The sequence below is a fragment of the Sturnira hondurensis genome, unplaced genomic scaffold (assembly GCF_014824575.4).
Source record: "Sturnira hondurensis isolate 20B ecotype Veracruz unplaced genomic scaffold, ASM1482457v3 Scaffold0022908, whole genome shotgun sequence".
NCBI lineage: Eukaryota > Metazoa > Chordata > Mammalia > Chiroptera > Phyllostomidae > Sturnira > Sturnira hondurensis.
The window spans coordinates 9,798,652-10,000,795 of record NW_028095539.1 but is presented as its reverse complement, the minus strand read 5'-3'; the positions used below and the strand labels follow the sequence as shown (position 1 = coordinate 10,000,795).

The 202,144-nt window shown below is 59.6% G+C and overlaps 7 protein-coding genes across 16 annotated transcripts; 4 read left to right on the top strand and 3 right to left on the bottom strand.

Moving 5' to 3' along the window:
- Window positions 1–7,532: 7,532 nt before the first annotated feature.
- On the bottom strand, window positions 7,533–103,476 carry EHMT1 (euchromatic histone lysine methyltransferase 1). Of its 6 annotated transcripts, none has more exons than XM_037036958.1 (28): window positions 103,416–103,476; window positions 61,299–61,368; window positions 55,826–56,388; window positions 51,295–51,466; window positions 48,162–48,319; window positions 47,715–47,903; window positions 42,193–42,273; window positions 41,375–41,476; window positions 40,809–40,929; window positions 38,323–38,454; window positions 37,306–37,451; window positions 33,526–33,669; window positions 32,566–32,792; window positions 31,352–31,507; window positions 29,774–29,856; window positions 28,725–28,831; window positions 27,208–27,330; window positions 21,168–21,269; window positions 20,035–20,139; window positions 16,653–16,807; window positions 15,821–15,988; window positions 15,491–15,635; window positions 14,871–14,948; window positions 13,916–14,031; window positions 12,771–12,857; window positions 12,327–12,405; window positions 8,582–8,757; window positions 7,533–8,431 (listed from the first exon to the last, which is right to left on the bottom strand). In XM_037036958.1, exons 1-28 carry the CDS (start codon window positions 103,434–103,436, stop codon window positions 8,254–8,256), a joined length of 3,984 nt encoding a protein of 1,327 aa, XP_036892853.1. In that variant the 5' UTR covers window positions 103,437–103,476; the 3' UTR covers window positions 7,533–8,253. The 6 variants fall into 6 exon arrangements, with proteins under 6 accessions (XP_036892853.1, XP_036892855.1, XP_036892854.1 ...); XM_037036960.1 differs by having other exon boundaries at window positions 48,162–48,298; XM_037036959.1 differs by having other exon boundaries at window positions 61,299–61,365; window positions 103,416–103,470.
- A 3,265-nt stretch (window positions 103,477–106,741) lies between these two features.
- On the bottom strand, window positions 106,742–114,111 carry ARRDC1 (arrestin domain containing 1). The gene is made up of 8 exons (XM_037036679.1): window positions 113,947–114,111; window positions 108,945–109,055; window positions 108,492–108,542; window positions 108,238–108,392; window positions 107,839–108,021; window positions 107,589–107,765; window positions 107,106–107,517; window positions 106,742–107,024 (listed from the first exon to the last, which is right to left on the bottom strand). The coding sequence occupies exons 1-8, from the start codon at window positions 114,062–114,064 to the stop codon at window positions 106,960–106,962; spliced, it is 1,272 nt and encodes a 423-aa protein (XP_036892574.1). The 5' UTR covers window positions 114,065–114,111; the 3' UTR covers window positions 106,742–106,959.
- Window positions 114,112–122,615: 8,504 nt separating this feature from the next.
- On the top strand, window positions 122,616–131,687 carry ZMYND19 (zinc finger MYND-type containing 19). Its single transcript, XM_037036754.1, has 6 exons — window positions 122,616–122,869; window positions 124,100–124,159; window positions 124,861–124,967; window positions 125,519–125,659; window positions 130,889–131,069; window positions 131,217–131,687. The coding sequence occupies exons 1-6, from the start codon at window positions 122,819–122,821 to the stop codon at window positions 131,358–131,360; spliced, it is 684 nt and encodes a 227-aa protein (XP_036892649.1). The 5' UTR covers window positions 122,616–122,818; the 3' UTR covers window positions 131,361–131,687.
- Window positions 131,688–135,071: 3,384 nt separating this feature from the next.
- DPH7 (diphthamide biosynthesis 7) lies at window positions 135,072–144,193 on the top strand (the record flags this gene model as incomplete). Its single annotated transcript, XM_037036905.1, has 9 exons — window positions 135,072–135,329; window positions 135,877–136,010; window positions 136,359–136,446; window positions 137,591–137,685; window positions 138,040–138,212; window positions 139,450–139,519; window positions 139,615–139,680; window positions 139,864–140,036; window positions 143,505–144,193. Coding segments are annotated over 9 exons (1,482 nt in total), but the record flags the coding sequence as incomplete, so codon positions are not given.
- Window positions 144,194–145,414: 1,221 nt separating this feature from the next.
- Window positions 145,415–146,117, bottom strand: MRPL41 (mitochondrial ribosomal protein L41). Its single transcript, XM_037036791.1, has one exon. It carries the CDS (start codon window positions 146,028–146,030, stop codon window positions 145,623–145,625), a length of 408 nt encoding a protein of 135 aa, XP_036892686.1. The 5' UTR covers window positions 146,031–146,117; the 3' UTR covers window positions 145,415–145,622.
- A 180-nt stretch (window positions 146,118–146,297) lies between these two features.
- PNPLA7 (patatin like domain 7, lysophospholipase) lies at window positions 146,298–190,598 on the top strand. Of its 2 annotated transcripts, XM_037036785.1 has the most exons (36): window positions 146,298–146,316; window positions 147,520–147,682; window positions 148,947–149,021; window positions 149,146–149,233; window positions 149,498–149,577; window positions 150,661–150,752; window positions 150,835–150,975; window positions 151,527–151,686; window positions 152,475–152,555; window positions 156,965–157,093; window positions 157,447–157,527; window positions 158,290–158,386; window positions 158,959–159,102; window positions 162,532–162,620; window positions 162,704–162,850; window positions 164,296–164,373; window positions 165,162–165,367; window positions 166,073–166,204; window positions 166,474–166,597; window positions 166,906–167,019; window positions 168,867–168,936; window positions 174,739–174,888; window positions 181,935–181,998; window positions 182,238–182,406; window positions 183,421–183,603; window positions 184,014–184,132; window positions 185,232–185,388; window positions 187,307–187,423; window positions 187,545–187,614; window positions 188,278–188,394; window positions 188,740–188,888; window positions 189,064–189,216; window positions 189,340–189,450; window positions 189,813–189,897; window positions 190,075–190,178; window positions 190,300–190,598. In XM_037036785.1, the coding sequence occupies exons 2-36, from the start codon at window positions 147,653–147,655 to the stop codon at window positions 190,375–190,377; spliced, it is 3,984 nt and encodes a 1,327-aa protein (XP_036892680.1). In that variant the 5' UTR covers window positions 146,298–146,316; window positions 147,520–147,652; the 3' UTR covers window positions 190,378–190,598. The 2 variants fall into 2 exon arrangements, with proteins under 2 accessions (XP_036892680.1, XP_036892681.1); XM_037036786.1 differs by lacking the exon at window positions 146,298–146,316 and having other exon boundaries at window positions 147,403–147,682; window positions 158,962–159,102.
- A 279-nt stretch (window positions 190,599–190,877) lies between these two features.
- On the top strand, window positions 190,878–200,087 carry NSMF (NMDA receptor synaptonuclear signaling and neuronal migration factor). Of its 4 annotated transcripts, XM_037036787.1 has the most exons (16): window positions 190,878–191,527; window positions 191,870–191,931; window positions 192,547–193,047; window positions 194,188–194,269; window positions 195,004–195,009; window positions 195,322–195,390; window positions 196,240–196,292; window positions 196,836–196,925; window positions 197,452–197,576; window positions 197,842–197,925; window positions 198,015–198,048; window positions 198,143–198,213; window positions 198,315–198,394; window positions 198,564–198,666; window positions 198,931–199,006; window positions 199,301–200,087. In XM_037036787.1, exons 1-16 carry the CDS (start codon window positions 191,457–191,459, stop codon window positions 199,396–199,398), a joined length of 1,605 nt encoding a protein of 534 aa, XP_036892682.1. In that variant the 5' UTR covers window positions 190,878–191,456; the 3' UTR covers window positions 199,399–200,087. The 4 variants fall into 4 exon arrangements, with proteins under 4 accessions (XP_036892682.1, XP_036892684.1, XP_036892685.1 ...); XM_037036789.1 differs by lacking the exon at window positions 195,322–195,390 and having other exon boundaries at window positions 190,880–191,527; XM_037036788.1 differs by lacking the exon at window positions 195,004–195,009 and having other exon boundaries at window positions 190,881–191,527.
- The last annotated feature ends 2,057 nt before the right edge of the window (window positions 200,088–202,144 follow it).

The window sequence follows — 202,144 nt, the reverse complement described above, 5'->3', positions numbered from 1 at the left end:
ACACTGAGCCACTGGAGCTCAGGGGCGGCCCCGAGTGCCGTGGAGAAGAGGAAGCGGGACACGGGGCTCTGCCTTCAGCCCTGAGGGTGACGAAGTGGCGGCGAGCAGAGAGGTCAGCTGACCGCCAGTCTAACAGGCTCCCCCTGGCTGCTGCGCTGGGGACAGGCCACCCGGCCGGCGCCTAGGGGGCCTCGGAGGCAGGCGCGCCGTCAGGCCCCGCTGGAGCGGCCACTCTTGCGGTGCTAGCCGCCCGCAGCAGAAAGCGAGGAAGGAGCCTCCAGGGAGTGCAGACCCGTCCCTCCTCCCTGCCCCGGCCTCCACGTGCGGTGTCGCCTGCCTCCTGGCCCGCGGTGGCTGCCACAGCGCGAGGCACCCTCTCTACACTGCCCTCCCAAACCGGAAGGAAGCGGCGGGCGCAGAAAGGACACCCATTTTTAAAAATAAATTCATGGTATCCTTTCATAACGAAGGAAATTTCGCAGGAGCTCCCCCGCGTTCTGCTCCCTTAACTGCTTTGGGGCTTCGAGAGGGTGGGAGCGGGTGTGCGGCGGAGGACTGCGGCCGCCCCCACCGGAGGCAGGCGCCCGTGGCCCCAAACGAAACCAGGGCTCCTTTGGGGGGAAGTGCCGGTGAAGACTGTGGGGAGGCCGCCGACAGGCGCGTCACAGACAGAAACCGAGTGCCTCGAGGGTGTGGCCACTGTGGGCTAGAGCTGGTCACTGGGGTGCGGAAGCGGGGAATGAGACAGTTGTATTTGACCCCCAAGTGGAGGTGTCGGGTAGGCGGTGGTTAGGGTAAGGAGTGCGCATCGCTGACTCCCGGCTGGAGAGACGGGTCAGAGGGCCCGTGCTGAATGCTCTTGACAGCCCTGCCCACTGACCCCCGCCCCGCCCATTGTCCCTGTCCCCGCCCACAGCCCCGCCCCTCAATCGCCCCGCCTTCACCTGGCTGAGTCCACACCCGGAGCTCAGCAGGCGCTGGACCTGGTGATGTGGGTGCCTTCGTCCCGCGCCTGCCCCCTACTGGAACGGCTTAGGCCTCACGGGGAGGTAGAAGGTCCCAGCACCTGTCAGGCACCTGCTCTACCCTCCCTCCCTCTCTCTCTAGCTCCGGTGACTGCTCCCTTCCCCGTTTCTGCAGGCCCAGGAGTTGAGGGGGAGGTGGGGTGGGGGTCAGTTCTCTCCCTCAAGGCTTTGCTGCACCTCTTAGCTGCCAGACACCTGCCTGGATCGGAGGGAGAGGAAAGGACCCGGGGTGCTCCGCTCCACCTGAGCCAAGCACAGGACAGACTGAGAAGGAGCAGCTGGTGTCCTGGGCAAGGCTGGGGGCCGGGGAAGCAGTGTCCAGGGCCCTGGGAGAAGCAGGTGTCCACAGAGCATGGCCTCCTTCCAAACACTGCTGAGACCACGGGCAACGCTCAGCCTCCAGGCCCAGGGACCGAGGTGCCCGTTGCTTTGACAAGCAGCTTCCATCCTGCAGAAGGGCCTCTGTGGAGTTGGGTTAAGGAGAATGAACAGCCCATCCGGAGTGCCTCCAGCAGGGTGCACACGGCCTGCTGGGAGAGCGAGTGGTGCTCCGCTTCCTTGCCCCCCCCCTTTTCCGACGGGGCCCCCCGCACCTTGTCCTCACCCAGCGGGCCCACCTCCAGCCTTCAGGGCTGCCCCAGGAGGCTCCAGTGGCTGAGGGAGGTCACATGGAGCAGCGTGGTGCCCCCCCCCCCAGTCCTGCAGGCGCTGCTGGGGGTCCTGGGGTTGGTCCTGCCCAGGCTTGGAGGTGGCGTGGTAACTGTCCACTGTCCTGGGCTCACAGCCGGGGCCAATGTCCCTCCTCCGTTCCCTGCAGTTGTACTGACATGAGAGGGACACATACCACCGCGTGTGACTCATGTGCATGTTGCAAAATGACCCCGTTCATCCGTCACATGGTCACCTTAGGTTCTGTAGTGAGAAGGCGTCAGGGCCTAGTGATGTTCCCAACACTTAGAGATGTTCAAGTTCACAGCACAGCATTAACTGTGGCCAGCTAACTCAGAATCAATGGCCCTGTAACTGCAAGCTTGTCCCCTTGACCAGCACCTCCCCATGTCCCCACTCCCGACCACCTCAGTGAGTCCGGCCTTTAGATCCACGTGTGAGAGGAAGCACCAGCACCTGTCTTCCTCTGAGCCACCTCCCGAGCACAACGCTCCATGGCCCGTCCACGTGGACGCTGTGGTAGGACTCCCTTCTTGTTTGGGGCTGTGCTCACATCTTCCACTGTGTATGTGGACCCGTCCTCTGCTCCCACTCACCCACTGGTGGACATGTAGGTTGTTTCCTTGTATTGATGACTGTGAATGACACTGCAGTGAGCATGGGGTGCAGAAAACCCTTTCAGCTCAGGCTGGTGCGGCTCAGTGGACTGAGTGTCAGCCTGTGAAACAAAGGGTCGCCAGTTCGATTCCCAGTCAGGGCACACGCCTGTGTTGTGGGCCAGGTCCCCAGTGGGGGGCTCGTGAGAGGCAACCATGCACTGATGTTTCTCTCCCTTCCCCTCTGTTTAAAATTTAAAAAGAAAGAAAAAAAACTTTTCAAGATGCTAATTTGATTTTGTTTGGATAAATAACCAAGACTGCAAGCGCTGGGTCATAAGGCAGTTGTTTTTAATTTGCTGAGGACCCTCCACGTTCTCCACCGTGGCTGCCGCAGTCTGCATTCCCACCAGCAGGGGGCGAGGGCTCCCTCTTCCCCACGTCCTGGCCAGCACTTGGATCTGTCTCCTGTTCACGGTCATTCTCCCCGGTGGGAGGCGGTGCCTCCCTGTGGTTTCCCCCGGCCTCTCTCCGAGGGACCTGAGTGTTCTAGAATCAGATGGCAGCAATGGCCGCCCAACACGATGTGTGTCACAAGCCACTGCTTCCTGCATTTTAAAATAGTTAAAATGGTAAATTTTATATTGTGTGAATTTTACCTCAATAAAAAGGAAAATCTTGCCCTGGCTGCTGTAGCTCAGTGGATTGAATGCCAGCCTGCAAAACACTGGGTTGCAGGTTCAATTCCCAGTCAGGGCACAGGCCTGGGGCCAGGTCCCCAGTAGGTGGCGCACAAGAGGCAACCACACACTGATGTTTCTCTGCCTCTCTTTTGCCTTCCCTCTCCTTCTCTCTAAAAATAAAACAAATAAAATCTTAAAAAAAAAAAAAAGAAAAGAAAATCTTGCCTGGACCAGGTGGCTCAGCTGGTTGGAGCATCGTCCCGCACACAGAAAGATTGCAGGTTTGATCCACAGCCCAGGCGCAAATGGGAGGCAACCGGCCGATGTTTCCCTCTCACATCAATGTTTCTCTCTCTCTCTTCCTCTCTCTAAAATCAGCAATAAAATATCCTCAGGTGAGGATTAAAAATAAATAAAACTCTTTCAACTCGATAATCAGAAAAGAAGCACAGCCAGCTTTGAACAACGCAGTTTGCACCGTGTGAGGCCACCTACACGTGGGGATTTTTCAATACTGCAAATGTGTTTTCTCTTCCTTATGATTTTCCTAATAACACTTCCTTTGATCTGTTTCACTGCACTGTAAGAATGCAGTGTGCAACACACATGCGCACAACTGTGTTCATCGCATTCGGCATCAGTGAGGCTTCTGGTCACCAGCAGCTACTAGCAGTTGCATTCGGGGCTTGGAAGTCGAGCTGGGACTTGCAGTTCCACGGGCGTGTGGCTCAGGGCGCATGTGGTTCATGGGGCAGCTGTAACTCGGCTTAAAAATAGGCAAAGGACGTGAATGCATTTCTCCAAATGCGACACACAAATGGCAAACAGACACATTTTGAAAGATGCTCGAAATGAAGAGTCACAAGAAAAGTGGAGATCAAATCACAGCCCCAGCGAAGTGCACTCACACCCACTAGGATGCGGCCTGGGCGAGAAGCACGGGGTCGGTATCGACGAGGAGCCCCCATGACTGCTGGTGGGGACAAAGAATCACGCAGCTGCTTCGGAAGACAGTCCGGCAGTTCTTGAAAAGGTTGAACACAGACTTTCCATGTGACCGCTTCAATTCTAGGCACAGATCCTCGAGGAACGAAATGTATGTCCACACAAAACCTTTCCATCCGTGCATATAGGGTGCCCCACGCCCATTGATGGGGGACAAACGGCGGTCCGTCCTCACCAGGGGATGCTGCGCTGCCGGGAAAAGGAGGGATGATGAGGTGAGAGCCACCTTGCTCGGTGGGAGGAGTCCCAGACCCAGAGGGCACAGCACCACTGAGGACGGGCCGGTCTCCGCAGACAGAGAGCAGAGTGGCGGAGGCCCAGGGCTGTAGGAGGCAGGCTCTGGGGGAGAAACGAGTGCACCCTGGGTCCCTCTAGGGGTGCTGGCTGTGCTCCAGAGCAGACTGTGGCCACCTCTGCCCTGCAAAGGTGTGGAGTCTGCAGTCATGAAATCTCAGGGACACTCTTGTAAGAAAGAAGCCAGTGAGAAAATGACAAGCTACAAGTTAAAAGCAATGCTATTTGACTGACTAAAGCAAAAAAGAGCAATAATGAGCCTCGAGAGGGTAAGACCAGGAAGTGGAGCACTGACCATGGGGTACAGGCAGCCACTCTCATGGGGGTGGCTGAGCAGCCACCGCAAACAAGACGGCCCCCGCAAGGACACCAGCTGTCACCACGACAGTGTGAAGGACACGGGCACACGGCTGGCAGAGGTCTGGGGAGGCCTGCACCCAGGAAGGCGGAGTAGAGAGGCCAGGTGCCCGGCTGCGGCTGGGTCCAGTCCTGTGGGGAACAGGGCAGAGTCAGCAGTTCTCCGAACAAAAGGTCTCTGTACTGTGCCTGTAGTTTTCCTGTTCGTTTCAAAATTTAAAATTATATGTTAAGCCAATGAAACCAACTCCAATGAAGCACATCACATGCTGTGTGGTTCCAGTTACAGAAACTTCTAGAACAGGCGACGTTTGCCTATAAGACAAAGGCAGGTCAGCGTCTCCTGAGGTCAAGGGGCTTTCTGGGGAAACAGAGATGTTCTTCACAGCAAACCCCATGTGATGCTTGAAGTGGACACATTACATGGTTAGTTAGGCATATGCCGGTAAAGTCCATTTTTAGGCTTTGAAAAATTCCATCGGCCTTCTTCTGTAGGAGTGGAGACACCAGCTCTGAAATTCATGTGAAGGGCCGGCGAGAGCCGGGCCGAGGGTTCCACTGTCACAAAGCTGGAGGTTGGGCCGCCGGTGACTGTTGCCACGTGTGCACAGAAGCGAAGTCGCCAGCGTGAGGACAGGCCACTGCGGACCAGCAGGCCAGGAGGGACGCTGGAAAACGGGGTGAGCAGGGTGGGCACAGCCGGGCTTCGTCTCCCCGTCAGTCTGGTCACAGACACTGGTTAAGATTATAAACCCCCAAACTATGATGCTTTTGAAGAAAACCGGAGAATATCGACCGTGGGATAGGCAAGGATACGCCAGGATGGAGAAAATACAGACCAAGGAGAGCAAAGAAAGACTGAACTTGGTCGAAATGTAATTCGTCTGCTCCTACAGAAACGAACAAGAATGTGTGTCTGAGACACAAGACGGAAGCTCTTCGTCTGTCAAGGGACTCGTCCCAAGAACATACAAACAGCAGCACTCCATGACAGGAAGAGAGCCCGGCGTGGAGACCCACAGGACACCCCCGGGCAGGCACCGAGCAAAGGACGCCGCCCATGCCGACAGGGTCCCGTGACCTGGAAGTCGGACAAGAAGCACCAGGAGGGGCCACCGCCCACCCAGAGAAACGGGAATCAGAGCGGAGGTGCCTGCTGGGGTGATGGAACGGTCCCCATCCTGGGAAGGGACACGTCACATGGGCAAAGGCCTCACAACTCGCCAGGCTGTGCGTGTACCTCACACCTCATTTAAAAAATCTCAGACTGATACTATTTCGCATCACACACCAAATGAATTCCACCTGGATTCAAGACCTAAACTTTAAAATGAAACCCGGCAAACGCGCTAACTCGGAGTGGGAGGGTTTTCTGAACACGCCGCCCTGTCAGAGCCACGTGGCTCTTCCCGCGTTACTCCTCCTGTGGCCTGGGCTCCCACACCCGACAACCACAGCACACACAATCTCACACCACAGCGATGCACACAAAAGGAAAAGTGGATCTGCAGCACAAACAGACTCGGTTTTTCAGTAACCAGCGGCCCACGCAAAACAACACAGTAAGGAATCCTCTCCGCCGGATGGTTAGAAAAAGCAGTACCGTGCCCTCAGCGTGGGCCATGGCAATGGCAGCCTGCCGGTGGAGGCAGAAACGGGCACCTGGTGGATGTCCCGGATGCACGCAGGCCTGGCGCCGACCCTCCACGCATGCACGGCGCGGCTCCTGAGCATGGCACTACCCACAGGCCGGCAGGGACTGAGCCACTTGGCCACCACCAGGGGGCAGCAGAACCCTCTTGGCCAGGACCTGACATGTGTGCCCCGGGCAGGTGGGGTCAAGGGGCGCAAACGGAGGATTCCCGGTCTCCTTCCAGTCCTCGTGCCGTTTAAATTCAGGTGGAGGTGGGGCATGTGCAGAAACAGCAGCAACTCGGGGCTTGGCCCACATCCCAGGGGCGTGTTGGTGGCCGCCTCCAGGACCTGTCGCTGCGTGTCTCACCAGCCTGCCACGTGCCCCCAGAACTGGCATGGGCTGCTGTGCACACACGGGGGGCGGTGCCCTGTGGGAGCGGGGAGCCTGCCCTCATTTCAGTGAGCCTGGGGGGTGTACTGCTAAGTCCCTTGAGGCCCGGGTAGTCAGGCTCCTTGAAGCTGAGTCCTGTTTGAAAAGGCTGGGACCTGCCACGACAGGCCACCCCAGTGCCCCGGAGGTTTGCAGCTGGGTCCTGATTCCTGTTGCCTGTCCCCTGTGCACCGGACGGGTTACCGGCCCACAAAGCCCCAAGGAAAGGGACATCAGCACCGTCCACTTGGGATGGATGGTCCCGCACAGGTGGCTGTGAGTACAGCGTGGGACAATGGCCCACTGGTGACTTTGTGTGGAGCACGAGGCTGTGTCCTCACAGGCCCGCACAGGCGTGGTGGCCGTGTCCCCGTCCCCATCCAGCACAGATCTGACTCGGACTCTGGGGACTCACCTGGTGCTGCCACGGGTGTCCCGACCACACGCAGGCACGCAGACCCCCAAACGCCCCGATGAGTGCCCGGGCGAGGGCGGCTGTGAGCGCCACGCACCCAGGAAGGGCAGGGGTTCGTGAGAAGCCTCCTGGAACAGGACACCACAGTGAAACCCTCGTTGGGAGTGTTTCTTTTTTTTATTGATTTCATTGAAAACAGAACAAGAAATGGTCTTGAGCCAAAAGACTGCTCTTAAAACTGTCAAAAACATTTTAACAGAAAAAAATAAACATGACTGCATTATGAATGTTTTAGAAGTTGCACAAAAAACCCCACTGTTACTGCACTAGTTACAGTCTTTAAAAAAGTATATGCCAAAAAAAAGGGATGACCCGCAGGCCACCACACAAAAGGTGATGGCGAGTTTATCCACACTACGAGACTAATGCTTTAAAAAAGTTTTCCTGCGTTTTATTCTAAAATCACTTTGTTCTCTTTGTACAGTTGATATTTATTTCACATGGTGAGTAGAGGCCACACCAGAATCAGCACCGTTGTCTGTGGTTTGTGTTTTATTCTTCGTTGTCCTAATGTTCGGTAGCGGTAGGAAATTAATCAGTTCACTCCTCATCACAGCATGGGACTCGGAATCGACAGGGGCCGGCCCGGCCCGCGCGGGCGGGCAGCAGGGTGTCCGCCCCGGGAGGGGCAGAGTGCGCGGGCCTGACAGAGGACCAGACGTGGGGTTTCTTCAAAGGCACACCCACACTTTCTCCACCCGTGGCAGCTCGGCCCAAACTCTCTCAGACGGTGAGGGGGACGGTGTATGTGTAGCGACTGGAACCGCGGGTGGGTGGGTCCAACGGAGCAGCTTGCGGGTGAGGGTGGCTTCGGTGGATGCCAAAGGGAGGCTCCTGGGCCGACTGGACGCTGCCCACCAGCCCAGCGGTGGGATGGGAACCACAGGGAGCAGAGAGGCAATGGGGTACACGGGAACGACAGAGCCGCCATCAGAGACACAGGAGGCCATGCCGGTGTGCACGGCAGCATCCGGGGGCGGCTCCCCGTGCAGGCCCGGCTCAGCACCTCTGCCTGGCACGGCCCTCCGGTGCCACGAGCACCTCCTGCCCCTGAACCGCAGCGAGGACGGCGTCGGGCGGCACCTCATCGGGAGCCGGTGCTGGAAGAACTGGTGTCCGGCAGGCCATCCTCCTGGGCCTCCTGGGCGGCGCTGGCCTGCCGCTGGGCCAGGGCGGAGCTGGAGTACCGGCACTTGGGGGACCCGCAGCGGCAGCTGAACAGCTTGCCCTTGATGTCCCAGAAGCGCTGGCCATAGTCGAACCTGGGAAGACAGCAAAGCTGAGGCCACGGGGACAAGGAGAGGATCCCTCAGCCCCATCTGGGCGGCCCTTCCCGGGTCCGTGTTTCGAGGCCTGTGTCCGGCTGCACGCATGTGTGGCTGGCCCCTGGCTGGGGAGGAGGTGCCACCTACCCCAGCTGCTCCCCGGCCTCGATCAGGCGGGTGCTGAAGAAGGCAATCCTGGGGAAGCGCAGGTCCTGGTGGGACATGAACACACGCACGGGCACCAGGTTGGGTTCGCAGTGGTGGTTGAGGAAGCGGCTGACGTTCCCGTAGAAGCGAGCATCGATGCAGTACAGCTCCCCATCCTGCAGGGCGAGAGCGGCCGGCGCGGGCACGGTGTGACCCAGGGCTGCAGTGCCACCAGGACACAGGGGCAGAGGGAGCACAGGGGATGCAGCCGTCCCCAGGGGTGGTCAGGGGGGGATGCCGCCAACCAACAGTGTCCTCTCCTGCTCCAGCACCTTCAGCACCACAGGAGGGGACACAGGGCCACACGGCTCCTTAGATGGTGATGAGAGGAGGGAAGGGTGCTCTGGGCAGATGGGGCCGAGGGGTGGAGCTGTGCATGCCAGAGAGGGATCACGACGGAGCAACAGGACTCCGGACACCGCCCCCCCCGCTGCCCCATGAGTGCAGCCTGGGACCAGGACCTTGCCACCCCCTTCCTGGCATCCCCCAGCTAGAAGGAACACCGAGCTAAGCAGGAGAAAGGCAGAGGAAAGGGGCCTGGTGTGGCCACGGGCCCTTTACCAGCCTGCTGTTCCTCTGGGAAGTCCCAAGAACGAGAAGCCAAGCCCTGCAAAGCCACCCGTGGAGCTGCAGGCAGGGGCCCCAGAGACCCAAGCAGAAAGCCTGGCCACAGGGAGGAAGTGAGAACCAGCCGGCACAGAGGGCGCGGCCTGGGCAGAAGCACCTCCTAGAGGGTCTCAAAGCCCCTCCCATGTCCAGAGCAGGCCTGTGACGCAGGTGCAGCCTCTGCAGGGAGGGAAGGGCAGCTCTGAGCCAGACCCCACCCAGGAAGCTGGGGCAGAGGCCGGGACAGGAAGGTGGCCAGGTGAGGGGGCGGCACTGTGTCCAGACCAAGCACAGGCCGAGGCCCCAAGGAGATCCTGGCGTGCAGAATCCAGACAGAACAGCTGGGAAGGTCCTGACTCGGCCTGACCCCGAGCCTGGCTGGGGGCAGCCAGGAGGGAACAGGGACTGAAGTCACCCTGAGAGGATGGGATACACTACAGAAACGCCTGTGCCGCCTACGAGGACCCAGAGGACGATGCGTCTGAATAGCAGACGACCCGCAGTCCCTGCCCTGAGCTTGTGACCGCCACTACAGGTCCTCAGCAAAGTGACCCGAGCACAACACCCTCAGGGACTAGTGTCTCGGCAGAGACAGGGAAGCAAGAAGCAGGTGGGTCTTCTGCGCACAAGCGTCCTGGTGGCTGACAGGCCCCAGCACCTGTGGGGTGGGGGGAGACACAGCAAGCACCCACCACACGCCCGTGTGCAATGGCTCACCAGCAGAGCTGGACAAGGTGGCGCCTGGGCAGCAGGAGGGGCGCCGCGCACCCCCGCCCCGGGAGGGCGAGGACAGGACCCAAGGGGGATCGCCTGTGTTTCCACCACACGAGGGGACTCGTGCAGTCCAGTGGGGCAGGGGCCAAACAGCAGGAGAGAGCACAGCTGAGCGCGGAGCTCCCGGTGACTTTTCTGTTGAAGTGTGTGAGTGTTGCACACAAACTGAAGAGACACCAGATCCCAGAAACTAACCAGTCACGACACATGGACACAGTGGAGCAGCAAGGCCGAGATGGGCAGACACCGCGGGCCGGGCCTGGCGGGCGCTGCCCCCAAAGCCGCAGGGGCAGGACGAGACTCGTGCTGTGTGTGCGTGAACTCCCAGGGGCTGGAGAGCCCTGTGCTGTCCGCTCCACTGGGGAACGTCAGTGTGAACACACTAGCAGTGTGCACACCCAAGCCCTGTCCCCCAAAAAGCAGGTCCTGGGCTGGTGATGCCACCAGCATTGAACAAGGCACGGCAGGTTTGGACCCTGCAGGTCCCTGCACGGGGCGGGGGAAAAGGTCTGGTGTCACAGGGCACAGCCGAGCGCTGGTGGAAGGTCTCCAGGCAGCGCACACGGAGAGCAGAGCTTGTCCCAGCAGGGCCCACTGGCCACTGGGACAGACGAGCATCAGAAGAAGACGACAGTCACTGACCAGACCCTCTCAGTGCAGAAAACCCACAAGCCCCAACACCACGCAGAACAGCATGTGGGGAACAGGCCCAAATCCCCTAATGGCCAGGGACACCCGCCGGTCTTCCCGCTCAGCACCAGCCTGGGTAGGAAGGCCTCCTCAAAGCTGTGGAGCTTCTGGTGCAGGCCTCTGTGCAGACCCTGCGGTGGCGAGGCCACCGTCCTGGAGCGAACAGCACTGCCAGGCCTCACTCGCCCATCTGCGTGCACACTGTCCTCTGCCCACCCCCCAGGTCCCTCGCTGTGTGTGTTCAGATGTCTGTGCTGCTCCGTCCAAGTTTCTCTGAGAAACAACCCCCACTCGGTTCTGGGGCAGAAACAGTGGGGGCCATGCCCACCCTCAATTCAAGGGGAGCGGCCGGCAGAGCAGGTGAGAGTGCAGCTGCAGGACACCTGAGCGGGGGAGGCAGAGGCTGCGGCTGGCGGGCACCAGGGATTCGGGGCCACAGGGCGTGCAGCAGTGACTACCCAGGTGGTGCACACGGCTGTCAAAACGAAAACCAGACGCTTGATACTTACTCATGATAAAGTTGGCCCCCCCAAAAAAGAAAACTCAAAAAAACTCAAAAACTCACTGAAAGAAAACCCATCTGACTAAAAACACACGACATCACCCCACAGAAAACCCTCACAGGCCTCAGGGGTGCGGGAGACTGAGACAAGCTCACGAAACACCAGGGAAGGCGCAGCCTTGCCGGCGCACCAGCCTGTGAGCTCACCGCTGCCCCACCCCAGCGTTGGGGTTTGCAATCTGCCAAGAGGCACGTGGCCTCACAGAAGCGTGGGGTACGAGGACAAGACCAGGATGGCCTGTGGAGGGCAGGGCCCAAGAGCAGAGGGGCCACCTCCCCAGCCAGCGGTGCCGAGTCCCACAGCCGATGGTGCAGGTGTGTGGAGCGGGGAGGGCAGCTTGTGTCATGAAAGAGTGTGACTGCCGCGCCCAGAGCTCAGCCACAGACCCACTGGCATGGGCACTCACAGAGGTCAGAGGTCAGTAGCCACACTCAGAGAGAAAGCCCGTCTGCTAGAAGACCTCATGAGGAAGCAAACAAGCGCCGAGGGACCTCTGCTCAACACCAGTGTCACGGGGGCAGTGTTCATCTCCTGTGGCCAACACGCACTGACGCGCGTACACACTGGGGTCACGGGGCGGAGGACCGCGTCCACATGGGTGCACACCAGCCAACGGGGTGAGTCCTGAGTAGAAGGCCCTACTACTCCCACTGCCCTGAGCTGTGCGCCCATCGCCAGTGACCGGAAGGCCCTTGGAGCAGGAGCCAGGCTGAATGCCGGTGGGGCGGCTGATGTCCTTGCTCCCGGCAGGGCAGCCAGGGACACGCACACACATACACACACACCAGGCACGCCCCTGTCCCTCACACAAGGCTCCTGCTGCTCTGCAGGTCCCTGCACACAAGTCCCCCTCCTGGTGGCTGCAGGCTATACCCCAGGATGACAGGCATGGGTTCAGGGTTGACACGGTCCGGGGTCAGGGGTCCCCACGAGGATGACCTCCAGGCCCTGAGCACAGGGAGGCCTGTGCTAAACAGGACCACCAGGACAGGCATGTCCCCGAGGCCCAGTGGCAGTCTGCTCTATGTGCCCAAACCCTCAGAACGCACTACCTTGTTGTCCAGATCAAAGAGGTAAGAATCTTCTTCCCGGACGTCGGCCTCAGAATCGGAGATGAGCTCACCCACATACCTGTGAGGACAGGAGACGCATATCGCTGCATGACTGCACAGTGAATGTGTGGGAGCCGTGATACGGCCCCACTGGCTGTGGCCGTGCCTATGAGAACTGCCTGTGGCTGAGCCAATACTCAGCCGAGGCCACAGACGGTGGGGATGCAGAAGCCCTGTGTCTGACCAGAGTCCCAGACATCACTGGTGGGGATGGCAGCACCTCCAGTGACGGCAGGGGGAGGGAGCAGAAGGAGAGCCAGGTGGGCCCAGTGCTCAGGCGCAGAGCCTCCTGGCAAAGCATCGGACCCTGTGCTGGCAGGGTGCATGTCTGCGCCCACCCCACCCAGCCCTACAACAGCCTGGGTGCCCCGGGCCCCCACTTACTCGCAGACGAAGGTGCCCACGGGGATGTCCTGCAGGGACCGCACGCCCCAGCCCATGCTCTGTGTCCGGTAGAGCTGTAGCCTCGTCCTGGAAAACAGGGCCTGTGCTCATGCCATGGCCACGGCCCTCAGCTCCCAACACCCCAGACGGGCCACCTCCGCAATCACGCTCCATCACGCCACACGGCCCAGGAGCACACCCCAGGGTGGCCCATGCGCCTGTGGTCCTCACTCCTCAGGAGTCACCTGTCAACACTTGGAACACAGACCCTGGCCTGCTCTGCGCCTCAGTTTCCCCACCTGTGACACGCAGACCACCCTGGGTTGAGCCCCTGGGTCACAGTGGGTCCCAAAGGGGCTAGCCTTCCACCAACCACAGGCTATGATGTGCGTCAGCTCGGCAACAGGACAGGCAACAGGGACCCTCCCCAGCACCGAGAGCCACAGGCACCCCACCTGCCCATTGGCATGTCTGGGGGTCCCTGCAGGAGACGGGCACGCCTGCCCTCGCCCCAAAGGCCTTTCTGCCACACACAACAGCAGAGGAAGGAGGGCCGGTCACAGTGGGCTGCAGGGACGGAGGTGTAAACCGTCCCCTCTGGGCGAGCAGGGACGGTTTACACCTCCGTCTCTGCTCGCCCAGAGGGGCCCATGCAGTGGGGGTGGGGGGGGTGGGGGTGCGGACCAGGACATGGGGTCTGGGCCTGGCTCTGGGGGACAGGGGACACTGCAGGAGGCCATTGCCATGACTCTAGGACCAGAGGTCCATGCTGCTCGGGAGATCTGTGCCAGAATGCTGTCTTGGTGTGGCCACCAGAGAATCTCAGGACACCCAGTGTCTGGGAGTGACGCCAGCCCCACTGGGCCAAGCCCACTCCTCCGCTTTCAGCTCCTCTCACTGAGGCCCTTGAATCCTCCAGGCCTCAGAGCTGTGTCTGAGCTGGGAGGAAGCAAGACTGGCCACTACACCCACCTGTGACCTTGACCTTGGCAGAGAACAAGGGCTCCAAGTCAATCCCCAAGTGTGCACACCTCTACACATGTGCGGGTGACGGACACAAGGCTCGGCGACACCTCAACACCCTGGCCGTCCTCGAGCCGGCACTGCCGCCCTCTGCGGCCCCACCCGGGGCTCAGGCCACTCACCGCAGGCCATTCTGCACGACGCGGTTACGGCAGGTCCTCCAGCAGGCGCAGGCGTGGTTGCACTCGAACAGCAAAGGCGGCTCTGCCATGTTGAACTCGGGGAGCAGCCGGCCGTCCTGGGGCAGAGGTGCCATCAGGGCCCTGCACACACGTGCCCACCAGACAGCGACACGCTGCTCCGACCTGCCTCCCACCAGGAGCCCTGCAGGGGGTGGGGGCCTGCAGAGCCGCACGGCCTTGAGCCCTGTGAACCCCCAGAGGTCTGCCCTCTTGTGAGACCCCTGGGGCGACACACAAGGGTCAAAGGTGCCGGGTCTGCGGCCCCAGTGGCTTCAGTAGAAACTGCCTTGAACAGCTGGAGCTTTCCCAGAACCTCGGTCTCCCCCTCTCCCAGGGACCAGGGTCCACATCACACACACGTTACAGGGCGTGAGCCCCCTAGCTGTGCCCACGATGCCACAACCTCTCACTGTGACAAGCACTCGGACACCACAGGACAGGTCCCCACACTCACACCCCCCTCTCCTCTGAAGCTGACTCTAGAGAGACATGTTTGCCTGTGGCCTCCCCTCGCAGCCTGCGTCCCCACTGCTCCCAGGACACCCTGGCTCCTGCCCCCACCAGTGAGCTCAGAGCTCCCAAAGCGAAGGGCGCTTGGGGCTCCGACTGCAGGCATGGGCTGGGGCAGCCCTGCTCCCGTGTGCTCCACTGCTTCCAGGCCAGCTCATCAGCAGCCCCCCTGCCCCTCAGGTCAGGACCCTCTGTCCACTCCCGGACAGCCGGCTTTGTCCCCACAGCCCTGCGCCTGCTGCCCCTCCCTGGCGCCTTTCCACACCTGCTTCACCAGCAGCAGCTCCTTCCCACGGCTGCCCGCACGGCCCTGCAACAGGAGGGGACAGCGCTGGGCCGCCCACCCCAGCAGATTTGCCAGCCGGCCCGGTGGGGTGGCGCTCACCTTGTCGTACCAGCAGCGCATGCTGAGCTGGCCGCACATGCAGTTGCTGGAGGAGCAGTCATCGATGCACACACAGTACTGCAAGGGACAGCGGGGCGCGGTCACACGCGGGGCACGCCCTCTCCCTGCACACCACTCCGCTTGGCTCTCATCGGCCATGTGCTTTCTGAAAGCGACAGTTGTGGGGAGGAGGGGCGGGGTCTCTCTGCACACTGCTCTAGGGCTCCAGGGGTAGCACGGGACCCCAGGAAGAAGAGGATGTGGGCACGGGTGCTGGGTGAGGACCCCAGGAGGGGCAGGCGGTGAAGGGCGGGCAGGGCTGCACTGACCACACTCCCAGCAAAGGCCGGGCTGGGGCCCCAGGGCATGGGCATGGATGCGGAGGCGGGACCCTTGGCGTGTGGCATAGGTGCCTCTCCTTTCACGGTCCCTCGAACCACCACTCACTGGGGACGCTCAGTTCTTCCTCTGGGGACCGGGGACCTGGGCTGCACTTTCTGGAGGGACCTGTGCCTACTTCTGGCTATCAGTGGGAGATGGCCACCAGAGCTCTGGGCCTCCAGGGGCCCTTGGCCCCGCTGCTGCCCCAAGAGGACAGGACCAGCCCCCACCGCGCAGACCTGCAGGTGGGTGATGTTCCGGTCGATGTTCATGGGGGACGTCACGCAGTTCTGTGAGACGTACTTATAGTTGCTGGGGCTCGGCTCGCTGTCCACGGCATTGACGCAGGGAATGGGGATCCGCTCGTAGCCCCGAGCGATGTCCCTGCCACAGGAAAAGGGGCGTCACCTTTGCTCCGATGACCCAACTGGGGCAGGGGACCCACAGGGCCACCACTGAGCGTAGGGGTGGGGGGTGTCGCCGCTTAGCAAGAAACTCTCGTCACAGACCCACATGCCCCCCTGGTTGACCACGGGCACCAAGGCCACCGGGTCCTGGGTGCCGCGCACCTGCTGACGGTCCTCTCCACGGGGACAGGCCGGTCCGGGGCCGAGTCCTGCAGCGCCTTGCTCATCTGCAGCGCGCTCCACACCTGAGAGTTGAGGCTCGCGCACTGCAGCGGCGTCTCCCCCTCCTTGTTTTTCAGGTTGACATCTGAGTCCCGAGAAAGAAAGAGGCTACGAGGAAAACCGAGAGCCGACAGACGTTCGGACCGTGACTCAGAAGGCAGGGAGACGAGGTTCGTGAAGTGACTGCGACCGGTGCAAACACCGAACACTGGAGCACTCATCCTGAGATGGGAGCGCTCGCTGGCCAGCGCTCCCACACAGGCTGGCCCTCACGCACCACCGAGAACCCAGCTCCTGTCCTCGCCTACCACAGTCCACGGCCATTGCTGCTTTCTGGCCAGGAAGAGGGTGTGAGGCACTTGGCATTTCCGCACAGCGGCAACGGGTAAACGGGTGGCGGCGGTGACAGCAGGAGTGCACGCTCCACGGCCGTGCACCCAGTGGCCGAGCCACAGGCCCCACGTGAGGGCTGTGCCCACCCCAGGGACCTCCCCTCACTCCCAGGTGATGCAGGTTGCTGAGGTCCTGCTGATGAGCACAGGGGCCACACTCAGGGGTGTGTGACATGGGACAAGGCCTCAGGAAGTGGAAGGCTCCTCGCAGCCAGCACCAGCCCTGCTGCCCTCCCTGCGGAACACCACTCCCACAGGGCTCCCACCGAGGGCTGTCCCCTGGGCCACCGCTGACCAAAACTCCCGGGGCTCCTTCATGGAGACCCGCCCTGAACTGCAAGTGCCCGCTGGCTACAGACCCGGGAGCCCACGGCACTCACACCACACAGGCGTAGCGGTCCTCCCTGGCAGCGATGTGCAGCGGCGAGTCCCCGTGGACGTTCACGGCGTGCAGGTCGCACCTGGCAGCCAGCAGGATCTCGGCGATGTCCACGCAGCCTGAGAAGGCCGCCCAGTGGAGACAGATATTCTCCTCCTGTGGGGGCGGGGTGTGAGGCTGGGGGCAGGGCCCAGAGGTGTCCCTGCTTTGCCGTTTGCTTTCCCCTCTATCTACTGGCACCCGACCACCAGAGACACGCATGCGATGTGTGCGGGGGCTTCTATCCACTGTTAACAATCCCGTTCGCTGGGGAACGTCCCTGACAACCTCAGGACAAGGTAACACCAGTGTAACTCTCGAAAAAACCAGACAACTCTGACTCAGCTGAGTTTTGCTTCATAGAAGCCTCTGTAGAATAAAAACTTCAAGTACGGGAAAAGCCAAAGGGCTGGCTGTGCAGAGAGACACGCTCTGTGTTGTCACAACGTGTTGCCAGGAAGGGCCCAGGAGCAGGAGACGTGAGGCGGGAGAGAAGACACACACGGGAAGGTGCCCAACCTCACCGTGGACCCGAGGGGACGCAACCCCTCTCCCGATGCCTGGAAAGGACAAGGCCAGGAGTGCGGCGCCCGGCACCCGGCTGTCCTGGCGGTCGTCCCCGCCATCCCCATCACGCAGCAGGGCCCCCACACTGGCCGAGCTCACCCGCATCTCCCTTGGAACACCAGGCCAGTGGACGCCACAGAGCCCGTGAACAATCAGCTCCCCCGCAGACGGGACGCCCACCCAAGGCCCAGACGACAGTCCACCAAGCGCTGTCTGCTCCGTCTGCCCCTCAGGAACTGCAGCAGGAGTCTCAGCATCCCAGACCCGTGGGTCCCGGTTCCTGCTGTGCCAACTGGGGGCACGCCCTCTGCACACCCAGGCCCAGGCAGGTGCCCAGCGCCTCTCCACACGGGGCTCTCCGCCCCTCCCCCACTCCATGTTAAGTGCGCTCCCCACCCTCAGCCCAGGGAGCTTCAGGCAGACACAGCGGGGCAGGGACGAGCAGGGTGGTGTCCTCGTCCTTACCAGCAGGGCCACCCGGGCCTCTGAGGCCCCACTGTGCTGCACCCAGAGCTCCAGGGCCGCCCTGGGCTTCCTTTCCTGGACACTGCCCTCGGACCTGTTCTCCCCAATCTTGCCTCTGGCTTCTGTCGTCCTCACATCTGCGAGCTCCTGAGCAAAGTGCAGTTTCCTTCAGGGCCCCTTTCTCTTCTTCCCACCAGAACAGTGTATGACTTCATAAGCAGGCCCCCATCTCCTGGGAGCCACTGTGGCAGCCGGCCTGGCTACACACCAGAGAGCAGCACGCTGGCACCTCCGCTGCTAGCCAAGGTGGACAGGCGGCACAAGCAGGGTCACCTCCCAGCTGAGAGGACCAGCCAAGTGACACGCAGTGGCCAGAGGAAGACAAGAGCCTGGGGCTGACCTGCACTTGAGGTCGGCTGGCCACNTCATAAGCAGGCCCCCATCTCCTGGGAGCCACTGTGGCAGCCGGCCTGGCTACACACCAGAGAGCAGCACGCTGGCACCTCCGCTGCTAGCCAAGGTGGACAGGCGGCACAAGCCGGGTCACCTCCCAGCTGAGAGGACCAGCCAAGTGACACGCAGTGGCCAGAGGAAGACAAGAGCCTGGGGCTGACCTGCACTTGAGGTCGGCTGGCCACTGACAAAGGAGCCAGGTCATCTCTGGAGAAAGGGTGGCTTCCTGAGTGAAGGCGCTGGGACAGCCGCACGCCCACACGACACCTGAGAGCACAGAGATGACGCGGGCAGGTCTGTGGGGCGCGGGGTCAGAAGAGTGACCTCTGAGCCGCGCGTCGCCACAGTGGAGCATCTGCTCCTCATGAGACGGCCGTGGGGGCTTGTGAGGTGCACGCCTGTGCCAGAGAGGACGTGCTGGAACCCACATGCACTCCCGGTGCTCAAGGGAGCCGAGAGGCGACGCAGTAAACCTGAACCAGAGGCCAGGGCGGACCCGCGGTGCCAGGAGGGTGTGGAGACTGAGCTGGCAACGCGGGGAGCAGCCGGCCTGGACAGCAGTTTCCCAAGAAAGCTGACACATGCCTGTCCTGACATTGGACTCCACGCCGCGCCCCGAGAGAGACCGCCTCGTCACGCAGAGTCCCGGCTGAGGCGGTCCCGCAGGCTCACAGGGCCACCAACGGAAACAAGGGGCTCAGACGCCCTGAGTCTGGGCCCACATCTGCGAACACATCCACCTGGTGGCAGGAGGAGCCTTCTGGGAGGAAGTGAGGGTCACTGCCAGGGGACGGGGGGCTTCTAGGCTGGCACTTTCCCAGCCGTGCACTTCAAATCGTGCTCTTGGCCAACGAGACGCAGAGAAAACTGAGACGGAGCTGTCTTCTCGTATTAAAGTGGACGCTCGATCTGATCGATGCTTCTGAGGCGTCGGAGCCTCCGCCCCCGACCCCGCTGGCCCTGTGGCTGACAGCAAGGAACCTGGAGGCCTGCGCTGCACCCCACCCCCACCCGGTGAGCAGCCGTCTGTCTGGCCCTTGTTCTCGGCTATGACTCTCCGTGCTGCTTCAGGGAAGCCGATGACAGGGAGGCAGAGGCTGGTGCCTCTCTGCGGTGGCCTCCATGTCCCTTCCCGCTGACCCTCAACCAAACTCCCCTGCAGCATCTCTGCCGCAGCCCCTCTCAGGACCCTGCTGCAGCCCCCAGACCCTCAGGGCCTGGCTGGGAGCTCACAGCAGGCTCGTGTCGGCCAGGCCTGCACTCGTCTCACCGTCGTTAGAGGGGCTGTGGTCAGGCATCCCACGGAGGCAGCTCCGTGAGCGTGGACACGGCTACAGCACACCTGCCTGTCCCGGAAGCCCCCGCTCTCCACGGGGACAGTCCCAGACTCCCCTGCCCCTCCGCCCAACTCGGTGGACCCTGAAGTCCTCCTAGGAAACAAGTCTGACCAGCGCTGACCACATGGCCTCAGCCACCCGGCCCCGAACTGCCCCGGCGACAGTGCCGCAGGGCGGCTTCCACCTCGGCCCCAGCCCCGTTCCCAGGCAGATGCACGTGGCCCGCAGGCCGACCTCGGGTCCAGATCAAGTCACGAGCCTCGGACAGGCCAGAAATCCCAGCCTGGCCTCTGCCTGCTCCTCCCCCAGGGGGCAGTTGAGAGGAACCAGCACCACACCACCACCGGCCCAGGCACGGGCAGTGCCCCAATCCCCAGGTCCTGGTCACTGACAGGGGAGTTGGTGACAGGGCTGCACTTCAGATGTGCCCCCGAGGCTGCAGCCAGCAACTGGCTAACACAAAACCACACCATGGAACCGAGGGCCATGCAGGGCTGGCCGGAGCCCCACACTGACACTCACGTTGTCCCGGATGTTGATGTCCGAGCCCTTGGACAGCAGCAGCTTCACCAGGTCCACGTGCTTGTACTCGGTGGCCCAGATCATGGGCGTCCAGCCGCCATCATCCTGGTTTCGAAAGCGAGAACTAGAAACCTGTCCCGCTCCCGAAGGCAATGGTGAGCACAGGCGCTGTTGGGCCTGCACAGTCGCCGGTGGCAGCCAGGCCCGACCCTCAGACCCTGTGATCTGGCTGGGGGAGGTGCCGCAGGCACAGGGGCTGCTGACCCCTCAGTGCCCATGACAGGAGCTCTGAGCATGGAGCAAAAGAGCCAGCCACACGCTACATGTGGACAGACGTCCAGGGACAGGCATAGACGGGGACCAAGGACACAGAATCTGGCCAGCTCCCTCTTGGTGCGACAGTGGCACCAACCAGGTGGCTTCCTGTGGCTCCTTTCCTCAGGGTCCGGGACACACTGCTCACACCAAGAAGGGCAGGTGTGCAGCAGGTGAAGGCCGGCCCCCCCCCAGAGCAACTCTGCACCCCCAGCGCCCCAGTTCCCTGCGACTTGCAGCCTCCCAGCTGAAGTGACTCCCTGCAGGCCGACTGCGGGCACAGTCAGGTGCTGAGGACGTGGCAGAGGGGACACAAGCCGGCCTCCTAGAGCCACCCAGCCCCAGAGGAGAAACAAGCCCCGTCGGGTGGCAAATGGAAAAGTAAACTGGACGGGGCGCCAGGACAGAGCAGAGGAGGTGGGTCCCGCCCTGTAAAGGTGGAGGCAAGGCACACGTCACACCAAGGGCACGAGGCGGTAGCAAGAAAGGATAGTGGAGTGGCCTGTGGAGGGGCAGGGAGCCCTCCGTGGTGTCAGGCACTCCCCGGCACAACACGCTGCACTGAGGGACACTGACTGCGAGGCACAGAAAGGTGGGCAACAGCTGGCAAGCATGGGAGGAGGTGGGGGTAGACCATGGCCAGTGCTGGGGGGAAGACACACCAGGATCCGAGGGCCCACTAGCGGGGGTCAGGCATCTCAATGCAGACACCGCCGAGCTCCTAGGCTGCAGTGCAGAGGTGGCCGAGGGGACGAGCATGCAGAGCAGCTTCGAGTGGGAGGGGGAGCCCTGGGAGCACAGGGAGGGGCGGGGCCCACCTGGCAGTTGACGTCCATCTGTCCATTTGAGAGCAGGTACTGCACCACGTCGTAGTGGCCCTTCTTGGCCGCCAGGTGCAAACAGGTGGAGCCCTCCGCATCCTGCAACAGAAAGACCATCAGGTCCCCAGATTCATGGAACTCGGGGTGTCAGGCCTGCATCACAGCCACAAGGGCAGGGCCTTTGAAATGTGCGACCTGCGCGGAGAGGGTGCAGGCCTTTCCCAAGGTCCCGTGGCAGGAGTCCAAGCCCTGTCCGCCAGGCCCTGACCCCGACTCCTGACACTGATGGGTCAGGGCCTCAGGAGACCAGAGGTCCCCTGCTCAGGGCACACCTGCAGATGTACCTGAGGGCCATCACTGCTCTCTGCCCCACAGTCCAATGGGCTGCAGGACGTGGCCAGCATGCCTGGCCTGTCCCTCCACGGGCCAACCCAGCAGGACCTCAAGACGATCCCAGGCCTTCCATACTGCATGCATGCCAGAACCACAGCTGCCTTCGGGGGGGGGGGGTGTCCCCGGGCTCGTGTGCTGCCATGCCGATGACCCAGTCACCGACGCCCATGCAGCCAGGCCTGGCCTCGTCCCGCCTCCTGCGGCTGCAGACACAGCTCCCGTCAGCCTTCACCTCCACTTCCTCAAGGAGGTCGGGAACGCCCCGTTAACTGAACTATCTCAAAGTGGAATGAAAGCCACCCACCCAGGGTCTCTGTCAGACCCGGGCACTCTGAGAGGGACTAGGGGAGCCTAGCGGTCACCACCTTCTCCGCAGGATGCCACTGCTGTGCCTGCGCAGTCCTGTCTGCGCCGCCCGTGTCTCGTGCGGCCCTGTCTGCGCCGCCCGTGTCTCGTGCGGCCCTGTCTCTCCCGAGCATGCCTCCAGGCGAGGTCCTGGGTGTGAGCACCCATCACTGAGCATGTGTTCCTGTGGGGGGACGCGCCCCGGGGAGCAAGACCGCAGACGTCCCAAGCTGGGAAGAGGTGGGAGCACGGGCCGAGCCCCGGGCAGCAGCGTCCAGCCGGCACACGGCGAGGGCTCACTGGGAGCAGAACGAAGCTGGGGCACTCCAACCGAGCGACCACCAGAGAGAGAGGCGTGAGGCACCGGAGCCCACCTTCACCCACAGGCAGTACGGGACCCCCACCTACCACCTCTGGGAACAGCCCAGGGCCCAGCCCCACTGCGTCGCCCCTTCACCACTCGGGTGCCACACGTGCCCACGAATGGTGGTCCATCCTCTGCCTCTCCTGCCCTGCAGCCCGCCTTCTGAGACTCTTCTTTGCAGAAAACAGGCAGCACAGGGTCACTTGTTCCCACTGAGGCAGACATTCCCAGCCAGAACAGTGTTTTCCCAACTCCACCACCTGAGGCCACACTGACCACTGCACACTCCCCTACTCCCGGGGGCAGGGGTGGCCGTGGATCCGCACACCCAGGGGTGCAGTTTTGGAGAGAGAGTTTCAGCACAGTCTCGGCCATGCCGGTGTGTGCCGTGTTGCTCACCCCCAGGAGCAGCCCCAGGGCGCTCCAGGACTCGGTGCTACCAAACCTGTGTGCGTGGCACTCACACAGGAGGCAATTTTCCCGTGTCTGCTGGCCACTGTTCTCTCTCTCCCAGGAAGCGTGGGCATGCCCTCTTCCCCAGTTTTTCTTTTGGATGCTTTTGCAGTATCTGCAGGAGGTCCTTACAGACTTCTGGGTGTTAATCCTTTGCCAGGGTGGCAGACTGTCCTCTCAGTTTGTAGCCTTTCCTGTACTTTACAATGTCTTTTCTTGAACAGAAGTTCTGTGAATGCACTCGACCCAACTGGTCATTCTCGTCCTTCTTTGGGTCTTGTTGAAGCTTTCTCTATGCTGGGGTCACAGATAGCCCATCTTCCTCTCCACCTGTAACAGTTCTGCAGCCCGGCCTCTCTCATCCACCACGCGCACTTCTGCTCTCCACCCTTTCTCCCCCCTGCCCGGTCCTGGTACCGAATGGGAGCCCAACTATACCAGCGGCTTCCTGCTTTTGACCCGCGCGGACTCCTGCCCGCAGCTGGACTACTGACCCTTTCCACATGTGACGGAGCGACTGACACCCTTCACTTTAGACCTATCACCTTGCAAGGTCCTGTCTGTTTTTATTCATCTTTTCCTGCCTTTAGTCAGATGAATACTTCCCAGCATTCCATTTTACTTCCTTTACTAGTTTAAAACATTTCCTCAAAGCTAACCTCTTCTACATTATTTTCTTAGTACTTTCTCTGGGGATTACAACACCCGATCTTTATCAGTCTTTGGCCTTTCATGACAGATCAGACTGCCTGACAGTGGGCGGTCGGGTTCTGTTCACGGCTGCCCCTCCATACACTGTCACATAAGCTTGACCTTGAACAACACAGGTTTGAAAAGCATGGGTCCACTTATACACGGACTGTAAAACACAAATATACAGCCTTGGCTGGTGTGGCTCAGTGGATTGAGTGCTGGCCTGAGAACTGAAGGGTCACCAGTTTGATTCCCAGTCCTGGGTTGTGGGCCAGGTCCCCAGTAGGAGGCATGCGAGAAGCAACCACATAGCGCAGTTTCTCTTGCTCCCTTCCCCTCTCTAAAAAGAAATGAATAAAATCTTAATAAAACAGGTGCACAGCTGGCCCTCCCATTCCCCAGATTTTGCGTCTGTGAGTTCAATGCCAGGTCAATAAGTGTGTTTGGTGGCGACTGGGCACCTGTGAGTGTGGAGGGCCACTGCCTGCTCTGTTCCCAGCCACCTGATGTAAGGGAGCTGACCAACCATGGACTTCGCTATCAGCAGGGTGTCCTGGAGTCAGTCCCGCCCCCGCCGGACAGTGAGGGGCCCTTAACTCTGGGGAAGCAGGAAGCACACGTGGGTTTTCAACTGGGCAGACGTCGGCACCTCTAAGCCCCGTGTTGTTTAAAAGGTCACCTGTATTTCACCTCCAATTTTCTGTAAACTCCACACTATATATAACCTCATTTGCACTTTAAATAGCCCTTTGTCTTTTAAGAAATTGAAAGAGCACAGCCATCTTTCTCATTCACCATCTCTGGGGCTTTTCATGCATTCCCCAGGGCTGGGCTTTCCTCCGCGCAAACCTGCTGAGGAATCACCTGAAAACGTGTCCTCCCACCAGCATCCCAGCATCCCTGAAGGGTCTTTCCCGGGACACAGCCCACCCACATGACAGAGAGAGAACACGGCCCGCCCCACCTCCTGCCCCTCGTCTCGGGGGGCCCCCCCAGGCTCATGTGGGGACTCTTCCTAATGTTGGCCTGGAGGCAGCCTGCTGGTTTCGTCTGACTGCTTTAAAATTTCTCTTCATCTCTGGCTTTGACGGTCCAGACCAGATGCAGTGAGGCAATACCTGTCTTACCCAGCCTGAGATCGACCGAGTGCCTCAGTCCTGAGGGTTTTCATCAAATCTGGGCAATGGACAACCATTTTCCTTCAACATGGTTACTTTTTCTGGCTTTCTCTCCTCTTTCCAGGACTTGAACGATAGCTAGCTGGTCTGACATCACTTACACTGTTTTCAGACAGGTCGTTCCTGTGACCCTCCCCACAGGGCCCCCTCCACCATCACGCTCACTCAGGAGCCATCCATGCCAGAGACCTGCGCCCGTCCTCTGTGCAGATGGTTCTGGCTGCCACTGTGAGGCTGATTCAGGGGGACGCGGCTGGGGTGGTGGCCCCTGTGCTGGAGCCAGGAAACCGTCCCCTGGCGGAGCTCACCAGCATCACAATGGATGGGGCTGGTAACAGCTACCGAACAGTCACACAGGCATTTGCAGAAAAATGCAAGGTTTCCAGATCTCGGCGCCACCAAACCCGAACCACAGGACTGCACACGAGGTGGAGAAATGTCCCAACAAATGTGAGCAACTGCACGTGAAACCTGACCACTGGACCAGAAGCAAATCCCAACAGTAAGGAAACGGCCCTGGCCGGTGCGGCTCAGTGGACCAAGCGCCGGTCTGCAAACCAGGAGTTGCCAGTTCAACTCCCAGTCCGGGCACAGGCCTGGGTTGCAGGCCAGGTCCCTGGTGGCAGGGTGCGCAAGAGGCAACCACACGTGGACATTCCTCCCCCTCTTCCTTCCTCCCTCCCCTTCTCCCTAAAAACAAATAAATAAGTAAAACCCTTAAACAAAATAGTAAGTAAAACCGCCAAATGCGTATGTTGAACCGTGAACATTTCCGTACAGACACACAGCTGCTGCCATTGTCTGAGCATGGGACCAGAGCTTGGACGGCCTCGGCGCAGACGCGGGGGGACCCGGGGGGACCGGGGCCCGAAGCGACGGCATGCTTTCACCCAGCTGTGCTGCAGCCGGACCAATCCTGAGGAGGCAACCACGTGCAGGACCCAGCTGGGGAAGCATCTGCGGTAGAACGCACAGGACGAAGCTGACACAGTCACATCAGGAAACCCCAAGCGGCCACATAAAACAACGTCACAGAATTCTTGATGACAGGAAAGTGGATTCAATTTGATGGGAAAGAGGAAATGAAGGATCAGTACGGACACGAGAACTGCTTTCACTGGCAAATGCGTGTGTCAAATGCAAGGCTGTGACGTCTTCCTGCCTACATTCTCGTGCTCACACGGACAAGCAACACAGAACCTGCCACTCTACCCACACGAGGTGCAGACTTGGTGGCATTCATCACACTGCAGGGCTGGACAGCCACCAAAGCCCCTTCGTCACCCCAATGGACACTCAGTGCCCATTAGCAACGACACCGCCCAACCCCAAACCTCTAACCTACTTCAGTCTCTCCATCTGCGGGTCCCATGTCCGTCCCAGATGGAGGCACACAGCCCTTGCCCTTCTGTGCCTGGCACAACGTCCTCCAGGTCCCCAGGGCTGCAGCGGGTGTCAGAATGCCCTGCTTTGTAAGGTGGAATGACATGCCGCTGTGTGGACGGCCCGCCTCTGGCTCACCCATCACCCACAGATGGCCCCCCCGAGGCTTCTGCTGCTGTCTGGGCTGCCGTGAATGCTGCTGCTGTGAGCAGGGTGTGCGAATGTCTGCTCTGGCCCCCTCTTTGCTTCCTCGGTGTGCACTGGGGGTGAGGGTCACGGAGACTCTATGTGTAACTTCACCCTTGCAGGTGGGTGTCCAGCCGAAGGCCGGCCCTTTCCCCGAGGAGTGGCCACTGATGTGCTCGAGGTCTGTTCTGCTCACCGTCCCACTCCGGGGCCCACAGGTCCGACCTCAGCCAGCACCTCCACCCTGCAGCTTCGCAGCGAGTCTGCAAACCAGGCAGTCTGCATCCTCGGCTTTGTTCTGGCTCAGGGTCGTCTGGGCCGTGCAGGGCCCCCAAGACCCACCTGGATCTCAGGAGGTGCACGGCCGTGTCTGGGAGAAACACGGTAGGGCGCTGACCGGACGGCGCTGACCCTGCAGGTCGCTCTGGGCGGTCCCTACGCCTCAGCAGCACCGTGTCTCCTGACCTTCTGTGCCTTTCATTCCCTCCAGTGCGTTTGTTTTGTAGCCTTCCACCTCCTTGGTTGCGTTTACTCCTAAGCAAATGGTCCCTTTCGATGTTCTCGTGAACCGGAACTGTTTCCCTAACCTCCTGACCACCACCAAGTGTGAAGAAACACAGCTGATGATTCCATACCAGTGTCCTGCCTCCCACCTCTCCTGAATGCATTCCTCAGTTCCACAGTCCCAACCACCTTTCTGTGGGCTCTTCAGGGTTTTCCACGCACAAGATCAAGAGATCTGTGAAGAGATCATTCTGCTTCTTCCTTTCTGAATGGGATGCCCTTTATTTTATTCCCTTTTCGCCCGAACTGCACCGGGTAACCACAGGGCAGGAGAGTGTGTCAGATGGAGGAACCCCCACACACGGCAGGCCCAGGGCACACTGCGCTGTCTGCAGGCCCCGGAGCTCGCTGAGCCAACGGTTCCTGGAAACTGGAAGATGGCCAGCGGCTACCACTCCTGTGGATGCCCCGCAGGGCACTGGCCCTGCCACTGAGTCTGAGGACAGGTGGACGGAGCAGGAGGGTGAGAGACACTCACCTTAGGGTCCACAAGGGCCCCAGCCTTGATGAGGTATTTCACGGCATCCAAGTGGTTGTTCTCTGCCGCCTCCATCAGCGGGGTCCTCTGGTCCTCTGAGCAGGTGTCGATATTCGCTCCTGCCTGGTGAGACAGGGAGAGTTGGTGTGTGGGCAGCTGCCGCTGCAGCCACAGCCCCGGTGAGGACCTAGTGACTCACACGGTCCAGACACATAAAAGTGGAAAGGCCTCACAGGCCCCCTGGTGACGTCAGAGCTTTAGTTCAAGAACAGCAGTTTCATTTCTAAATTAATTTGGTAGAAAATATTCACAGAACATTAACAGCAACACCATTAGAAATGAGAGCCAGCCAGGAAAGGGTGCAGAGGGTTGCCCAGCGGGGCAGGCGGGAGGCCCCACGATGCTGCGGCCAGACAAGCAGAACACCAGGCTGCGCCCCGGCATGCCGGCCCCCTTCCAGTGGGGCGAGCACTGGCAAAGAGGTGCGCGGGCCAGTACATGCTGCTGGGTCTGTCCGTGGCCCGGGGAAGCCCCTACCCTGCCCTGAGTCCCAGGCTCCAAGCCAATCAGTAGTTTGGCAGCTAAAAGCTTCTTCCCACAGGGGAATAGAATGTCAAACTTCCTAAACTGATGGACAAAGAACAATACTTAGTTTTAAAATAAACATTTACTACGAAACAGGCTGAAGTAAGTATTGTTTCTACTTTTAGCAATTAAAAACCAAAACAGACTAGGTGGTCCAAGGACTCTGAAGGTGACTTGGCTGTGTGCAGAGTTGCAGCCCCCACCTCACTGGTTCCAGAGCCAGGGTCAGACGTCAGAGGTCAGAGGCTGGAGCCACGGAAGCAGCGGGTACAAGGTTGATTTCTAAGACACGGGAGTTCAAAGCCAAGGACGGATGGCCCGATCTGAGGGCAAAGTCAAGCCAAAATTCCACAGCATCTAATTGGCACAAATAAACTCTAAAACCCGCCCAAGGCGAGGTGCAGAGTGAGAAGCCCACTCAGCAGGAGCGAGCCTGGCTGTACAGAGCAGAGCCAGGGCCAGGTGCAGCCACCAACGGGGGGCTTGCACTTGGCAGTACTTCTCCATGATACTGAAAATCACAGTGAAAGCACAAGGCTGGCCAGGGGCAGGACCTGAGGCCGCCACCTAGGCTCAAACAGCCCCATGTGACAGGGCCCACTGCACTTCAGCGAGAGCGGGACGGAGACGAAACAGAGCACGCACTACTCCTCAGGGCTCAGGGCTCAGGGACAGAATGCTCGCTGTGTCCAGCAGACAGGAGCCTGAGAGTGTGAGGGTGCCACCCACTGGGGACCAGGGTGGGCATTCTCAGAGCTGCCTCAGGGCTGAGCAAGTGTATAGAGCCAGAGCTGGCCCAGGGGAGGACAGCTCCCCAAAAGCTGAACCTCCCAAACCCGCACTCTTGGGTTCCAGGACCAAACCCGTCAATCTCTTTCCCTGGGAACCTAAGCAAAGCTGCTCAGCTGTTCACGCTGATCCACGCGGCCCACCTGGATCAGCATGTGGCAGATGTCCACGTGGCCGGCCTCTGCCGCAGCGTGCAGTGGGGACCGCTTGCTCTGGTGCTCCATCTTGAAGTTGGGGTCAATGCCATCGACTGTGAACAGATGGGTGTTGCTGATTACCTCCAGGCCGGCGCTGCCTCCCAGCACAAAGATGGTCGGGAGGCACCTGGACAACCCGCCACGCCCCACGGGCCGAGCAGCCACAGAGGCTGGGTCTGGAAGGCCAGGCCAGGTTCAAAGGGAGCCTCACGCAAGTCTCCATCATGCCAACAAATGGCTATGTTGTCAGAAGCTACCCGTCGACACAAACCCGCTCCCTTGAACCTCCCATCTAACTTGGGCCCCAGTAACTTCTCCGGGGCTCTGTGTCGTCACTTGGTCCTGGTGACAGCCTCCCCACCCAAGCTGAGACTCGGGAGAGCACGTCCAGGTGCGCCCCAACAGAGACATGCTGGGTGCGCACAACTCCCAGTGGCCAGAAGGGGACACTGAGCCGACGGACCAGCCGCAGAGCAGAGAGGCAATGGCCAGAAGTGGGAGGAAAATGACTAAAGTGCCACTACAGTCAACACTCAATACACGTTTTTTAAAAGTAAATTGTTAAGCCTCTCTCCTTATTCACTGGGAAACAAAGAGATTTTTTAAGTCACCCTTTTCAACCCAGAGAAATCGAGCCCAGAGCCGAGAGGACAGAATCAGATCACTGTCTTTCTGTGGCCAGTGTGAAGGCCAAAGGCCACACAGCAGGCACCCCTGCTACGGGGACGGAAGAAAAGCAAAGGCGGAGTGGCTCTGGCCCCAGTGGCCCGCCCTGCACGCTCTTCTCGGTGAGCACACCCGACCTGTCAGAGTGAGGGTCAGAGGCCAGCCCCCCGTCCCGTGCACACTGAGCGGGAACAGTGGGCACTGGCGCCACCCCGCTGGGCGCCCTGGCTGCACCCGCCAGGGCAGCAGAGGCAGCAGCGGCACCGACCCCGTGAGACTGGAAGGCTGCGGCACCCGCCCTCGCGGGCCCTGGGAGAACAGGCACTCACCCAGCATGAGAAGCACCTTCTGCAGCTCCCCTTGCCTGGCAGAGAAGTACAGCTGCTTCGGGTGGAAGCGGAGCTTCTTGGGTCTGTGGGGAGAACGCAGGACAGTGTCACCAACGAGTCCCCCACAGCCAAGTGCCACGCCCACCTGATGGCTCCTCCGGGTCTAGGCTCCCGCCCACCCGCTGCAGGCGTCTCCCACTAACAGTGAGCAAGGAGAGCAGCTTCTTCACACGGAGCAGCACAGCGGCTCCTGAGGGCCCCACTGCCGAGAGGCCGAGGTCGGCCCAGGGACGGAGTGAACTGCGCTCTGCCACTGGGACCGGGGCTCCTGACTTGAAGCGAGGTCGAATGGACACATTCAGCTCAGGCTCCCCCAGCATGAACTCCCCAATGCAGCAAGGCTGACCAGGGGCCAGGTGCTGCCTGAGGGTCACAGGGGTCAACTTGCTGAGCTAAGGGCAGCGCCACCACCTAAACTGTGTGTTGTCTCCTGAGCCCTAGAGAGAGTGATCCTTGGCTAAGTCCCCAGCAGACAGGGACTCAGAGCTGACCTCAGACATGAGGTCAGGGCATGCTGCCCGAGGTTCAGTCCTGGCCCCTCAGCCTCAATGACGCAGGGTTCTTGCCACACAAGCCCTGTGTCTGCACACGCGGTAGGGCGCACACAGCACACCAGGTGCTTTCTCCAGGCCAGTGTTGGCGTGCCCAGCGGCCTGCAGCCGGGAGCACTCTGCTTGTCGGGGGCGGGGCGCATGTAGTTAGAGGCAGCCCCAGCAGCGGGCAGAAACAGGCAGTCACAGCCGGCGAGATGCAGCCCTGCAGCAAGGCGGGCAGGCCTGGTGAGCAGGCACAGCAGGGACAGAACACGCAGCCCAAGAACAGGGCCCAAAACTCAGGAGCCGTCCTCAAAGCAGGAGTGGGGTGGTACTCGCCCTTCCCAGCTGGCGGACCTGCTTCCTAGGGGAAGGGGACGCGTGCTGGCCTAAGGCCTGATGAGCCGGGTACTCGGCTTCCCCGCACCAGGGCCGTGGTGTCCCTGGACGAGGATGCTGCACACAGGTCAGGGACACTGGGCCTCCTGTGGAGCAGACAGAGGGCTGCCAGGTAGGCCTGAGGGACTGGCAGGTCCGACCTCTGTCGCAGAGACAAGGGCCTGGCTGAGCAGCACCAGCTCTGTGGCTGTGTGGTCACCGAAGTAGGCTGGCAGCGTGCGGCGGGTATCTGCACAACCCTCACCAAGACGGTCCCTGTTCTGCCTTCAAAGCTGTTACCTTCTGCTCCCAGTGCAGCAGGCAGTCTCTCGAAATGACTCACCGAAATAGCACAAATCCATATGTGCTGTCTCGACAAACAAGCTGACGAGAAAGCCGAACGGTGCCGCAGTGACCTCCCGGGAAGGCCCTCGACCCAGTGTGGGTGCTGACACCGGGGAGGTGGGGCCTTGGCCAGCAGTGAGGCTGCGAAGGCCTGAGGATGGCGTGGACAGACAGCCCAGTGCACGCTCCACAGGGCAGTACACGTGGGGTGTGGCCAAGCTGAGCCGAGGCCCTAAGCATTCCTGACACAGGTGGTCCTTACTTTTCGGAGTCCAGAGCGATGAGTGCGCTTTCCAAGGTCTCCTTCCCAGGTCCTGACTTGGCCAGCCCAGCTGGCCCTGCAGGGTCGAAGCTCTCGGGTATCGGGGTAGCCATGCTTTGTGGCTTGTCATCCTCAGCGAGTGAAGGGCCAGCAACACTTTGGGGAGGAGGGAACACGTGAATGCTGAGTTGTACAGAGACCAGTGGAATCACAGGACGGTGTTGGCTGGGACACCCCTCCTCCCACCCCGAGCACACTGCTCCCCTGGGAGCAAGGACGAACTCCCAGACTGAGTCCCAACTCAGAATCAAGTCCTAGAGAAAAGTCACAGTGACAGCAGCGACGCTGTTCCCAGGGTTTCTAGGCCATGGGTCCCCATTGCTTTTGGGCATGAGCCTCAAGCTGGACCCTTCAAGTCCACAGCCCCCAAGAGACAAGGCCCCAGTGGACTCGGAGTGCACTGAACTGACGCCTCACCCACACTCAGCTCTGCTACGCCTCCCACTCCAGCCTCCGCCCAGCGGCCCTCAATGAGGCCTCACAGCGCTCTCTGCACCCGTGTGACGTCCACAAGGTGCCCCCTGACTGGCTGCGGACAGGCTTTGCTGCTGGTGGAAAGGCTCCCTCCCACTTTGTTTGCTGGCTGGACCCTGCTGGCAGAGGGCACCGCCACCAGCTCCCGGTGTTTCTGTCTCGTCTCCGTTTCTCGCTGACCCCTCCCAACACTGCAAGTTTCCCAGCTGTTTCTACTTAATTCTTCCAGAAAGAAAATTATATGCTTCCAACGGGAACCCTTGTTGCTTAGATTATTTTTGTGTTCAGCTCAGGCCTTTAAAACATAAAGCCATAACACAGACTGCAGCCGCTGACACTAAAACTCCATAGTGTGTGTACACATGAACAGGCATGGACAACATGTAGAGGTTTACTAACACAAGTGTGGGTGTACAGGCACGTACAGGCACACATACTGATATGTATAAGCATGTACACGTGCTTTAGATGCACATGGCTATCCATGGGAGAACTGCTACCCACAGAGAACACTGGGCCTCATGTCAATGTGGACAGTGTGATATTGCTGCAAAGACGTGTGAGCCAGAGAGGGAGGCCTGCGCCCGTGCCAATAGGACCTGAACCCCACTGTGTCTTCCTGCCAGAGACACAGGTGTGTGCTCAGTGGGGGGAGTCCAGGGGACAGGGCGGACGCCTACCTGCCTGTGGTGGTGTCGGCCCGGCCCTCCCCCGTGGCATTCTTCTCCTGCCCTGGGGCCAGGGTCATGGTGGAGGTCGTGTCTGCCTTGGCGATCGTCACTTCCTTGGCTTTGGAGGCCTCTTCCCCGCAGTGGGGACAGTAGCTGGCCCCACTGACTCGTGAGGCACAGGCCTTATGGAAGCGGTGTGAGACACTGCTCTCGGGCTGGCACTCCATGAAGCTGCCCTGCAGGTGACACGAGAGGGTTTGTTTCAGAGTCGGGCTGACAGGCAGAGAAGTGAGTGAGTGTGACCGAGCCTGCGGGGGAGAGGGCGCAGCACGGCCCTCCCCAAGAATGCCCACACGGCCTGGCCCCCCAAGGTCGAGGCCAGGCCCCGGCTGTCCAAACCTGGGGGGGGAGGTTGCCCACCAAGCCAGGTCCCAGGAAGGACCCAAGAGAGCAGGTCAGAATATGAATGGCAGGACAGAGCGCCAGGAGGAGGCCCTACTGGCAGCAGCTCCCACGGCACTTTAGGTAACCCAGCGGTCTCAGGAAAGTCCGCTCCTTGGCCCAAAGGGGGTGACATTGAGGAGGAGGAGCCCAAACTCAACAGACCCACAAAAGCAGCTTCCTGCTTTCTTAGCACAGCAGCAGCAGCCGCGGAGGGCGGGGCCCCGGGGTGAGGAACCTGCACTGCGGGCACAGGGCTGTGCGAAGGGGGCAGCGGACAAAGGCCCAGAAGAAACCGCAGGTGAAGGTGACGCGGAAGGCACAGTGTGCCCTCTGGGACATGGGCTGCACAGGCAAAGCTCAGAGGAGGAGGGGCCCAGGCCCCTGCCCTGGCCAGGTCCCCGTTGCTCCTGGAGCCCACTGTGTGTGTGTCTGTGAGTGTGAGTGTATGTGTGTGTGTGTGTGCAGACCTCCAGGGTGCCTGGCCCGGCCGAGGCCCTGTGTGGGCAGCGAGGGCAGGGTGCTTACCGCTGTGCAGAAATAGCCGCAGCCAGGGCAGCACTGGTGCTTCACCATCCGGCCCCGGTGGTCCTCACACAGCACTAGGAGCGGCGCCTTGCTGGATGGGCGCATCAGCTCATGCTTGACCACGCTGTTTGTGCACCGGCCCAGCTGCAATCAGACAACAGCAGAGTCAGCAGTGGGGCTGCCAGGGCGAGTCCGGGGGGATCTCACCCCCGTGTGTGGTCGAGGACACATGTCCCCCAGAAGAGGGTGATCTGCACACACTGTTAACTTGGCAAAAATGAGAACACCCCAAGCAAGTTGGGGTCTCAGCTGGGTGCAAGTAAACAAATAAAACAAGTAAACAGATGTACACTGGGCAGGACCAAGCTGGGCAGGACCGCTGTCACAGGCCAGCAGCAGGGAACGCACAGGAGTGTCTGAAACTTCCTGGAGCCCCCAAGTGGTCAGGACAGCCAGAGCGAGTGCCAGACCAAGGGCTGCTGGCCATAGTAGCTGCAGACCACAGGCTTGGATGCATTGGGGACACGCTGGGAGGCAGCCCAGGCACCTGCCAACATCAGCCTCCTCAGGCCCCAGACAGGACCGACCCTCCCTGCCCAGCGACTGACCAGCTGACAGAGGCTCTGCCCCTACCCAGTGCATCTGGATACCAGGGAGTGGGCGTGATGGACGGAGTCCTGGGCCACACAGCCCGAGCCCCGCCTTCCTGGTCAACAGCTTGCCTTCCCAGCAAAAGGCTGCACGAGGACGCTGAGACAGAAGACAGAGAGCAAAGCTGACACGCCAAAACCAGGAACACTGGTGAGGGGCACACGTGAGACACCTCAAATGTGCCCCAGAGGAACAAACCTCGTGGCAGCTCTGAAGTGGGGACCAGAGGCTACAAAGAGAGACACACCCTGAGGACAAAAACAAGCTCCTGGCCTTGGCTGGTGTGGCTCAGTGGATTGAGTGCAGGCCTGCAAACCAGAGGACCATGGTTTGATTCCCAGTCAGGGCACAGGCCTGGGTTGCGGGCCAGTTCCCAGCAGGGGACTCACGAGAGGCAACCATACATTGATATTTCTCTCTCTCTCTCCTTCCCTTCCCCTCTAAAGATAAATAAATAAATAAATCTTTTTAAAAATCCTTAAAAAAAACAAACAAGCTCCTAGACTTGGAAACCAGGTAGAAGGAATGAAGGTTTCTGCAGAAGTGCTCTTACAAAGACTGTTATTTAATCAGTCTGAAAGATAACAGGATGTTTAAAGCAGAAACAGCAGTGACCTACTGCGGGAATTCCAGTGGTTACCAAACTGAACTCCAAGTAGGACAGGAGGGGTGGGAGGCTCAGAACCACATTGTCGTAACCTGGCACGTTAAATGAAATCAAAGCTATACATTGTAAGCCCAGGGCAACCACTAAACCCATCAGCAAAAGGTATAAATAGTAAAGCCAATACTAAAGTGAATAACAGTGATAAAAAACTTCGACGTGGAAGGCTGAGGATGAAGAGAAAGGACTGGCAGTCCACGTCGGCCCCAATGCTGTTCTGCTGCCCAGCCCCCCGCGGGCGGCCCAAGCAGCTGCTGCAGAGCAGGTCGACAGCTCACGGAGCGCTGTGCACACCCACAGGCATGAAACGCCGCCTGCCCTTTGTGACAGAGTGGCAGGCTCCGAACTTCTGACTGTAAACCCACCAAATCCCAGAAAGGTTCCATGCGAAGAGGGCCTGGGGCCCATGGGTGGGGCAGTCTGAGCAGCAAGAACAAACTACAAAACACTTAACCCAATCGAGCAGGCTGTGAGTCCACAGTGAGCTGGAAGAAGACCTGGGAAGCAAGGCTCGTCCTGGAGCCGGGACGCTGGGTGGGAGACACTGGGTGAGGGGACGAGGCTCCGTGCAGACCCACACCAGCCAGTGAAAGCAGCGAACGGGCGAGTGGCTACCCCACAACCCCCAGTGAACGGACACGCGTGTCAGCCGGGCTACACAGCCTACTCTGGGCCAGCGGCCCCGGCGGTCTTGCAAAGGGAGCACGCGGAGCCGAGTGCTGGGTCCTGGCTGCACAAGAGGGAGATGGAGAAGCAGACTCGCATGCTGAACGGTGCCGCGAGCACAGGACCCCCAGGCTCCAAGGGGCAAAAGGCCCACACTGTCCACAGGCAAGCTGGTAGGAAAGAAAAGGGGGGTTGTTGTAAACCAAGACCAATGGGCAAGAGCCCTGGCCGAGGAGCTCGGCTGGTCACAGCATCCGTCCAAGATGCCCGGGCTGCTGGCTCCGGCCCCATCAGGGCACAAACAAGAACCGACCAGTGACCAAAAGCACAAACGTAAGCGGAACCACAAATCAACGTTCCCCTCTCTTTCCCTCTCCCCCTCCCACCTCCTGTCCTTAAAAAAGAAGACAGATGGGCACCAGGGTCCAAGGCCACATGTACGGATCATGAAACTACTCAGAAGACCAGGGTGACCGTGACCAGAGTCAGGGTGCCGGCTCCGCCAGGTCCAAGCTCCATGTCTAAAGTGGTCGTGAGCAAGCACCCTTGTTTGTCTCGCATGGTTTTCTGTTTCACATTGTAACAAAAATATACATAACACGTTGAATACAGAAAAGACCATGAGATCCCAGGACGCTGAAGGGGGTGGGGGTGGGGAGAGAACCAGGAGGCTCAGAAACGGGGACAGCAAGGCAAGCGGCACCATGGCTGCCTCTCCGCACGACATGCCCCGTGGGGCCTGCAGCCCGGCAGACAAGGGCTGGCCCTCTGAGCCGGAACCTGCTGGCACTGCACTCCACGGCGTCTGGTATGAGGACAGGCTCGAGCAGCAGACTAAGGACACAGCTCCGTGGAGAGAAGGCTGGGGAGCTGCTGCAGGAGGGCGCAAAGGGCGCCACACTGGCCCTGATGCACCCCGGGGCTGCTCCTGATGGGCTCTGCAGGGGGAGCTCTGAAGCTCTGAAGTGTGTGGGCACAACCAAATGAAAATCGGGCTGAAACCGCAAGGGCCCGAACACCCTCAGGACTCCATACCAAGCGCCAGATCCCAGGAACCAGGAGCAGGACCCAACAGCAAAGAATGCCATTGACCCCAGGGTCTGGGAAGGTGTCCCGTCCACCCGGGGCCTCCACCGAGCCAGCAGCGTGGACCAGGACAGGACCAGGGAAGGACCAGGGAAGGACCAGGGAGTGTGGGGGTTGAAAAGGCAAAAGCTCAGTGCACACCCAACAAAGACCTCGAGGGGAGCTCCAAGGACAGACTGAGACGGCCGACCTCCACGCCCGTGTCTGACTGGGGACGAGGCAACGCCACGGAAAACCGCCACTGTCTCTGCCCTGTGAGGAATGTCCTCTCTGTTTAAAGACCTTCCTGGACAATCTGAGGCAAATGGGTATTTGGTAAAACGCCAGCTCGAGGCCAGGATGGGGACAGAGGGAGGGACGGGTGCCAGCAGTGGTGAGGGCAGAGGCGGGGGACGGGGTCAGAAGGGTGCATGCCCGTTGTCCCCAAGAAAGGCCCTCTGAGAACCGGACAGGCTGCGACTGCAGAACACGGGCAACCAGCCTCGGTGCCTCGGGCTCAGCCCTGCCGCTCACCTGTCCACATCTGCGTCAGCGGCGAGGTGGGACCCCCAGAAGCAACGTGACCCCAGACAGACACCACACACAGAGCCGCCTGCACCCACGCTCCGCTGCCGTCCGCCTGCCCCAGCCCTCTCGCCTGGGCGTCCCTGCAGTCTGCCGGGCCTGCACTCCCGCGCTGGGGCCCGGCCCTGCTCAACAACAGAGACGCTCACCTCGTGGTCCACACTCTCCGTGGCCATGCACTGGTTGTTGGCCAGCGTGGTGATTTCTCGGCTTTTTGGGGTTTCCATCCGGCAGCTGCACAGGGGCACTTCCTGAAGGCCGTCCATCTCCCCTGCATCGGGACCGCTGACCAGCCCTGGGTCACACAGACACGCAGGTGCATTGGCACCAGTGAGAGACGTGCCTGGCTCTCACTGCACCTGGCACCGCGCAGTCCCCACCTCCAGGGGCAGGAAACACAAGTGGCAAGGCGGCCATGCTGGCACATGGCACTGCGCAGCCCTCCCAGGCCATGCCACCGCCTGGCCCAAGAATGACCCGCGCGCCCCGTTCTCATAGCCGGAGCCAAGTGCAGAGAGAGGAGGCTTCTGCACCGGCTGCGCCTACCTGTGGACTCTCACCCTAGGGTCCCTCACCTGCTTTTAGAGTTGCAGCCACAGAAACAAACACCCAATTCCACTGGGAACCATGTGGTAACAGTCTCCTTCCTCCCAGGCCCCCCCGCCCCACAACAGTCAGGGCACAGCCACCGGCAGGAAGGGGATGTTGGGAAAACCGGGATCAGGATAGAAATGCTCAGGAGAAGCCGGCACTTCATCCTCCTCCCGGGCCCACTTCACTGGGAGGGGAGGCCGCATCCCAGACTGCAGCACAGCCTGCGAGGCTGTCGGGCCGGGCCGACCCGACTGCAGCGGCAGGGGTCGCTGCTCCCTGAGGAGGACACACGCTCCTCCCCCGCCAGACTGACGAGGGAGGGACGCCAGGGGGCCCGTGCTGCCAGCGGTGCACACTGGCCTGCCTGCCCAGCAACAAGGAGTGTGTCCTCACGGGTGCGGCAGCAACACGGATACCTGCCGTGTCTGCCTGTCTATCTGCCCAGCCGCCCATCAGGATGCCAGTAACCACACCTTCTGGTGCGGCCGCCAGGGGGCATCACGCCAACGCTGAGGCCGACACCCAAAAGCAGAGTGAGACAGTGCCCAGCCGATCTGCAGCCCAGCACTCACCTTCTCCTTGTGAAGGCAGCGTCCCCTTGACACGGAGGTCCAGGGAGTCCAGAGAAACTTCCATGTACCCCACGCTGTCTCCTGGCGCTGCAGGCTCTGCGCTTCCCAAAGACGACATGTACGCATCGGAACCTGCGTCAAAGGCACCCCTGTAAATGCCACACGGCCACCCAGGCCCCAGCCTCAGGGCTGAGTGACCCATCCAACATAGCCAGCAGGGCACCACCGTGTGCAGGACCCCACGGCTCCCACCGCATTGCTGCCTATGCTCGCTCCACCCACTCCCACGTCTGCACACAACACACGTGGCAGGAAAAACGAAGGCTCTTGCGTGTCATATCCCCTTCTCTGACATGACGCCAGCAAAGGGAAGGGGGTCCAATGAAGAAGGGTGAGGCGGACATGTGCGCACGCGTGTCCTGTGAGCGCCACTCTCCACAGGAGAGAGCTGCAGCTGAGGCACAAAGACCTGCTGGCTCTGATGTGAGCCAGGCTGCCGCGAGGGAGAGAACGGGCACCATGAGCAAAGGCACCGAGGCGCACAGGCGACTGCACGTCCAGGAGCCCGCCAACGCCGGCTCCAGTCTCAGACGGCCCGTCTACATGGGCCTCCTGCGCCTGGAGATGGCGCTGCCGCCCCAACGTCCATTTGGCAGACCACTGTCTTTGTCAGCGACATGGAAGAACTCTGAAACGATGACGGGAAAGAGCGAGTCCTGCAGCTCTGTGATGCCAAGATGGATGGATGGATGGATGGATGGATGGTGGACAGATGGATGAAGAATGGACGGACAAATGGACAGTGGGCAGGCAGACGGACGGATGGATGGCTGGGTGGAACAGACTAAATGTCCAAAAACGGCCCTCCCAGTGTCAGCAGGACTGGAGGGATGAAACGCGAACACCCACTCGGTGGGTGATGTGGGAACCACTGGGTGCTCATCTGCACACAGGATGTCAGCTGGGGCCCCTCAGACCACACACACTCACTCACAGTGGGTCCGAGACCCAAGGGCAAGGGCCGGAAGTGCAAAACTCGGGGAAGAAAATACAAGACAAACTCTCTGCACCCAGCAGTCCGTCAAGATCTCTGAGACCACAAACCACGAACGTGGAAAGGAAACAGGCCTAAGCCTAACCCCAGCACGATGACGAGATGCCGCATTTACAAACACACCCGACAGACAACTGAGAGGAAGCGGCACACGCCCGATTCCAAGTGAGCAAAAGATACACTTTCCCAAAGAAGGGGCAGAAGACCAAGTATGCACCCCGGTGTCAATAAGGACATGCCCTGCAACCACCAGCAATGCCGGAGGGAGCCTGGCCATGGTGGGCCAGCAAGGACAGGGCCCGGTTTCTGTGCTGGGGCAGGGAAAGAGGAAAAGGGCTTGGGTGAACCGTTTCCTAAAGAGTTAGGCACAGAGCATGACTCAGCCACTGCTGTCTGAATATGTGCCCACGAGAAGCAAGAACATCTGTTCAACAAAGAAGGACGTGCAATGTGTGTGGCTGCTGCACTGTGGAGCAGCCCCAGACCTCAGAGAGCCCAGTCACCTGCCCACTGGTGAGGGGCACTCGCCGTGGACAGCCCCCAGCATGGAGCCCCTCCCAGCCCCGTCCACATGCAGCACAGCTGACTCTGAAGCAGTCACTCAAAGCAGCCAGAGAGACGGGCACCTGCCCCACGACCCATTCACACGTTGGCAGTGCTGGCCCACCCACAGAGACGGGTGCCTGGGGACGGAGGGCTGGCGGGGCCGGGCCCAGCAGGGGCACGACCGTGACTGCGGGCAGGTCACACCAGCGAGGCTGCTGAGAGATAGGCACTGTGTCTGACGCTGAGCCCTCGGCAGCAGAGGTGCCCCAGGGTCGCCTCTGCCGCCGCCTGCCCGCCCCACCTCCACCATCTGGAGCAGGGGGTCTGCCCAGATGGTCAAAAGCCACCCACAGGGCTGAGGCACCCCCCACAGGGCCCTGGGCTCCCACACAGATCATGGCCTCCCAGCTACACAAGGAAGGTGATACACAAGCCCATCAGCTCAACATCCAACAAGAAAGCCAGTGCATATGACACATTTGCCACAAGAAACTCGCTTATGGGTCACCTGAGTGTCTCTACCAAAGGGATTTCAAACTTCCCTTTTTTAAATAAACAAATGACCCTGGCTGGTGTGGCTCAGCAGACTGAGTGCTGGCCTGTGACCAAAAGGTCATTGGTTCAATTCCCAGTTAGGGCACATGCCTGGGTTGCAGGCCAGGTCCCCAGCAAAGGGCATGCGAGAGGTGACCACACATGGATGTTTCTCTCCCTTTCTTTCTCCCTCCCTTCCCCTCTGTCTAAAAATAAATAAATAAATATTTTTTAAAAATAAAAATAAGTAAAAACAAAAATAAATCCAGATGAAATCCTGGAGACCCGAACTCCTGGACGCCCCAACTCCAAGCCAGCTTTGCCCCGGGGTCCAGAGTGGACTTGTGTTTACCTAGCACGCTGCTCGGCTTCCTTTTATTTCTCCGCCTCCTCTTCCTGGCGGGCTTGACCCAGGGGCTGTCGGGTTTGCCTCTCCTCTTGAGAAACTTCTTCCTGATGCTGGACTCCGAGCTCTGGGAACCAAAGGGCAGACAGGAAATGCTGAGCAGGGGCCCTACAGAGCCCGAGCGCTCCCGTCCTGTTCGCTAGGAAAACGGAACTCCTGCCCTACCCTGACTCTTCAACTAGAAGGTCACTCTCCCTTTGAGACATTGCTCTGGGTCCCCTCCGCAAAGACACCCAGGCTTGTCCCCAAATGTCACCCTAGGCTCAGGTGTTTTACAGGACAAATAAAGGGCCAGGAGCACTGCCATGGGACGCGTGAGTCTTCTAAATCTGGCACAAAGAGAGCGCACAAGAAAGCCCCACTCGGAGGCGCCGTGGCTGTGAGGCCACATTTCATCACAGGGGCGCAGGTTCTGCCCGAGAGGCGAGGGCCAGCAAGGCCTGTTGCCGAGTGAGGGCACGGCGGGTTCTCGGCAGTTATGTGTCTCTAAAACCCAGGTGGGGGGCGTCTACCTGCCAGGAGCGACAGACAGACGCACAGCACCAACAGCCGCCCTCTGTAACTGGTCTAACTGAAGGGCCGCAGGCTGCCCGCCTACTGCGGACATCGAGAAGCTGAAAAGAAAGTGTTCACGAGACAGACGGACACACCATGTGCAGCAGCTGGTCTTGTCCCCGACCGCCCCAGTGTGGGCACCCAAGTGTGACCACAGCCTGCCACCCTGTGCCCCCCCTACCTGCCCCACTCTGGACACTCCTTGCCGCCAAAGCTGCAACGAGCACTGCCCCCTAAGCTCACTGTCACTCTACCCCTACTGCCTAAGTCTCCACGCACTCCCTCACCTTCCCCTACCACGTGACCAGCTGACACCACTGGCCACGTTTTGTTTCCAAAGAGTGTTTGTTCTGCAGCCCGCGAGACCCCGAGCTCCCTGACTCCCCCGCCACAGCTCAGAGGCCTGCTCCGGGTCCTGGCCACGGCTCCCAGGCTCTGTTCCCCCCCACTCCCAGCTCCCCTCTCCCTGCCCTGGCCCTGCCTCCATGAAGCTGCCATTTGCCTGCCCACTAGTAGCACCTGACTGGTCCTGGCTCCCGCCTCTCACTGCCCCAACAGGCTCTGCCCCACACCGCAAACCTCCTTCTCACAGCCCTTGCAGCCAGCGCCCACCCCAGGCAACCACCTGCCGTCGGCAGGGTGTCTCTCGGCCCCTTTCCCGGGGCCAGCTCACATCGGCCTGCGTCCTCGAGGCCCTGCCTCCTCCCAGTGTGCTAGCACAGCGTCTCCCAACCCACTCGGCCACCAACACGAGTCAGAATGCACTGCTGGTTACCAGGTCAGACTCGTCTCCATCCTCCTCCTCCTCCTCCCCGGTGCCGGCCGACTCCTGTTCCTCTTCTGACTCTCCGTCCATCTGACCAGCCGCACGCCAGGCCAAAAAGAGAACAGACACTCATGAGACCCCTCAGCGGCAGCAATCTGATCGAAACACGCTTTCGGTATGCTGGCCACAAACACTGGAGATGGGGGAGTGGTCTGTGAGGTGACGGACACCCCCACTGCAGACCACTCGGTACGAGACAAGTGTACCTGACACATGCTGTGTGTGGCAGAAGTCATGGACTACAAAATAACAAAACACACATAAAAAGATCTTCAGAGGCCACAAAATAACAGAATAAACCCCCTCCCCCGCACAGCCCAGCCCAGCCCCAGTGGCCTCACAGCTAAGACCAAGCACGAGGCCTGCACACACAAGGGGTTCTGTCTGCTTGGATGACAGTCACCGGACAGTTCTGTGCCATGTTCATTAAAGACACGGTTACGGGTTCTTCCCACATCAGAACACCACGCATGCCGTATTTCCACTGCTGCACACCCTGCCACCCACACAGCTGACGCGGCACGCCAGCCTGGCTCTGTGGGGCTCACGGCAACTGCATTGACTCGGACGGCCCCAGCAGCTCCGCGCCAGGCTGTGCCCAAGACCAGCCGGGGACCCCTGGGACAAGCCACAGGTGGGCACCACCACCTGCACAGGGCGCTCGGGAAGCTCCAAGAACAGTGCTGGCCATGCCCAAAGGCACTGCCAGCCTCCAAAGGGTCACACATCCCAGGGCAGAAAGAGAACCTCCCTGGACGTCTCATCTGCCATGCGTGGCAGGACCTTACCTGCAATCCGCATTTCCACTGGGTTTGGGTTTCCTACAATCTGTAGAAGCCACACACATGGGACACCAACGTTTAGGCTGCTGACTGTGCTAACACCATCTGCATCGAGTCCTGCACGCTTTGCTTGTGTTTCTCACCACACAGGACTTTGCGGGTTTCCTCTGGACCAGTCACGCATGTCCATCTTTCCCTTCTTGGCTTCTGAGTCTATGCCATGCACAAGAGGGCCTTCCTCATTTGACATTAAAAATACAGTTTCCATGTTTCCTACCACCATGCAACATTGTGTTGACACTTCACAACTGGAATGTACTGCTTTAAACAGCAGCTCTGCTAGGAAGTAGCCTGTGCAGCCCAGACCCACCCTTTCCCAGTGCCCCGTGGGGCGGTCTTCGCCCTTGCCGACTGCAGCCCTCCCCCACCCAGCTCCGGGAGGGAGGCTCCGCGGTTCCATGCCCTCGAGCAGAGTCCACGTCTATTTCCCCCCAAAGACCAGTCGATCATCCCGGCAACAATCTCTGAAAAGTCATGGTCCCCAGACCCCCACACGAAACCCACATCACAGCGAACGCTGTCTATCTGTACCAATGGCTGGCTGTGGACCCCCCAAGCCCCTGCTGTTCTCCAGGCTCCCAAGCCCCCTGGCCTGGCCCCCCAACCCAGGCTGGCACTGCTGCCCCGGCCACTCCTCTCGCTGTGGACAGCCCCCGTGTCCACTGCCCACAGAGCCCAGAGACTCCAGGGGGACAGCCCTGCACCTGTGGGCAACCCGGGGAGGCAGCACTGGCCCTTCCCACTCAGACTCATGGCGGGTCTTCCCATGGACTTGCCTCTTTTAATCTTTCGGCAAAGTCTCAGTTTTTCTCTACACGCAACAAATGTTTCTTGTTAAATTCATCACTAAGTACACTGGCAATACCGAACAGTTATCAGTCTTTTAACAGTTATAACCATCCGTTGTGATTTCGGGATGAGGCTGTGGTTTGCTGCTCAGTCCTGACCTTCCAGAGCCCCACACCAAGGTCTCCGCACTGAGGCAACTGCAGAGCAGACGCCCCCCAATGGGTCCTGCTCAGCAAAGTCGTGTCCAGTGTCTTCTGAGACCACTGCCAACACCATCACTCTATTCCCAGTGGGCGTCCGTGCCCACACGGGGAAATCGGGGGTTCTGTCTTCACCACAGGATGGCTGGTTCACCAGCTGGGAGACTTTTCCAGCTGGTTTCTTCGGATTTTCTAGAGGGATGATTCCATTCTCAGCAAACGTCTCCCTTGTCCTGGAAACTACAGATGCTTCTTTCCAGTCTCACCCCCACCCCTGACCCCCGTGACCAGCTCAGCAGTGTCTGGGGTGGGGAGAAGGCGGCGACTCCCCCGCCTCTTCACTACTGACGTCAGAAATGCTCTGAAGTGCTCACCATCGAGCACACGGCCCCGTGGCAGGGCTCTGCTACCTTCAGGGGCTTCACCTGTCAGGCGACCTCTACACATCGCTGGGGAGCTGTTCACACTGCAGAGACTGAGCAAGGGGAGACTGAGCAAGGGGACGACAGCAGAAAACACACGCAGACTAGCAGCCTGGCCCCCCCCAGCTGCTGCTGAAATGCCTGAAGGCAGGGAGGAAGGGTCTGCAAGGGCCTCTGGGTGCCCGCACGCACGGCAGCTGCACGGAAGAAGGCTCGCACTGAAACCCCAAGGGAACTGGGAAGAGTAGGAATAGCTGACACAGCCGGGACCTGATGCTGAACAGAGAGCTGGAGGGCGAGTCAGCAAGGAGGGTGCCGCCCAGGGTGGGCAAACACCCAGCCACTGGGCACCCAGCAGGAGGCCCTGATCCCCAGGCCCAGCTACAGCTCAGGTGAGGGAGTGAGGGTGCAGCTCTCCCCAACCCAGCACCTGAAACGCCTGTGACCGCCCCCAGCTGCCTGCCATGTGACTGGGCCTTGTGACTTGCTTCCAATCTAAATGGCGAGTGCTGGTCACACCAGTGAGAAGGGGAAAGGAGGCGCCACGCTGACACCACAGCAGAGGCTCACTGCCTACCAAATGATTCTTCCCCACACCCAAGGGCGCGCCTTCACTACCTTGAGAGAAAGGGATGAAGAGAAACACTAATGTGAGAGAGAAACACCAATCAGGTCACATCTCATACATGCTCCGACCAGAAATCGAACCCACAACCCAAGCAAGTGCCCTGACTTGGAAGCTGAACCCACAACCTTTTGGTGCACAGGATGCTCCAGCTGAGCTGCTGGGCCAGGGCCCCACAGAATAATGGGTAGGAAGGACAGGTAACCAAGGGGCAGACACACAAACGGACAGAGTGCTGAGCCTTGTGTGGGCACTTCACAGAAACAGGCATCCAAACACTGACCAGCAGAAGGCAGCAGCGACTCTGGGACTCGGGAGAGGCAGGGCTCATGGTGACACTGACCCCGTGGATGGCCAGCGGAGACCTCGGTGGGACACCGTGTGCTGTGCCTCTGCAGCTCGCATGACACGCAGCTGTGTTCACGTGCGGGCACATGAGAACCACACGTGCCCACGGCAACACTATCCAACACAGTCCCGACACCACCAACTGTGGGACGCACCATCAGAACACAGCCACGTGTCCTGTGGTGGTTCTCAGACATTCCAGCCCCAGGACCCTTCATTTCCTTGAAAACCACGGAGGACAACAGAGCACTTCCATCCATGCATGTCCTGTCTGGTGATGGTTACTGTTGTTCCGGCCAGAGCACAGCTCCCATGAAGACGGCAAAGCAGCAACCGCCTCCAGGCAGGCTGCCGGCATTCTACAAGGGTGCTCTGATCCCAAGCCCCAGAGAGGGCCTCAGAGATCCGAGAGGGCTTCGAAAGCCACTGTGCCCTCACCATGAAGACAAACTGACAACGGACTGAATTCCCACAGACACAGTACTGTGTGAATAAGCCCCACTTGAAAAAATGCCCATGGCAGGATTCCATTAATGCAACAAACAAAAACAAGAGGAGACACCCCATGGAGACTGGGAGAGTGTGAGGGCGGCCGTCCTGGCTCAGATGCAGCCTGCGGGGGCACGTGGCTGTGGGGCTCTGACCCCCAGTGAACTGAACCCGGGCGACCGTGCCGTCATGAAGCACTCGCCAAACCCAAGAGCGTGTGCTGAGCGGGGCACATGCCTCTGACACACACTTGTGCTCTCCGGGGCCAAGTCCTGCCAGGGTCCCTCCCCGTGGCCACCGCACCGGCCGGGCAGGTCTCCCCAGCAGGGGCTGGCATACTGGCCCACCGGGGACGGCTCCCACACTGAGTCACGCTTGCTGGTGACTGCTGTGGCCGACCACTGTTCTGCTGTTTTCCACCAACCACTCTGTCGTCTTCATTCCGCTTTGTGTCTCAATTCCTTTATTAGCTCCACATTCATTCAACTTTTCCCTTTATCACCACATCTAGTCACCCAGTGTCTGCATTCTCTTGCAGATGAGAACCTCGATCAAAACAGAGAACCTAGGAACAGACACACATCCACATGCCAGACTGCGTGCGATAAAGGCAGCTGTTTTAAAATCAGCAGAGGGAAATCAGCCAACAAATGCCATCGACATATGTGAGTAACCACTTAGAGAAAAACTTCATGTTCTGTGTAAGCTTTGAGATGTCATTTACATTCCACGAAACCCGCCCATTTTACAGTTCGTCACTAAACAAATCCTCCACGAGTCACAGGTGCACAGAACAGAGGAGACACAGGAAGGGCCACAAGGTGCCCTGTGTCAGTTCACACAGGGCCACCAGCAATCAAGGACGCTCTGTCCTGAGGAGAAGGGGGGGCGTCAGTGCTTGTGCAGCAGCAGCTCAGAGCCAGTGGGGGGCAGGTGGGGGGCAAGACACCGCCTTGCAGTCAGGGCTGAAAGACCAGCCCCCCCCAACCGGACCCCCAGGGCCCCGGAGCCACCACCTGACCCCACGTGCACACACAGCACCCAACGGGATGCTGCTGGAGAAGCGCAGCCAGAAGAGCAGGATAACGCCCATCTCGAGGGGGCTCCCAGAACGGCCATTAGCTGTAACAGCCCAGCTCAAAAATGACCGAAGTTCCCTCAGGAGAGGGAAAACCACAGCCATCAAGGCCACCTCGATCCCCAGTGTGCCACGCCTGCTCCAGCTCTCTGGTCTGTTGGGACACCGGAGCCACCCTGGCCCACGGCTGAGCCCCAGCACCAGCCGCAGGCAGTGCCCAGCAGGCAGGGGCCACGATGCTACTGCTGGGACTGAGCCACCACACTGCCACCCCCCAAGAACAGGTCCTCGGGTGGACACACACAGGCACACGCCGGGTGTTAACAGGTCACATGCAACTCGAAGCCCTGATACTCAGTCATCCCACCAGGAAGACAAGGGCTCCCGCGTCTGCCCCGCCCGCAGGAGGGCGGCACCTGTGCAGGGGGAGCCACACTGTGGCCCACAACACACAGCCCTCGAGAGCCATCAACCAAATCCTGTTTGTCTATAGCCAAAGAGCTCAGACATTGCTTTCAATAACCGTTGTGTGAGGAGACAGCCCTTTTCTGCTAGACATAAACAATCTGAAGCTTCGAGAAAACAGACAGAGACCCAAGTCGGGCGCAAACAGGGGGCATGACAGCCCGGCAGGGCCCAGACTGTCCCCTCTCAGGACCAAGGCAGGAAGAAGCCCACCTTCTGGGTGTGGTCGCTCCCCGACACACTCTCTTTGGAAGTCCTGCTGTCCTCAAGGGGAAATGTGGCCGCCTGCTCGGACCCCTGGTCCTCGTCCTCGTCCAGCTCCTCGGAGTCGTCCTCCTCCGAGTCCAGCTCCACGCTCTCCCCATTCACGTGCAGGGCGCCGTCACCCAGGTCCTGCTCGCTCTGGAGGAGGGGCGGGGACACACCCATGAGGCGGAACCTGGGAGCAGGACTTGCTAACCTGCCAGGACGGGGGGCGTGGGGGCAGAAGGTGGGCCTCCAACTCGCCCCCGACAGGAGGTGCTGCCTGGGGCAGGGGCGCCTCAGAGCCCAGGGCCTCCAGAAGGGACCGAGGTCGTCCAACAGCAGCTGCCTTGCACATGCCCTCGGGCCACAGCGGGCCTCCCCACGCCCGGGGGTCAAGGTGAGCGGCCCCCTTACCTTGGTGCCCACAGTGGAATGAGTTATGCTCCGAAACATCTCAATCACCGTCCTCTGCTTTAACACTTTGGTCTTTCTCTTAGGAACCAGGCTATAGGTTCCCATTCTTCGTTTTTTCTTCCGAGACACTGCAGCTGCTAAAACAAAAGGCAAGGAAGCTAAAAAAAAAAAAGTCAAGAGGCGACAAGAAGGGAGAGAAGTGCCATTCGACTGTTTTTCCAAGGCAGGTGACAGCTCACCAGACCCAGCCACCAACATCACCCCGACACCACAGTGACAGCATGGGTGACAGTCCTGAGCCGCTCAGAGGGAGCAGAGGGCACACCACAGGCCACACGGTGAGTTCACAGGACAAGCTGAGCGTGCGGACGCATCGCCGACCCCAAAAGTCGTGCCGTGAGCAGCAGTGCAGTGGGGCAGCAAGGTCTACGAACGGCAGCCTCACCTGGTCACGGGGAGAGGGCTGAGGGCACCCCCACTTCTCGCCCAAAGGAGAAGTGACACACATCTAGTGTGTCAGGCACTGAAGCACAGCCACACAGCAGGGCCCCGCAACCTTCCCGCCGCCCGACTCTCACTCAGCAGCCCACAACCTCAGGGGAAGAGGCCCCTGAAGGGACTGGATGGCTGCGAGGATGCAGGGGCAAGCGTCGGGGGGCACCGCAGGAGGGAGGCTGATGGGGTCCTGGCCTTTCTGGATGGCGCAGCACCAGGATGGCTGGGTTTACACAGCGAGGTGCTCGACAATATTTCATTTTTTTTAAAAAGCTCCAGAGTTTAAGATATTTCTGAAAACCACTGAGAGAAATTCCAATGTGCCAGTTCCACCAGGTGCAGAACTGGGAGATGGGCATGTGTGGGGCTGCAGGGCTGGAGGACAGGGTGCCTCACACGGGGTGAGGGGTGGCACACAGGACACCAGGACAACCTCCGTGTGGCCCTGCAGCGTACCCCCCAGCAGGGGGCTCAGCACCTGCCTCATCACAGGGAAGCCTGCCCTGCCCATACACAAGCTGGGACAGGGGTGCCCAGCCTAAGACCTGAGCCCCATAGTCCCAGGGGCAGAGGGTGGGGGGTTGCGGCTTGCGCTCTGACCCCCATGTGAACTCGCTCATCCTGCCTGCCTGTGCAGCCCGGCTGGAAAAGAACAGAACCTCCCGGGACCATCCCCACAGAGACCTCATCTCAAGCTTCCTGAGAGAGGCAGCCCGCGAGGGGTATCGGCACCACTGCCGTCCCTGGCAGGCTCTCTGGCGTCCCACACATGGACAGGCACAGAGGGACGGCCCAAAGGCCAGGCGGCCAGGCGGCCAGGCGGGGCTCCCCTACCAGGGGACCGCTGCAGACCCAGGGCAGGTGGGCCCTGGGCCTCCCTGGCAGAGACAGCACTGGGGCAGCTGGGCTGGGGGAGCCTCCGACCCCAGAAAGCTCTGGGCCTTGCACTGGCCTGCTGACCAGCCACGTCCTGCTGACCCCGACCGGCCAGGAGCTGGCAGTGAGGATGCTGGGAAACTGCCAACCCACGGAGCATGTGCTCTCAGAGAACCCAGATGAGAAAGACCACGCAACCCAAGGCCGAACAGGGAGAAGCCCGAACACCCTGACGCCACCCGGTGGTTGGAGCAGAGGGCTGCAACTCCGAAGAGCTATGCCGGGTGCCTGGCCTAGCTGTCCGAGACAAGCAATGCTGAGCCCAAATGGTCCAGGAGCTGGGGACAGAGGGAGAGGTTGACCCCATCTCCTACTGCCCCATCCCAACAGGGGAGGGCAGAAGGGCAGGACCCTTGGCCACGGGGCAATCCTGGGATCATGTGATGGCCCGTCACACTTGAAAATAAGCAGATGGGCCGTGACCACTCATGCTTTGACCAAGTGTGAGGCTGCGGGTTCGATCCCCAGTCCAGGGGCGGGGTGGGGGGAGCAGGAGCAGTCCTTCCTCTCCATGAGCCCTCTGGTCAGTGGAGAGGGACAGAGTGAGACCTCCCTGGTCACAGCCAGGTGGACAGATGTCCTCAGGTGCTGATGCCCCCCAACCCTGGTGGAATGAGAACAGAAACTGCAAGTCCTTCTTCCCAAGACACATACTGGCCACCCTTCAGGAAATGAGCTCTGTGACGGGGGGACTGTGATAGGACAAACAGCTGCCACACCCCGAGAACCTACGCCCCTCGACCATGTTGCAGGACCTGCGCCTGACCCAGGGGAGAGTAGCACCCTGCATGAGAATGCTGTAGTGACTCGGACTGGGACCGCAGCTCTGCTGGAAAGCATGTTATCAGGCCAAAGCTGCACACGGCGCCACAGGAGGCGAACATCCTTATCTCCAGGGACGCCACCCTGTCATTTTTAAGGGATGATACTGCAGTATTTAGAGGCTACAGGGGCTCGAGTCCGAAGCTCCACTCCTGTTCCGGAGACAAAGTGAGGAGGAGGCACACAGCTGTGAGCAGGTGACAACACGGGGCTGCACAGAGAGACGTGCAGCCAGACCCCTGCCTCCGCTCCGGAAGTCTGTACCCCTCACGTGTAGGAAGCAGCTCAGCGTCCAGGAGCAGACGCGCACCTGCGACCACTGACCCTCCCCAGGCTGCCCTCCCTGCAGACAGCCCCCTGCAGCCCGAGCACCGAGCTGACCTGGCTCCTGCCTGCACCCAACGTGCACGAGGGCCTCACACGAAGGGCCTCTCTGCACTGAAGGGCATCGCCCGTCCCCAGTTCCATCCTAGAGGTTCAAGAGGACGCCCCTGGCCCACTCCAGGTGTGCCTACCAGCACCCTGCAGTGGGGCCACAGGTGCTGCTCAGGGGAAGCGGTGGGCTGCAGAGCTGGGACCAAACCCCCTCTCTCCCCAGCCTCCATGTGCAGGTCTCCCAGCCACGTCTCCTACCCGACAGTGAGACCAGGGAGTAAGACTCTGATGAAAACCACCTCCACACGAGACGGGCAACCAGCAAAGAAGGCAACCCAGGTTGGGGAGGACGCTTAGCTCAGAAGCCCAATCTGGCTCGGCAGGGGTCCAGGTGACTGAGGACCTGCCAGGTCTAGCACTGCTGACCCAGCGCGCGCCCGTGCCTGTGGTCAGACGCGGCCCTAGCTCAGCAGGGTGCACGCCCTCGGCGCTGAGGGGCTCTCACCTGTCTGTGGCTTCGTGGTTGCCACGTAGCACTGGTTCTGAGGTAGCGACTGATGAAGGGGGGGGAAGGGGGGCAAAAGCTGCTGCCGTCCAAAATCAGGTGCATGTCTGCCGAGCTCCTCTCTTGGCTCCTCGTGGTCTCGAGCGTCTCTGAGCTCCTTGCCGGCTGCATGCTTCAGAACAGAGAGCATCAGTGCCCGTGACTGGGGGCTGCTGAGACAGCGCACCAGGAGCACAGCACCTCCCCACGGCCCTCCACTGAGATGGGTCACTGCCAGAGGCGGGAGCAGGTGGCTCCGGGCTCCTAGAGAGACACTGGTCCGCACCTCAAGCTGAGCCAGTGTTTCCACTTTCAGAGGGAAGAGAAGCAGCAGCAGTGACCGTATGTGGCAAAACCCAAAGTGACTCTCCCAGGCCCCATGTGGAGAGCACCCGTCAGCCCCGATGCAGGTGACGAACTGCCCCAAAGGTGGACGGTCCTCCCACTGGGCTGCACCGAGCGTGCTCCAACCACGCTGCCCCCGGTGACCTGCGTGCATGGCAGAGCCACGCTGCCCTCCAGCCCGTCTCAGCTCGCAGTCTGCCGAGCTCCTGAACCCGTCTTTGTCCTCAGCTGTCCCAGCTCTGGCCGCCTGTGACATCCACTGTGTCCAGCCTGGGCCCTGCTGTCGTCCCACAGCCTCAATACCACTGGCTCCAGGTCACCTACCACCCCGAGACAGCGCACTCAGATGCCACACAGTGGAGCCAGGCTTACTGTGCATACAGCAGAGATGCTAAACCAGAAAGGCACAAACACCCTCCAACAAACGATGCTGAGAAAATTAAACATCCACATGCCAGAGAGTGGATGGGGCCCTTACATCACAGTGGATACAGAAAGTAACCTAGAAGGGATCCGACATACACACACAACTCTTCGAAGAAAACCTATGGGGGTATTCACGACGTCGGACACGACAGAGATTTCCTGAACATGATACCAAAAGCACAGGCAGCAAAAGAGTAAAGAAACAAAGCAGACTTTTCAGCATTGAAGATGTCTGGCTGTGCGTCCACAGACACGATCGGCAGAACAGAAGGGCAACCCAAGGGACAGGAGGCACTGTTTGTAAGTCATGCATCTGATTAGAAATTGATGCCCAGAATACACAAAAACCGCACGACTACACAACAAAACGAATGACCAGATTGACAAGCGGGTGCCCTGCCTGGTGTGGCTGAGGGGGTGGGGTGTCACCTGCACACTAGGAGGCTGAGGGCCAGGTTCCTGGTTGGCGGGGGCTAGCAATCCCTGTTTCTCTGCCTCTCTTTCTCCCTCCCTTCCCCTCTCTCTAAAAATAAATAAATTAAACCTTAAAAAAAAAAAAAAAAGGCAACAGTCCTGGCTGCGTTGCTCAGTTGGTTAGCGCATCGTCCTGATGCACCAAGGTTGCGGGTTCCATCCCCAGTCAGAGCACACACAGCAATCAACCAACGATGCGTGATTAAGTGAAACAATAAAGCAATGTCTATGTGTGTCTCTCTGTCTAAAAAAATGACCAATAAAAAGAATGGGCAAAACATCTGAATAAACGCTTCTCCAAAGACACGCAGCTGGCCAACGAGCACACAAAAAGGCACCGACCGCCACCAGTTGTGAGGAACATGGGAGTCAGAACCATGACGAGACAGCATCTCACACCCACCGAACCGCCTGCGATTGGGGAAAACCCAGGAAACTGCCCATCATACCTCGAGCTAACCCAGCACACAGAGAGAAAGGAGTGCTGGCCAGAGTGTGGGGGCAACGGCGTACGAGTGCACAGGGGCACACACAGCGGTGCAGCTGATGTACAGTGTGGAGGGGCCCCGAAAGCCAACCCTGAGTGGCCGCATTACCCAGCAGCCCCGCTCCCGGGTCAACACTATCAAGGATGGAAACGAGGGGTCCCAGAGACTCAGTGCACACAGCGAGGGGCGGCGTCCCTGGTGGGCATCAGAGGGGCAGGTGAGCCACACACGCCCATGAACATGATAGAGTACCACTCAGACTTAAACAGGAAAAACTTCTGACTCCTGCCCCTACCCAGACGACCTGTGAAGACACTGTCGAGGGAAAGCAGCCAGTCACAGGGGGCGGGTCCTGTGAGGTCCCGCCCACATGCAGTCCCTGGAGGAGGCAGACCCACAGAGACAGGGAGTCCACACTGGGTGCCTGACGGGCGCAGAGCATCCATCCGTGTGGGAAGACGGACGTCCGGGAGAGGACAGTGGTGGTCCCACAACCACGTGAATGCACCTGACGTCGCAGAACTGAACCCTGAAACTGGTGAAGACAGTGCGTGCTGTTACGTGCGTTTTACCAGTCTTTTTTCAAGGCCTCCACATCCTCCGGGGTCACCGTCCAGAGGTGACCACTCACCCTACCAGCTGTGGCAGTGACAAGCTGGGGGGATCCCTGGGGTTCCAACGTGGCCCCCAGAGCACCCTCTACCTGCGCCCCTCTGACAAGGGCGCTCCCTCCACCCCCTGTGCCCAGTGCAGCCACACCCTCAGCCCTCGCCCTCCCGCCCTTGGCCAGTGAGCGCTGTTGCAGTGTGACTGGTCTGCCCTGCACGACACTCTCCTCGCTGGCTTCTGGTGAAGTTGCACCCCCTACAAACTGCCAGAGCTCACAGACAAGTGCAAAGCACAGCCCCAACACAGGCGTGGGCGGGAGCCACAGCAAAACCTCAGAGGAAACAGCCACCTGAGAGCTACCCAGAGACAAAACCCACTCTTTAAGGTGTGATTTTTTAAAAATCTAAAATAAAAAATCAAGATTCTAGATTTGTTAGGGCTCTGTTACGTGACAAAGCAAAAAGACAGAGACAAAAACTGCCGCCCCCACAGGCTGCCTGCATGGGTCCTGGGCACCCGACCAAGCCTTGGCCTCTCCCCAGGACTGTACCTGCCGCCCAACCTGCCTCGTGCCTGCCTCCAGGCTGCAGAGAGCTGGCACACTCCGATGCCCCCGCTGCCCACTCCCTGGCTCACAGGCTGCAGGTCAGGATGACCAGGGGATGGGATGAGCCCTCCCGACACAGACGGCATCTCCATGCAGACGATCCAGCTGCAGGGAACATGGAGAACAGCCGAGAGCTCTGAGAACAGGGTCATGCTTGCCCAGAGCCCAGAGGATCCCAGCAGGCATGTGTGGGAGGATGGGGTGCAGCTCAGAAGGAGAGACCCCGAAACAAGACGCCACAGTGACAGGCACCAAGGCCTGGGGCGGGGCCTGAGGGGATGAAGAGTTCTGTGCACTGGGAGTCACACGCATCTGCCCCGAGTGCCAGCCATATGCCTTGTGACCTGGAAAAACAGGGAGGACAGCACAGAGGTCCCCTCCCAGGTTTTGCAGCTTCCTGGGATCCCTGAGGCCACACCCACTAAAAGGCCTGTCAGAGTGGGGCAGGCACAGGACGGCACTGAGAGAGGAGGAGGCAGGTGAGGTGCGCAGGCTGGCCGTGCAGTGCCATGGTGCCCCGCCCCCCCATAGCAGGAGGGCAACGAAAAGTGAAGGCAGAATTCGGGCAACACAAAACCCAGGAGACCAGTGTGCACACTGCTCAGGGGACGACCCTCCAAGTGGTGCCGAGTTCCAACAACACTCCCACCTGAGGAACAGGACTCATGACAGAGGTAACAGAAAACTATAGCTACGGCCGTTTAAAGGGTGAGACAAAACACAACAAGAACACCAGTTGTTGTTACTGAAAAGTACTACTTGAAAACACTGAGTGCAAAAAAAGCACCCGTCAAAGTAAGAACGTGACTATGTGGAATGACAAACAAAAACATCCCAGCTGGACCCTTGGGAGGGGCCATCGGTAGAGACAGAAGGGCCGCATGAGGGACAGAGCCACTCACAAACCTCGCTCCTGACGTAGAAGAGACGCACCACCAGACCCACAGGGCCCACGGGGAGGACTGCCGAGAGGCAGTGCGGGCGACCCACACACACCCGGCATCAGACTGGCACCCGAATGCGCACTGGCAATGCCGGGGACAGAAAATCCCCAGGGCACCTGAGCACAAGTCCAAACCCACAGCCCTGGGAGAGCAGACAGGACCCTGCAGGCACGCAGAGAAGAGGGGCATGGCGGGCGTGGCAGAGGGGACACAGGGACAGTGCTGCCTGTGCTCAGCCCCATCCCTGAGGTGGGGGCTTGGAGCAAGAACAGAGACTGAGACATGTCCTCGGTGTGGCCCCTCGTACCCTCCTTCTGTGACACAGTGAGTCTGATCTCCACTTCTGTGGTGGGTGGCCCCCAGCAGGAGTGGCATCCATGAGGTGCCCACTCGTGGGCAACAGGTACCCACAGGAGAGCAGCGCAGAATGCAGGCTGACAACCCTACTGCCCCTCAAGCTGCTGACAGCATCTCCCAGGCTTCCTGGCCTGCGGATGACTGCTGCCTTCTGCTGGCCCCACTCCCTTGGCCACAGGTGCCCGCCTGCCGTGGTGACAGCCAGAGAAGACAGAGCAAACCCAACCAACGGGGCGCATTACCAGGCCCAGGATGGATTTCGGCATGGTCTTCCGAGCCCTATGAACCTTGACATCAGCACTAGGGGCCACGGGCTTCTTGTCCTCCATGTCTCTGCCCCCTTCCCCAGGCCGGGCTGGCGCTGCGGCGGCTGGCATCTGGGACAGCACGCTGGGAGTCCGCCCTCTGCCAGCTGTAGACGGGAGGGTCTTCGCAGCGTGCCCAGGGAGGGAGGGCGCCAAGGTGCTGGGGCCCCGCGGGGCCGGCTCCTGCGGGGCCGGCTTACTCAGGAAGTAGCCGTTGCTCCCAATGACGGCCGTCTGTGTGGGGTCATCAGTTGGGACATGGTGGTTCTGCCTCCCGGCTTCAGCCTCTCTTTCCGAAACCCCATTCTCTGCGACCCGAGTCGGCTTGTTGGGACCTTCCTGCGGGCTGACTTTCGTGTGTTCCTGCGTGTGCTCGGCTGTGCTGGCGTGCCTGCTGACGTCACTCCTTTCTAAGGACCCGTTGGTGGCCCCATCTGCGGCCACATGCGTCCCTCCTCCTGGCTTCTCTGCTGAGCCTTCATCAGCAGCCATGGAGATCTCTGCAACAGAGGATAAGAGTCAGCAGCTGCTGCCCACCTATGCCACCCCACCAGTGCCAGGGCAGCAGGCAGCAGCCCCTCCAACAGTCAGCCTCTGTCTAGGGGATACTCAGTGCTCCCCGTACAGACAGACAGTTCTCACAGATTCAGTGCAGAACGACTCCAATGTGAGCTCCGAAAGTCTGCTGATGAAGTGTGGGGAGGACCAAGTCTTGAGAAGAAAAGCCTGCTGGCTGTCTGTCCGCCCAGCATGTGCAGTGTGGGTGAGGCCTGCAGTCCTGCCCGAAGGGACTCAGTGTCAGACCAGTGGCACCAAACAGTCACTGCCCAGAAGAGTCCACGACTCATGGCGCAGGCTCCCATACCCCAGGCACTGAGGCACCACGGGAAGGAATCCTGAGCAGGACTTAGGCAGAAAACACTTCAGAAGTAGCTTCACAACTACGAACTTAAAGAAAATGGGCCACGGACCCAGAAAACGCACCCTGCCAGGTGAAGCGCCTTTTCAGCCTGCTCCCCACCAGAGCTTTGTCCCCTGCACAGCGCCGATGGGCGCCAGGGACCAGCCACAGTAAGTGCACTTCCCAGCAGAAGACCCCCAGGCACCTGCCCTCGTAGGCAGGCCAACGCAGGCCACCTAGGACCACTGCATCGCCGGATGCAGAAAAAGCCTCGATCAAGATCAGAACCCACCACTCCACCACTCCCTACCCTCCCCCGCAGTTCTTACAGGACGATTGCCTACCACTGGGCCCCCGGAACCCTGGGCCATGAGGGCGGGGCTCTGTCCATGTGCGCACAATTGCACCCCGAGCAGACACAGGCCTTAGCAGATCATGAGTGTAAGACACACAAACCAAACAAGTAAACAGACATCCGTTTTCTTTAAAATGCTCAGCCAGGCAGAACTGGTGGGACCTCACCCTGGAGAAGGCAACACACCACAGTGTGCGGAGAACATGCCTGTTCAGAGGTTGTGAACGCACCCACAAGACCAGAAATACCCTGCGGGCACCATGGGCACCTCCAGCGTTCACACAAACAAAGTAAGGTGACAGAGGAGGAAGGCATGGGGCCGAGGACAAGAGACAGGGGGAAGACTGCCCTGCACCTCCCAAGCAGCCCCATCAACTAGCAATGGAAACATAGCCACACCGGCCACACCACTGAACACGAGGCCACTCTCTCTGGGACAGCATGAGTGGGAGTATGAATATGGGGAAAGGTAAGACACTATTCGAAAGAAAGAGAACATTTTAAAAGGATATACAATTTTTTTAAAGATCTTTTATTTATTTTTTAGAGAGGAGAAGGGAGAGAGAGAGAGACACATCAATGTGTGGTTGCCTCTCGCGCGCCCCCTACTGGGGACCTCGCAGAGAGAGAGAGACACATCAATGTGTGGTTGCCTCTCGCGCGCCCCCTACTGGGGACCTCGCCTGCAACCCAGGCACGTGCCCTTAGTGGGAATCAAATGGGTGACCCTTTGGTTTGAAGGCCGGTGCTCAGTCCACTGTGCCACATCAGCTGGGGCAGGGATACACAATTTTAACCAAGACCTCTAGTGGAGAAAACCTCTGGTTTCAAGACCTCTGGTGATTTTAGTCAAGCCCTCTGTGGAGAAAAAAAGTTTAAGTCATCTAATGACCTTCAACGGACAAAAAAATACCAAGATGTCAGCTCAAATTATAAACCTAGAAACTCAATGAGGCCCCATCCATAGTGCAACTGGTGACCTGAGGTTCAACACGACCTCATTCCAAGTCATGGAGCATCTTCACAAACCACACAGTAACTTGCAGAGCAGACCGTGAAGGACTGGGTGGGCGGGCTCCCTGCAGCACATGCAGCCCTGACAGCTGCCCCAGCTGCACCTGCTGACTCACTTGCACACTTCAGTTTGAGAAACGCAACTGCAATGGTCTGAGAACCTGGTCGCAACTAGGGAGAATGTAGGAAAACAGGAATGTGGCCTAGAAAAGCTCAGGGACAAGAGAGAGACAAGCTTGGTCACACAGGGTGGCTGGTGGAGCAGGAAGCAGCCATCTGGTCTCAATCCTGGTCCTGACACAGAGCTCCTTACACCCTTCACACTTTCTGGGTGATGGGAGCGTCCTTTGTTCTAATCAGGTGACTCTGGGGGAGCTCCTGGGAGGGAGCGGTCCCCAGAAACAACAAGTATGCCTGGGGCAGAGCTGGGCACTGCAGCCCGAACCTGTACCCGGGGAGCAAAGAGGAGCTGGGGGCTGAGCAAGGGACGCAGCGTGCTCGCAGGAGAAGCCTCTGTAAAACCCCTGTGGGCCTGCACCCGCCCCGGCACCCAGCCCACCCATCTCTGCCACTGCTGTTCCCGAGCAGTGTCCTGCATGACGCCCCAGCCCGCAGTCAGTCAAGTGCTGCCCGGAGTCCGGCGGGTGTTCTAGAAACCCCCCACCCTAAGAGGGGCTGAAGGCAGCCCCCGATCTGCAGCTGCTCAGCGTGCAGGCACCGGGCCTTCTGTATGGGACAGCGATCTGAGGCGGGTCAGTCCACGGGGCAGAGCCCATGGCTCTGGAGGTCCGCGCCCCCTGCAGGAAGACAGTGCTGGGGCACAGCTGCATGGAGGATGCCCGCTGGTGCCAGACAGCAGGCGCTGCCTGGGGCGGAAGGCGCTGAGCCAGGGAAAAGCTGCTCCCCACACACGAGCAGGCCAGCCGTCTGCCCTCAAGGCCACATTCTCGCTCCACACAGCTCTGCACTTCTGGTCAGGGCATCACCCAGGGGAGACACAGAACAAGGGCATTCTGCTCGGGAAGCAGAAGCCACACCTTCCCTGGCAACACAAGCACCTGGAAGTAGCCACGAGAACTGACGATCAATAATACAAACAGTAACTGTGAATGTGATTGCACCTTCATCCAACCTCTCCACACCTCACAGAAAAGTTAACTCAAAACAAAAAAAGCCCTGGCTGATGTGGCTCAGTGATCTGAGTGCTGGCCTACAAACCAAAAGGTCGCCTGTTCGATTCCCAGTCAGGGCACATACCTGGGCTGCAGGCCAGATTCCCAGTACGGGGCATGTGAGAGGCAACCACACATCAATGTTTTCCTCCCTGTCTTTTCCCCCCTTCCACTCTCTGAAAACAAATAAATAAAAGCTTTAAAAAAAAGAAAAAGAGAACGCGAAGACCCTTGGGACCTTGAGCCAGGCTGTGTGTCTTACACTTTACACTGAAAGCACAAAACTCCCTGAAGAAAAATTGAGGGCGTGGCCTTAAACAGAATCAAACACTTCTCAAAGCTCAAGAGCAGCAAATGTGTGATAAGAAAGCATAACCCCCTCACCCCCGCCCCAGACAGCTACGATGACAGAGACAGACAGATGGACCATGAGGTAGAGTGCGGAGAAGGGCAGCCCGGCCACGGTTGCAGGGCGTGCAAGTGGGCACGCATTCTAGAAACACTTCTTAAATGGCCACCAGGCACTCACCCTGGACAGCAACCACAGCACTCACGCCGGGAAGATGAAGAGCCCGTCCACCGAGAACCCCACGGCCCCTCAGCTGCACAGGGGCATGGACACAGCCAACGCCACTCCTCCTCAGGGTGCCCACAGTGGCAGCAAGTGAAACGCATAGGTCTGAAGAAGCCATGGCTGCGAGATGTTTTTTATCAAATACTTTCCAAGTTTGACGGAAATGATAAAATAAGTGAACAAAGAAGCTTAAAGAACTCCAAGCAAGGAAAGCGCCAACAAACCAGACCACAGCACAACAAGCGAATTGCCGAAAATCAGCAGTCAAGAATATTTAAAGCAGCCCTGGCTAGTGTGGCTCAGTGGATTGAACACCAGCCTGAGAACCAAAGGGTCACAAGTTCAAATCCGGGTCGGGGCACATGCCTGGGTTGTAGGCCAGGTCCCCAGTAGGGGGCACGCAAGAGGCAAGCACACATTGATGTTTCTCTCCCTCCCTTCCCCTCTCTCTAAAAATAAATGAAATCTTTTTTAAAAGAATATTTAAAGCAGTGAAAGGCAACAGAGCACAGAGGAAGGGGCCAGCCAGAACAACAGGCTTTTGGTTAAACCCTACACAAGCCCGGAAGCAACTCGTAGAGGAAACAGTTCGCCTGGAGCTCTACAGCCAACATGATGCCCTGCAAACACCTCCAAAGCAATGATCTCTTTCTTAGACGTCACACCACAGCACAAGAACCAGAGAAAAATTGATGGTGTGGACGTTGGAACCAGGAACGTGTGTGCAGAGCACCAGCAAGAGCTTGAAGGACAAGCCACAGAGCAGGAGGGAGCATCTGCCAATCAGACCTCTGATGAGGAACCTGCATCTACATCAAAACCCAATAACCAACTTTAAAAACAGGCAAATGACTTGAGTAGACGTCTCCGGGAAGACCTGCTTGCAGCCCACGAGCATGTGGGAAGATGCTCAGCAACCAGGGGAACTGCCAGACAGGGTGAGCAGGAGGCTGGTCAAGGACAGGAGCTGCAGGTGCCGGCAGGAGAGAACCACTTGCCTGCGAGGCTGGAGAAAGGGCAGTTGTGTGGCCCCTGCCAAGGAGCCCCACCTGGGCCCGGAGCCCGCGGGAGGCAGGAAGGTGGTGCCTGCGGCACACCGCTGCTCCTTTCAGAAAGGCCAAGAGCAGGGCACCCAGGGAGCACATGCTTCCTGAGCCCCAAGTTCATCTTGTCCAGCACAGCACAGCGTGGCGTAGATGGGAGCACCACGCTGCACCCAGCCTGAAGCCCACGCCCTGGTCTGCAGCCAAGTGGGCACCCTGCGGGGCTGTGGCAGTATGTGACGGGAATGAAGCTGGGGGACGGCGGTGCGGTCTTGCTCTCCTGCATGGACCTGAGGTCTCCGCTGTTCACTCTGCGCAGGGAGAGGGGCGTTGGCAGGAGCCACTGCTTACCTTCCTCTCTCAGCAGCTCGGTCTTCATGCCGCAGTCCTGCTTCGGCTCCCCCTTCGCCGGCACCGCCTGCTGAAGAGAAAGACGGTCAGCTGGGGAGGCTACACAATTCTCCAGCATGGCCTCTCCAAAGTGAGCTCCACCCCCCAACCCCCACCCCCGACAACTGAACAGAAGTGATACGGGGAGGCCTAGGGCTCAGGCCCCTTCGGGGGATGAGGCAGGACACTGGCCCAGGGAAGCACGCGCCTGCGTGCCGGGATCAGGCTCACACAGTTGGACCTCACTGCTTCAGCTGAGCTAGAAATGCTATAAATTCCCACAGAGTGCCTTCTGCTGCCAACAAGAGTCTGCCTGAGTATCCCAAATGTCCAACAACCTACCAGAAAGTCACAGAAATGGAGAAATGAAGTCACCCTGAATCACCAAGGGTCTGGTCCACAATGTGGATGAGACAGGCCTCCTGGAACTGTTCTGGGACCACAGCACCTGCCTCAGGGAAGCCCAGCCCGCAGTACAGCAGTGCATGACCCCTCAGAGGCTCCACACCGAGCCTCCCAGGGCCCCCACAGGGCCACATGGGGAGTGGGGGCTCACGACTGCCTGCTCCTCTAGGGGGCCACCTGATGCACATCCTCCAAGTTTCCCACTGAAAGTTCCAGAACCCAGTGGCGTGACGCCCCTGGTATGTGTGTAATTGCTGGAACATTTTCTCTAAAGACACAACAAAGCACTCTCAGAACGCTCTCACAGAGCCTCAAGCTAGCTCCCTCAGTGTCCACCGTGGCTCCAAGAGCAGCAGGGGTCCTGCCCTGGCCACCCTAGACCTAGGACTGCCCTCCAGGCCATGACTCCTTCCTTAGCTGCTCCCCAGCAGCCTACAGGCAGAACTGACTTCCTCCCCAGGCACCCAGGCCAGGAAAGGGCACCCGCTGGGCCCAGCCCCTCCTGCCCAGGGCTGCACATGCGGCCCCACTGGCAGCTTTCCCAGGGGGTGCAGAGGACAGGACTGCAGGGTCCCTGAGAGGATCTGGCTCTCTGAGAAACACACACATGTGCACGCGCCACACAGGGCTGGGGCCCGGTCAATAGCGGCCTCGCCCTCTTCTGAGAGGCAGGGAGGCCTCAGGGAACCAGGCCCAGCCAAGAACAGCAGGGCCTCAACCTCATCAGCCCAGAAACAACAGACAACATGTAGCAGAGGCCTGGTGGTCCTTTGCAGCTGCCTGTCCGAGGACCTGAGTTTGCCTGGGAGCAACAATGCACACGGTCACTTCGGGGAGTGGGGTGTGCTAAAGTGGCGGAGGAGGGGCAGCTGGCCAGGCCGTGGCTCTGTGCTCTCAGGGCCAGGACGAAGCACCACCCCTCCTGCCACCCTCATCTGCACCATCACCACTGTCACAGGAGGCTGGGGTGGGGTGCCAGGTACTGCCACACACTGGGGGTCTAGGCACCCCCCTCCCAGAAAGAAGGTGGGAGCGCTTCCTTCCAGGGCTCCGACCTGGATGCTTTGCCCATGAGGAAGAGCCAGTCTCCTCTGTGAAGAGCGAAGCCCGAGACCTGGCCTCCGGTTCCCCGGCCACACCCTGGGCCACGGCCCACATACCAGACAGCCTCTCCTGAGGCCTTTGTGCCTCAATACCCCTTGCTGGCACCTCCACCTCCCAGCCAGTCTGTCCCATAAGCACTCTGGGCTCCACAGGAGGGACCTTCCTGTTTGAACTTGTTTCCAACATGTCGGCAGCACCTAGCGTGCACAAGGCAGAGCTAAGTATGTGGCAGGAGAACAAACGAGGCCTTTTCAAGGAGACTGAGGAAGGAAAGGCCACTGAGTGAGTGAGGGCAGGACAGCGCCCCACAGCTCCCCGCCCAGACGGAGTCTCTGGAACACCCCGGATCCAGAGGAGAAGCTGCTGTGTGAACAAAGGGGAAGGCCGAGGTATTGCCACCAACCCTGTGTGCGAGGGGCCGAGCAGGGTGCAGACAGAGTCTGGTGCTGAGTGGGGCCCATGAGCAGGGCAGGAGGACCGGAAACCTCCCAAATTCAGATGTGCTCTGCGGGCTGAAGGTGCATGCACCTACAGAGGGGCATGCGGTTGCGTCACCTTTACAGAAGGGCCAGCCACTACCAAGTCAGTACAGGACCAGGCAAGGGCTAAAGATGGAACCTATGGCCCAGCCCGCAGCAGAACCCTGCTCTGGCCCCAGCCAAGCCACCAGGGCTGCTGTGGACGCCTCAGCCCCTCAGGCTCTCCACCTCAACCGAGGCTACACAAGTCCTCCCCATAGGGGAGGGCGGGGTGGGGGGCTGGTCTGAGCCTCTGATTTGCAAGAGGAGCCTTAATGGACACCAGGAGGGTGGAAGTGGTGGAAAACCCCATGGGAAACTGCCAGCCAAGGCAGCATGCATGGTGGAAGCTCTGCCCACAGCCAGGGCCCTGAAGCAAGGTCCTGGACGAGGGCTGGCTGGGGTGGGGAAGGTGCAGGGGGATAAGATGAGTTTAGGAGGTTGTGTTGTGCCCATGAGGTGGTGTTCAAAACTGGTGAGGCTTTCACGAGGACACAGAGAAGCCGAGAGGGGCACCCACTTGCCAGTCAAGGACTCTGGGCATCAGAATGACAAAGGACAGGAATGGACTGATAACCCACTGGCAAAACAGGGCCCGTGTCTGCAGTGGGGTGATTTGAGTGGATGTTCAGAGACGCAACGCCAACAATGTGTGAAGACAGAGTACACTGCGGTTCTGTCTCCACGGAAACTCCAGGGTGGGCAGCCCGTGGGAAGCCCAAACACACAGTCTTGAAGCATCTTTGCGACGGACACTTTGCCAGCAAACAACAGTAACATGGGGAAGCCTGGTGGCATCGTCTGAACCCCGTGACAGCCGTGGGCACAGCACTGTCGACACACTGATCCCGGGGCAGCTCTGCTAGCAGCACACAACCCGGACACCACTGTGAGGGGCCTTCCAGAAAAGGACTAGCCTGCCCTCCGAGGAGCCCCTTCGTGCAAGGAGAGGACGGGGCTGGGCTGAGGCCCTGAGGCCCCGAGGCCCCGAGGCCCCGAGGCCCCCGTCGGGCAGGAGAACAGCTGTAAAGGCGATGATCTGCTGGGTCAGACAGCTGCCTCTGTGGGAGGAGCCCTGCTCGCAGCCAGGACCCTGTGTTTACGCAGGAGATGTGCCCTCCCTGTCTGTAGCAGGAGCGAGGAGGCAGCAGAGTCTGAACCTGACCTCTGAGGAGTTCAGGGGAGAGGGGTCGTGTGCACGTATGTGTGTGGGCACGAATGTTTGTGTGCACACATGTGCACTGTGTGCATGCAAGCCACTCACGGGACGGCGTCACTCTGCATCCACAGTCAACCACGCCTCCTTTGCCCATCCACGTGAAACATGGAGCCCCCGCAACACCACCCGGTGAGGTCAGGGTCTCTTGTGCACCCTTCTCTGTTCTGTGACTGACAGCCCTGAGCCTCAGCAGCACCTGTACCAGCTCACCTGCGAGGTGGGGTGCCTCCCACACAGGCGAACAGCCCCAGGCCCAGAGGTTCAGCCCCCAGGCGCCATCCGGCCAGTCTGCACACCACTGTTTCCCTTTGTCCTCGGTGAGCAGTGGCTGGTGGCCATGGGGATCATCGGCATCACAGACAAAGAAGGGCTAGCGTGCCCTAGACAGCACGTATCGAAATTACTCAGACAAGCCCGGAGGAGTGTTTAAGAGTCTTACCAGTCTGCACTTTGAGGACCGGGAAGAAGAGTCAGGACCACAAGCGTGCTGGCTCTCCTGGCCCTGGGCCCTCGAAGGAGGAAAGACTCCCTAGCTCCTGGCTCCCGTGAGCCCAGGATGGGAGGCTCACAGCCCCACGCAGAGGGGGTCAGAGGCCTGAGCCCAGTTTGAGGCCGGCCCGCCACTCCCAGGACAGCTGCCCTCCCCGCCCACTCCAGCCCTCCCCTGGGTCACAAGCAGCAGTGACCTCGGGGGTCCCCACCCACCACAGGCGCTCACGGCTACTGAGGACAGAGCAGCCTGTGGCACCTCACAGTCCACCCAGTCAGTGGTGGGCACGAGGCTGGGGCTAAGGAAGCCGCTCACACCCTTTGCAGTGAGCACACGCAGCGCAGCCACCTTGAAGGGGTCGTTTCGTTGCTTTTCCTACTCAAACTCAAACTCAAAGGTGTCCACCAAGGTCTGGAGAAACCAGCCCCGCTCCACTGCCGCTGCATCCTGAACCAATCGGAACAGTGTGTGCCCACGCCGCACCCACAGGCGGTAGCAAGAGCAGCCATCTGGGCAAGCTCCTCCACCCCACTGGCCTTCAGGCCTCCACCCCACACCTCACCCCGCCTTGGAGGGGAGAGTGACACTGAAACCCCAGCAAGTGCCACACCCCTCTGGAGCAGGCTGTGCGACCCCCTCAATTCAGGCCATCTGCAAGGAACCCTTTCCCAGATGGTCTGCCCTCCCTGCAGCCCACCTCAGCTACTGACGCCCAGCTGCACTCGTCCACTTCCCAAGGGCGCGGTTGCACAACCAGCCATATACTTGGGACTCCGGCGGGTTCCTGTGTGTGCGCTCTGACTGCCATGTACAGCACACCAACCCAAGGAGAAGTCTCCCCGCCACAGGACGCTGCAACTAGAAAAGGCGTCCCTCCTGAAGAGAGTAAAGGAAAACCCTCTACTCATGAGAAACGCTCAACTGCTTCCAGCTGCCCTGATCTTCGAAACGGTGCACTGGCTGCACCAGGACCCACACACAACACGGGACAGGCCAGCCCGCAAGGAGGGGCAGAGAGGCACACCCTACAGGAGAGTCACCTGTAGAAACACGAAAGCCTGACATGGGACCAGCCTGGCACACAGACCTCACACCCCACCACGTGAGCACAGTGCCAGCTCCGGCTCCGAGCTCAGGCCTGAGAGCAGGAGGCCTCGGGTGCGGACGCCAGCCTCTTCGCCAAGGTCAAGAAGGTGACTCCTCAACTGCAGCACACACCTTCGGCTTGAAGGGGGTCACAGCTATTCAGAAAGGGTCTGAGACAGAGCAGACTAGAAGGGCAAGGCTGGCCTCAAGGCAGCTCACCAGACACCAGTATCTGGGTACCGGTCACCGTCCCATGTTGTCCACCAGGCTGCAAAGGTGCCCAGTAATGGCAAGAGTAAGAAAAAAGGAACAAACACTCTGAACACTTCTCTGCCTGCCCAGTGTACCTGGTAAACTAACCTACCTTCGTGGGTCCACAGTGACTCTGTTTTCACAGATCAGAGCTGGGAAACCCAAGAAGGAAGGCCCTGCGTGCTGGGCTCTGCACTGACCCCTCCCTGGGGCCACATCACAGCCGACACTTGAGGCGGAGGAGAAGGGCCTCCTCTTCCCACAGGGAGACAGCTGGCTCTGGCCGAAGCCAGGCACTGTGTGCTGAGCCGCCCCTTGCTGCTCTCTGCTCCAGACGCCCACCTGCCCAAGACCCGAGCCAGGGGTGGCGTCGCCCCCGGGGAAGTGACGAGCGTGCAGGGCTGCCACTCCATGTGGGCACTCAGACACGGAACACCACTTCAGGCCAGGAAACTAGTGAGACGCCACGCACTCTCTGTCCACCCCCTAATTCTAAACTATTCCCGACACACCAGATCCACTGGCTAATTATCAAAAGGGTCGGAACAGAAAGAACGGACACTGTCGCTATCTGGCAGTTTTCTTTTCTCTCTTGTCTTTTGTTTTTTCCCTTGGCAGAAGGAATCAGTCTCCTAAATTTGGAAAACACAATTAATATCCAATTTCACCCCAGAATTCACGTTCATAGGACTTTGTGACATCACGGCACAAACTCCCTTCCTATTTGCCATGTAACCCCTGCCTGGCCAGTCTGCAAAGAGGAAACCGAGGGGCTGCCTCCCCACCGTGGCTCTCAGTCCTGGGGTTTCCCAATGACGACCCAGCGGGCACCCTGCCCACCCTCACGACCCGCAGGCATGGCAGTGCTGACACTCCTCGGGACAGGTGGGCTCTGTATCCCCTTGCCTTGACCACACGGCCCCTGCAGCCACCCAGCCTGACACGGTGGCCACATCAGGCCCCCAAAGTCGAAGGCCAGGGCAGTGGCACCAGCACAGCCACACACTGTCAGGAGCCCAGACCACAGGACAGGCTGCCTGGGGATGTCGTCCAATCAGGAGCCACATCACCACCAGCCTGAAAGCCAGAGGTGCAAGTGAGCAAGCCTGCAGGTGACCCCACCCAGGGATCAGTAAAACTGTCCCCTCTGCCCTGTGACTTGTTGGCCTGCAGGAGGCAGGGCCAACCAGCACTGCTGCAGGCAGATGGGTGGGCAGGTGCCAAGTGTCAGGCAAGTGTGACCACAGACCACTGAGACAATGCACCTCTCCTCCCCGAGCCCCAGTCCCCCCCAGTGAGCCACATCCCCAGGCAAGCTCCCTGTTCCCTGACCACGCCGGCTGCACAGCTGAAGGTACTCCACCCCAGAACCTGACCTCCCGAGAGCTCAGCTGGGCTCAGTGGCACCCAGGAAAGCCCCCCACCTCCACTCCTGCCTGATGCTCTGAGTGAAGCCCTGCCAGGTGCTGCCCCCAGGACTGTGGAGAACAGAACAAACCAGCCAGGAACACAACGGGATCCAGCTGTGGGACCTCTGTGCCAGCAGAGCAGGCATCTGCCCAAGGGCAGCGCTGTCCTCCTGGTGCAGACAGGTACGCGTCTCTTGCCACCACAAACATGCTGCTTTCCTCGCTCGCTCATCAGTCCCCTCCGCTTCTGGGTAGTTTGACCGAATCAAACCGATCTATGACAGAGTGAAGTTTGGGTGACATCTGCCTTCCTGGGGACCTTCTGCCGACTCTCAAACTGACAGCTCCTACCTCCTACAGTGGTGCCTGGGGCCGGGTCCCCTTGGGACCACGCAGCGGAGCGGCAGTGGGCGTGGGGGCCGGGCACCGTTAGGCGCTCACAGGCACCCAGCTAAACAGGCCACCTGGAGACGCACCGCCTTTTCCCACAGGCAAGGCACGGGCAAGGGCGTGCTCCATCCTGAGTGCCCTGCCATAAGCTGAGGGGAGTGCCTCACGGGCAGCGTGCACAAAGCAGGGATGGTGGGGCAACAAGGACGCTGCGGTCAACTCGGGCCCGGCTCACGGGGGCCTGCCCACCGGCATAGCCCGGCGCACGCCACGGTGACTCAGCACGCCGAGTCACCTCGCAAAACCAGGGAACCCAGAGCCAAGCCAAAGAGCTCGCTCCTACATCTCCCATGGCAACAAAAGCTTCCATCACGGGAAAGCTGGAAAGACTTCCTGTCAAGATAGCAGCGCGGCAAACTCTTCCCTCACCTCCTTCCACAACCACATCAGAACCACCCTCGAGAGGACAAGCTGAGCAGAAGTCTGGTAACTGAGACCGTCCAGAAGGAGCCCCGCTGACACTGGGAAGAGACCCACGCTGCGTCCTGTGTCGTCCTCAGGAGCGTTGTGCCAGTGTCCTAAGTCCACTTTCCCGCGACACTTGCTCTGCCAAAGTCAATGCACAACTGACGCGCCTGACTTAGCTATGTGGCAAAAAGGGTTTTCACAAAAACTAAGTGTGCATTTCCTTACACACTCAGGGGGAGGTACTACGCATGACACCGCCTGTTACACTCAGGCTACTGTGGCCGAGAAAAACCAGTAACAGAAATGGTTTTTGACCGTTTCTGACACAAAGTGGGCACTCTGACACAAAGCGGTGGGGACAGACGGTTCCGATGACAAGCCACCACCCATGTGCACGGTGTGGACCCTGACATGAGCGAGCCAATCACAACACGACACCCTGACACACTGGCAGGAAACTGAAACACGGCAAGAGGAAGCCCCGACCTGCCTGCAAATTGTCAGTTGTGAAAATGACACTGGAACTGCGTTTTTGAAAAGTCTTTGTTTTTCAAAGATACAAGCTCAGAGTTCAGAGGTGAAGACTTCCTGACATCTACGGTCTATGGGCTTCAGGACACCTGAGCAACGGAAGAAAGGAGAAGGAGTAAACAAAGACGGGCCGTGCGACAAAACCCTGACAACCCTCACAGAACTGTAGATGCTCTACTTCTATGGACGACAGACATTTGCTTTCATATTTTTAAAGATTTATTTATTTATTTGAGAGAGGAGAAAGGCGAAAGAGAAACATCTATGTGTGGCTGCCTCTTGCACACCCCCTACTGGGGATTGGGCCCACAACTCTGTCATGTGTCCTGACCGGGAATCAAACTGGTGACCCTTTGGTTCGCTGGCATGTGTATAATACAGACATTTAAACTCAGCATTGCCCTGGCTGGTGTGGCTCAGTGGACGGAGCACCGGCCTGCAAACCAAAGGGTCGCCAGTTCAATTCTCAGTCAGGACACATGCCTGGGTTGTAGGACAGGTCCCCAGTAGGGGGTGTGTGAGAGGCAGCAACAGCACATGGATGTTTCTCTCCCTCTCTTTCTCCCTCCCTTCCCAGCTCCAAAAAAATAAATAAATAAAATCTTTTTTAAAAGTAAAAAATAAACAAATTCATCATATAATTCTAAAGAAAAAACAAATCCTACAGAAGACAATAGACTCAAAAGAACAGTACCCGCACCCCTGGGACCGGGAATGGGGGGGTGGGGCAGGGGCCCCACAGGCTCATTGCACGTGGCCTGGCACCACACACTGCGCATTAGAGCGTGGCGCCCGCACACGGGTCCAGCCCGAGCTCATCTCCCACAGCTGTGAGATCCTGGCTACCTAACCTCTGGCAGCTCCATGTTCTCCTCGACAGAAACGGGAGCAGCGACCCAAAACCCACCCCCCACCCCTGCACGGGAAGAAGGTATAAAGGGTGTAAAACGGTGTGACACAGAGTAAGTGCCCAACAGACATTGGCCACAGTTCCTGCCTGACACCCTCAGCAAACACGCCACAGGCCAGACATCCCTCCTCCTAGCCAGTCAGCCCCCAATTCAGCAGCTCAAACACAGGGCCTCTCTCCGGCTGAGGGGTCCCTGTGCCCCAGCCAGCCCTCCCCACCACCGGACACAGCCCACTACCGCACGGCAGCCGGCAGCCGTGTCCTTCTCTAACAGCCTGTGATGGCCACACTGAAGGGCTACGGCAAGCCTGCACCCAACAAGGCAGATGCCCCCTCTGGCCTGCCCGTCTGCCCTGACCTGCACGGGGGCTGTCTCAGGCCCTCCGTGACTGTGCACACACCATGCCTACGCCCTCACCAGCTCGTCCCTGGTGCCCACGGGGCTCACTCCAGGGGGTCCCAGGCACCCCACACCACAGGATAAAGCACACCGTCACTAGATTCCCCGTGGACATGAAAGACACGTCTGTAAGAACTCCTTCCCAACGGAAAAAAAGGTCGATTGGAAATACCACCTAATGACAGAAAGCCATCAGAAACACCCAGGGCACACACAAGGACTTCCTGAGTGCCAGCAGAGGGCCCTCCCCGCAGGACACTTGGGCACCAGGAGCAGTAACATCAGCCTGCAGTCTGTTGGGACCCCTGTGTCACACCACTCCCAAACTCTCCCAGAGCGCGCGCGGCCCATAGTCTTGCCAGCTCTGCCTGCTCTGCACTTCTACTGAGTCCGCAGCCTCCAGTGAGTCTTCGGGGGCCTGTGCCACACCTGTACTCCGTGGCAAGACAGCAAGCTCCTATGTGAGGCAGGAAGGCAACAGAACCCACCAGAGCCAAGGGGGCAGAGAGCAGGGTCCCACCACAGCTAGGATGGCTGGGCAGGGCAGACCAGCCCAGTGAGATGACCGCAATGACGCACCTCACACCCACCAGGTGGCTGTGATCCACACACAGACGCTGGCCTGGCTGGTGTGGCTCAGTGGACGGAGCGCTCGCCTGTGAACTGGGAAAGGCAGAGCCCAACCACGTTGGGGAGGCCGGCAGACACAGAACCCCTCGGGCACCACTGGGGAGGGAGTGCACATGGTGTGGCAGCTGTGCAGAACAGCATGGTGGCTTCTTGTGAAGTCGCCCAAAATCACCGAATGACCCAGCAATTCATTCCCAGGTACACGAGGCCTGGGAATGGAATAGACCTGTCTGTAAAAGGTCCAGCTGTTAATACGAAAATGGCTGGCATGACATCGATGCAACCGGCAGCCGAGGAGTGTGGGCTGGAATACACATGCGTGAGCCACGACGACTCCACTGCTCTCGTCAGTGGGGGTGTCAGGCACCAGTGAGGGAGCGTGTGTACTGTGTGGCTGCCACACTCAAAATGACTGAGTGAGGAGAGCAATGGATCTGCATCAGGTTTTGCATTGAGCTTGAACATTCCTCTGCAAAAACTATTCAGGTGACTCAGAAGGCCGCAGCCGTGGGCACGTGGTGATCGGCAGCTTGGTCACAACACACCCACTCACGCATCACGTCTCGTGCAGAGTTTTTTGCAAAACATCAAATCACCCAGGTGACTCAGCGCCCCTACAGCCCCGATCTGGCATTCTTCAACTTCTGCCTTTTCCCAAAACTAAGATCACGTTTGAGAGAGAGGAGACCTCAGACCGTCGATGAGATTCAGGAAAATACAGAGGGCGGCTGTTGGAGACTGGGAGAACTGTGTGAGGCCCCAAGATGCCTGCTTAGAAGGGGACTGAGATGTCGTCATCCTGTGAACAGTGTCTCTTGTGTCTTCAATAAAGGCCTCTACCTTTCATACTTACGGCGGGACGCCACCTGGACAGGCCCCATATATAACAGTAAATACAACCAGAGATAACGCCGTGTGTGGTAAAGCAAAGGCGTGCACACAGCACAACAGTGCTGGCTGCTGACGGCTCGACGTCACGCCAGTGCAAGCTCCCAGTGGCGGCGGCCACAGTGAACTGTACACGAGCGCCTCTGCAGGAGAGGCACCAGATGTAGCGACGGGCATCGCAGAGGCAACTCCATCTCAAACCGATGGTAAGAAACCTTCCATCACACCTACAACTCTTCTACTAAGTCTGATAGCATCCCAAACCAGTTTCATAGACAGGAAAACTGTAAAACCTGCAAACATCCCCCAAACTCATCCTGATAGAAGCTGTGGGCAAAATGGGAGAGGGTGAGAGAGAGGGTAGATCCTGCCTGAACAATATTTGATTTTCAAAGGAAAAATTCATTATTTACTCTATGATTTTACTTTTTAAATTTAAGTAAGGAAAACTGGGAAAAGTTAGAAAGTGAAAGTTACCCAGAAGCCGGCCACTCGGCCACTTGCGCACGGCCTCCCAGACGCCTCCCTGCACAAACGCGCTCGCGTGGCTGACTCGGGCTGTCGGAAGAGCCGGTCTGAACCCACCTCACCTGAGGAGCAGCGCCAAGACCCACCGGGAACTGCCCACCACCCACGGAGCCCCACTGTGCAGCTCAGTGTCGCAGGCTCGAAGTGACTCTACAGTGAGCAGGCAAGTAACAACCACAACCAATTTTTAAAGACAACAGGAAGATGGGCAAGGAATGAAATGGGCACCCCCGAATGGCCAGCAGGCACACTCAACCCCTCAATAACTGCGATCGGTGCAGAGAGGACACTTCCCAGCTGGCCCTGCGAGAACAGTGTGACACATCAAGGACACTCGAGGAAACACCCAAAAATCAGTGTGATGAACATTGATACAATATAGCACAAAACCCACAGCGACCATTTCAACAGATGCAAAAAAACTCTTCCAGGACAAAAACTCTCCCCCTGACTGAGAACATCTAGGAAACGGCTTAGGGTTTCCCCTGAGGTGGGAAGCAGCTTCCCACCTGGTGCTTCGGGAGTGAGCATCCTGGTGGGAAGGCCGACAGGCTCACATTCCGATGGACCGCAGAACACACCGGCCTCGCGTCTCTCTCTACTCAGCCCAGCACATGACCTTCACAACGCTCAATGATGTGTCACGCGATGACAAGCTACTGTTTCTAGCTGTCACAACCACCACTGCAGTGGCCAGTGTGCACCCCCAGCTAGGAAACTCCAGCCTGGCCCACCAGCACATGGCCCCCAGAGCCAGGACCCCTGCACCCCAGTCCCCTGCTACCTCCTCAGTTCACAGTGGTTCATCCCTGAACCCACTGGCCCGAGGAACAGACCACTCCCACTCTCTACTCCGGTCTCTGCCCCTTCCCATCACATCTGCATCTCATCATGGCCTCATCACCTTTCTAGAGCTGCGATCTTACTACGATGTTCTTAAAAGACAGCCCTCTTCCTGGCCGTGAGCTCGGGCCCAAGGGTCCTAACACGGCACACGCTGGTGCAGGCACAGTGTGGGCAGGGCCCACAAACCATGCCCACTGGCCAGATGTAGCCCAAGCCCGTTCCACACTTAAAGAAAAAAAAGAATCCACATCAGAGACCACTTGTGGCTGGCACAGCTGACCCTGTACAGAAACAGTCTGCTGGCCCCTAACCGGACCAGACGGCGCTCAGGGCCACAACCTGCCTGCCCAGCGTTCGAGCCAACTGCACGGAGCCACTATCACCCCTTGGACCCCGTGCCCTTGAGCCTCCAGCCACGACGCCTGTCTTTCTGCAGCTTTCACCCTGGGAGACCCAACTCCTCCACGAGGGCCACCAGGCCCCACGGCTCCCCGCTGACAGCCTGTCCCCTCGAACAGGGGGCACCCTGAGAAACAGGCCTGTACTTGTCCATCTTTGCAACCCTGCACTCGGCTCCCCAGCACACGACATGTATTCAGTGACTCTTTGAAGAATCCACTTACAAAATGCTGAAAATAAAACGCAGACCCCTGACACCCAAAGGCCCTCACACATGGACAGGTCCCAGAGAGCCGCCCAGTGAGGCTGCCACCTGGGCTGCACATGCTAAGACTGGAGAGAAAAACAGAGAGAACAAAGGAGAAGGCCCCCGGCAGGGTCCGGGAGCTTCTGGGGTGTCTGCCAAGGGTGGGAGCCTGAGTCCAGCTGCAGTGTGGGGGACAGGGCGAGGGGAAGGGCTTGCAGAGGGCTGCTAGGTGGTGTAACTGCCAGCATCTGGGGCAGATGCCGGCAGAGACTCCAACCCTGTTTCATCTCCTCCGGCTCCTGGAACTTGCTCCCCGAGGCACAGCCTGAGCAGACAGCGGGATCCCCCAGCTCTGCTGTGGGGCCAGCCCTCTGCGGGCCACGCTCAAGGCCAAGACCCAGGGCCTCTGAGCTCTCCTTGCCACCCCCATCTCCTCACTCCACACCAGAGACAGTGGGGATGGCAGGCTCATGGCTCCTGTGACAGTGGAGCCACCAGAGAGGACCTACACACTCCCAGGCACTCCCAGGCCTGGCAGGGGGCTGGGCACACAGACAAGCCACCTCCCACATGGGAGGTGTCTGCAGGTTCAGAGCAGTTCCGTCACCTCTGGGACCAGACACTGCACAGTCACCACCATGAGAGACACGGCCTCAAAATGCCCGATGGGGGGGACACAGTCTGAAGCACGGGTGAGTTGAAGGAGGACCCTGAGGACAGGCCTGGCACCCCAGCTCGGCAGGGCTGTTTGTGCCACAGGGGCCCCCAGCTCAGCGAGGCAGGCCAGGAGCACCGGCCACACGACACCGAGTGACCCGGACTCCGAGACAGTCCCTGCGCACGGCCTCAGGCCAGAGCCCACTCCAGCCCCACTCCACCTCTGGCGACTTGGCAGCCCACTGGGCCCACTGGTCCTGAGGGCACCTCCCTTTCTGAAGGGCACAGGGTGTCAAAGTGACTCAAGGGAGGTGGGAGTCCCCCATAGAACACAGGGCGGGGGTGGGGCACCAATGGTCACCTCAGGACAGCCAAGTCCCAGCAGAGACACAGCAGGTGCTGGTAACTGTGGGCCAGGGACAGCTCCCACCCTCCCTAGGACCTTCGCCACCACAGGTCATCTGCAAGTGGAGAATGGTGCTTCTGGCCACTCTGCCTGCTGCAAGGGAAGCCCTGCCGGCGCCCAGTGGCTCGGCAGAGCAGCCACGCCATCTGGTGGTCGCCACACCACAACACTCGCAGGACACCGTTGTAGCATACCCACACTTCCCGCGCTCCTGACCACAGGGCCGGTTTCTCCTCTTTCTGCAGTGCTGCTCTGTGACACAGAAGTACTGAAGCCGCAGGGCCACACATACACGTGCAGCCGAGTCTCATTCAAAACCCACAGTTTTCAAAGGCTGTACTGATTTATTTTTAGATAGAAGGGAAGAGGGAGAGAAACATCAATGTGTGACTGCCTCTCGTGCACCGCCCCCCCGCCCCCCCCCCCGGCTGGGGACCTATCCCCCAACCCGAGCCTGTGCCCTGAATGGGAATCTAACCGGCGACCCTTGGTTTACAAGCTGGAGCTCAGTCCACCGAGCCACACCAGCCAAGGCTCAACCACCCCCTTTGGACAGAACACTGAGCACGGTGAGGAGAGCAAACCAAAGCAGCAGACAACCTGGAAGCACGTGACACAAGCTGGAACACACGTCCCCTCTAGGTGAAAGCTCAACAGGGAACTCAACATCTGCTGGCCGGTCTGTTCACGACTATCCTGCCAAGGCCTTCAGGGTGCAGTGAGCCAGAGGCTCTCTGCCCCAGGCCCGAGTTCCGCTCTAGAGAGCGTTGCACCCTAGAGAGCTTCTATTCTCAATCCTCGTCACTTCCTTTAAAAATTACAATGAATCCACTGCACGTTTAAATAAATACGCTTTCATGAAAACTTTTTCTTTTTTTGTTTTAAGATTCCCCGAATCCCCTGCCGGGAACTGGCCCGCAACCCAGGCATGTGCCCTGACTGGGAATCGAACTGCGATCGTGTGGTTTGCAGGCCCGCGCTCAATCCACTGAGCTACACCAGCCAGGGCTCATGAAGACTTTTTCAAAACAAAAAAAGGAGACAAGAGCAACCCTGCTTTCTGTGTTTGCAAACACCTTTCTGGCTCAACAAAGCAGGGCACACGCCCTGTGTTCACCCACAGCAGCGGGAAGGCCCGCACAGGCAGCCTCCGGACTCAGTGCCGTTAGGGCAGCACCAAGGGGGCCGTGCCTTGCCTTTAGCACAAAGACAGCCTGACCATCCAGCCCAAGACAGGCCTGGGGGACCCTCTGCTCCAGTGTCTGGGCACAGCAGGTGCAGAGCGGCAGGCCTGGCACTGCAGACCACCAGCTGGGGGTGGGGGGGTGCCTGTCGTGGCACAGAGTGCAGTGCTGTCTTCCCTGCAGGCTTCCAGTCTTCTTCGAGAGTAATGAGCACTAATCGTATGAATTAAATATGGGGGCAAACGAAAGTCTCTGTTAAGCTGGTTTGCCGTAAAACCAGCAGGAGCCCATCATGACACTCCCATCCAGAAACCACTGCCCAACCCCAGGGCTCAGAGCCCCCACACCAACCACTGCTCTACTCCCCTGGTTCCTTCCCGAACGTGAGATACATGTGAGCTCGGGGCCCCTCCCTGAAGCAGACGGGCACTGGGAGAGGGTGATGGCCGCACACTGGAGACCCTCAGGGAACCTCCCACACCACAGACGCGGCAACACCCACACAGCACAGGGGCCAGGCCCCAGAAGAGACCACTGAACCGGCCATCCCAGCCCGTGGGCCACAGGCAGCACAGGGTCCGGAAGGAGGACTTGCCTATAGGGGCCAAGAACGAAACAGAAGAGGAGCTGTGGGTGGCCCCACCTGGCTATGGGAGACCTGAGTCCTCTGGAGGGAAGGAACCTCACAAGAGAGCTAGGCCCTCAGCTTAGGAGAGCGCCCCCAGCCCTCCCAGCACTCCAGGTGGGGGGACAGTCGGTGGGGGGCGGGGGGGAGCAGAGGGGTGTCCCCATGGAAGGAGAGGTGGGGAGCAGGTGGGCCACCTCAGATATGGGCATTACCAGTCCTGGACAGCACCCGGAGCCCAAGGATAGCTGCATGAGAGGCTGGGACCCTGAGGTGGGCAGGGGTGCAGTGTCTGCCCAGAGGACCAAAGGGAGAGTGGAAGATAGAGGACTCTCACCTGCATGCTCACCATGCCCTCAAAGTTGGGAGGGTTTGGTGTAAGAAACCACAGGAATGGAAAAAGAGCTGGTGGGGAAGCAGGACAAAGCAACGGTTTCTAACAGCGGGAATGTTAGATCTCTTTGGCTGCTCCCACCAGCAGCCAAAGGGATCGGAGTGCGGCTGTGGGTAAAGCCTCCCTCAGTCTCAGCCTCCAGTCCAGCCTGGCGGTGGACCCTCAAGCCACCAGGATGCCCCTAGCTCACGAGGCAGTCTCCCAGCTCCGGGCCTGGGAGCTCGTGTTTTTCTCCTCCCAGAACTCACGCCCTTCCCTCTTCTAAGTCTGACCGTGTATCACTTTCACAAAAGAAATAACCAACGGAAAAGATAAACTGGACTTTTATCAAAACTAAAAACCTTTGTGCTTTAAGAAAGTGAAGTCAACCCACAAACGCAAAAAAATGTTTGTTCACATCATGACAAACAGCACTGGCACCTTCGTAACAGTGGAAGTGGGAATGACCCGCATGTCCATCCGCTGCTGAATGAACACACGGTGGCCTGCCCAAGCCATGACCTGTGATTGGACACCGACACCACCAAATCCACAGGCACCTGGAAAACAGCACGAGAAGGGAAAGAAGCCGATTATAAAACACCACATGGGCGACTGCATTCAGATGAAGTGTCCAGAACATTCAAACCTACAGAGCCACAAAGCAGATCAGTGGTTGCCAAGGGTTACGGGAAGAAATGGGGAGTGACTACTGACGGAATGAAGTTTCTTTCTGGCGTGATGAAAACGTTCTGGGTTATTTATGCTCTGCTCATTGATATAACCTAGTTTCTGGACTAGTAATTCTAGAATATAACAGGCAATGAATGTGGGATGGATGGGTGGGTGAGGGAGACGGAGAAGAAAGGGAGCAGGGAGGCAGGGCAAGGCGTTCCTCTTCCAGAAGAAGCCCAGAAGCCTGGTATCGACCACGCTCCTAGAGTGGACAGCTGGCACCCACCACGTCCCCAGCCGGTGCTCCTCCTTCCTGCTTGGCTACATCCCCACTGGCCCACCCCATTTCCAAGGCAGAAAAGAGAAAAATGTGTTTGTTCAAAAGTCTACAAAGTAGATGGATGCTCTTCCCTTCACTGTACTCCCCTTCACTTTTCTTTTTAAAACCAAGTCTGTGAGCCCAGGCTGGTATGGCTCGGCGAGTTGGGCATCGTCTCACGAAGCTAAGGGTCACCAGCTGGATTCCCGGTCAGGGCACATGCGTGGGTTGAGGGTCTGATCCCCTGGTTGGGGTGTGCGTAAGACGGATAGATGTTTCTCCCTCACATCGATGTGTATCTCCCCTCCCTCTCTCTAAAAACAAAGAAATAAATAAATACATGAGAACAAGTCTGCGAAATGGCGATGGGTTAGAGGAAATGACCTCTACGAGGTCCCACGTGCCATCTGTCACTACTCTAAAAAGTGGTTTCTTCTGAAGGCGCGACAGTTTACATGGGCTCTTTCCTAGGCTCCACGACACCCAGTGAGCACCACAAACCCTACAAGACACGTTCCTGCTCGACCTCGGATGCCACGAGGGCCAGACCACTGTGCACACAGCCAGAGAGCACACCTCTCCGTGCTGGCTCCCAAAAGGACGATAAAATGCTTGACAGGATAAATGGATCTTTAAAACTCACAACTTTGACTTCACTTAAACGTTCCCATATTGGTTACATTGTCCCTTTTCTCTCCACTCCACGATCCACAGATGCTTCCTGCTGCTTCAGGCGGAAGATAAAAATCTTCTAAGGCTAAAAGAACCTCGATCTCTAAAGCTCTCTTAAAATGGGCAACAAACCGAGGCGTCCCTCAGCCCTGCCCTTGCCACATGCCCTGCGTGTGCCCAGGACTTTGGCCCGTCCTTCCCACAGAAGGACCTTCCATCGGACCGGAAGCAGAGAGGGGGGAGAGAATGGAGGGGGAGAAGACCACAAGGACAAGGGAGGCCAGAACCTCTGGAGGCTAAGGGCCTGAGGATCCAGCCCTCTCCCCTAAGCACTTAGTCTGGAGTCCAAGGGGGTGAAAACCGATGGGCTGCGCTGTCTCCGCCAACCTGTCAGTTGCAGGTGCTCCTGGGGCTGCAGGCCTGGGCCGGGGTCCCCTCACAGGCCCCTCCTCATGCGCAGGGTCTGGGTGCCAGAGGCCCTGCTTCCAAGGGAGACTCGAAGAGCTGTCCCTCCAGTTCCCTCCTCCTCATCCGCCACCTGAGCTGGCGTTTCCTCAGGTCTAGGGGAGAGGCCTGCCCTGCCCACCCTTCGTTCCAGGGGCCCAGCTCCAGAGCCCACAGCCTGTGAAGCAACCTGCCCCACGCCTACCGTGTACCATTACGGACCCCACGACCCTCGCCAGGTCCCCCACGGCATGTCGGTCACGTGCCCACACGCTGGCTGGCTTCCTGGGCAATAACTCAGAAACCCAGTGCCCTGGGTCTCTGCATGTGTCCACGGCCTCCCTGCTGTCTGTCCAAGGGAAACAGTATCTCCCAGCCACGGGGGCTAAGCAGGCCACCCCACAGCCTGCAACACCCAGTGGCCCCCGGTGGGCAAGGCACAGCCCTCCAAGGGCAGGCCTGTGGGGGCCGGAGTCAATGTGACCCCAGGCAGACAGGCTCCTGTCCCTGCAGCACGGACATCGAGACACCGAGGGGCGTGCAGTGACAAGGCCAGCTCCTCTCTTATGCGCACCCCCCAGCCTCTCATGACCCCACGAAGCTGCCGTGGGGACAGGGAGAGGAGGCAAGAGCGCCTTCCTAGTCCGCCAGGCAGAGCACCATGCTGCTCCAGCTGCAGAGGTCAGGCACTCCTCCCCACCAAGACCAGTGGGCCTTCCCAGGTCTCTGGTCCCACAGCTCTGGGGGCCCTGCCCCCGCAGAGTCAAAGCCATGGGCAGGTGGGGGGGTGACCCATCAGCACAACAGACACCCCCCACCGTCCCAGCCACGCCAGCCGGGAACACGCGTGTGGCAGGCAGGCATGCTGTCCTGCTGACAGCAGGCTGCCCTGGGCACACTCAGCGGCTTTCCTCAGCAGTGGCCACCACTTCACAGAACCCAGGCAGCCCTAGGCAGGGAACGCTGCCGGGCCGGGGCCCTCAGTGCGTCCGAACCCTCGATGCATCTGAACCCTCGATGCGTCCGAACCCTCGAACACACGAGCTAAAACCGGTTTAGTGTTCTCAGGAGGAAACCATCCATACGACTGTCTTCACCCTAAAATGGCGCAGGGTCCCTCCACAGAACCCTCAGTATCAGCCCATCCCACACGCAAAATTGTTTCCTTAGGGTCTCCTGGGTTCAGCCTTGTTTTAAAAACACGGACAAACAAAAACCCAGGAAACGGATCCGAGGTCAAGTCTAAGGGAATGAGCGCCACTTCACCAGCCCTGGCCCGAGGAACACACCTCAGAGGCTCAACATCACAGCTCAGAGAGGCCACCCCCACTCACCTGCTGGGGATGCCAGCCACCTGGGGGCATCCAGGACCCATCATGCAGACACCTCCACCGGCCCAGCAAGTCTGAGCTGCAGCTCTAAACACAAACAGTGAGTGTTCGAAGTCTTTTTTTTTTTTTAAGATTTTATTTATTTATTTAGAGAGAAGGGAAGAGAGGGAGAAAGAGAGGGAGAGAAACATCCGTGTGCTGTTGCCTCTCACACACCCCCCTACTGGGGACCTGACTTACGACCCAGGCATGTGCCCTGACTGGGAATAAAACTGGCGACCCTTTGGTTCAGAGGTCAAACTCAATCCACTGAGCCACACCAGCCAGGGCTCGAAGTCCTTTTTTTAAAGGAGGGGGCAATACTTTTAAAATAGTGTGCTCAGGTTTCATGCAAACAACACAACAAAAGCAAATCTTATTTCCTATATTTAAGATTACATGAAAATGCACCCTGGCTGGTGTGGCTCAGTGGTTGAGTACCAACCTGTGAACCAAAGTGTCCCCGGTTCAATTCCCAGTCAGGGCAGATGCTTGGGTTGTAGGCCGGCTCCCCAGTAGGGGGCATGTGAGTGGCAATAGCACATCAATGTTTCTCTCCCTCTCTTTCTCCCGTCTTCTCTAAAAATAAATAAATATTTCTAAATGAATATTTTGAACTGAAAAAACACAACATTTCAAAATCTATAAGGGGCAACTTGATTCGGTTTTCTGGGCTGCCGTGACAGAGTGTCATATATTGGGTGAATCAGAACAACAGAAACCCCGTCTCACGGTTCTGGACGCCAGAAGTCCCAAATCAAGGAGCCACTGGGCCGCACTCTCCACACTGGCCCCTCGCCTCTCAGCTGCAGGCACTTCCGTGCCACTCGCGGACTGCAGGCCCGGCACCCCCAGCACTCTGAGGAAGATGGACGGCTTTAAACCGCTGTACCAGAAAAGAACCCAAACCAAGATCCTAGGCTTTCGACCTAAGGAACTAGAAAAAGGGCAAAGTACATTTTTGGCAATCAGAAGGAAAAAAAAGATTCGTGTGGAAAGAAAACAGAGAAGAGAAATGACAGAGCAGCAGCAAGGTCAACCTGCTTCTCTAAAGTCTCCACATAACTCAGAGCTTCAGTGGGACTGACCGAAACAGAGAGGAAGGACTGAGGGTCCTCATTGGGAGGGCCAGGGAGTGTCCCGCGCCTCTCTCGGAGCCGCCACAGGCCACAGAGCGCGCGAGGAGCAGCTGCACGCCAACAACGCTGACGCCAGATGGAGTGGTTCCTAGAAAGACACAAAGAGCCAAAACGACTCAAGAACAGAAAACCTAAACACCTTCAAGTAAAGAGATTAAATTAAAAACCAAAAACCTTCCACCCCAGCAAAGCCCAGAACCTGATGGCTCCACAGACAAACCCTCCCAGGCCTGTGCAGGCACACTCAGTCCCCGCCCCACCCCCCCACCCCCGGCCACTCTTCTCCAACAGAGAGCACAGGGGGCACTTCCCAACTTCCCCTGAGCAGCTGCTTTACCTGATACCAACTACACCAAGGCGTCACCAAAAAAAAACCCCAAACCCTAGACGGATAACCCTTATGAATGTAGATGCAAAATCCTCCACAACCAGCAAACCAAATACAGCCAGAAGAAGACAAGACACGGCATCTGACAAATGAGCCCTGGCTGGCGTAGCTCAGTGCATTGAGCGGAGGCTTGCGAACCATCTGACAAAAGGGATCCACTACATGCGAGACAGGGTCGATTCAATGTATGAAAATTACATTATATTTCATGCACCAGGTGCATGAAGGACGAAACCACAGAGCTATGTGACCATCTCAAGAAATGCAAAAAAAAAAAAAAAACAGAAACAAAAAGAAAGATAGCATTTAACAAAATCCAATACCGTTTTCTGATAGAAACACTCAACCAAGTAGGAATGAAGAAACTTCTTCAGCCGGGCACAAAGCATGTCGAACACCCAAGGCGAACCGAACCCTACGTGCAACGAGAGGCTGAAAGCGCCCCTAAAAACAGGAAGGAGACAGGATGGCCATGCCCACCATGGCTCGCCCATGTGTTCCTGGAGGTTCCGTAGGAGGTGTGGATCAGGGGACAGCCAGGGAAGGGTCCAGGTAGGAAGGAGCTCCACTGGGCCCAGTGGCGAAATCTGGCACAGAGGACACCCACAGAAACTCTGGGAGCCACAGACAGCTTCGTCAGCAAGGCTGCATGGTACGAGGTCAGTGTGTAAGAATCGATGGCATTTCTATATGCTGCCAACAAACAAGCTAGAGAGGCATTAAGACAACAGTTCCACTACAAAAGCATCAAAAAGAACTGACACTTTTTTTCAGGCTGCCTTTTTATTACTGAGTTAGAAGATTTTTTTATATATAAAGGTTATAAGTCTTTTTTTAGCCCTGGCTGGTGTAGCTCAGTGGATTGACTGCGGGCCTACGAACTAGAGGATCTCGGTTCGATTCCCAGTCAGGGCACATGCCTGGGTTGCAGGCCAGTTCCCGGCAGGGGCCAGTTCCCAGCAGGGGATGTGCGAGAAGCAACCATACATTGATGTTTCTCTTCCTCTCTCCTTCCCTTCCCCTCTAAAGATAAATAAATAAAATATTTTTAAAAAATAGGACTTTAAAAAGTTTTTAAAAAATAAAATTTAAAATAAAAAATGAAAATAAAAATAAAAATATGAAAAAAATAACACTAAAAAAATAAAAAATAAATGTTATAAGTTTTTTATTTTTTATTTATTTATTTTTTTAAAGATTTTATTTATTAATCTTTAGAGGGGATGAGAAGGAGAGAGGGAGAGAAATGTCAATGTATGGTTGCCTCTCATACGTCCCCTGCTGGGAACTGACCTGCAACCCAGGAATGTGCCCTGACTGGGAATCGAACCGCGATACTCTGGTTCGCAGGCCCGCACTCAATCCACTGAGCTACACCAGCCAGGGCTATAAGTCTTTTTAAAATTTTAGTTGTTGTTCAAGTTCAGTTTTCTGTCTTTTACATACAAGAAGCAACCCATGAACGCATGAATGAGTGGAACAATGAATTGATGTTTCTCTCTCTCTTCCTCTAAAATCAATAAATAAAAAAAGAAAATAGGCACAGTATTTGAACTCCTACACAGAAAATACCTGAGAGGCTAACAAGCTTACAAGAAGATGCTCAACTTGCCCTAACTGGTGTGGCTCAGCTTGTCGGCTTCGCTCACAAAGCAAAAGGTCACCAGTGCAGCTCCCGGTCAGGGCACAGACCAGGGTTGTGGGTTCGGTCCCTGGTGAAGGTGCATTTGGGAGGCAACAGATCAATGGTTCTCTCCTTGTCCCCCTCCCTTCCCCTCTCTCTAAAACTAAACAAAAATCTTTTTTGAAAGAAAAAGACGATGCTCAACTTCGCTAAGCATCAACACGCCCGGTGAAACCACCACAAGGTACCCCTTCCCACACTCACTTGGACAGAAGCAGGAGAGTCATGAGGGACAGGTAACAAGCAGTGAGCAGCTGGAACTCCCACACCCTGCCCATGGGTGTGGAAAGTCGTGCGGCCACTTAGGGAAACAACTGCACGCGGAGCCGTGGCAGCCCAGCAACCCCAGTGCCGGGTGCCTCCCCCAGAGGACCTGAGGCAGAGATCCTCAGGTGTCAGCCTGCACCATGAAAGGTCGTCGGTACAATTCCTGGTCAGGGCACATGTCTGGGTTGCAAGTTCAGTCCCCAGTTATGGCACATACAGGAGGCAAGAGATCAATGATTCCCTCCTTCCCCCTCCTTTCCCCTCTCTAAAAATAAGTAAATAAAATCTTGGGGGGGAAAAGTACAGGCCTTACCTGGCCTGCCTGCCTTGCTCCACCTGTGTCCTCCACACCTCCACTGGGCCACAGTGCCTTGCCCTTCTCCAGCCAACAGGTGACTCTGCGCAAGGTCTCACCTCTGGCCTTGTCACCTAAAGGCTGGGCAAAGAGCTCTGCACCAGCAAATGATGGCTCAGGGCACGCCCGCCCAGGGAAAGAAAGCTCTCTGTGAGCAACTCGGGAAGGGCCCACTGCATCTCAGTGCCAAGCTACCTGCTCGTAGTCATCCTCCGAACTGCCAGGGGCCGGAGTTTCTCGAAAGCTGCTGTTGATCCTTGACATGATGCAGAGCAAACACAGAAGCAACATTCCGGGAAAGAACACACATGACAGCCCACGGTTTACACATGTCCCAGAACCCAGATCTGACCTTGACCTGAAATCCAAGCCAAAGAGCGGCCCTTCTGTTGTGCCACCCAAGAGGCCACCCTCACTGACCGGCGCCCACCAACGAGAACACGCCAGCACCAGGCAGCCCTCCCGGAGGCAAACTGCTCGGGGATGACCGCGCAATCTCAGGACAGGGCCACTGGGCAGCACCTGCTGCTGCACACCACACCGTGCAGAGCAAGACACGGGCTGAGCTAACAGCGCCAGCCAATGCTGCCCCTTCCAGCTGACCAGCCCCCAAAGCTTCAGTGACGACAGACAGATGCGGCCTCGCCCTGGGCAGTGGGAGAGGGCAAGTGAGCTCCTCTCCCCCTGCTGGGTTCCAGCACTGAGGACCCACCGCCTCCCCTGCATTTCTGGGGAAGAAGCCCCTCAGTGCAGCCCCCAACTGAACCCCAAGGATCTCAAGAACACCAGGCCTCTGCCCAGCAAATGTGCTATTCGCTCACGCCCTCCAAAACAGCACCTCAGCAAGGTCCTTGCTCAGCAAGCCTCACCCAGCATCCAGCACCTCTGGATTTGCACGGCAGTGCATGGCAGTGTGCACGGTCCCAGTCCTTCCCGACACCCACCATGCTGCTCCCTCCACCCTGAGGTGCCAGTGCAGATGAGGTGCCACACGGACCCACACACCTCGGCCCCAGAGAGCGCAACTGGGAAGGGGAGGCTGCCCCAAACCCTACCCAGTGCTCAGTGATAACTGACGAAACCGAGACTGGACTGCACACCTGGAGGGAGTCAGCACATAGAGCAGTACACAGCACACGCCAGTGGGAGGGCCGCTGCGTGGCCGTCACTGCAAACAGGGTTTCTGACTGGGCCTCTGCAAGTGCCCAGGGTCACCACTGCCCTCACTCGGCCCCCCAAGACAACACAAGCCAGGCAGGCGGGAGTGCCCACTGCCTGAGCCGGTTCCCTGAGCCTCAGGCACTCCACAGAGTGGGCAAGAAGGGCCCTAGGAGGAACACTAGGGGCCCACCTGCTTCCATTAGGCAAAGTGACCTGGAACAACAGACCCTGGAAACACAAAGCCTGCGGGACCAGCCTGCCCAGGTCCTGCAGTGCCTCCATCACAGTACCAGGCACTGCTGCGCAGGATGGTCCCACAGCTCACAGCAGAAAAGGCCAAAGGCAGAGACAAAGATCAGACAAAACCCAGGCAGCAGGGGTTCCCTGCTCCCTGCTGAGCAGAGCAGGAGGCCAACAGGCCCCCTGGGGCCGCTGGGGGGGGAGCGGGGCGGGGGGGTGCATACCCCGGAGTGGGCCAGGCGAGCGGACTCAGGCGCTTCCCTGGTTTGTTGCTGTGGACCAGGAGGAAGGTTGAGTTGAACTGCTTCTCCGACTTCTGAGCAGGTTTTACTTGCTTGCTGTGCTGCAGTGCAGACTCCAGAACCCCTGGCTAATACCACTGGCTGGACACCTGAACTCCCTGCCCTCTCCTGTGAAAAGGGGACATGGGACAGCAAGCCCACCTGACTGGTAGGACTGGGCGTGGATTCAGGGAAGAGCCCCATGCAAGTGGCTCAGTGGGGACTAGACCCCACCCCACACTGGGGGGGAACCAGACAGTCCCACAATTACCACACCCCCTGGTCCCATGCACAAGTACAGGGATTCTGACTTGCCTGGCCAGCTGGCCGGCAAGGCCTCCAAGTCCCACGGGCCTGCGCCTGGAAAACCACCAACTCGGCCGTCCTAGGGCATGGACGCAGGTGAACAGCAGCCCCCGTGGGTCCTCTAAGCAGCCATGCACCTGTCTGCAAAACCCCACTGCTGATGCTCCAATGCCCCACCCCCACTGTTACTCTTTATTTTTATTTCATTCTTCTTTTCTTTTCTTTTTTCTGAGGTAGGGGAAGGAGACCCCGAGGAGCACTTCCTAAGTTTTCTCCAAATATCAGGGGTGGCCCAGGTCAGCAATCAGTTCTGTGAGAACAGGGGTCTGCCTTAGTCTGATGAGGGCTCCCTCCATCTCTCCAGCAAGGTGGTGGGCTCCTCCGGAGGGTCCCGGCTGACAATGGCCGTCTTGGTGTAATGAACTAGCTTAGACTAGCCCTGCCCCACCCCCTCCAGAAGGTGTGTCAGGAAATTGTGCTGGTTCTGGGCTCCCTGGCAGGTGGTAAACCACATTTTGCTGTGTGTAGTGTGCACTTTTTTGCCCAAATTTTTGAGGGAAAAATAAGGATTCACATTATACATGGGTAGTGCTAATTCTGTACCTATACAAATGCTTTTAATTCTTTTACTTATACTTATGCATTAAAAATGTAACTCTAGAAAGCAATAACCATATCCATATACAATATCCTAGAATACGATCATTGACTTTATATGTAAATAAAAAATTAAAGTGAAAGATTTTTTTTCCTGAAAGTGTGGGCCAAAAGCAGGGGAGCACATTATACACTGTGGGCCCACAGGGACCAGCGGCCTGAACGACAAGCCACTTCTCTAGTGTGCTGGGGATGCTCCCAGGTGTGCTGGTCCCGACCCAGAAGGCACACGCCAAGACTGGGTCTCTCCCTTGTGACATCCCTCCAGGCCAGCTCAAAGCTTTGGGTTAACCCCTAAAACTTCTATATGACTGTCTGGGTCTTGAGAATTTCCCTAAATCCTATTGGATTTGGCACGAATCTTTCATAGAGAAGGGGCATATACTTTTACAAGGGCCCTAATCGGTCATGCGAAGAGCAGATTAAAAGGAGGATGGAGAGGCCTCATGCATGGGTGCAGGAGAGCCAGAGCCTGGCTGGTAAGCTTTTCTGCTTCCTCTGGGGCCAAGGGGGGTAAAGGCGGGGGGGCCAAGGAGAAGGAGAGGAATTACCTGGGGGATGGAAGGGGGCAGGGGTTGGAGTGCAGTGGAGCAGCTGTAGAGGGACCTAGTTTGCAGGCAGTGCCCAGCTGAGGGTTACACCTGAGAGCCCCAAAGGCTTAGATGCATGGAGCTTCCATCCACATCCTTGGGAACTACAAAGCCGGTCCAGCTGCAAGACAGTATTGAAATTAATGGTGCCACCGACTGGCCAAACCTCTCTGTCACCCAATTTACACTGGGGCCAGCCTGCCCTGGCCCTCTAAGCGGCATAGCAGGGAGAGAACAGCCACCCTAGTAGGGAAGGAAGTAACCCTGTTAAGCAGTCCGAGTCCCCAGGACCACGAGAAAAACAGAAGAGACGGTTAAAGGGGAACAGCAGAAGTTGAGGGCGGCCCCTTTCCCCATTTCAGGGCTCTAAGGAACATACAAAAAAAAGTGTTTACCCTGGCTGGTGTGACTCAGTGGATTGAACGCCGGCCTGTGAACCAAAGAGTTGCCGGTTCAATTCCCAGTCAGGGCACACGCCTGGGTTGCAGGCCAGGTCCCCAGTAGGGGGCGTGTGAGAGGCAACCACACACAGATGTTTCTCTCCCTCTCTTTCTTCCTCCCTTCTCATCTCTCTAGAAATAAATAAATAAAATCTTTTTTTTTAACAAAGTGTTTAAAAGACAGGGGTCTACCCTGGCCGGAGGGCTCAGTCACTTGGAGCGACATCCCGCACACCAAAAGGCTGCGGTTCAGTCCCAGGTCCGGGCACGTGCGAGATGCAACCAATCGATGTCTCTCTCACATCGATGTTTCTCTGTCCCTTCCTCTCTCTAAAATCAGCAACAACACATTCTCAGGTGAAAAAATTTTTTAAATAACGTTTTTTTAATTTATTTATCTTTAGAGGGGAAGGGAAGGAGAGAAGGAGAGAAATATCAATGTATGGTTGCCTTTGGTGTGTCCCCTACCGGGAACTGGCCTGCAACCTAGGCATGTGCCCTGACTGGGAATCGAACTGCGATCGCCTGGTTTGCAGGCCCGTGCTCTATCCACAGAGCTACACCAGCCAGAGCTTCTCAGGTGAAAATTTAAAAGAAAAAAAAAAAGAAAAGAAAAGACAGGGGACCTGGGAGGGATCAGAGAAGATGCTCGGTGACCTTCATATCTTAGCCAGGCCAGCCAGGGACAGTGCCCCAGGGTCCGGAGACAGACCCTGTCAGACAGAACCACTGGGCACGTGAGGGCACGGGGGTTGCACGCAGAATCCACCCCAACATCCAAGTTGGGAAGAGTCAGAAAGGGAAACCGGAAGACCACCACAGGGTCTAAGGAGAGACGCCAGGAAGAGGCAGCCGAAGCACCGAAGCAGCCAGTGAGAGAAGATCTCCTGAGGCCGCAAGGTGTGAGCAGGGCGGTGGCCTGCAGCAGGCTCACGGGCAAGAGCCCTGCCAGTGCTGCTGTGGTTGTGAGCCACGGCACAGGCTACCAGCCAAAGCTGGTCTCAGGAGGTCGCCAGTAGAAGATGGGAACCTGGTAGATGCCGCAAGGGGCAGGCAGTACCAAGAGGTGAGGCAGATACAGCAGGACCCCCAGCGACAGAAAAGGCACAGAGAGGCCGGGAGCTCCGTGTCAGAGGAAGCCTGGAGGCACGCAAGGAGAGAGCCGAGAGCTTGTGTCCGGAGCCCGGAGCTCATGGGTCTGGGATGTGCAGGAAGGATGCAGGCAGCAGCAGGGCAGGGAGCCAGCTCGAGGTTCCCACCTTGGAGGTGAGCTTTCTCGTGTGGACATCAGTTTCAGGTTGGGATCTGCAGAGTCTGAACATGCTCCTGGGAGACCGTGCAGTGGAATGAAAGGAGCTGCCTGTGGGCTGAGCTCCACGGGGCTGTCGCCCCCCGAGTCACCTCAACCCTCTCCTGCATCTGGGTCTCTCTCCCCAGCTGCACTGAGCAGCATTGAGAACTCAGAGCACTAGGGACCCCGCTGGACCGGCACGTCCCTGGACAACTCAGGGCCTTAATCACAGCAGAGCTGGAGTGATCCCTGGGGTTCCTGCCCTCTGGCACCTCCACAGAGAGACCCTTTGGCATCTATCCATCCTAGAGGGAGGAAGTGCCCTGGAGCTGAACGAGTCCGAGCTCTCATCTGCAGGGCAAATGCTTTTGTTCAGATCCTCAGAAGGTAACTGGCTACCAAGCTGATGGCAGTCTCTGCTCCTGAGCCTGCAAGTCCCTGGAAAGGAGACCGAGCCACCGTGTACGGTGCCAACTCAGGAAGCAAGTTGCAGAAGCCAAGGAATAGTCCTTAGGGGGGCTGGCGGGAATGAAAGGCTGCAGCCTACTGCTCCCCTGATTGCAGGTTTCACAGGGACCCTTAGCACTTAGGAAAAGGATGGAAGGGCGTACATCTGGGAAAGGAAAGCCCAAGCACGCTTCTGAGGGCAACTTTCTGAGAGCAGAGCGGGACAATCCAAGTCACGGCATCATATGTTGGGGGAAGAACAGCACTTTTGGCATCTGAGTCCTGACTAAGAAAAAACTTGGAGTCCTGGCTGCTGTGGCTCAGTGGATTGAGTGAACCAAAGAGTTGCTGGTTCAATTCCTGGTTAGGGCATGTGCCTGGGTTGCAGGCCTGGTCCCCAGTAGGGGGTGCTCAAAGGGCAACCACACATGGATGTTTTTTCCCTCTCTTTCTCCCTCCCTTCCCCCGGTAAAAATAAAGAAAAAAGTTTTTTAAAAAAGAAAAAAAACTTGAAGCCAAGACTCAGACTTTAAGAGAGAGTGTATTTAGAAAGCCACAGAGGTAGAAGTGGTGAATCCTAGAAGAAACAGGCCCAGGAGATGAGTTACGGAGGCACAGCAAAGGGCCCCTGGGGCTTGTGAGAGACAGAGAGACAGAGCCGCCTCGGGAGGTGAGAGAGGGAGGAACGGGTGGGCGCGCCCTGGGAAAAGGGAGAGTGCACACGCCACCACCCCAACTCCTCACTGTCTCACAACAGAGCGCAGCGCAGCACACGGCTGCTCCCCAACATGCTCCCCTGTGGCGGAAAGCTTGCTCAGCCTAGCTGCTCCTGTGGGCGCCCACGGTGCTACTCCCGGGCAGACTCCTCCTGCAGCCTCAGCCCTCCCGCCACCAGCATGCTCTTCGCCAGTCCACACATGGTGCCATGCACCAGTGACAGTGGTGGAGGGAGAGACCAGGAGGAGGACACCGTAATCTGAGCGCCTGCCTGAGCCAGCTGCTGCAGTCACCACAGCCCGAGAGAAGGCAGAAGACCCAGAGGAACCGCATGCCATGTGCTACAGGGTGGTGAGGCCGAGCTGAGCTTCAGCAACCAGGCCAGCCTCTGCCCGACCTCTCCCCGACACCCAGCTTCACCTGTAGCAACTTCATTAAAGCACGGACTGCCAGACCTGTCACCTACCTTCCCTTTCCCACATCGCCACCTGTCACACAAGAAAAGCAGCCTGTGCAGGTGACCTGACCAAATCTTCAAACCACTGAGTGACTCCCAGATGCTTACGGATGCTGATGGCAGGAGAGACCAAAGTGGCAGTCCTCTGGGCCCCATGTGTGGCCTTCTCACCCATGGCATGAAGGACACCACAGTGCCAGGGCAGGAGGGGGAGGCTTTTTAAGTGAGTGATGCTGGTTCGAGAGCAAGTCTCCACAGAGGATGATGAACCCTGGCACCACACACAAAAACTGACTCCAGAAACTGCAAACTCAACCCAAAGGCAAGCATAAGCAGCCATGAAGCTCACAATGGAAATGAGTGAAACAGAGCACCAACAAAATCAGAAGCTGACTCTCTGACGAGACAATAACACTGACAAAACTTGAGCTAAACTGACCAAGAAAAAAACACACTGGAAGACAGTGAAGACACCTAAATACAGGGAAGACACCCTGTGCTCATGGATTGAAGACTCAGCATCACTAAGGTAACAAAGCTCCCCCAGAGTGACCTACAAACCCAACACGGTCCCCGTCACCATCCTAGACAACTGTTTTTTTTTGCAGCTATGGGCATCCCAACCCTAAAATTATCTGGATTTGCAAAGGGCCCCAAAGAGCAAAACCAAGCAGGTGGACTGGCACATCCCGACTCCGAAACCGCCCAGGACATGAAGGCAGCACGGCCCGGTGTGGTCCTGGTGCACAGACAGACCTGCGTGCAGGTCGGCGCCTGGGACTCAGGGTCCAGGAACAAGTCCAAATGAGCCCTCACAATTACAGCCAACTGATCTGCAACCAATGTGTCATGACAGTTCAGCACAGACAGGACCGTCTTCTCAGCCAGCGGTGCTGGGGCAGCTGGGCCCGCCTCACTTCACGCACACGGACTGCATCAAAATGGAGCCCAGGCAAGAATATAAGACTGAAACTACAGCTCTTAGAAGAAAACACAACCTCATGACATCAGACTGGCCAGTGGGCCCTTAGGCATGACACCAAAAGCACAAGTGGAAAAAGAGAAGAGTAGCCGGGCTGGACTGAGTCGAATTAAAAACATCTGCTTTTCAAAGCACACTATCAACAGAGTAAAAAGCAACCCACAAAACGGGAGGAAACATTTGCTAACCAGTATCTATAAGGAATTTGTATCTACAATCTTCAGAACGGGTAAACAACTTTTACAACTCAACAGCAAACAACACAATCTAATTGAAACGGACCAAGGATTTCCACAGGCTTTTCTGTAAAGAAGATACAAACTGGCCAACGAGCAAATAAAAAAACGCTCAACATCATTAGTCACTAGGGAACTCCCAATCAAAACAGCAGAGAGATGACACTTCACACCCACCAGCACTGCTACAACCAAAAAGATAGTTAGTAACAAGTGCTGGCAACAACGTAGACCAACGAGAACCCTCACACGCCCCTGGCAGGAATGTAAAGTGCTACAGCTGCAGTGGAGAACAGTGTGGCAGTTTCTCAAAAATAAGTCACCAGTGTGCCCAGCACTGCCGCTGCTCAGTACACACCACCAAAACGAAAACGCTGGTTCGGGAAGATTCACAGCAGCATGAGTCGCAACAGCCAAAAAGGGAGACAACTGGTAAATGGATAAACAACACACAGTGCCTCCAGACAATGGAATGTTATTCACCCCAGTGAAAAATAAAATTTTGCCCTGGCCCTGGCCAGGTGGGAGCGTCCTCCAATGCACCAAGGTTCCAGGTTCAATCCCCAGTCAGGGCACATGCAATAGTTAACCAGTTAATGCACAGATAAGTGGAACCACAAAATTTCATGTTTCTCAATCTCTCTCTAAAATCAATCAATAAAAAATTAAGTAAAATAAATAAAACATCCCCCCTAAAACACCCACAAAAGTTTAAATAGGCATATCACAAAAGCGGTTAACCACAGTCACCAGAGAAATGCAGAACTAAACACAGCAGCACACCCACACCGCCAGGGCAGCGAAAGGAAGAGGACAAATGACACCAGACGTCAGCAAGGACTGTCATGCCTGCCCCTAGGCACACCCCGCAGTGCACACGCACCTGTGTTGCAAAAGACATACCCAAGAGAGTTCACATCGCCGCTACTTAAGTGCCCACAGAACTGGAGGCAACGCGATGTCCAGAGGCAGGCAGCAGGGTGAAGAAGACAGCGACGTCCAGACAGCGGAACAGGTGACACAGCAGTGAGAAGGGACCAAGTCCCCGTGAGCAATAGCAGAGACGAACCTTCCAAAGGCCAAGCTGAGGGAAAGGTGGGGACCGATGCCCATTGCATGACAGCCTTTCTACCAAGCTCACCATCGGGCAAGACGAAGCCGGTAGGAAGTCCAGGTGGCCACCAGCCCCGGGGAGGCTCTGAAGTGCCAGGGGCTTGTGTGCTCATAGGGACGCTCCTGCCTGACCTAGGTGCAGGAGGCACCTATGAAAATACACACACGACACCCGAGTTTCTCTACACAGGGTAGGGTGAAAGCAGACTCACAGTTGTGAGTGTGTGAAAAGCTTATTCATGTGTGAATTATTGTATTCTTTTCCATACAAACAACTATAAACCTACTTTTTGCCCCGCCCTACATTTGTGTCAAATAGTAAAAACTTCCCCCCAAAATACAATCTTCATGCTTTGGTTAATCGTCTCTCTGTTGCCGGATCTCGCTAAGGGACAGTGACAGCCACCATGGGCCCATGAGAGATTCTGGCAGCCCACTTCTCCAAGGGAAGATCAGAAGGACAGACTGCGCCGCAGGTAGGGTGCACTGGCCCATTCACAGGCCCGTATGACGCCTGGCATTTTGTTTCGCCTCAGTGTCCAAAGGTTTCAGGGCACAGGCTGGCAGCAAGGCTGAGGAAGCATGCAGGCCCCCTCCCACCTGAAGGCGGGCCCCAGAGTCTGACAGAGGGGCGAAGACGGAGACTTTAGGACAGAAGTCGTCTTAACCACCAGCGTGCAAACCACCTCCCCCGGCTGGCCAGGCCGGCAGCTCCCAGGAGGCCAGAGTGTCCAGCAGCTGTGTCCCGGTGGCATCCAGAACCAGCCCCGCTCCCGAGAGAACTGTGTGTGTCCCGGCAACACCATCATTCTCCTCGAAGAATTGCTCCAGCCAGTGAATGTGGACAGACTGCCATTTTGCAATCCCTGATGAGCTAATGGCTCCAGCGACGAGTAGTAGTGACTGCTGACCTCACGGAGCAAGGTGAACAAACTTACCATGCCTGAGTTAAAAACCAATACCAGCCCTGGCTGGTGTAGCTCAGTGGATTGAGTGTGGGCCTGCAAACCACACGATCGCGGTTCGATTCCCAGTCAGGGCACATGCCTGGGTTGCAGGCTGGGCCCCCATCTGGGGACATGCAAGAGACAACCGATAGATAGACAACTCCCTCCCTTCCCCTCTCTCTGAAAGTAAATAAATAATTTTTTAAATTAAACAAAAAATAAAAACTCAATACCACTTATTACATATTCTTGCTAAAAACAGTTTTTAAAGACAAACCCACAGGTATATCTGATGGACTATAGCCAGGGGCTGTCCAATCAAAACATAATGTGCCCTGGTTAGTGTAGCTCAGTGAATAGAGCATGGGCTGCAAAACCAAAGGGTCACAGGTTCGATTCCCAGTCAGGGCACATGCCTGGGTTGCAGGCCAGGTCCCCATTAGGGGACACATGAGAGGCAACCACCCACTCTTTCTCCTTCCTTTCCTCTCTCTAAAAAATAAGTTAAGTATTTTTTAAAAAATAAATGAATAAGAATGTTTAAAAAAACATAATGTAAGGGCACAAGCTGAGCTATATCTAGAACTTCAAATTTCCTAGTAACAACATTTTAAAAAAAGAATTAGAAACAAATTATTTTTAATATTTCATTTAACCCAATATATCTAAAATGTTGTACTTCTACAGGCAACGCCTTTTTTCCTTCAAGATTTCTATTTATTTATTTTTAGTGAAAGGGGAAGGGAAGGAGAAAGAGAGGGAGAGAAACACCCATGTGTGGTTGCCTCTCGAGAGCCCCCTCTACCACTACTGGCCTGCTACCCAGGCCTGTACCAGGACTGGAAACCGAACCGGCCACCGTCTGGTCTGCAGGCCAGCACTCAACCTGCTGAGCCGCACCGGCCAGGGCAGCAGGCAGTCTTCTCAGTATCAGCGTGACACTCTACACTCTACACTCCCTTTCCCGCATTCAGTCTTCAAAATCCTGAGCACATCTGGCCCTCACGCCTCTCAGTGCACACCAACCACACAGTCTGCCCTATGAGGCACCTGGGCCAGTGGCTGCAGAGCTGGAAAGCAGGGGCCCCAGGCCTCGAGCACAAGTAGTAACAGAAATGGAGAGAGGAGCGTGTCAAACACGTCGTCTGAGCCCAATCAGCCAAGTGAGGTTGTGGGGAACTCAGAGACACATGAACCCACTACATTCAAAACTTAAGTGCAGGAGAAAAAGAGAGACGTGGAAACCACTGCACGGAGATTCAGGAGGTACCTACGCAGGGTGATGGACAGCCCGTACGTAGCTCCCCACCTGGAAAGAAGGAAAGTCCAGACTGCGCACTGTGACTGACTGCCATGTGAAAATGCACTGAAACGGTCACAGACGAAACGCGTCTGAGAGCTGATGTAAAGTGACGGAGGAAAGAGGGCACCAGCCGTGCACAGGGGATGCGGACGCAGGGGACAGGCACAGAGGCCTCTCCCTCACCACAGCCGCTCCGCGGGCCGGGCTGCACGAGTCAGAGTCTGCACTCGCACAGATGCCCGGCATGCCCCGAGCCAAGAGAAGAACTGAGTGGCTCGGGGACAAAGGCAGATGTTCCACTTCCTACTCTTTTACACTTTTTGACTTTTAATCACGTAGTGGTCTTATCCACCCCCCAACATTAAACAGACAACCTGGACTCCTTCCGAGGGCCTCTCTGCGCCTCCACCCCACCCCCAAGCCCAGGCACTGCCTCCCCTGTCCCCAGGCTGCTCTTCCTTCCCTCTATTCCCCACATACTGACCAGGCCTCAAGACTCTTCAGTGACTGTCTGCTCACTTGTTACCACAGAGACACGGCCCTGTATGACCTGTCCCTGCCTCTCCAGCCAGCATCACCTCGTGCCACTCGCCCCTTCTGACTCAGTAATTCTGCGCATCCGAGCACACAGGCTCGGGTCACTCAAGGAACCCAATTCAAAACCAAGGAACTGGGACATCTACGTAACCAACAGCACTGGGCAATGAGAAGTGTTGAAGGCGCAGACGTGCGTGAGGAGAGGGCAAACATTCTCACTGGTTACAGTCCACCTGAGGCGTGAACACACACATTCATGAGGATCAGGAGAAACACAACATAGTTGGCATTCTTGGGTTCCTAAGTTTCAACTTTCTAAATTTGCTACAATCCTTAATCTTTTCTTTGAAATGCACACATGCTACCTCCCGCTCCGATTCCTGCCTCGGTCCTTGGAGACCCTGACTTGAAAGTCCTCCTGGGGCCTCCCAGCAGAGCCGGCTCAGCCCTGTCCCTGTTTACTCTTCACTGGTGCCACCTCACTTCCTGCTGGGTGACTCCATCACACGCTTAAACTTTGTAAAATCAGGAACCCATCTCAAAACCTCGCATTCCCTCTTACACCCCACTTCGAATGGCCCTTTACAAACAGAAGGTGCTCTGTAAGGGCTCACAGGCCCCTGGAAAGAGTATTTCAAATATACACTGATCAGAACCTACAAACCTACCAAAAGCAGGACGCAGAGCAGTCCAGAACCTTTTCCGAAACAAAACACCAACTGACAGCAACGGTATTGGGAAGGTGACCTCTCACCCAGGAAGACTCCATCTCAAGGGAAATGCCACATTCCACAGGTCAAAGAACTGCTTCAAAGTCCAGAATCGTCAGAGATTTTCTCTAACCGATGAAAACCCAGAGGTGAAACAAAAGTGGAGCAGGAGCGAGAGGCTCCCCAGCTCTGGGACTGACGGTGTCTGCATCAACCTGCCAAGACCACAGGCCTTACTCACTTCTCCCCACGTGACCTGCTGCCCCCTCATCAAGATAAGAGTGTCCATCAAACACTACAAACCCAAGCTCACGTGTGACAAATACTAAACGACAAGAAACACAGAGTTCCTAAAGGGAAAAGCCCAAAATATGCTTCTTACGCTATAAATTACTTTCAAAGACAAACTCAATAAAATGTGGTCAGATACACAAAACTGTTTGTGACGTGACAGGAAGCAGAGGCAGGAAGCTGGGGCCCCAGGCCCCACGCTGGCACTGACCACAGGTGGGGTCTCCAGCAGCCAGGCGGCGACGGCCCTGGGGGCAGCCAGGATGGCGGGGCCTTTGCTACTGCACGTGAGGTCTGGGGCCGGCAGCCCTTTCCCCAGGACTCAGAGCCTTCAGTGCTGCTGAAAAGTCGCTTCTCAAGACTTCAAGCAAATGCCTCTGACTTCCAGATGGCAGCACAGACAAGCCATCCCCTTCTCTTGTCAAAAACCAACCAACAAGAGAAGAGGAGATGCAGGGTGGGAAACTGCTAAGAAGCAGGCAACTGACCCCATAGAACCACGGAAAGGCTCAGAAGTTGGGGGTGACGTCTGCAGGGAAAACGGGTGGATGCAAGAACCCAGGTCCCTAGGCCCCTCTTTTGCACACTCAGACAAGTGCCCCTCTTCTACAACCCTGGGGGCAGAGGGTAGAACTGAGACACCCCGCCAGATGTGGGCCACACTGGGGGACAGCAGGTACCAGGACAGACAGGAGTAAGGTCCTCCCCTGCAAGCAGGGACAATAGGTAAAGGCTGTCCACCAAGCCATGGGCAGGCCTCCTCCCCCCGCCCTTCAACCTTCCGGAACGTCATCCACTTACACCAAGAAGGCAAGATGCTAGAAGACCCCTCTCCCAGGAAACAACCCAGCAGACAGTAAGCTCCAGAGGACAGCCAACAACAGTGAGCGTGACCGCCCTGAAGCAGGTCAACGGCACCCCAAACAGCTTTCCGTTTTCATTACCCTTAAAGGTGAACGAACAGCCAAGGGAGTCACCAGACATGGAAGGTTTCCCGCATGAAAGGAAGAGACCAAAAAATGCAACATCAAAGAGCATGCTGGGAAAACAGAAAAAAACACAGGAAACAACCATTTTAAATAATTTTTTAAATTTAACTGTAATGTAATAAATTAAACTGAAATGAGGTAAGCAAAGATGGTGTACAAATAAATTAAAAACAGGAGGTATTTCAAAAAGGACAGCCCCGACTGGTGTGGCTCAGTGAACTGAGTGCTGGCCTGGGAACCACGAGGTCGAAGGTTCGATTCTCAGTCAGGGCACATGCCTGGGTTGAGGGCCAGAGCCCCAGTAGGGGGCGCATGAGAGGCAACCACACATGGATGTTTCTCTCCCTCTTTCACCCTCCTCTCCCCTCTCTCAAAATAAATAAAATTTTTTGTAAATAAATAAATGCCCAGCGAAATTGGAAAATAGTGAAAAAATTTTCCCAAAAAGTAGAAAAGATCAATACATGACAACAAGAAAACATTCTGAAAACTAGAGTACTAAGAGTCAAACATCCAAGTAAAGGAATTAGAAAGGGAGAAGAGAGAAAATAGTAGAGCATGAACTATCTCAAATGTATTTGTCCAGAAACTTCCTACAAATGAAAAGGTGTCAACCTGCAGTTTCCAGGGCCATTCAATGCACCGCATGATAAATGCAAAAGAGCCCCAACTGAGGCAAATCATGAAAACCGGGAAAATCAAGGGTGCAGTGATCCTCAAAGACAAGTTAGAAGTGGGAAGTGCAGTCAACACAGATTAAGAATCAAACTCACTTCTCGACAGCAACAACAAAAACTAGAAGGTGTTGGAACGGTAACTTCAAAATCAACATTTCTTCCCACCTGGAATGCCGAGCCCAGCCTACTTGCTCTTCAAGCGCAGTCAGACATGCAAGTGCCAATGAACCGCAGCGCCAGGAGAGGGAGACGTCTGTCTCCCCAGGAAGGGGACGACTCCCCGGGGTGGACGCTGTGCGGTGGCCGGGAGGATGAGCACACTCACTGGGCAAGGTGGCCGAGCAGTACCCAGGAACGCTGGCAAGCTGTCGTGGCCAAATGGTGAAAACTTCAAATGAGAATTTTTGTTTTAATTTATTGATTTCCAGAGATAGGAAAAGAGAATGAGAAACATCAACTGTTGTTCCACTTATTGATGCATTCATTGGTTGATTCCTGTATGGGCCCTGACCAGGAATCAAACCCACAACCTTGATATCGGGACAATGCTCCAACCACCTGAGCTACCCAGCAGGGGCCTAAAATGAGAAAGGTTTTACAGAATGAAAGGTGTGATAATATTATTCTGAAATTCAAAGGAAACTGAACTAACCAAAAATAAGGCAACCACTTACTCTAAGGAAGAAAGTTTATACAAAAAAGAATAACTTGCCCTGGCTAGAGTGGCTCAGTTGGACTGAGCATGGGCTACATATCAAAGGGTCGCAGTCAGGGCACACACCTGGGTTAAAGGCTAGGTCCCCAGTGAAGGCCACATGAGAGGCAACCACACATTGATGTTTCTCTCCCCCTCTTTCTCTTTCCCTTTCCCTCTCTCTAAAAACAAATAAATAAAATCTTAAAAAATAAAAAAGAATGACTGTAGTTTACAGTAATCCAGCTCAGATGGCACAATAATGACCTGTACAGATTGATAAAGGTTCAGATGTGACCCTGGCTGGTGTGGCTCAGTGGGTGGGGGCCTTGTCCTATGAGCCAAAAGGTCTTGGGTTCGATTCCCAGTCTGGACACATGCCTGGTTGTGGACTGGGTTAGGGGCGAGTTTCTCCTGCACATCAATGTTTCTCTCCCTCTCGTTCTCTCTCTCCCTTCCCCTCACTCTAAAAACAAATAAGTATCCCTGGCTGCTGTGGCTCAGTGGATTGAGCGCAGGCCTGTGAAGCAAAGGGTCACTGGTTCAATTCCCAGTCAGGGCACATGCCTGGGTTGTGGACCAGGTCCCCAGTGGGAGGTAGGTTGAGAGGCAACCATACAGTGATGTTTCTCTCCCACTCCTCTTCCCTTCCCCTCTAAAAATAAATAAATAAAATATTTATAAATAATAAAAAATAAAAATAAATAAGTAGAATCTTAAAAAAAGACGCTAGATATGAACTTAGTCAGAATTGTGAGTCACCTGGATAGGAGAGCACGCCAGAACTGAACTTGCCCTCCGCCAGCAGTGGGGGCCAGAGGAGAGCCCTGAAATCACGGACAGCAGACACGACAATGCAGCACATGTTTTACACACGTGGACCCTGAAATTGCTGGTGGAGACACCACAACACAGCACTCACAACACGTGTGGCTGCTGCCTTTCTACAGGGCAGCACAGGAGGCAGCTTGACAAAACTCTCTCTCGGCACCACCTGACTTTTTAAACTGCGCACATGTATACATATCACTTCAGGAAACAAAAAGTGAGGTTCAAGAAAGATACACAACAGCCACCCAGCTAGAAAAGTACAGGATTGTCCTGGGGCCCCTCTTGCTGAGAAGTGACATGTCCTTCCAAAAGAACCTACGCACCCTGATGATCATAGCAGCACAATTTACGAAAGCCAAGAGTTGGAAGCAACCTAGATGCCCATCGGTAAATGACTGGATCAAAAAACTATGGTACATTTACACAATGGAATTCTACACTGCAGAAACGAAGAAGGAGCTCCTACCCTTTGCAACATCATGGATGGAACTGGAAAGCATTATGCTGAGCGAAATAAGCCAGGCGGTGAAAGACAAATACCATATGATATCACTGTTAACAGGAATCTAAACAACAAAACAAACAAGCAAGCAAAATATGACCAAAGACACTGAAATACAGAATGTGCTGACAGGGTCCAGAGGGGAGAGGGGAGAGAATCACAGGGTAAAAGGGGAAGGACTCACATGAACAAGTATAAAGGACACATGGACAATAACTAAGGGTGGGGGGCGGAAATGGGAGGGAGGTGGGGAACACTGGGGGGGGGGGCAGGGCTGGGAATACAAGACAGAAAACTGTACTTGAACAAGAATTAAATAGCCCTGGCTGGTGTAGCTCAGTGGATTGAGCGTGGACCTGCGAACCAGACGATCGCGGTTCGATTCCCAGTCAGGCACATGCCTGGGTTGCAGGCCAGTTCCCGGCAGGGGCCAGTTCCCAGCAGGGGATGCATGAGAAAGCAACCATACATTGATGTTTCTCTTCCTCTCTCCTTCCCTTCCCCTCTAAAGATACATAAATAAATATTTTTTTTAAAAAGAAGAAGTGACATGTCCTTGGGTCCAAAGCCGTAAGTCAAGTGCAGGGTCCCACCCCACCCCACGGGGCTCTGGGTCATCCTGGGTACCCTGAAGCAAATTAGTAAGGGGCTCCACTTACTAATTCACAACGTGGAGGTGGGGAACATAGCCCACTAACTCAGGAGTCCTTTTTAATGTCAAAAAGTAGTGATTGCCGTTCCAGGTCAAGGAAAGCAGGAGACAGTAAACCAGCTGGAGAGGATTCAAGGGTCCACTTCAGTGGTTTAATCATTTGGTGATTCGTGAACCCTGGCCCAGGGCCCACCCACTCTCCAGTAGCTCCCCCACCCATGCTCAACACCTGAACCCAGAGCAGTGATTAACCTGAAAGGCCACCGCAGGTACATTGCGCATTTGGCAAGTGGCGTCTCTGGCACCACGCCACCTGCATCCATCTTCTCAGCCACAGGCTCTGGAACCCTGGGTCTCATGGTGCCTGTTTCCTCATGTGCCGATTGGGACACCCCAACACCCTCCTCCGAAGAACAGGGCCATGCTTTCACAAGCGAGCTCTGGCAGTGTGGGCCACAGGTAAGGTTTAATGAGCAGCGGCTGTCACGGTTACCAGCCCAGTCAGGCCTTCTAGCCCAGGACGCCTGTGGAGTCAGAGACTTCGGGCCGTCTACTCATCAAGTACTTACTAAAAGCCTACTGTGTGCCAGGCACCGAACAAGTGCTAGTCCTAGGACGGACTAGTCCGAAGTCTCCACGACAGGACTCACCTGGAGGGCTTGCGCAGAGCCTGTCCCGCCGCAGGCGCTCAATGAGTGGTGTCACTAAGCATCAACTACAGAGCTGCTGCTCCCTTACAAGCCAGTTCGATGTCCAGTTTACCTGTGCGTCCCCTTCCATGTTGCCGGTTCAATACATATGCTCCTCACGCTGAATTAACGACTACCCTGCACCTTCCGTTTCCTAACAGCAACACTGCCAAGTATGCGGGAGGAAAATGAATAAATAAATAGCGTGCCCACTGCCTGGATCGGCACAGACCAACAGGCGTGCGCACCAGGTCGGCTCTCCGATCTGGAGGAGTCCCCGCCGTTATCACTACACCAGGAGGGGCCGCGAGGGCACCTGCTCGGTCACCACTTTCCCGCACTGGCCCCCGTGGGAGCCCCGAGACCGCACTCTCCCGCATTTCCTCGGACTCCCGGCGCGCCCCGCCATTCCCCGTCAGCGGGAAGCCGGCGTCTCCCCGGAGTTGTGGTTCCTGGGCCGCCACCCTCGACCACGATCCAAGGGGAAGGCCAGGAGGGTTAACAAAAGAAGGGGAACTTTCTCCGCTCAGAGCCCGGCGGGGCGGTCTGCTCAGAAACCCGCCCGAGTCGCGCGCTCCGGGGCTGACAGCCGCCAGGGCCAGGCAGCATTGTCCGGGGGGCCGCGCGCGGACCGCCAACTTTTCGTTCAAGGCGCGGCCGTCCTATTCGGAACAAAGTGGAAGGTCAGCGGCGCCGCGGCGGCGCCGGGGGCGCACAGCCTCACCCGGCCGCGCCGCGAAGTTGGCTGGCGCGCCCCACTTTCCTTTTTGTGCTCCCGGCCCGCGGGCTCGGCCGGGCCCCTCCGCCTCCTCCGCCCGCGCCCGCCCCGCCCCCGCCCGCACAAAGCGCGCCCGGCGCCGCGCGGCCCGCACGCCCCGGGCCTCAGCCCGGCCCGGCCTCGGCCTGAGGCGCGGCGGCAGTGGCGGCGAGGCGCGGGCCCGCCCTCCAGCGCTGCGCCCCCGCCCGCCCGCGCGGAGCCCCCTCCCGCGCCCCAGCCCCCCCCGCCAGCCTCTCATCGCTCGCCCGCACCCGCCGCCGGCCCGCCGGCTCCGCTCCTCACCTCAGCATCGGCGGCGGCCATGGCCCGGGCCCGCAGCGTGGCCCCGCCCCTCCCGCGCGCCATCACCCCGCCCTCGCCTCGCGGCCCAGGGCGGGGCGGGACTGCCGCGTGCCTCTGCGCCTGCGCCGGTTCCCGCGCCTGCGCGCTGCGGCCTAAACGGCGGCGTCCGCGGCGCGGGCCTGCGCGGGGCGGGACGGGTGGCGCAGGCCCGTCGAGGGTTGGGGGGTTGGGGAGGTTGTCAACCGGAGCGGCCTTCCGGGAGGCGCCGCGGTGAGGGACGTCGTCCCCACGTTTTCACAAATATCTTCTAGTTCTACTTAGGCATTCTGGAGGGCTGGCCGGGGGCGGAGTAGGACCCCTGACCTCTAACCCTGGACACGTCTTTCCGTCGGCCTTCACAGAGGGCGGGCCCTGCCCTGCGTCCTAGGGCGGTGCCCCAGTCGGGGGTGCGCCCATCGGGGAGGGCGGCCAGTTAGGAGCTCTGCGGGTGAGGGGCGGCGATGCCCGAGCTGGGGGCGGTGTTCAGACTGCGATGGCCGCCCCGAGGCCGGGGAGGGGAATGTCCCAATGGGGAGAATTGCCCCAAGTTGGATGGATACCCCACTGGGAGCGTCGCCTCAGATGGAGTTGCTGCGCTTACGGGGGTTGCGATGACTGGGGAAGTGCCGCCACTCGGGGGTGCACCAGCCAGGAGCCTGGGACTGAGGGACAGTGTCCTGAGTGCGAAAGTTGCAGGTGGGGTGAGGAACGTCCGCGTGAGAAGGGTTGCCCCGTTTCGGGGTGCTCTTGTTAAGGGAGTGGGTGCCTGGCTGCCCCAGCCTGGCAGCGTCCCAGATCACCCCAAGCTCCATGCCCAGCACCTGCCTGTCTGCCCACCACCCCCACTCAGTCGTGCACAGGGCAAGACCTTTCCTGCGCCCCATCCTTCTCTGGATATCACTGGCTTAGGCCACCCATATCCCGACCTGCTTCACCTATCCTCTGGGAGCCAAGGAGAAAGTCGTGGGCAGAAGTGGGGTTCTCTAGCTAGTCTTGGAAACAAGAACTGAGGAGGCCGACTTGAAGATTAATCTGCCCCCAACCCGGTGAGGGCTCAAGAAAATGCTACTAAGGCTGTCACCCAAGACGGTGCACACTGGTGCAGAGGAGAGAATGGACGACCCTAAGTACCAAGAAACCTTCCGTTTTTCTTTTGGGCAACCTAAGTCAGCTTGTGACAGGCTGGGGACCCCCAAGCTCTATCTGCAGCCGAGGACAGGGGGCTCAGGAGTAGTCACCCACCATGGCTCAGATGACCCAACCTGACCCACCTTCACCCACACCTATCTCTCGAGTCTGCTCTCTCCATCTCTGGTCCTGCTTTGGGCTCTACTCTGTCCCTTCCCTGAAACGCTTTCAGCTCAGGCATCTGTGTGGCTCACTTCTCCACCCTCCTTGAGTCTCAACACTACCTCTTCAGGGAAGCCCTCCCTTACTTCTTTTTTTTTTTAATTTTTTCTAGATTTTATTTATTTATATTTAGAGGGGAAAGGAAGGAGAGAGAGAGAGAACAATATCAATGTATGGTTGCCTCTGGTTCGTCCCCTGCCGGGAACTGGCCTGCAACCCAGGCATGTGCCCTGACTGGGAATTGAACCGTGATTGCGTGGTTCGCAGGCCGGTGCTCAATCCACTGAGCTACGCCAGCCAGGGCATCTTACTTCTTAAAAATGATGCTGCACCCCAGGACGTAATTGCTTCACTTTACTCCATAGCCATATTGTCTGCCTTTCTCACTCCAGTGTAAGTCCCAAAGGTCAGGGATTTTGGTGTGCCCTAGTGCCTAGAACTATACTTGCATCTGTTGAATGAATAAATGACTTAAGAGTTGGAGAAAAATCCTTCACCAGGAGAATACAAACGAGTGCCAGAAGTCGGCTACACTCCTATTTTGCACAAGTGCAACCTGCCCACCCTTGTCTGATCCCGGGTAACTCATGTCAGACGCTGTTCTCAGCACGTGACTATTAACTCTGACCATCAGGTCAGTCGTAGATGGACACTGCTTACCCACATTTGGTAAATGTGCAAACCATAGCAAGGACGTTGAGTACATTCAAGGCCACACCACTGCGTGGAGGCAGCGATAAAATGGGAATGCAGGTGCACTTTCAACAGATGCCACAGTTCCTGGCAAAGATTTTAGATTACCCTGTTTGTGGCATGCTTTTCTCTGGTATTCATCCTTTCCCTGTTCCGTAAACAGTAACATTTGGCCGGGTACATGGCAGCCCGCTGAAGAGCACATTTCCAACAGCAAAGGATGGCCACTGGGATGCGTGCAAGTTGAAGGTGCAAGTTGAAGGTGCAGGCCCAGTAAGCGGGGTGATGGCCCTGTACAGGGTGTGTGTATGTGTGTGTGTTCGGTGGGGAGGGCGGGGAGTCTGGACAAAGAATAACAACTCCATTACCAGACCCAGATCCTCCACCTCTGGACTGTTAAATGTTCCAAGAAATAAACTTGTCACATTGGGGATACAGGGGCTCGACCCATCCCCTCCTAGCCCCATGAGCTTGTTATAGACTAAGGTAACTGAGCCAGGCTTACCCTGCACCATATGGCAAGCAGGACTTCGAATCCAAAGCCTTAACCCCATTTCCAGTGTTTCCCGAAGTTTGTTCCAGGATCACTGGCCGGGAAGGACCTGGATGTCCCTTTGAGAAACGTCTTTCTGCAAACCCCCAGCTTTTTATTTGCGCTTGGGTTCCTTGAGAGCTCAATGACAGCCCTTGGTAATACAGACCTCGGGGGCAGGCCTGAGTGGTGGTACTGGATGGGAGGAGAGAAGCAGTCTCAGCCAGACGTGACACCTGAGGCCCTAACGGCGACCCTCTCCTCACCCGACCCGATCTCCGGCGCAGGAGGTCTAAACCGCGCTGCCTGCAACGGTGCGTGCTAAGTGGCTGGCCCAAGGGTTTGTTTATGAAGTGGAACAGGGTGGCCTTCTCTCCGTCACAAACCCATCCTAAATTAAGGCCAGAACTCCAGACATGAAACCTGACTCCCTGGGGACATCCCTAGGCAGCTCCAGGAGTCCGAGTACCAGCTCTCGCGCTTGCTCCTCAGGGCCGCTTACGTTCCAAAACACCCGGAAGGAGGGGGGGCCCGATCCGAGGAGGGACTCGCCCAGGAAGGGGCGGGGGGCCTAGGAAAGGGGCGGGGCTTAGGAAAGGGGGCGGGGAATAGGCGGGCCGCGGGGGCGCGCCGGGGAGAATGGGGGCGTGTCCGGGGAAGGGCCCCCACATCCAGACACAGGAGGGCGCCCGAGAGGCCGACCTGCGCCGGGCACTACAAATGAAGAGCTTTATTTACACCTGTCCGTTCAGTCCCCGCTGCTAGGAGAGGCCGACTGCAGGGGGCCAAAGAGGAGGCCCAGGGGAGGAAGAGGGCCCGGCAGGGCGTGAAGAGTCCTGAGTAGGCCGGGCCAGGCCGGGAGTGAAGGCATGAGGCCCTGAGTCCCACAGTAAAGGTCAGCCCGCCTGGAGGAGGCGGATGGGTTCAGGGTCAGCTCCCTGGGGTCAGGCCGGAGTCCGCACCGCTGCAGCTCTGCTCGTAGGACGGGGGAGCCTCTGTAGAGAGAGAGAGCAAAGTCTGTAAGGGGCTAGTGGCACACACCACCCTCCCCAGCCAGGCCCCAGGCCCCCACTTACCATAGGGGTGGCCCCAGGAACTGTACTCTGGGGGGAGAATCAAGGTACCAATGGTGGGCACCGCCCCTCCGGACCCCTCTGCAAAGTAGGGCACTGTGGCGCCTGTGGAGATGCACAAGGCAGGGGGCAGAGGGTGGGAAGCAGGGCTGCCGTCCAGAGGACGGGGATCAGGGCCGCCAGGCAGTGGCGGCTGCAAATGGCTCTGGGTGATGAGGGAGGCAGGGTCCGCAAAGTGGGGGTGGCCAGCAGCCGCCTCTGCTTCCTCTTGGGGCGGTGCAGAGGGCACCACCAAGGGCAGAGCCCCAGCAGGTGGCCCAAGGCCTGGCCCTGGGCTCAGCGGGGCTTGGTTCACAGCGATATTGCCGATGAAGACTGGGAGGGTCACGGAGGCTTCAGGCGCCTTGAGGGAGACCTGTAAGGGATGGGGGTGAGGGTCCAGGTCACCAGGCCCACTCCCCCAAGCCACGCCCCCAACTCGAGTACCTGCAGGTAGTAGTCCACGTGGATGAGGCTGCAGCCCGGCAGGGCAGACTGAGGCAGGGCAGGCACCAGGATCTGTTCTTGCCACCGCGTCTGTCTCCAGGCCTTGACACCAGCACCCTCCACCTCTGCAACGGTCCGCACATCATAGATCCAGCGCTTGGCCTTGTAGGACACTTTCTGGGGAAGGGCCAGCCTGTGAGCACTGACAGGCCAGCCGCCTGCCCACCCACCATCCCAGGGGGACTCTGACCTGCAGCAGACTGGCCACGACAGAGCTGGTGTCCTTGCCCGACTGGTTGTCGATGTCCACCTGCAGCCGCAGCACCTGCCCCACCACGTAGCCTCGGAGGTCTGTGCTGGCTGTGAGGACCACGCTGCCCGTCTTCACCAGCTTGTAGGAGAACTTCTTGGTGGCAGAGGCCACATTGGGTTGCTGGGGGTGGGGAGGGTGGGGAGGGGGTTGGTGGGAGGGCCAGCTGGACCCCTGTGGAGCCTGGACAAGGCCACTCAGCCCTGCCATGCCCCCACCCTGGACAAAGCACAGTCAGCTGAGGACGGAGGTCACTGCTCTTTCAGGCCCTAGCCCCTGTACCTCAGATGGGGACAGGACACTGGGTCAAGGTGGGGGCCACCGCCGGCCCCTCCTCACCTCGATATCTGGGATGCTGTTCAGGTTCAGGGGGCTCAAGATGTAAAAGACACAGCTGCACTGGTGACCCTTGGAAAAGCGCGGCGTGTCGATGGTGGCCCTCACCTGGTGCACGATCTTCCCAAAAGGACCCTCGAAAGATGTGGGTGCAGTGGCTGGAGAGAGAGCAGAGACTGGCATCCCACCGTCCCCCCCCACCTCCCACCCTCCCCCACTGACTGCCACCACTAGGCCTGGCCAGGCTGGGCCCTCACCAGGAAGCAGAAACTGGAAAGGGAAGTTGTGCTCTCCAGTGGGCAGGCTCCCTGCAGAGACAGAAGGGAGGGTGAGGGTGAGGGGGCCCCAGGGGCCCGAGGGGACACCACGGCACCCAGGAAGAAGCAGGCACTATAGCCAGCTGGCTCGCACTGCATTGGCTTCTGGGATTCCCAGCCTCTGTATCCAGCACCACAGCAGCACATGGTCATGGCCAGGGCAAAGGATGGGGGACAAGAGCTTGACTTGAACAATCGGGACCAGGGCTGTTCCAGGGGCAGGAGCCCACCCAAACCCAGGAGAAGCTCGCCCCCTCAGCCGCCCAGCCCCTACAGGACGAAGCCCAATATCTGCCAGGGAGAGAAGCCCATCCGGGTGCACAGCACAGGGAGAGGGTGGGCACGAATGGGATTCCCAGAGGCAGACTGTGGAGGTGGGGCAGACAGACTCACCCTTGTCAGCCAGCGACAGAGTGCTGTTGAAATAGCCCTCCTCCACCACCCACGCAGCATCATTGGCCTTGCTGGAGACCCTGCAGGAACCTGTGCAGCTCACTCGGATGGCTGCAAGAAGGGGGGACCATGTAAGCCCCAGCGAGCTGCTGGCTCGGGCCCCTTCCTGCCCCCAGCACAGGGTTCCATCCCCCCAGGTGCCGGGCAGTCCCACCCAGTCAGGCTCTGAGAAGGCCAGCAAATGGTCAGCTGCCTTTAGAAGACATCTCCTGCCCATCCCTCCATCCTGGGGTGTTGACAGGGAGCCAGGGTGGTGAGGAATAGAGTGCCATCTTCTCTGCAGCCCAGGAGGGCCCCAGGGGTCACCCAGAGGACCCCTGGGCAACCCCCGACTTGGTAACCGTGGCTCCAACCACACCTGAGCCTACTAGACCTGTGAGAACCCAGCTCTCTATTGGGGCTGCTTGGGGTACTGATAAGGAACAGAGGCCTGGGGCACTGATGACTTCTGACCCCTTGGCTTCATGCGGCCTCACAGGCAAGTCAGTTAGGCTGGAAGCTGACTCCTGGCCCTCCCAGGAATGTGGTCAGACCTGCCCGACCAGAAAAAGCACCCAATTCTGACATGCTGGAGAGTGGGGACCTGACTTCCTGGGCCAGCACTGCCCGGAGAGCTGATTTCCCGCATCCAGAGAAGGTGGGGTCCTCCCCACAACTCCCCAGTGGAAGCGCCACCCTGTGCAGCAGAGGCCGTCCCCCCACACGGTTCTGGGGTCAGGAACTCGAACTTCGCAGTCCCACACACACACGCTCAGAGTCCAGTATGGTCGGAAGGCTGTGGCTGGACCCAAGCACGGAGCAGGGTGGGAGCTTGGGGACAGGCAGCAGCACTGCGGCACTGCACAACCCAGAATGGCCCCACCTTGCTGATGCAGCTTCCTGTGGGTCACCCTGAGCACACACAACTTCCTTCATGACCCTGGCTCGTCCTCCGGCCCCACTGTGACCAGCCCTCGGCCTCTGTGCAAGCCCAGCCTCACCTCCGGACCTCTGCCCTGCTTTCTAATTCAGAGTCCGTCAGCCAGTCCGTGAGTCAAGGCCGAAGACTTCAGTAGCACCTGGTACATCTCTGCCCAGTCCCATTTCCTCCTGTGACTTGATAGTCAGGTGAAGGGAAACTGACTCAGAATCTGATATCTTCCTGGTAGAGCCACCAAGCAGGAAGAACCTGGTGTCCCCACTGCCCAGCACCAGGGGTCAGCCCCGGTCAGTCCCACCAGCCATGTCCACAACCTCCCCAGAATGGCCCCACCTTGCTGACGCAGCTTCCTGTGGGTCACCGTGAGCACACACAACTTCCTTCGTGACCCTGGCTCGTCCTCCGGCCCCATTGTGACCAGCCCTCGGCCTCTGTGCAAGCCCAGCCTCACCTCCGGACCTCTGCCCTGCTTTCTAATTCAAAGTCCGTCAGCCAGGCCCTCCTAAGTCCAGACCCTCAAGTGTTCCCACCATGAAATCTGGGACACCAGGGCTCCTGTAGACCAACACAGCCCAAGAGCAACCAGGCAGGGGACAGACAGGCAAAGAGGAGAAGGGTGACTGTGACCTAGGGAGAAGCTTTCACCCTCCCCGTGGACAGGGTGCATTCACCCCTTGAGTCTGACTGCCCCGGGAACACTGGGGCCGACAGAGTGTGCCAGAAGGGGTGCAGTGGTCCCCAGACTGGCCCGGTGCCAGCTGAGCCCTACCACGTCACTCCAGAGGATGACACATGAGCTGAAAAACTGCCCTGCCCACCTGTGTCTGAATGCCTTACCCACAATGCCATGGGACATCATAAAATGGTTGTTTAAACCACTTGGTTTGGGGATGATTTGTCACTCAGAGTTTACATAGTAGCAGATACAGGAACAGATGTCCACCTCACCAAAAGTCGGAGAAAACTCAGAGGACTTACCACTGCAGCCACTCAAATTAGCAAAAATTAAATATTTGATATTTAATATCAAAATATTAGATATTTTGACATTAGAGTGGCCAAACGTAAGCTAACACAGGGCCTGGAGAAGTGCCAGGCAGGGCAGGCCCACACCGGGGTACCCAGCAGGTGCTGGAATCGCACGCTGTTCACACAGGAGCCTGAAGGGCCCCTGCTGGCACCGGCCCACGGTTCAGGCACAGCCCATGTGTCTACAAGCTCATGGCTAAAAGACTTGCCTACCCCACCTGGCCCTGGCCCCCTGAATTCAGGTGAACAAGCTGTGGGTGCACCTGACCCCCCCCAAAACGAACAGTATCAAACCAACCCTTGGGTTCTCCCAGAGGGACCAGAGGTCTTCGACCTTCGCAACGCCCTTGCAGAGCCCCATTTCACACGGACACACGCAGATCCCGTGGGGAGCCCTGACTGCACAAGCAGCCTCCAGGCAATGTCTTGGAGTCAGACGGGCCCATTCCCTGTCCACCTTCTTCTCCACGGGGGAACAATGGAGGCATGGTGGGGGGACCCCACACAGCAAGTCATCCTGCCCCTTGCGGGGAGCATCTGCCCCAGGAGGACAGCATGGCCCTCACAGCAGAGTGTGTGCCCGCGGCCCAGGACGGGGTCAGGTGTACTCCGCAAGCCTCCACCACACAGCACGACTCTGGTTATGGAGCCACCAAGCCGTGCCGCCTGGGCCTGCGACTGCTCAGCTAGGCCGACGCTCGGTGCACGAGAAGCAGGCGTGGAACAGACAGGCATCTGTGTCTGGACGTGTAGGGCTGCTCCAGTTCTCTAAGGAAAATCATCACGCAGACCTTGTTCCAGAGTGACTCCTAGAGCTGTCCCCTCCGGCCAGCCCTATCACCTGGCCGGCAGCACCCCCTCGTCCGTCCACAGTCTGACCACAAAGACTTCTGTTCGCCCCTCCTCTGCTCCCGTAGGCCTCTCCCACCGCCTGCCAGGCCCCACAGACCTGGAGCAGCCTGGCCTTTGCCATGTCCTCTCCCTAGAGCTTAGCCCACAAGCCACTTCTCTCTGTCCTGGTTCCAAACCTGTCACACGAGCACACCAGTGCCCGCCTCCCAGGGCTGCGGTGAAGATTCATGGAGTTGGACCACGGCAAGCAGAGAGGACAGCATCTGGCCTGTGACAAGGGCACGGTGAGCTAGTGGAGCTGGGGGCTGGCGGCTGTCCCTTCCCCTGTGTTCTGCCCGGGGGGGTAGAGGACCTCCCCATGGTATCGCTGGTTGGTAGCAGGATAAAGCTTTTATTATAAAGCTTTTTAATTTAAAAAAACCACACATACAGCACCTCTCCTTCCCCACACCCAGGCAGGGCTTGGAGAACGCCCCAGAGCACCTGCAGCACCCATATTCTCCCCTACTCAGGGGCCAGCGCCTTTACAGCTGGGGCCATCAGTGGGGCTCCCTAAGCCTTGTGTCGTCCAGCTGTCCATTCCCCAAATCCCACTCGCCACATGAAGGCCAGGGGGCTCTGCTCAGCCCAGCCCAGTCACACACAGCTTAGGCCATCCCTTCACTGTGGTCAACATCGGCCTGCTGTCCAGGGCCCCAGCTGCAGGAGGGTGACAGGGTGGACCTGCCAGGCGATGACTGCAGCACCGGCATCTGTGGTGGGTTTGTCCACCTGGCCACAAGCCTGCGCCTCCTTCGTGTGGCCCTGCATGGCACTCTCCCCTCAGCCAGGAGCCTTCTAGCCCCATCTCATGTCTCATCTGTCACTTGTGCCCCAGAGAAGAACTGTACTGTCCCTACTATGCCCCCTGCCACACCTACTCTCACCCAAACCCCAAACTCTAACCAGAGAGACCAGAAATGAGGTGACTGCGTCATGGGAGGAGGCTCCACAAGGCTGGACCCCTAACAAGAGGCAACTGCACCAGCTTCCTCTCAGACTCCTGTAGCCTCACACTGTTGCATACTGGGGCCGGTGAGGCCTGTCCAGCATGGAGGGGTGGCTGTCCCAAGAGTTTAGTGGCTTTCGGTCCTCAGCAGGGACCAGAAGTGCTGAGCTGTCAAACACACAGGTGTCTGGAAGGTCAAGGCACAGGGGGAAGCCCGGCAGCTGCGGTTTTGGCCAAGGATCCCAGAGTAGAGGAGCAACCCAGCAGGGACATGCCACACAACCCTGCACTCAGAGCCAAGGATCCCCGCGCTGCACCTTTGCCATGACCCCCCCCCCCTGAGGATGGAGCCCCAAAGTCCCAACCAGAGCCCGGTCTACACCTGGGACAGCAGATGAAGCCAGCACCTATGAAGAGCCCCAGCAAGGGCCACTGCAGCAATCCGATCCCCAGTCCCGAAGTCCCAGATGTCTGCACCAGCAGCGGGACTGGCCAGGAGGGCTCAGGTTCAGCTCCCAGATGCCGGCTGGGCCGGGGGCCTGGGGCACGCAAGTATGAGCAAGACATCCCCAGCACACAAGGACAAGCTTAAGCTGGATGTAAGCGGGTGCATGAGTGCACAAGTACTGGGTGGGCCCTACCCGGGGGACCTGCAAACGAGTGGGACTGTCTGTGAAGAGGAAGGGCCTGCACCAGGAGCCTGGGTATGTGGGGGGGAAAGCCCAGCCTCCAGGTGAGGGCCCATCAGGTGCAGGCCTCAGCGGACGCTGCATATCCTACAGGGAATGTCGGAGGCGTGCGTGTGTTTTAGTTTGGGTGGGCTTCAGCAAGCTGGACAGGCTCTAAGCCCCCGCCCCCAGGCGGAGAGAATAGGGAAGGCAGAGAAGGAAGACCGTCACCCAGGCCTCCCTACTTTGCCACAACTGCGGCCGGCCTCCCACCCCGGAGGGGTCTGCACAACCCGCCAGCCCCACCCAACCCTCCCCGAAGCCGGAGCCCACACGAGCTCCGGGCTGGCGGGAGGGGCGAGGGGGTTTTCCCAGGCTCGGCGCCACCCGTAGCTTCTTCCGGGAGCTCTGGCCCAGCCCTAGGTGCGGGCCCAGCCACCTGAACCCCGCCCAGCCGGGCCCACCCCGAGGCGACCCAGCGCCCACCTCGGAAAGGCAGCGGCGCCCCCAGGCATACGCGCACGGTCCCTGCCAGCGGTTCCCCGGGGCTGTAGACGACGCGGCCGCGGCTCAGGCGGATCTCGAAGAGCTGCACCCGCCCCATGCCGCCCGCGGGCCTGGCCGCACCGTCACTCACTGCCACCCCCACCCGCCTGCTGGCCCGCTGTGTTCCCTGCACCCCCGCCCCACGGTCCGACACGCCCTCGACCCCGCCCCCGTGCTTGAATACGCCCCGCCCACCACTCCACCCCTCGTGCTAGGCCACGCCCCTGACCTGGCCCCCGCCTCCCCCAGTCGGACACGCCCTCGATCCGCCTTACGCCAGCCAGGCCCATCCCCCGCCTCGGCCACGCCCCTGCCCCTTCCGCCCCCAACTCGGCCACACCCCTAGGCCGCTGGGTTCTTTCTTGGCCCTGTGCCCCAAGCCCCGGCCGGTCCCCGGACCCCGCCGGTCTGCCCGGAGCCCCGGTCTGACCTGGCCCGCAAGGTAGCAGGTCTGTAGCAGGTCGCCGGGATCGGACGCACGTGCGCCCCCTGCTGCCTCGGGAAAGCGACCGGCTCACCTGTGGAGGGGGCGGGGCCATGCGGTGGCCAGAGAACAGGGGCGCCGGGGGCGCGGCAGGCGTGCGGGAAGGTCCCTCGCTGCGCCCAACGCGTCACTCCACGGAAGGACGTCAGGAGGGCGGGCCGGTGTGTGTGCGCCTGCTGCGTCCGCGCCGCGGTCCTGGGGCTCGGGGTGGGTCCCTAGGGGCGGCCTACTCTCGGAGCCAGCCCTGAACACGTGGGTGTGGGGCTGGAGAGGAGGGAGCGTGGGTCCGGGCTGCGTGGGGCGGAATGCACGTGACTCCTGGCGCCGAGGGTCATCTAAACATGTCTCGTCTTTAAAAAGCGGCCTGAGCCGAGAGAATTGCGGCGCACGGTGAGTGCGCACCGGAGACCGGGAAAGTCTGGGAAGGAGAAGGCTGTGCTGGCTCTAGAAAGTTTGCAGTGGGCGCCCACCACTGCTAGTTAAATACGGGGTGCTTGAGGGAGGACGTCGAGGTATGGGGGTGTGGAAGACGAAGGACTAAGAAGTGGTTACACATTTGTGTGTAGATGGTAGCTCAAGGCAGGGTGCTGAAGAGATCAGAGTTTGAAGTGAAAGCCACAGAAACCTGATCCAGCCCCTAAGCAAAAGGAAAGACTTGCAGGCTGGAGGGGTCCTGCCGGGCCAGGCGAGGAAAGGGAGGCCCCACCTGGCTCCCGCAGCACCCTGCTGTACTGTACCCCAGAGGGGGTCTGGTTAACCACGGAGCCAAATGGGGGAATTCTTGAATGAGGAGTTACGCGCGCCCAGGGGGAGGAGGAAGATCGTGGGCAGCCCAAAATGCCAACTATCCACAACAAAAATCTAGAATGAAGGTTTCAGCCGTGGCTGGTGTAGCTCAGTGGATTGAGCGCAGGCCTGCAAACCACATGATTGCGGTTCGATTCCCAGTCAGGGCACATGCCTGGGTTGCAGGCCAGTTCCCAGCAGGGGACGCATGAGAGGCAACCATACATTGATGTTTCTCTCTCTCTTTCCTTCTCTTCCCCTCTAAGATAAGTAAATAAAATTTTAAAAAAAAGAATGAAGGTTTCGGGAAGGAGGGAGGGAGGTGGTGCTTTGGCCGCCACTAAGATGGAATGAATGAGGACATTAGAGGGGTGGCCTTTATACCCTCTGTCTCCCACAGTCAGACCCCAAACGGCCCTGCATGGCCTTCATTCTGACCCCATCACCCACCCATCGATGTTCTGGAAGCTGCCCACATCTGCCCTGACCTTTGTCCCAAAGCCCCTTCCTCTTCCTCCCCCGCACCCAGGCCCTCCTGGGGCCTCTCCAGTGTGGATGCTTATTTGCGCACGACTTCTGTACCTCCAGGCCTGGAGGTAGCTTGGGTGCCCTCCTGACCCCTGTGACCACGTCCAGACCCTTCCATGTCACCCTAAAATCTCCCAGGATTAACTCTCACTTTCTCAGAATAAAAACCCACCACCCTCCACTGCTGCTCTCATGTTCAAGGCCAGGTCCGTCCCCCTTAGGTCCCAGTGACGTCATCGGCCCCTGACTCACTGTCATCTCTCTAGTACCCCTTTGCAGGAATTCTTAGTAACTTCAGAATCCACGTAGGTGATTCTTCCTACCCACTGGCCTCTGTCTTAAAAATGTACCCAGCATGTGTTTTAATCAGGTGAGGTGACCGACACAGACAACTGCTTGAAGAAAGAGCTTAGTACTCATCCAAGAGGAGGGGAGAGCCGTCCCACGCAGCCACATGGGGCAGTGCCAGGATTGGTTGGTCCAGAGCCTGTCCTGTGTTTCCTGTGGGAAGGAGTGGGTGCCGCGGCACAGGCCGCGTGAGCGCTTTGGGTTGGAGGGTGTGAACGAGCTCAGTGGGCTCTGGGCTACAGGTGCCCTCTCGGTGCCCAGTACCTGGCCCTGGGGTGAGTTCAGCAGAAAGATACTGGTGCCAAGTGCGAGTTAGATAAAGGAGGTGGGCCCAGGCCGCGTAGCTCAGTTAGTTAGAGCATGGTTCCAACGCGCCAAGGTTGTGGGTTTGATCCCTGGTCAGGGCACATACAAGAGTCAACCAATGGCTGCGTGAAGAAGTGGAACAGCAAAATCAATGTTTCTGTCTCTCTCAAATAAATAAATGTTATATAGACATAGATATAAGTAAGGGAGGTGGGGATACGGGCTCTGGGTTGGTTTGCATGTAAAAGGTCTCATGAAATTGCTGTCCCAGGGGTTAGTCCCTGGGAGGGGCAGTCCCTCCCCAGCCGGCAAGGGCCCCAGATGTCAGAGCATCATGAATAAGAAAATAGACCCTGGCTGGTGTGACTCAGTGGCTCAAGCACTGGCCTGCGAACTGAGGGGTCACCAGTTGATTCCCAGTCAGGGCACATGCCTGCCTTGCACTTCCATCCTCACTCGTATGAGAGGCAATGAATGGATGTTTCTCACCCTCTCTTTCTCCCTCCCTTCTCTTCCCCCTAAAAATAAATAAATAGATGAGTCTTTCAGAAAATAAGAAAACACCATCAGTACAGCTCTCGTCTCCATGAGTCCTGTCCTCCAAGACTCCAGCAACTCTCTCCAACGGCCTCACCAGTCTGTCGTCTGTACAGCTGTCTGCCCGCCCCTTCCCTCATCCCAGTGTCTGCATTGCCTCCCTGACCACGCGGTGGACTCTGCCCCCTCCCATGGGACCCGGCTGGCCCTGTGCCCAGCAGTGCCATGATGGGAGATGCCGCACTAGTTGCAGGACCTCAGAAGGCCCAGTGGCTTCTCAGCTTGTTCTCTCGGTGTCTGAGCTGCTGTGTAAAAATGTCTGGTCACCCTGCTGAAAAAATTTCCGTGAGAAAGGTTGCCGGGACACGTGTGACACTGGTGCAGACTTCCTGCCTCAATCACACCCAGGCACCTCGATTGCTGCGTGGCCCTGGCCATGTCAGCCAGCTACCGCTGTAGACAAACCACCCCGCTTGTTGTCATGACAACGAGGCCGCACTCAGCTGCAGGCTCTTCTGCTCTGAGTGGGGTCTGCTGAGGATGGAACGTCCAAGACGTCTTTCTCACATACGTGTCACCTGGGGTGGCTGGGATAGCTCAGGTGTGGCAAGGTGACAGACCTGGTCAGGTATCTCCCATGAGGCCTCTCTAGGTGGCAAGTCTGGGGTTTTGCACAGCATGCTGGTCTCCAGGCAGACCGGTGGTGGCAGGCCCCCAAGACAGGGAGGGGAAGCTACCCATCCTCAGGCCTGGGGTTTGAAGTCCCAGAACTTTCTAGCACAGGAAATGCGGCAAGAGTCACAGGACCAGTGTGGGTGGTGCACCCCACACTTACTTAGAAGGAGAAAAGGAGTTGTGGTGACAACTTGAGACAGCTGACCTGCCAGCCAAACGCAGCACCGACCAGCCGAGCCCAATCTAGGCTGCAGAACCTTGAAAAAACGGTCCTTTGAACCAGGAAGTTTCGGGTGGTCTGTTATGCACCAGTGGGTCATGGGAACAGGCATTGGTACTTGGAAGTAAGATGCTGCCACAACAACACTGAGGTGTGGCGCTGACCTTGGAATGAGGCCACAGGTGGACTTTGGCAGGGCAGGCTGGAGGGAGGGAGCCCCATGGTAAGTATTGGCAGGAAAATGGCAAGAACATTGTCTGTGGAAACGTGCAAGACATAAAATGTATCTAATGATCTGATTTTCCTGGCAGAACGCTTAAAGGGTCAATTGGCTTTTTCCATTCAAGAAGCCATACAAAAGGGCTCCAAGAGTTTTGGGGTCATTGTCCCACTGCCCCTGACCTGTAGCCCCCAGTAGGGAGGAGCCTTCCTAAAGACATTTGCAATGAGCTTCTATCTAATGAAGTGGGTTACAGTTTGACGCATGGAAAAGCCACAGGTTTTTTTTAAGAGGGTTCTATCTGCTTGAATGAAAATGTACAGAATTAAAAATAAATGAGGCCTTTGGCGCCTAACTTTCTTTTTTTTTTAAAGATTTTATTTACTTATGTTTAGGTAGGGAGGTAGAAAGAAAGGGAGAGAAACATCAGTGGGTGAGAGAAACACTAATCGGCCACCTCTCACCAAGGAAGGAGCCGCCTGAGACCACGTGGAGCGAAAGAGCTCACTGACTGCAGAATCGTGACCCATTGTGAACTGATGTTGTTTTAAGCCATGAAGTCTTGGGAAGTCTTGTTACACATCAGTAGAAAACAGAGAAAGACTGTCATCACTAGCAGCTGCAGCCCCCTCACAACCTCAAGTCCACGCTTCTCTGACTACTGCCTCCTGTCCCAGCTCAGGTCGCCCGGTACCCCAGTGCCAGCCTACCTACCCTGCCCCTTGGCTGTTTTCCCTCCTTTCCTCACTCAGCTCCAATGCCATGGCCAAACACTGGGACCACTCTCTTTTAGGTTCTCCCGCCTCTCTCCCCATTCGCTCCAATGCGCTCACCTGGCACGACTCCACTCTGGGCTCACGCCGTCGCTCTTCTCCTCCTTGCCTTCTCTGGAGCAGCCTAAACAGGCTGGAGAAAAACACATTCCTCGTGACCGGTCCCCCTTGATACTGCCAGGCCCTCCTCCTGTATCGTTCTAGCTCCTTTCTAGCTGGTCAGTCACCCCTCGTCCTTCCCCCTAAACCACCAACCTTTGCTGCCTTCTCCTCACCTTCAGGTGATGACCTTGTTTTCGACTTAACTGAAAGACGGGAAAGTTCTCATCAGAAGATCATTCCCCAAACCTCTGCCTCCACACCCGCTCCACACCGTCACTGAGCGGCCCCTGTTCCCATTTAAAGCAGGCTCCTCATTCCTCGCCTCGTCTGAAATTCTTCCACCGCTTTTCTACATCATCAACTTCTCCTCTCTTTCTTAAAAGATTTTTATTTGTTTATTTTTAGAGAGAAGGGAAGGGGAGAGGGTGAGAAACATCAGTGTGTGGTTGCCTCTCACGCACCCCCTACTGGGGACCTGGCCCACAACCCAGGCATGCGCCCTGACTGGGAATCGAACTAGTGACTCTTCGGTTCACAGGCCTGTGCTCAGTCTACCGAGTTACACCAGCCAGGGCAACTTCTCTTTGGGAGTCAGTCTGTTGAACAAACATGCTCTTTCTTCTCTGACTGTAAAAACAATTACTCTTTTTTTTTTAAAGATTTTATTCATTTATCTTAGAGGGAAAGGGAAGGAGAGAGAGAGAGAAACATCAATGCATGGTTGCCTCTTGTGCGTCCCCTGCCGGGAATCTGGAACTGGCCTGCAACCCAGGCATGTGCCCCAACTGGGAATCGAACCGCGATCGTGTGGTTCGCAGGCCCACGCTCAATCCACTGAGCTACACCAGCCAGGGCTATAGACAATTACTCTTGACTTTCCTTCTCTTTCTAGTTTTCGCTGTGTCCCTGCTCTCGCTTTTAGCCAAAAAAGCTTTGGAAGAGTTGTCTGTCTCACAGTCTACAACTTTCTTCTTCCATTCCTTCTTACCCCGCACCATTCCATCAACACTGTGCTTCCAAAGACACTGGTGCCCTTGTGTTGCTCAGTCTGTTGACTGACTCCTATTCGGCCCCTCACAGGACCTACCAGCAGCGTTCGACAAGGCCAACCATCCCTCCCACCTACACTCTTTACCCGGCCCTCTCCTGCTTTACCTCCCACCTAACTTCTTGGTTTTCTTTACTGGCTCCTCCTCTTTCCAACTCTCTCCTCCTTACTATGGGAGTGCCCAGGGCTCACTCTTTGGCCTCCCTTCGTCTGCATTTCTCGCATGGAGATCTTGGGAATGCAGTGAGCAGGTGATACAGCGAGTGCCACACCGACACCCCAGGCCAAAGATCTCCCCTGAACCGGGGGCTCACACGGGCAACCGCCCGTAGTCTTAACATGGAGCATGAGTGTGAAATACATGTTTATTTTGTGAAGCCACTAGAACTTGGGGTTGTTACCGCAGCATGACCAGGGCTGCGCCGAGGGCCACAGAACACTGCCGCCACGCGTGTCCAAACACCATCACCTCTGGGCTTGGTACCCGCACCTTCCCAACAGCCTCCTTCCCTCCACTCTTTCTCCCCAGTAACTACTGTCTCCATCAGCCAGTGCGATTCACCAAAAAGCTGCTCCTCTGTTCAGATCCTCCCACGGCCTTTGTTCTTCTGTTATTTAATTTTTCAATGACAGTCGACATATGAGGATATCGTATTAGTTTCAGTTATACATTGTGATCAAGTATTTATGTAATTTACAAAGTCTTCACCCCGATAAGTGTAGAACCCACCTGGCACCACACATAGTTAATATATTATTGACTGTATTCCCTATGCTGTCTGTACTTTACATCCTGGGACTGTTTTATGTGGCAATTTGTACTTCTTAATACCTTCCTTTTTCTCACCCACCTGCCCAACCCCCTTCCACCTGGCAACTATCAATTTATTCTCTGTATCAATGAGTCTGTGTCTGTTTTGCCCATTTATTTTGTCTAGATTCCACATATCAGTGAATCCATGTATTTGTCTTCGATTTATTTCACTTGTTGCAGAACCTTCGAGGTCCCTCCATACTGTCACAGATGGCAAGAGTACATGCTTTTTAAGGCTGAGCACGACTCCCTTGGGTGTGTGCGCACTTCTTTCTCCTCTGTCTGGATGGGCACTGGGCTGCTTCCGTATCTGGGCTATTGTAAGTAACGCTGCAATGAACATAGGGGTGCATGTGTCTCTTCAAATGAGCGTTTGGGGTTTCTTCAGATAAATACCCAGAAGTGGAACTGTGGGGTTATATGGCAGGTCTATTTTTAATCTTTTCTGAGGAAGCTCCATGCTGTTTCCCCAGTGGCTGCACCAGTTTGCAATCCCAGCAACAATGCACAAGGGCTCCCTTTTCTCAACACCGTCTTGTTTGATTTATTGTTGACAACCATTCTGACAGGTGTGAGGTGGTGTCTCACCGCGTCCTCACTCCTGAGTGTAAACGTCCCAGTCCTCACAAGAGGCTATTGCTCCTCATCCACTGGTCACAAGGGCCACACGTTTTCAGACGCACCAGAAATGTTCCCAGTTTGGGGCCTTTGCACTGGCCTCTCCCCTGCAGGGACCCCTGCGTCAACACGACTCACGCTCTCTCCTTCCACTGTTTGTTCAAATTGATCGGCGACAGGGCCTGCTCTGCTCCCCACCTTCACTAGCAGCCCCGGCCCCTACTGCTGATCTCCGTGTTTCCCCCAAGGCATTCGTCGCCGTCCAACATACGTGACTTATTCATACTGAGTCTTTTCGGCCTCCCTCCCAGGGGTATAAATTTACGTAGCTTCAGTGGGTCCTGGGGGTGAAGGCCAGGCCGTTGCCAGGAGGCATGGGTGGTAGGCAGGCCTCCCAAAGAAGGCGGGCGGGAGTCCCTAGACCAGGCTCTCCACGCCCCGGGCGTCGCCCCACCTCGGTTAAGGAGCCTGCGCCCCAGGAAAGGTGGGTGTAGCCCTGCTTGGGGCGGCGGCCGAGGTCCAGACCAGGCCCCTGTGAGCAGGAGACGCGGTGACCCAGGAGGGAGGAGGGGCGCTGAGCTCCGGGCTCTTCCCGCGTTCTGCAGGCAAGGACCGCCAGCCCGGCTCTTCGGCGGCCAGGGACTCCGGGGTCCCATCCTCACCCGGTGCCCCTGCCGTTGCCTTGCGGACGTAGGGCCATTTCCGGCGTGGGGGGCCGCCGCGAGTCCTCCAGAGACCCGAACCCGCAGGGTCCTTAAGGGCAGCTCCGGGGCGCGAAGCCAGGAGCGGACCGAGGAGTCGGGGCGGCGCGCGGTCTGGACGCAGGGTCCGGCGCTGGGTCGCGGCTCAAGCGCCGGGTAGGGGGCCGAGAGCGGCGAGCGCGTGAAGCCTCGCACAAAGCTTCCCGCGAAACTGACGTACACCGGGCGGCCGCGAGGTACCGCCCCCCAGCCGCGCCCCTCCCCCGCGCTTGCCTCACTCCTCCGCGCGCCTGCGTGCTCTCCCGCTCCTCATTGGCCCCGGCAGGGCGGCGCGCGCCGGCCGGGGCAGTGCGCGCCTCGCTATTGGTCGGAGGGTGGCGGGCGGGGGGTGTGTCCGCGCCGCGCCCCGCCCCCGGCTTGGCTTGCGGTGGTGCGCGCGGCGATAGCGGCGGCGCGTGGCAGGTCCGGCGGGCGCGAGGCGGTGGCGGCGGCGGCGGCAGCGGCAGCGGCCTGAGCCCGGCCCAGCCTCGTCCCGCCCGGCTGCCCGGACCCGAACTCTGCCCGCCCGCCCGGCTCGCCTGGCGCGCGCGGCCCCGCCCCGGTCCGGCGCCTCCCGAGGGAGCGGCGCCGCCGACCGAGCGCAGGCCTGGCCATGACCGACTTCAAATTGGGCATCGTGCGGCTCGGCCGGGTGGCTGGAAAGGTGAGCGGCGCAGGGCCGGGGACTGGGCGGGTGAGCGCTGGACTAGGAGCGCGAGACTGGGCCGGGGACGCGGGGCCAGGCCGGGGGCGCGAGGCCCGGCGGTTGTGCGGGTGGCGGGCCGGCGGCGTGTCCTCGTGGGGCAGCCCTTCGCTGGCCGCGGCCTTGGGACTCGGGCGGTGCGCCGCGGCCCGCGAGGAGGGGGCTAGAGGCTGCGCTTGCGGCGCGGGGAGCGCAGCGCCCTTCTGATGCGGCGCGCTCGATCCTTGTCAAGACTGGTGTGTGCGCGCCGCTCCGTGCCTGCGGGTCCTAGTGGAGCTTCGCACAGGTCTCACGCTGCCAGCGGTGGCCAAGTCTGGCTGAGCCTCAGTGGGCCTCGCCAGAGCAGGGCCTACCTCTGCTTCTCTCCCTTACCTGGCCCCGCCCTCCGCGTGGTCGAGGCTGGGGCTTCCTAGCACCTGTGGGCATTGAGGCTTGGCTGTTTCCAGGAGCCGGCCGGCCGTGCAGCTGCACCAGCCACGGACCTTACCCTGGATGGGAACCCTGTTCCCATCACCAGCGGCGGAAGCTTCGGGTGGGAGAGAGGAGCAGAGGCAGTCAGATAAAGGTAAAACGGATTCAGATCCTAGAAAAAAGCTTTCCAAGCAAGAGTGAGATTGCGATGGGTCCGTTTGGGAACTGTTTCCTGCCCATCATGCAAGAGGGATGTGGCTTTCTAACTAGGGAAGGGTGGGCTTCCATCAGCTCTGAGATTCCCTTTAATTTAGGAATTGGTTACATTGTCGTTTTTTAAAGCTTTCATTTGGAACAAAAAGCTACAAAGGACAATTCAGTGAGCAGTTGTGTACCGAGTACCATTCCTAACCAGTAAACATTAATTGATACCTTCTGGATATTCTGCTTCAACTCCGGCCCCCTCCCTCCACTCCAACAAAGCCGCCATGGTGGGCTAGGTTTAGTGGCGCATTAAAGGCACAGAATAGAGGTTGGCCGGTTCTGTAGCAGTTCTTACGGTTAGTCCCATGCAGATGAGAAGTGCAGCCTGATACCCGCTCCTCTGGCACAGTCTGGGCGGGCGGTGACCAGCTTTTGGTCCGGCTCTCTGCCTTTTGTGGTAAACTACCCACGCCCCTACCCTGCTGACCTCTCTTAGTTTGAAGGGGCCGTTGCTGCCAATCACCAGTACCCTACCCAGATCCCAAATGTAACTTTTGAAATGTGGTTAATTTGTAGACCAAGTACACCCTGATAGATGAGCAGGACATCCCGCTGGTGGAGGGCTACTCCTTTGAGGTAAGGACGGCCTCCCTTTGTGCCTGGGGGTGGGTGGGTCAGTCATGAGGGCCCAGGAAGCCTCTTTCAGGACACGGGGTCTCAGCGCTGCCTCCATGACCCTGGTCCTCTCGGAGGCCACCCTACTTGCCACTCTTCCCTGAAAACAGACTGGCTGTACCGTGCTTGTGACCGAATTCAACTGGGGACAAGGCCTGGCTCTTTAGGAGATGATCTAGTGCCACCTACCTGTCTTCTAGCCTTGTCCCTGTTCCTTCTGGGGTCCAGTGCCTGCTTTCCACTGTCTCCACTTAATCAGCTTCTGTTCTTGCCCCAGGCCTCCCCCGCCCGTTCCTCCCTTCCAGAGACCCTCCATGAGACTGGGCCCAGCTCTCTCATCTGGGTCTCCTCACTCTCCAGCAGTCTCGTGTGCGGGGTTCTCTTTCTTGCTGGGTTGTGAGGTCTTTGAAGGGCAGGAGAGTATATTTCCCTGTGTGCACGGTGCGTAGCACAGTGGTCCATGAGCGTCCCTTGCTCAGATGCAGGAGAGCGTCTGTTGGGATGTGACTGATTTCTCGAGCTCTGCCGGCTCCCAGGGTCCCAGGAACAGGCCTGCCACCTGTCCCTCTGGCTCATTCATGTCACTCGGTTTTTCTAGGAAGCAATTAAACTGTTGGCAAGAATCAAGCTTTTTAACAGACCCATATCTTGTTTTTTCTCAGGCCCGGATGGAAGTAGACGCAGACGGAAATGGTGCTAAGATATTTGCATACGCCTTTGACAAAAATCGAGGAAGGGGGTCAGGGAGGCTTCTCCACGAGCTGCTTTGGTGGGTATTTTGAGTTGCTTGCCATACCCCCCCTCCCCGGGGCCTGCACGGTCCAGAAGTGCACAGGGCATGTGGCACCGGGGCAGCCTCCTGCCCTCACGGTTCGCACCACTGCCACCAACTCAGGAGTGGCTACGTGTTGTGGCACCAGCCACGCAGCCTGTGTCTCCAGGCCAAGAGCCCTGTCTGTCCCTCTGCCCGTTGGGGGACACAGCCTCCCTAGGGAGGGCGTCTGGCCCCTGCTGGGCTCTTGCTGAGCCTGTTAGTGGCATGTGGGGAAGGGGCCGCTCGGATGGGGTATTTTCTAGGCCATGTGTCCGACGGTCTGAGGTTCCAGCCTTGGCTTCCTGCAGCCTAGGCTGCAGGGACTGGACTGTCCAGGGACTGGACTGTCGACATGGTCCTGGTTGGGCACGGACTGACACCATGGATTTTGGGCAGCCTCGCTCCTGGTGCTGCTCTATCAGTGTGATGAGGGCTCAGCTCAGGTCCTGTGGCTGAGATGCTGGGAAGGTCTGGGAGGCAGATCGAGAGAGTTGTCTGTGTCCTAGGGAGCGGCACAGGGGAGGCATTGCCCCTGGGTTCCAGGTCGTGCATCTCAACGCCGTGACCGTGGACAATCGCCTAGACAACCTGCAGCTGGTGCCATGGGGCTGGCGGCCCAAAGCTGAAGAGACATCCAGCAAACAGAGGTGGGTCTTCTCCAGCCTGGCGATGGAGGCAGAGCTGTCCTTGAAGGCGGCCTCCTCCAAACCCTTGTTACCAAGGGGGCCCACATCTCTGCTCTGCTCTGGTGCTTCTGTGAGCTGGGGACCTTGGCTGCTGTCCCGCAAAGCGGAGGGCCCTCCTTTTCTTCCCGGAGACAGGCAGCATTCCAATGACTGTCTTCCTGGGCTGGTCTTGTGGTGACCGGCCCTGCTGGTAGAGGGGCTGTCTCCAAGGGCTGGATGCCTGGCACGGGTGGGACTTCTCCAGCGCCCTGAAGGGTCTTCATCTGAAACAGCACCTGTGCTCAGGATGGCTCAGGCAACCCACGTGGTGGGTGGGATGCAGCCCAGCCAAGAGCTTGGGGCCTTGGGATGAGCTGGGGGACCCATACCAGGACGGGAGCTAGGAGCCAGGGTATCCCTGGATGCACCTGCATTCCGGATTCAGGGGGGCTCCCCGGGGCTTTTGTGTGTGTGTTGTCGGGCCTCTGGGCAGTGGTGGTGGCTCCCAGTAGGCAGGCATCAGTGAGCTTCGGCAAGTCAGTGTCTTTTGGGATCTTGGCAAGTGAACACTGGGTGAACCGTTGGCAGCCGTCTCCTGCGAGGAGACGGCTCGCACAGGACAGCTCCCGTCTTGCAGGAGCCCTGTGCAGCAGAGGCAGACACAGCGGGATGACCAGACCTGGGTCCTGGTGGGAAGGGGCTGTCCAAGGTTCTGTGGAGGCCACACCCAGCCAGTGCTGCCTTACTCTGTAGAGCCCTGCACACCCTCACTTCCTGCCAGGCTTCTCAGGCAAGCAGGGCAGGGCTGGAGCCCACAGCCCCTGGGTTTTCTCCTCTAGTGTCAGAGTGGGGCCCTAAAGTTCCCTGCCCTTGAGAGGAAACGACCCTTTTGCAACAGTCACCCTGGAGGGTTCGGGTTGAAAGTGATAGGAACCGGCCCCAGATTGAAACAGACAGGTGCTTACTGGCCCCCCCGCGCTGAGGTGTGGACAGCCTCAGGGCTGTCACCTCCAGGTCTTCCTCCAGCACAGCCACCAGAGCTGCAGGCTTGCTTTCCATGGGGGCGTCGTCCCTGAGGCACTGAGGACATCTGGGGTCACCAGCTAGCTCATGTCAGCTCACTTTGCTGCCCACTCCCGGGGGGGGGGCTGTTCCACAAACAAAACGAAGGTGGTGGTGGCAGAAGAGGAGGGCAGCTCAGGGCAGGCCGGCGTCCACAGCCCCCCATGCTTCAGGGTGTGCACCTCAAACCTGCACCCCCTGCCCCCGGGACCCGGCCTACATTGCAGGCAGGTGCCCTGACTGGGCATCAAACCAGCAGCCCTTCAGTCCGCAGGCCAGCGCTCAATCCATGAGCCAACCAGCCAGGGCAAATAGTTCCTTTTTATTGAGTTTTTTCTCCACTACCATTTATTCCCCGATAGCCTCTTCCACCTTTACCCACCCCTCCCTTTGTCTTTTTTTTCCTTTAAGACTTTATTTATTTTCAGAGAGGGAAGGGGAGGGAGAAAGAGAGGAAGAGAAACATCAGTGTGTGGTTGCCTCTCACCCCCCCCCCCCATGGGGACCTGGTCTGTGACCCAAGCATGTTTTTTTAAGGTTTTATTCATTTACTTATTTTAAAGTAATTTTTGAAGGTTTTATTTATTCATTTTTAGAGAGGGGAAGGGAGGGAGGGAAACATCAATGTGTGGTTGTCTCTCACACACCCCCACTGGGGACCTGGTCTGCAGCCCAGGCATGTGCCTCCACTAGGAATCGAACCAGCGACCCTTTGGTTTGCAGACTGGTGCTCAATCCATTGAGCTGCACCAGCCAGGGCTTGCTTGCTTGCTTGCTTGCTTTATATTGTATTTTATTGATTATGGTATTATAGTTGTACTGATTTCCCCCCTTTTCCCCCTCCACCCAGCACCCCCACTCCCTGAGGCCATTGTCCCACCCTTGTTCGTGTCCCTGGGTCACATGTGCAAGTTCTTTGGCTTCTCCATTTCCTGCGCTGTACTTGACATCCCCGGGCTGTTCTGTGACTACCTACTTGTGCTTCTTAGTCCCCCACCTCCTCACCCATCCCCCACCAAGCATTTCATGTAATAATAGTTTGGTGAGGATGAACTCCTTTAGTTCTTTCTTCTCTGGGGAGCTCTTTACCTGCCTTTCGATTCTGAACGACAGCTCTGCTGGGTAGAGCAACCTTGGCTGTGGGTCCCTGCTTCTCATGACCTTGAATGTTTCTTGCCAGTTCCTTCTAGTCTGCAAAGTTTCTTTTGAGAAATCAGCTGACAGTCTTATTGAAAAACTCCTGAAGGTAACTAACTGCTTTTCTCTTGTTTTTAGGGTTCTCTCTTTATCTTTACTCTCTGGCATTTTAACTATGTGTCCTGGAGTGACCTCTTTGCATCCATCTTGTTTGAGAGTCTGTGCTTCCTGGACTTGCATGGCTATTTCCTTCACCAAATTACAGAAGTTTTCTTCCATTATTTTTTCACATAGATTTCCTTTTTTCCCCCTCTTTCTTTCTTCTCCTCTGGCACCCCTATGAAGAGAATGTTGGAATGATTGAAGTTGTCCCAGAGGCTGCTGACACTCTCCTCATTTATTGTTCTGATGGGTTGTTTTTTGTTCCTTATGTTCCAAGTCATTGATTGGATTCTCGGCTCCATCCACTCTACTGATGTTTCCCTGTAAATTGTTCTTTATTTCAGTTAGTGTATCCTTCATTTCTGACCGGGTCTTTTCTGTGCTGCTGGGGTCCTCACTGAGTTCCTCGAGCATCCTGATCACCAGTGTGTCGAACTTTCTTTGTCTCCTTGTTTTGGCAACCTCCCTGTGCTTGTTTCTATGTATTAGGTAGAGCTGCCACCAAAGGTGGCTTGGTGGTGTGGCCTAATGCAGTAGGTGTCCTGTGGGGTCCAGAGCACCACTTCCCCCATCACCCAAGTTGGGTACCTGAGGTGCACCCTTCGTGTGGGCTGAGTACACCCTCTTCTTGTAGTTGAGCCTTGGTTGCTGTTGGCAGGTCAGTGGGAGGGATTTATTCAGGCTGGTCAGCTGCAAGGACTGGCTGTGACCACTGACCACCAGCCTCTGCCCTCTGAGGAGGATCAGCTGTGCAGGGGCAGGGTGGTGGTGCTCCAGCATGGTCTTTAGCTGTCCACTGGATGTGCTGGGCCTGGGGTTTCCCTGGTGGCACAGGCCAAGGTCAGCCCCCGCCTGTGTTCTGCTGGAGGCAGCAATCTGAGATGGCTTCTCCTTGTGCTGGGCTTGGAGATTCCCAGGCGAAGCCAAGCTGTGAATCTAATCTGGTTGTTGGTAGTGCTGGGCCTGGGGCTCGTTTGAGAGGATTTAGGAAGTTGGGAAGCTTGAGGCAAGACCCGGCATTCACACGGAGAAGCTACCGTCCACAGGTCTAGTTGGGTGGGAATGGTGCCTCAGGGGATCTCCCGAGTGGGACAGACAGTGTCAGCCAGGTTGACAGAGTCTCAGATGTGGCACCTGCCGGTTCCGTGGCTCTGTTCACCTTTCTGTCTGGGAGGAAGCTGTTCCCCAGCTCCGGCCTTGATGCCAGATACCTCAGTTTCTCCCTGTGCCCCTGGTGCCACTCCAGCTGCCACCCCGGGCCCGGCTCCGAGGGCAGTGGGCCTGAGTGCGTCCCTGTGCAGGGTCTGCAAGGGGAGCTGCCCGGGGCCCCAGCTCGTCCTTCCACTGACTCAGTCCCTGCTGGTTTTGCAGCCAGAGTTGTGGGGACTCATCTTCCTGGCACTCAGACCCGGGGCTGGGGACCTGCTGTGGGGCTGAGACTCCTCGCTGCTGAGATACCCCTCCCGAATTTTCACCCACCACCCTTGGGTGTGGGCCCACCTGTTCTGCATCCGCTCCCGTCCTACCCGTCTGGATGGATGTGGCTTCTTCTATTCCGTGGTTGTCAGCCTTCCATTCAGCTCTATTTCCGATGCTTCTGAGTGATGGTGGTTCCGTATTTTAGTTGTAATTTTGATGTGGCTGTGGGAAGGGACACGCCATGTCTGCTTGTGCCGCCATCTTGACTGAAACCCTTTGTCTGTTTTTAGATTGTGTTTGTTTCACTATTGACATGTAGTCCTTTATGTCTTCCGGACATGAGTCCATTGTCACGTGTGTGGTTTGCAAGCATTTTCCCATGTTCTGTGTGTTGCCTTTTTACTCTGAGGACGGCACCTTTGGTGCACAGCGGCTCCGCGACTGTGCAGTCTGATGTGTCCGTGTTGTCCCTGGTCTCCTGGGCCCTGGGGTCATGTTGGAGAGGTCATGGCCAGGCCCGTTTGGTGCGGCTTTGGTTCTGTGTTTTCTTCTAGGAGATCTTTTGTTTGAGGGACTTTTAAAAATTGTTTGAGAGAGAAACATCGATCTGTAGTTTCACTTATCGATGCATCGTTGGTTGACTCTTGCGTACCCCTGACTGGGAACTGAGCCTGTGACCTTGGTGTGTCAGGGTGGTGCTCCAACCTATTGATCTACCCAGCCAGGGCTGTTCGAGGGCTGGCATTTAGGACCTTGTTTCATGTTGAGTTAGTTTTCGTGCACGGTGTTGTGTGAGGGTGACCCTTCCCTCTTTTAACCAAGTGTCCCTGCAGGCCTGGTCCCCGGGCACGGTTACCCTGCCATCTCCTCTCAAAGTGCAAGCGGCGCCTCTCTCGAAGCCCAGCTCTTGGGTGGGCCACCCCTGCCTGGGCTGCACCCGGTGGGCGGGGGGGAGGCACCGCTCCAGCCTGAGGAGGCACCTGCTAGCGGTCGGGCTCAGCTCTGGGGGCAGGTGGAGCTCCTCAGTGGCCACCTCGCTGTCCACTCTCACAGGACAGGTGTTCAGGGGGATTTGGCACCATTCACAGCATTGAAGGGGAGGAGGACTGACCAGGGGCCGAGGCAGGCGCTGCTGGGGCCACGAGCAGGGAGAGGGGCTGCCTGGCCTCGCCCGGGGAGGCTGGGTGTTGGGGCTGAGACCGCATGGTTCGCCGTGCCGGCCGTGTGCCCGTCAGTCCCCGGTGTGGGAGAGAGAGCCCTGCTGTGCATCTCCTGGTGGGAAGACAGAGTGCTGAGCACTTGGTGTGGCATGGAGAAGAGACACACAGTGCGGTGGCTGGTGGCCTCACGACAGTCGGGAAAGCAACCCGTCCGCCCTGCGGCCTCACCGTGGTCGCCCGTGCCTGGAGCTGGTCCCCTTCTCCCCTTCAGGGAGCAGAGCCTGTACTGGCTGGCGATCCAGCAGCTGCCCACTGACCCCATCGAGGAGCAGTTCCCCGTGCTGAACGTGACACGGTTCTACAACGCAAATGGGGACGTGGTGGAGGAGGAGGAGAGCTCCTGCACCTACTACGAGTGCCACTACCCGCCCTGCACGATGATCGAGAAGCAGGTACGGCTGTGGTGAGCTTCCTGGGCGCTCCGCTCCCTGCGTCCCCTCGGGCCCCTTGGTGCCTCTGTAGCCAGCGGGGGGCGGGTCCTTCCCCACTGGGCGGTGCCACCGCTGTGTGACTGTGAAGCCCCTGTTCTGTTCTTGCAGCTCCGGGAGTTCAACATCTGTGGGCGCTGCCAGGTGGCCCGGTACTGTGGCTCCCAGTGCCAGCAGAAGGACTGGCCCGCCCACAAGAAGCACTGTCGGGAGAAGAGGCGCCCCTCCCAGCAGGAGCTCGAGCCGGAACGATGACTGGGTGTGGGCCGTAGCACAGCCCTGAGTGGTGTTGGTCTTCCGTGGGTACCTCGGACATGGTGGTGGTTGAACCTGGTGGCGCTGAGGAAGCCAGCACCACGCCCAGAGCGGCGCAGCGGAGGCCCCTCATCACGGCCTTTCGTGCTGTGGCACAGCGCCCCCTGGAGGTGTTTCCTGGCGTAGAGACAGATGAGCCAGGAGGCTCCCGCCGGGATGCTTCTCGTTATTTATATGTTAATATGTTTGTAAACTCATGTACAGTTTTTTGGGGGGAGGGACTGGAGGATTAGAAAGTATGAATAGAACCATTTGTTGTAACTTCAACCGCCAGATGGTCAGGCCGAGTGTCTCACACTGTCAGGGAGGAGAAGCCGCTCCCCACGGGCATGCCACTGGGGTGTGGCAACTACGGGGCAGTCCAGGTGGGTGGGGTCCTCCACTCTGCCCCTTCTTCCTGCTGAGCACATTTTCCATGGGTCCTGGGGTGGGGTGTCTGCCTTACTCCTGGACTTGTCCAGCGAACCAGACCCACTCTTGTCATGGGGCTGAGCAGGCCAGCTGAGCTCAGCCTGGTTCTGGAAGGCTGCTGCTTGCACTCCACTGAGTGGCTGGGAGCTCTGTGGGGGCCTGAGGCCCTGCCTGCGCATTGAAGCAGCCAGGGTGCCTGAGCTCTGCCCCCTCCTACCCGCCACGGGCCTGGGCCTCCCTTTCCCCTCCTGGAGCCAGATGTCCAAGTTCTGGACAGCCTCTGGCCTGGCAGGACACCTTGCACAGCCACCATGGGGCAGTGAGCTGGGCTGTGTGGCTGGCATCTGGCCAGTCCCCAGGTCCAGCCAGCTCACTGGGGCCTTGCTTCTTGGCCATCTCAGCTCTGACGGGCCTGGCTGCCCCTGGCCCTCTAGGTGCTTCTGCCCTTCCCCTGCTGCAGCTCCCCTGCCCCCCTCCAGATGCCCCTGCGTGTTCACTGCCTGGCTGCAGGGACGGCCCTGTGGCAGCCTTGTGTCTGGAAGCTGAGCTTCCAGTGGCTGCTTCTGCCTGGTGTCCTGTGCGGTGCAGTCCTGGAGAATGGGACTGGGGAATGGGGGATGGCAACATGTGGGGGGCTCAGTCCTAACCCCGGGGGGGGGTCTTTCTGAAGGGGCAAGGGCTTCATGTGCTCCCCACACACTGGTCTTGACTGAGAAGCCCCTCTCTGTCACTACAGGCCAGGTGTGCACTTTCTAGGCCAGAGACATGTGCCGCCTACAGGGGTGTCATTCAGATCCCTCCAGACCCTGCACTAAGCAGCATGGGTGCAGAGCAGGTTGGGGTTGGCCGCGTATGTGATCCTGAGAGAAGGTCTTCCCTCCAGACTTCTGGCTCTGGCCAGGACAGCGGGGCAGGGCCTGTGCAGGTGGGCATGTTGGGGGTTGGGCGGCCTTTCCAGGCATGGGGCCCAGGTGCTCAACCTGCTTTCAGTGGCTCCTGGGACAAGGAGACATCAGACTGCAGGTTGTGGGTTTTGTCTGCCATTTGGGGAGTGGCCAGGCTGGTGCTCCAGCCGGTGTACACCCCTGACCAGCACAAGTTACGCGTCAGCTCCTCACCGGGAAGTGACATGGGAAGGGATGTGCCCGGGGTTTCGGCCCACCACAGAACATGCTGGGCCCTGACACATGGTTGCTTTCTGCGGTGGCTTGTGGCTCTTCTGGCGTAGCCTCGATCTGGAGATCACTGTCTACTGTGGCCACAGGGAGCTGGAGCCACAGTAGGTGGCTGTCTCATATCTGACTGCTGTGCCCACATCCCCAGTCTGCTGGTGGAGGGCCCTAAGCTGGAGCTGAGGGCACGGCCCCAGGTTAGAGTGGGCCCCAGTGGCAGTTCCGTCCCTGCACTCAGTCAACACCATGGCCCCCAGAGCAGATGCTGTCGTGAAGGTGCAGGTGGGTTTGTTTCCTTCCCAGGTGCAGTGCATTTTCTAGGTCAGAGACACGTTCTATGGGGGGGGGGGGGGGGGGTGGNTGGAGGTTTTCTTCCAAGTCTCCAGTTCCTACGCTGAGCAGCAATGGATGCAAAGCTAGTGGGGATGGGGGGATGTGTGTGGTCCCTAGAGAGGGTCTTCCCTACAGACGGCTGGTTCTCTTCTGGTGGCTCCAACCTCTTGCCCTTTGTATCCACACACCTGAGAGCATCGTTGAGTCTGGCATTCGGAAGATTAAATGTGGGGCTTGTTTCTAAGGGGTTAGAGCACAGCATGTGTGGCTGCTGACTGACCCTCTTGTACCACAAAGATGTGGTTCAGCTACTTCAGAGTGACCTGCCCTTTCTGCTTTGGCTGCTGCTGTAGCTGCTGACTCTTGTCTGCATTTGTAGCTGTAGCCTTGCCTTTGAGCTGCCGGCTGGATACCCAGGACTCCATGTGGGGTTCAGTCTTCCAGGTTCATAAGGTCTAGCTGCTGTAACTAGTATCCCTCAGAAGGGTGGATTAAAACAATGCATTGTCTCCTGGGGGAGAGGACTCAGACCCAAGTGTGGGGCAGTGCGGTGCTCCCTCTAGCGGCCCATAGGAGAAGAGGCCTGTCCGGGTCCCCAGCCTGCGGCAGGGGCTTGTCCATCTGTATCCTGGGTCTTCACGCTGTCTTTCTTCTCTGGGTGGGCGATGCCCCTAACAGACCGAACTCCCCGTCACCAACACAGCAGTCTCTGGATGAGGGCCCACCCTAATCGCCATTTTCACTGCATCGTTTCTGTGAAGACCCTGCCTCCAAAGGTCACGTCCTGTGGTGCTGTCCAACTGGAACATCGTTTTGGGCACAGTACAGTCCACCACTGTCCAAACTTGGGTCCCCTAAGCCTGCTGGGTAGAACACTAATTTCCTTGAATGGCACCAGTGCCTTTTCAGTCTCCCACATCAGGCCCTGGCTGTGCTGGGATGGCCCTTACAGCCTACCAGGGGTGTCAAATTCATTTTCACCGGAAGGCCACATCAACCTCACGGTTGCCTTCAAAGGGCCGGATGTAATTTTAGCACTCTAAAAATGTAAATACTCCTTAACAGACGAGAGCTCGGCCCTGCCACCAGGTAGAAACAAGGTGCCGACCAGATTCAGCCCAAGGGCCTTGTGTTTGCCACCTGAGGCCTAAACCTAACTGTCCAAGGGACCCCTGCCCTTCAAGAATGCTGGCTTTTCCCCCTGCGCTCGTGCACTGCCGGCCCAGGGCCCTGCCACTCACGTGGGGACCTCCAGCTGGTCGTCCGGCACGCACTCTGCTGTGCTGGCCGGCAGGGCTGTGGCGGGGGCCGGGGTTGGGGAGAGGGGAACAACAGGGACGGAAAAGCGGTCGAGCCCCGCCCCCTTTGACCTCGGACTCTGTTCCCTGGGCGTCCAGGCCCTGTGCACGCCGCCAGTTAGTTCCATGTCTTGCTTCTTTCCCCTTTCTGGGCCCAGCTGTCCCGCTAGTACGCACAGTACACAAGGGTCCTGTCCACTCCACCCTCTCGCCGCAGGACCGGAGGAGGGTGGGGGCGCGCCCTGCGGGCACGTGGTGGCCCGCCGAGGTCTTCCGGTCGGTAGGGGGCGCAGGAACCCGGCCTTTCGCGTGGTGGCCACGGCGACCGGAAGTCCCGCCCCTATATCCGGAACGAGCAGTGGGAAGGGAGCGCGGAAGGACAGCAAATACCTGCTGCATCTCCGGTGTGCTTGCGGCACTCTGGTCCTCACCTCTGACTCGAAGCCGACTCTTACCCGGCCTTGGTCGCGACCCAGGCTTACACGCTGGCTTCGAACTGCGTCCCCCTCATCTCGGCCTCCAGCAGCCCGGCGGTCACTGCGTCTTCCGGCTGCTGCGAGAATGGCCGTCACCTGCAGCTGCTGCAGGCAGTGGACACGGAGTACACCGCGGACTCGGTGGAGTGGTGCCCCCTAGAGGGCTGCCGGCGCGTGCTGGCCTGCGGCACCTACCAGCTGCGGGCGTCGGAGGGCGAGGTGCGCGCTGGCTCCGGCCCGGCGGTCTGACCGTGCGTGTCCGCGCGCGCCCAGTGGCGTCCCCTTGGGGAGGTCCGGGAGGGACAGGTTACAGCTCTGGGGAGGCAGAGCCGTTTCGACGTGGAGACCTTTCTGGCCGGGAGCTGGAAAGAAAGTCTGGAGGGAGTCACGGGGTGGAGATGCAGCGTTGGCCTCGTGGCCAGGATAGGTTGGGTGCGTGCACTGTGGCTCCAGCTTGCATGTGAAATCTCAACTAAAGAGGAGTCCAAACCAGGACCCTTGACAGTGAGTACGGAGCCCAGGCCGCAGCCAGGACTGTCCCTGTGGGACCCTGAGCACAGCTGGCCCGTGCACCGGCTTAGAAGGATGTCCTGGGATCGCACATCCACACATTCACTCATCCGCTGCAGGAGAGGAGACGTTTGTCCAGCTCGGAAAGTCCGGGGTTGCGCCCAGGCAGGACGTAGTCTCCGCAGACCTCCCCTCGCTCTCTGTCCCAGCATCAGTGTCTGGTAGGGCGATTGGGACACAGCTGCGTCTTTTGTAGGGTGAGCTTGAGGCCGCTGCGCCACAGACCCGTTTCGGCCGTCTGTACCTGTACAGTTGCAATGAAAACCTCTCTGCGTGCTCCCTAGCTGAGATCCAGAGGAGAGACACTTCTGCCATCCTGGACATGAAATGGTATGAACTTGATAACCACTCCGCCTGTCTGGAGTTTGTCTCTTGGTCAGTCTGGCCGCATTCAACAAGATGGGGCCACGTCTGAGCTGTGGGTTCATTCCTTCTCTGTCCTGCCCCCGTGGGCAGCTGCAGGATGAAGCAGATTTGTGATTCATTTCCTTTGTCAGTTTCCAAGCTTCACAGCTAATATCCTGAGAAGAAATTCAGTGTTTTGATTCATAAGCTGGGGGATCTCGTTGGGACAGAACTGTGGGCTCCAAAACAGTGTAGGGGCCGAAGGTGAAGTGGTGAGTTCCTGTGCCCTGGGCACCCCCCCTGTTCTGACTGGTCTGTGGATTCTCTCCTCAGGTGCCACATTCCGGTGGCCGGCCAGGCCCTCTTGGGTGTGGTGGATGCTGGTGGGTACATAGAGCTGTTCCAACTGGTGGGATCTGAGGTCAGTAACTGGGGATGGGCTTTGCAGGGGGTGGAAGGAACCGGAACGGAGCGGGTTTGGGAAGGAGACCAACACCAACGCTTTTCCAGGACGTTGCCTGTGCGTCGGCGAACTTGGTCACCAGACGCTCTAAGGCAGCACGCAATGTGTTTTAAATCACTGGGGTCTGCACCCGACCCCGAGAGGAGGGCACTTACATGTCACCAGTAGGAGTGACAGGCTGTTACAGGTTTACCTGTCGACGGATCTGGAAGTTCTTCCCTAAGGAGAGCCTCGACCAGCGTTCTTGGGTGGGCACTGCCGGGGCTGAGGACAGCCGTGGCTTGCCCCAGAGGGAAGGGTCCTTCCCAGTGACAGCAGAGCACGTGGTCGGCTCGTGAACTTCTCAGATGTGTGCCAGCTGTCTACAGGGACAGCCCTGACCGTTGGGAGTCCTGCCATGCAGGGAGGTGGACAGCCTGTAGGACCATACCTGCCGCTGGGACACACGCCTGTCCCTGCTGTGAATGGCCTGAGGTGCTGGCTCCGTGGCCGCTGCAGGCATGTGTGGAAAGGGCCTTACTCCAGGCTGACTGGCAGCAACAGCCCTGTCCTGGGAGCAAGGGAGGACGTTCGGGGCAGATCGGCCTGGGGAGCAGGTGGGGGGCGCCCTGGAACAGTCAGCCCGAGAGCGCTCCAGTGGAGCTGCCAGCTGGGAGCCTGTGGGTGCAGCAGGGCATGTGCAGGGCTGCTTAGGTGATAAGGCGAACGTAGGTTTTAGAAGACACGAACAGCACTTTAATGGCTGGTCATGACTTCTGAAAGGGAAACCCAAGGAAAGGGTCCACTGCCTGTGACCCTGGAGACACAACATGTGAGCCTTCCTGGGGGCCTGGGGAGCGGGAGGGTGTGTGGGAGCACTGAGTGGGTGTGGGTGGCGTGGGGTCTGAGCAGGAGTGGTGCCTGCTTCCTCAGGGTCCCGGGGGTGGGAGGTCCTGCAGGTGTGCAGAGGGCAGTGCCCGGTTCTGCTGTATCAGTGCGTTCTCAGTCGGTGGCAGCCATGGCCTGCCTGGCAGTGGGCGAGGGAATGCTGGCTGGCTGGAGCTGGAGGAGTGGTCTTCCTGGGGCCCTGGACTGCCCCCCTGACAGTGCCCCCTCTCTCCAGAGGGGCACACACGCCCTGCGGCTGGCGGCTAGCTTCGCCCTGGACGAGCAGTGTCTGGCCTTGTCGCTGGATTGGTCCACTGGGAAAACTGGGAGGTGAGCGTCCCCACCTGTGCTCTGAGGCTAACTTCCCATGTTCACGCAGGAGAGGATTCGGGCCCCTGTACGAGCCTCAACTGCTCACGGGCCTGGGAACGTCGGGCCAGCCCCAGCCCGAAGAACAGACACTGCAGCCCCTCAGGGCCAAGGGGTGGGGCTTCCATCAGGAGAGGGGGCGCAGACCTGCTGTGGCCTCTGCCAGGCGCCCCAGCCAGCCTCTTAGGAAGTATAGTCTCCCAGGACTTGTCTTGAGGGCACAGAGTGTTAGCGCTTGGGAACCAGAAGAGCGTGGTGAGTTTGGGTCTCTGAGTGATGCTCATCTGGGCTTCTCCATTCGTCTTCTGTGTCCAGAGCCAGTGGCCAGCCCTTGAAAATCATTAGCAGCGACTCCAAGGGACAGCTGCACCTCCTGAAGGTGGACGAGGCGGGGCCGAGACCACAGGCTGTAACCACGTGGCAGGCCCACAGCTTCGAGGCCTGGGTTGCGGCTTTCGATTACTGGCAGACGGATATCGTGTACTCAGGTGGGTGCTCCTCCGCCGGCCTCGCTCGCCCGGCCTCGTCAGTCTCCCTCCCTGAGGACTTGCTGGGGTAGCGAGGACAGGGGGCGCCATTTGGCGCCCAGGGCGGGCTCCCTCCAGCCCTCGTGCTGGGCCGAGCTCCAGCATTCCAGGTGCCGGCCGGGGCTCTCCCGGCCATGCTCTGCGGTGCTCCCTCCTGCTCCTCGCTCCTCCCCCCACCCGGAGCCTCTGCCACCCTCCGCCTCTGTCCTGGCTCCGCAGCGTCGCTCTCCTGGGCTTGGTCGCTGTCTCTTCTGGGGACAGCCACGCTGGGCGTTCACCTTTTCTTCTGAGCTCCTGGCCCCTCCTGTGCCCCGGGCCGACACTCCTGTGTGGGTGCTCCGGGCGCTGCACCCACACCCACGCAGAGCTGCTGCCCGCCTCGTTGGCCAACAGCACACCTGTTCCTCTCTTGGCTCAACCCAGGCACCTCTGTCCCCTTGTGCCTCCCTGGGGCCACCCTTGCTGGTCTTACCCTCTCAGGTCTCAGAGTTGGCAACCTCTTCCTCCCGTCACCTGTCTGGGCCACCATCTCGCCCCGCCGGCCTCCGCTCCTTGCGTTTCACGCTCACCCTCCCGAGGGCAGCGTCCTTCCTGCGCTCTTTGTAGCCTGGCGCAGCCTCTCGCAGGCTCGGCGAGGAGAGGCAAGACTTGCTTCGCGTTTGCGGTCCCTGATTCTGCGTTCCACTTGGGGATCAGCTAACTCAGAGCAAGGGTGTCATGGGGCAGGGAGTGAGGGATCGAGGACCGATTCCCTCGCTCAGCAGACGTCAGTGAGCGCCGGCTCTGCGCCAGGCCTGGCTCCTCCTGGTGGCGGAGCACAGCAGTGCAGAAGGGACCAGGCCCTCGCTCCCACTGAGCTGGCACAGAGGGAGACAGGAGCTGGTCCCAAGCAGCAGAGCCTGCAGCAGCAGGGCAGCAGGGAGGAGCCAGTGTGGCCAGGATGGCTGAAGGGACTCCAGTGGGAGAAGGTGACAGAGGTCACAGGGCGCCAGGCCCTAGGAGGGACCTGGCTCTGGCTGAGCATGAAGCTTTGCTTGGGGCATCCTCACAGGGAGGGGCTTCTCTCCAGGCCCACAGATGAGGCTCTGGCACAGGGCTGCCTGTCCTGGGGCTGTCCCTGGGTCTCTGCTGCCTGGTGGCGCCCTGAGCCCCACCCCCAGCATTGCCATGGTCAGTGGGTATTTCTGTTTCCACACAGGTGGGGACGACGGCCTTCTGAAGGGCTGGGACACCAGGACACCCAGCACACCTGTGTTCACCAGCAAGAGGTAAACCCCACAGGGCCAGCACTGGGCTCATGAGGGCGGCGCTGTCCAGCCGCCGTGGACTCTGACTGATGGCAGCCCCGCCCCTCTGCTCGCAGGCACTCGGTGGGCGTGTGCAGCATGCAGAGCAGCCCCCACTGGGACGGCGTCCTGGCCACAGGCAGGTGAGGCCAGCTCCCTGGGTCCTTTCTCAGGTCAGCTGTGGCGATGTCGGGTGGGTAGCTCCCAGACTGGGTGGAGGTGGGGGGTGGGGACTTGGCCCTGGGGCAGCGAGTGGGGCGGGTCCCCGGGAGGTGCTCCCCCACCGAGGGGCTCTCCCACCCACCTCCTGGGGTTGCCGGTCTCAGCTATGACGAGCACATCCTGCTGTGGGACACTCGGAACATGGGGCGGCCCTTCGCAGACGTGCCCGTGCAGGGAGGCTTGTGGAGGCTCAGGTGGCACCCTCGGCGCAGCCACCTGCTGCTGGCAGCCTGCATGCACGGTGGCTTCAGGATCCTCGACTGTAGGCAGGCCATCGGTGAGTGGGGCCGTGGCAGCTGCTAGCAGGGAGGGGCTCCCCGCTCCCCATCCCCTCGCTCTACCCACGTCCGTCCCCACATTGCCAGCGTCGCCTGCCATCAGCGACGTGCTCAGCTTGTGCGAGAGGCTGTGTCATCTGGTGCTGGGGCCGCTCGGCCGTCTGCACAGTGCGCCCCCTCCCATCTTCTCCTTCCGGCTTGTGCAGTGACTTGCGTCTGCAGGGAGTCCTCTGTGGCGGCGACGTGCTGCCTGCCTCCGTGGGTCGTGTCGGGAGCCCCTTCACTGCCCGTGTTCAATTGGTCCGTGGGGTCGGGGGGCAGCCCTGGCCCTTCCACAGGAGAGATGCTGTTTCCCTGGTAACCCAGTTGCTGTGGCAAGTGCTTGTCGAACTGTGCTCCTCCTCAGACCCAGTTTTAGAGAGAGGGGAAGGGAGGGAGGAGGAGGGAGAGGGAGAAACGTCGATCGGCTGCCTTAGCTCCGGCCCTGACTGGAGACCGACCTGCAACCCAGGCACATGCCCCAAATGTGAGTAGAACCGGCGACCTTGTGGTTTGTGGGACGCTAACTGAGCTACACCGGCCGGACCCTACTCACCTCCTACAGAGGCTGCATTTCACTGGGTTTTGGTCGTGCTCGTGCAAAAATAAGTGTGTCTTTATGTGTATTCACATGTCTCCTTTCTTGCACAAAATGCACTCCTTACACGCCCTCAGGCTTCATTTACTTCATTTTAAAATATAGCAGGGGTCGAACAGGTTGGCACAGCCCTCTGTTTAGCGGTGGTGTCGCCATGGTTTTGTCTGTGAGTGTCTGGGTTCTTTCCGGCACTTTGCAGCTACAGGTAATGCTCCACACTCGTTCTGCTTTGTGAGGGTGTGTCTTCAGGGTCCCTGCCTGGCCGTGGGACCTCACCTCACTTCCCCCCTGTGCCAGCCTGGTGAGCACGCCTGCCTCCCACAGCCTGGGGACAGAGCGGTGGCCCGTGGCAGGAGTTTCGTGTCCAGCGTATGAGAGGTGGCGGCCCAGCGTGCGCGCATGACATCGAAGGTGGTTTCATTTGTCGGAGGGCTGGTCTTACGGTTTTGTTTCTGTGAATTAATTGGCCGGTCTTTTGCTCATTTTTCTCTCTGATTTCTGTCTTTTTTGGTTCTGTAGCTTCGGTTCCTTCGTGTCTGTGGCTTTAGCCCTTTGCCTCTGGTCTGTGTTGGAAATGCTGTCACTGCCTTGGCCTTGCTTGTAGTGTTCTTCCCTCACGCAGAAGGTTTTTTAAAATATAAACTTTAAGTTTTTATTATAATTTTTATTGACTGATTTTAGACACAGAGAGGAAGGTAGAGGTGGGGAGAGAGAAACATCCATTTGTCGTCCCACTTGCTCAAGTGTTCTCCGACCGATTCCCGTACATGCCCCAACCGGTGATCGAACCCACAGCCTTGGCGCATCAGGATGATGCCCTAACCAGCTGCCCGGTCCGGGGAGTTCACCCTTTTGTGTGTTTTTTCAATATAATTAAACGGGTCGGTAGTTTTTCATTGCATCTGGATTCTGAGCCTTAGTTACAAAGCCTCCCCTCCCACGCTCAGGCTACAGAGGAACGCCCAGCACTCCTTACACGCCCTTCCTGTGGCTTCCCTTTCACACTGAGGGAGCTCGGGTCTGCGCCCTTGGGTGCCCTGCGCCCTTGGGTGCCGTGCGGGGGCGGGCCCAGCACTGTCCACGGGGGCTCCTGTCTCCCGGTGGCTCTGCGCACGCCCTGTGCTCGGTGCCTCGTCGCCCTCTGTTGCCCACCTGTGGCGCTGCACTTGTCCTGGGGCCCTGCCGCTGGCTCCTCTTAGCATTTCCCTGCTGTTCTTGTATTTTGAACTTGAGTGTCAATTTACCTTGTCTCATAAAAAAAATTTTTTATAGGGATTGTACGAAACATAAATGAACTTTACAACAGATTTGTCACTGGGGTCATCTTACTCAAGAAAAGGGACATACTTCCACTTCTTCAAGTCTGTTTCTGTTTTTCTTTTTTTTTAAGGTTTTATTTATTTGTTTGTTTTTAGAGACGGGGAAGAGAGGAGGAACAGAGGGAGAGAAACACTAGTGTGTCATTGCCTCTCCCATGCCCCGACTGGGGACCTGGCCTGCAACCCAGGCATGAACCCTGACTGGGAACCGAACCGGTGACCCTTTGGTTGGCAGGCCGGTGCTCAGTCCCCTGAGCCATGCCGGCCCGGCTGGTGTGGTGAGCTTGGAGGTTCCTGGGCGTAGACGTCTCTGTGTCTGTGGCCGTGTTGTTGCGTTGGGTTTGTTGTGCTCGGGCTGCTTGCCAGGCATCCTCCGCTTCCGACGGCGGAGGTGCCGGCAGCCTAACCCGCCTGCTCCCAGGGTCCCGTGCCCGAGCAGCAGCCACAGCACCTGTGCGGCATCAGGCCTGCCCATGCTCCTGGGGCTGCTGGTGGTTGTCAGGTGAAAGACTGGCAGGGCCCTCGCTGTCCCATGGACCTGTCCCAGGTCCTTCCTGGGCGTCAGTGTGGAGGGACTGGGATGGGTCCCTGGGGAGCACCCCTGCTGTTTGGGGAGCTCAGAGCCTTGCCCCTCCCTGAGGCACTGCTGACCTCTCGAGGCCGAGGTCTCCTGGGTCTGGGCTGTGTTCTCAGCGAGCTTCCTCCCTCCAGCGTCCACCCAGTCTGCCCTCGCTGGGCCTGATGGTGATTCAGGTGCGTGGGGCGCAGGCCCTGCACTGGGAGGCAGTGGCGGCCGCCCTTCCTGAGTGTGAGGTGTGCAGGCTCCGGGCTTCCTGCTGGGGACAGTGCTCTAAGCCTGCACCCGGTTCGCTGGGCAGCCTCAGCCCTGCCCTGGATCCAAGGCCCGCTCGGGTCTGGAGACACCTCGTCCTGTTTTTTTCTGTACGGTGGCTTTCAGGGGTCTGCCCCTGCACCTCCTGGAGCTCTTTTAGTTGCGCCCTCTAGCCTCAAAGTTGCCGTGGCAACTCACTGCCAGAAAACCCCTGCACCTCCTCTGCGACTCCTCCCCAAGTGGAAGGCCAACCCTGTGGTCCAGGGAGCTGCACTGGTGGGACTTTGAGCTTCCAGGCAGGCTGAGGGCATGTCATCCAGGCCCCTGGTTTGTGGTTCTTTGGACGGGTCGGGCCCTCGTGCTTCACATGAGCCTTTCTCCCCACCTGGGCATCCCCTTTGTCCTCTGCTCCTTCGTCTCCAGCGGGCCCTCCCACTGGGAAAGGCAGCATAGCCGTGTGACCTGCAGCCAGGCTGAGCGCACTCAGCAGCACGGTGCAGCGAGGCTCGGCCTGACAGCTGTGGCTTTTTACTCTGCTGCCTGCCCGCGTCTTGGCCTCTCCTGCACAGCAGGGTCTGCTCCTGGCAGAGTCTCCCTTTGCGGGTGGGCCAGGCCGTCGGTTTACAGTGACGAGCCAGCTCTGAGTAACGTAGCATTTCCCGTGTTCTGTCCTGCCCAGAGGAGAAGCAGGATGCGTGCACAGTGCTGCTGTCCCACACGCTGCCCAGCTCGCTGGTGTACGGAGCCGACTGGTCGTGGCTCACCCCCTGCGGTCTGCCACACGCCCAGCAGCCAGCAGAAGACAAGGCTGAGGGTCAGTTGCCAGGACCTCCTGCTCTCGGTTGTTTAGCAGCAGATGACGGAGAGGGTGGCCCCACGCTCCAGAGTGGAAGTAAGGGAAGGACTTCCCTCCAGCCATCCACCGAGGGTCAGCCACTCACCCCAGGGGCCAGGCTCTGTGACTCTGACCAGTGTGTGGAAGCAGCAGACTTTGACATCAGCCTCTTTGCCACTTGCTCCTTTTACGACCACACCCTTCGCCTCTGGCAGTGGGAGCCAGCGGTGAAGCCGGGGGCGGCACGGCTAGGGGTGTGCCTCGTCTGAAGCCCTAAAGAGCATGTCTGTGCGTGAACTGCCCTGACACCCCCTCAGAGATGTGTGCTGCAGGCCGCAACTCAGTGCAGGGCTCGTGTGTCTGGGGACCCAGTGTCCGCAGGGAAGAAAGCTGTCGGTGTTCCTGAAGTGACCCTTACCTGCTGGGCCCTGCGAAGTGGGGACCCTGGCAGGGGCCTTCCTGGTTCCCAAACTTGGTTTTACGTGGTTTGGACTTTCACTTCTTTAAGCAATATTTATATTAAATGAAGTTTTGTAGCCTTTTTTAAAAAAAGAGTTTGCTTTTTTATTCTTAAGGGGAAAGGGGGGAGAAAGAGGGAAACATTTATTGGTTGCCTGTCACGTGCCCAATCGGGACTGAACCCCAATCGAACAGCGACTTTGCACTTTGCGGATGGGGCCCAACCCTCGAAGCCCCACCAGCCAGGGCTAAATGCGGTTGTTTTTAAAGCTATGAGATCACCAGAGCGGTGTCACCCGAACTTTTAAAGAGCGCCCACCAAGGCACCCGAGCACGTCTACCAACCTGCTCCGCGGGGAGCAAGAGGCCATGTCCTGTGCACTGGACGCGAGGTGTCCCCCGGGTGGCCCTAGTGTCCTGAGTGGCTTCCAGATGCTGCACACGAGAACGTGGACACAGGGCTGGGCTCGTGACCCCCGACTCTCACCCAGCCTGTGGCCACCTGTCACAGGCCACTGGAAGCTGCCAGAGCCCCGGAGTTGCTGCTGGTGAATTTCTGACCCCAATCACTGCTGCCCGGAGAATGGGCACCTGACGCAGGTTGGCGGCACCTGCGGGTCCAGTGTGCAGTAAGGGGTTACTCTGTGCTGCGTGATCAGCTCCCAGCTGATGGCCCATTTACGTCCACAAACGGTGACCCCCACCGCCTTTCACTCCTCTTTTGAGTTAGTAGGTTATGAAATACGAAGCAGAGCACAGGAGATGGGGGCAGCTGTCACTGAGACAGGTGGACTCTGGGGAGAACCTATCGAGAAGCCCTACTTGGGGGCCATCCTGTGGTGCAGCCTCAGCTTGTTTGCCATAAGGGCAGTGGTCCCCCCCCCCGTGGAACACGCCCATCAGTAGTACCTGGAGGAGGGCCTGGTCTGTGCACCCTGCCCAGCCAGGCCGAACGCTCCATCTCACGAAGACCACATGCCAAAAACTCACTCTGCGGAGCCATGACCTTCACTAGAAACCGGGCACAGGGTCCTGAGTGTTAAGGTGGCCAGGATGTGGGCTGTGAAAGAATTCACAAAAGATTAAGTGCAGGCGACAAAGTTTTATTTCTATTTTCCCAAGAGAGGGAAAGGGCTGGGCGAGGAGGGACGCACCAGCTCAGAGGGGTTGGGGCTCTGAGTATTTATGGGATCAAAACGGGGAGGGATTTGTGGCCAGTAATCCTGGCAAGTAACTATCAGTCCGGTCATCCGTTCTCAGGCCTATTGTGCAGCTTCAGTTCATCCGCTGTTATCTTTGGGTTCAGGGTCCCGGGAGTCCGGTCTGACGCGTCCTGTCTAAGTTTTAAGGCAGCTGCGCGGGGGATGCTTCCAGTAGACTCTCCAGTCCCGAGCAGAGGCTCAGAGAAACAGCCGTTGTTGTGCCCGGTGGACTCAATGGGAGAGCGCACCAGCGCCGGTGAAGAGGGCCCAGGAGGGGCTTTTTCGTCCCTCCGGCTCGCCGCTAGCGCGGGAAGTTCTTGGGGTACAGCTGGAAGAGCTTGCCCTCCTGTGTGGGCTCGAAGCCGTACTTGTCCAGCCGTTCGGGGTCGAAAGTGCCGGCCCGGAAGTCCCTCTCCACGGCGGGCGCCACCACCTCCTGGAAGAGCCGCGCGGCCGTCAGCGGCGTGTCGTCGCCGGCGGGGGCGCGGTAACTCACGTAGGGCTTGAGCTTGAAGCCGGCCAGGTCGGGCACCACCAGCTCGGGCACCATTTCCTTGACCAGCACGAACTTGCCCTCGCGGGTGCGGAAGCCAGTGCCCTTCGCGCCGCGGCTCTTGTAAAAGGTGCGCGGGCCGCGCTTGCTGGTCCACTGGCTCATCCGGTCGGCGCCGCGCACCACGCAACGCGCCGCCGCACTCAGCAACCCCATTCCGCCGCCGCTCGGGCCTGTTGAGCTCAGTGCGCCGCGGGCCGCCGCGCTCCACTGGCCCCGGTGCACCGCCGGCCCCCGTGCTCCGCTTCCGGCCCCCGGCGGCTTCCGGCGCCCGCCCCCTCGCCGTAGCAAGAGCCGCTCCGATTGGCTGCGCCACCGTTCCGGGGGCGGGACCAGAGGGGCCGGCCAATGTGCAGCGAGAAACGGCGCGCTGCGGGCGCACGGAGCCCGGCTCGGTGAGTCGCCTCCGGGCGTCGGCAGCTGGCGGTCCCGGTCTAGCCAGGTGGGGTGGCTAGGGGTTGTAGGCAGCTCTCCCAGCCCGCGCCGGACGCACACGCCCGCTTCGGGGAGCCGCACCCCGACGTTCCTGTAACACCAACGCCTCTCCATAACCCCTACACCCCTTAAACACGATGCCCCCGTAATGCCAACGCTCCCCGTAACACTAGCGCCCCCAAACTCTATGCCCCCTCAACCTGACACCGCTAAACATGATGCCCTTGTAACCCGGGCACGCCCTAAGCAAAAAGCTCCTCTAACCCCAGTGTCTCTAACAATGAAGCCCTCCAACCCGAAGCCCCAGTGACACAGACGCCCCTGTAATTCCAACCCCCTAACCTACGCCTCTGTAACCCTCTAGCCCCCAGGCCTGATGCTTCCCTAACCCTAAAGCCCTCACAACCCTGATGGCACCCTAAATCTGACCCCTGTCATATCCCTGTCCCCTAACCCCGATATCCCCCTTCACCCTGCCTGGGCAACTATGCTGCCAGTGCCCTCAGTTCTGTGCGGGGACACCTTCCTGCTGGCCCCGGGCTGGCCCAGGTGCTGGAGATGGAGTACTCGGCCCCTCCACCAGCCTGGGGACCCTGGGAGATGGGCAGTAGCCAGGGCAGTGGCAGGCCCCAGAGCCGGGTCCAGGCCTGCTGGCCCTTGCCAAGAATCAGCTGAGAAGGGTTCCCCCCATGAGACGAGGACGTTTCCCCCTATGAGACGAGCCCATGCACCTGGCTCCACACCTGCTTTCTCCTCACCTTCTTGGGGTGGGATTTTGGAAGCGACACATGCTCTTTTGCTGCCAGTTTCCTAAGGGAGCTTCAGGGTAAAGGCCCACACCTGGCTTTTTCCCACCAGACAGAGGCCAGGTGTGCAGGCTGGTCCCCAAGTTTGTCGTCCCTGGACCCAAGCACACCAACTTGAGGGTTCAGCCACCCTGGATGGGGGGGGGGTCCCCAGGCATGGGCCACCAGGGAGGATCGGTCTCAGCAGCCACGGCCCCACGCTGGCCTCTGCCCAGCTGTAAGCTGCCATCAGCACCAGGCCTTGGCCCGACTGCTCACCGCCCTTGGCTGGCCAGGACTTGGCTGCAGTCCTAGGTGCCTGGGTGGCCACGTGAGGGCTGTTTACGGAAAGGCAGTGGCTCTGATGCTTCTGAAAAGGCAGCTTCTTTTCAGGGGGAAGTTTTTCGTCTGGCTTTGGCTGTGAGTGAGGATATACCTGAGGAACCTGGGGAAGGCGGGACACGTTGCTCTCCCATGTGACTGAGCTGGAGGGACACCTGCCTTTGTTGGAACCAGTCTTTCTTCTTTTCAGCTGGACTGTTTGCTTCCCCTTTAGCCATGGAGCAGGAGGAGGACGCCGGCCCGGAGGTATGGAGCTGGAGGGTTCAGCTGCGTACGAGCCCTGGTGTGCCCAGTCGGGCGTTTCCAGACCAGGAGAAGGGTCGGTGCAGCACCTGGTCATGTCCTCGGAGCTGAGTGCAAGAAAGCCCTGCCTCTCCCTCCCCTGAGGCTGGGTTGATGCCTCTGAGCTGCAGTGGCGGGGAGTGGGGGGGGATGTGTGAGATGCCGGCTGTGGTGACGGCTCACAGAGGCCGTGAGCACCATGTGCTCGGTCCCAGCAGCCCTGCTGTGCTGGGGGTGAAGGGTGTGCTCAAGGGTCTGGGCACTCTGTGGGCTGCGGGGGCTGGGGGTCTCAGCTGGGAAGCAGAGAGCCCCCACTGCTCCCATTTGCCTCCTGCACCAAGTGCAGAGGTTGAGTGCTCGGGACACTTAGTGTCCAAAGGCCACACTCCACTCGTGAGACACTGTTCGGAGCGCTCTTCCCAGTCCGTGGGCACCGGCGCTGCCTCCGATCTGGCTTTCTGGAGGGTCAGTCACACTGCCTCTGTCCTTGGGTTTGTGCAGAACCTGGAAGGACCAGCAGGTGCCTGCCCCATCCTGGAGGGGGGCCTATGGCCACCGGTCGGGGGGGGGTCAGTGTAGCTCGTTTGCTGCCCTCATTTTCCTCTTCATCTCCTCTGGGAATTGGCCAGCACCCTCCACGAGGGTGGTGCAGCCTCTGCCCACTCACCCTCTGAGATCTCTTCACCTCCTCTTCTGGACTTTTAAAGGCAGGGTAACTCTTCCCCTGGGGTGAGGTGGTGTGGCAGGGAGGGGGTGGGGAAGCAGGCTCACAGTCTTTCTCTGCTGTGAGCTGCAACTTAGTGTTCTCAAAACTCAGAGGGCTCTTCAGGGTCTCTCAGCAGCACCGGTGCTTGGGCTTCGGTATGTCCTGGGGCTGCCGCTGTCGTGCAGCTGGTGACCAGAGGGCACTGGGAGGTGGCCTTTGCCCCCACTGTGGCCAGGCAGGCCTTTTCCTCTGCTCTGGCGTTCTGCGTCCCTAGGGTTTGGATGTGTCAATGACTGGAGGAACACTTGCTGTCAACATAGCCAAGCCACCGGCCCCATCCAACAGTCCTGTGGGTGGCCCCGGACCCCAGCCTCTCGCTGTGCTCCTGGGCTGTGGGCTCAGGCCCTCAGTTCCTGGAGGGCTGCATCTTTCCTGAGGCCCCTCCCTGACCTGAAGCTCCACTCTCACTGCCCTGGGAGACCAGGCCTACACTGCCCTCCTGACTGCAATGCTCTCCTCCAGGCTGGCGTCTGTCTGGGCCCCACCCTGCACTCCTGGTGGCTGCAGGTGATGGAACAGCACACACAGTCCCCCATGGTAACCGCCGCACCCTGGGCACCCCGCGCCTCAGCACCTGGGCCCCTGGAGCTCAGCCTGTGGTTGGGTGGGGCGGGCTCTTTGCAGCCCAGTTGACAGGTGCTCCTTCCGCCTCCCCTCCTAGCTTGCAGGGATGGCAGTCGGAGCCCTCCTGGCCCTGACCCTCGTTGGCATCACCGTCTTTTTCATGTACAGGAGGATGAACCGACTCCGTGAGTATTTTGCGTCTGACTCCAGCTCTAGGGGCAGGGCTGGGGCTCTGCCCCAGGTGGGACGGGAAGTCTGGGCCTGGCAGCTGTTGTTGGAAATGGCTGTCCATCCAGGCCGGGGCTGAGCATGTCGGGCTGAGCCAGCATCCTTGGCTCCCATTCCAGCTGCCCTTCCTGCATCCCCTTGGTGGCTCTGGCAGCCCCGAAAGGGACGCTGTCCTTCCTTCCCCCCTGCTGAGTGATGGTGGCCCCCCTGCTTTCTCGTAGGACAAGTGCAGCCCACCCCCCAGTACAGGTTCCGGAAGAGAGACAAAGTGATGTTCTATGGCCGGAAGATCATGCGGAAGGTGACCTGGCTGCGGGCTCCTGCGCAGTGTGGCCCCTGCCCCCCCAGCCTAGCTCTAGTGGCTGGAGACAGCTCTGTGCCTGGGGCCGCAGGCCCGTGGGGCTGGGGAGGCCTGGGCAGGGCTCAGCCAGGTGGAAGCGTTTGCAGTTGCTTGGGCAAGTGCGCAGTGACAGAGGCCCTGGAAAAGAGGCTGGAAGGCCCCTTCCAGAACCCTCCCTGGGGCCGGTGCCCACAGAGGGTCCTGGCTCCGGGGCTGAGACCGGGCTTCCTGCCGGGATTCAGACCCAGGAGGTGGAAGCCCCCCTCAGGGAACAAGCACCTGGTCTAGCTGTCCCTGGCGACCCCCGGCCTGCTCCTCCCCTGAGGGTTCCATGTGATGGCTCCAATGTCCAGTTACATGGTCACCCCATGTTCTCTGTGCGGAGCTTGCAGTGTCAGACCTGAGGACGTATGGGGGTTCTGACAAGGGTCTTCTGCTCTGACCAGCGTCACGTGTTGGGGAGGGGCTTTGGTGGCTGCTCAGAGCTGGGATGCTGCCGTGCCAACTGTGTGGCAGGGCCGGCCTGGCATGCGGGGTGGCCTCACGGCGCAGGCCCACCCGCAGTGACCCTGGCAGGCCTCGGAGGAGCCCATGCAGGTCGGGTGGGGCCGCCTCTCCACGGTCCCCCTGAGGACTGCGAGGCAGCGGCCTGGGCCTGGGCGAGGAGAACAGGGAGGCGGTCCAGCAGTGCAGGGACATCCAGGGTGGGAGTCTTGGTGCCCACACACCCACAGTGCAGCCCACATCCGGGGCCGGCACTCCTCAGGGACCTGAGGGTAGCAGGGGGCAGTGGCTGCCTGGGGGGCCCACTCTGCGCCCCCACACCACCGCCTGATGGGGAGGGTGGGACATGGGGGCTGTGCAGCACAGCGGGAGGTGGAGAAGCACCCTGGGCAGGTCACGGGAGCTCAGGGGTGGGTGCTGGGCTGACTGGGAATGTGATGTGTGGTGGTCATTGTCCACAGCACCGAGGCTCATTCCCCATGTCCTGGGTAGGCTGAGGGCTAGATCTAGCCTCAGGGTTGTGACTCGTCCTCTCTGCAGGTGAGCACGCTCCCCAATACACTTGTGGGGAGCACGGCCGCCCCCCGGCAGCGGGTGAGGAAGAGGACCAAGGTGCTGTCTTTGGCCAAAAGGTAGTGGGGCTGCCCTCCCTGGGAGCACGGCCACCCTGGCCCCCAGGGGCTCTGCTCCAGGGCGTGGGTCTCTGCTGTGCAGGATCCTGCGTTTCAAGAAGGAATACCCGACCCTGCAGCCAAAGGAACCGCCCCCCTCCCTGCTGGAGGCCGACCTCACGGAGTTTGACGTGAAGAATTCTCACCTGCCATCGGAGGTTTTGTACATGCTGAAAAACGTGCGGTGAGAGAAGCTGGGTGCAGGTGGCCACGCCGGCTGGGGACCACCGCAGCCTGGCCTTGCAGCCTTCCCTGTGGCCGCCCACAGTGGGCGGGGCTTCTCTGCTGCTGGCAGAACCTCCTCTCCAGTTGTTCGCTGTTGTGTCTCCTGCTGGTCACCCTCCTCCCCTCCAGCAGGGAACTCGGCGTGTAGGGAGCATGTGCTGGACCGAGAGGGGTGGGTCGGGTCCCTCCACCTCTTCCTGGAACCCTACCTTGCCTCTTCCTAGCCCATTTCCCTGTCCTGTGAGGGCACTTCTCCATCCGGCCTCAGTTATGCACCTGGTTCAAGCTTAGAGTCCCAGCCCCGGAGGGCTTTTGAGCTGAGAACAGCTAACGGGGATTCCTGGGGCCTACGCTTCCATCCTGACCGTGACCGCAGGCTGCAGCCTGCAGGAGCCAACTCTGTGGGCCTGGCCGGGGTGGCGCCGGCCTGGATCCCTGTTGGGCTGCTTCCAGAGGCTGCCCCGCCGCCCCTCCTTCCTGGAGGCATCGCGTGTGCTCTGGTTCCTGCAGGGTCCTGGGCCACTTCGAGAAGCCACTGTTCCTGGAACTCTGCAAGCACATGGTGTTCGTGCAGCTGCCCGAAGGGGCGCATGTCTTCCGGCCGGGGGAGCCAGACACCAGCATCTACGTGGTGCAGGAGGGGCGGCTGGAGGTCTGCGTCCAGGACGCGGTGAGCGCCCGCTGGGTTCAGGGCAGGGCCCAGGGGTTCGGAGCGAGGCGCAGAGTGGGGTCTGCGTGTTTCACTAGGTTTGCTGCCTTAGCGTCTTCATACGTTTCCATTGGAAAGTTGGTACGAATCCCACGTTCTGGTTCTTCAGGAGGAGGGTGCCCGCGGCAGCCCCTCAGCAGGCCCTGGACCGGCCCCGGCCCTCCCTGCTGAGCCACGCGGCCGCTGTGCCTGCTCTGCGCTCGGAGGCAGCGCTGCCCTTGCCTCACGGTGTCGACAAGGCTCAGCATAGGCAGCACCCTGTCCAGGCTGGTGCCGGGGGCCGTGGGCTCCCTGTGTGGCCCCGGTGTGCAGCCGCTCCATCACCTGGGGAGGGGCACCTGCCCCTGTGACAGCCGCACGGCCCTGTGGCGCCAGCAGCACAGGTTTCTGCTCGCTCTCCAACCAGCGGGAAGATGTGGCCAAAGCTGCTCGCATGCCAACAGCACCGACACGGGGCCCACAGCCTCCCTGCGGGGCCGGTGCCTCTCCGTGGTTTGGTGAAGTGCAGGCTCAGGCCAGGCTCAGGGCTCCTGGGGCGGCCAGGGCTGGGGCCTGGACATCGTGCGGGCCGGTGGGGTCTCTTCAGTCCTCCCTCCTGTTAGTTCCCGCGCTTGCCATTCTCTGTATTTGAGCTTGTCACCTGTGACCCCTGCTCATCAGCCCAGGCATGGCCTCGGCCACTCCAGGTGGCAGCTGGCCAGGCCGGTCCAGGCCCTCTGCCAGTGACCCACTCTGCTCCCCACACGCAGGATGGCACAGAGGTGGTGGTAAAGGAGGTTCTCGCCGGGGACAGCGTCCACAGCCTGCTCAGCATCCTGGACGTCATCACCGTGAGTGCCCTGCGCTGCTCTGCTCACACTCTCCGGGGCAGCAGGTCCCTCCGCACCAAGGCCGGGACAGGGTCCTCGGTGCGGGGCTGGCCCAGGAGGGGCAGGGGACCCCAGGAGGTCAGGGTGTCTGGGAGCAGCTCCACACACATGCAGGGTTTGGCTGTCTCCGCGAGGACGGGTTTGGGGCCGGGCCTCGCACACCTGCTCCAGGATTCCAAAGGCGCGGAGCGTCGTGGGGGGCGTTTCCTCCTTTCCCCGCAGGGGCCCGCTCAGGGTCTTCTGCGCTGACGGCACCACTGTCGTTCCCAGCCCGCGTTCTCTGCTGCATGAGTGGCCCCGTCTGGACATTGCCCCACGTGTTCGGGGTCCAGTCTGTAGCCGAGACCTGAGTGGGGGCCTCAGGGCACATAGTGCCTGCTGGGGCTAAACCCCAGTCACTCCTCACCCCTCCAGCTGGTGAGCCCCTGAGGTCTGGTTCTTGCTCATCCAGTTGGTCTGAACACAGCGTCTTGGCTGCAGTTTCTGGGCTTCTCTGTGTGGAACGTGTCACACATCCAGACAGCAGAGAAGCCCCTTTGCACGCTGCCACCGGTCGCAGTCAGCTCAGCGCCCGTGCACCCCCCTCGCCACCCCCAGGGGCCTCCTCCTGAGTCAGGTCCCCTCCACACACAAGGGCCTCGCTGGCCCTGCACACACTGTGCAGCTCCTCCTCGACGCGCCCCGATGCTCTCCTTTCCCACGTGCAGGCGCCTGCCCCTCAGTCTCTCCGCCCAAGGGCTCTCAGGACAGACGGACCCAACGTTCTCATGCAGGACAAGGGACGACAAGCTGTGGGCAGAGATGGGGGTGTCCAGCACCCTCACCGTGCCCTGCCAGACCAGCACAGGCATGTTTGAGCCCCTTTGGGGCCGGGGTGGGGGTGTGAAAGGGACGGAGCATCACGCTCCATCCCCAGCCCCTAGCGTGGCATTGGCCAGACTGAGGGAGACACCCCTTCCCGAGAGCAGGGCAACCACCTGGAGCCGCTGGAGGGCATCGGGAGGCACTTCTGCCCCAGACCGGCCGATGGGCAGGGCGGGGCGGGTCTGACTCTGGCTGGCCTGCTTCTGCGTCTGCGCCGGGCCCTGTGGGCCTCGAGCCTCCGGTGGGGGCACCCGCTCGTGCAGGTGAACTGGGAGAGATGCAGCCTTCTCCACCTCAGCCACTGGCTTGAAGCGAAAAATAGCTTCGGTCCGAAAGATGGGGGCCTTTCCCTCTTCTGAGTGGTTGGGGCTGACGCCAACCTCCGGGACTTGGGGTTGAACGCCATTGCTCACAGCGCTCGGAACAGCACCCCCAGCTTATGGCGGCCCCCTCATCCTCGAGTCCCTAGCGGGGTCCACCTTCCTCACGTGGGGCGGGGGAAGAAAGTGGGGCCGACGCTTCAGGGGACATAACTCTGTAGGATCCGTTCGTCATCTGGAAGGAACTCACTCCTGCCGGAGCAGACATTTGGGTTTGTTGTTTTTTAAAAACGTAAATCTTCGTTAGCAAAGCCACGTGGGAAATTCTAAGCACATATGTGATGGTTTGTGAGCCTCTCTCATCGGACCTGCTGCTCCTGCAAAACAGCTTCTCTTGTGTTCCAGAACCTTCTGTCTTAGATCCCTGTCCACTTCCTGCACGGGGCCAAGGAGGCAAACAGTCCCAAGCGCGCACTCGCCTAGCGACCGGGTGTCCGACTACGCGATTTCGGGAGTGGGGCAGAAACTCACAGAACTGGAGGAGTGCTGAGGTCTGCGCTGCTCAGCTGAAACAGTGCGTCCGGGGAAATCGGAACCTGCGATGCGCGCCTTCGGAGAAGAGAAAGGTCCAAAGCAGAGACCCAAGCTTTTGCCTCAGGAAACCAGGGCGAGTGGATGAACATGCGGAGCTGGGGGTCTCGGGGGCCAAAGCAGGAATCGGTGAGGCTGGAAGCAGGAGAGTGACGGGGAAACCCACAGAACCAGCGCCAGCTCCAGGAGTGGGTGCCTCCGCGTGGCAGCCACCGGCCAGGCCAGTGAGGAGCAGGGGACAGCAGCTGGCATTGGCGGGGACGGCGGGGACGGTGCTGCGGGCTCTGTGGCCACCAAGGGACAAGTGTCAGGAGCAGCTCTGTCCCCGCTGGTCAGCACCTCAGCTGAGAGTGATGTAGGCTTCCACGGAGACCAAGCACCCAGCTCCCCGGTGGGGTGCGGGTCATCGGGTCCTCCCGCGTGTATTCTGGAAATCAGAGTCGCACTTTGGGCCTTTCCACAAGGAGGACTTGGGCCTGTGGCAAGCGTGGGGCAGGGGCGCTTCCCGACCCAGTTCGGAGCCAGTGCGACTCAGACGCCAAACTAGACACGTCACAGGAAAAGAAAATTGCCAGCCAGTGTCTCACGAACAAAACCACGAAAACCCTCCGTGGGCCGTGTTGGAGATGCGTGTCCCGCAATGCGTCAGAGGGGGCGGGCCAGTGGGTCTGTGGGGCTTCTCCAGGGATGTGGGGCTGCCTCCCCACGCAACCATAGGTCAGGAATCTACACCCGAAACCCACACGATTTTACTAACCAGTGTCACCCCAATACACTCAATAGAAAACAGAAAACAAAACCAGTTCGTGACCTTAACCAGATCGGCAGACAGAAGGGACACCACGGGGTCACCCCCACATAGGCAGGAAAGCACCGGACAAACTCAGGTCCGGCCACGATGAAACTCGGAAAGCTCTGAAGAGACGTCCCTAGTCCCACGACAGTCACCTGCCACACAGCTAATGTTCTTGACATGGAACGATGGCTGTTTCCCTCGCAGGCTGGGTCGCACCCAGGGTCCGCGCGCAGCACCCGAGTCGGGCCCCCAGGAGGCCCTGCCGGGGAGTCGGGGTCGGGACGGCGTGTGAGGTGTGCGTGTTGGGCACACGGCAAGGTCCTGTTGGAATATGTAGGGGATGCCAGAGCTTGGGAGGAGCGAGGCCAAGGTCCGTGTCCCAACCCAGTGGCATTTCTGAGCGTTGGCACTGAGCAACTGGAAATGGGAAACTTAGAAAACAGCAGCGTTGAGAACAGCGCCCAAGCCCACAGAACCCTCTTCGGCGTGACAGCACTTACGTGGGTCCATGGGCTGAAGGCCATGTCACCGATGCCAGGAGTCGGAGGCGCCCGCGACACTCGGGGCCGGGAGACTCAGCGTCGGCGAGAAGGCGCATCGGCCCGTCGGTCAGCGTCACTGCGGGGCCGCAGCAGGCATTTTGTCCTGGGATGTCACACCAACCATGAGATGTCACGGAGGAGCTAGAGCAGCTGAGCGAGTTTGAAAGAAAGAGCAACGCCCAAGGGCACTCACTCCCTCGTTCATGTCACAGCACGGGGCGTGACCGGGGCGCCAGGGCGGTCACACAGGTCAGCAGCCGGCAGACGGCCCAGGAGCGGGCATGTGGGCAGGCCGAGCTGGTCCTCGGGCGGATGTGCCGACGAGCGCCTGTCATTTCCTGCTTTGCCGAGACTTCCCAGATATGACAAAAAAGCCAGGACCGTGAAGGAAAAGAATGGTCACTTGGCTTCACCAAAGTTAAAGCCTGGCCTGGGAAGGGCACGGAGAGGACGGGGAGTCCGCCCACAGGCTGGAGAAGACACCCGGGCAACACGCACCTGCCAAGGGGCGCGAGTGCCGAGCCCACCCGGCACTGACCCTGAGCCTCTGCTCCCGGCGGGTCTTCCTTCCCGGCCTGGCACCGAGCTGCTGCTGCTCACTTGGGCACTGCCGGGAGGGGACTGTGCCGGTGCGGGGTGCAGGGCACCCCGAAGTGCTCGCTCACTGCTGGCAGGATGCTGTGTGGTGCCGCCTCTGTGGTGCTTCCTCAGGAGTTGTGACCACACGTCCCACTTCTCGATGCCCAGCCGGTGAAACAGGGACTGTCACATGGCGCCCCACGCGTCACTGTGCACAGCAGCCTCACGCATGCTTGTCGCAAACTGGAGACAGGCATCCTCTGACCCCCACAGGCAAGGATGCCGGTGTGTCCCTGAGTCCACTGCCCCGTCTGAACAGGTGGCCTGGAGTGACGTGTTGCAGGTGCACCATCGCAGCGACAGGAGCCAGCCCCCGTGTGACTCCATCTGTGTGACAGTTCAACACAGGCAGCGCCATCGGGGCAGGAGAGAGCTGGGTGGTTGCCGGGACCCAGTGTGGGAGAAGAGCATGGTGGCGGGGCCGGGCCGAGTGCTGGCGAGGGCACAGGGCACCGGGAATGTAGCCCTGGGAGCTCCCCCAGCCTCCTCCTCCCTGCTCACCAGGCTCCAGGGGGCCTTGCAGGAGCCGTGTGCTGGCTGGAGTCTCAGGCCCCGAGCCGCCGTGAGGCGGGGAGCTGTTGGGACAGCAGGGGGCTCACACCGTGCCTGTCACTGCAGGGCCACACCGCACCCTACAAAACCGTGTCTGCCCGTGCCGCTGCCCCGTCCACCATCCTCAGGCTTCCGGCGGTGGCTTTCCAAGGAGTGTTTGAGAAGTACCCCGAAACCCTGGTCAGGGTGGTGCAGGTGCGTGCCTCTGGGGCCACTGTCCCGGCTGTCAGGGTGTCCCTGTGCGTGTCGGCAACACCGAGGGGTGCTGTGGAAAGCCTCGTCACCTGTCTTCCCCAACAAATGCTAAGGCTCAGGCCTCAGGCAGGCCTTTCCGTCTGCCCCCACCTGCAAAGCTTTTTTCATTTTAAAGTTCTTGTTTGCAGTCAGTTTAGATTTACAGAAAACTTACAAAAATAATGCAGAGAGCTCTTGCGCCTGATGCCGACCCCCTAGGTGACCGTGGCCCTGGCCAAGACTGGGCGGGGAGGGGGCTGCAGGCCTGCGAGGCCCCCACGGGCTCACGGCCCGGCCGGCCCTGCCGCCCACAGATCATCATGGTGCGGCTGCAGAGGGTCACCTTCCTGGCGCTGCACCACTACCTGGGCCTGACCACGGAGCTCTTCAACCCGGTGCGTGCCCCTGGGAGAGGTGACGGTGGGCCGTGGGGACGCTCCTCCCCGAAAGAGAGCTGGGGCCCTTGCGCTCAGAGCCAGCCATGGTGGGGCTGGGTGGTGGGGTTCCTTCTACCTCCAGCACGCCGGCTGCCCAGCTGCCAGCGGCGTGACGGGGCCGTGGCTCCTGTGCCGCAGGGTCTCGGGTTTGGTCTGGACCAGCCCCTCTGACCCGCTGGTGCGCGCCCAGACAGCGGCCCAGTGGAGGCCGCCCCTCTTGTCCCTGGGGCCCCTTGACCGTCCTGCTGAGGCCGGCAGGTGGCTGTGAAGGCGGAGAAGCTCACTGCCACCCCCCTGAGTCCTTGGGAGAAGCAGATGGGACAGTTGTGACCAGCTGTGTCCTCGTGGCCCAGAGAGCGCCTGGTCCTGGGAGCCAGTGCTGGTCAGGGGCCGGCTGAGCTGGCCACGTGCCCGCGGCCCCCGTGTCTGTGTGCGCTCCTGGAGCCCTGGCCCCGGGACGCCCGGGCCTCTCGTCTGCTGTTGCTGCTCTCAGGGCTTTCTACACGACTTTTCATCTTGACGAAAACAGTTACAGTTTCTGAGAATTTTGAGCATTATTTAAACTCGCTGGGTCTTTGTCGCCGCAGACAGGCCAGCCCCGCTTCACGTGGCGGCTCTCCCAGCTGAGTCTGGACCCCGTCCCTGAGGTGTGGCTGCCCCCGAGGGTCTCCCGCTCACGTCCCGGGCGGCACCTCCATTCTCTCCCGTCTCCCATCCCAGGAGAGCCAGGCCATCCCCCTCCTGTCCGTGGCCAGCGTGGCCGCGGGGAAGGCCAGGAGACCAGCGAGCTGCGGCTCCGAGGAGCCTGGCGACCCAGGTACCTGCCCCTGGGACCCCCCTTTGCCCGAGTCCAGGCCCCACCCACCCGCTGGTCCTCTGGTCACCTGCTGTCTCCCTGTCTGCAGAGGGACTCGCCCCGGGGAGAAGGTTTTCAGGGAACAGGTTCTGAGCTTTGTGCTCCGGCCACACTGCTCTGAGGCTGCCAGTGGGGCCTGGATGTGGGGAAAGAAACTGACCACTGAGGCTCCCCGGCCAGGAGTCCCTCCAGGGAACCTGATGCGCATCCACTCTCCTGAGGGGCCAGGCTCCCCCTGGTGTCCCCTGGGGCCCTCGGCTGGGAGCAGCTCTAAGGAAAGACGCCATGGCTCTCTCCTGCGGCAAGACGTGACCTTCGAGGTGCTCGGCCGGCAGCGAGGGGCTGGGCAGCTCAGGAAGACCCTGGGGACAGGGCAGAGCAGGGCCTGCATCTGAGGCTGCCCCTGCTTGTCACGGGGCACGGGTGATGGCCAGCAGGGCAGGGGTGCAGAGGTGGTCCCCAGGCCCTGAGGTGGGCGGTGTCGGCTGTCGTGGGAACCAAGGCCTGGCCTCACACCCATGTCCCTGCCCCAGCAGACCGCGAGGGCAGCCGGGCAGCCGTCTCCGGGCCTCTGCTGAAGAGGAGCCACTCCGTCCCACTGCCGTCCGTCCACGAGGAGATCTCGGACGAGCTGGGCAAGGCCCAGGCCGGCGACCAGGCCCCTCCTGCTCCACCAGGTAAAGGGCCGCTCTCCCTGTGCTGGGTGCCCACTGGCAGGCGAGGCCTCAACCTGGGGGCCCTGTGCAGGCACTCTGGCTCTGGAGGACAGTGGTGGGCCCCTCGCCACACCGCCTGTTCCACCACGCCCCCCGCATCCGTGTCCTGGCGTGCGTGTGCACAGTGCATGCCCCCGAGCGCGTCCTCCCTCCCAGGCTGGGCTGTGCCTGCCCCACGAGAGCACGCGTCCTCCGAGGGGACGGTGTCCCAGGCTGCTTGGCCATCACTGCGGCTGCAGCGTCCCCAGGAGTCACTGCTTACGTCAGCCACCCGCCACCCGCCGGCTCCTGGCTTTCGGGGTGGATCTCACTCACAGAGGTCGCCTCGGCCTTTTGTCTGGCTCGCTTCCTCCGTGGAGGTGACACTCGCTGGCTTGTGAGCGCTGCGGCCCTCGTCCCCGTCTCAAGCTCGGGGCCCTGTGCTCCCTCCCGGGCAGCCTGTTTGCCTTGTCTGTCGTCCACAAGCTGTGGGCCCGCGATGCGCCCTTCCTGGACACCAGCCGCACCTTGGAAACAGGGTTTAGAGTCTTGCTCCTCCTTATTCCCGGGTCAGAAATGTGCTCTCGACTGTTTTCTGTCCGCTCTTCACACTCACCTGTGATGTCGGGGTCTCTCGTTCCTGCGCACGGTGTCCCGGTGAGAAGCTGCCCGCCCACCCCGGGAACGTCCGGCCGGCCCCCCTGCCTGTTTGGTGCTGCCTGTGGGGCCGAGTCCGCGAGTCCATGTGATGTGACCCGTGTGCCACGAAGTTCGCCCCTTTGAGGGTCCAGTCCTGGGGTTTTAGTCTGTTCTCCACCCATCACCACTGTCTGGTTCCAGAACATTCCTATCACCCGGCAAAGACACCCTGTCCCCGCAAGCATCGCCACCCCTGCCCCTGGCACGCACCGACGCGTTTCCCGCCTCTGGGTTTGCCTGTTGGATCTGTTAGGTGTTTTTCGTGGGTTCTGGGAGTGTTTGCCTCTTTCTTCAGGAACACCCGGTCGCCTTTCGTTCTCACGAGCCACGCACGGGGGCTCCGCCTGCCCACAGGGTGTGCGCACTGTGCGTTTTCATGGACTGGGCCCCTGTGAGGCCAGTGCTCGGCTGAGAAGCCAGCCGCCCAGGAACCCCTTGCACACTCCTCCGGGCCAGCAGCGGGGCCCTCAGGCCGTGCCCCCCACCCTGGACTCGGACGGCAGCCTGGGCCCCGGGTCTGTGATGTCCACGCAGGTCAGGTGACATGTGCTCTGCCCTGACTGCGGTGAGTCAGGCGTGGACACGCCGCACGTGTGTCTGTTGAAGCTAGGTACATGTTCCCACGGAAACCGCCGGTCGTTGAGTGCACGCCTGTTTACTGCTGAGATTTTTGTTTATTTTACTTTTAGACAGAGGGGAAGGGAGGGAGACAGGCAGAGAGAGAGAGAAAAGTCAACGTGTGGTTGCCTCTCACACGGCCCCTGCTGGGGGACCTGGCCTGCAACCCAGGTGTGCGCCCCGACTGGGAATCCAACCGGCGACGCCTCAGTCCACCGAGCCACACCAGCCAGGGCTGCGCATGAGTGTAGATGGACAGTCATGCCCACGGTTCTCCACCAGCCCCGCGAGGCCGTCTGATTGCTCTTGGCAGCATCCACACAACCCCAGCCACACGTGCCTGTTCACAGTTTGATCCTCAGTCCGCTCGGGGATCAGCACAGCTCGTGGGCCACGCCTCCGGCCACGCCTCGCAGGCCTTGTGGCTTTCTGTCGTCTTCGTTCTGTCGTCTTTGTTTTGGCCGCCTGTGCTCTCTGCGTGAGGCCGGGCCTTCCTGCCTCACGAGCCCAAGCACCTCCCGCAGCCCCGGGATGAGGCGGGTGACCCTGCGTGTCTCCCTGAGTCACACGAGCACTCGTGTCTTCTGTGCCCCGGGCGGACTCACAGGTTTGTGTGAGGTGTTTTCCGCTCACTTTCCACTCTTGATGAGCAGAAGTTCTTAAATTTGGGAGTCCAGCTGGTCAAGTATTTTCTTTCATGGTCTATACATTTTGTGTAGGAAATTGCCTGCAAGTTTTAATATTCTGTTTTGCATAGTTGCTTCTCAGGATTGGGTCTCTTATATAAGGTGAGTTGGGGTCCACATGGGTATCCGGTGGACTGGCCATATTTAAAAAATACATTCAGTACGTTTTTTCAAACAAATGAAGCTTAAATGGTAGATAACTGAAAACGGTAGTGGTCCATGCATGGTGAGCTCTCCAGTACGTGAGCACGGCAGTGAACGCCCCCCGAGGGGCAGCGTCCCCTCCCCACTCGGGCCACACTGTCCCGCAGCCCGCTCCTAGCAGGCGGCAGGCACACCCACGTTCCGGGGTTCACAGGCCACACGACTGCAGCCGCTGCTCGAGACGCGGAGGGCCTGCAGTGCGTGTGTTTATCTCAGGGAGCGCCTTCGGGTTTTATTTGTAATTTTAAACTAGACCTCAGTGTCTAACGCCTTGGTGTATTGGCCCTGCCGCTGATGAACGATGTGACAACTGGCAAACTACAGTACGTGTTAACATGTAGTAACATTGTAACCAGTACTGTAAAGTCACAGTATCTCAGGGTGGAGGAAGGAAGTTACTAACTGCTCTGTTACTCAGAACATTTCAAATCTTATTCCAATGAGACAGGAGCTGGGCAGGCTGATTCCCCGGGAAATGCGGCCTCTGAGTCGCTTGTGGGAGCCCGTCGAGCGGCTCCTGGTAACTGTCCGTCTGAGCACCGTTCTCGAGGCGGGGGCGGGGCGGTGCAGACCCAGTCCACTCTCAAAGCACAGCCGGCCCAGCCACCTGTCCCGTGCAGTCCTGTCCGCTTCCTCTGGCCTGCGCCCACCCTGTGCCACTTCTGTGCCCGCAGCGCAGCTTCCGTGCGCCTGTGAGCGGGCTTCTGCGAGGCCAACGGCCGTGGCCGGGGTGGGCCTGGGCTCTGGGACCCGCGGCCACGCTGCCATTGGTTGCTCCACCCCCGGGGAGCGAGTTCCCACCTTTTGAGGCTGCGCACAGCCAAGCAGCACCCGCCTCCCCTCACCCCCCAACCTCTCCTTGGGCGCCGCTCCTTCCTGTTGGGCCGGGCCGCACTTCGCGGTGTGGGAAGCTCACCGTGTTTCCGACTGCTGAAGGGTCAGGACCAGCCTAAGCCCTGGGCGCATTGCAGGGGCCACAGTCCAGCTTCTGCCTGGGGGCCGGGGGCCGGGGGCCAGACCCAGCGCCAGGTCAGCCGTGTCCGGGCGAGAGTGGCTGGTGCTGGTGTGAGCACGTTTAAGAGGCGCAGCAGCACCGCGGCCTCACTCCCAGACCAAGTCTCACCTACGGGTGGGTCCGCAGGTGTTGGGGCGCCCGGCCAGCTCTCCCTCCAGCACGTGTTCCGAGGCCCTCCTCTGTCCCCAGGTGCCACCTCAGACTCGTGGACGGCCTGTGACTGTGCCCGGGCTCCCCTGCATGCAGAGGAGCGCCCCGGGAATGCTGTGGCCAGTAAGGTGGGTCATGCCCTCCTCGCACCCCTGCCCGGGCTGCCCCTCCCGTGTGGCCCTTCTGACGGCGGGTCCGTGTCCCCCTCAAGCCCAGGAAGAGCGTGGTCATCACGGAGGCCCCCTCTGCCATCTTCCACTACTCGGACGGCAGCCCGGACGAGACGGTCACCAGCCCAAAGACAGATGCCATCTTTAGAGCCGCCAAGAAGGACCTGCTGACCCTGATGAAGCTGGACGTAGGTGTCCCCAGCCCCTGGCCGCACTGAGGTGGGCAGGCCTGTGGCTCTCAGAGGTGTTGTCCCCCGGACCGTGCCTGGGCCATGTCTCCGGGATGACCCCCCTCCCCCTGCGCCCTGTCCTCCTTGGAAACGGTCCCTGTGACCTCGTGCAGAAGTGTCTCTGTGGCTTCTCCTCTCCGAGGCTGCAGTGTACCTGGAGCAAGGACCCGGTCGTGGGCATTTTTGCTCTGTCGTCAGTGCGGTCCCTCCTCACTCACAGCACGGCACTCCCACCCACTGGGCCCACACAGAGCGGGGAACAGGCTTCTCCCTGCTCCCTTCCAGCCCTCGGGAGCCTCCTTCTTGCTCAGAAAAAGGGGCTTTAAAAAAAAGTCCTCACCCGAGGACGTGCCTTACTGATTTTAGAGCGAGGGAGCGAGAAACATCAATCCATGCGTGCCCCAGTCTGGGGTCAAACCCACAGCCTCTGGTGCACGGGACGATGCTGCAACCAACTGACGGGGCCACCCGGCCAGGGCGGGGAAAGGGGCTTCTGGAGTTTTTGTCACCTGCACCTAAGGCACCACACGGTGTCCCGACTGGGTTTCCTTTTGGGCCAGTGCTGGGAGGAATGATGAGGGCTGGGGGCCTCCCCGGACGGGGGTCCCCGCGCTGCTCCAAGGACGCACCCCCCTCTCCGTGTGGGGACACGTGGTTCTGCTCTGCCCAGATGGGTGCGGGTTTCCTCCTGCTCAAAGGCGTGGAGCTCCAGGCCGCTTCCGTCTGCCTGTCCGGGCCTGCTGGATGGCGGTCAGCGTGAACTCACAGACGCGGCCCTGCCCCTGGCTCTCTCCCCCGCCCCCCAGACTGAGGGGACCGCGTGCTGGCCTCCTGCAAGGCTCCACATGCAAAGCCCTCCCGTGCTTGGACGTGGATGTCCCGTTCCATTCATGCTCAGCTGGCCGCTGGCACCAGCCTCCCCCGCGGCGGCCCCGACTCCTGAGCTGCTTCTCACTGGGGGCAGAGCCCGTGCAGAGGGGCTGTCCACGGGGCTTCGCTCCACGCTGTGTCCCGGCAGAGCCCTGCTTGTCCAGGGCTTGCTCTGTGTTCCCCACACTGGTGTTTGCAGGGATACACCCCCCGCCACTCCCTGCCCGCCCCCCCCCCCAGCTCTCAGCTGCCCAGACGCCTGGCACGGGGGTGGTGCGTCCCAGCCGGTGCCCTTGCGCCTCCATCAGCTCTGCCTCAGACGCTAGAGGGGACGCCCTCTCACCGCATCCTCTCCGTCCCACCAGGGCACCGAGGTCGCGTCAGACACTGGGCGCAGCCGCACTGGGGTCTCTGGCCCGGGCCACCTCAGTGCCCGTGCTGGAGGGTGGCTGTGCCCCGCATCCACTCTGCCTCCTAGGGGAGCAGGCCGCCCCTCCCAGTCCCTTATGCCGGCTCCATGTCTCTGCTTTCAGGACCCTTCCCTGTTAGACGGCCGGGTGACATTTCTCCATGTCCCAGCGGGCACGGTGGTGTCCAGGCAGGGAGACCAGGTGAGGGGAAAACCACAGTCTGAAGGGACCATCACAGGCGCCCGGTGTTCTGGGTCCCGCTCACCCACTGCAGAGAAGGTATCCAGGCCCAGGTGACTCAGGCGTCGGCAGGGGGCCAGCTGGGCCGAATGGGACACGGGGCGTGGAGAACAGCCCCACGCAGGCCGTGGAGGCCCGAGGGCAGCTTCAGGCCTCCTGAGCACTCTCCCTGAGACACCCACGGGCGTCGGCGGCTCTGTCCTCGCCCCGTCCCTCTCTTCCTGCGTTTCTGTCCTTCCCTCGGAGGAAGTAGACAGCTGGCTGACTTCCCGCACCCGGAGGCTCTGGGTCTTCGGTGGAGATCCCTCGGCCTGTCCCCCAGCAGCCCACACTGGGCGGCATGCCTCTGCCCCGAGCCGCCCGTTTGGGCACCTGCCGCCCCGGCCCCCTCCTGTGCAGACCGAAGAGCCTCAGCCCGGTGGGGGAGGGGGAGTGGGTTTGGAAAGAGGCCACAGGATGGACACAGGTGTGGGGTCGGCGTCGAAGCCGTTTCGGGGGCACATTTGCCGATGTTGGATCCCAAACGCCTGTGGTGTGTGCAAGGCAGCGGGGGGTGGGGGTCTGCCAGCTGACATCAGAGGCAGACCCGTCCAGGCTGGGCAGAGGGCAGGGGTGCTGGGCAGGGAGAGAGACCACATCCCGACCTCGTGGTGAGCTGGGGCAGGGCAGGGGTGGGGGTGGGGGCGGCGTGTACCTGAGAGGCTGGCCTCCGGGGACGGGGTGCGGCTGACCTGGGCCCGTCCTGCCAGGACGTGAACGTCATCTTCGTGGTCTCCGGGCTACTGCACGTGTCCCAGCGCAAGATCGACAGCGAGGAGGACAGCTGCCTGTTCGTCGCGCGGCCCGGGGAGCTGGTGGGCCAGCTGGCCGTGCTCACGGGCGAGCCGCTCATCTTCACCATCAAGGCCAACCGCGCCTGCAGCTTCCTGAGCATCTCCAAGGCCCACGTCTACGAGTGAGTCCCACCGGCCCACCATGGGGCCCACCCGGTGTCTCACAGGCCCTGCCCTGCCTGTCCTGAGGCGACGGGTGTCCTAGCAGGAGGGCGGGGCGGCCACCGTGTCCCTGGGCCTCTGGAAGCTGAGGCACACTCAGCGCCTTCTCAGGGCAGCCGGTCTCCTGGGCTGGACGAGGCCCCTGGTCAGCCCCACCAGCCCTGCCAGGCCCAGATGCGGAGCAGCCTGGGGGAGCGTGGCCCCATCCCTGCGGGGCCTTGAGTGTGCGTGCGTCTGTCCCCAAGCGTGTCTGTGTGCTCACAGCCTGAGCCCCTGGCGGGGCGCCTCCTGCCCAGCGGCCGTCATCCCCTCCCTCCCAAGGGTCCTCATCCCACCTGGGGCTTCGGGCCTGAGGGCTCTGCCCACAGCCCTCTTGCTGCCTGTCCCCCCGCCACCCACGACACCTGGGGGTGGGTGACAGCTGGCAGGGACTTTGTGGGCTCGGGACATACGAGGCAGATGGGGCCAGCGGAGTGACGGGGCTCCGTGCCGTGTCGTGTGGCCCCTGGTCCGCCCATGTCACCTGCTCAGTGGACGTCTCAGTTTGATAAGCGGGGGTGGCAGGTGCTGCGTACTCTCAAGTGCCATGACCTGGAGGGATGGGGCGGGGCTGGAGGGGTCGGCTGCAGGACACGGGCTGGAGTGACCCTGGGCTGGTCCGGCAGGATCATGCGGAAGCAGCCAAACGTCGTCCTGGCCATTGCACATACGGTCGTGAAGCGCATGTCGCCCTTTGTGCGGCAGATCGACTTTGCCCTGGACTGGATGGAGGTGGAAGCCGGGCGCGCCGTGTACAGGTGGGCACAGGGACGCGCAGGGGCTGTGCGGTGGGGCAGAGCTCCCCAAGGAGGGGCCTGCCAGGCATGGCTCCCCAGGGCTTCTCCTGACACACTGCCCGGGCTCCGGCTCACATGCACACACCCGGACACACGTAGGCAAACCGCAGCCTCCTTGAAAGCAGCCCCAGAGGCAGCACCACGGCGGCGTCTGAGAAGACTGCATCCCTCTCTTGACCTCGTGGTGTGGCCTGGGGGTGCCCTGCCCACTGCAGCCACTGTCTCCGCAGGCAGGGGGACAAGTCGGACTGCACGTACATCGTCCTCAGTGGCCGGCTGCGCTCGGTGATCCGTCAGGACGACCTCAAAAAGCGCCTGGCCGGGGAGTATGGCCGGGGAGACCTCATCGGCGTGGTAGGCTGGGGGGCCGCCCGCTGGGCCCTGCCCTGGGGTGATGCCTGGCCCCGTCTGGCTCCTGGCCTGCTCGGCAGGCACAACAGGGGCTGCCCTGCAGCTTTCCGTTTCCTGTCGCAGGCTCGCCCGGGCCGCAGCATGGTGGGATCCAAGGGCCAAAGGTCTCCAGGGAGGCTGGCAGGGGTGGGGGCCCTGCCCCAGGAGTCCCACCTGCACCCGCTTTCGGGAAGCGCCGCCCTGAGGTCCACCCTCTGCTTCGGGGTGTGGGGCTGCAGGCACGCAGCACGGTCACGTCGCCTCCCCTGCAGGTGGAGACGCTCACCCGCCAACCCAGGGCGACCACGGTGCACGCTGTGCGAGACTCTGAGCTGGCCACGCTGCCGGCCGGGGCCCTGACGTCCATCAAGCGCCGGTACCCACAGGTGAGGCTCCGCGTGGGAGCAGGGCGCCTGCTCTGGGAGAGCAGGGCTCCTCGGGGAGCAGGGCGCCTGCGCCGGGAGACCACCGTGCCCGGGCGGGGGCGTCTGTTCTGGGGCCAGAGTGTGGCCCAGGGCAAGAGAGTCCGGAGCAGACAGGTTCCACGGTTCTGAGGGGGAACGCGGGCCTCAGAACGGGCGGCCCAGTTGACGGCAAGGGGAGGGAGGGTGATGCAGAGTGAAGCCTGCTGAGCACTGTGGTCCTGAGGCCACACCCAGACCTGCCATCTCCCAGGCCACGCTGCACTTGTCACCGGGGAGGGGTTGGCTGCAGGCACAGGCAGGTGCGATCACAGTGCGGGCTCCCCTGCCTGCAGCGTGGGGTCGGGGTGCGTGAGGCGGGCGTCCAGGGTCAGCGTGGGAGCCGGCCCTGCCCCTGGGCTGCTGCTGTGGCGGGCGGTCCGACCTGGATGTCCCTGCCTCTCGGGGTCTGGGAGAAGGGGCGTGAGGCCTGGCCGTGCCCATCAGCACACAAGGCCTGTAGGTGCCGTGCAGACCTCTCTGTTCTGGAACGAGTAGGAAACTCACCTGTGGATCGTGTGACTCGAACCGGAGCTTAATACAGAAACTCGGTAAAAACAACAAAACTTGAACCGGGTCTCTTAGCGCCACAGCCGTGATCCGTGCTGGCGAGTCAGCTGTGAAGGCGTGTCTGGTTCAGGGAGCGTTAGTCCGATGACGGGAGGCCATTCAATAGGGTGAGCTGTGGCAGAAGTCCAAAGGGCTGCGGTTGCATCGAGGCGTTTGACGAAATCCAGCCAGTCGTAACAAACGCTAAGTGAATAGGAGGGAAGGGAACCTCTCACATCTCAGGGCTGTTCCGACCGGAACGTCGGCCGACGCGGAGAGTTGGGAGCCTGAACCTCGGCACACGTTCGGAGGAGGGGTGAGGCCGTGGCTGCAGATGACGCGCGTGTCTTTTTCTTCACCGGAGAACCGCGGAGCAAAGTTGGTGGGGTTGTGGGCGTCGAGATCCGCAGGACCAAACCCAGCATTTCCTTAGTCCAGGGGCGTCCAACTCCCTTTCACTGGGGGCCACATCAGCCTCGAGGTTGCCTTCAAAGGGCTGAATGCAATGTTAGGACTGCGTGAATGTAACTCCTCCTTAACAGTTAAGCAAGAGCTCGGTGTTGCCGCCGGGTAGAAACCCGGAGCCGGGCTGGATAAAACAAGGTGGAGGGCCGGGTTCGGCCCCCGGGCCTGGTGTTTGCCACCTGCACCCTAGTCCTTCTTACCAAGTAGAAATGGAAACAGAACAGACTCCCAGTTAAATTGCAGAGTTCTTTTTTATTTTTAAAGATTTTATTTATTTATCTTTAGAGGGGAAGGGAGAGAGAGTAACATGAGTGTGTGGTTGCCTCTCACATTCCCTCAACTGGGGACCTGGCCTGCAACCCAGGCACGTGCCCTGACTGGGAATGGAACTGGGTCGCAGGCTGGTGCTCAGTCCACTAAGACACACGAGCCAGAGCAAAGTTCTCAAGGTTAAGGTCAGTCAGAAAGGCTCTGCCCAGTGTGGGCAGCAAGCCCCAGTCCCTCGCAGGACAGGACTCCCCTGCCAGGAGCAGCCGTCCCCTGGGTGACTGACAGACGGGGCACAGACAGGGAGACGCTAGGCAGAGGACTGACTCTCGTCCTGGTCCAGGCAGAACAGGACTGTGTGAGGTCTCATCACGCGGCGTGAGGCCTGTCGCCCACCCATGGGCCGGAGCTATTGGCAGCTATGGTGGCTCTGAAAACACGGGTCCGGGACGCCTTTGCTTCCTGGTCTAAAATGAGTGATTTCACCCCAGGTTGTGACTCGGCTGATCCATCTCCTGGGCGAGAAGATCCTAGGCAGCCTCCAGCAGGGGACTGCGCCCGGTGAGTCCACTGGCCGGGGCTCCGGCTGCAGCCTGCTGGCCGTCCTGGGACCCCTGCTTTGGCCTACTGCCCCCTCTGCCCCAGCTGCCAACTCAGCATGCCCCCCGCCCCCCTGGGCCCGTGCTCCCGGCCCCTCGGTTCCCCGGTCACCTTCGTGTTTCCCAGCAGCATCGGTCCCCGCCAGGCAACTGCTTGATGCCGCGTGTCTCCCCCGGGAGCTGTGTTGTCCCTCCTGTACTGGCCTGTGAGCTGCAGGAGGGCAGTGCTTTTGTCCGGGCAGCCCTGTGTCCCAGCTTGTCCACTACGGACCCCGGAGGGGTGAGGGGACAGGGGACAGGCATGTAGACGTGCTGTGGGGCTGGCAGAGGGGGCAGCAGGAGCCAGCCTTACTGGGGGGCTCCTCTCAGGTGGCCCCACTTGCCAAGACCCTATGCCCAGGGAGGTCGCAGTCCTGGGCAGACACGGCATGTCTGCCTCAGTTTACTTTTTCTGGGATGGGGGTTCATTTTATTTTATTTTTCTCTTGAATTATGTTTTACTGATTATGCAGTTACAGGTGTCCTGATTCCCCCTCTGCCCCCTCCACCCAGCAGCCCTCACTCCCTCAGGCCACCCCCACCCTTGTGTCCGTGGGTCACGCATGCAAGTTCTTTGGCTGCTCCATCCCCTGTGCTTTACATCCTCGGGGCTGCTACCTATTTGGACTTCTTCTAATTTTATAAACGTATTTATTTTTAGAGAGAGGGGAAGGGAGGGAGAGAGGGAGAGAAACATCAGTGTGTGGTTGCCTCTCGTCCACCCCCCACTGGGGACGTGGCCTGCAACCCAGGCATGTGCCCTGACTGGGAATCGAACCACTAACCCTATGGTTCTCAAGCCTGTGCTCAAACCCCTGAGCTACACCAGCTGTTTGTACTTCTTGATTCCCTCACCTCTTTCCCCATCACCCCAACCTCCCTACCACTGGCAGCCTTCCAGGACCTAACTTCTTTTTTCTCACTGCTTTTAGGATTCTCTTGTTGTCTTTAACCTTTGGCATTTTAACTACGATGTGTCCTGGAGTGGCCTCTTTGCATCCATCTTGTTTGGGACTCTGTGCTTCCTGGACTTGCATGTCTATTTCCTTCACCAAATTGGGGGAATTTTCTTTCACTATTTTTTCAGATAGATTTCCCATTTCTTGCCCTTTCTCTTCTCCTTCTGGCTCCCCTATGATGTGAATGTTGGAATGATTGAAGTTGTCCCAGAGGCTGCTTTTACTAACCTCATATTCTTTTTCGATTCTTTTTTCTTCTTGTTGTTCTGCGAGGTAGTGTTTTGTTTCTTTATGTTCCAAGTCATTGATTGGATTCTCGGCTCCATCCACTCTACTAATGTTTCCCTGTAAATTGTTCTTTATTTCAGTTAGTGTATCCTTCATTTCTGACCGGGTCTTTTCTGTGCTGCTGGGGTCCTCACTGAGTTCCTCGAGCATCCTGATCACCAGTGTGTGGAACTCTGAGTCTGACAGGTTGCTCATCTCTATTTTGTTTAGCTGTTTTTCTGGAGATTTGATCTGTTCTTTCATTGGGGCCATGTTTCTTTGTCCCCTCATTTTGGCAGCCTCCCTGTGTTTGTTTCTTTGTTTTGGGCAGAGCTGCTCTGACTCTGTGTCTTGGTAGCGTGACCCAATGCAGTAGGTGTCCTGTGGGGTCCAGTGGCACTCCCCGATCGTCCAGTTGAATACTCCAGGTGCGCCCTTCGTGTGGGCTGAGTACACCCTCCTCTTGTAGTTGAGCCTCGGTTGCTGTTGGCAGGTCAATGGGAGGTAGTTACCCAGGCCGGTCAGCTACAAGGACTGGCTGTGACCACTGACCACCAGCCTCTGCTCTCCAGGGAGGATCAGCTGTGCAGGGGCAGGGTGGGGGTGCTCCAGTGTGGTCTGTAGCAGCACACTGGGTGTGCTGGCCCTGGGGTTTCCCGGGTGGCTCAGGCCGAGGTCAGTCCCCACCTGTGTTCTGCCCGGGGCCTCCTGCCTGAGCTACAGGGCAATCTGAGATGGCTGCTCCTTGTGCTGGGCCTGAGATTCCCAAGGGAAGCCAAGCTGTGAATCTGGGCTGGCTGCTGCCATGCTGGGCCTGGGGTTCGGTGAGGCCAGCTGTGTTTGTTTGAGAGGATTTAGGAAAAAGCAGCTTGGGTTTTGTAAGTTGGGTGGGACAGACTCTCTGGGGATCTCTAAGGTGGGTCAATCCGTTAGCCAGGTTGATGGAGTCTCAGATGTGGCACCAGCTTGCTGGCTTAGTGGCTCAGTAAAGGGACAATGGTTTGTGCTTGCCCGAGTACCAGACGCCTGTTCCTCCCTGTGTGCCCCTGGTACCCTTCAAGCTGCCATCCTGGTCCTGGAGCTCAGGGAGTCTGAGCAGGTGAGTCGTGTGTGGGTTCTTTTTTTTTTTAAATATTATTCATTTATCTTTAGAGGGGAAGGAAAGGAGAGAGGAAGAGAAACATCAATGTATGGTTGCTTCTTGTGCATCCCCTGCAGGGAACTGGCCTGCAACCCAGGCATGTGCCCTGACTGGGAATCGAACCGTGATTGTCTGGTTCACAGGCCCAATCCACTGAGCTACACCAGCCAGGGGTGTGTGGGTTCTGGAAGGGGAACTGCTTGGGGCTCCAGGAGTTTCTTCCACCGACTCAATCCCTGCTGGGTTTTGCAGCCAGAAGTTGTGAGGACTTACCTTCCTGGCACTGGAACCCTGGGCTGGGGGGCCCGGTGTGCGGCTGGGAAACCTCACCCCTGAGATCTCTCTGGAATGTTTACCCACTACGTGTGGGTGTGGGACCAGCGCGTTCTGCATCTGCGCCCCTCCCACCAGTCTGGATGGACGTGGTTTCCCTAACTCCGTGGTTGCCAGACTTCCCTTCACCTTGATCTCTGACGGTTCTGAGTGACAGTGGTTCTGTGTTTTAGTTGCAATTTTAATGTGGGAGGAGGCGAGCTGTGTGCGCCTGCGCCACCCTCTCCACCCGGCTGGCACAGCTGTGTGGGAGGCAGGCTTCCGGGGGGGAGCACGGAGTTGGGCTGTGGCCTGTCCTCTGACAGCCTGTGTCCTCGTGTCCAGCCCGTTCACGTCCGATGCCGTCGTCCACAGGTCAGGGCGCCTGCCGCGTCACTGCGGTTTTCTGTCCTCCCCTTCCCCCAGTGCTCCCTTCCTCGCTCCCATCTCCTCTGCAGGGGCCCGTCCTGCCTCTCCCGCCGGCACCGCCTCACGTCAGTGCAGTGTGGGCGCTTGTTGCTGTTTGGCCGAGGCACTCTGCCCCCAGTGCCCCCAGTGCCGTGGCTGAGAAGCATCACCTCTGCGTGCGTGGAGTGAGAAGCCCTTGCACAGTGTTGTGACTTTTGCTCTGAGCTGTCAGGTGTGTCTGACGCTTGGGACAAGCGTCCAAAACCTGCCTTCCCAGTCCCTCTTCTGTCGCCCCGGTCCCAGGCTGCCCCAGCCCCCTCCCTTCTCTCCGAAGAAGCTGCGTCCACAGAGGTGCTCTTCACCCCCGTCACTTGCCATCACCGCCGGCTCTGCTCCACCTTCACCCTGAGGCCCTTTCCACGGCCCATGGTGTGCGCCCTGCCTTCCGACCGCCAGAGCCGCACGGGGTCCCGACGTGCAGCCTGTCCCTGGGATGGGGCACGGCACTGTGCTCTCAGCCTGCAGCCCAACGTGTCGTTGGCTTCAGGTTTAGGAATTCGACTCTGTGTCTGGGCGTTAATTGCTTTGGGTTCGTCCCGTTTGGGTTTTGCTCATCTTCCTACATTTGCTTCTGGAATTGCAGGTTTGTATCTTTCCCCAAATTTGTGAAGTTTCGTCCTTTGTTCTTTGAGCATTCCTCAGCCCTGGACCCCTTCTGCTCTCCGGGAATTGCGCGGCTGCCCGTGCGGGACCACTGCCGTCGCCCCGGCTCTGCTCCCACGTCTGTGCTCAGCCGAGGGGTTTCTTCTGATCCGTCTCCGAGGTCCTTGGCTGATCCTTGATCTTGCTCCTGCTCTTCAGTCTGTCCAGAAAGTTTTAAAATTTTTTGTCTCAGTTGTTACATTTCTGCACCTGTTTCAAGACTGCGTGCGTTCGCCGTTTCTCTCTGGTTACGACCACGGCTTTCTTGTCGTGACGGGCAGTCCCTGTGATGTGCTGTCACTCGTGCCTGTTGGCGTCTGTTCTCGCTCCGGCTGCGGGTCTCCTGGCTCTCGGCACACTGGCGACGGGAGGTGCACCCACACTTTGAGTGTTCCGTCGAGAGACGGCGCTCCCCACCAGACCCTGCTTTGGCGGACTGCCAGTGTGCCCACACGCACCGGGCATGTCCTGGCCTCGTTCCCAGAATGGGTTTGAGTGTGGGCTGACTCCCAAGGCCTGTGCATCCTGGCCGGGGCCCGGCCCATGCGCAGCCCAGCACCCGCGCAATGGCTGGCCCTGTTGCTCTCCCAGGCCCTGCCCTGTGGTGCGTGGGCTCCTTGGGAGCAAGCCAGGAACTTCACACTTGGATTCGGAGACTTTCTATCTCGGCCCCACCTCCGTGATCGCCCCCTTGTAGTGGGGGTGCTGCCTCTGCTTGCTGGCACAGGGCTGGAGAGTGGGGGTCCACCCTGCTGTGGGTGTCTGCCGAGTGCTGGGGGGGCCCCTGGAGAGCTGCCCTGGACGCGGCACCCGATGGGGAGGGGGAGGGAAGGACCCCACCTGCCTGGAGCCAGGGAGCAGCAGGGTCACTGCTGCTTTGGTGGCGTCAGCAGACCCTCCAAGAGCCAGGGTCCCCAGCTCCGGGTGCCCCTCTGAGGGGTGCGTCCCTGGGCTCCTGCCGCGGGGCCAGGACCAGGGCCCCATGTGTGGTGGGGCTCGTGGTCAACCCTCGGCTTCCTCACGGGGAGGGCAGTGTCGGCAGAGGTCACTGGAAAGACGGAGGAGGGCGTCCCGAGGAGGGTGCAGGCGAACCCGTGAGAGGGGCCCTCTGCTGCCCGAGTGCAGCCGCACTTTTCTCCCCCTGCCCCCGATTAGCTCCCAGCACCGCCCCACCCCCTCCTGCATCCCCCATTACGGTCCACTCTGTGCCGTGGGGACCGCCACCCACCACCAGGGCGGCAGGGCACGGCAGAGCCACAGTGGACCCACCCCCGGGCAGCTGGGCCTTTCTGTGTGTCCAGGGCACGTGCCTGGCCACACACTCTGGGGTCAGGGGGTCTGTGCAGGAACAGGACAACTGGGCTGGGGGGTGAGCAGTCAGGAAGCCGGGGGGAGAGCCCTTGGTGTGGCCTGGCCGCAGGAGGCCAGGGTCCGTGGGGCAGGTGGCTGGCAGGAGGGGTGAGACACCCCTTGGTGAGGACAGGAGATGCTGCCGTCCAAGAAGTGACTTTGCTGTTGGAAATGAACTTCTGCCCATGACCCTCCAATGGGCGTGGGTGTGGCGTCTCAGGGCGGGGGGCTGCGCCCCCTCCAACTTGTCCCCTGACACAAACGCGCCTGTCGACCCTGAGGGCCATGTTGTTTATCGTTTCTGGAACGGAGGCCGGCGCTGGCAGGCAGGCAGGTTCACAGGACCAGCCTTGCTGCCTCCGCGGGACGTCCATGTCCTTGAGTTTTCTGTTCTCTGCTCCCTCCCGAGGGCCGAGCGCTGCTGCGTGAGGTGTGCTCTGCGGGTGAGGCCTGAGCGTTGGCCGCAGGGGCTCAGGCGCCCGTCTCTCATCTCCACCCCAGGCTGCCTGTGCCAGGGTGTCCTCCGGAAACATCTAGAACCTCCAGGGTTCACCCCTCGCACTGACCCATGACCCTGTGCTTCCAGGTCACCAGTTTGGGCTGCACTCTGCAGGCAGCAAGTGGGACTCGGGGAACCCTGCCAGCAACCTGTCCACGGTGGCTATCCTGCCGGCATCCGAGGACGTGCCCCTCACCGCCTTTGCCCTGGAGCTCCGGCACGCCCTCAGCGCCATCGGTGAGCCCCGCCCCCCCCCAGGCCTATGGTCTGGCCCTCTCCCCCCCCTCCCTGCTTCGCCGCCCCCAGGCCTGTGGTCTGGCCCGACCCCACCCCCTGCCTCACAGTCCTTCCAGGTTTTCCTTCTGCAGCTGTGACTGGTGGTGGTGCCCTCGAGGCTGAGCCTGGGGGCTGGGGGGCTGCGCTTGAGCCTGCCGCCACCTCAGGAGCCGTGGGGCCCACTGGGTGGGTGCCTGGGGCTCTGCCACCCACCGGGCCTTGCACAGACCAGGCGCTGGGGGCTGCCTGCCTGCGCCCCAGGCTGGGTTTGGGAAGCTTGGGTTATGCTTCCAAATTCCTGAAAGCTGTCAAACTTTGGGGTTCAGAAGCAAGAAAGTCAGGTCCCTGCAAACCCTTAGGAATTCCCCCAGGCACACAGTTGATTCCTGATTATCAGCAAGCCACACGTTTTTGTAGAGTTGTGAGCCACCGCCATGAGAGACGGTGAATCGGTTTGCTGTGACCAGGTTCCACCAAGTGTCAGAGGTCGTCTTTAAAAGATGACACAATGACACTGCAGTGGACGCACAAATGTTCTCTATCGGGAAACAATTCAATGCCCGAGACGATGCTCTCTACCCGAGGCAGATACTTGATACCAGAAAGCATTGAACAAGAGCCAGATGACAACGACTTGTAAAATCAAAAGATGCTGCTATAAACATTCGATATTCAAAAGTTATTCTCAAAGTGAAATTTTACAACACAGAGAGCGTTACTTGCTTGCCCTTAGTCTTGTTTTCTGTTTTATAACAAACACTGCAGACCTGGAGCGCTCCCCACCGACCTCGGTCAGGCAGTTCTGAGGGCGCCCAGGCGCTCCCCCAGCCTGCGCGGCCCACGGGGTGCTCAAGCCCAGCCTCTGCCCTTGGTGAGGAGGCTTCGTTCTGGAAGAGGTGGGCACACGGGGAGCTGCAGACCAGCAGAGGTCCACGTGTCTTCCCCCGGTTCCGTGGCTGTAGCTTCGGGACCAAGACAAAGGCGCTTGTCTGCTCTGTGCCTGTTCCTCGGATGTCATTGATTTTCATGTGTCTGTGCCCACACATGCACATGTGTGCACATATGCATGTGTGCTCGAAATGCACCCGTGTGCGTGTGCACGTGCACCTATGCGTGCGTGCGTCTGTGTGTTACAGGGAAGCTCCCAGAAACTCGGTTCTTCTGGTCGACACAGTAGAGGATCACAGATCAGCAAGCCTGTTGGGGTGCAGGCAGAGTTCATTCGTGCTCAGTTCTAGTGGGGGAGCAGAGGCAGGGCGGCCTAGAGAAGGGGGGCCAGGAGCCCCCCCCCACGTAGCAAAAGAGCCAAGAGTCCTTTGTTCTGAGGACTTACATAGTTGGCGGGATGGGGGTGAGGAAGTTGATTGACGGGTGCCGGAACGTAGGTATGGGTGGGAGCCTGTTAGCCCAAATCCTTATCTTGCTCTAGACTGCATTCGCTCAGGCAATTACCCAAAGCTGTTTTATGGGGTGCTTCTCTGGGCACTGTGGGCCCGTCCCCTCCCTGCTCGAGGCCTTGTAACAAACGCAGTCTCAGGGTTTCCTTCCCCACTAGTGGAGCTGACACACACAGACTTTCAAGGGCCCCCCCCCAACTATTGTAGTTCGCGTATGCTGTGGGGGACTCCAGCTGCCCCTTCCGCACCTATGCCCTGGTGACCAGGACTCTGCTCTCCACCCTGCTGAGCGCCAGAATCCTGGGTGGGCAGTCTAGGGCCTCTTGAAATGGGCTTTCTTCTCTCAGAGTGATGCTGCGTAGCAATGATGTGTCCCTCCCACGGCCGAGGAAAGGCCACTGTGGGGATTCGCGTGGTTCTTTGACCCCCTCACCTGCCGGAGGGTGTGGGGTGGTCTCCAGTGTGGGCTTTTCGGAACAGAGGTCTGTGACCGTGCATGGGAAGGGTTTTGCATGCACACAGCTTCCCTGCTTCCAGTGTGGACGTCCAGGAGGGTGGAGGTGTGGGGAGCAGATTCCAGTTACCATGACTCCGGCTCCTGGCTGGAGCAGCTGCCTGGCTGGCGGTCGTCCCTCCGCCCCTCGCAGCCTCCGGGGTGGTCACCAAGTTTACCTCAGTGTCGCTGATGGGGCGGCAGGAGCCCATGGGCCCCGTGCAGTCCTGGGTGAAGGACTGCTTGCGCCGTGCTTGTTTTCCCACTGAGTCCTGGTGAGTTTTCAGGCTCCTTCCCTCAGGGCAGACACCGCCCTCTGCGGGGAGTTTGCTCAGAAGGGCGCTGCCCAGTCTCCAGCTGTCCTCCGTCCTCTTAACCCAGGCTTCCACAGGCAAAACCCTGGAGTTTCGAGGAAGTCTAGTTACCTATTATTTTTTCTTTTATGGATCATGCTTTCAGTGTTTCCTCTTCACCTAGCCCTAGGGCCTTGTTTTTGTACATTTTTTTCTGAAAGGCTTGTAGTTTTACATTTAAATCCAGGGTCTGTTCGGGGGCTTATTTTTTGTAGAAAGTATGGTGTTAGGTAGTGGTAATTTCTTTTGTGTGTGGGTGTCCAGCCGAAGGCCGGCCCTTTCCCCGAGGAGTGGCCACCGATGTGCTCGAGGTCTGTTCTGCTCACCGTCCCACTCCGGGGCCCACAGGTCCGACCTCAGCCAGCACCTCCACCCTGCAGCTTCGCAGCGAGTCTGCAAACCAGGCAGTCTGCATCCTCGGCTTTGTTCTGGCTCAGGGTCGTCTGGGCCGTGCAGGGCCCCCAAGACCCACCTGGATCTCAGGAGGTGCACGGCCGTGTCTGGGAGAAACACGGTAGGGCGCTGACCGGACGGCGCTGACCCTGCAGGTCGCTCTGGGCGGTCCCTACGCCTCAGCAGCACCGTGTCTCCCGACCTTCTGTGCCTTTCATTCCCTCCAGTGCGTTTGTTTTGTAGCCTTCCACCTCCTTGGTTGCGTTTATTCCTAAGTGTTTTACTGTTTTTGATGCCAATAATTACAAATTACTTCATAATTTTCTCTCAAATTGCTCACTGTTAGTGTATAGAAATCAGCTGATTTTTTAAAAAGTACAAGTTCTTTATTTTATTTATTTATCTTCAGAGAGGAAGAGGAGAGGAGAGAAATATCAATGTATGGTTGCCTCTTGTGAGTCCCCTGCTGGAAACTGGCCTGCAACCCAGGCATGTGCCCTTGACTGGGAATCGAACTGCAATCGTGTGGTTCACAGGCCTGCACTCAATCCACTGAGCTACGCCAGCCAGGGCTGAATCAGCTGACTTTTGTGTGGTTCTGTGTCTTGTACCTTCGTTCATTAGTTGTAACAGTTTTTGGTGGATCTTTTGGGGTTTCTTTTATATAAGAAAATGTATGCAAACCAAGATAACTCTACTTCTTCCTTTCCAGTTTTGACGTTTTATGTCTTCTTAATTGCTTAATTACATCCACAGAGCCGTGTAGAGTACCAGTGGCGGAGGCAGCACCCCTGCTCTTCCCCCTTCAGTGTGGTGCCGGCAGCTCTGGCGTCTGGTCAGTGGTCTGTTGAGGAAGTTCCTTTTTCTGAATTGATTTTAGGGAGAGAGACAGACAGACAGACAGACATCACTTTGTTGTTCCACCTATTTGTACATTTGTTGGTTGGTTCCTGTATGGTCCCTGACCAGGGATCAAGCCTGCAACCCTGGTGCAGGGGCACGACCCTCAGACCTCCTTAGCTCCCCAGCCAGGTGAGGAAGTTTCTTTCTGAACGCAGTGTAATGAGTGTTTTTGTTATGGAAAGATGTTGCGTTTGTCGGGGCTGTTTCTGCATCAGCAGAGGTGACGGTGTGTGCTTCCCCTCGTCCTGCTAATCTGGTTTTTCGCCCTGACTGCTGTTTCTCTGTTGGGCTGCCCCCGCACTCCAGGGCAGTCCCACATGGTGGTGGCAAACAGTCCTTCCCACAGACTGCTGAGTTTGCTTAGCTAGCCTTTGGTCGAGGGTTTCTACATCCGTGTTGACAAAGGTCATCCATCTGCAACCTTTATGGTGTCCTTGCCTCCTAGTGGCTTTGTTATGAGGGTGGTGCCAGTCCTGTGGGACAGGTTGGGAAGGGTCCCTTCTCCTCTGCATTTCAGTAGAATGTGAGGAGGACTGGTGTTAATTTTTCTTTAGATATGTGATAGAATTCACCAGTGGAGCTCTTGCGTCCAGGGCTGTTCTTTGTTGGTTTCATTCTCATCATTACTGGTTTGATTTTTGTGCCTGTGATAGGTCTGTGCAGGTTTTCTGTGATTCATTCTTGGTAGGGCTTGTGTTTCTAGAAACCTGTCCATTTCATCCAGATTATCCAATTTGTTAGTATTGGATAATCTCAACAGTTATTCATAGTACTCTCATGCTCCTTTTTATTTCTGTAAAGTCGGTAGTGGCCTACCATTTATTTTAGTGATTTGAATCTTCTTTTTTTCTTTACTCATCTTGCTAAACATTTGTCATTCCTGTTCTTTCAAAGAACCAACCCTGGGTTTCATTTATTTTCTCTATTTTATCTCTAATCTTTGTTATTTTTTTCTTTCTGTTAGCTCTGGGTTTATTTTATTATTTTACTTATTTTTTATCCTCACCTGAGGACATTTTCCATTGCTTTTTAGAGGAGGTGGGGAGAGAAAAACACCGGTGTGAGAGAGAAGCATCAATGGGTTGCCCCCCCACGGGCGCCTGGATGGGGGATCTCCTCACAACTTAGGTGTGTGCCCTGATTGGGGTTTGAACCTACAACCCTTCAGTTACAGGATGACGCTGCGGCCAACTGAGCTATACCAGCTAGGGAAGTTCTGAGTTTAGTTGGATGTTCTTTTTCTAGTTCCTCAAGGTACAAAGCCAAGTTGCCGATCCGAGGACTTTCTTTTCTTAATGTCCATCTCTGTAGCTGTGACCCCTCTCAGCCTCCCTTTACTTCGTCCAGGAAGCTCTGGGTGTTCATGGACTCGGGCGGGGCTCAAGGCTTTTCTAATTTCCTTCACCTTTGACCCATTGGTCGCGTATATTGTTTAACTTCCACAGACTTGTACGCCTTCCACTTTCCTCCTGCTCCTGGTTTCTAGTTTCACACCATTGTGATGAAGAAAGAGACAATGTGTGATTTCGGTGTATCGAGCCTTGTTTTGAGGCCCGGCCTGCCCCATGTTCTGTGCGCGCTGGAGGAGAGCGTGCGTCCGGGCCGTGGCGGACTTCCTTCCCGTGCACGACAGCAAGTGCACAGGGGCCTCCGTACACAGGGACGTGAGTTCTCAGGGACAGAGAAGTCTGCTGCCTGGCTGTTGGGGTGCCCTTCTTCATCAGTGCCTGTCACTGGGGTGCCACCTTCTCCTGCCGATGGCGGACTTCTGTCTGTGATCTGGTTACAATTCCTTTTTTGGATGAAAAGACTGCAGGCACTGTCCCTTTTCTGTGGCTTTTTTCTTTTTTTAATTTTCCTCCTCTCTTTCAGTGATGTCTTTTGGCAAACAGAAGTTCTTGATTCTGATATAGGCCAGTTTATCCATTATTTTCCTATCTTGATACTGATTTTTGTGATTTGGTCATGATAGTAGGTAGCCAAGATTCACTTTGTCTCTTGGTTTCTTCAGCTGACCTCATTTAGAACGTCAAACAATTCAGCAGAACCTCATTTAGAAAGACTGAACTCTGACCCAGCCTGGCTGGGCCACCTCTGCCAGGTCAGGTGGCCACATGTGTGGGCAGCCCTCACTTCTCAAGGCTGCTTTTGCCGAGTGAAGATTTCGGCCGACAGCCACTTTCCTCAGTAGGCGTTGCTCCATCTCCTTCAGCTGCCAGGGTTTGGGAGAGAAGCTGTTGAGCAGCCCGGCGGGTGGTCACTGTGTCTGTGTTTCCTCCAGCCTTGGGCCTGCACCACCTGGGCTGCAGACAGACCCCTCCCGTGGGTGGGATGGTCGCCACATTCCTGATGGGCAGGAGCTGCAGATGGTGCCATGGGAGCCAGAACACCACCTTTGGGGGCTCCTCACTCCCCTGGGGGCCTCAGAGAGTCCCCCCATGCCCAGGAGATGGGCACCAAGGGGCAGGTAGGGCCCAGCCCGGGTCCCCTGAGGGTCTCAGGGCTGGGCTCCTCAGTGCTCCTGCAGCCAGACATGCCTGCCTGTCCAGTCACATCCTGGATGTCCAAGGGGTGGGCAAGATGTGTGCCTGCGGTGCCCAGAGGGCCCACCCCCTGGGGAGGAGGCTGGCAGCTCGGCACAGCACCCTCCCCCAGCACCCCCACCCACAGCCTTCTGCCACATGAGTCAGCCACCATTGTAGGCACACCTTTATTTGGGGAATTCTTTATCTCACCTGTTAATCAGATGCCCTTGGAGAAGCTTTGGTGCAAGTGCAGGGTAAGAAGGAAGGCCTGTGTCCAGCCCTCCTGCTGCACCAGCAGACCTGGGCCCTCTGCAGCCCTTCTGAGACTGTGCTGTCTTGGCTGCTGTTCTGAGCCCCAGCGGCCTCTCCGTGGATTCTGACCTTGGCTGTGCTGATTGGGCAGGTCCTGACAACTTTATGGACAAGGGCACTAAGACGCCGTAGATGGGAGATGCTTGCTGCTCTCAGAGGCACAAATGTGAGAAGCTGTGCATCTCAGCGCTGTTGAACGGCACAGCACTGGATCCAGCCAGCCTCGCTGATCTGCTCTTGAGAAACTGTATTATCTTGCACTTTATGAGCTTATGAGTCCCCTGCCCCCAGCACACAGTCTCAGTGCTTCAGAGTTTCAAGCCCTTTGTGTATAGAATAAGAGACTGAAGTTCAAAGAAGCTCGTCCCTGTGGCTGTGAGCCCTCGGAGCAGGGTTAGCCCAGGACTGCACCTGCTCAGGGGGCTCAGCACCCACTTCTCACCATGCAGACCCACCCTCCCAGAGGCACCCCTCAGGCCACAGGCACTTCCTTGTTGATAGGTGCAAGGCTACACACAGCTTTCAGGAGCGGCAGCCATGCTGGGGGCAGCAGCTGGTCCTGTGGACAGGCCTCGCTGCCTTGGAGGTGGGCTGCCAGGGAGGTTTCCCATAACCTGGGCTCTGTTTTCAGGCCCAGTCTTGCTGCTGACCAGCGACAACATAAAACAGCGCCTTGGCTCTGCAGCTCTGGACAGGTACCCCCGCCTGCTTGTCGCAGACCGCCTGGCTTCTGGCTCTCAGCTAGTCCAAGCACAGCCTGGAAACGTGCCGTGTCTGCACCCCCCAGACTCTGCACCCCCATGCCTGTGTCCCCCTACCCACGGGGCCGTGTCTGCCTTGTGGTCTGCCCTCCATGTCTGCGGCCCCTTTGTCTGTATCCCAACTTGTCCATGCACCACCTTGTTGAGAACCCGACACCCGCCGTGTCTTCCAGTATCCATGAGTACAGGCTGTGCAGCTGGTTGGGGCAGCAGGAGGACATCCACAGGATTGTGCTCTACCAGGCAGACAGCACGCTCACGCCTTGGACCCAGCGCTGCATCCGGCAGGCGGACTGCATCCTCATCGTGGGCTTGGGGGAGCAGGAGCCCACTGTGGGCGAGGTGGCTGGGTCACCCGGGACAGAGGGGACAGCTGTGCGTGGGACAGAGCCATGGGCGCAGGGCTTTAGTGGTGGGGCTGGGCATTGGTCAGGGGCTGAAAGTGGGCCTGTGGGCAGGGCAGGTCCTCGCTGGGGTGGCCACTCTTTCCTCGTGCCCCCGCACACGCCAGGGAGCGTCCCTCTGTTGCTCTTCCCTTTGAATGGAATATTTCAAGCACTCGGAAAGGACGGGTTGTAAGAGTTAACACCCAGATATTGCATGTGGTAGCCGTTTTAGCGCAGAGCTCACCCCCACCCCCACCATGGCCTCTTGTGAAGTCGGAGCCTCTGTCCAGGTTTCACACGTCTGCTGTGAGTGGGCAGCTCTGCCTCACAGGGCGGACTTTTATAGAAACAGTGCCCTATTTTTTAAAAAATCATTTTGAAGTCTCCCTGAGTTCCCACCACCTGTCTGCCCCGGTCTGTGGGCTGGGGGAGGTCATTTCCTGCACAGGCCCACCCGGACTGGAGCGTCCGCACCTCCAGGTTCGCAGAAGGCCTGGAGCCATGTCCCCTGCTCTGGGCACTGGCACTCCTGTCTCTTTCCTGCTTCGTGGGTATGAGGTGGACGCTCTTCAGCTGGCATCTTCCAACTCCTTCCGCTTTCCGTCACTGCTCTCATCTCAAACTTCTGCCCTGATCCTGGGGCAGCTAGAAGTCCCTCCTCACTAATGCGGGTCCCTGTTCCACGGGGAATGAGGCTCCCTTGCCAGGGGGTGTTTGCAAAATTCACCATCTGAGGTCTCTGTGTGTGTTCAAGGGGCCACGTTTCGGGAGGCGGCCCGTGCACCGCGTGGCGGGGGTGGGCGGTGGGGAGACCCTTGGCCACAGCCTCACAGCCAGGGACAGAGGGCTCCACAGCCCAGCTGGTGCACAGAACCGGAGTGCCACCTGGTGCCACCGCAGCATCCAGTCCCATCCCGGCCTTCAGGGATGGGACTGACCGCAGCTCTGACCGCAACTCTGCTCCCTGCAGCTGGAGCGGATGCTGGAGAGTGCGGCCGTGCGTGCCCAGAAGCAGCTGGTCCTGCTGCACAAGGAGGATGGGCCCGCTCCCGCACGCACCGTCGAGTGGCTCAACATGCGCAGCTGGTGCTCGGGACACCTGCACCTGCGCTGCCCGCGCCGCGTGTTCTCCCGGAGGAGCCTGCCCAAGCTGGTGAGGCGCCTATCTCCCCCTGTTGCTGCGGCCCGGCAGCGAGCCCCACACGCGGCTGCCGCGCCCTCGGCCGGCGGGGCCCTGGGGTTGGAGTGAGCCCGAGATTCCAGAGGGCCTGCTGGCTGCTCAGCGGAGCCTGCTGCCTGTAGAAGCGAGTGCAAACCCCGAGGCGGGGAGGGGAGCACCGCCCGTCTGCCCGCCCCCGCCCCAGCTCCGTGCCAGCGTCCGGACAGCTGCATCCGCGCCTGGAGTCTGTGCCCGCAGCGCTGTCCGCCCTCGGGCCGGGCGGTTCGCCGGGGTTGGGGCTTCCTGTGCCTCGGGCTGCCGAGGCAGCTGGCCGGTGGGTGTCGGGCAGTCGGGCAGCCGCGCGTCCGGCGAGCAGCCCAGCCCCCGCCGCTGGCATCCCTCAGGTGGAGCTGTACGAGCGGCTCTTCCAGAAACCCCCAGACCGGCACTCGGACTTCTCACGGCTGGCGCGGGTGCTGACGGGAAACGCCATCGCGCTGGTGCTCGGAGGAGGCGGAGCCCGGTGAGTGCCTCCTCGCCCCACGCTCTGGGCATGCGCAGCCCCTGGCGCGATGTGCGCGTGCTCGGTCGGGCTCGGAGCACGTGGCTAGCGGTGGCGCCCTCGGGCTGATGGTGGCTAGTAGCGTCCAGAAGCTCCCTTGCGTTGCCTTTACCTATAACTACTGTGTGCCCTGTGTGCACCGCTGTCTTTGGCCGGCTCTGCCCAGGCTGGGCCGGCTGTCCCTAGTCTCACCCCCTTGGTGGAGGCTTGGAGCCTGTCGCAGCCAGCCCCGTGCCCTCGGCTTCCGTTATTGTGGTGCCTGGTTACCCTCCAGTGGCGTTGGTCACTTGCAGTTGCCAATCTGCTCAGTGCCCTGGGCGTCGTGGTCCGGCCCCAGCCCCTCTGCCCCTCACTGTGCGGGTGCTCCAGGCTGCTGCAGGGACTGCCAATCGGTGCGGACCCGCAGCGCCCGGTCTTCTGTGGCGGGCCGCTGTCACTTAACGCCCCTTCTTCGCGGCCGGCCCTGTGCAGTGTGGCGCGGGGCTTCGCCCCCGGTCCTGCTCTAAGATGAGCCCCGGTGTGCACCGTCCGCGTCCGTGGGGGCGCTCCACAGCTTCCGCCCATTTGCTCCCGGACTCGTTGAGCACAGTCAGCTCAGAGCCTGTGGTGGTGTCTGTCACTTGGTGCCTCTGGGTCCTGTTCGGTTGTCTGTTGTCCAGGTTTCCTCTCGTGCCCGGTATTTCTGCGAGTGGGGGCATTGCACGAGAAATGGGAACAGCCGCTGGTGGCTCAGAGTAACCACACTGGTCTGTCTCTGGCTCCTGCACCCCTGTGGGGGCCCCTCCCCTTCACACTGACCTCGGGGTATTACCAGGCGCCCCCTTTCCGGCGGCTTGTACTCTGGCCCTGTCCGCCCCCCGCCCCGAGTCTGCCCCAGGCCTGTTGAGCTGCACAGCCTCTCAGCTGCCCGTGGGGAGGAAGGGCCCGGAGCTGGCGCGCTGCTCGGGACGTCGCTGAGGTGGCACCGGACGCGTGGAGTCGGCCCCGTGGGGGACCGGGTGGGACCGGGCTGGGGCCGGCCCTGGTGGCAGTGCTCACTGTCTGCTCCTGGGCGGCACAGAGGCTGCGCCCAGGTTGGTGTCATCCGAGCCCTGACGGAGTGCGGCATCCCTGTGGACATGGTCGGAGGGACATCCATCGGGGCCTTCATGGGCGCCCTGTACGCGGAGGAGCGGAACTACAGCCAGATTCGGATCCGGGCCAAGCAGTGGGCTGAGGTAGGGGCCTCAGCTGTCCTGGGGAGAAGGACAGGGATGGTGGGGAAGGAGCACGCTGGGGCCCTGCCCCTGTCTTGGCAGGGCTCCAGGCTCAGGGCGTGGCTTGCAGCAGGGAGGGGGTGCACATGGGCTGCGGCCACTTCACTGTTGGGGGGCTGGCTCAGGGTGGTGCCTGGTCTCAGTTTATAAAGGTGCCTGAGGACAGCACGGAGAGGTCAGCATCACCCACAGCCCCCCTGGAGACTAGAGGCACAGCCTGCCCCACAGGGCCACTGGGGAACACCAGCGCCCGTCAGGAGGCAGGGAGGAGCCCTTCCTGGGGTGTCTGTGGGAATGGCAGGCTCAGCAGTTTAAGATCAGCACCTCCAGTGGGCTGGGGACGCAGGGGTTGTGCCCAGGTGTCTGGTCCCTGGGCTGGGGAAGGGTGGCGTGCTGAGAGATTTTGTGAAGGGGTCGGGGGCTGCTCACTCATCAGTTTGCAAGAGAGACCCCCAGGGCAAGCCTTCGCCCCTAACAACTAGGTAGGCCTGGGGTGCAGTCCCTCCCTCCGTCTGTGAGACCCCCAAATGCCTGGGCACCAGGGACGCAGAAAATGTCGTCCACACCTGTGAGCGATGAAGGCAGCAGGCGTGTCCGGGGCTAAGGCCCTGCTGGAGCAGAGGGGCGCAGCAGGGAGGGGCCGGATCCCTGCCTGCTGAGGGTGCATCCCGGGAGTGCAGCCGCTGTCTGCCCTTCTCAGGCTCTGCCTGTTTTCAGGCTGAAACCGTGAGCGGGATCGGAGCTGTTTGCATCCCCCTGTGAGAGAAAGGGGGGCCGGCGGTCCTCCACACAGGCTCTCTGAGGGCGCTGTCACGGCGACCCCCCTCTCCCGAGCCTGTGGCCCTCAGTGGCTGCTCCACGGCGGGGCCCGGGGCCCAGCCACCCGAGTCACAAGGGACAGCCTCCAGGGGCAGCAGCTGCAGGGGACACTGTGCTCAGCCTCAAGGCGGGTCTGTCCCAGGCCTCTCCCCACCCCACCCCTTCCTGTCTGTTGCAGATGTGGGAACCACCGGGGAGCTCTGGGCCTCACTATCCCGAGGGGGCCTCACAGCCTGTGTTCCCTGCCACGCCAAGGGGGTGGGTGGCCGTGGGGGCCACAGGGCCCTCTGGCACAGGGCCGAACTGGCTGTGGAAGACCCTGGGCATGACCTAGGCCTGTCCCCAGGAGCACGTGTCCCCCTGACAAGGTCTGCACACCTCTCAGCATGGGCACCTGGGGACGGGCAACACGCCACTGTGAGCACCCCCACTTCCAGCCCAAGCTCCATACACACAGAGGCGCAGAGGACCCTTCCTCTCCACCCTGACCCCTCAGAAGCTGGGCGGCCTTGAACCAGGGCATCCCTGGGGTGAGGCCAGCACTGCTGTTCGGTCATGTGTGCTGCCCCTTCCAGGTCCAGCTCAGCCCTGTCCACACGGAGGAAGGACAGCCCCGGGGCCCCCAAGGGGGCCACCTCTGGCAGCCAGGCCTTTGCAGGCCTGCTGCTTCCTGGGAGCCTGAGGGGTGGCCGCCATGGCGGAGTGTGAGGGCCAACCTGAGCAAGCCCATGGGCAGCTCCCCTCCCACGAGAACTCCACGAGTCTCCTTGGTCTGGGAGACCTCATGGCCAAGGCAGGCGCTCCCGCTGCTCACTGACCGTACCCCACCCACGCCAGGGGTCAGTGACATCCCCTTGGGACCTCCAGGCAGGCCACTCCCTCCCCACCCCTAAGGGTGCTTCCCAACACGCTCCTTCTGTTAACAGAAAGACACGCATGTGCCCATGTCCCTGCACCCCTCCAGGAGGCAGGCTCTTGTTGAGTCCCGGAGAGCCACCTGCTGCCTGTGTCACCAAGTGGGCTATGAGTCTTCCTGAGGCCTCACTGTGCCCCCTCTCAGGACATGACATCAATGGTGAAGACTGTGCTGGACCTGACCTACCCCATCACCTCCATGTTCTCGGGTGCCGGCTTCAACAGCAGTGTCTGCAGTGTCTTCAAGGACCGGCAGATTGAGGTGCTTGCTGGCTGCATGGGACGCCTGCCTGGCCTGTGCTCCCGCTCACACCCCTCTTAGCCCCTGGCCTTACCCCTCATCCTGGCGGCCAGGAGACCCCACTGAGCCCCCTCCCCTGCAGGACCTGTGGCTCCCCTACTTCTCCATCACCACAGACATCTCAGCCTCAGCCATGCGGGTCCACACGGACGGTGAGCACCGCCCCCAGCAGGGGCTCCTGCGCAGGGCCCTTCCCTGGGCAGAGGAGAGCCCAGGGACACTGTGCGTGTGTGAGGGGGTTCCGAGCACAGAGATGCTGTGTGGTGCACATGACAGGCAGGGCGAGATAGGGGAGATAGCCAGGAGCCCAGAGACACCCGGAGGGCCAAAAAGAAAGACTCTGAGAGGAGGAGGTGACATGCGAACTGGGTGGAGAGAGTGTGAAGGGTGCACTCAGGTCATGGGGGTAGTTGGTTGGCACTGGCTGTGGGCGAGACCGCGGTGGGCCCAAGGGGGGCGCTGTGCTGTGAGTGGCATGGAGGCCTGGTCCCAGCAGTGTTTCTGGAGCTGCCAGAGTGTGTCTGAAGGTGTGGGAAGGGGTGGGGCTGACTGAAGGCTTGGCGCCCGGTGTTGGTGCCTGGCATTGGCACGTGGAGGTGTCCTGGAGCACGCCTGGCTTTCCTGGGGCTTTGGGGAGGATGACGTCCGAGTGTGTCCAGGCCCAGTACTCTGGCCAGAGACGGGACGTGCAGGCGCCGGGGCCCCTCGCAGGCCAGGCTGTCAGCCGAGGGCACAGGTGGGAGCGTGTGGCTGGGGAGGCTCCTCTCCTGCCCTGGGCGTGTCCGGCAGCCTCCCCCGCTTTGGACCCCTCCCAGGCTCCCTGTGGAGGTATGTGCGTGCCAGCATGTCCCTGTCCGGCTACATGCCCCCCCTCTGTGACCCCAAGGATGGACACCTGCTGATGGATGGGGGATACATCAACAACCTCCCAGGTACTGCCGCCGCTGCCTCCACCCCTGCAGGGCTGGCGCACGTTTTCCTCGGCGTGCGCCAAGGGAAATTACAGGCTGGCTCGGAGCTGAGAACACACGCGCGAGTGCGCACACCCTGGTGCCGTGAGTCCAGCATATGGCTCGTTTGTCAGCTCGGCGGTGCTCAGAGCCAGGGCCAAGGAGAGGCAGGGAGCAGCGTGCTGGGGGGGGGGGCATCTTGGGCACACCTGTCACCTGTTGGACAGTGCTGTGCGCTGTGCTGGCCTCAGGACCTGTTGGGCAGGCTCTGTTCCCACCTGGGGCACCATGTGCCTGTCCCAATGGTGACAGGGCTGTCTCTTCCAGCGGACGTGGCCAGGTCAATGGGGGCAAAGGTGGTGATCGCCATCGACGTGGGCAGCCGGGACGAGACGGACCTCACCAACTACGGCGACGCGCTGTCTGGGTGGTGGCTGCTGTGGAAGCGCTGGAACCCCTTGGCCACCAAAGTCAAGGTGGGGGCACAGCCTGGGCGTGGTGGGCCCTGCTGCTGCGCTCCTCACAGCCTCCCCACACCTCCCGCTGGCCAGGGATGAGCTCTGGGGAGAGGGCCAGGGGAGAGCCGCATCTGCCCTGGGGCGGGGTGACCCCGGGTGTGGGTGTGAGACGCAGGCAGCTGTGCGGTGGCAGGTGTTGAACATGGCGGAGATCCAGTCTCGCCTGGCCTACGTGTGCTGCGTGCGGCAGCTGGAGTTGGTGCGGAGCAGCGACTACTGTGAGTACCTGCGCCCGCCCATCGACAGCTACGGCACCCTGGACTTCGGCAAGTTCACCGAGATCTGCGTGAGTGGGGGCAGGGCGTGAGGGCCAGTGGGGGGCAGTGTCTGCCTGCCTCTTCCCAACCCCCTGCCCTCTGAGCCCAGGAAGTGGTCCCACCACCTGGTCCCGGGTCCCCCCTGTGTGCAGGAGGTGGGGTACCAGCACGGGCGCACGGTGTTCGACATCTGGGTGCGCGGTGGTGTGCTGGAGAAGATGCTGCAGGACCGGCAGGGCACAAGCAAGATGAAGGCAGGCGATGTGAGTGCCCAGCGGGCGCCCCTCTCCCTGTCCCCTCCTGTGACCTGGCCTCCTCCCTGCAGCCCCTCGGAGAGGCCCCCATGGGCAAGAAGACAAAGTTAAAGGCAGGCAGCAGCTCTGGGTTCTGTCTCTCAGTCTCTGCCCCCAGGTCCCTCTCTAACCCTCCAGAGAGGATGGTGGTCTCCATGGGGGTCTGCTCAAGACTCTGCCCATCTTTCTTGCCCCTGCCCCTTCTCTGGGGGCTGTGGGTCCTCAGCAAGCTAGGGCCACAGGGGGCCCCAGAGGGGCTGTGGCAGGGGTGTGGGGAGCAGTGGCTTGGGCTGGATGTGTCCCGCCCCCCCCCGCCCCTCCCCGCTCCGCAGGTCCTCACCTGCCCCAACGCCTCCTTCACTGACCTCGCGGAGATCGTGTCGCGCATCGAGCCTGCCAAGGTGGCCGTGGTGGATGGTGAGTTGGACACAAGGGACGTGCACCCACACAGCCAAGGGTGCTGGCAGCAGCGTCCCAGAGCCTTGGCACACTCACCAGGCCTTCCAGGACATGGTGGCTGGGGATGGGGACCTGCCCACCACTGCAGGGTGACTCCTGCCCTGGGGAGGGACCCACAAAGCCCCCTCTGCCCAGACGAGTCCGACTCCCTGACGGAGTGTGAGGAGGGGCTGCCAGATGGCTCCCAGGACACCTATGCGGACTTCCAGAGTGCCCCAGCCAACGAGGGTTCGGACTTGGTGAGCCGCCTGCCCCTACTGGCTGTGAGGGTCCCTCGCAGGCCAGGGCTGGAGAGCCACTCCCTCCCCCAGGGCCAGTCCTCCAGCTTGTCTCCATCTTGACGGTTCGGTCTGCTTCCAGGAGGACGAACCCTCGCTTCACCACCAGCACACCGGTCTGGATTCCCCCAGACTGCCCCAGGATGCCTCGGCCCCCTGAAGCCAGCATGCCTGTGGGCCTGTGTTGGGCACCACGGCTCCTGGGGCAAGGGACCCAGCTGGGGCCGGAGGCTGCACCGGTGTGGCTGCCTCCCCGCACTGGCGCCCCTGCGCACACAGTGGCTCTGGGAGCTGTCAGCCCAGCGAGTCCCAGGGCCTCTGAGAGACATTAGAGTCCAGATGCTCCCGCCTAGCTTGTCAATAAAGGCAGATGTGATTGTGTGGGGTGTCCTGCCTGCGCTGAGGTCCTCGTGGCAGAGAGTGATGCCAAGAAGTGCCTGACTGGAGCCGGCAAACCGCTGTCCCCATCTCTGGCCACAGGCAGGCCCCGCATCACTGTGGTCCAGGCGGAGGTGGCCTTGTCTGCCCTCCTGGGAGGGCTCCATGTGGGGACTGTAGGGCCCCAGACACCCGACTGCTGTACCTTGAGAACCCTGGGCAACAAGTTCCAGAGGGGGGGGTCCCCGAGGTCCCCCGAGGCATGAGCTGGGGTCCCCCAAACCAAGGATGAGCTTCTCGTGATCTGGCCCCGGGACACACAGCATGCTCCCAAGACATGGGGTGCCCACACTTGCTGTTCCCCGTCTTTAAATAGCTCCAGGGATGCGGGGGCGCTTTTGTGTAAAAGGAGGGAAAATGCTGGCCCAGTGACTTTGGACACCACTGGCGCCGCAAGTCTCCGAGCGGGGGTCTGGGTCTGCACGGGGCAGGGAGACCCTGACCCTGGGCCTGGGCACGCGCGGAGACTGGACGGCCTGCCCCCGGTTCCCTGAGCGCCCGGGAGGCCGCGCCTGGCCCCGCCACGCCCCGGGGTGTTGGCGGAGCTGCCACTGAGGTCCTGACGCCCAGGGGGCCAGAGCCCGGGGCTCACTGACGTCATGGAAAACGCCCCGCCTCTCACGTAGCGGAGGGCGGAGCGGCTCCTCTGGGGTCCTGGCCGCTGTGCCGGGTGCGGGACGCGGAGGGCCCGGCGCGGCCATGCGGGTCCCCGGCCGGAGCCCCTGCACCGCGCGGTTGCCCCGGCGGAGGCGGCGGGCGCGGGGCGCGCTCTGAGGCCGGGGATGCGCCGCCGCCTCAACAATGGGCGCCGCCGCCTCCCGGAGGAGGGCGCTGAGAAGCGAGGCCATGTCCTCCGTGGCAGCCAAAGTGCGGTGAGCGCTCCGGCTGCGCCGGCTCCCCGCCCCCACCCCGCCCCCGCGGGCGCCCTCCCGGAGATCTCACCCCCGCGAGCACTGGGTGACAGATGCCCCCCAGGACCTGGCCAGGGCAGCTCTGCAGGCGTAGACAGGGCACTGGGACCCCAGGGTCCAGGCGGCCGTGACCTGCCTGCCTCGGGCTGTTTGCATTGGGTGGGAGTGCCCGTCCTGGGGGACCCCGACCCCTCCGTTGCCGTGGCTGAGCCCTGGGTGGGGACCCAAGCTTGTGTGCGTGCAAGGCCGGGGGTGATGGAGAGGGGGCTGTGCACTGATGGCGCCCCGCCGTCCGCCCTTCAGAGCCGCCCGAGCTTTCGGCGAGTACCTGTCCCAGAGTCACCCTGAGAACCGGAACGGTGCAGGTAGGGGCTCGGGAGGCATTGCCAGCGTGGGGTCCGTCCACAGCCCCCATCCCCCAGGCCGGGTCGCTGCCCCTGCTCCAGGCCGGCCCGGTGCCCCGGGCGCTGTGGGGGTGAGCCCAGCAGCTGCCTTGCCGGCCAGCTTCCTCGTCCCCCTGCCTGGCCTGGCCTAGAGCCCCAGCAGGAGCTCAAGTCACCCATCACCATGGCACCCACCCAGCCTGGGCCGTTGGCATGGCAACAGGCCTCCTGGCACCCCCCAGGGTTGGCACCACTGTCTCTGGGGGCCAGCTGGTCGGGGGGAGGGGAGACATTGGCATCGGGCACAGGAGCGCAGTGGCAGGCTAGGAGGGGGTCTGCTCCTTCCTGCCCCTCACCACCCACACACACAAGGAGGGGCTTGGGGCCCAGAAAGGAGGCAGGGGGGAGCCTCTGGGAGGAGCTCAGGGAAACAGGTTGGGAAGACGCAGGGATGAGAGTTTGGTCAGCAGGGCTGGAGACAGCTGCAGGCTCCATGCTGGGCCAGGCACCCGTTGGGTCTTTTCTGCCCTCTGAGCACCAGGAAAGTGGAAGGGCAGGGCCTCCAGGCTCCAGACTCACCTAGGGCCTCTTCGCCAGACCACCTGCTGGCCGACGCCTACTCTGGCCACGACGGGTCCCCGGAGATGCAGCCACCCCCCCAGAACAAGCGCCGCCTCTCTGTCATCTCCGACGGCCGCTGCGAGGGCAGCCTCTCCGAGGAGGTGGTCCTGGGGCGGCCGGCCGGGGAGGGCCCGCAGCCCCGCGTGTACACCATCTCGGGGGAGCCAGCCCTGCTGCCCAGCCCGGAGGCTGAGGCCATCGAGCTGGGCGTGGTGAAGGGGCGGCGCGGCCGGGAGCAGCACCCCCACCGCCACAGCCAGCCCCTGCGTGCCAGCCCCGGTGGCAGCTGTGAGGACATCAGCACGCCCTGCCAGAGCTGGGCAGGCAGCCGGCAGGGCTCCAAGGAGTGTCCGGGGTGCTCCCAGCTTGCCCCAGGCCCCTCCCCTCGGGCCTTTGCGCTGGACCAGCCCTCTTTGCCCCAGACCACCAGCCGCCGCAAGAAGCTGGAGAGGATGTACAGCGTCGACCGTGTGTCTGGTGAGGGGCACATCGTGGGCGTGGGGAGGATGGGCAGAGAGCTGGTGCTGGCATCTGCCAGCGGCAGCCATCGTGAGTCTTGGACAGGTGGAGGGTGCCCAATTCACAGCTTACAGGTTGAGTCCTGCTGTCCTGTCTCATGCCCCACAGTTGGCTTTGGCCCTGCCAGCACCAAGTCAATCAAAGAGAGCTTCCCGGAGGAGGGGGCCTGAGAGGGTCTTGAGAATTGGGCAGGTAGAAAATGTGGCTTAGTTGGAAGGCTGAGCTGCCTCTGGGTTGTCCTGGGGCACAACCCCTGCCCCAGGCCCACCAAGCAGGGCTCCGCTTACCTCAGGGCACACTCAGATTTTTGGGGCCTCGCCAGCCAGTGGGTTTCTCCCTGGGATTGTCGGGCTGCGTGGGTGCTGGGGACCCAGAGGCCCGCCGTGACTTGCAAAGGCCTCCCTGGGTGGTCAAGCAGCCATGTGCCCCTGGCTCTGAGGTCACTTGCTGAAAAGCAGAGTTCTAACCAGCCGAGCTGCCACATCGCCCGAGGACACCTGCTGGGCTTCCAAGTCTGCCGTCGGCCTAGGTTTCAGGGCGCAGGCCTGGGGTGCAGGCAGTTCACGTGCACGACCTCATGCTCCTCCAAGGGACACAGGCAAGGGCTTCGGTGGGGGTCCAGGTGAGAGGGTTGAGCCAATTCAACCCTCTCCCTCCTCCCTCCTCTAGCAGCTGTAGGGTCTCCATGCTCCCCGAGGGTCTTCACCTAGCCCTCCTGGAAGGGTCTGGGGAAGGACAGGTCTGGCTGAGCTTACTCCAGAGCATCCTTGCTTCAGAGAAGGCCCTGGAGCCCCCAGGAGGGTTTGTCAGCCATTGTCCCTGTTGCGCTCTCCTTCCCAAAGGGAGACAGTGGCCCTTCCCCAGAACAGGCTGTGCTCCCAAAGGGGCACTCCTCACTGTGGGCAGCCAGAGGGGAGCTGAGCAAGGATCAGCAAAGCGTCACCAAGCTGCCGAGCTGTCTGGGCCCCAGCGGCTGGGGCACGTGTGGGCGCATGTTACCTCGTGGCCCCGCTGGCCTCCACTGGCTCGGCCCCAGCACCCCCCTCCCCAGGAGGACCCCCAGGCCACCCTGGCCACTGCTCCCTCGGTCTCTTCCAGATGGCAGCCACACCCCCATCCGCACCTGGTTCCCCAAGGAAAGCCTGTTCAGTTTCCAGACCGCGACCACAACCATGCAAGCGTGAGTCCTGGCCCGCTGCGCAGGGCCCGGCAGGGGCCAACTCCCGGACCCGCTCCTGCCCCTACCCTGGGGCCACCTGGGTGGCTATTGCTGAGCAGCCCACGTGCCCAGATGTGGCGTTGGCCTGAAAGAAGGCAGGGCCAGCTGCTCTTCCAGCCCCCACCCTCCCCCGCTCCTCACAGCTCCTCCTGTCTGTTCGTCCTGTCTTGTCTGTGGGGTGAGCTGGAGGCTGCAGCTCATGGTCTCCAGTGGGGGCGGCTCTTCTGGGCCTGTGTCACCCAGCTCTGCCCCCACACATGCCCCAGACAGGCAGCCTGCTGGTGCCCCGTATGTGCCACGAGAGACCCGCGTGTGCTGCATGCATCTGGGTCTCTCATTTTGGGGTTCCTTCCAGGGGGCGGCACCCTTTGCTGTGGTGTGCCCCACACTGAAGACAGTCCTGAAGCACAGGCTACTGCCCTGGGCACAGGAAGTGGCGCCCTCTGGACCCAGGGCCAGCGGGGCAGCCAGGCCACCAGATGCAGCACCTGGTGGCCGGGGCCGTGGTAACCGCAGGGTCCTCTGCCCTTTCAGGGGCTGGCCACAGTGTGCAGCACCTCGCTGGCGCCCGGGTGCTTGTGAGGGACCCTGAGTCGAGCACAAGGAGGGAACTGACCACAGGGGGCTTGGGGGGCTGAGGGTCGAGGCTCACTGTGTCTTCTCTCCCACGCTGCCCCTTCCGGCCGCGCCTCCAGCATCTCGTAAGTACTCTGTGGGACCTCGAGGTGCCTAAGGGCACACAGCTGTCCCTGGGCGGCCCTCCGGCCCCCAGTAGGTCTGGGCAGGCCAGGGACCAGGGCCTAGACCGTGAGCGAGTGCTGTCTCCCAGCGGGCACGGAGGCTGCAGCAGGCCTGCAGGGGCCGGGGCCCAGACAGGGCGAGGCAGCCAGGGTCCCTCTGCCAGGTCCAATGCCCCGAATGCCCCACTGGTCCCCGTGCTCGTGCGTCTGTCCTCTTGTGTCTGTCCCTCTGCCCATGGCCAAGGGCAGTGCTGACTCCCGGCGGTTTCCCAGGGTGTTCAGGGGCTACGCGGAGAGGAAGCGCCGGAAACGGGAGAATGATTCCGCGTCTGTAATCCAGAGGTAGGGCCTGCCAGCCACTCGCCACCAGGGTCGTCTCTTGTCTGTGCTGGTCTGGCCTGGGCCCCCGGCCCCCGCAGCCCGGATGGGGGAAGGGTGGTGGCGACCACTGGCCTGGCCCTGCCCTGGGGACGCGGGGGCCGGGGGAGCCATGTGGCCTGGGCCCCCCAGGCTTTTGTTTTGGAGGCACATTGACACTTGTCTCTCTGGCTCTTGAAGCCCAGAGCTGTGGGGTCAGTGGCCAGGCTTACCCTCCCCGGTCCCTATCTCAGAGACACATCTAGGAGCTGTCTGTCCATCTCGGACACAGGGCCTTGTCAGGGCACAAAGTTTGGGGACCAAGAAGACCTGCCTCCAAGGTGGTCTAGGAACATAGTGGCGGGAAGGGGGCATCACCTGCAGGCCCCACATCTATCTGGGGGTTGCAGACAGCAGCACTGCCAAGCCAAGTGCAGGAGGCAGGAGCCCTCGGCCACTTGTGGGGGAGGCTGGCCCGGACCCAAGGAGGGACTGGGAGGGTGTGAAGGGGCGGTGGCATGCTGGGCACCCTGAGTCACCAAGAGACAGATGGTGGGGTGGCCAGAGAAGGCTCGGTCATTGTGCCTTTGTCCAGGTAGCAAAGGGGTGAGCCCTGGAAGGGTCTCAGTAGGAGAGGACTGGGTGGGGTTTGCTTCTGGGTGGGCGCTGGGCCAGTGGACAAGTTCAGGGGCGCTGGGAGAGCATCTCTCACTAAACAAGAGGGGGCAGGGCCGCGGGCTGTGTCTGGCTGCAGTGGTCAGGAACAGTGCGGTGGGGGGGCCATTGCCCACCCTCTCTCCAGCCCCCCGCAGCCCCCGATGCTTTTTTCCCCAGGAACTTCCGGAAACACCTGCGCATGGTCGGCAGCCGGAGGGTGAAGGCCCAGAGTAAGGGGCTGGGGGGGGGGGGGGCGGGGCCTGCTCCTGGCTGGCTGCGCTATGTTCGCTGCTGGCTGTGCCTGTTCGCTGCTGGCTGTGCCGGGGAAGACCACCTAGGCCCCAGACCCAGCTCCACTCCACCAGCGATTTCCGCCCCAGTGCACAACTCAGACGCCCCAGCCCTGCCCGGGACCCCAGGCTCCATCTCTAGGCCTGCGCTGGCAGCCCGGTCTCCGCCCACAGTCACAGTCCCCACGGGTGTCCTCGGGCCCCGCCCCTCAGTCCAGCGCTCAGTCTGGCCCTCCCCAACTCCATCCCTAGTACCACTCCAACACCTCCGGACTCCATCCATAGCCCCCAACACCCACCACCACCACCCTGCCCCCTCCCGCATTGGCGTCCCCCAGTTGCCCCAGCCTGGAGCTCCTAGACTGCCTCCAGCATTCCCAAATTCTGTCCCGGAGCCAGACCCCTATCGCCCTCGGCCCAACCCACGTCTTGCCCCTTCGGGTCCCACCCCCGCCGCTAACGCAGGTGTTGCTTTCACGGCAGCGTTCGCGGAGCGGCGCGAGCGGAGCTTCAGCCGGTCCTGGAGCGACCCCACCCCCATGAAAGCCGACACTTCCCACGACTCCCGAGACAGTAGGTGCCCCGCACAGGCCAGCACCTGTGTCCTGGAGGCTCCCCTAGGCCCCCAGGGCGGGTCCCTTGCTGGGGCAGCTTCTGTGCTTCTGCACTCGGAGCCTTAGTCTGCCCATCTGAGTAAACGAGGGTGCTCCATCCGGCACTTCCGGCCTCGCAGATAGAGCTCTGCTGTGGCGCTGTCGGGCAGGGTCACCTGTAGGCCTCTGCCCGCTGTCTGGCCTGAGGGGCTGTGACGCTCAGCTCCTCATTGGTCCAGGGCACCAGAGCTGACATTTGCGTCCCAGAGGGGTCCCCCCAGCCTTGCTCTGGGGCCCATTGGCCTTCCCAGTCAGGCAGCCTCTGGCTTCTGGCACGGGCCAGTCTTGCCCGGCTGGCGGCACTCTGGCCCTGCGCCCTCTACCACCCTGTGCTTCTCGCTGGCCTGGAGGACTCTCCGGGACTTGGCTCGCCAGCTCCGGCCACCGCCCATCTCCCGGAGTCTCAGCTTGTGGTCCCCAGCCCAGGTGACCCACCTGCCCTTCAGGTAGTGACCTGCAGAGTTCGCACTGTACCTTGGGCGAGGCTTTTGAGGACCTGGACTGGGAGACTGAGAAGGGCCTGGAGGCTGTGGCCTGTGACACCGAGGGCTTCCTGCCACCCAAGGTCATGGTGAGGACTGGCCCCTGGGCTTCTCCAGCCGGTCTGGGCAGGGGGGTCCTGTGGCACTGGGAACCCAACTCTCTGTGTCTAGGACTGACGCAGCCACCGGGGGCTGCCCAGGAGGACGGGGGCAGTTTCTCACTGGGCTCCCCTGGGGGCTGCCTGGGGGGTGTCTCCACGGGGGGGTTGGGGGTTCGCCTCACAGGGGCGCCTCCGGCCCCTGGGCTCTGAGGCGGCCGGACCGTGCCTGAGCAGCCCCGTGTGTCGTCCCCAGCTCATCTCCTCCAAGGTGCCCAAGGCCGAGTACATCCCCACCATCATCCGCAGGGACGACCCCTCCATCATCCCCATCCTCTACGTGAGCCCCCCAGCCCCCCTGTCCCCTGGGCCCGGTGCGGGTGCGGCCGGGCACGGCCCTGACTTAGGCGTGGCCTGTGTCTGTCTCAGGACCATGAGCACGCGACCTTCGAGGACATCCTGGGTATGTGCCCTCCGTCCCCACCACCCTCGGGGGGGCTGGGATGTGCGCAGGCCGTAGGGAGCCCTGGGGGCAGCACTCATCCCTCCTTCCCCAGAGGAGATAGAGAAGAAGCTGAACATCTACCACAAGGGCGCCAAGATCTGGAAGATGCTCATATTCTGCCAGGTAGGGCCACGCGCCTCCCCGCTGGGGAGTGGGGGTTGGGGGGAGCCACGGATGGATGCCTGGCGTGTGCAGCCTGCCAGGCTGACCATCGTCTCTTACAGGGAGGCCCGGGACACCTGTACCTGCTCAAGAACAAGGTGGCCACCTTCGCCAAAGTGGAGAAGGAAGAAGACATGATCCAGTGAGTGGGCAGGGCTGGCCCTGGGGCTGGGTGGGGGCTGGAGGCAGCGTCCTCTGCACCCACCCCACAGTCCCCTCCCCAGGAGGCTCCTGGCTGGGGCCCTGGGCCTCTCTGCTCACCCCTGGGGGCCTGGGTGGAGACCACCTGTGATGTGCCCCTCCCTCACCAGCTTCTGGAAGCGGTTGAGCCGTTTGATGAGCAAAGTGAACCCAGAGCCAAACGTCATCCACATCATGGGCTGCTACATTCTGGGGAACCCCAATGGGGAGAAGGTACAGGGACCCTCGAGCCCCACCCAGGCTTCTGGAGACCCTTGTCCCATGAGGAGAGTTGACAGAACTACCCCACCCACCGCGTTTCTCCCCGGATTCCCCTTCCCTCTTCCTTGAGCCTCCCAGAGAAGCCCCTTATGTCTTAGCCCAGCCAGCCCCTGCGTGCCAGCCCCAGAGGGGTTGAGGGTTCCTGCCCCCTCCTTGCGTCATGCCCTCAAATTCCCACCCCTGCCCCGGACTCATGGTTTTGCCCCCTCCTTTCAGCTGTTCCAGAATCTCAGGACCCTCATGACCCCTTACAGGGTCATCTTTGAGTCCCCGCTGGAGCTGTCAGCCCAAGGTGAGTTTGTCGGGCTGATACCCCAGCCCTCCCGGTGGGGTCTTGGAGGCAGCGCGCCTCCCCCAGCTCCACCCGGAGCGAGAAACCCGAGCCCCGAGTCGCAGCCCCGCCCCTTACGCTCCCGCCCAACCCTCAGCTTCTACCCCCTGGACCAGGGCCCCCACACCTCTACCCTGAGCCCCTCCCTCCTTCCCGCCCCGCCCCTGCACCCTGGGCCACGCCCTCCTGCCCTGGCCCCGCCCGGCCACGCCCCCCGCCGTCTCCATCCTGGCCCCTCCCCGCCCGCCCCCTCAGGGAAGCAGATGATCGAGACCTACTTCGACTTCCGGCTGTACCGCCTGTGGAAGAGCCGCCAGCACTCGAAGCTGCTGGACTTCGAGGACGTGCTGTGAGGGCAGGGCCGCCGCTCGGGCCCTGGGGCGCCCCCGGGTCCTGACTCTGCACCTCAGGGCAGCCTCCCCGCTCAGGTTCCCGGTCGAGTCCTCAGCCGGCGGGAGCGTCCCGCGGCCGCAGAATAAGTGCCATTTCCTCCCGTCCCTTGTGAGCTCGTGTAGTGCGTGCGCATCCCAGCCCCGGTCCGCGCCGGCGACCCGCCGGCCCTGCCGAACCCATCACCAGCACAGGGCCGCGCCCGGCCCCAGTCGGCGCGGCTCGCGCGCGCCCCTCTGCCGGCCCGTTGGAGCGGAGCGCGCCCTGGGCTGGTGTCCTCCTAGGGGTCCCACGGGAGCGCGCCCCGTGCCCCGCCCCGCAGCCGGAGGCGCGGGAGCCCTGCGTGCTCGCCCGGCCCACGCTGCTGCCGCCCAGTGCGCCCTCCCGGCAGAGGGAAGGGGCCGTGCGGGCCAGTCGGGGCTGCGCCCCGCGCGTGAGGCCCCGGACCCCGCCTCCCAGGCGGAGGGCGAGCTGCTGGTGGGTGGGGTGGCGCTCTTGTATATAGCTGGGGCTCGGGGGCAGGCCCCCCTTTGCAGAGCCTGGGCCTGAGGGCACCTGGCTGTGTCCCTGGCCGAGGAGGGCGGGGATGTGCGGGCTCTAACCATGTACGATACCCCGTAGAGTGACCATTAAACCTGACCCTCTGCTGCGGCGGCCCGCGGGTCCCTCTCTCAGCGCCGCCCTGTGAGTCCCTCTCAGCACGGTTACCTCCCTGGGCCCCGGAGCTGCTGGGCCTCCTAGTCTGAGGCCTCTGCTGTGGGGGCTGCCTGCACACCCCGCCTGGGTCCGGGGTCCTGGGATTCTGGACCTCCCCAGACAAGGGCACACTCCACGAGAGGGTCGGGGGCCAGGCTCCAGGACTCCTGGAGGGCCTGGAAACAGGGTGGGGAGTGGGGGGTGGTGCAAAGGAGAGCAGGTCCTGGAGACAGCTGCAGGGAAGCTGGGCATGTGGCCCTGGAAAGGGGCCTAGCGAGGGCCAGAGTTGAGAGTAGAGACACCCCCATCCCCAGCTACTGAGCAGAGGACCTCCACCCCATCAGGGCCCCTGTGGTCAGCAGTGTGGCTACAGCAAAAGGCCAGGAACTGACCCCAAGACCAGCCGGTCTGCCTTAGTCTGTCATTCCCAGACATGCCCATTGCCACTCAAACCTTGAGACTGAGCCATTACAAGGCATAGCCAGGCCCGGCTGCCCCAGTGGTTCCCAGTCCAGTGGCCTAGGAAGGGAGTGACTGGTGCCAGCTGGGCTCATCCAAGGCCACCAAGGGCTGAGGATAGGGAGAGGCCACCAGTGGGTGGCGTGAGTGCAGCCCGGAGGGTTACCTGTGACCTAGGGGTAAGTGGCCCTTCCCAAGGTGGGCATCACAGCCCCAGGGCAGCCCTGCCCCACCAGTTCCCAGGGTGTCCCAGCTGGGGCTGGGTGGGAGAGCAGAAGGCTTGGTACGAACGTGAATAGGTAAACTTTTAAGGATTTAGATTTAATACACATACCTGTGTTCATAGTTTGGCTTATGAAGTCTCTCACCACAAAGTCCCGTGATTCAGGAGTCCTCTGTACGTCCCCTCAGTTCCTGAGGCCTGCTGTGGCTCCCCTGCCCTGCAGAGCTACCAGAATCTCCATCTGTAGACAAAAACCAGTGCAGGCCTGTGCAGGCAGAATGCTCCCCCCCGAGCGCAGCCCACCCACCTGAGCACCGTGTGCACAGGGGCATGCTTACTGCGTCACCTGCAGTCCTGTCCCCAGACCAGCCAGGAGCTTGGCGACATGGCCCTGCCCCTCGTCTGGCCTCTGATGGGAACCCTGCAGTCTAGGGTTGGGGCTGCTTCAGTGTGTCTGCGGGTAGTTCCGGGGGTCAGCCGTGGTGGGTAAGAGCTGGGAGAGTCCACCAGCAGGGGGCTCAAGGTCTTGAGTTCTGGTTCACAAGATTCTGTTCCCCTACCTGTGACCACTGAGGAGAAGTGTGATGGAGGAAAAGAAGGCAAACCCAGAAGGTGCTCGGGCCCAGACGAAGTACAAACATGGAAGAGCATTTTGGGGAAAGCACAACACCAGTAAGGTGATGGCAGGTTGGATGAGGGCAGCACAGGGGCCAAAGCCACCCCAGGGTGGCTTGAGAAACACGAACAGGCAGCCGCCAGAGGTGGTTGGGGATGAAATACATACAGCATGTTAGGGAGAACAGGCTAAGGCCCTTAACATATAAGAAGACTTCCATGTGCTAATGAGAGAAATGCAGGAACCAATAGGGAAAGTGCGCAAAGGTCTAAAGAGACAGCTCACAGAGGGGAAACCCAGCGGCTGGCACATGCGCGGAGGGTCTTGGCCCCCATCGGGATCGAGTCAGGGACAGCAAAGGAATGAGGCGTTACCTCCTACCTGCTGGTTGGGCAGAAAAATGAAAGGGTGTTGGTGCCCTGTGCTGGTGAACACGTGCGGGAAAGGTAACACGAACTGCTCTCGTCAGTTTGGAAAAGAACCTGGCGATAACTTAAATACAGTGAATGGTGGTGAAACAGAGTCTGGACAGACTGGGTACCAGTGGGGGGATGGGCTCAGTCATCTGTTTTCTCCCAGAAAATGGAAGTCCACGACCGGATGACTTCACTGGCGATTCTGTCAACATTCAAAGGGTTGATAGCAATCCTTCTAAAACTTTTCTTCAAAAACAGAAGTGGAGCTCTTCCAAACACACTTTATGGAACCAGAGTTA

What these genes read in the sequence shown, in the direction of transcription:
- ARRDC1 (XM_037036679.1), bottom strand. Translation starts at nt 114,064, where the DNA reads ATGGGGCGGGTGCAGCTCTTCGAGATCCGCCTGAGCCGCGGCCGCGTC. An exon ending in GGCGCCGCTGCCTTTCCGAG is followed by an intron (nt 109,056 to 113,946) that starts GTGGGCGCTGGG and finishes CCCTTCTTGCAG; the next exon opens with CCATCCGAGTGAGCTGCACA. An exon ending in TTTCCAGTTTCTGCTTCCTG is followed by an intron (nt 108,393 to 108,491) that starts GTGAGGGCCCAG and finishes CTCTCTCTCCAG; the next exon opens with CCACTGCACCCACATCTTTC.
- NSMF (XM_037036787.1), top strand. Translation starts at nt 191,457, where the DNA reads ATGGGCGCCGCCGCCTCCCGGAGGAGGGCGCTGAGAAGCGAGGCCATG. An exon ending in TGAGAACCGGAACGGTGCAG is followed by an intron (nt 191,932 to 192,546) that starts GTAGGGGCTCGG and finishes CCTCTTCGCCAG; the next exon opens with ACCACCTGCTGGCCGACGCC. An exon ending in CAGCGTCGACCGTGTGTCTG is followed by an intron (nt 193,048 to 194,187) that starts GTGAGGGGCACA and finishes GGTCTCTTCCAG; the next exon opens with ATGGCAGCCACACCCCCATC.
- PNPLA7 (XM_037036785.1), top strand. Translation starts at nt 147,653, where the DNA reads ATGGAGCAGGAGGAGGACGCCGGCCCGGAG. An exon ending in CCCTGGTCAGGGTGGTGCAG is followed by an intron (nt 157,094 to 157,446) that starts GTGCGTGCCTCT and finishes TGCCGCCCACAG; the next exon opens with ATCATCATGGTGCGGCTGCA. An exon ending in GCAAGATGAAGGCAGGCGAT is followed by an intron (nt 189,451 to 189,812) that starts GTGAGTGCCCAG and finishes CCCGCTCCGCAG; the next exon opens with GTCCTCACCTGCCCCAACGC.
- MRPL41 (XM_037036791.1), bottom strand. Translation starts at nt 146,030, where the DNA reads ATGGGGTTGCTGAGTGCGGCGGCGCGTTGCGTGGTGCGCGGCGCCGAC.
- ZMYND19 (XM_037036754.1), top strand. Translation starts at nt 122,819, where the DNA reads ATGACCGACTTCAAATTGGGCATCGTGCGGCTCGGCCGGGTGGCTGGA. An exon ending in CTTCTCCACGAGCTGCTTTG is followed by an intron (nt 124,968 to 125,518) that starts GTGGGTATTTTG and finishes TCTGTGTCCTAG; the next exon opens with GGAGCGGCACAGGGGAGGCA. An exon ending in GCACGATGATCGAGAAGCAG is followed by an intron (nt 131,070 to 131,216) that starts GTACGGCTGTGG and finishes CTGTTCTTGCAG; the next exon opens with CTCCGGGAGTTCAACATCTG.
- EHMT1 (XM_037036958.1), bottom strand. Translation starts at nt 103,436, where the DNA reads ATGGCCGCCGCCGATGCTGAG. An exon ending in CGAAATCCATCCTGGGCCTG is followed by an intron (nt 51,467 to 55,825) that starts GTAATGCGCCCC and finishes TCTGTTCTGAAG; the next exon opens with CATGCAGCCGGCAAGGAGCT. An exon ending in GGAGCGACCACACCCAGAAG is followed by an intron (nt 42,274 to 47,714) that starts GTGGGCTTCTTC and finishes GCGGCTGGTCAG; the next exon opens with ATGGACGGAGAGTCAGAAGA.